A 288,358-nucleotide genomic window follows, 5' to 3' on the forward strand; every position below is an offset into this window, starting at 1 on the left:
GTCACTTTGCGAGAGAGAACCTTTTTTTTTGTGTGTGGTTTCTCTGGCTTTGATTTGAGAGGGGGGAGAAAAAAAAAAAAGTTTGTCGCTCTGCCCCACATAGCAAACTGCACCCATCTGTCACAGCAGCAAGATAAACTCAAAGCAAAAGGCAGCTTTCAATAGTTTCCTGGCAATGATATGTGCGCAAACAGACACTTCAAACACAAGACATCCCACTTGGAAGTTACTGTGTTGTCGTGGCGTTTTGGTCAGGAGCACACAGCCGTCTCTCAAAGCACACATCCTTCATGACTGCGGAAATGAGGGCGACATGTGTGGAGGAGGAAGATGTTTTTTTTGACAGATTGTATTTAGAAATGAAGATTTAAAAAGAGTTTGCTCATGTTGTTTGTTTGGATCTGGAGTGCATTCACTGATTGCAAAGTGTGGCGTAAGAGGCACGGTGCTTCAAATTTAAACCATGGTCACGAGCACTTAGAGATGTTAGTAGAGGATCCTTTGTGAAATCAATTGGTTTAATTCTACAATGAGTAAGAATTTCTGTGACATTGCCATTTAGTGAGGGATAGGGTTAAGGATAATTGATTTCTACTGTATGTTGCAGGTAGCTCGCCAACAACATTTCTACATACAGTGGCGAGAAAAAGTAAGTACACGTTTGGAATTTCTCACATTTCTGCCTAAATTGGTCACTAAATGTGGTCTGATCTTCATCAAAATCACAGGAATGATTAAACAGTGTCTGCTTAAACTAATACCACCTGAACATTTACATGTCATCATATTTTTAATGGCCATAACATGTAAACATTCACAGGAGAGCATGGAATAAGGAAGTACACCCCCTGAATCTCACTGAACTGGAATGGTCCAAGTTTCATCTTGATCGTTGTGAGCTTCTAATCTGCCACAACAGAAAGCAGTTATTGCTGCAAAAGAAGGATCAGCCAGCTATTTTATACAGGGGTTCACTTACTTATTCCATGCATGTTGTAAATGTCTCAGGTTTTTCTGCAAAATATTGTGATAAACCTGTGAATTTATTTTTCTATTGAAGACATCACGTTGTGCAGGCCCTGAGGCAACAAAACAGCCCAGTGCCATGATTCTCCTGCACCAGACTTCACAGTGAGGAGAGGGTTTTGATGTTGGTGTTCTGTTCCATTTGTCCTCCACACACAACGTTGTGTATTCCTCCCAAACTGTTCAACTTTGGGTCCAACAATCCACTGAATATTTTTTGGATGCTGTGGAGCATCCAAGAGCTCTTTCGCAAACCAACGTTGAATTTTGGGAGGAACAATGAACATTATGTGAGAAGGAAAAATGGAACAGCACAACCTACAGAAACCCTATCCCCACTGTGAAATACGGTGCAGAAGAATCGTGGTGTGGGGCCGTTTTGTTGCCTCAGGGCCGGGACAACGTGCAATCATCAATAGAAAAATTAATTCACAGGTTTATAAAAAGCAGAAAACCCTGAGACATTCACAACTTGCATGGAATAAGTAAGTGAACCCCTGTATCAAATGCTGTCAAAGCTGTCTGACTCCTCTTTGCTCCTCTTTGTATGATCAAATGTAAACGTTTTTGTGGTATTAGTTTCAGCAGACACTGTTCTAATTATTCCTGTGATTTTGATGAAGACCAGACCACATTTAGTGACCACTTTAGGCAGAAATGTGAGAAATTCCTAGCGGTGTGCTTAATTTTTCTCGCCACTATGCTTGAGGAGCTACATTTTCAACACTTTATTTTTGCTCTTGTTCAACTCTGCGAACATTCACGTAGACATAGTAAAGTACTGAAGAGGAGAGTGAAGTCATTTTCTTTCATCGTGTTGAAATACCATCTGGGTTACTGACTGTCCAGGGTGAATTCTATGTATCAGTCGCAAAGTTATTTCGAAGCATATAGTTGCTTTTCTTCTTCGTAAAAGTAGCTTAAGAGGTAAAAAAAAAAAAAGAAGTGCACATAGTCAGGATGTGCACTTCAGATTGACCTTGTACGTGGTGACGTAAAGCATCTTGAGGCTTTGTTTGAGGAAAAAGCAACCGATTAAATATCGATGCGCTGATGCGAACACACAAACGCACATCCAAACAAAAGAAACTTACAGGAATAAACTTCTGACGGGGGTTTCACGCAAAGATAATCCGTACACGGGGCCATGCATCTGTTTGTGAGACTTTATCTGCGCTCCAGCCGGGTAAGCCTCCTTCATCCCGCGAGCAGCTGGGAGGGGACCGGCCAGAGCCTGAACCCATTTAGCTTCCAACTGCTATTTGGCTAAAGCAGAAGCAGCAGTCGCGGCACACAAGCGGCAGGACAGTTCTGGTGCAGTTCCGCTGGCTGCGTTATCCACCAACAGAGGTGCTAATTAATGCTAATTGCAGGAGGGGGGTCAATTATACACTCCATGGTGCGTGATTAGGACCACGGTGTTAGCGACTAGCGAATCAAAACAACACCTACCCTCTTCTCCAATGAAACCGGAACACAAAACATCCCGTGTTTAACTAAAGCAGTAACAAGCCGTCCCATTTTCATGCACGGCAGCACAAAATGACCATAATAATTCTACGAGGGAACATCAGAGTTGGAGCTGCGGGCTCTTAATTTAGTAATTACGCCGGGCAAAGACGTTGGCCGAAAAGACTTCCCAGTGTAATGTGAAGAATTTTCACTTAGCCTTGGCTTTGATTTGAATGACCGCATTGGCACTGTTTGAATGTTAACAAGGCCCCTAATCGTATCTTGCCATTGCCATTTTCTGTGTTACGTTGTTGGCATAATGGCTGCAATGGTAGAAAAGCGGAGTAATAGACAATTGACCAGGATCAGAGAAACTGGTTTGGGACATTGGGGCTTTTGTATAGTAAAACGATATTGCAGAAGAGGCTAAACTGCAATCAAAAGTGGTCTGTAGAATTGTGCTAAAATGTGTACCCCTATTCCACTGTCACCACCATCACGGCACGGGTCAAAGTTAGCCTTGTTGCGACTGACATGGACAGATTGCTGGGCTCTGATTTGCCAGAGAAAAGACAAGACAGCACCCTGAATTGGTTGACTATGACACAGAGGGCCCAACCTTCCACCAGGTCCAAAGGCCAACGCTGCTCCCAAAGTGACGGTCATCTTGCATGGGGGCAGCTGTTGTGCTATCTGGTAAGAGGGGGTCACTTATTAAAAAAAAGACGCTGACTGAGGTGCGGTTTATTACAAGCATCATTGAGCGCTGCTTTTCTTTTGCAGCATCATATTCTTTTCCTCGTTTATATCACAATGACTCGTGTTCTTCATTAGCATTATAAGATTTTTTAAGCGCTATCGGGCTAAACTAGAAATTGTATTTATCCCACAGTGAGTTAAACACTGTCCGTGCCCGATGTCCTGAGAGACAGAAATATAAAACAGCCAGTTCCGCTGTGGTGCCAGTCTGCACTCAGTCATGACCAAAAAGAAAACCCCACTGCCCCAAAACCCCTCTCCCTCGCCAACCGTGGAGTCTGGCTGGAGGAAACAGGTTGTTCTACAAAACATCGCCATTGGCCATGGTTGTTTTCCAGCCCACGTACGTACAGCCAACTTAATGCGCCATGTCTGGAGCAGTGAGGTGTCACAGTGCGCTCCTCCGAAGCACAAAAGGCTACGGTGCTATAGTCTATAGCCCAGATAGATAAGATAAGATAATATAGTACTTTATTGATCTCACAGATGGAGAAATTGCATTTGATGAGAGAGCATCCGGCAGCAGCACCCATTCAGTGCGCACCACTCTTTTTTTTTCTTTGGTGAAAGATAGTTGGACACTTGAGCTCAAAAGTTAGTACAAAGGGTCAAATGTGAGGTAAACATTCAAAGCAACCTGTACAGTAAAAACATACATTTTAAAACAAAGACCCGGTATTCTGTCATATAGCTCAGTAATTCCCAACCTTTATTCCTTGAAGACCCATGTGCGTATGCTGTAGTCAGACCATGACACCCCTGTCCTGAACCTAAATCTGAACCCCTTTCATATTTGGTCAAAATAATATCACTTATGACCTGACCCGCTGAAAGTCTACAGTAACGTTTATGTAAATCATTATCTGCAGTAGTGCATGTCTTGAGTTTCCTTCGTAGGACTGCATGCCACTGATGTACTCTACAATGGAAACATAAGTACATCCATAAGTGTGTCCTGAACTGCAAAGGGTTGAAGTCAGTTTCCTGTTTGTGGTTCAGGGCTATCTTGGTTCCAATTTACATGCACATGGATAAGCTTGAACAAACAAGCAAAGGCGCTGTTTTGAAGTTTATTCAAAACATTGCCAATTTGAAACCAAAAGCCCTTTTCTTGGGTAGCTGCAATTGAACCAGTGAGTTCTTGTTGCCCATGGCCGTGGAATCCTGGTTTATATTCAGGTGGAAGGCCTAATTCCCTAGACTTTCCTAACCACAGAAACATGCACAAAACCTCCAGCGATAGGTTCTCCAGACCAAGATCCTGGCTCGAGTTCTGGAGTTGGGTCCTGGGGGCGCTGCGCTGCGACGGTTCAAATGCGGAGAAGAAATAAACGGTGAAGTCTACAAGATGCAAAAGAAAAAAGTAGTTCCAATATCCAAGTTTGCAAGTTGTGCCAGCCATCAACCAAAAAGTGCTGAGGAAATGGAGTGCACCAGCCGCTGCTTCCATATGGACTTTCTGTGGGTCTGTGGTTTGGTCACCGATAGTGACAACACAAGATTGGTAGCACCATTACAGTGATTCTTTTCCCTGGCATGACACGTAATGGCCCTGAAAGTCTGTGTCCACTCAGCAGCTCCTTTTAAACAGAGCTTCCTTTAATCTCGGCTGCTTTTGATTATCCTTTGTTCAGAGGAAAAATCTACCCTACATATATCTGCACCTGATCACACCTTGTACTTTGACTTCCTTTTGTAGTGGTTCTGTACGGAGTTTCCTCGCTGCGGCCTCACAACATCAAAGTGGACCCAAATTAGACACGTAAACAATGGGCTTGATAGAACATAATTAAGAAGTTACCGTTAAGGTTATGCTGCGTGAATAAGTTCAATCATAATGAGGGAATAATCATTTCACATAAGCATGAAAAAGTGTTTATTTGGAAAGTCTCTGGGGCCTTTGTTATCAAGGGAAATAGGTAAAGACAAAAACAAATTTGCAATGGGCTTTGACTCAAAAATAATTGTGCGAATGGAAGCTCCACGCAGGGCAGTGCATTTGCTTTGGTTTGAGTTATATTTAATCTTAAACGTTATACTTACTTATACTTGTTTCTCGTGTATGTTTTTCAACTCATGGTCGATTGAAGTCGTGCTCTATTCCTGCATTTTCCAATCAAGCATTCCATTATAACCACCCACATATCAATTCAAAGATATACAAGTGTCTTTTAAACATTTTTATTGGCCCATGGATGTGAACAAAGGTCTATCACTGCCACTGCAATTAATGGCTGCCTGGATGCACAGATAGTCTGGATGCACTTTAGATTAGATAGTTTTCGCTGACATCACTGGGAAGGTAACCATGGTGACACGCTGTGAAAACAGTATAGCCACATAACAGCTGCAGATACAATTTGATGCTTAACAACTCCCCAGGGTTTCTACAGGTCAAATGTAATTCTATTTAATGATAGAACGGTAAACTTTTCAAGGGGGGGTATTATGCAAAATCGACTTTTGCAAGCTTTACATCATGTTATTATGTCATTCCCTCATTAAAAACATGCCTGAAGTGTTGCCTTGGCACATTCACATATTTTTGAGTAATCTGTAAAAACTCTGATGGCAGCCATTTTAGGGATAGGTTTGCCTGAGTCCTCCTAGGAACGCCTCCACCTCCTGGAGACGCCTCCGACCTTTCGTCACCAGCCGAGTAACCAACCACTGCCCCTCAGCAGAACCCCCTCCCCACTGATGCCACAGACAGCGTGTGGAGGGGGCGTGTCGGAAAGGGTTAAAGAGACAGAGGCCTATTTCAAGACATTCGCTGCAGCCATTTTGAAAGAGCAATTTTATACAAGGCAGTTATTTTAATTTACTGCATTACAGACCAACAGATGGTTTCATCATCATTGTATTGTGTGCTATAGACTGATGCTATGGGATTGAAAAAAAGCATAATACCCCCTCTTTAAACAAAACTATCTTGTAAAATGTATGTAGGGTAGCACTTTATTATACACTACCCTTGATACATTGTACCTAACAAATTTAGTACAATGTAATGGGCTTTGTAACAATGTGTAATAAGTTGTACCCATGTGTTAGATACATTATGGAATAATATGTATTTGTACTTTGTAGGTGCACAATGCAGTAAGACATAACTCTAACCCGAACCTTAAACGCTAACCCTAAGGATCTCAATACAACTTATTCCATTGTGTACGTTCTACTTAGGTACAAGTTGTTACAGATTGTTACAGAGCACATTACATTGTACTAAATTTAGTTAAGTACAATGTATCAAGGTACTGTAAAATAAAGTGATACCAAAGTAGTTATTTGTATTTGACCTTGTAGACCCAGTGCCTGTATAAGTGGTCAGCATTGCACCTTTACTTTCCATCACAGTGGTCTCTACAACGCTCCAGGATCAATTGTTTTGTAGGTTTCTAGTGAGAGGGTCCATCAGCAGTGAAAACTTTCCAAACAATAGATCCTGGAGTGTCCTAGAGACCACTGTGATGGAAAGTAAAGGCGGCATGCTGCACCACTCATACTGGGTCACAACAAGGTCAAATACGCACAAATATCAACTTTTTTTTTCACATAAGAAGTGCATAATGCACCTTAAGCATAATTTCTAACACATAACTTTTAATGCTTTTAAATGTCAAATCAACACATCAGCTCCAACTGTGAACAGTCTGGGCATCGTTTTTATAAATTATGCAAAGATGACTTTTGTTTAACTTGACTAAACAGTTATACTCTAAATTAAACTATAGCTCTTGGCTCAAATTTAAACTTTTTTTTGGCTCTGGCCTGCATGAGACATCAAAAAGACAAATAGCATGTCACAAACGCCAATGAGTGGTGATAACTTTACATTATGACCAGGACTGATCATAAAAGAAAAGGGGGGTGACAAACTGCATTTTCTCCAACGCTGTCGTACTTATTAGGAATGAAGTACTCATATGTTGCAAAATTCATATCGGGCTAATGTTGATCTGTCATGGAAACATACTGGCACTATCAAATAATGAAATATACAATTCATAAGACTGATCAGCGCCAGCAAATATTATCCACATCCATAAATCCAACATGCCGTTGCCACCCTCATTTACATGCAGCCATGTCTGTTTGTAATAGAGGGCATTTTTGGCAGGCAACAGTAATTGCAATTTCACTAACGCAGCCACGGGCCGGCCTTATAAAATGTGGCGCATATCAGCGGGGCAAGGTGATCACCTGGGGGACGCTTTCATTACGTGACAAAAGTGAGGAGATAATTTGATTTGGTGTTTAGTTAGGCAACCTCTGTCAAACCTGCAGCCCAAACGCAGCAGTGGGGCACACGGAGATTGACTACAAATGAGAGCGCTGACCTGTCGGGGTTGCACTCTTCCGAAAAACAATTTGTGCCGTCATTTAGCTGTCGACGGGCCTGCAAATTGTGGTCCATGCCTGTGTTTTTGACAAAATATATTTATTTCGGTTGAGATTCCAAGCCCGAAAAGTCTGTAGTGATTATTTTTTACTGTCAATAAGATCTGGATAAATTTTAACAACCTAGTACAGATGACAGCTTGGAAAAAAGCGATGAAAACTTCTGTTCGACTTACTTACACAAAACAACGTAAAAAGTATTTATATATACGATGGGAGGAAAAAGTATGTGAACGCTTTGGAATTTCTCACATTTCTGCCGAAATTGGTCATAAAATGTGGTCTGATCTTTATTAAACTCATAAGAATGATTAAACAGTGTTTGCTTAACCTAATACCACCCAGGCATTTACATTTTATCATATTTGTAATGGGCATAACATGTAAACATTCACAGGACAGGGAGGAAGAAGATCTACAGAAACTACAAATCAGTTTTTGCTGCAAAAGAAGAATCAGCCAGCTATTTAATACAGGGGTTCACTTACTTATTCCATGCATGTTGTGAATGTCTCAGGTTTTTCTGCAAAGTATCTTGATTCACTTGTGAATTAATTTTTCTATTAATGATATCACGTTGTCCAGGCCTTGAGGCAACAAAACAGCCCCACACCATGATTCTCCTGCACCGTACTACACAGTGAGGATAGGGTTTTGATGTAGATGTGCTGTTCCATTTGTCCTCCACACCTGACGTTGTGTGTTCCTCCCAAACTATTCAACTTCAAGTCCAACAGTCCACTGAATAGTTTGCCAGTAGTGCTGTGGAGGGGTCTGGACACTTACTATCATCAATAGAAACAAACGGGTTATCATGATATTTTGCAGAAAACCTGAGACATTCACAACAGCATGGAATAAGTAAGTGAACCCTTGTATGAAATAGCTGACCATTCTTTTGCAGGAAGAACTGTTTTTCTGTAGTTGCAGATTAGACACTCACAACGATCAGGATGGATCTTGGACCATTCCTCTTTACAAAACTGCTGCAGTTCAGCAAGATTTCTGGTCATTCACGTACTTTTTCCAGGCTTTATTGTGAATGTTTGCATGTAATGGGCATTCAAAATATGATCGAATGTAAAGGTTTGAGTTGTATTAGTTTAAACAGACACTGCTGATTCATTCTTATGATTTTGATGAAGACCAGACCACATTTTATGACACATTTAGACTTTTTCCTCCACCTTTTCCTCCCACATGCTATTTCCATATGTTGTCCCACATCTCACACACAGACACTCCTGTTTATTCTGACTTAGACTATTGTACATGTTTTTAGCCATCAGGGAGGACTTTCAAACTTTTTTATTCGTTAAGTAAGTATAGGATCAGTTCCTGGACTGTGAGTGTTTGCATGTACCAAAAACATGTACAAGTAACCAATCCTTGGGAACCCCTGTCCAGAGGAGCGTCCTCCTTCAAAATTAACCATGCTAATTTTTAACCTGGTTTTGAGATTTCTTTTTTGACAAGACCAGAGCCACATAAGATTATTGTGAGCAAAAATAAATTGTGTCCGTATTGACCATTATTTAAATTCAGCCATTTCTTTAAAAGTAACATTACCCAGCTCTGGAGTGCCGTGTACGACGCGGAGCTCAGCGCAGAAATGATATCATCAAAAGTCTTTGTTATTTATGAGAACCCTCCGAATCAGATAAAGCGGAACAAAAGTCTAATCTTTCAACAAGATTAACAATAGGCAGACAATACTCCAGCACTATTGAATTTAGAACACTGAGGATTCCACCACGTCCCAAGAAAAGAAAAATAGACAATTTATAATTTTTTAAACGCCAACAATTATTATAAGAACACAAAACCGCAATTTAAACTGAAGAGCAATCATAGTAATGGAAGCCCTTCTCATTTTAACACTATTATCTTGATGAGTACCATCATTTTGAAGCCAATATGCAAGATTAACTTGTGATCTTATAGTTTTGTTTTTATTTCTTTCCAGATGAAAGATGCAGAGACAAAGGGTAAGAGTTATTTTATGAACAACCGTCGAACTGAATCTTTCCGATGCATTATGGGAATGATGCAACATATTATAGCGTAACTCTAGCATTGTGATTATAATAACATATAAAGCTAACTTTAAAATGCCAAATGGATAAAGTACATGGTGCTCCCCGAGACATAAAATTTAAACATGTGCTTTCATGGATGGAACAAAACACTGCTGTAGGGATGAAAGATAAGCACCTGTCCTGGTAGTTTCTCTTCTAGTGATTTATTCTCAGAAATATGGTTTGGCGGTCACGGCTTGGGCAAAAGAACTGAAAAATAGAATCTAGGCGATGCGGAAAGGAGGTACATTTATTGGCTCAGATGTTTTAGAGAGTTAAATCATTGTTTCTTTACCTGTCCGTCCCGGTTAGCAAAAAACATCAACATGAAAATAAATAAAAGCATGTGTGCCAACATGGTACAGTACATGCCTATGGCCGTTTCTGCCATGTTTAAAAAATAAAAGCCCAACAGGAAGATGAAATTACGAGATTTAAAGCTAGAATATTTCTCACACAAAATTACGCCTTTAATTTTTGAACATGGCAGAAAAGGGCTTCCATACATATCACTGAAGAGAGAGAGAAAAAGGTGATTTTGCATTCTTGTTTGATGTGATTCAGTGACATCTTTCAAGGGAAAAAAAGAAATAATGTGGCCACCAGATGCTTTGTTGTTTGGAAAAGCACTTTCATCTCGACCAAAGTGTTTGTTAGGCCTCTCAGAGGTCATGTAAGTTGTTTGTGGGTGAACAACACTGGCATAAACACCAGGAAAACTCTTTTGTTCTTTGTCAACACAGAAAGTGTACAAAATAAATCCACAACTGTTTTGGGGGTCTTTCCCGGTCATCTGAAACCTTTGGGCAATGGGGCTAATTAACTGTTGCAAAACACTATTAGTTTGGTGTGACTTTAAATAAGTTGTTGTAGGTTATACTCTTTTCTCTGAACTGAAGTTGTTTTTCACCATAATTCAATTAACCGTAAGTTTTCTTACGCTGCAAAGTGCAAAAGCAATGTCAATTCAATACTAAATGTGTCACGCATAATTATTCACATACACTACAGCAAAAAATAACTTAACCTTAAACCATTAGACAGTAGTCTTTTTCTTCATGTTTTCTCATCTTGTGTTTTTTGGCATCTGGCAACATTTTCAGGAATCTGTCAGCAATGTTACAGTTGTGATCTGCTTAAAGGGACTATACAGAGTTTAAAAATGTTACAATTATGTATTTTCCTCCCCCTACATGTTCCAGCAATGTCCTAATGTATAGAATGAGCCCGGACCTATTCACAACAACTTAATTCAGGTCCGAAGTGCCGTCATGCACGAGCTTAATATAGAACCTGCAGTTACGCGTAAGACCTGAGGTGGCAGTAGTGAGTATAGAAATGACCAACTTGCATCTAGTCCCTTTAAAGAAAATGCAACGAGTAACGAGTTGGACAACAACTGTCTTTGTCTTTTGGTAATGGGCTGGCAAATATTCCATATTTATTCAGTATTTCATATTAGATGCAATCATACAATGAATATGAATAGTTTGAGATTGAATGTTACTCAGGCCAAAATCCTGTATGTTTGATGTGACTCGCTAGCAATGTTCAGGGCTGTGCTGGGGTCCAGGGCCAGGCGGCTTCACATGGGACCCCTCACCTCCCATGTTCTATTATTTTTAATAGAAAATGAGCACATTCATGGCCCTCCTGGTCCTGGGGCCTGTCGAAGGCCCTGGCAATGTCTATAGATTTATAGTAGTCTAAAAAGCTGTAAAAGAAAAATCGTGTATGTTTTGAAAATCTTATTTTCCCCTTTTTGCTCTCTTCCCTTTCTTTTTGAAATTCATAAAATTAACAACACATGAAAACCTGTTATAAGCACTGGACCGGCTGCACTACTGTCAGTGCTGTCATTGTTCATCTAGTCTTTCTTACCTCACCAGTGCCTCATTAGAAAAATTACACACATCAAACATGTTAAGCCTGCTTCACCAAATAATCAACCTATTTGCATAAAAGAAGAAAACAACAACCGCTGTGCCATATTTATAAAAATATATTTCACAAAGTAGGAAACAATACAGGGTATCTTAGATTACAGTACAGGGAGTAAATAATTGAACATACACATTTATAAGCATTAAAGCACAGTAAAAAATATGATCTGCATGTAGGACTATCCCATATAGTATATTGTTTAGTCTACCGAGAACTGCCATAATACTGGTATCCATACAAACTGCACGCAGCTGGAGTGCCATTGGAATTCTCATTATGTGCAAGAGCTAACGTGCAGAGACAAAACCTACCACCTCATTGAAAGCTAATGACGTTAGCAGTAACGCTATGTACAGTAGTCTTTTTCACTGGTATCATACAGTAATGTAAGCACAATATGCAACATGGTCCGAGATTGACTGCGAATTTGACGGGGATCCCCTTAAATGTTCTCTCCGCTATTGCACTGTGCTTAGATGGTCTCTACGTCATAACAGTAAAGAATTCACATCCTGATTGGTCAGACCATCTAAATGATCGAGTTTACTAAGAGCTTTTGCTTGCTTACATATACAGTAGTCTATTGTCAACTGCGATGCATGACATGATATGGTGTTTGGAAGTTTTTAACAGTTTGCAAAAGGGTCGAGAGAAAACGGCAGCGCGTAAAAGCATCTAAAGCACACTCACTTCGAAATTGTCAGCACAGAAAGAAAGAAATGATTGAAGAACGGATATACAAAAACTCATTGTACAGTAATGAAGAGTCAACACTTGTTCAAAAAAACATTAGATTACAATTGTATTTAATGTTGCTTCTGTAAAAAGAAGGCCTCAAAGTTTCTACATTTCTCTTTTTGAAGTTGTCACACCAGTCTCTTATAGGCTAATAACATTGTACAGCCACACCTGGAGCATGTAGATACAAAGTGTAGTATAAAGCAAGCCTTTTGAGGGCTTTTGGACAGTTTATAAATGTGGCCACCAGAGAACATATCAAATAATAGGAAATTCACTTAAAGCCAATACTGCTTTGTCTCTTTTTGCGACTTTTTTCGAATCGTACATTCATCATGTAGACAGTATATTGCTTTTCATTGTCATTTTGCCTCCGCTTGAGCCGTCGGGTGCCCTGGCAAGCCATACCACAAGGTTCCCATTGCAGCAAGGTTCCCATTGCAGCGTCCGTTGTCCAGCTTGTAGTCATGTTTACATGTCCCAGAGAAGCTTGCAAAATCCACAGTTCCTTTCCGACTACCAGCGTGTACCAGGATGTCTCTCGCCACTGGCAGTCACCGCAAATGACTAACAACCCCAAAATACTGCTAGAACACTCCACAAAGGAATCTAAGTTCACAAGAATCATACTCCTACTAAAAGACATTGTTTGGTTCGACAATTACAATGCGCTTGACATAGTGGATGACGATTGCTAGACCTCACTCTAAAGAATACAAAAAGAAGGTGGCCTCCCAACTCGGTAACCTTTTTTTGTTCTTTTAGTTTATTTTTTTTATCCAGTCTCTAAAAGCCGGCGTCCCCCCCCACCCCCCCTTAGCGTTTCAATACACAAGTATGTGGACAAAAAAAGAAAACATCTGAAAAGTGTTTCTTTGCTCTGCTTTGCTCATGAAATCAGGCGTCAGGTCTCGCGATCGCTCTCCCCCACGGAATAAAGCTCCCCAAGTCTTCTGAACCTCGGACCCCACTCCCTCAGATAGTCATAGTTCTGATCCGAGTCCGACGACGCCGTTTCCAATGAACTTAGTGACCCGGCGATGGACCCCCTGCCCTCGTAGCCGTAGATCTGGATGGAGTCATACGGGGGCGCCGTCGGGTCGTTGTCAGCTTCGTGAAGTCGGACGTTGATGAACTCGTCGACGTCCACGCCGTTGGGGCCGGAGTGCTGCCCCGCCCTGGGCATGAACTGGAGGTCCGGTTTGATGTCCTTGCGCGGGAGATAGCCGTTGATGCCGTCCGGGTTCTGGAGCGTGGCGATGTCGAAGGCCTCGGTGTCCTCCTCGCCCCCGCCTTCGTCGTCGTAGCGGATGATGTTCTCCCTCACGTCCTCGTCATCCTTGATAATCAGCGGCTCGTTCTTGTGCCTCCTCAGGGTCACGAATAGCACCACTATTACTGTCAGAGAAGAGGGAGAGAGACAGAGAAAAGTCGAGCTCAAGCTTTTTACAGCGAACCACGTCAATAAAAGAACAACATTTGTGCAGGTCGAGAAAGTCAAGTGTTCGGTTAAACCGCTGGTATGCTTCAAAGAGATATTAACTCTTACTCCATAGCGGGAACCTTGAACATGAAGGTAAACTCGTCAGGCTATTTTATGGGATTTTTGTCTTCTTTTTCACATAAAAAGACATTAAAAGGTTCACCTATGGCTCCACGTAGGATAACCTGTGTTCCCTTCACAGTCTTCACATCACAGGCTTTTAAAAAGTTTAAACAAAAAATCTAATTTCACGATTATTCTTGCTACTTTAAGAGTTTGCCTCTTTGGAAAAAGGAATGTCAGCAGTTCTTGGGTATAGACTCAAGGTGTGGGTCTGGATGGCTAAAATAATGCTGTAATACGGTTTACGTTGATTCCAGTGTAATGTTTTCATGTAAGTAGATGTTTACTTTTCTCTTTATTTGCTCCCTTGCCGTTTACATTGAACATATTACTTTATATTAGATTATATTTACTATCTTAGAAGCACTGCAGCTTTATTACAGTTCATACACTTTTCCAAGTGTAATCTATATTGCCCCAAAGGGAAATTTGTTGGTGTAATTTAGATCTAAACAGGCCCTACCTAAAATGCCACTCACTTGTTTCATTCACTGTTGTTGGTCTGGGGAACGAAACAAAAACATCAATAAAACACACTTGAGAGTTCACTTAGACTCACCCAGCAGTAGTGTTATGCAGGCGAGGATGGCGATGAGAGCCCCCATGCTGAGGCCGATGGGCAGAACGTAGGCCTCCACGTTGCAGGACTGGACCTCCCCGTCTTTGCTGCAGCCACAGACCCGTATGGTGAGCGTATTGGTGCTGCTCATTGCCGGGTGCCCGTTGTCGGTGACGATGATTGGCAAGAAGTACATCTCCTGCTTTTGCCGTCGGAAGGTGTCATGCTTGGCTAGCACGCTGATTGAATTGTCTGTCAAAGAGAGAGAAAAAGTAAAAAGGATTTTTTAGCAAAGGGTGTTAGAAAGCGTGTTGTTATTCACAGTGGCTCTGACTGAGGTCCTATTATTAAATTTCATATCAATCGCCTCAGGTCCTTTTTAGCGCTCTTGGTTTTCCGGCTACAGCACAAGTCGGATGTCAACCCTTTTTTCTCAACAGTTCAATTTGGGAATTCTGACGGAAGGTGAGCCCAGAGTTTGCGGCCCCGTCTTTGAAAACGCAAGGGGACCGCGGCGGGCGACAGCGGCTCAGAGGATGGCGCGTGGTGAGGCAGAGAGGTGCCATATGCTCTTTGATGGCACGTCTGTGAGGCTGTCTGCTCATTAGCCAGCTTATACCATATTATCAAACAGTCGCATCCCCAGAAGAATCCACTCCTGCTGATCGTATGGAAAATGTACAACCCTTCTGAAAACACGACCTTAGCGTGCCGAACCGCGCTGGAGTGAGACAGAAGAGCTGCTCCGGCGGATGTGGCGGAAGTGTCGGTGTTGACAGAGCAAACTTAATCAAAGGATGGAATGCGTCGAGATAGAATTAATTCCTTTGCACCATCTGTAATTAATGTGAACATATGCTCGGAATGACTCCTGTATTAGTTCTGTCACAAAGTAGTGCACACTGCCACGGGAGTGCAGACTGGTCTTCTGCAGGTTACATTGTTCAGTGGACAAAACATTTACTTTGTAAACATTCAAATTTTACTGTTTGCTGGAAGTCTTTTGGATTGTTGACTCGTTTTGAATGTGAATGCACGGTCAGCAGTGGCTTCAAGTGTTTGACACCAATAATTAGATTACAATTTGATCCCAGCACCGTACAGTGCATATGGGAATGGCCTTGCCCCAGTGTATGTAGTGTATGAGCAACAGTGTTCGTAACCAGGACAAAGTGTGGAAAGTAGATGATGGTTATACACTGGTATAGTGTGCTTACATTGTAGTATTGATCGTTGGGTTATTCATAATAAATATAATGTTATGAGAGAAATCAGCCGTGGTTGACTCCGGTAAACCATTCAAAGCATTACATTTACCACTGACTTCTTTCACTACTGGTAAATTAATCACACCATTGTGTTAGAATGCCTTTGAGTGCACTCCAGTATCTTTCATCCTAAACCTTCTTCAGATTACTTTTCAAATTTGGAAATTTGTTTCTGGTGTTACACAATCCCACACAACTACTGATACAACACTGAGGAAATAAACCATCAACAAAGTTGCGCTTTGATCTTAGTTTTCATCCTGAAATATCACTGAAATAATATAAGACCATCTTTGATGTCCTAAGTTAAAAAAAAATATAACCTGAAATGCTACACATTATGCCTTCAGTTTTGTTTCCTCCTCTTGATTAGAACCAGGCTTTCCCTCAGCATGCGCAACCCCCTAACCTTTCCGCTGACTAATCCTTTCAATTAAAGTCATCAGCACAAACAAAAGCAGCATGCTCAAACTCACAGGAGCCTGCACTCTGCACTGTGTACTGAGGGGTGGAGAGGCTCCTGCAGCTGCCAGCTCTGTCTCACACACTCAAGTGTCCCACAAGAGGCTGCAATGGGCCTCACAACAAGCAATGTTCCCTTCAAGTGTCTGTGCTTTATGTAATGTATGCAACACTTATACATGCTCCATTCCCTGTGGACTTGAAATGTCTTGTTTACTCTTTGTTTTTATAGGCGATGTGACAATCGTGATTACGGAATGAAATTGTAGCAACTATAAAAATCCTCCATATAAGTCGTTTTCTTGCTTTTATGATTTACAATTGCAACAGTGTCACATTATTTTTGATCGGTATTAGATTGGCTAACCTAGCAAGAAACTCACTATTCACACTACTCTATTATGTTCTTTGTTTCAGTCATTTGTGTTTTCCAAGGCAAACCAAACTAGTATTTATGTTTAGATTTTAGTTTTGCTGTGGGAGATTAGGAGTAACATAGTTTCAATTGACTCCTGTAGCCTAGTAGCACTGTCTGTGTGTTTGTTATGAAGATGTAGATTGTGGATTTTCCACAAACTGTGTTGGTGAGACACACTGCAGAGTGCCGTGAAGAGGGGGGGGATATAAAAGGGGAAAAAGTAATATAAGCTACATGGGGGCTTTGCTCACACTGCTGAAACATATGTGAGATTTATCAGTTGCATCATCTTAAGGAACTAACAAATCTACTCTCTAAAGACTATGGTTCAGGAGCCAGCACGGAGCATACACTTGTGGCAGAAACTGTAAGCCATTTATTCACCAGCATGAAGTATATTCTGTATTTATGGGCAAGTACAAGCACAAGGCTGTTATTTATTTCACACAGTTGCACAGCTCCCCCCCAACCCCACCCCCTTTCTATTTAATATAACTTCCTGTCACAATCTTGGAACACCACTGCTCTTGAAAAAATAAAAAATAAATACATAAGGGTTTCCATTGCTGTAAATATGTTACTCTATAACAGCAGGCCTGCGTCTATTAAAGTCCTGGTTTATGAACTCGCTTGGGCAAAGAGAACATGCATTGATCCCCTGAGGTTTATACCAGTGTGACCGGGACAAAGGGTCCAAATTGGTCGATGGCGATAAATCGTAAAGTGTTGGGTGCGTCGGTGTCTCCTAACAGCCCTTTGCGATCGAATGTGAAACCAACATGACAGCTTGTAAATTAGCATCTTTGTAAATGCAGAGCATATTCTGTCAATGTTTCATGCGTGTCACCTCTTTGAAATTGAAATTGAAAGTGATGTTGTCTGCTCGAGTCTGAAACTAACTACCCAAAGCTACAGGTTAGATGATTAATGAATACTGCTTCAGATAGTCGTTACAGCGTAATTTCCTTTCAAAAACCTAAAACAATTGATCTTCTCTTTGAAATTCAGGAGACAAAAGGTAAAAGCAAGAGACACGCAAACAAAATGTCATCTATAAAAGTAAACAAAAAAGTGCACACACGGTTTTGCTCGGAGTCTGTCTTTTTCCCTGTACATTCACAGATTTTTGCAAACTTATGTTCCTGTCAAAGTAGTAGTTGCAGCAAGTTAGCCCGAAGCCAGTGCACCAAAACAGACGGCTTGAACCATATGAAGAGTTTCATTGCCGCGAGCCCAAAACATTATACAGCGTCATCACAGTCTGTTCCGAGCCTGTTACCGAGCCGAGACTAGAGACGTGCGGTGGAATTAAGTCTGAGGGGGGGAGAAAAAAACTGCAAATAAAACCAATCAGAGTATTTAGCAAATAAATTTAGTGCCATCTGCCATGCTCGGAACAGCTTCTAGGAACGTCACCCTACATTGAGCTGCAAGACTTGCACGGAAAGCCCATTTGGATCCCATTCATTTAGTTTCCCTCAAAATGCACTGGGGAGTAAAAAACAAAAAGGTGCCGACGTCCAAACCATTTCACATCTGCTAATTGCGAGCTACACTGATCCAACAGACGTCAAGTCAAAGACGGGTAGCACGCCGCAGGTTAGAAACTGGAGTGGAACGCCATTGGAGAAATTTAGAGGAACTTCAGTCATTCCAGCACGGGCTGCTTTTGTGTGTCAGTTGGATTCTCACTCCGGTTGGGTTTGGACGGTGGCGCTTCTTTCTCTGAGTGAATTTTAAATGGAAACGTGTTGTGTGTGGTGATTGGGTTATTTACTTCAGTCACGGCAGCCACATGTTGGCTTTAGAAATGAATCCAGTGCTGGGATGAGCGGACTGAAAATAAAATATTGATATTTTGATACTGGAACATGTATTGAAAGTATTTATCCTCATGTGAATACCATACATAAATGCATGTATGAATAATACTTTTTTAATCCAATTGATATTTGCATTTTTTTTTTGGCTATACTCTTTTTATTATGCTATGTTCAGTGATAGGAATTAGCTTTCTTTACACTTTTTTTCACTGAGTTTGAGCCTGAGAGATTATGGCTTAGAAAATGTCTGGAATTTCAATGCATTTTGTTGTAAAACACATTTGTATTGGTATCAGATAGACATCACGATACTAGACCTACTATTGGCTATGTTTTTGGATAACTTCCTGTTGGCCAGTGTAGGGTAAAGACTACTTCCTGTCAAGGCTTTAACATAAGAAAATAAAAGAATATTTGAAGAACAGAAACCTTAAATTAAAGTTAATATATATTTAACATTTGTTAGCGACAACTTAATGTTTGTCTTTAGCTTCAAGTCTCCTCCTACGAAGCATCCTTAAAAGGGCAAAAAGGCGGGAAGCCCTGCAACTGAGTGACAGGCTCTGGAGCCTGTCAATCAAGGCTTCCACTGTTTATCCGTTCTAGGGAGGTCTGAAGTCCCATTAGAATCCTTTTTCCAAAGTGTCTCTTGGAGTCACCCCAGCCACCAGGGGGTGGTACTACAGCAATGTCAGCGCCCCGCCATGAGGACCATAGAGAAGCACGTTCCTCACCCATTGGCCATAAGCCACGCCACACAAATTCTCATTGGACGACACTCCATATGGAGATTTTTCAGTTAGCTTTATTATTTAAGTTAATATTTTAGTTTTGTAAATGTTGAGGGTTAGGGATTAAGGTACAGGGTCATGTTTAAGGTTAGGGTTAGGAAAAGGGACTTGGTTAGAATAATCTATGGGGTAATGTAACTTGTAAATTTGCACCTTTTAAAAAATAACATTTTTAACATTAACATGGTATTAAAGAGAAGGACAAACCCCAAAGCGTTCATTTCGAGGACAGATTTCAGACTCCATGTTTGATATTTGAGCTGAAAGCTATTGGGTAAATTTGGAAAAACTTCAGTCATTCTTGCCGGTTTGCATCTCGGTGGGATTTCCTTACCTTGGTTATTTTTGATGGTGAAATTAGGATTGTTGAGCATTTCGGGAACAAGCCGGTAGTCAAAGTAGTGGCCTTGGATCGGATCGTCTTTGTCCACCGCACTGAGGGTCTGGATCACCTGTATTGAGAACAGACACACAAGTTTAAGTTGACGCCATTGGAAGAGGCAAGCATTGTTATGACTCGTTTTGCCGCTGTGGATTGCTTGGCTGCTTGCAACACTCCTGATGAAATACTGCATACGGCCCATCCGTTTCCCGAGCGTTGATTATTATCAATGGCGCTCCTGTCTAGCCTGGCACACTTTCGGCCTCCTCGCGCTATCTGTTTATCTGTCACCCAGGGCCTTATCACGCTGCATCTTTGTGATTGATTGGGAATTAGAATTCAGTTCCCTGCAGGACAGTTTTTTCCGGCATTTTCATTTCAATGAAGTTCCCCTTTGTACACACTTAGATTTGAATGAGGTCGATTGATGAGAAGAGAGAAAATGCTAAGTACTTGTCCAGGATTTTTGGCTTGGGGGAAAAGCGCCCTGCCATCTGGATGAACATGAAAAGACGGACTTGAATTATGAGCCACTCTGATCAATTCCGACTGCACTGCGTTCTCCCCGCGCAATGTGTGTCAAGGGAAGGCTGCGGCGAGGAAGAAAAGGGTACAGAGCACCACGGCTACCTATGTGGGTTTCCCGGTGAAATAAAGAGGCTATAAGTCACGGAAACCAATCATTAAAAGGGAGAAGGGGGGTAGAGGTAGGGGTAGAAAGTGATAGATGGTCACTTTGATGAATGAGGCAGTAAGAGGGGGGGTCCTTACCTGTCCGGGTTTGCCGTTCTCGCACAGGAAGGCTTCGTATTCGGTGGCGAATTCGGGCGCGTTGTCGTTAATGTCCATGACTCGGATTGCGACGATGGCTCTGGAGATCTGACTGTGGTTTTCTGATCGAAAGGTGAAAGAAGCAAGACATACAAATGGTTAAAACACGCACCATTTAAATGTTATTCATGGGACAGTAGCATCCGAGCAATTGAGGCTGCTCACTTCATTATTTCATCGCCTAAACAATGCATAACAGAACACTTTAGATTGAATAGAATAAAACTACGACTTCAGTTGCTTTATTCCCCTATTCATTCCCAGAGATAACGAGGAGGGGCACACAATAAGCCACATCAATCTAAATTTCAGCCTCTATCAGTGATGCAAAACAGGATTCCAGGCATCAGACAGGGGAGACAGGCCTATCCAAAGTGCTTTTGAAAAATCCCCTGTACACTGTCATCTTTTAAACATGAGTATTAAAGCATGCATATTAATGAAGCGTTGGTAACTCAAGTTTAAAAAGACAATAAAAGGCTATCCAATTAGAAGTGGGCTTTACGGGAATTATTCATCACTGGTAATTGACAGTCCCTTCCGAGAGTAAGCGCTTGTATTTGTGAATCAGTGGTTTTAAATGCCAACTTTTTAAAGCAATTAACCAGTAATATGTCCCTCTGAGGGTATGTCGCTCTGGTGTGATCTGCGTCTTTAGTTTTTAATTTCAAATGATCATCCTCTGTATTATTTGCTTAATACAGCAGACCATGAGTGAAACAGTCACCAGGGCGTCTGATGTCTGTTCGCGTTGGCTTTGGGACATCGCTGAACGGACTGGGTTGATCGAGTTGGTGATGTCCAGAAGTTTCTTTCTCACCCTCATCGTCAGAAGTACAACAGGTTAAAGAGAAGGTGGGAATGTTGCTTTTTGCAGGTATTAATGGTAATAATGTCAAACACATCTTTATCATTATCTTACATTTGTTGGATAAAAAATGCAAAGCGATCTTAAACAGCAGCAGTTTCACTTCCCCATGCGCGTCTGACCAACCAACTCTGAAGTTTCCTGGATACCCTGTTATGGACTCTTGGGAGAATACGACTCTAAGGAAAATAGATAATTTGCTGTTTTGATCATTTGTAGGGATATCGGAACCAATACTTGGAAAAATACGGTATCGGGTATTGGCTGCAAATATCCAATACTGAACCGATATCCGTTTTGGCTCTCAATGCCTCAAAAACACAAGTGAATATGCCGAATATGAACATGCTGTATTTCATTGTAAAGCGAAGAACCTGGAGAATTCAATCTCGGCGTTAGTTTTAACCTCTCCAAATGTATTTTTGATCCCTGCGCAAAATTGGTTAGCTGTTAGCAATAGCATGCTAAAGCTAGCGAGTGCATGCTAATGCGAACGAAAACTTATTAAGGCTGGGTCAGAAACTATGATAGAAATATCTAATAAAATAACCACTGCTGAAGCCAAGAGTTTGTATTTTAGTTTAAGAAATAACTGATCTAGCATATTTGCAATGACTCACTAAATGTGAGTTGTTTATATTAATGCAACCTAAAGCCTGTCATATACCCAAGGATGTTTAGTTTCGAACTGTCATCCTTGTTTAATGTTTATCCAAGAGTTTATCACTAGATATAATTGATAACTGACCTGGAACATGACAACAAAACAACTTTATTGATCTTACTATGGAGAAAAGTCCATTACATTTTTCACTCAGAGAAACCCACTTTTAACAAAGTCTCTTGGTATCGGTAAATATCGGATATCAGCAGATACTCAAACTCCAATATCGGAATCGGTAGCAAAAAGCTGGATCAGTCTAACAATTTGTGTTAATTATCATCTTGTACTGTAATGCCGTCACGCGGAGGTGGGTGAGCTGAGTTTCCGAACTCTCTCTTCATTTAAATAACAAGCATAAACAGGTCATTTCAAATTACTCACCCGTATAATTGAACCACAGAATCAATTGCTAATCACTGTAAAGAGTGGGATAATTTACAATTCTAAGTGTGCGTGCCACGCTCAGTGTCATTATTGTCCAATGTCAAGGACTCTGCATACTTTTTAACACTCCGATTGAACACCCAGGAACTTCTCCGACGCTTCTTAACCGTTTGACATTGCATTGAACTGACGCGAATTGCCTGCCACTGCGTATTTGTGCCAATACGTCTGCGATCCCTCCTCTTAAGCGCCAGTTTTTTTTTTTGAACACATGCGGCTGATAAGAACGTGCCCTGTAGGGACAAAGGGCCAGCAGCTGGTGCCGGAGACAGGTTGAAGAAGGGGGAAAGCAGAGAGGAGAGGAGAAATTGACAGAGTGAAAGACAGTGATGGATGGATTAGGACACGCGGGGAAAGGGTGAAAAAGAGAGTGACTGGGCCTTGTGTTCTGAGAGTGGCTTTCCCCCATGGCAGTAGACAGGGAACGGAATCTGATTAGTCAGATGTCAACCGGTGCGATGGGGGGAAAAAGAAAAAAAAAAGCAACACGCCTCCATTTTGGGTGGCAAATGGCACCAAAACTGTGAGCTACATCTTTTCCTTTTCACGCCGTTAAAAAAAAAAAAAGGATAAGAAAAAAAAAACGAATCCGTGAAGAAAACTGCCATATTTACTTTGGCAAATTCCTATTAGGTGTTGCCACTATCTCCAACCACAGTTACTTTGCCAGCAGGCATGAAAACACGCTTAAAATATACACGGCCTTAGACGCGCACATGGCTTATCAAATGAGACACATTCAATTCCACCCCTAACCAGTCTGCTATGACGGCGGCGGCGGCGGCTAGATATGTCTGGGGTAGTACGGGCAAAACATTCTGTCAATGTTTTCCCCGACAATTAATGTGTTTGCTTTGATTACGGACATAAAAGGACAGACAGAAAGATGAGGCGTGTAAGCGAGGAGAGAGGGAGGAAAGTTACAAGCTGCGTAAAATTTCTTTTTCAATAGCTTTAAGGGGTACATTAAGCTTTATCACGACATACAGCCCCCCTGAAACGATCTGTATGCAAATGGTGCCTTTTTACGTATGGGCTGGAGCTGTTTTTGTGTAGCTCTGCCGGCAAGAATTTTTCAACCTAGTCAGTGGGTTTTGCGCTTCGCAGATGTTCTTTAATCTGTAATGGATGCTGGCACAGGAGCAATCCACTCCGCCGATGTCTTTAAAACTGTTTATTTGATATGTCTTAATGTTCGTGCTCTTTCACAAATTGACTCGCGGGCTGTTTAATTCAATCAAAACTCAGGCAAATTAACGCGCTTAATGCCTCAGTGGATCCGAATGCTAATTGTTTGCGCCGTATAGTCTCCCAATTCAGAGAGTGCACAACGGCGGGCCAACACAAAGCAGCGCGTCGCAGGTCAGTGGCTCCGGTGACTTGGTTGTGGAGCGTGCCTTATTGCGGTGTTTAAAAATGATTTGCCGACAAAGGGATAGTAAAAGCTAAATCACAAAGTCACAGTGGAGTTTTTAATAGGTTTTATGGTATGCTTTTTTCCCACAAGGATTTTACAACTACTTTACACACCTTTGCAATGGTATTTTTTTTAATGGTGTGACTTATAATGTGTCAAGAAAATACCCCTAGTTATACAAGTGTAGTTTCCCTCAGTGATCATAAGAACTAGCCTGGGAATACCCGTGCTGCTGTGTGCGCCTGAATCATTTCGAACTTCACAGCAGCCTGGGGACCATGGGCCGTCACATGGATTTGGGGACCAATCACAGAACATGGAGGGACGGCAAGATGATGGCTATTCGACTATTCGTCAATAGATAAAAGTTGATTTATGGATGGACGTGATGCCATCTTTCGATCAAGCTTTAGACCGTGTTCTAGTAATAGTTTAGCTCATGGGCGTAAAATGTGGGGGTGGATGTTTTACGCCCATGAGGGGGATATTCAAACCTCAGTAATGTAACTACTTACTGTAGACCCCCTGAATGGGATTGCCTCTCGACCCCCCCAATATTTTATCAAACGTTATGCCCTTGGTTTAACTCTGGTACGTCATACGTCATCAGATACAATTGATACGATTGGCTATGGCTACGTGCAGACGCATGATAGATATTCGTAACGTAAACCACACCTCACCTACGAGAAAATGAATTGGTGGTCCCCAGACTAAATATAACTTGATATTTAGTCTACGTAAGAGCAGCTTTGGGAATAGGAATGCAAATCTGCGCAAGGGCGATCAAACAAACAAGTTTTTCATTGATTTCTCTCTGTGTGATGCATATTGGCGCATGGGCTGGTGTTTTGAGCGTTGGACGGATTGAAGATGCAGGACAACCGAAACACACGGATATGCTTTTGAGTTTGATGGGGATGTGACATGATTTTGCATAGATCCCATAGATCGAACTTCACAGCAGCCTGGGTGCCATGGCCGAAATCCTCGCTTGGATATGGGGACCAATCACAGAACAAGGAGGGACGGCAAGATGATGGCGCGCTATTCGACATACGGAAGCTTATAGTCTGTGGTGGGCACAGCAGGGGGCAGGAGTGGTTACTTACTGACTTCTGTGGCAGTTACTGTGATGTTGTGCCACATGTCGGTCTCACGGTCCAGGGGTTTGGCCAGAGTGATCTTGCCGTCGTCCACGTTGATGTTGAACTGCCGCTCCAGGTCTGTGTGCCGGTCAATGAAGTACCTGCAACAAAACAGAATGACTTTTTTCAACATTTGTTACATAGATTTATTAGTCTAACAGTAGTTACTTCCTGAAATCTGCAGTTTTCATTGGGTAAAGCTTTCAGTTATCCAGGAGTGTTCCATCAAATTAGAGATTTTTACAATTGGACTGGGTTGTTGAGAAGAGGCCATTTCCCCTCTCTTCTTAGGACTTCTTTATCTGATCAAACTTTTTAAACACCGGCCCCTCAGTCAGGCACTTGGACAAAATATCATCCCCTGCAGTCACAATATGGTTGGTTGTTTCTTGTACGCTCTCAGTCGCCAGTCAATTGTTCGTCGTTATAGAGATTTTCAAATATTGAGCTCACTGACTGCGCTCAATCCACCCAGTCCAGTCGAGGATGCAGTTTTTGCTCAGAACAACGGCAAACAAAACCAAGCGAGTGACTCTATTCGCGAAAAGCCGTTTTATCTTTCGCCGGAACTTCAACACACTCAAAGCATTGTTAATGATTCCGCGAAGGGACATTACACCTCCCCACTGTGCGTAAATGTCAACACCGCACACTTCTACTTGTCTACCCAACAAGCCGTTAGCTATTTTGTTTACCGGAGCGCTATTTATCAAGAGAGAGCTTTAGATTAATGCACATTTAAGACTGCCCGAGGAATAATTAGGAGCCTCACCTGAGCAGCAGGGGGCATTAAAGTGTAATAAGTTGTGGGGGGAAAAAAGGCTGTTCTGACCACAGTGACACTTCCCCCGTGCTAAAACAACATTAGTATGGGGATGTCAAGGTAAGGGATGGGCCGCTGTTAACCCCGTTTGGATCTGTCAACACTCAATGGCTCCCACTGGGTTTGCATTAATGAGTTAGGACAACAGGCTACAACAACAGAGGCGGAGGGGCTAATAGATGAGGCTAACATGAATGGCCGGCGTGTGTGTAACCTTGTGTTTTCTGCCGTGTTAACCTGAAGACTATGGTAATAGCGGGATTTAGCCATTCAGCAAAAGAATGGCGTTTGTGTAAAGTAAAGACGTAGAAGAGCGTGGTGGTGTGATTGAGGAAAAAAGGGCATTAGTCAATAACTGTCTTGAAGATTGGCGATATTTTTGATAGATAGAGGCGGCATCTTTGGAATGACCCACATATGGTCATGTTCAGAGTAGCCAGAGGGGGGAAACACAGAAGAGAGAAAAACAATCTCAAATTTCTGCACAATTGGTTTAAAGCAGTACTAAGTAACTCATGCCCCTAGAGGCTATAAGCGCCACTGCAGGTGTCGTAGATTGTTGCGTTTTTTTACTCATTAATTGTCTGTGAGAGTAAATACTACACTGATAGAAAAGACAATGGGAGACAGGGATATTGTACATCCAATTACACAATGTAAATATTTTTTTTCACTCAAATTTGACTGTAACTGTTTAAGTGGCGCTAGTCCACAGCTAGCTTTGCCCGTTAGCCTGTTAGCTTCTTCTTCGTGATTCCATTAGTGTGTATTGGGGCCTCGGACCCGTAGGCAGCGAAATTGCAATTGTGGTTTTCTGGCCAGAGACAGCAGGGGGAGATGCAATACCCCCCAAAAATCCCGCTAGCACTTGTATTACCCCCAGAGGGACGAAAAGGATTTATTAAGGTAAACAAGTTACTTAGTACTGCTTTAACAAATGCTGAATTATGAATATATGTTCTACTACATAAAGATAGAGACATGGAGAGGACCAAAGTGATTCAACAGCCCATAAATACTTAAAAAATTGACAATGCTAACTAGGAAGCTACGTTAGCTTCATGCTACACATGCTAACATTATCAACAAGTACAGGCATAGGGGAGATTCAACTTATCCATGGACATGAGGAGGGGAAATCTAACTTTTTTTTCTTTTTCTTTCATGCAGACCACAGTATGGTATTTCCAAGCCATTATTAGTTTAGTTTAGTTTAGTTTTGAGGAGTAATAAACATGTATAACCTGAACTGTGTAAAATTGTCTATGTGAATATAAATAACATACTTGGAATGATCAATCCGCCATGTTAGACAAGAATGAAACTTTCTTCATTCCGTCACCCTACTGCCTCTCATGGATTGTAAGATGACCTTGGTAAGAAAACAGCTTCCTTTAAACTCATTCAGTTGAATATCAAAAGAAGGCATTTGCTCAACTTTCTACCAAAAATCTTAAGGAAAAAAAAAATACAGTGGCAAAACTTGAAACCGCAGAAAGGACACCCGCAGATCCGAAATTGGAATAGACATAAAGGAGCGTTTTTTTTTTTTTCTCCGATGCCACTTGAAGCTGTGAAATCACTCTTTCATGTTGCAAGATGCTCCGTGCCAAGTCTCGGGACAAGCCCACACAAAACGGCCTCAAAAAGAGGCTGTCAGTGTGGGTCATCTTTGGTTTCACTTCAATTGCCATTAAATGTATCTGTCACCAGCATCCTACAACCCCCCAAAAAGTGGAACACAATTATTTTGACGCGTTGCTTCGTGGGATGTTTAGCTCAAGGAGAAAACTGCCCCTATTCCGGTCTTCGCTTCCTGCCTGACAACTATCTGCCTTTATGCTGCATTTTCTTCTTTCAATCCAGCTGGGTCTAAAGCTATTCCTAATCCAATCCCCCTATCCAATTTTTTCTTTTTTTGCAGACTCTCATCCAGACACATCCTTGTCCGCCAGACGCCGCACCGCTTGCTTCGTCTCCCCACCCTTTACTTTTTTCTCTTTTCTTTTCAATTCGAGGTCTCATAACGTCTCACTGGAAACGCTCTGTCCTATCAGCGCAGACCTGTTGGCAAGAGCCCACTGATATTTAAATGAGGCAAAGTAGCAAAGAAAGGCGGGATGCAGAGGAAGGGGGGAGAAATGGGGAAAGGGAACAGAATTGAATGAAGCTTTGGTGCAATGAATGTCGTATTTGGTCTCACAAGTAAATGTCTTTTGATCTTTTTGATGCATCTCAAACTTTCTGTGCTGTACACTACTGCTTTGGGGTCACTTAAAAGGCTCTTATTTTTGAAAGAATAACACTGATTTATTGTTGTTGTTGTGAATGCCTATTCTTCCTGGAAACGGGTGATTTTTAATGGAATACCTACATAGGTGTGCAGAGGCGCATTATTAGCAGTAGTGTATTTACACACCCAATATTAAAAACATACAGTATTCAAAGGCAAGCTTCGGGCATATATTGATGTACTTGCTATTAATATCGCAGGATATTGCATAGAGTCAGAAAAAAGGGTACATTTATTTTTATAATTACTATTATTTGTACTGCACTGCACTCACACTCTCAAAAACACAAATTCATTCTAACCTCATTATACTTGTGTTTAGTAAGGGACAATGGTTAGGGGCAGACAGTGGAACTGGGACCTCCCTGCTGTGGGATAAGAGTGCTGCCGCTGCACCACTGTGCTATAAAAAAGCAAACATAGTAATCATAGTAAACATAGTAATGTCCTGTTTATTCTTGATAATTTCATGAATCATAACACCATTATCAGGAAGCATAGTTAGTATTTTTCTTGACAACAGGGCTACAAATGCAGTGCTCTTTATTATCTCTGGTGACCATAGTATTTCCATCCTATAATCATGCTATTAGTGATTAACGTAATACAACAATATTGAATACAATGCTAATAAAACAATGCTATGTTTTATGAATTCATTAGGCAGTTTAGGCAATTCTGATGCATCTGTAGTTATACTGTACGTAAACTAACAAACAGTGACGCAAATGAACACAGTAAGAAAGATAGAAAAATCCAAAGGACAACAAACGTTCCGAACCTCAAACCCCAAGACAATGTCACGACAACATTTTCTCTAAAGAAGGGTGTTGCTCATGAGAACAGCACAGAATGAAATAAATAAACGTCTGGCCCAGATTCCAATTGTTGGGGAGACGTATCGAGCCGTGACATTTCCATTTTGGAGATGAAATGGTGGAAAATCCTCTAGGACTTCCCCCTCCCCGAGCTAACTCCACCCTCAAATGCACCCCTCCTTCTCCCCCCCATTCTCCCTGCTCTCGGTCTATGCAGACGTGGAGCACTTTCGAGACAGGCAGACAGCAGCAAACCACCTGGGAGCAGCCCCTCTCTGCTGCAGACGGAGGATCCCTGACAGCCTCACGTGGAAAAGAACAAGGGAGACTGAGCCTGAAAATGTTCTGCCACCTGTCACTCAAGTTGACAACCTGATGTGCCAAGAATTAAAAGCAAATAATAAAATAAAAAAAGGGAAAAGTTTAAAAAAATCTGGGGTGTGCGGATTGCTCAGTATGTGGTGCAAGTCTTCGTTGGTTTTTCTTTTATTTCAAGACTATTACCATTGCAGATTGTCACGGAAGACATATAGAATTACAGTATGTTTTACACAAAAATAAGTTGAAGTAAATTCTTTGCTTTGATACCCGCTGTCCACACTTTTGACATTGACATTTCTCAATGGGTTTCACAATGTAGTTCTCAGAAATGTTTTTCACTTCACAGGACTGTTGAAAACCGCTTCAGGTGACGACCTTATGAAGCTCATTGATAAAATGCCAGGAATCAAGAGATGGCAATGTTGAAGACTTTAAAATATAAAACATATTGAGTCATTTCAGTTTATTGCCTTCAATGAGTTGTACATTATAAATAGTGTTGAAAATGAAGAAAAGCTGATACGTAAAAAGTGTCTCCGAACTTTTGACCGGTACTGTACATCTATACAAAAGTTTATACATATAACCTGGATGGACTCAAACAGACAAAAGCAGCGATTAGGAAGATTTATTGACATGTATATTGGCGATCAGACCCCGACGGCAGACATCGATGTATGAAAGTCAGTATGGATGAACATCTTGGAGTTAGGGATGTCTTCCCCAGAGCCTGGACACTGGTTCGTGGTATGAAAGACCGGTGAAGATGCAGCAGGTAGAAGCCGTGGACGGAAGAGGTGGAGATGGGGTGGAGGTGGGTCGCAGCGCAGCTGGGAAGCGAACGAACCCTGACTGCTGGGGCTTAAAAGCGGGACCGAGGGCGATGATTGGCTGCTACGAAGGTGCGGCTCTTGCGTTGATGGGCTGAGTTGGAGGTGTGGCCATCTCAAAAGCGATACTTGGCTGGAGGTAGGTGATGCTGAAATTAGTCTACCAGGTTAACGCCTAGGCTTCATTAGGCCTTGGGAACTGCGGAAAACGTTTTTCCAATTGGAAAAATGCAGACGTGAACACTATCATGAGTTTACTATGAGATGTCTTTGAGTAATATAATTTTGTGACAGATATGCCCAACATTGACCCGAGATTTATTTATGTGATATTTTATGAACCCAATGGACCAACTGTACGTTTAGCTTCTGAGGTTAACACCAACTCTCAGTGTATTGCTTTATTTGGTGGGGACAGTGCATGTTAATGAACAAGCCACACCGGATTGTTGCCTTGGGCTAATTTCCGTCTGTCACCCCTCATGCACACTCTCAAACAATCTCTCATTCATCCTGGCTTATTGTAGATATTTTTAGTGGTACGGGAAACTGGAGTACCCGGAGGAAACCTACGCAGACACGGGGAGAACAGGCAAACTCCACACAGAAAGTCCCCGTCCAGGTGGGAATCAAACCTGAACCTTCTGGCTGTGAAGCACGAGCGCTAACCGCTGCGCTACCGTGCCGCCCAAACTCTTCATGGTTAACTCTGTCCACAGATGGTAATGTATAGACTGGTCTGTCCCCAGTTTGTCAGTAGAACGCATGACTTTAGTGCTGCCAAAAATGCTCACCGCAATCCACATAACGCAGACAGACATAATCAGGAGTAATCTTTGGCAATTAGCTAATCAAAATGCAGGAGTTTGACAGCGGCATCAGAACACGACTATATGGAAGCGCAATCAGCAGCATTGGCATTGTTTTCTGCTCACTTACTGCTCCACTGTGCATCTCGTCTCGGCTTCTCAACGCGTTTCTTAGATCAGCTGTCAATCACGCGCTGTGGCCCTGACATTCTGCGTTAGACAGTCTGTAGGTGGTAATCATCGTTCTACTTAGCACTTGAAGCTATTACTTCTGGCAGGAATTTTATTTTCTGTCTTCCGATATGCTCGAAAGCTAGTTCTCCGGGGCTAATGACAAAGAGACCGAGCCATGCAAGGTTAGATCCATTTAAAAAGCATAGCGAGGTCTGCATACTTGTGTTTTGCCATGAAAGCAAAGTGCTGTGTTTAGTGTACTGCCAGGACAAATCAAGGGTTCTAGATGTTATATACCCTCTTTCATAAAGAGTTTCCATTGTCTGGTGCTCACTGTACTCTTCTTTAGACAACTAAAGCAAGGCCGTGAACACATTCGAGACACTTGATGCACTTTTTATATGGCATAAGAGACATAAAAAAAACATTGTGCATTGAACAAGGGCGTGTCCGCTTCCGCACTTACATCCAAAATTGACATAATGCCTTCTTCTGGCTAGTGATGGTAGCGCGCCCTGTGAACGTCATACAGACTCATGAATAGAGCTGCCTTAACCAATGGGCTAGCAGGGGCTGGAGCCCTGGGGCCTAACGTATTCAAGGGCCTGTCACGGGGGTCGGCAACCCGCGGCTCAGGAGCGGCTCTTCGGCCTCCTTGTAGTGGCTCTTTTGTCCCACTGGAGCAGCACCGAGTAGGAGGAGAACTGGTTCTGATGAGCAATCCATCAGAACTGTGTGACTCCTTCATTAACGATGCCTTTTATTGATGCCGCTTTGCGCCGCAGCCTCTTTATGCGATAAACCTCGCACCATTCCAAACGTCTGCGCTGTTTTAGGATCCGCGCTACACGTAGTAATGAGCCCGTCTGAATGTGTCCTCTTTATATACGCTTATACGTGCAGCTGCTACGTTATTAAGAACCAAAACAAAGCGCACATGCTGAAACATGTGCTTTTGCGCTCGCTGGTATCATTTAGAAACTTCGACGCTGAAGGGCTGAGAATATCCTTCGACTCTCGTTCATATAAATAGAGTGTCTGCCCCTCTGAAATAGCTTTAAATCCCATTAATTTAATAACCATTCTACATTAGCTTTATGAAAATGCTTTGAAGTTTAAGTCAAAATAAGTAATTTCTTTCCATATTATAATTTATAGCCTATTTTTTAATGAATTGATAAGCGAAACGAGAAATATAAAGAACCGCGAAAATAAAGAACCGTATCAATAAGAGAAACTATCAATGGTATTAACATCGACTTTTTTTAAAAAACATCGGGGGGGTGGGGGGGGGGGGGGGGGGGGGCTACAATTCTGTTTAAGCCCCGGGGCCTATGGGTACATTAAGGTGGGCCTGCTCATGAATGATACGGATAAACCAAGTGGACTGAGTCTGGCCGACCAGCTAATGCAAACATGCCCTAAGAAATGCTGTTGATGAGTTTTCCTTACGACAATGCTTGGCGATTTATCTTTCCAGGTTTTTACATAAAGTAAAACAACGTTGCTACATCTGGAAATCTACTACACCTAAACAAACATGACAGTGACACCAAACATGGTTCCAATGATCAGCCATACATGGATGCTGATATGTGTTATAAAATATAAAGCAAAAGGAGGGAAAAAAAATACAGTGAACTAAGTAATACAGAGGTTGGGGGTGGATTTTGTGAGGAATGAGTCATGTTCAGCCCGTAACAGTACATAATACAAAATGGTAAAGGACATTTTGCACATTATGAACACAATACTATTACTAATATTATCCATGCTTTTTGAAAGGAATGCATGGGTCATTCAAGGACGACATGAATACCTGTGTGAGATTTTGCAAGTCTGGAGAACATCTAACCACTTCAGGCTGCATGTTTTTTTTGTTTTTTTCTGCCATAGAGCAATTTTAGAGCTTATTAATATCAGTGGTGCATGACGACCATTGGTTTATGCCTCGAGCCCTTTGGTCTTAAAGCTGGATAATACTAAGGCACAAAATATTTTCTTATTCATTTTAACATGTGTGTCTGGCAATAAAAAACGCCAACCATTGATATTAAAGGCAGGATACAGTTCCTTTTTAACCCTAACCCTAACACATTTTTAGCATCCTAATTCTTTACATGGAAAAGTTTATAAACATTCCTTACATGTTTCAGGGAGCAATGCTGTCTTGTTAATGTAGACTAGCTGCTATTATAAAAATCATTATTTTACCAGCACTTAACCACACAATATTGCAGGAATAAAATTTTAACTGCAAAATGATAACACTTACACGGAATGTTATGAAGTACAATTTAACTTTTTTTTTTTTTTAAAGCTTAATATAATATTCATGAATGACTTTTCTGTTGTGTGTCAAAGGCAGTGGGACTGAAAAGAAGCAGTTAAAAAGGATTTCTAAAAAAAAAAAAAAATACAGTAGCTGCTCGCTTTTGTCAAGGCTTGCTTTTAGGCAATTTGACCTGAAATTACAGCCATTACAAAATCACATGCAAGAAAGACACTCAGTCGGTGTACAGTCCCATTACGATTTTTAACATTCACACTTCGAACGCTTACAGTTTGCGGAGCTTACTTGCAAAAAGTGTTTCCCAGCATCCCCACATTCCCTCCCAATTGCACCACAGAATTGCTTATTGTTTACAAAGTGCTTAGTTTCGATTCGATGCATTTAGCACAGCACAGTGTTCTTGCAGTTGGAAGTTATTGGGCTAAACATTTTCTGTGCACCCAGGGGAGAACTGTGACTTTGCTGATTTGTCAGTGTGGCCTTAAGAGTAAGCAGCGCTGCCTATAGCATACCACTGTATGTGTTTGTGTTTTGTTTTTCCCCCTATTTTTTTTTTCTTCTTTTTTTGTATGCTGTATCTGCTGAGTGTTATCTATGTGTGAATGGGAGCATCTGGCTGAATGGAAATCGTGTGCACAGAAGTAGCAGAGGTGAAAAGTACGCCCGTATTTTTTCCGATGTTCTATTGTTTTCCAGGGAGAGAAAAGGGTGTGTGACATTACTGTTTGTTATTAGGTCACTTAGTCCACAGGGAGGATCACAGTATATGAGTAATATAGCTTTTTCTGCTGGCGAGTGTTTCAGAGGAACATAGAGTATGTGTGTGTGAGTAAGGTTCGCTGCTCCAAGAATGTTGTAGAGTGAATCTGCCATTCATCAGCAGTTTGTACTTTACTTGAGAAGTGTTCTTTTTTCTCTCTCTCTCTCAGGCCTTATGTCTTTTTCTCCAATAAATTTGAAATATACAAACTTCCATTCCACTCCAAAATATTTTATTTATTTTTTTATTATTGGCGGCATGTTTTGTTACATTTCAAAGCCTGATGACACACACTCCAGAAACGTAGGTGGAAGTGTGCACATGAATTACCAATGCCAATGACTCACAACAAGGAGGAGGGTTTGTCCCCACAGTGTTTCCATACAGGTGGGGAATTTGGGTGTGGCAAATAATGGGCCAGTCTGTTTTGGATCCAATTTGATGCATGTAAGTTATAAATGGATTGTTTTTCCAACAATAAAAAGGGCCTTGTTCCTGGCCACTGACTGGCCCAAATGAGACCACTATGTACAATCAGCAGCTCACATAACTTTGCTTTTTACAAACTAACAACAAAAAGTATATATCTATACATAATAACATTTTTGATTTATTCTACAAAGCTTACGTTCTCACCAAGGTTGTTTACATCAGCAGACGGTTGAAAAAATAATAATCAAGTTTCCCGGCGCTGACGCTGGAAACCGCAATTGCCGTAATCACCGCGCTGTATACAGTGTGCTCTCCCACTGCCATTTTCTATTATTAAACTAAAATGCACCTCGCCATTTCAGTTCATACCAGTGCACCTTATGGTGACTGCCAGATGTCACATTGCTTTTTATTTGTGGTCAGTCAGGTAGAAAACCACAGAGTACATGGCGCAGAGAGGGGGAGAGAGGAGAGTGGAGTGCGCGGGGGAGACATTTTCACGGAGTGCACCTGAAAATACTTGTTGGTTGGATGCATTAAGTACAGCTGAGGGCTTGTTTGTGTCCTCAGCGCTAAAAGGACATGGCAGCCAGGGCCGATTCTCGCTATTGGCAGAGTCTACGCAGACAGCCGAGGGGGCCCCAAGTTGAATGGCAGGAATCAGATAGAGATATGTCCAAATGCTTGCTTTGTAGTTCAAGGTTGTTTTTGCAGATTTCTACTTCTAAATATTAGATTGGCGATGTTATGATAGAAACTGTACTCTTTTTTGTTTCTAGCTTAGTATTATAAAGATCCTTTCTGGATTTGTCATTAATGTATGTTTTGCAAAGGGACCACAAGGATCTCAAAACAACTAAATTGTCCCAATCAATAACATGAAATATGTGTCATATTTGACAGAGATTCTAGACACATGTTAATTAAAGGCCTGTTTTGTTTGCTTTTTTTATTACAAAGAGATAGCTTTCCTAACATATTTGTAGCGGCCCGATTCCTCACAGGGAGGAGTTCAAAAGCCTGTTTATAAGCACAACTTGCAGGGTCATATTTCAGTTTTACACTAGCCTGCAAGTTCATGACATTTTTTGTTCCACTACAAAAAAAAAAAAAAAAACACAAAAAAAATCAGCATAGGAGCATCATCTACAAACTCCGCTAGCTAGGGCAGCTGGGTGGGGGTTTGTTGATGGGGAGCTACTGCCCTATTCATCTGGCCCGCTACACTCTGGCTTTTAACGCACTACACTATGTAGGGCCTCCATAATACATTGGATATATATAGGAAGGAGATATATATAGGAAGGAAAACTGTACACAAATTAATACTATAATGAGGATTGCAATGACAACTTGGAAGTAGCGAGATCACGGACAATATGTATATTAATGTGCCTTTTTAACATGAAACTAGTGACCAACTGTATTGTTAACAATGTTTGACATTGGTAACCATATGAAAAAAATATATTAGTGATTTCCTTTTGTTACTTGCTACATGAAACAAGACCGTTGTTGTAAGAACATTTCAAACTGTGGTTGTAAGGTTGGTCTGTGTTAATAAGCCGCTTTGAAGTGTAACAGGTTCTTTTTTGCCAATGAGGCAAATCAAAATATGATGCTGCAAATTGTATGATGGATAAAGTAATTACAATAGGATAAAGTTAAATCAAAAAACGTGTATGTAGTGTGTATATTTATTCATGTTAACACCCCCCATTGTGGTGGTGATATAGTGGAGCAGTGGCGTGGGGGTGGGGGTTAGTGTGAGCAAGAGGTGAGAGATGGTCGGTAAGATAGAGACAGAGCGCGATTGTAATCACGGCGGTCAACTCAAGAGCTCATCCACACTAACGCTGTGCCACTTTCACCACAAGACACCCAGTTTCCAATAACAGGCACTCTCAGTATTTATTTTGTCTTTTTTTTCTTGATTCTTTGTCTCTTGGCAGATTTGGACACAAAGGACAAAAGGGATTTCATGTAGAGAATTCTTGGATGGAGAACAAATAATATTACCTTGTCACCGAAATGAGATGCGGCGGCGCAAAAGTCTGTTCTCATTTCCATGGCAACATTTGATCAAAGGATAGGTGCGTTTACTTTCTTTGAAGCGTGTTTTTTTTTTTTTTTATCTTGGTAAATGACTTTGTTTGTGATCCAAGAACTACAAGAAGTAAATGTAGAGACAATGTACAACTGAAAATACCCTGCCTGAACCTCACGAATAACCAGGCTAGCTATTTCATCAAGGAACTTCTTCTCCAATGCTAGATTCCAAGACTTTTTACATACGGATTGGCTGCTACAGAGTCCAGATCTTAAAGGAATAGGCCACCGTTTTTAAAGAATGAGAAATATTCTTGCCTTAGCTTAGACGAGTTGATGTGTAACTGTCTGATCTTTACGCGTGCCCTCAGTCACATAAACAGAGCACAGACGCCGCTAGCATGCAGCCTCTTCTCATCTATGGATCCAAACGGAGAGTATACTTGGGTTGTGTACAGGCTCATGTAACCATATTTAAATAGGGAAAACGTGGAAGAGCTTCTTCTAACTTCACCTCTGTTTGGATCCATAGATGAGAAGAGGTGAGGCTATATGCTAACGCCGTCTGTGCTCTGTAAACGTGACTGAGGGCACGCGTAAAGACCAGACAACTACATATCAACTTGTCTAAGCTAAGGTAAGAGCATATCTCAGTACTTAAAAACGGTGGCCTATTCCTTTAACCCCATTAATAATCTTTGGGATGTGCTGGAGAAGGCTTTGCTCAGTGGTCTCATTCTCCCGTCATCAACTTAAGATCTAGGAGAATGATTAATGCCACACTGGATGTTTAGACATTAGAAGCTCATTGAAACAATGAAGCAAATGTGTTCGGTAATCAAAGCTAAAGGCTATGCAAAGACATATAAGACCGCGTGACTTTTTTTGTGGCAAACTTTTATCTCGTCAGGCACTATGTATGAGGTCATGACAAAAGTGATTTAGTGTCTATAAGCAGAAGGGCTAGGTTCAAAAGAAAAGGGTTAGGGTTAGATTTCACGTTCAACATTAGAGCACGGCCTTTTTTTGTGGTGACCTTTTTTGGGGGGGAGTGTATTTGCTTCATCTCTTCAAGAACTATTTCATTTCGTTTGTCTTTCAAGAAGAGTTAGAATGGAAGCCCGACATATTGTCTCTGATCTTCAGAAGCCCCAAAACGAACTCCCAAAATCACAGGAGCTGCACGGGATCGACGTTTCAAGACAACTGCTCTACCACTAAGCCACCGCTGCCGGTTACTTCATCTTACTTCACCAGTGTACTGTAGATCTAAAAGTGGTTGCCCATGAATTACATCATAGTTACACAGTCAAATCATGTTTTACAGCCTGTATCTTGCATGCGCATTGCTAAACCCATAAATTGTCTTTTGTCTATGGGGAGATTTATTATTAACACCAGCTGATCTTGAAAGAGGCCTTCTCCAGCTATGGCCCTCTGTCAGTCTTTTTATCTGTCGGGATTAAAATCTCACAAGCTGTAATCATTTTATCAGCCCGGAGCTCGCCGTGCTGCAGGGCTTGGGCTTGAAGTAAAATCAAATGCTCTTTCGGGTGTGGGTAATGCATCATATTAGGCCCACCACGACAATAGCTTCTCTCATCTTTCCTCCCACAAAAGAAAACACTTGGCATCTCTGATAGATCATGGTCATCTCCGGCACTACAGCGGAGAGAGGCCCGCCCGCTTAAAGTTCAAAGCAAATTGCGTGTTTGAGGTGAAGCAATTTGTCGTGACAATGTATGCGCTGGCAAAGACCGCGCGCAATCTGCGAAACAATATGTTGATCGTCGGAGTTGGCAGCGCAGCAATGCAACTTCTGCTATCAGTGGGATTGTTCAAAGGAATCAAAATTGAAAGTTGGAGAATTAGCTTTGTGAAATTGCTAACCGCTCCACAAAGCACAGTCATAAGCTCTAGCCAACAGAGGGGATTTTTTTTTTCTTTTTTTTTTTGACAGTTAGGGAAAACCCACGGGCAACAATCCATTTAGAGAATAACAACCTCTCCACAAAATTGGTTATTAAAAGTATAATGAAACCATGAGTAAAAAGTAGCCCAAAGCGGAGCTAAAAAACAGAGTCAAATGACCGGCTGCGGTCTGTGGTGTGGAGGGTTTGAAGGTTAATATGTTTATTATGTGCAGTTCAGGGCAGGTCAGCGAGAGCCTGTGATTTCACACGTTACATTAGACTCATTCATAATGTAGGGTTCTAATTGATGGCGCGTACAATATGGCACAGTCTGGATTCAGACTAAAAATGACGTGATAAAATTTTCATTATTGCCAATAATCCCAAATGGTTTATAATTAATCACACAGCGTAGTGCTCATCATCCATAAGATGTACATTTCTGCACTGTAATCTGTCACCAGTGTGTCTTCATAGTATTTCCCCTGAAACTATAAAAGCAATGCTTATAAAGTTGATTAAAAAAGTAATTCAGCACAATCAGCACAATAACATTATTTCAGTCACTTCAATCAGGACCGCATGAGGATGAAAGGTGATTTTATGAACGATATTGCCATTATCCATTAAACTTTCACTATTTTTCCTCCAATTGTGTCAAAACTAGACAAAGTCCAGACCAAAACAAGCCCTGGATGTTGCACATTTTTAAAGTTACCATGGCTTTGTTGGCAAAGATCAGTGACTTTGTGCTATAGCAGTTAAAGCCACACCGCGTAAGATTTCACCCAATAAACAAAATTGAAATACAAGCATTTATTTTATGATCCAGATCCATTATTTGATTATCCACTGCAAAAATAGCATTTTCTCCAAAATGTTACGCAGTGTGCCTTAAAGTAAACTAAGACATAATTGTCCATGTCAATGCCAGATTCACTACACTCAGCTTAGATTCAGCATTTGCTCATGGACAGCACTAAAAAAAGACCAAATGGTGGACCTCGCAACCTCCTCACAGAGATGCCATAACCCAAACCAGTTTTAACATACAACTAATTTGACATTCTATTCTTTATTTTTTTTTTCCAATAAATGCCCTTGCAATGTGACTTTTCTAACTTAAAAACATTGGTGCAAGAAACAAGGACAGTAAGGGACAGGCAAAACACGTCATTATACATAAAACAGACTTTCCTTTCACACAGGGGACGGACACCATGCAACCTCAGTGCTTCCTTCCTCCTGGCAGTCTCATCACTAAACATGAGGATGCACCCAAAAATAAAATAGAAAAAAAAAAAAATCAAAATGAACTGGCCGCGCCACTGCCTGAGCCAATCTAGCAAACCCACTGCTGCAATTACACAAAACCTGTTGAGTGTTGTCCCTGGAATGCGGTCACCAAGTCACTGGAGACTTAATGAAATGCCGAGATGGAGGTAGAGAAATTGCCTGTATAACCTATCCTCAAGGTGTCCTTCTGGTATTTTCCAGAATATAAGTCACACCGACGCTACGATACATCACTGGACAGTCACATGCAGGGAGTGGGATACATATACATATAGTCTCCCTTTTTCTTTACTAGCACTAAACTAAAGTAAAATGTTAATGTGCATCAATATGTTGGATAAATAAGATCGACAAACTTTTAACTATAACTATTTCATAAATCTATGTGAAAAGCCCAACTGCTTACCATTTGTAATTTGTAATGCAAGTGCTCTGTTTAAGGTAATGAGTGCTCAAGATAGCTATGATGTGGCTAATTTGCGCTTATTCCGTGATTATTCATGATCTTAGAACTAACGGCTGGAGCATTGTGAACACTGTACTGAGCAAATCTATAATACAGTATTAACGGAGAACAACATGCATTTGACTTCAACTTTAAGATTTGGGGATTGTGTTGTCACACAGCTCTGTACTTTCAATTGATATCCCATATTCAAGATTTTGCCCCTTAATGTTTGATTTATTGCACACTTTTGATTGCAGAAGTTGTCAATTGGACTTAAAATCTCCTGGATGACTGAGAGCTTGCCTAAACAGATCTGAGGACTGTGTGTTCAGGGACCAACAATACGAGTCATCCAAAGAACCAAACATTTCTTCTTGAAATAGAAGCAGATACCCTTTTAATTTGCAATGAAGGTTCTTGAGTCATCCTCTGTACTCTGTAGTTGAAGTGTGGAACGTTTCGCCTCTCATACAAAAGTCTTCGTCAGTCCCTCAGTCCCTACTCTTGGTAAACATCTTTGTAGTTGTGAGTCTTTGTAGTTCTAAGTCCTTGCGACCTACCTCACACCTGAGTTTCAGTCTGACCGGCCCTAATCTCAGCTGATCACTGTTAATAACCTTCTTATTAATCTGTCCCGGGCTGAGTTGCAGCATCATTAACATGACAGAGCTCTCCAGGCTCGGAGTGAAGGAGATTATTGTACACCTTACAAACTCGCTGACGAAGCCTTTTGGATGAGAGACGAAACGTTCGACACTTCAACTACAGGGTACGGAAGATGACTCAAGAACCTTCATTGAAGATGGACAACCCCTGTATGACTGAGAGACACCCTTTTAATTCGTTTTAAACCTTGTCTTGTCTTTATGCGCTGTCCTGTGGGTGCAGTGTTGTACCTGACAGAGCTGCTGGAAGAGTCGGGGTCCCTGGCTGTTACCGATCCGATCACGGTGTTGATGGGTGCGTCCTCGTTGACCTCCAGCCGGTACATGGGTTTGGAGAACACCGGCGGCTCGTCCGCGTCCACCACCACAATCTTCACCGTGGCTGTGTCTTTGTACGGCATGTCACCGCTCTGGGACGGGCGGACGTTAGTGGCCTCTACTTTCAGAGTGTATGCATGTTTGGTCTCGTAATCCAGCGGCTGTAAGGGGAAAGAAGAGGAAAGCTGTTCAGATAATGCAGCACTATGCTCTTAACAGCGGCAGGACGTTGGTTGCGATGGGGCCAAGGCAATCCCTGAACAAATTAAAAACATGACACAATTATTCTGCGCTTCAGAATGGACATAATGGATTCCGCAGTGCCGCTGATCAGTTTTTTGCGTTCCCGCATCCCTGGTTATATGCAACTATGACTTAAGAGCAACTAAACTGAGCTTGAATCTGGAACAGTCTGAGGAGCGGCGAGCCCACTCACAGCAACGGCAACATGGACAACCTTTAATGTTTCGTTGCCGAGTCGAGTCACGAAGACGTTGCACTAAAATAAGAACGTGACATTATCCATAGCAACGAACTCTCATCAGTGCATATTTAGAGAAACAGCAGCATCTTAAAACATTACAGCGAGTAACTTTGAGAAAGAGCGCTGCAAAGTCACATTTTATTTGATCAACAAATGCTGATAAATCTAATTTGTTGTTGAGCAGCGTGCCATTTTCCAATATCTTTCATCTGAAGAGTGCCCGGATCTGACTTTGAATGCTCTCTGTGACAGCTGATTATTAAAGCTTTCATCCTGGCATCACACGGAGATTACAACTCAAATTAGAGACCTTCTTTTTTTTTCTCCCAAGACTGTCAACAAAAGCTGCAACTTTCCAAAGAAAAATCACAACGTCTAATAGTACACGCTGTCATTCCGAAGCCGACGTGTCTGTGTAATCACTGTTTACAACTCTCGCGCCTCGTAATTCATTCACCCAAGGCTCCGAGTTAATATTTAAAGATAAAGACAAGTTACAATATTAGATGTGGGCCTCCCCAGACTGTCACAATTCCTCGTCGAATCACCTCTGCTCGTTTCATCCTGCCAGAATAATGGGATCAAGTCACTTTCACACTCCATAACCGGGATTTATAGGGAAATCAAAAGTAGGGCCTTGGTGCTCGGGGCGATCGGAGGTGGCTGGGGGAAGAGTGGAGAGCGCCAGAGCAGCGACAGATGAAGGGAAAGGTTAGTGAGGAGAACGAGGAGGTGAGTGGAGGGGTGGAGGGTCCCATTGTGGGGTGCATTAACTGCCAGAGGCCAGAGCAGCGGCTGGGGCCACGCGGCAGACCGTCTGAATCCCATGAAACGTCTTCAAAGCCCACTCTGAGAAATTAGAACACTTCCCTCTCCCCCGCCGTCTCCGCCACCTTCCCTTCGCACTGTCTCACTCTGGGCCGTCTGTGCTGAGAAAGCACACAGGCTGGCCGCGGATAGAGCGAGCGGATTCGACTTTCATGTGGTGGAAGGGAATTGACACTATGGCAAAGTTTAAGACGTATATTTGAAGGAAGAAAAGATGCGAAAGTTCAAATATAGTCATTGAAAAAAGTTATGTTCAAACCGCTATTTTTCAACCAGAGCTCACATGCCACATTCACACAGGCGAGGTGGGTGAATTGTCTCACCCACGGACACACCAACTATAGGCGCCGTTTGTGGGATCAAACCAGCTGAAAACGAATTTGAACCCACTGTACTTTCCAGTTACAAGACAACGCTCTCCTACCTGATCCACTCTGCCAGTTTAGGTGCAAGGCTAACACACGAATCAACAGAGGGTAGATTGGTGCGGAAGGTTAAGTGAGTGCCTTTATGGTTGGAGGGCTTTTAGATCATGTTTAACAAAACTGAGGAGTACTATCATTGTGTCCTCGGGCAAGACACTTAACCCAGATTGTCATCTCTTGTCAAATCATTTACAATTTTTTGTATGTTACAGACACTACTGTAAATGTCAGCCTACTCCTTCTCTGTATTGCTATTGGGCACTATTGGCTCAGTAGAGCTTTCACCCAAATAATCTGTGCATCAAGTCCCTCAGACTGCAGAGATTTTTTTTTTTTTTTTTTTTTTTTTAGGTAAGCGATCTACAACCCTCCCCCTCTCCTCCTGAATTGACCTGAAAGACCCTTCTCATCGCCTGCCCTGGGAAATTTGTCTCATTGGCCCACATGTAATCCTGAGATTATTGCTGAGATCAGCAAAGGGAGGGACTTTAGATAAAATATAATTATTTCATGTTACTTATTTTAAAATGTAGACCCACAAGGTCAATCAGACGGATTCTATTACATTTGTAATACATTTAGACTTACATATTGTCACTTTGATATTGCGTTTAAGCTAGTGTTTAGACGTGGTTTACCAAGTTTCTGAATTTGTCCAATTTACTTCTGCTTTGACCTTTTTTAGACTTGGTTTAGTCCTGATTTGATCTGCATCTTGGCTTGGTGGTACTTTGAAGGTCAAATATTTAATGAGATGGCAGTTGATGTGAAAGGTTTGAGAACTAGGACTGACCCAACCTAATAGGCCCAACCCTGCTTCTGAAATAGACCATAGATTGCAATTCTATGGTAAAGCATGAACTCTTTAAAACTGCATTATTGATATGTTCAAAAATACAATCTGTCAGTGCATCCTTTAGGGGATAATAAGTAACAAAAGTTTGCAAGAAATAACAATACACTAAACTGAATTGAGGCATCATAGAAGTAGTTGAAATGACTTAAAAACTTGTGTTGCAACATCCAGCAATCTAAAAATGTCAGTAATAATATTTGTTAAACCACCATTGGCACCTGATATTGACATGGATAAGCATAACAACATGGAGCATTCTGCCACTGATGCATTGACTAATTGCCGGTGTGTGTCTCATCATTATTGAAGCGGTAATTCCACTTGACAAGGTGTGCAGAGGACTCTTATTTGTTTGCAGCGTCCTAACATGGCGGAGGAAGGTGAGGGGAGGCCACTAACTGTTGATAGCAAATTTAATTACGCTACTTCCACTTGAGTGCTTTGGGGAAGAAAAAAAAAAATGCACTCCAAACATTCATCCCTTCTTGGGCTTTGATTACTTACAATGTCAATTAAATATACATACAATTGTAAATTAATATTACATCTTTTGCCGCGCTGCATCTCTTAAATAATGAATGTTTTTGTATAGAATTTCATGGTGAACCGTAGGAATGATTAATTCAACGAGGGCACACATGAGCTTTGAGTAATCTAGGGACAGCCACTTTGATATGTATTAGTATGCATGATGTAGCGGTGTGCATGCAGCGACTGTTGATTAATATAAGATTCATGAGGAAAAAGCGGAGCCATGCAGTAGCATCCCGGGCTGTTTTCCCTCTCATAGATCAACTGTGGGCTTGAACTGTTTTGTGCTATTAATATATTTAGCATGTGATATACAGTAAAGAGGATTATGGCATTAACCCCTATCATTCCACTTAAATTAAATATGTGCGGTTTTTTTTTTTTACCCCAGTATAATTATTTTGAAGGCATGCCAAATATCAGTAAACCAATCCTATGGCATAATAAGCTGTTTATTAAAGGGCCTGTACTCTTGAGCATTATACCCCCGATTGGTAACACTTTACATTACGGACCGGTAAGTCTGTGGTACTTATAGTGGTAATTACTAGTAATGACAGTGGTACTTACAGTGGTAATTACAGGATAATTACTAGGTTATTATTGTGATACTAAAAGTCATAATTACTAGTCATTAGGGTTAGGGGTTAGGGTGACACACTGTTACCACTGTATCTCTCATAACTAAGAGATACAGTGGTAACCCCTAGTAATGAAGGTCATACTTCTATGTACTTGGGTACTTTAAATGACAGTTTCTAGTAGTTTCAGTGATACATCTATGGTACTTATTGGTAATTCAAGAATACTACAGCAGCAATTCATACGTAGTAAATGTGGTACTTCTACATACAGATGTCATTTCTAGGATTGTGTATATACTATACTATAAAACAACATAAAACAGCATTAGGGAAAAACAAGAAGTACAACCTTCATTACTAAGAGTTACCACTGTATCTAGAAGTCCAACCAGAAGTACCTAGAATTACCACTGTAATTACCACCATAAGTACCATTGAAAGTACCACTGTAAGTACCACCGTAAGTACCACTGTAAGAACCACAATACGTACCTAGAATTAGCAGTGTACACTGCGTTCCAAATTATTATGCAAATGACATTTTTCTAAGATTTTCTAAATCGTCAACTCAAATGAGAGTCAGCATAATTTTTAGGTCTTTAACTGGTAGAGGATCATTTAAATGTGGTGGAAAAATTTCCTAGTGATAACAGTATTTTTTTCAAAAATAAATATAGTAAAAACCTCAAAATCTACTGTTCCAAATTATTATGCAACTCATCGTTTCAATACATTTTAAAGCTTGTAATTAACTGAAAATGGTCATTTGTTGTATTTGTAGCATTAGGAGGTCATATTTACTGAAATCAAAAGCTATTTCAATCAAAAAAATATTAACAGGTCAAGTTATATTTGACCATAGGAGCCCTTGTGTGATAGCAGCTTCAAAATTCTTAAATCCATTAAAATTGTAAGTTTTTGGAGAGTTTCTGCTTGGATTTCTTTGCAGGATGTTAGAATAACCTCCCAGAGCTGCTGTTTGGATGAAAACTGCCTCCCACCCACATAGAAGTTTTTTTTGTTGAGGCTCAGAAGGTTCTCAACAGGGTTGAGGTCAGGAAAGGAGGGGGTCCACATCATGAGTTTCTCTCCTTTTTTGCCCATAGCAGCCAGTGATGCAGAGGTATTCTTTACAGTGTGACATGGTGCGTTGTCATGCATGAAGAGGATCTTGTTCGGGAAAGCACGGCTCTTCTTTTAGTAGCATAGAAGACAGTGGTCAGTCAGAAACTCCACATATTTATCAAAGGTCATTTTCACACCTTCAGGGAGCCTAAAAGGGCCTGAAGGGGCCGACCAGCTCTCTCCTCATGATTCTGGCCCAAAACATGACTCTGCCACCTCTTTACTGACGTCACAGCCTTGTTGGGACATTGTGGTCATTCACCAACCATTCACTACTCCATTGAGTTGACCATCCAGGGCTACACAGCGCTCATCAGTGAACAAGACTGTTTGAAAATGAGTCCTCATGTATTTCTGAGCCACTGCAGCCGTTTCTGTTCATCAGCATTCAATTAACCGTTTAGGGGAGGCCCGGATAGAAGGTTTATGCAAAACTGCAGCCTCTGGAGGGTCCTACACCTTGATGTTTGGGGGACTCCAGAGGCACCAGCAGCTTCAAATACCTGTATGCTGCTTTGTGGCATCTGTTCTCTTAATCTGATGTGTTTGTCTGGCAGAAACCGTCCATATTGTGCCCTTATCGGCACAAAACGGAGTGTACTCTGAATCATCCACAAATCTCTTATCAGTTCGATGATTACACTTAATCTTTCATGAAATATCGAAGGTGTTCATACCTAGACCAAGGCATTCAACTATTTCACGCTTTTCATCAACAGAAAGTCCCTTTTTCTTTCCCATAATGCCTGAAAATGATGATCTGCATAATAAAGTGGAACACCCTTTTTCAGTAGTTTTTCCCTTAACTGGGCTTAACAAGACAACTAATCATCCCAGGTCTCTGAGATTAATGTCAGTGATTCATAGAGCCCCAAGACACGATACCATCCATGAGTTTCATTATTATTATTTTTTTTTTTACCTTTTTGACACAAAAATCCAATTTGCATAATAATTTGGAACGCAGTGTAAATGCCACTATAAGAACCACTGTAATTACCGCTGTACGTACCGTAATGTAAATTGTTACCAAACTATTCTATAAGTATCACTCAAAGGACAAAGGAAGATGTAAAACATGCTTATAAACTCATCTCTGTGAAGAATTGGAATGTCCATAACGTGTTGGGAACGTTTTGACCGCAAATAACTTCAGCTAGACTCCTTTTGTCATGATTTGAAAATCCAGGTTTAGCCTATCAAGGATCTTTCCTTATCTTATAAGTCTATTCTCTGTGGAAAACTTCAAATCAGTACCTGGGGACCTGGTATGGGCAAACTTTTTGATGCAAGGGCCACCTAGGGTTTTTGAACTTCCCTGAAGGGTCGGATCAGTTGTGGTTTGGGGCGCTTAAAGCACGTGCAACCTTCAAACAGGCTGTAATTCTTTATGTCAGTGAAAACAGAGGTGTTGTTCACCCTTTTTACCAAGACACATAGGGCTTGATCTTGTTTTGCTGGATTGATATGCAGGCCACATTTGGCCTTGGTTTTTACATAATTCAAAAAAGCTTCGAGCTAGTATTACTTGCTGTGTAGTGAAGGCATTTTGAACCTTGAAATAATCAGACAATACGCTCTACAGATGCAATTCCAATTCCAGCAGCAGGGTATGGATGTGTGATGTCATAGCACAGCAACAGCATGACAAGAGAGTCATAATGGGTGGCAAGTCTACAATCTTACCAGTACAGAATGCTAAGGGTTCTGTTTAGCATGTGAATATCCTCTATAGAACTTGATATCCTTAAATCTCAGGAGGTGAAGACTATTCTACTAACTTCTGATATGAGAGTGTATTTCGGATCAGCATGTCCACCACCTGCTCCCCGAGCGTCTTGTCTCTCCCATCGTGTCCGTCATGTCCAAGCCACAATCCCGCGGGGTCATTGTTCGACCCCTCTCCCGCTCTGCAGCACATCAGTATGTACACAGAGGCCATTTAGAGACTTCAAAGTTCAGCGCCGGCTTCGGGGGTGAAAAGCTCAGCACCGCGCTAACATCCCTCGACAGGGCTGGGGGCTGCCAGATAAAACGCTTAGAGCCCAAACACTACACAATCCCTGCCCCTCTCTGCGCTTCTCCAGCCACACTTAGATCAATACGTTCTAACCTTGCTGCGAAGGATCTTTAATAATTTGGATTCCATGTCAGGTGGTGGTTTATAGACGCAAACAACAACCCTAATTTAACCATATCTCTCTATCTAACCTTATTTGAACCTAACCATATTCATAACTAAAACGCTAACTAAACTGTGTACTAACATAATCATAATTTCAACTCTCGCACATCTTTGCCTGTTTAAAAGCTGCTGCTGTTTCATAGCTTGACTGACTTGACTTACTGCACTTTTCAGTAAAGGTCCTTGTGCCCTCTGGATACACATACTGTATTATGGCAACGAAAGCCTTCAGGTATTTGATGCAATTTAATGTTTTTCTTATGTTTTTATGTAAAGCTCTTTGGTCTGCCAAGTGTTGTTGTAAAGTGGTCTAGAAAAAAACTTTGATGATTCGATTGATTTTCCAGACACATACATTATTTATAAAAGATTCTATGTCATGCTTTCTTTAGACTTTGCAAACTAATTTATATTACCTTTTTGTACTAACCGTTGAGTGTGGAAGGGAGAATGTTCTGAATCTGAAAGTTGCACTATTGACTCTTCTACGCCTACTGATGGTTGATGCTCTCAGTACAGTAAACTACTGAATCTGTAAGACTCATACTATAATATCAATTGCATGTCAGGGGCTGGGGGCCCTTTACAGCCGTACTCAACTGTGGATGAGGACAGGGTGTGTCCGGGGACACGAGCTGAGCTGAAGAGTCCTTGCTTTATTCTGCGGTCGCTGTGTAAAACATTGGAAAGCAGCACTGACTTTGGTCTATTTGAGAAAGCGGCGTCTGGAGGGATGTAAAACACAAGGCTGGGAGCTTTACAGCAAATTGTTTTCTAGTCATAGCAGATTGAAAACATTCCCTTTCATCTCATAATACTGGGTTTGAGTCGATACCTCGCTTTACCCCTTCGCTGTTCTGTTAACATGCTCAATTTGCTATTAATCATTTTACAGGACTCGAGGCATTGGTTTATGCCTCCGCTGTAAAACTGATGTGCAAATATATCAGGGGATGAAGTACCAGGATGTAATAGATTGATTACAGATGCACTAATATGCTGCCTGTATTTTGATGGTAAGAGGAGAGTTTTGTTTAGTAATTCACAGATCTCATTGTGTTTTGTCATGAGAATTATCACAGTTTGGACTTTATTTGCTGTGACCATTCAGAATGTCCATCTGAAATCTAGCTTGATGCCCATTGAAGACAACACAGCTTTTAAAATAGAGTAAATTGGATACACAACATGAGGAAGGCTATACTCTGCACCAGACGGTCAGGCGATGGAGGGCGGCAAAAGCCAAGCAGCCTTTGGAAAAAATTATCCATTTGCAGAGGTCACCTGAAAGACTAACATTTTCTTTGTCAACACTCTGAGATCGTCTGCCTCTGTGTTTGGTTTGTTTTGGCATCTGGGCAAATTGCATGGCCTCAGATCGCCTTAGCGCTCGCGCACTCCACCTCCCGCGCACTTCATTGTTCACATTTTGACAAAGTCGCGCCGCGCGTCCTTGGGGTAATGTCATTTTACATCACAACACGACGCTGTTCGTGCCTTTGAGTGATGTATAGCTTTTCTGTCCTGACACTGAGCTGAACCATGACTCAAGAGTGGAGAACAGCCATCCATCAATCCACAGTGTGATTCAATATATGCAAACATCTATAGACTCATATGGAATACATGCATACATAAACACTTGCATGCTTGGGTGTGTTTGTTACAGTTTGTTCAAATATCACTCACGTCTCACAGGGCTGTCCTTGAGAATGAGAGGTATAGCCTGGGCCAGATTGGAGGGCACGCCGTTATAAAGCACTGTGATGTGCAAATGTGTATATTGAGCATCCTCTGATGTACAGAGGATAGAAAGGGTCAAGTGGAGCGACTAACTGTTTGCAAGCAAAGCACCAGACAAGATAAGTTGGATATTTGCATATTATGTAGTAGCAATTCTGGATGACTCAGTGTGCATTGGGGAAAGGAGAAGCGCTATGTCGAGCAAAACAAACAAAAACGCAAAACCAGCACAAAGGGCGTTTGATTTATCAAAAAGGTAAACTAGATAAACTAACTTCAGTCACTTTATTGTCTACCATGCACAATGATAGCCAAATCTGGCACATTCTATTATATGTATGCATCTTCTAATTTGGATTACAAAACAATTGAAACAAAAACAAAAAAACAAGTGGTGTAAGTTTGAGATGTAAACGTTCATCAGTGCCATGATTTTTTTTTTAAATTATAATTTATGTGGGTTGTATTGTTTGTTAAAGGCCTCCATGCCTCACATTCTTTTCTTTCTGTAGGGTAACATTATTTTTGCCCCATAAAGTATATCGCTAAAGTAGTAATTTGCGGAAAAAAAATCTGCTTGGTGCATAAAGTTTGCGTAATTTCGTCACATTCTGACAAAATGGGTAAACAATTATAGTGCCTTTAGTTTACTCTGAGAGTGTATATGAATGAACATGCAGTACACATGTATGTACAGTGGGGAAAAAAAGTATTTGGCCAAAATCCAATACAATGTCTATGTGAAACTGACCAAATACTTTTTTTCCCCACTGTAAACACACCAGGCTTATAGTTATATCACAGCGTCATTCATACACTAGTGTACATAGACACAGGAGACTAGACAGGTAAGGTCTCTTGCCCACAGACAGTGTCCACTAAGCCGGCTTATAGGGAGCTGACATGAAATCATATTTGGATTGCAGGGCAAACAAAAAATTGTTTGCTTTGTTTTTTGTATCCAACTGGAGAACAAAACTAAGCCAGTGAAAGAAGAAATAATCAAAATCAATGAATGAATATGAATGCTTCGCTAAACAGGAGGACCTTATTTGAACCCGAGTTTCCAAATAGTGTTTTCTACAGAAGAATCCTAATTTGTATCGTTCACGTTAAAGCATTGCGGTATGTAAGTTTAGTCGAATGAGCAATCACAATATCACACTCTACGAAAGAAGTTCAGTGATGAAATTGATCTTTTGAGCACTTTTCACATTACACTGCTCCATTATGCACTAATGTGTTTGGCTGTAGATGAGTTCCTATTCACTTTGTGACAGAAGTGTAGCTGGTGCGTTTCCTGAGGCCTGTGCACCTGGGGAATTATCTCCATGAACCCATTCAGAACGCTTTCTTCCTCTTTGCTTAAAAATTACTGCCAACGTACCCTTGAGCAAACCAATTAACCAACAACTGCTCCTGTGAAGTGGCTTTGGGGAAACTCGAACAAAGCAAGATGGAAATGCGAAAGAATGAGAGAGAACTAGAGGCGACTGGAGACCTGGTCCATCTGCTCAAACGGTGATGAAAATGTAGCTGTCTGTGGATCGGAGCATCGGCACTGAGAGATGAGACCATTTACAACCTGCTTTATGTCTTTCGCTGAGCGCACTACGCAAACTCAGAGAATCTATTAACTCGAATTATAGCTTATATTTACTGTTCGCAATCAGAAGTCGAAGCTTTAAAGCCAAGGCTGTACTATTTAAATAAGCATCCAGTGCATACTCGATGTATTTGGTTTATTCTTTCATATAGTGCTTCTATTTTATCCAGTATTATGAAGCCTGTCTCACCTAATAAATAGCGATCATGGCCAGTGAACTCCATGCCGTTAACTGTACTTTATCACTCCACTGGCATATAGTCAATGTTGTAGATCCCATTGCATTCCAGTAAAGTGTTCAATGTGGGTCTGTGAATCAATAGTTACATTAAATCATATTATAAACAATTGAATCTGCTTTAAAAAACCTAGGGTTAGCTCTTGCCAGTTTGGAGCCAAAGGCAAGATCGGGCTTTGGCGGCCCCCTAACCCATCTGCCCTCCAATTTCCCCCAACGCTATGTGGTGGTATAACTTTCAAGGTTCGTTTAGTCAGACACTAGGATTAGAGATGTTGAAATCTTTTACCTTCACATGTTTCAGCCGCCATCTGCAGGCCGTCCTCAGAAGTATGGGCCTGCAGATGGCGGCTTCAACGTCTCTAATCATAATGTGTCTGACGAAATTAACCTTGAAAGTTATACTACACAATGACACAATGAACGCTACTAAGACTATGTGGTGGTAACGGGGTGAGAGATGGGAGGAACAAGGTCATTTTGGGATCTTCAGTTCGAGCAGTAAAATCACTGTCCTGTACATTGAACTGTACTGCTCAAATAAATGAAGCAATGAATAACCCTCCCCCCAGTAAATGGCACCCTCAGCAATCATGTTCGTCGCCTACGCCCATTACCCTGAGTCAGTCTTCAAAAAATGTTTCAATCACTTGTTCCAGGAAGGAATGTGAAATTTGTCATTGAATAATCTTTTGAAAAACACGGTAGCAGAAACTGGCATAGTAGCTTGTTTTTTCTTTGTTTTTTCTTTCAAATCTTACCTTCCTGAGCCGTAAAATCCCCTCTTGCGTCTGAGCGTCCGTGACGATCTCAAACATGCCCAGTCCGTCCCCGTCGATGATGTTGTAGGTGGATTTGGCGTTCTCACCGATGTCTCTGTCGTTCGCCTTGACTTTGTCTCCAGTCTTCCCCAACGGGAGGTCCTCCGCAATCACAAACTCGTATAAGCCTGCGAGAGACACATCGTTCTTACTTTGTCTGCAGCCATCACGAGGCGAGAAATGCACTTCTAAATGGTGTGTTTGACGCGCTGTGAAATAATATTTACCTCTCTAAATGAGAACAAATCGAGTTTCATTCTTTGGGTAATTGGTTCTATTCTTCAATCAAAAGGTTGCGTTCATCTGAAATCATAACACTCCAAAGAGCCCCAGATGAATACTGAAATGGAGGGCTGCTTTAGAACTGTTATATTCCACGTGTTTTGACTTTATTTTAGCTTAATATTGCTGTAATTGCACGGCCTATCTACATGAAACACCCTAGTACCAACCAGTTTGGGCCAATTTGCTGTCTTACTATCACTTTTCAATTACTGCACTTACTCAATGTTTCTCCATTGATTTAAATTGGAAATTACTACCTCGAGGGTTATTTTCTCTAAATGAATATTTTTCAGAATGTGGCAACATTATAGACAATTAACCCCAGATTTTCCGGACTTGCTGCTCACTATAGTTTTTTTCAATCAACAGTATGAAACATTTACCCTTTATAGGGCACTTTACATGATGCTGCACATCAGTAAGGTAAAGAAGCATGTAGTTCTCACTCAGCCAATCAGAAGAGCTCACCCTACATCACAGATCCCACCTGTGTGGCCAATCAGCAGAGACCGATCGCGCTCTAAACTTCCTGTTTTCTCTGAAGTCTGAAAAAGACCCAAGTCTGGCTAAATTCATGATACATTTCTTCATATAACTTGTAAACTAATCATGGTAAGTTGATGAATCTCACACATTTTATGGGTGTATAATTGTGCTATGTGAGGATATATGTGTTGGTTTTGGAGGACGCAGTGAAATGAGTTAAATTACAGCATGAAAAAGGCAGGCACCATATTTGATCATACGCCCTGTTCACTTAAAGCAGTACTAAGTAACTCTTCCCCCTAGAGGCCATAAGCGCAACTGCAGGTGTAGTAGCAAGTTACGATTTTTTAACTTATTAATTGTCTTGGAGAGAGACCAGAGACACCAGGGGGAGATGAAAGACCCTCCAATCATCCCATAAACACTTGTATTACCCCCACAGGGACTACGAAAAGGATTTATTAAGGTAAACACGTTACTTAGTACTGCTTTAAACCTAAAGTTAATTAGTTTTGTCCATATTTGGACATGCCCATTGCTTCAATTATTCACACTTACAGTAGTTTCTTGACAAAAGAACCAATAAACCTTAGGACTATGTTGTTATGTAGGTGACTGACCCCGCCCACTGCACGCAAAGCACAATCACATTACAAAAGCTCTTGCCTATGACTGGTGTGATTATTCAAACATCAATATAACAAAACATAACACCTCCATACCAGCACCCACGAGACCTGAAGTACTTTTTGTATATACAGTAAAAATAAACATGTCCCTCAATAACACTCATAAGTTGAAAGTATTTCAATGAATGCCCTATAAAGGTTTAAGGATGACGACCGTGCATTTCTTTCAAATACCATTCTTCACCCATATTTGTCCCCTCTCCTCCATCGTGTTGTTGTCACGTCAACCAAACCTATGGGTTTCATACTCCAACTTACTTCTGGAGAACTTTGGCGGGTTGTCATTGATGTCGGTGAGGGTGACGGTGACGGTGGTGGTCCCGGACAGGCCGCCCATGTGTCCCCCCATGTCCTTGGCCTGGATCACCACGAGGTACTCCTCTCTCATCTCCCGGTCCATCTCGTGGAGGGCAATCTTTATGGTCGCTGGGGGGAGCAGGAAACAGTTCGTAACACATTAATGCAATTATAAACATGACTGATAGACTCTGCGTAGATGCTTAATGGTGCGCATGCAAATAAGAGGCACAGGCGAGCGCGCAGTACTCTGTAACCTTCATGGCCACCTTCCTCGCGCTGGTTTTATTTTCGATTGCAACAAGGATCCCATACAAAGCAGAGATGAAGTATGCTCTGCCGATTCCAAACCACAGCACCACAAGGTTTACTGTTTCTGACTTGACTTGTGGTAAAGACAAAGTGTGTGTATGCCTTTAGAAGTGATATAATTCATCCATTTGGTTCATCACAATTCAGCAATTTCTGATTATCTTCATTCAAAGTAGTTGAGCCCGGTGTATATGTTTTTTGTTTAGCTTTATAAGATAACGTCACGGCTTTATTATGAATTATTAGTTAGTTTTCTCTCCATAGATTGTTGTCTGGTTTGGTCTGACCTTGATAGATGTATTTCTCTAGTTTTGTTTTACTATTTGCTACACTCCATAGAAAGCAGAAGTAAAGAATCTCTCACTGTTTCCAATTCAGAAAACCCATATCCGTCCTGTACAGAGATTGTAGGTCTCCACAACTGAGACGTGGTAGAAATCAGCTGTGTTTGTTTCCCGACGCACTGTTCCGCCAGCCCCGAAAGTCATTTGTATTCTGATTGAGTGTGAATTATGCTGTCTGTCTTGTATAATCTTGAATATTGTATGCAGAACGGACCTTATTGACTCTGCCATGGCTCTGCATATCAAAAAGGCTCAGCGGCAGCATATAGGGATAATCCACTCAGGAAACAGAGGCCCGCAGGATCATCAAATGAATATAAAACCCCTCATAAAAGGCAGGCTTTGGCATGACACCCCGCCTTGGTCCTGAGCCGCCGCCGCAGACAATGGGAATACGCGGGGCTGTGATGAAAAGCATAGGAGGGGTTAGCATGCTGTCTCGCTGCGCTCTTGCTTATTCCTGAAGCGTTATTTTCCCTCAGAGATGTAGCACAATTTCAGGGTCACTGCAGTGTTTGAAGGTCATGTGCCGAGCCGACGAGGTGCACAAACAAAGAATGCAAAACACATGATCTCGTAACTTAACCTTATTACTGATACCAAGACTGGCAGGCGGGATGTAAACAGCACTGCCTTGACATGGAAAGATACATGTATAGATTCCAGCATGGGTCTGAATAGCTGTTTTTGCCCTCATTATTGTATAAGCCCTTGCACATTTCTACATATATGTAACACAGCGATCAACAGAATATGTATTGTACAGGCTTATTGGTAATAACATCCTCACAACAGATGATTGAGAAGCCTATGGGGAAATTTACACACTGTCAAAAGTTTGGAAACCCTTTTTTACGCGTTGTTTTTTCTTTTATTTCATAACTATTTACATTGTAGATTCTCACTGAAGACATTGAAATATGAATGAACACATGTAGAATTATGTTTTAAACAAAAAGTGCTGAAAAAGATTCTTCCTTTAGCTTTTATTTCTACTTTGCACATTTTTTTCCCCCCAATGGGCTTCATGATGTCGTCACCAGAAATAGTTTTGACTCCACAGGACTGGAGTGAAAACCGTTTCAGGTGATGACCTTAAAGGCACACTGCGCCACATTTTGGACTGTACTGTTGCCATCAACACAAAACAGGCTCTCAATGACCAGCTTGACACAGAAAATGCTATTTTTGCAGTGGATAATCAAAGAATGGATCTGGATGAGGGCCTAACCTGTTCAACTCTCAATTCTACTGACTTTAGTTGACATCTCCATGGAGACGAGCTGGAGACGTACCCACTCCTGGTTAAGTTATAGTCATCTTTTAGCAGAGGCGAGCCGCTCATCGCAAAAGCACATGTTTGTTTGAGGTATTTTTCAATGGTGAAAATATCTATCATAAAGTAAATGCTTGTATTTCAATTTTGTTTATTGGGTGAAATCTTACACGGTGTGGCTTTAAGGAGCTCATTGAGAAAATGCAAAGAATAAATGTAATTGGCAAGTTGCCTTGCCAAACTTTCTCCAGAAACACAAAAGTATTATAACAAGGGCTGAACAATTTTGGTATAAGAAAAGCTGCATAAAATACTGCATGTTCAAAGATGCAATCCTTCCCATGAATAAAACATGAAGGCTGAAATATATGACCTGCTAAACCAGGGGTTTCGAACTCATTTGGGTCGTGGGCCGAAATCCAGCTACCATGCCAGGTCGCGGGCCGCATATAAAAGCGATAAATATGAGCCAGCATGTTTATAATGTAAACAAGAAAACACTATTGAGAGAACAATTTTCCAATAAATGAATTATATTGAGCTGTGATTTTAAAATAGTGCTGATTTGGTCAAAAGCCCGGGACTGTAATAATATGGTTTACACTTATTGTGTATTGCGCTTTACAAGCCTATGTCACAAGTTTCTCAAAGTACACTGTTGTCATTGTTCATTGATTCCACACTCGTGGTGTTAAGCTACTACTGTTGCAGCCACAACCACCCTGGGGCAGACTGTCAATTTACCACTTGGCTATAATGTGTTGTTTATATCCTGATCTCTTATTATGCCAGTGCCCTCTGCTGGACACATGTGGAATTGTTACTTTTTCTTAAACTTAAGATGCCCCCTAGTGGCTGGAATGAGCATTCTGGTTATTTCCTTCAAAATTCATAACTCTGCACAGGAATGGGCAAGAGACTTTTTGACATACTCAGGAATTTATGCTCTACAAGTCGGGGGCCGGATTAAATCTTCAGCTTGACATGTCTGGGGTAAACCAATGTAAGAATCCGAGACATTTAAGAATATGTTGACATGGGTCTAAACTATAAGGTTAAAAGGTTATATACACTATTAATCTATTTTGGAGACAAACATATGTTTTCTTTCCACATTTTCTAATCAAAATAACTGCATGGTTTTCCATTTACAAATTGCAACTATGAGTGCAGCTTTGATTTGATTGTGACCAGCTAGCACACTCTTAAAGAATTAAATACTAAGATCATTTTCTGTCTAACTTTTATGAATTTAATAATGACTCTCGAGTGGTCCACATCTTAAGTGGTGCGCTATGATTGAAGAATAAACTCAACCCCTTTGACGTTTTTATTATCCATGCGCGTCGTTCTTTCGGCACCTTCCGCTCCCCAAACAAATGCATACAAATGAGCGGCGGAAAACAAACTCCAGTCGCCCTGCAACACGCTGATCCGCGCTGATCATCGTTAATTATTCAAATTAATTCCTAATCAGTGAAAAAGAGAGGATAGACAAACACTCATTTCCATAGATATTCTTCGCCTTTTTTTTTTTTTTTTTTTTTTTCCCACCGACCATTAACCGAGTGATGAGCCGGGGGCGTGATGTTTATTTATTTACTCATCCAGTCTTTCTCATTTGAGCCTTGTTGTAAGTGTCAACCGCGCTCTAATAGTTGTTTCCCCCCCTTACCTTTTATTTGTCATTAACATTCATTAACACACCTGGCTCACTTGAATGGGCCATCTGCAATGTTGACGTAGCCGCTATGCTAATCCGGAAATTGTTCGCTCCGCGCCTTTCTTCCATGGCCACGACGCTAACGCCCGCCCGAGTGCGGCACGTCGGCGCGAGCATTCCTGCCTAATTATGTACATAATTCTTTTTTTTTTTTTGCGACTGCTTTCTCTCGGCTGCCGCTTGTTTATTGTGTGCTGTTTTCCAAATTGCGCGCGGGTCGATTTCCATCTCATTTCTTATTAATGTCGTTTCACCATTATTTAATCATATTGCTTACAGACACATGTTAAAAAGGCGAGCCGCGAAAGCAATTAAAGATCCAATCTGGAGCGCGTTTGCAGATTAACTTTATGCATGGCGACACCGCGGTGGAGTTAGCCTCGCCAAAAAAGAGGAACTGGCTACTGACTTTTATTACTCCTTTAGATTTATAATTGCGTGATGGTACACACGCCGGCGAATGGCTAGTGGCCCATTTAGCGTTTACAGCGGCCAATCAGCTGGCAAAGACAAGAGGACGCGCTGATGCGAGGCACATGAATCATATCATTTCAGGGCTCTAATAATGAATTTCATGCTGCCTATTGTTGCGTTGTGTACCGTATCGCTGATCATCAGTTGACCTAGAGAAACCGGGACACAGAGAAAAGAGAGGCTTTGTTTGTCTCGATGCAACCTGGTGATAAAAACGCCTTGTTCTCTTTCATATAAGTTTGCTATAAATACCCAACGGAGCTGTACTTACAACAGAGGTCAGACAGATCAGAATCACATCTGTGCTTTGTTGTGTCTCCGTGCAAGACGAGAACTAAAGCCTGCTCAAGATATTCAATCTAATAATCAATAATAATAATAAACATTTATTAAACATGTATTTACAGCATGATCAAAATAACTAATCCGTTTTTTTATGGATCATTCAAAATCACCCCTAATGGCTGGTGTACACTGTGCAATGTTTTTTGTCTTATAAGATTTTTAGATGTCACACTGCACGACGTGGGGATGGTAAAATTGTGAGCAGCTCTCTTTTCCACTCTCCGATTGAAACAATCGTAGCTACGGTCAAAGTTTTGTCGTAGCAGTTTCAGGCTTCAGAGGGCGTGTGTTAAGCTCAGGCGAGTGCAGCATGCTAGCGGTGTTTATTTTCCATCTCTGTAGTGAGAGCATGGCCCACTTTACGACTAGTGTTCCAAAATATCAGAGACTGACTTATGTCAGTCGTAGCTCATCTTTGGTCGTACATCAGTTCTATTTGATAGGTTTGTTCCTGTCTCACTGTACGACCTAAGACCTACAATTTTCAGCTACGACCTAAGATTTTTCTCACGACTAGTGATCGTATGTCGCAGACGGCCAAAATCGCTCAGTGCACACCCCTAAGAGAGCATTCTTTTTTCGAGAAGGAGTTGTACTAGCAGTAAGGTGGTGAAAGGAAATGTCTGAGTAGACATTGTGGTATTGGCACCAAAGCAGGGGTAGTAGAAGCAGTGTAGTTGTATTAGTTCTTCTGATGGTTCAGAAGTCTCTTAATGGTCGACCTGCCAACCCAGAACGAAGGCCCTTGAGATCAGCAGCTACAGTAGCTACTAACTAAATGTGGCAAAGCTTTATTTTCTTTGTAATTGTTGAACTCACGTCCTGAAAACCTTACCTACCATTCCCCAAGTTAAAACCTATATATACCCTACACATGCTTTAGAGCTAGCAAACTAGCTGTCAGCAGCTGCCACTTTCACATTTTTAGGCCAAATGCTGCAATACCCAGATATGATGCCTCCGTCTGGGCTACCTGCCGAGAAACTCGTGCTTGTCTGTCCACCATCTAGCACAGATAGGGGCAAACTTTTTGATGTGGTGGGCCGCATTGGGTTTTTGAACTTGCCAAGAGGGCCAGACCGGGGCTAGAATTGAGTGGTTTCAAGCAAATACAATTCTCAAATAGACTGTAATTGCCTAAACACATTCTAAACAACAAAATAGCTGTAGTTACAGTATGTTAATGAAAACATAGGTTTTGCCCAGTTTTAGGCAATACATACTGGGCTTTATCATTTTTTGCCCACCCCTGATCTAGCAGGTTAGCACTGCCTGGCTAACAACACTCTGCAGGAATTGACACTGTAATAGTGGGCTAGGATTTAAAAAGCAGTCATTATAACAGCAGGGCGAGATCCAAAATAGTAGCAGATGTTAGCTCTTAAATTTACTGTCCGTAGCCAGTCACTGCATTTTTCCAAGCAATTGTATCGAACATCTAACAACAGTATTTGTACATATACTAGAGTACAGACTTAGTAAATGTGTGCTCATCTCACTCCTGTTCTCCTCTGCGCATCAGTTGTGTGGGTGCGCTGTTTTTTTTTTTACACATTCACACAATGCAGCCGTATCATTTTGCGCTTTAATTAAGGCTACACACTCATCACTGTACTCACATTCGCCTCAGTAATATACATTCTTGCCCCAGCGCACAGTTTACGTTTGTAAACAGCAGCGTGCATATGCAGTTGGGAGCAGGCCTGGGAGCCACAGTGATGAGGCGCATCATGCAGCGATAATCTCCATCCATTTCAGCAAACAGACGGCCTGAGCCTCCTGCAGTCCTGTTATGGCGTTATGAAACTATATTGTCAGCTCGGCTTTTAATGAGCGCTTTACTGATGCTTCTGCTCGACTTGTGTGGAAGGAAATAGTTATGGGCACATGCAAAAGCGAGTCGCTCAGTTAGAAGATGCGGCTTAAACATATTGCAGATTGTAAACTTTAAGTAACATTATTTTATCATCAAGAAATGACTAGTTATTACGTAGTTATTACATTTGCCGTAATAACTGCGTTTGAGGGGGAAATCATGGCAGATTTACAGGCTCCTCCTACTCTCAGCATGTTCCTAAAAAGGGCATAAGGGCGGGATCTTCACTGTAGACTCGGCCCTTGCGGCCCAAAAAATTGGAAAACAGGCTTTACAGTTGCTTTAAACGTGTGTAAAGTGCAGTGCTGTCTAATGGGAAACTAGCTTGTTTTGCCGCTATGGAGGTACTGCAGCAATGGCGGCCCCTAGCGTTGCGACTATGAAGCAGTGCAACCAGCGGCCATTGGTCTTCTAATGTCATTTATGTTAGCCAAAGTCTTAGCCAAAGAGTTTGAAAGTCTTAAAGAAACAGCTTTTCCATCCTGAGACATGTTCTTACCTGAGCTTAGACGAGTTGATACGTACCTGTCTGGTCTTTGTGCGTGCCCTCAGTCATGCAAAACAACGATGTTGTTAGCATTTGGCCTCTCCGAATGTATTCCTATAGGTTCAAACGGGGCCAGACAGGTACGTATCAACTCGTCTAAGCTCAGGTAAGAACATATCTCAGCATGGAAAAACTGTGGCCTGTTCCTGTAAACATTGGGGGCATTTTTTTCATTTTAATTATCGCCCCCTAACAATCATAAGGTTCAATCTGATGTTTTTGTTGAAATTGAGTTCATTACATTTGTGTTCCTGAGCCCAGCCAGTACAGTATGTCAAAGTTCCATAGATTTTGGTGCATTTTTGAGGATTCCATGAGCTAAAACATCTCCATGTCCATTCATTCTCTGTATTATATGTATATATCTATAAATTCAGCCATTGCCAATACCAGCAGTAATAATGTAGCACTACTGCACACCAACATTTGAAAGAAATCGTTTGCACTTTTTCCCCCCAGTCAAATAGAAAAACACCTCAATAATTTTACGATAAACCACAGCTTCTTCTAATATCGCCATTACAGTGAAATTGGTGCTATTTAGAACACTTTATTCCGCGCTGCTTGGCTATAGTTTGTGCAGCAAAGTTCCTCTGTGGCCCATTGTAATGTAAATGACCGTCGGCTGGGTCAAACGAGCGATCAGTGATAGGCCTGTACTTAACCTCTGATGACTTTGCGCTCATTTATCAGGTCTGAGCAGGTAATGAAGTCGGACAGCTTTTAAAACAGAGCGAGGTCCCAGGCTGGAGTGTCCTGCCCTGTCCGCGGGAAAGAAAAGGACCTATTTGAGTAATCCTTAGATACAATCGCGGCCGCGCTCTGAAAGTCATTACCGCGTCTACTGTTCTGGCGCTCATTTATTACATTTAGTCATACACTGTGTCCTCCATTGACGAGGAACAGACAAAGGCTTTGCACATTGTATTAATAGCTTTCATTAAATTTAATAGAGCACCACTTCGATCTCGGCTGGATCTTGGTCAGGCTTTGTGAGGTAAACAATGAGCAAGTGAGCAGATTAGCAATTGCGAGTGATTGTCTGAACGGCTTTCTTTTGCTGACTCTTTCCTTTCCTTTTTTTTCCTTTTTTTTTTTTTTAAATACAGTGGGAACACTAGACTTCTGCATACTGTATTTGAATGCTTTACGTGTCACAGTGTCAAGTGCACTCAACAAGTCTCTAAAGCAACATAATTCGAGCGGAGAAAAAGCACTTCTCACACAGTCGGTGCCCAGAGCGTGCATTTTGGGAGTGAAAATAGAATTAAAAGTGGTTAGGAGTAGTGTTTACCAGAGTTGGGGTCCACAGAGAAGTAAGGCTGGCCCTCCAGGATGCTGTAGACCAGTTTGGCGCTGTTGCCATAGCCTGAGTCGTCGGCGTCTGTGGCCGTCACCTGGGTTACTGGAGTTCCTGTAAGGGAGGGAGGAAAGTTGATCACTATTAGAAGCCATTGTACACCATCTATAGGCTTTTGGTTTGTTTGATTTTTTTTTTTTAAAGGATTTTGAAAGGCAAACTTCACCGGACAGGAAGTTTCAGGGCGAAAGGGGGTGAAGCGCAGGAAGGTTACACTGAACACTTGGTTGTTTTATGTTTCCGTGTTCAATGATAAGATGTGAAAACCTTTATTTGTCCCAAAATGGGGGGGGTGGTGTATTATTGCAACAACTATAATAGCAGCTGTAGATAGAATTGAATAGTAATTAAGTAAACATTAAATAGTATGAAACATTTACAGTCACAAACAAATGTATATCAAATAAAAAGACGTTGGAAAGTTAAACCAGCAACCGTATGATTCCCAGATTAATAATTAAGTCAGGGGTCTCCAAACTCTTTTCAGAGAGACCTTTTTGTAGCCAAGATGATGTTTTTACAGAAAATTACATGAGTTTTGTCTGTGTACTTGCAGATTATGTTCAGCATGTTCAGTGTAAAATGAAAATGTCTAATAATCTTACTGTTTGGAGATCCCTGGCAAACATTACATTCTGTATGGCAAGCTTCTGGCAAGTAATGCACTTAGAGCATTGAATGTCTTCTTTGTACGTATGTTTTAGTGTATTCATATCAGGAACATAGTTGATTCTTCAACCAACCACTACTGCTTTAGCAGGATATGACCTGAACAGTGTTTGGTAAAAATATTCCCTGCGGCTCATTTTGAGTAATCAACATTTAGCCATTTAGAGTAACTGATCAAAGTACAGGTGAAACTCGGAAAATTAGAATATCGTTCAAAAGTTCATTTATTTCTGTAATTCAACCTAAAATGTGAAACTAATTACATGCAAAGTGACATATGCCAAGCCTTTATTTGTTATCATTTTGATGATTATGTCTTCAAAATAATCTAATTTAATGAGATTATTTGTGTTTTTTACAAGCTGTGAGCCATATAAAATAATAATCACTTTATTTAATGAGGCTGTCATATGTTAGTTTCACAGTTTAAGTTGAATAGAAATTAACACACTTTTTAACTATGTTCTAATTTTCCGAGTTTCACCTGTAAAATTTGGACGCTGAACAACATCTTTACCCTTCAGTCAGGGAGAGCATTCATGTCGGCTCACTATCGGACTGAACCCACATCTTTATAATAATAATGCATTGGTTTTATATAGCGCATTTTTGGACACTCAAAGACGCTTTAGATTGCACTATTCATTCACTCCATACTCGGTGGTGGTAAGCTACTATTGTAGCCACAGCTGCACTGGGGTAGACTGACGGAAGCGAGGCAACCAGTCTGCGCCATCGGCCCCTCCGACCACCATCACACACGCATTACATTCGCTAGGCTTCCTGGTGTTCCCAAACGGTCTCCCATCCAAGTACCGACCAGGCCCTTCCCTGCTTAGCTTCCAAGGTCTGACGGGATTGGGCATAACATAGGCGGTATGACCAGAAAGGCAGAAAGACTTGCTCAAAGGCAGAAAGACAAAACTGTGTATCTCTTTGACAACATAAAGAAGGAAATTGTTCCCTTGCGGTTTTTCAGCAGGTGAACTAATGCTGACTCTGAGAGCGGTCTGTTTAATGTCCAGGAACCGTCCAAATGACTTGAAGGCTAAATGCTGCATAATAACAGCTTGGTTCATACCTATCCATATTCATTTTTCTATGTATATTGTATACACACAATTGGCAGTTGTTGTTATTTTCTTTACAATAAATAATCAGTGCAGTTCAAGGGCTGCAAACTTGTTAGTCTAGACTGTATACAGTATGACATGCCTCATTATCAGTGTATTGTTTACAGGAAGGTTACCATGGTAACAAATAGATGCTTTTAGTCCCTTGATGTCTCGCGATTCAAAGCCTCTCCTTAATGAAGTTATCTGAAAGCCTCGCTCTGGCTTTTAAAGACTTGAAATGAGTCTTATGACTTTAACTAAATACAAGCCAAGCACAAAAGAAACATTAACGCAAGCTCTCACCAATGTATTTTTAAAACGCAATATCTGTATTCATTTAGTATCCGTGCAATTAGCCATTAGCTTCCGTTCCAACAATACACAATGTAGCGCAAATTACTTTTATAATTAAACGACTTCTATGAGGCTTTTTTTCTTCTTTTTTTTTGCAGAAAATGCAGTCTTGGGCCCTCATCTATACAGCAACTCATGCCAAGTGCTTAAGGCGAATACATTAGCGACAATTCAATCCGCTGCTCCATTATGAGGTATCGGGAAAGAAGTGCAACAAAAAAGACTATTAACACAATTAAACTCATTCATTTTAATTCACAGTGACCTAACTTCCATCAGTCTGGAGGAAAAGAGGGAGGGGGAAAGGGGACATGCTGACGGGGAGTAACACGCTGGCACCGCGCTACAGATGGTATGGTAATTGTTTCCGTGAAAGATGTTTAGAGGTGTTCCGACAACAGAGGAAGATGTCCCTGGCCACGGACGCTACAGGTCCTGCCACAGGCCAAAAACAGTTTCACATCAAACGGCGTGTAAAAAAAAAAGAAAAAAAAAGGTTAAAAATAAAACATAACAGAGTGCCAAGTCACCGCTTTGGCTGGGGTGCGAGATGAGTCAAAACACAGCCATAAAAATGCTACGCCAGATGCGAGTTAGACAAAGTTTATAATGTGCATCTGTATTCGGAGAGTGGTGGACTAGCAAGTTCTGAAGTAAACCCCCAAAGGCCCGCTGACCAAACTGCTGATATATCTAACAAAAGATTTATAGTCGGAGAACGCTTTCGGAATACAGAGTGTGAGGTTTCCGCTGGAGGTGTGGGAGAAAATATTGATGCGTTAATACACTCCTCCTCGACAGTTTATTAAAATATGTACCTACTGTAAATATGTTTATCAGGGCTTCGTGACTCTGCGTGCTGGAGAATATTGAATACATGGCTGTAAAGTGGAATCATCTGCAACAAAATGAGGCCCCGGGGGGAATTGTTCTTTTAGGCTGTTTCTTTTACCAAGTGCCTCATCAAATCAACCTGCATTTAAGCGTTTCTTTACTATATGAGTTCATAATCAGCTTGTGCCAATCTATACGGAAAAATCAGAACAATTTTTGAACCTATGACTTTTAAATTACTTTAGAGAAGTGTAAAGTTGTGGAAGACTGGTCAGTGAAATACTGGGCTTGAAGGCTCATCAGAGTAACTAATCACCCATTATTTTAGGCATAACACTGTCTATTATACTGTTGGTCTGGGTGAATACTCGATTCTGATTGGCTGAAGGGTTAAAAAGTGATAATATACACCTAGTCCAGCAACAGTTAAAGGGACTATACAGAGTTTAAAAATGTTAAAGTAATGTATTTTCCTCCCCCTACATATTCCAGCCATCTCCTAATGTGCACAATGAGCCCAAACCTGTTCACCACAACTGCCTCTAAAATCATGAACTGTCACTCAAAAACGTGTTAATTCGGGTCCGAATTGCCGTCATGCATGAGCGTAATATAGAAGGCGCAGTATGACCTGAGATGGCAGTAGTGAGAATAAAATGTCAAACTTGCATCTAGCCCCTTTAAATAAAAGTTAAATCACTCAACTGCAACTGTTTCTTTAGTAACGATAAACAACTGAGCTGGAACGAGCTTCAGGTAAAACTGATTAAAAAGTGAAATAACAGTGAAATAACTCGTGCCCAAGACTTAAAAATATAAGTAAACAGGCCCCAATGAACAGTTTCAGTTTTCATTCAATGAACAGAACGCTTCACGCCTCCGCGTCGTACAGTTATTTCTGATAATGGACACTTTGTCATGCATTATCCCTTACATATTGCAGTCTTTGGCATACGATGTCATATTGTGCATTGTTTCCTTGTGTTGTAGTCTTTTTGATTACATTTGATTACATTAGCCACAAGGTTAATAGGTGTTTCTCACTTGACAAATACAAGTGATTGATTTCTCCACTATTGTCACGAAGGACAACTCCAACAAATGAGTGAGTTGTCTTTCTTAGTATAGGCCACTCACCGCCATCAGTCACACAGTTGACGTGTGTTGCTCAAAATAACATCATCAATGATAAGCGACCAGCCTCTTGCCTCGTGCTTACTGTAAGAGTAACACATGCTGCAGGGAGGCTGTAACATGTCTCCAGGGCTTTTATACCTCCTTCATCCACAAAAGTGGACTCTTTCTCCCATTTGAACCATCAACCTCTTCAGCCTCCATCTCAAACCAACTGTGAGCAGGCCTTCAAAACCACACTTGTAGATGATGCAACATCCACATCACACAAAAATACTGCAAAATCTCTGAGGTCTGACTTAGATTTACACATTATTCATACACAACCAAAAGTGCAAAAGTTGTCATGATTTCCTTATTTAAGTATGCCTCCCTGTTTTTAAGTCCTGTTTTGTATTTGTGAGAAAAACATTGCATTATCACAATATTCCAGGCAAATATCTGTATTTCCTCATTTCGCATGTCGTAGGCCTGATCATAACTCATTATTACAACAGTATTTCAGACATGGATCCCTTTGTGACTGTATTTCGTAGCATACTGTGACACCCGCCCGCCTTGGCTGCGGCAGCATGTGGTTCGTGGCCATGTTTGTAACAATTTGTTTCAGTAATCTAACCCTCTTGTTACGCTGTCATCTGCACACACAACATGTCGATGCGTGATTAATAGTCATGGCTACATCCGCGCCCGGCCACAGCAAAACACAGCGAAAGGCCACGATGTAAGTTCCAAAGTGGAGTAGCACTTTCGCAGTTTGCAACCCAATTATTTCGCAGCGAGAGACTTTCAAGCGGTCCTGGGGGAGGCAGAGGTGTTCCAGTAATTCATAGTCTTACGATGACCTGCGCCGGGATGTTACCTTGTAAATTTCACACCGCCTTCTGCTCTATTTGAGTGCTATTTGCGCTTCCTACTGTAGATCACGGAAGATCAATACGCTCTCTTCACTTCTGTATTTCTACGCGCTGAGGAGGCATAATAAAAGCAACAAAAGGGAAGCCGTAATGTTAACAGGATGACAGCAGCTGAATGCGTCCGATAACTGCTTCTCATGTTACCCACTACTGTTAAACATTAAATTAACCAAACCACTATGTTTCGATGGCCATTAGCTGGAAGTGCAGGGCTGGAGAATATCATGTGTTGTGAAATCAACACATGATGTAAAGTAGTTATTAGGTATCTGCTTTAAATCATAGAAATCGAATCACGAATTATAGACCTGGCTACAGCTGGGTACCGTTAAACAATGTACCGCAATGGTATCGGAAAAAAACTGTTTAGATACTACTAGGTATCGGGGGGGAATGGTATCAAAAGCAGGTACTGCAAAAAAATAAGAATGAAAACATTTGATGCCTGTTGGGTCCATGGACAGCACCAAAAAAAGATATCTGGTTGTTTCAGCTCAAAAAATGATACAACTTAAAAATAAATAGTATTTCATGGAATAAATTGACATTATTGTTCTGTTTTATGGTTCTAGATGACATATATCTTAGCATAGGTATCCAAAAGGTATTGTTGAAATATTGGTATTGTAAACCAAGTTTCCTTAAAGGAACAGGCCACAGTTTTCCATACTGAGAAGGTATGTTCTTACCTGAGCTTAGACGAGTTGATGCGTACCTGTCTAGTCTGTACGCGTGCGCTCAGTCACGCAAAAACACCGAACATGTTGTTAGCATTTAGCCTCTCCTCATGGACCCAAACGGAGGTGAAGTTCTTCCACGTTTCCCCTATTTAAATACATTTACGTGAGTAGTTGCACGATCCTAGTACAGTCACACAAAATTAAACATGTTGATTTTCTAAGTGGATAAAAGGGGTACTATATTGTAAGGTGTAATAATATGTTAGGAGCACTTTGACATGCGCGTTTGGATCCACGAGGAGAGGAGGAGAGGCCAAATGCTAGCAACATGTTTGGTGTTTTAGCGTGACTGAGTGCATGCGTAAAGACCCGAAAGGTATGCATCAACTCAGGTAAGAACATATCTCAGTATGGAAAAATTGTGGCCTATTCCTTTAAAGTACTGGTTGAGAGGGAAAAAAAAAGAAAAGGTACCCATAACCCAGCCTTAGTCCTGGCTCCTGAGTGGATCCTATTGTAGATGCTTTTGATGTAAAGCCTATGCAGAAACAGGGGGAACATGCAAACATCCCCCGGGCCACGGTTTAATCCGAGATGATCTTCCTGTGCCCAACAATGCCAAGACTCAAAGGGTTTTCAACTTGTTTTAAGATAATGTTTAACGTGGGACAAAAATAACATGGAATAACACCCTTGAAGATTTTAATTTTTGGTAGCCTCTACACATAAATTAATCAAATAAATTGGGAAAACGACAATGCACTTTGAACATTTCTCTCTGTGTTATCTGTGTATATTTGTAATTCAATAGAGCGATCGTCCCAATGGGCAGTATCTCTGTTGGTAGCGTGCCCATGGGCAGAACACCTCATCCACCTCGCCTCCAGTGTCTGCATACACCGTATAAATGTGTGAGTGGGTTTATGATTCCTTCATGTAAAGTGCTTTGAATTCCCTGCAGAGGAAGAGTAGCGCTGCATCATTTCATGATTTTTTCTTTCACTGAATAAAAGCTTTTGTTTATTTGTGTAGTAGTCCCTGTGTAAACACTGTATATGAAGATATATATATATATATATATATTTATATAAAATAAACACATACACAAACAGGTTTATGAAGAATATAGAAATGACATTACTAATTTCCTGTCATATCCCTGTGCAGTAAAACAAATCAGCACTCATGCAGCGTAGCAAATTATACCCCGTGTGCCACCGAGGTGTTTGCCAATTGTCAAATGAATGAAATGAAAGACAGCTAAGGAAATTGCACCTCCCTTTCCCCCAGATACAGCACTCCGTATCTTCTTTAAAGTTAAATTACTCACACAGAGAAGAGGGCTGGTATCTACAAACTCATATAATTATGATAAAGTACCGTTTGAGCTCTAAAAGGTATTCACAAACATATTTGTTCAAAAAATCAGGTAGTGATTACGGGGAGGGGAAGCTTTGGAGCATGAAATAGCTGACTTTGTCTTAACCTGCCACAGGGGTAGCAGTGTCCGCAATGCCCCACAATAATAATAATAATAATAATAATAATAATAATAATAATAATAATAATAATAATAATAATAATAATAATAATAATAATAATAATAATAATAATAATAATAACTAGATCAATGGCTGCGCCATTGCGATTGACTGCGGAAATGCGGGAAGCGAATGCAGAAATTGCATAAACTCTTCAAATTGCATAATCAAATTTGCATAAACTGGTAAAATGCATAAAATGTCATGTTGCATAAACTGTATAAACTGCATAAAGTGGTAAAATGCATGAATGGGTTAATTTGCATAAATTGTGTAAATTGCATAAACTCTTTAAAATTCATAAATCCTAAATGGCATAAACTCTTAAGTTGCATAAACGGTTTAAAATGCATAAACTGGTTAAATCCCATAAAGTGGTTACTTTGCATAAATTATTAATATTGCATAAACTTTTTATATTCCATAAACTGGTCAAACTGTTGAAATGGCCTCAGTGCTTGATTGGCAGAAGCTGCACAAATGGCTGAAAGGCGGAGTCTCCCGATTGGCTGGATTCCCCCATACACACCAATGCAAAAATGTCAAACTCTTGTATAAAAAAACTGGAAAACTGCAGAAGGCCAATTTTTTCTCAAAACCCACAAGTTGCAGAAGCTGAACATGCACAAACTGCAGAAATTGCAGAAAATGCAGAAAAAAGTGCAGAAAAGCATGGATTTGCGGCAGCCCCATTATTAGTCAATGGGAAAAATCTCCGACATTTTGGCCGATTGCGGAAAAACCATAAGTTGCAGAAGTCCCAAAAGTAATAGCACCCTTCTCCTCAACATGCGGAACGTTTTGATGCATAACTTGCATAAATTGCACAAAGCATGAAGGTGCTGAAAGCTCTAGAAAATCGGGAAAAAGATGGAAGAGGAATAATAATAAAGAACATGAAAACCAATAATTGACTGCGGAAGAATTCCGCAGTCAATCAATAATAATAATGATAAAGGATTGATTAAGAAAAACACTTCTTGGTTGTGTTTCGAGTCAATGCAGATTAGCTCATCCTCTGCTTCAGTGATGCACCAGAGTTTCCAAGAAAGTGGGGGAATAGCAGCAGCTCTGGGCAAAAGAATAGATACACATGCGCCTTTGTGAAAGGGATATTGTACTTGGCTTTTATTTGAAGCCGGTAGCATTGGCAATTACAATAATAGCAACACCTATAAACATCCAGCATATGGGAAGGACTGAAAACAAAGGACGTGTTAGGAGGAAATCACAATGGTCTGCTGAGAAGGATGACAATATAGAATGGAGCTGGAGGTGATTTCCGCTTGTATGAGCTATGCATTATATTGATGACAGAAAGCTGTTTGACGGGAAATGATGCTGCCCCATTTTCATTTCTCATGAAGTGTTTTTTGGTAACACAATATGAGGCAAGTTATATGGAACAACTAGTGTTTTTCTGCATTTATTTTATTGACTATCCACATATGCTTATTTTGCTTCTGTTAAGTAGTGTAAATAATGTTTTTCCTTATGTAATTGTATACCGCTGCTTCAACGTTTGGAAATCAAATACATATTAAATACAGATGTGTGCTTTACGTACTGTATGTCACAGATTTTTAGGCCCAGCTTTTGACTGCCAAAGAAGATATCATTGTGTGAGATCCACATGCCACTAGAATATGCAGATTAATTTACTGAATATCCTCCTTTGCTCCCTGCAGTGGTCCACCAGCGACATGCTTGAGTATGTGCAAAAATACAGCATTCATTTAATAGCTGTTTTCCCACACAGCAAGCATTAATCACTTCCCCACGTCTGCACAATTTAATACCGCGCCAATCATTTCAACACAAATCATATCCAGAGACATCCATTAGTGCATAATGTTTATGACGTTTAGATCAGACTTTATGGCTGATCCTTCGAAGGGCATTTACAGGCCCACGTCATGCTAAACTGACCTTTTTGACCATGTAACGTGTCCCTGTAATAGCCTGTCTACACATTTGTTGTAGCATTCCTAATTTTATTGCAACAAATAAAGTGCTCCTTTGTGTTAATAAATTATATACACCATCTCTTGCTCTTTATAGTGCTAAAATTGCCTTCACTACAAAGCATGCCTTGCAAAGAGCTAACGGCTATTGTTTTTAGATTTATGGAACTGCTTCACTCCTGTCTTTATGTTCTTCACTGGTGTTTTATATGCACTGAAAATCAGGCTGGATTATGTTAATATTATATTCGATAGATATAATATTATTTTGTTTAAAGATTGATTTACATTTTAAAGTTGCCATAATTCCAGTTTATGAATCTGCCTTTGGGCAACTCAGCATTGTTATTAAAGCAGAACTAAGTAACTAATGCCCCTAGAGGCCATTAGCGCCACTGCAGGTATCATAGCATGTTGCATTTTTTACTCATTAATTGTCCATGAGAGTAAATACTACGTTGACGAAAAAGACAAAAGGGAGAGAGGGATGTTGTACATCCAATTGCACAATGGAGATATTTTTTTTCACCCAAACTTGGCTGTAAATAATGTTTAAGTGGTGCTAGCCCACAGTTAGCCCGCTAGCCTGTTAGCTTCTTCTTCGTGATTCTATTATTGTACTATTGCGCCTCCGACCAAGTGCAGGCAAAGTTATAATTGTGGTTTTCTGGCCAGAGATACCAGGAGAGAGGAATGATTCCCCCAATCATCCCATCAACACTTGTATTACCTCCACAGGGACTACGAAAAGGATTTATTACGGTAAACAAGTTACTGCTTTAACTTGCTTTAAACTCATTTTGTGTTTTTTTTTTGACGAGGGGATGTTATAACATAGTTAAAATAATTGTATACGCAACCTTAAAAACATGACAATTAAAAGCTAAAAGTTCCACATTTAGTGTAAAATCCAAAAAGGGTTAAAGTGAGAATGAATACATGCAGCTCTAGCTTTTCTTTCTATCAACAGACACAAATAATAGGCCTCACACTTCCTATTTGCTCTGTACACTGGCTCGCTGATAGGAAATCAATGGGGATCTTTGTTGAGGCGGAGAGGGGGATGAATTGGGGGACGCGGCCCAATGCGAAGCACAATGGCTCTGGAAGGACACTGCGGCTTAAATCCGCACTACATTATCCAGTTTCATATGCATGGCCTGCTTATTTCCCTTAAAAGTATTGTGCACGTAATCAAATAGCGGAAGGTCGGGAAGGCACACACTTATCCAGCGCGGCAGGGACGGAAATGAAGTTGCAAATTAAACGCATTGCGAGTCAGTGGCTGTGTATGCAAACTCACTGTCTTCTTCGCAGTCGGATGGGTTCGAAGCGGTCCATGGCGGGAACGGCCAAATCATACACGGCAAATGAAAAATATTATTGAGCAAACAGTGGACAAAATGGAATATTTGATCTAGTCTGATGAAGGGATCAAAGGAAGACAAATTCAATATAGCTGCATTGTTTTTTTTGGGAGAGACAAAGTACTTTTTTTGAGGACTGTGCAGAATAGTTAAGGACTCAGAGGACAGACTAAACTTGAAGGGGGAGGATGAGAGGGAAGAGTGCAAATGTGCTGTACCAACCCAAGCAAAATAAGTCAGTTCTGAGTGATCAAAAAGCTATTATAGTAGTAATATATTGGGATAACAGAAATTTCTAAAAAGAGATTGCAGAGTGACGTGTGCAGCATATCATGAAGTAGTCTCAATGCTAAAAACAGTTATTGGTGGTTGCTAATACTGGAAACTTTACTGGGTCCAAAGTCTATCAAGCAATTGAGCAGGCAAAATATTGGCCCGTTAAAAAAATAATATGTTGCAGATAATAATCAATGAGACAACAGGTAAAAAAAATCTAATGAAACTATGGACAAAAAGGAAAGTCTTCAACCTCATCGTCGTCTTAATTGTGTTGCTTAATGGTGGACGGCACTTCACACTAGGATGTATTATCGCCACCTACTATGCTGGAATGTGGGCCAGAGTATCTATCTATCCAACTGATAGTAGTATATTAATGATCAAATATTGAAATCCAGTCATTTAAATGAATGACCAGTGAGACCACCCTTGTATATGGGAAATTTGTTTTCATTTGAAACAAAGTTTGTGTAATGCCTGTGGATGAACTAACCAATATCACTTTCAACAATTTGCTTTTGTCGACTTTTTTAATACAATTGTGGGGCCACAAGAGATGAGTAATTAGATCATTTTCACTGAATAAGCAAGACTGATACTCTCCCAACCACCCACTGTCTATTACAGGGCACAAAACACATTAGTACACTAACTCTTACTATTTCTGGCAATAATTGGAGTAGTTCCACAATACAGCTGTTTTCACCTTTTTTTTTTCTTTCCCAGAATGTTGACTAAAGCTTTTACACAAGCAACCTAGTTCCTTCAGGGGACTGTTTTCTTCTCCCCGTCCAACATGGCCACAATGCATCCCTGCAGACAGCATCAAAAGAAAGTAGATTCTTCAAACTTGTAATCGCTCTAAGAACATCTCACAGAGTTTAAACTTTTGGAAGGACTTTTCTATATCCTTCAGTACACCAGGCACGGCACTGAGTGAGCATCTCAGCTCTGTTTAGCTAGGGTCGGCACACTAGCGCGAAGGCTAGAAGACTGGCAGCATTCATATGTATGTAGGCACTGGGCCATGGAGACGGGATATCAGGGAGTCGTGGTGAGAGCTGTGTGCTGAGCTGAGGTGTACGGGGCCAACAGTGCCCTGCTGTGTGTCCTACCCAGCTAAAACAATAGACTTTATGTCTGACTGGCTTTACACTGCAGGAGGCCAAAGGCAGGGAACGAGGACAAGCGGAGAGCCCGGTATCCACGCAAAATGAGGGAGTGCGAATGGGGCGCTGAAACAGTGGTTGTATTACTGCTGCATTATGGTTTCGCCAAAGAGCTATTGGAAATGACTGAGCTCCTGAATACAAATGGAAATGAATAAAAAACATAGGATTGGATTCTAACAAAGCTCTGGGATTCACATTGAAAGCATGCACATAATAATGTGAGGCTAGAAAGAAAGCGACTGAGCATGAGGGGTCTATAATTTTATGGTGAACATGATGTTTTGAGAAATGTTAAGGAAATATTGTGGAACAGTGGGTAGAATCCAAAGCATACTGTATGCAAATTATATCGTGCAGGGATCTCCAACCTATTATACCCAGTGAGCTATTTTTACACATCAAAAACGTCGGAGAGCTACTTAGCTTCGAAGACGTTCGACTTAGGTGGAGTTCATCCCGGAGAATTAGTAGCTAGGGTGATGTTTTATAGAAAGTTGCTTGAGTTTTGTGTGTACTTTACTTTAGTGATCCAAATGTTTACAGACTGTGTTCAGCATGCTAAAAGCAACAAAAAAAATGCCTCTGAATGTGAGTCATCAAGCGCAAGAAGAACTGTAAAGAGTGTTTATTGGTCTACCTCGAGAGGGCTGGAGATCCATGGTAAAGTGTGGGAATTCAATGCAAAATACATTATGTATCAATAATCCATTTTAAAGCCAGAGGGTGTAGCATTGTTCACAACAGATAGAGTGTTTATTTCATAAGGTGTTTTCTCTCCACACAAAAGCACTTCAAAACCATGCTTTCACTGGAAGTGGCCTCGTCACGCCGTAAACCCGACGCAAAGCTTTGTCGGGAGCGGAATATCACCAGCTCGTTTCCACGGAGATATTGCCGCTTTGCGTTGACTAGTCCTCGCAAAAAACATCATGAGGTCCTCTTCCAAATGGTTTATTTTGACAACCCTTTGCGAAAATAGCTTCGCCGGTGTCCAGCTACACCTGTCCAGCCACATTTGTTTCTGTTTTGAGCTTCACGGCAGTTTATTTGCCCCAGTGACGCAGAAACATATAGTAGAACCTGGGATTTTTCGTGTAGGACTTATTAGTGTATACATCATAGTCTCCCTCTAAGATTGAGCTTGCGTTTTAGTCCTGATTGCAGTCTCAGGCCAGGCTTAATCGACTGTGCAACATTAGTAAGTAGGTGACTATTAACCGGAAGCCACTTACACGAATCCAATAAACTGCAAATGAAAAGGTAATGAATGCATGCCATACCCGCGCGACGCGTGGTCGAGACTCCTAGCCCCACCCAGGCTTCTTTTCTAGGTCAGAAAGATGTTGTGCCAAAGGGTTTCTCTCGAAAAATGGCTGGTCTGCAGGGCTGAACTGTCCCCTGATAGTGCCTCTGCGGTGACAGCAAAGTGATTATGTATTGATCTCCATCGCGTAGACACCGGTGTAGCCCTGTGCCGTCTGTGGGCTGAGAGGATAATAGCTCATGATCAGACCAGCAGACTGACTGACAGCCCATCTCTCCAGGCCGGCGCCGCCAGCTTTATTTTTGGACAGTAACACCTATTTTGATTGAAATGCATGCGGGGAGTATACGGGGGAATAATACAGGAATTAAGAGGCGATTACAGTGAACACGAGGAAAATACAAGAAAGCCTCTGGTAACATGGGAACTGTTGTGCCGAGGTTGGGGAACAAGCGTGTCACGGTGGCCTTTCATGTGCCCGTTCTCTCAGAGGAGTAGATGACACACTTGGAGCACAGCCAGTTGGTTGCACTACAGTAGCGATACTTCGTTTTCTATAGCAGCAGATGGATGTAGGGTTTTCGGGAAAGCGCCATTGCTATATCAGGGCATACTTTCATGCCAGTTCACCACAAGCCTTCCAAGATAACCCACAAGTTAGGTCATTTCCTATTTTGGTCCGACTAAGTGAACAACATATAGAACAAAAAGGCATCGGGTGTTTGTCCGCGAAACCGCAAAGCTATATGCTATGTGTTTATGGCATAACATCAAGAGGAATCCATTTTCTAGTTGAGAAGAAGACACAACGCTGGTCTCATCTCACACTGGTTCATAAGCAATGGGCAAGCCAAAAAGTACAAAAAACATCTTTTTACTTATACATAATGGTTGACCTTAATTTGGAAACATTTGCAATACACGGAATCCATGCTCAAAGTAGACCCAGATCTAATTAACTAACTAATAACACTAACTAGATCTTCAAAACAAACACTGATAACACTAACTAGGACTGTCAAATACACATATGTCTATAGGGATTCCAGTAATGACAAGCTGTGTTCACTTGTTTCGAGCATGTGTTATTGTTGACATTTGATTAAGAACCTCATCAAAATGCATCAACTAAGACCAGTCAAATCCATGGAAGATAGTTGTAACAAATCAGCACACCAACTATATCATGGCATTCTTCCCGTCCCTTCTCTCCAAGGAGAGGATGACACACTTGGAGTCGGGCCCAGTCCATATAGATATAATAGAAGTTGCCCGTTCCCAATTCTTTACCCACAGATGGATTTTTATAGCAACTCAACAGATGGGCATTAGACAAACCCTAAAACAAATAAGCAAGCACATGATCAAGCCGTATATGCAAACTCTGCCTTTGCCAGCTCTGCCTATACACCAACCACCCACCTCTTCATTCGTCTCTACTTCCTCGCATTTGATATATAGCTAGTACTAAAAATGTGCGTCCTCTTTACTACCACTATAAGGTTGCCTATAAGCATCTCAGATTACAGGGGAGCGCTATGAATAATTGCAAGGTAGGGTAAAAAAAAAAAAAAAGCGTGGTCGCGTTTAGGCTATCAGTCTTCATGCACACAACTAATGTACACCCGTGCAAAAGTGTGCGTTTCAGCAGCAGCAGGAAGCGGCACAGGAAAGGGCTAAATGAATGAGGAATACCCAGCGGAGAGTGTGAAGATCAGGATGTATGTGTTTATTCTATGCTTAGTGTTTTAGACCCTGCCCAAAGCCTAATGTACTGATGTTTGGATTCTACTCATCCATTAGTGATGCAGTGTCCTGCCGCTAGAATGCTGATGATGGTTTAGTGTGCATTGAATGAACAGGACATTATGCATGCATCGAAGTTTCATAATGTGCCGTGCCCACTTTCTTCTTTTGATTTGAAGCATAGGTTTTCAGAGCTGTGTTGTGGTTAGGGCTGCACAGAAGGAGAAAAAAAAAATGCAATTTTCAAAACTGTTATGCTGGGTGCCCAAATCTTTGGGCACCCAGGTGAATTTGCCCTGATTACAAAATGATTCAATAAATATAACAAGTAAATCACATGTGTGTGCGAGTGTACATTAAAACAGGCTGAGAGCGCCTTACTCCTTAGCACGGATTTGTGAAAGCAGTTCTGACCCCATCTTTTTTGTTCAGTTTGTTCTGACTGGGCACCGACTGGGAAAAACAAAAGCCGGTGGTGATTAATAATATGGTAGTTAAAGGGACTATACAGAGTTTAAAAATGTTAAAATTAAGTATTTTCCTCCCCCTACATGTTCCAACAATGCCCTAAGACCAGACCTATTCACCACAACTGCCTCTAAAATCCTGCACTGTCACTCAAAAAGTTGTTAATTCGGGTCCGAAGTGCCATCATGCACGAGCTTAATATAGAAGCTGCAGTTACACATATGACCTGAGGTGGCAGTAGTGAGTATAACATGGCTAACTTGCATCTAGCCCCTTTAAGATATCAATACTATTATCAACTACCATGGCAAAAGGCCCTAAATGATAATCCTAACCTTAACCCTAATGCTTGCTAAAATCTTATCAATACTTAATGAGCATCCCTCAATAAAAAAATCAAAAAAATCTATATAGTAAAATCTCAGTGTGATGGAAGAATTCAATGATTTTGCGATTTACTATTGCGGCACCTCGGATAAGAATATTGCCTTACACATCGTGATTACAATAAGTTGCCATACTGCCATTATAGTACATGGAGTGACTTACAAAGAAATTACTTCTTCTGGTAAAACCAAAAAAAGTGGCTGCCAATCTGCGCCAACCACCCACTTACACAACACATTCTCACAGGCGAGGTGGCTCGCCTAATGACAGTACTTCCAGGCCCACTGCATAATTCCGTCACCAAGACTAGGAAATAAGCTGTGCCGAGCCTTTGTTTATTAAACCTTGGGAATGACAACTATTTGTTTACCGCTGTTGTAAATGAAGGTTGGGAAAAAAAACACTACCAAGTACTGGATGAGCCTGTACAAGGACAGGAGGAAACTTAAGATAGGATATGGTTGTCAGCATCCAAGAAATTGTTCCCCAGAGTCGGTGATGGATAGGGGACGCTGCACTTTTGAGGGACCGTCACAGTAACATTGTCTCCACCGTAGCACCATTAAGAGAGCGTTTTAGGCTAGGCACGCTATTTGTACCCGCGCAAATGTGTGTCAACCTTATATAAAGGCGCCCTCTTTGACAACGACAGCGGCAACAAAATAATTAAGAAGGTCTTTTGTACGGCGCTAGATGTATGCTGCCATTTCAGAGGCTTGTGTCATTGATTTACTTTAATTAGTTCATGGGTATACAGCGGCTAACATGCAGATGGAGCGCGGGACATTGCGAGTTGGAGGACGGCGGGAAATTGGGCACTTCACATGTGTAATTGCTCCCAAGGCGTTTGGTGGTAGCTGGGTATAAGGGAAAGTGTATTGTCTAATGAACAACTTTATCACGGCTAAATGAACAAAACGTTGGCTAATTTGTGAACTCTGCCACAGGGGCGAGAGCGTTTAATGTGAATCATGCTTGCGTGAGGAAAATGGAAAACAAAAAGATAAAACTAATGCAACGCCCGTATAGGTGTGCCGTAATGGTGGAAGCTAGACTCTCAGTGACTTCGGGCTCTCTTGCCAGTCTCTTATCTTCTAGATTTCTTCTTTCTCTTTTATGGAGTAAATGAAAGTCCGTAGAACTTTATCCATTCCATTTTTCTTTATAAGACAAAAATGAATAAAAAATAAATTAAGAAATAAATCAGGTTATTTTCATCAGGCTTGTGAAGGCAAATTACTTTCAAGTAGCGCGGGCTGAAGTTTGACTGAAGCTTGACTAAACCAGGTCAAGACTAGAACCCGGTGGAGCCTTGTGAAACAGGTTGAGACATTTTTGGCCCAAATTGTGTACAAGGCCAATGAAATTCAATGCGAGACGGTTTCTTAAAATATCAATACTGAAAACAGACCATCCTCAGCCCATTGCAAGCTCATAGAAGCTCTAAGATAAGCTTTTGGTCAACAATATACTGACATGATAGGGTTATATTTGAATAGTATCATTGGGCCTTGGGGGTTTTACATTTTCAAAAATTAAACTGGAGTCATTTACTAGCGTTTGCCCTTGTCCAAAGTGAGTAGCACGTGCAAAAAAGCGGATCAGCAGCAGAGTCGTTTTGCATCACTGTCTTTTTTAACATCACACGGTAAATGAACATGCCAACAAAATACTATATTTAATTTTTCAGCTTGCACCCGCTATTTAGCACCTGTGTTGATAATGGCCTCGATAATCACCATAAAAAATACATATACAGAGGCATTCATATAAATTCCAGTGCTTGTAACACAAAGTGAATGGTTTCTGACCTAGCATGCCTTTTTACCCTGGATAAATCACATAAAAAGTCAATTATTAAATACGTACCAAGCCGAGACAAAAAAGTGGTTTTAAATTGAAAGAGTTTATAAGCAGTCACTCAAGGTTTTGGAATCGAAAGCGCAACTCCTATCTCCACTGTTACATTCTCTCAAGATATATTGTTTTCCGACGGGAGAATATGATTACATTTCATTACATACTTGTTTATAGAACACGGCATGGTCTGGCTCCGCCCCTCTACAGCAGTTTATCCACTGTGCTGTTCCTTTCAGAAAAAACACCTTTTGGTCAGTTGAGCTTTTTAGTGAGGGCAGCTCACACCGGGAATACTGTTCCAACTAACATCAGGAACATTACAACACTGAGAACCTTGACTAGATCAGTCACAAGAGTGTTTGCCGTTTTGTACTGCCTTATTTGTCTGTGTCGCTTTGTTTCTGATAATGCTTACTGCATACTGTTATTTTTGTGTTAATGTTCTGTTTGTTTCTACCGACCATTTCATTTCAATGATTGTGCTTGTTTGTGCTTTCCAATCTCTAAACATCAACCTGCACTACAGATGAATATTAGCCATATGTTGTGGCTAATTCTGGCATATTTACATGTGGACTTTAAGGACTCATGTTAATTAATATGCACTGTCCCACCTTAAATAAATAAATGTTGCCTTTCCCACTGAAGACGCTTGTGTACCACCAGTAAGATATAGTTTTACCTTTAATCCCTAACTATGTAGTATGTCAGGAGACTTTCCTGTATATTTTTTCTCCATGAGTATCCTTTATTTTGCAAAGCCCTTTGAGCCAACTGCTGATACAGGTTTACAGCTGACTTGAGATCAAATTATGGGCTAATACATAATTAGCAATCCATCCTGGATCAGTCAGCAATGTCTGAAACTCAACCAGCCTTTGGGAAGTGTAGAGTAAATAATCGTCAAGAGAACAATATCCATGTTCCTTTTGCATAATGCACACAAGCATGCGGGTATTCCGTGAATAAATAATGGAAACAAAAAGTGCCCAGGGTTCTGTCAGCCAACTCACACCAAGTTGACAAAGTTCATCGATACTCAAAGGTAAAATATGGATGAGTTTCGCTCTTATTGTTGCAAACTGCTGCTGTCTGCCAACTTCAAAATGATTGCGGGTTTTTTTTTGTGTGTGAGTTGAGACTGCATTATTGATTAACAACACTTAGCAGCTTTTGCATGTGTCGGGCTTTAAATAGAAATCGTTTCACTTTGTCTAGAGGCAGAAGGCATTTCTAGACTTTGGACATGCACGGTGCCACGCAAACCTCTGGGGGCCCTAAAAAGATTGCTGTTGTGCAACGATTTGATAAGGCAGAGTTTGATTGTATAGTATGGGGTAAGTGTGACGTTTTTTGGATCGCATTGGCCACACTTTATCGACCAGTAAGAGCATGGGAATGTTTGGTAATGGAAGGGAATTTGTGTGGTAACTGTTTTTGCTGCCCTGTTTCCATCGCATTCCCATAAAATAGTCCTGTTCAAATTTATTGGAACTTCACTCAAATCCTGTCATTCAGAACTATCTCGATAACTTCTCTCAATTGTAATTATCAGCGATAACCAAGATGAGTGCATCGCCGGCAAATTTGGCGTGTGCTGTTTCTCAATCCTCTGTGTGATTTTCATTCGTTATTTTTTATGTCTTCCATCACCACTATGTTGTTTTGGTTACGGGCGGACCGCGCGTTTCTCTGATTGGTTAATCTGGCTCTTAGTTATGCCCGAAACAGAACAAACAAAAACAAAACGGGATAAGGTCAGGTCCCAGAAATCAGGAAGGTACAGTAAGTCCCCAAACATCTTGCACAGAGCCCTGACAGAATCAGAAACAGCTCTTTTGTAGGCTAGTATATTCCCCCACTCAAAAGCTCTTTCTCTGGGTTTTTTGTGCACCACAAGTGTCCTCACAAATCAGGTAAGTGGCACTGTTGTCAAGAGCAGAAAAAAGATAACAGCATAAAAACCACAAAAATAGCCAAAGCAAGCAGAATGGAAATAGCGCTTTGGAGCAAGAATGATGGAAGTCATTTGCTGTGTGGGAGAATGCAGATAGGAGGACTAAATTTGAGACTCGAGACAAAAGACAAGACTATAGCCACGGTAAAGTGCATATATATATCCGGCTTATAACCACACAAATCACACCGAATGGACCAGTGCGTATACCGGAATGTACTCAAGCAACTACAAGTAACTTTTCATGACTTGCACTTTCTCAAGGTCTTCGCAACTCCACTGCAGCAAACAGAACTTTTGTCAAAGTCTGCGGTGTGTTGTTTTTGTTGCCGTAGGTTTGACATTTAGCAAATCTCATAACTCACAAGTCACAAACAGTTTGCGAGTCTCGGTGGCCGAACTTGGAAGAAATTCTAATAAGACATGAACATATTAAAAAAAACAAAGAAGTTCAGAAGTTGGATGGCATTTAGTGATAAACTTTATTTGATGTTAGTGACAGAATGCAGCTATATGTGTATATTCTGTAACAATAAATAACCACCGTTATAGACCGTTAAAAAGAATAGACAACCTCCACGTTGACTATGACTACGTTCGAGGGTGAAATCATGGCAGATTTACAGATTCCTTCCCCCTTCACTGTAGACACTGTAGAAAGTCCGGCCCTCATTAGTATACGAGATTCCTAAAAAAAAATCTTACGAAAACCAGCCTGGTTTCTTTAATTGGACGTAACCCAGTGTTATCTCAGTAGGAAAATCTAGCTGTAGAAAGTTTAGGAATATTAGAAACCAGGCTTTAAAGTTGTTTGCAACGGGTCTAAAGTGCAATGCTTTCTAATGGCCGACTAGCGGCTATATGGAGGTACTACAGCAATGGTGGACCAATGGCGGCCCCTAGAGTCACAAAGCAGAGCAGCCAGTGGCCATTGGACAGGGGTAGGCAATGCTAGGCTTGGGGACAGAATCCAACCCCTGTCACCACTCCCAATTTTAGCTTTGTGGACTTTTGATAGAACAAGGAAAGGCACTAGTCTAGCAATAAGTGAATGATTTAGAGCCATTGCCATGAAGTAGAGCCATTCAGTGAACCCTAATATTATTTAGTCAATAAACAATAAAAGGTAAATGCACCCACCTTAGTATTTCTTAGTGTTTCTCAATCTACCGTATTTTCCGGACTATATGTTGCTCCGGAGTATAAGTCGCACCAGCCTTGGCAACTACCTGGACAAGCCTCTCCCGGCAGCACGTTGTTCAAGCTCTCATTTGCAAATTCGTTCCTCTAGCTGTGGCCATCTAGCTTTGAGCCCGCCATTCGCTTTTTTTGTTTTCTTCATTGCAGTAAGAGTAACCTCTTGCCAGTCCCTCAGACGTTTCTCGCTCAATCTGAACTTTTTTCTGCTGCTCGACTACCATTTTCTTTTTTTTCTCTCTTCAGTGTTACAGGAGTAGCAGACACTGGTAAACAAGCCTAGAGCGCCCCCTATAGCGGCTGTCAGTGTAAAAATAACAAACATGAGAAATTATATATTTTGATTCACACCGGCGTATAAGTCGCACCCCCAGCCAAACTAGGAAAAAAAGTGCGGAAAATACGGTATTCCTTACATTGTATCACTTCCACAGAGCACCTGGTCACAGAGACCCTCTCCCTCTGACATTAAGTTCATCCGAATCCACCAGTACTGGCACTTTTAGCAGCAAACACCTTGTAAAGTAATGCAGTCTGTCATTTCCCAGCCTACCTCTGATCCACAAGGGTTAAATCTCCATTCCGTCTCCCCTTCCCTCGCGGAATGTGGAAACCTACCCTGTCTACGTGACTGGTGACTTAATGTGTCCGTCAGCGGCTGAGATGGCTGCTATGCTCCTGCCTGACAAGCAATCCATCACATGAGAACACACAGACCGAAAGCTGTGCTGCCACATAAAACGTCCGGCTCCACAGGCCTACACAGTGACACGGCTCCTGTTGGTATCCGGGACCTTTACTCACTAGTTGTTATAAAGAACAGAGCTGACAAGGAGCACTGCCTAAGATTGGGTGGCTGAAAGCGGGAGAGGAGGGGCATTGTTGGTGCCACCCCAGTAAGAAAAGATAAAGGGAGAAGCATTAAGTCTTCTCAAGTTAAATGGCCCAAGTCCAAGTCGAGTTACAAGTCTCAGTCCATTTTTGTCAAGTCAAGTACAGTGTCTAATTAGAGACTGAAGTATAACTCAAAGCACCGCCACAGGGATCATGGATACGTAACGGTTTATTCTGCCTAATTACGACGACCTACGACATTCGTATCCGACTGCGTTCAATTTGTACAATCTGCTCCATCCACGAGAAATCAAACTTGTATTGACCGGACTGATCGTTCAAAAACTGAAAAGCAAAACCCATGCAGACTCCCCCCCCCCCCCCTCCCCCCCCCAAAAAAAAAAAAAACTTCCACAGCCAAGCAAAATGTTCCAAAAGTGGGTGGCCTGCGGAAAGAATGGAAAAAAGCCGCCACGTAGGGGAGGGAGGCGAGCGGCTAAAAAGCGGAGCGCCAGAAAATGTGAAATGTGGATTTACACCTCTGGTAATCCCTTGGTTTGTTTACACTCCCACAAGTGAAGAAGTGAAATTTGAAAGGGCTATCTCGGCTGCGTGCAGGGGAGCAGATTCACCCAATTACACAGCAGCCTCTGGTGTGACTTGGTAAACCCACCGCAGTGCTGAGAGTGTTTGTGCGCGGACACCGGGCTGTGACTTCGCGAGCTAAAAACCACAGACTGGCCTAATCCATACTGCACTGTGCAGAACAATACTCTGCCTTGCCCCCCAGTGAACCGATGCACAGCAGAGAGGGACGGGGGTAGGTTAGTCGGCAGGCAGATACAGAGATAGAGGCGAAGTTTGAGAGGGAAATAATGATTTGTTGTTTTTGAAGCGTAGTGACTAGAAAAAGAAGGTGATGATGATTGAATTTCCTGGTTTCACACCTCACTCTTATTCTACACTGGCAGGTGTGGGAACAAATCAAGGGGTGTCTATTTAATTATGAGAGAAAAACAACGTGAGGAAAAAAGTTATGAAATGTCTGTAACTCGGAACAACACAAAAGACAGGATTGATTTATTTCTATTATTAAACGCCACATTGTACACAATTAGCGAGACGGTGCATCACTCAAAAATGTATCTCTGCTTTTGATCAGTAGAGGGGTTTAAGACAGCTTTTCAGCTTTTCTCCAGTGAAGGCAGATGAATTCATATTTACTGTACCTTACATTACCTTTGACCTCTAACTCCCCCGCCATAACAGAGCGCATTTTCTCCAGTTCAGCTTTACCCAAATCTAAAAGCTTCTTGACTGGGGTTTACAGCTTATAAGCCAGAGTAACGCCTCATTTGAAAGCTAAGACCTTTTGTAACTGTAACTTTTGTCACTTTTTTGCGCTTTTGCCACTTTTTTGTTCATTTTTGTCGCTTTTATTCAAGAAGCTTTTAGATTTGGGTAAAGCCAAACTGGAGAAAATGTGTTTGGTTCAGGTGGGTTAAGACATCAACCTGTCCAGGGACTGCGGGTGGAAATGAGCATTTTTTGCTATAACCTGGCACGTGACATATCTTCTCTCTTAGACTAATGTTGTTTGTGCATTGTCCCTGATCAAATAAAGAAAGTAAATGTCAAAAGTAAATAAAAAGAGGTTAAAAAAATTAAATTGTGACAGAAGCTGTAGTCAGTTCATGGAATCGACCCAAAAACCTACTTTTTGGTAATAAAAATAGTATTTATTTAGTAATAATCTCAAACTCATCTTCATCACTATTGCTGCCTATAGCAATTGATTGTATTTTAACAAATCTTAATATAAACATATTTTGAATGTGTTTTTATGTCATTTTATTGTGTTTTAATGCTTTTAGTTAATTGCTTTAAAATTTCAAATTTATTTAAGTTTATTGATTTATTTTTATTGTCTTTGGGTGTCTGGTGTTGCTGTGAGGCACACTGAGTTGTTGTACATGAAATGTGCCATACAAATAACCTCTCCTTGCCTTGCCTATTTTTAAAAACTTTTAATTATAAACTGCAACATTGATCTAAAACAGCTGAAGCAAAACATCAAGTAGTTCCACAGCTGCATAAAAATGCTAAAAGACCAACTGGTGAAGATCCAAAGATCAGTCAAACATGCGACAGTGGCCCGGATTACAACTCAGGTATGTTTTTTATGCATCAAGATTGATTGTAATGTGATAAAAGCTCTAAAAAGTTGATTTTGTATAAGAGCACATCTGTTTGTTTCCACTGTTTCCAATTTAAGAAAGGGAGCAAGTCCGGTTTAAATGGGTAGTTGTGGTCTCAACTTGACGCACTCCCAACATCCTGAGACTGAACTTTTGTAGAAAATCTCGCAGTCGTGTATTGTCCCCCGTGTGGTCCGTGACCTTGGTGTATCGCTATTGTAAACCACAATAACATAAAACCAGACTGCCTCGAATCAAATGAGATGGATGGCAGCGACCGCAAAAAATAAAAAAAAGAGAAAGATCAAAACTGAATTACAAGTGCGGGGCCATAAATTCTGAAGGCAAAATAAAAGGCGTGTTAGCGTAGCAGCCGACTCTCTCCGTTTGAACTCTCATAGCATCAGACAGCTGAGGCGTGGCGGGCGGCGTACCAGCCCGACGCGCGCTGCACTTAATAGGGACAGACATCAAGAGGAGGGCCCCTGCTCGGCGGTACAGCGGTATGACCGAAGATGTGATCCTTTCGTCTTATCCGTTTCTTTTTCTTTTCTTTTTTTTCCTGTGACCTTGCAGCTATTACAGACTTTTATGCCTCTCCCCCCTTTTATTCTCCCGCCGTGATTGGATGGGCCTCTCCAGACTCAAACCCTGCCACCTTGATGAATGTCTTCCCCTCCCATCCGCGTTACACTGACCAATCCCGGCTCCCCCGCGCCGCACTCTACACCGCATGAATCTTCAATGCGCTCACTTGCAGCGATGATCTCACCCACACGCACCGAAAAGAAAAAAAAAAAAAAAAAGGGGAAAAAGATGCAATGTATCTTCCACACAACAAAAAAAGAACAATGTCAAGATCTCAGCTTGACCGGGAAAGGCGTCAGCTCCCTCTTCTCCTCGCAGAGGCAACACGTCCTCATTTTCAAAAAACAAAAAAAACAAAACACAATCCGTTTCTCAACTTTAAAAACGTCTACTGAAATGTCAAGACTATAGCTGAAAGTAAAGTGTGTGTTATTATCACTATATAAGTTCTACACAACACTTTGGATTGAGGGTCAGTGCTGCATCTGTGCATGTTGTCACTGCCTGACCAAAATAAAAAAGGTCGCCACAATAACAAGTTGTTGGACCGCCCTTAGCTTTCTCTGTGGCATTGTTTCAGCTTCTGCGATGGCATTAAAGGAACAGGCCACCGTTTTTCCATATTGAGATATGTTGTTATCTGAGCTGAGACGAGTTGATACGTACCTGTCTGGTCTTTGTGTGTGCCCTCAGTCACGCAAAATCAAAATAAAGATGTTGCTAGCCTTTGACCTCTCCCATTATATTCCTATAGCTCCAAACGGGGTGAAATTAGAAGCAACCAAGCTCTTCCACGGGCACGCACAAAGACCAGACAGGTACAGACATCAACTTATCTCAAAACATGTACAATAGGCCAGGATGAATGCGAGTGTGTTTGAGAGTGCGCTTGGGGGACGACGGATGGAAATTAGCCTAAGGCTACAATCCAGTGTGGCTTGTTTGCATGCATGACACCCATGTATGTTTATTAACATGCACTGTCCCGACCAAATAAACCAATAAATAAGTATGGGAAAACGGTGGCCTGTTCTTTTAAAGTGATAGTCTGTAGGTTTCAATGTTTTACTAATTTAATAGATTGTGTATAACTCTAAAGTCTCTCCCTTTGCTGATTTCAGCAACTAATCAGAATCCGCGGGATACCACTTTGACCAATGAGACGAACCGGCCTGTCAGGTCCAATCAGGAGAGAAGCGGGAGGGAGCTTTATTCTTTACTTTTGGAAAATTTTGTTCTGATTTTGCAAACTAGGAGTGACTTTCTGTATAAAAAGAGGGGAGGAATTTGATTGTTTATTTCTTATTACTTTGCAAACTTACAGACTATCACTTTAAGGCGAGACACTGCAGGTGAATAGGGAAAATAAATAAATGTAGAGATATCAATTTGAAACAATTGCTGAACATTACTGATATAAATATGAGAAAAAAATATATTGCAATTTTTCTGTTTGATGTTTGCACATAAAAATAAGGCATTTTGTGCATGAAAATGGCCAAAATTGCCAATATTTTCAGCAACAAAATCTAAATAGTGGATAGACCCAGATTAAAATGTATGGTTGGCTGATAAAGGTAGAAAAGCCCTATATAAGTCCATTTATCATTTAGTTTTAAACCAATCATAAGTTAAAAATTCTGTAAAAACTGAAATTCCGCCTTGTTTTATTGGGTCCCAAGCTGAATAAATCAAGCTTGGAATTAGATATTAAAAAATCCCTCTGAAAAATTAAAAATGTGGTTACGCTCGAGGCTGGAAAGTTTGGAGTCCGTAGGAGCGACTATAAGGGCTCACCCGTTGCATGAGTGGAGGAAAAACCTCATTTAGAGAAAACCGGCGTGATATTTTATATATATATGTGGGTGATGGCGTCATCGTGGGCACCCTGTCCACGGAGGACACGTGGATGTAAAATCTGTCAATATTTGTGAATGAATACCTGTGGGAAAGACGGCTTTGCAGAGCGGTGGAGCTGCTACTTCTGGGACAAAATATCTTTAAATAAGCACCTGCCGTGTCTCGCCTTAATGTTGAATTCATTTTTCACCAAGATCTTGAATTGATGATGGGAGAGTGCGACCACTGTGCAAAGCCTTCTCCAGCACATCCCAAAGATTGTCAATGGGGTTTAGATCTGGACTGTGTGTATGTGTTACATTGATGTCTCGTGCTCCCTGAACCGGTCTTTCACAATGTGAGCCTGATGAATCCTGGCATTTTCATCTTGTAATATTCCCTTGGCATCAGGGAGGAAGAAATCCGATGATGGAATAACCTGGTCATTCAGGGTGTTTAGGGAGTCAGCTGATCTTATTTTTTATTGTTAGTGTTGCTGAAAATAGCATCATCCGATCAGGATGGTTAGTTAAATCTAAGCAAGTTATAAACCAGAGGACTGGAGAATGCGCAAATGCCACAAAGAGGAATCGTACTGGAAAACGTCTTGCTTTGAAAGTAGACATAACCAAATTGCCACACAGCGTTTTGAATTTAGAATATTAATCCGGTATTTATTTCTTCAATAATCTTAGTAGACTTAATGGGATATATTATACTTGAAAAAAAGAATGGAAAAAAGGTCCTTCTGTGCACATCTTTTTTTAATGCACTGAGAGACTACACATGCTCTGCTGGCCAAACATCAACACAAAAGATGAGAAACTCTCACACTGTGGAACTTACAATAAAAAAAATCAAACCCTAAAGTGGACAGCAACACATGTCAAAAAATAAACTGCAACTTGCAAGTTTAATATCATTAATCTGTCCTGATCAAAACACTTATGTCAGTTCAGGTTAGTTTGCATAACACCTTTTTTTCTTTTTTGTTGCATACTAAACTCCACTTTAAACGTGATCATTACATCTTGCAACGGGAGGCAATTGCCGCTTTTAATTTTGGGGAGTGCAAGCTGGGCGCCTGCAGGGGCCAAACAGCATAGGCTTGCTACCTCAGACAATTAATAATGCAGGCATAGAGGCTTGAGAGTACACAGGATCCTGCTCCTGCTGCTGCTCAGCCCTTTGCAAAATCACCTGAAGCGCTGCAAGAGTCCTAAGTCTCGGGCCGTGAGCGCGAACAAATTCACAAACACATGCAGAAAAAAAAGAAAAAAGGAAAAAAAAGGAGCTCCAGAAGTTATTGCTTTTGGAAGATGTGGAAATGAGAAACCACACGACAAAGAGAAGAGAGCCTGGTAAGATGCAAAGGACACAGTGGGATGAATATCGAGCTAAAGTGCTGGAGAAAAGACCAACACAACAATAAATATCCACACGCCTGCTTTAATAATTTATACTGGTGTGGATACAAACAAACAAAAAATGCATATGAAATTATTTTAAAAAAAGTCAATTTTAGTCCACAGGCTCACAGTGAAGTGCAATGACTTATTCATTAGTATAAAATGAATCAAGTTAAGAGTTACAGTGTTTCAATACAAATATACTGTTGATTGAAGCATTGATCTCAAGGCTGACTATCAAATATATTAACTTTATTCCATTGTGTCTATTTGTGTGTGTTGGATGCCCTTCTTGTTGCTCGAAGCCAAAAGCTAAAACTCAGGGGTAATTTGAACCTTATCTCATTTGTCTATACCACCTAAAGCGCAAAGAAATGGCACTTGTGCTCCGTAACTGTAGCTAACTTAATGTATGACGATCAAACTATAGACGTGTATTCCAACACTGTATAACAATGGGGAAGCAATTACATGGACAAATGAACATTTCCGTCATTAGGAAATCCTTTTGGCAATGGCGTTTTGATATACTGCAGTTTCAGTGATGATTAAGGAAAGCATAATTGCCAGTATGCCCGAAATGTGTTGATGTACAGACACATTAAAACAAAGTTTCGCTGCCATTACAACAGCTTATGTCGCAACAATCATTTGTGAGTTTACGCTGTACTAATCAGGTCTCATTTTCGCATGCACCATTGCGTCTGTATATTTATGTAAGACATTTTTCTGGAAATGTCAGCTGTACATAATGTCATTTACATATACGATGAGTCTTCCAAGATTCAGCCTCTGGGGAAGTAGCTCCCTATAGCTTTCATGGCACTGTATAATAGTTTGCAATACTTTTGTGAAATGTATTCATTTAGGAAGCATTGGAATTGTTTATGGACAGGGGAGTCCCATATTACAAAACTTTTTCTTATATGAATAATATTAACTATACACATAATGTTTTGCAAATTAATAAATGCCATTATAAATTCGTAAAACTGCATTATTAATAAATCTATTCAGGGAAACCATGGCCCGTACCAAACCTGGCCCTGGAACCTGATCTTGGACACGTCTCGTTTATGCACAAAAGCAATTGAACCTCATTGGATTAGGTTAATGGCGTGAGCCTTGTTATCAAATAAACCAGATTAAAATGGGTGACAAACAGCAGACTCGGATCGCCGTGCTTTGTCATTTAAATGTCACAATATGGCAGCCGGAGCCGGACTGCTAAATGTCGCTACACGGCAGGACGCAGCTCCGGGTTGTATAAGCAGGTCGTGCAAATTGCCAGTGTTGTTTCCCTCAGAAAGACTATGTCCTTTTAGCAGATATGAGTAAGCACTTTCGATATGGGAGGTGAGAACTGCGGCCTTTCTCCTATGTGATGTTATTGCTCTGGTGTTAAGAGGACCTCCCACTCATCAAGCACCACATCGGGCACATTCACAGCAGAGAGGGACATCACACTGACAATGGCACATACACGAGGATCTGGGATGGCATTTTCGATGCGCGTCAAGATGTGAACATTGGGAACTGTAGTGTAATTTTGAAGACTTGGCACTCACGGAGATGGGTGTAAGATCATGCAGTGACTCCAGAGTGAGGGTGAATAATGAAATAAAGTTATTAGAAAATATACTGTATTTAAAAACATTTGTGTGATAGCATAATGATTTATATGGGTTACTTTGTGTGAAGTGAGCCAAAAGGCAATACCCAGTCTCCGTTCCTACTCTCATGGTCCAGTACATTTCCTCCACACGGTGGCTTGACCGTCTCATAAAGACGAGTCAGTCAAGGTGGCTCAAACGTCTGTTTTGGATGCCTCTATTATGTGGAGGTGTTGTGGATATGTCCCACAGGGAGGAGGCCCCTATGAACTACTAGGACATGCTGCAGTGATTATCTCTCCCAAATGGCTGGGGAAGGCCGTGGAATCCCCTGAAAGAGCTGGAGGAAGTGTCCGTGGACAGCAAAGTCTGGGCTGAGTCTGCTGCCTCAGTGACTTGGATCTGGATAAGCGATAAAAAATGGTGTACCAGCTGAGCTCTACAAATAAATGTTCCTTGCCTAAGATCAGTGTTTCTCTACAAGAGAGAGAGAGAGAGAGAGAGAGAGAGACAGACAGACAGACAGACAGACAGACAGACAGACAGACAGACAGACAGACAGACAGACAGACAGACAGACAGACAGACAGAGACAGAGAGAGAAGAGAGAAACAGAGAGAGAAAGAAAGAGACAGAGAGACAGACAGAGAGAGAAGAGAGAGACTGAGAGAGAAAGAAAGAGACAGAGAGAAGAGTGTCCAAGAGAGAGAGAAGAGAGAGAGAAGGGAGACAGAGAGAGAGAGAGCGACAGAGAGAGAGAGAGAGAGAGAGAGAGAGAGAGAGAAGAGAGACAGAGAGAAGAGTGTCCAAGAGAGAGAGAAGAGAGAGAGAAGGGAGACAGAGAGAGAGAGCGACAGAGAGAGAGAGAGAGAGAGAAGAGAGACAGAGAGAAGAGTGTTCAAGAGAGAGAGAGAGAAACAGAGAAGACAGAGAGAGAGAGAAGAGAGACAGAGAGAGTGACAGAGAGAGAAGAGAGAGAGAGAGAGAGAGACTACTGTATATTACAATGTTAACATGGATAATACTGCATGGAATGTACTGAATGATATCAGCCCTGTATGCCATCTGCTGAAAAGTAATGAGCGTGTACATGAATGTGTAGAAGAGGCAGTAAATGACTACTCCAAGCCTACATACCTTCAGTACAACGAAGCCGACAGTAAAGTTTACTCATCTCCCATGCAAAGGACGTGTCACTGCAGAGCCACACACATGACTAATGTTGTCAAGCACACACCTGTTGCACAGACACATGTCATGCTCCTTGCCACACAGTAATTACACTTGAAAGCACCCATTTCAATCCACGTCACGCAGCCAACACACCACCATCATCATCATCATCATCATCATCATCATCACCATTATCACCTGAGAGCATCGAAATGGTTTGTGTACAAAAACAATTCTAATTCTTCGCCTTTGGCTGCGTGTGCCCTTACTGACATTTACAAACAACAAAAGAGGTAGTGAGTCGTTGAGGACCAAACTCTTACGTTTCAAACACCCCAAATCTCACCAAGGTGAATTTTACTACTTTCAGGGAGCAAAACAAAACTTTACCGTCATGGTAATGCTAAACAAATGTCATTTGATTATGGGTTTTAATGAAACATGAATTAGTCCTTGTAAAACTGTGGAAGAACCATTGTGAATAATTTTACACTCTGTTGCCCTTCCTCGCACACCATCGTATTTGATTCATGGCAGTCAGAACCTCCCCATACATAGTGAGCTCCCCTGGCATCAGTAGTGCATGTTGCAGGGCCTATCCACAGGGACAATGGAGTGCTTTCTGAGGTCCAGTGCCTCAGGCAGATATACAGTGCAGCATGGAAGCACCGGAAAGCACTTGTGTGGAATTACTGTACACTCAGTGAAACAATAACCCACTCAGGGTCAGGGAGGGCGCAGTGTCTTGTACCAGCACACCCGGGTCAGGAGTCCACAAGAGAGGACCAGCCGCGGTAAATCACTGCCATTATTGCCTTGCTACTGACTTCAGCCTGTGAGCAACAAGCTACTTCTAGTTATTTATAGTTGCAGCATGCGTAAAGTTTTCAACTGGACAAAGATGCTGATGGGGCAGATTGGCAGCCTTGCTTAAGTCAGTCTACCCCAGGGCAACGATGACTCCTGGCATAGATTACTAACAGTTTAGAATGAAGGTGTAAAGCATGAAAATTAGGGCTTGTCTATAACCATTTCTGACAAATGAACAACCCCTGGAGTTCAATGGATGATTTTTGTGTTCTAAATGGCTCCAGAGTGGAGAGATAGTTACTCCTATCTTGTGTACGTTCATTTAAAATCCGAAATGAAAATTAAGATGAATAGATGTGGGAGGGGAAAAGACGTCTGTCAGATCACCTCGCCTTACACGAAATTGTCCTATTTTTTTGTTTCTATTTCTTGCCGTTTTCCTCATTTTAAAACTCTCCCAGCGTTGACCCTGTCGCGTGAAATCCATTTAATAACATCCACTTAGCGATGTCGCACATGGGGTGGCATTTGTGTGACAGGCTGTGCCATTACTGTGCCTCCCTTCATCACACAACACAACTACCCACACAACACGCCGTTTTACCCACACACACACACATTTCCTCTCATTTACTTTCCCTTTCATGAGTCCTGTTTGTTATTTACCGCATGAATTTTGGCCTCCTCTTTTTAGGCATTGACTTTGTTTGAGGAAACGACGGCGTGGCGGAGAAAGAGAAGGTTGCTTTTTGTCCGCTTTCAATGAGGCTCTTTTGCAATTCAGCGGGGCGAGGCGGCAGCCAGGGCCGAGCCTCATGCACGGCCAATCTTATGCAGATCACATTGAAGGGCTTCATTACCTAGAAGCCAGTCACCTTCTTTTTTTTTTTTGTTCTCCCTCAAGGAAAGGGTGAGAGAGGAAATGAGCGCGTAGAGAGAGGAAGGATGAAGTATAGAGAGGTTGTGAGATAAAGGCCAATATAAAACACTGATATTAGTTACGTTGTATGGCAAGTGAAGTATTCAAACTCAAGCAAGAGCATTGTTAGTTCCTTATTTCAAATGACTCAAGCTGTGGGAGAAAATGATTAACATTATTGGCATGAGGATAAGCACCCAGGCTACTGACTTTTCCATACGACGAGGTGAAATGTCTTACTACATGGATTGTTAGTAGGGATCTAACCATCAAACTTCAAGACACTGTGTGCCTAAAGCCTATCAATCTGTGTGTGCTTTTAATTCCAGATATACCACTGTGAGCTACCAAGCGTGCATAAAGAGCATATGACAGGTTTTAATCCTTTCGTGATTATGACTTAGTTAGATGGATAACATCTGTTGTTAGTAATAATCATAGTTTTATTTCAGTGAAGTAGCAACTTAATGAAGAAACGTCATTTTTTTAAATTACATTTTAATTTAATGACATAGATAGGACAAGATCGCGAATACAAGTGGCCGAAATGAGTTTCCTTCGCAGGGTGGCTGGGCGCACCCTCCGAGATCGGGTGAGGAGCTCAGTTACCCGGGAGGAGCTCAGAGTAGAGTCGCTGCTCCTTCACGTCGAAAGGAGCCAGCTGAGGTGGCTCGGGCATCTGTTCCGGATGCCTCCTGGTCGCCTCCCGCGGGAGGTGTTTCAGGCATGTCCTAGTGGGACAAGGCCTCGTGGAAGGCCCAGGACACGCTGGTGGGACTATGTCTCCGAGCTGGCCTGGTGTCGCCTCGGGGTCCCGCAAGAACAGCTGGAGGAGGTGTGTGTGGAGCGGGAAGTCTGGGCATCTCTGCTGAGACTGCTGCCCCCGCGACCCGGCCCCGGATAAAGCGGAAGAAAATGGATGGATGGATGGATGGAGATAGATAGAGGGAAAGTTCCACTCACTTGTTGGCACGGCAACAGATTAAAAATGTGAACCGCTACGTACGTCACTCCCTGTCTGTCTTTTTTTTTTTTTTCTTTTAGCAAAATCTTAAGGATAATTGTGTTAACTATATTTTAGCAAGAGTCGTGTCTTGTGTGTTATACGCCAAATAAATACAACATATAGTACTGCTGTTTTTGTTTGTATTTTTTTTTTTAATCTATAATTTACTTTTATTTGACCAGGATAACCCGGCTAATATTAGTGCATCTCTTTTCCACTTTCCCCTATTGTACATGTTTGATTATGTAATAGGAGAAATTAAAGCATCTGGAAGGCAGCTACAGACGCCGGGGGTCAGCCTGGTCGGGCACTTGAATGTGAATCAGAATAGGTTTGATTGCCATTGTCAGTGAACAGGCCCACAAAAGAGGAATTTTCTTTGGTGCAACTGTGCAACATGAAACATAACACTTGAACATATCCCGGCTAAATTATTTTGTACAATGACTTTTACACATTATTCGGAATTAGGACCCAAAATATAGAAAGGCAAAGGCATATCATCTTACATTATTTCTTTCTTTAGGGTGATTACATCAAAACTGTTGGCCGAATGGCAGCCCCATTTAGCTCCAACGTGTATTACTTCCATTGTTTGAGTCCCCACTGAGATAACAAGGTAATCTCAATGGGGGTATACGATAAGCAAAGGGTGGTGGTCATGTGATGCAGTTTCCTCTACAAAAAGACTGCCCCTAGAGGCTGGCCAGTGCTTGAATTACAGTAGCCCGCGCAGTGACTGATGATATTACATTCACAATTCAACGGCCTATCGGATAAAAAAATAAAACATTTGATGTATTTGCTATTTTTTTGTGTGTGGGATGGTTACCAGATATGAGTGCTAGCCCTATGTGTATTCAGCATTATGTTTATTTCTGAAACTGCACAGCATATGCTCCACTATGGGAATTGGTGACTTGTCCTCTTTCTCATATAGATGCTGTGTAATGGCTAACACAGAAACAAAGAGATGCTGAATTAGCAATGGGCCTCACTCTTCCAAACTGGGAGTATAGCTGCGGGCCATTGTTAGGAAAAGTGGGCCGGCAGAAACCGAGCGAATTCCCTCGGTTACAGTATGGACAGGTGACGAGTGTGGCCGATGCCAAAACAGAGGTGAGTAACAACAACCAGGCCATTACACAAACGCGAACTTGGAGAGGCTGTTGCTAAATGAGGTGAGATGGATCTCGGTAGTTTGTTATTTACAGAGAAACCTTGGCGTGTCAGCCGAATCCTGCCGTATCCCTCTTTAGCATGACCACGGGAAAGGGCATGCTGGCATCGCCGGAACTGGCGGCTGGGCAGACCTTAGAGAGCGAAGGGCCTGGCTAGGCTGAGTGCCCTAACCCCTTTATCCATCCATCCATCCATCCACCCTCCCTTCCCTGCTCCATCTACTGGTCCATCTCCGCCTTCCAGCCCAAGAGCCCACTCGTCAGATGTGCCCCCGGACCAAGCACTGGCCCCGCTCAAGCCCAGCTGCCCACCATGTTAAAGGGCCAGGAGCCCCCTGCCACTCAGCCCATCTGCCAGGCTGCCGACCGGAGTCTAGGATCAGAGAAGCTAGAGCACACAAACACCAGACTGCTGCCTCTTCCCTCTCTCTCGGCCCGCGCTCAAAGCTCAGCAGAGGAATAAAGGATGCGCTAAAAATGTGCTTCTTTCAGCTATGTGGGCTACTGTGACCCTGACGCATTGCCTCGGTTTTCTCAAGTTAAACTGCACTTAATACAGACAGACAGACAGAGACTTTCCGACGTCAAAGACACTCAAGCCTTTCCTGCAAGATCATCAACGCAGCGCAATCATATTTTTAGGTGCATCAAGTAAGGGGATTTTTTATAGAACAGCTGGCCCCAGTCAAGCATGAAATGGTCTCAAAATAGTTCTGCATTCCCTGTATTGATCAGAAAGATGGCTGCGTGTTGTGAAGCATGCGAAGAGGCGTGCAAAGAGATATCCACACCAAGCTAGAAATAGTCTTTAACGAAGGGGGCTTGTTAAACATTATCAGATGCATCGCCTCATACCTGGACACACTTTGATAGGCCTTTACGGCTAATGTAACAGCACTATCCGTCAAGTGCCATATTATGTTACAATTCCACTATGTAAGTGTCAGATTTTCTACATGTTACCATCCTACCGCCTGGCTCATTTCCATACGTCGGCCCTTGATCAAGTCCTACTCATTGATCGTCCAAATATGAGATGACAAGCCTTTTACTTACTTTTCCTAGCTCGCCCGTTAGTGATGGGAGCATAATCAGAAGAATCATTAAGGGCCCTCGCATGGACGCCTTCGCCCCTCAGTCCGGCGACCACCCCGCGCCCATAACAAGTCTCGAAAATGCAAATCAAGTCCAGGTAATCTATTCACGTCACTTCTGCTTCATGTCTCCGCGCCAATTTGGCCGGTCTTGACACATTTGGCGAAGATACAGGCTTCCAAACAGGTATTCACTTTGCAGCGTGCGGGGGAGGTGGTGGGATGCTGAAGCCCTTGATAGTGGTGGTCAATCTGTCTACGAGTGGGCTTATTAATCGGTTTGATGAAGAAGCGCTCACACAGAAGAACACACCCGAAGCACCTCTACTATGAGATCATTTATACAACGTGTTATACAAGAGCAGCAGTGGAAAAATTATGCTTTAGAAAGATTTTATGGACAGCTTACCATGCTGATCTGTGCGGTAAAAAAATATTTTTTTACCACGAATGGGATGAGAATAAGTTTGGTGATGGTGTCTAGACTGGAAAATTCAGAAAGATTTTTACAGAGGTTTCCCCTACCACTAAAAACATGTGCAGCACTGCCACTGCCCAACAAAGAAAAAAACAAAATACCCTTATGACGTCTACCAGACTGTGGGCTGGCTTTTTGAGTGTGGAAGAAGTGAGTTTTTGATAAGGATATAGGTTAAAGGAACAGGCCACCGTTTTTCCATATTTGAGATATGTTCTTACCTGAGCTTAGACGAGTTGATACGTACCTGTCTGCTTGGTCACTTCGAACTTCACCCCGTTGGGAGCTATAGGAATATACTGGGAGAGGCCAAATGCTAACAACATCTTTAGTCTTTTTTGCGTGGCTGAGGGCACACAGTTTTTCCATGCTGAGATATGTTCTTACCTGAGCTTAGACGAGTTGATACGTACCTGTCTGGTCTTAGTGCGTGCCCGTGGAAGAGCGTGGTAGCTTCCAACTTCACCCCCGTTCGGAGCTATAGGAATACATTGGGAGAGGCCAAATGCGAACACATCTTTGGCCGTTTTGCGTGACTGAGGGAACACCCAAAGACCAGACAGGTACGTATCAACTCATCTAAGCTTTGGTAAGAACATATCTCAGTATGTAAAAACGGTGGCCTGTTCCTTTAAAAGCTCAAAAGAGTTGATTTTGCTTGATATGGACCCTTCCAATTTACATTCGGAAGCCAGACTTGTAACGCACAATGCCCCACAATAAAATAACACAGGCTGCTGTCATTCCGAACAGTTTTCATGCACTTTCACTTGTGTCTGCTGCTGTGCTGTGTGGTAATTGTACATCTATGAAAAACTGCACTCAAACTAGAGGAGAAAAAAATGCATACGGACTTGGGAAAAAAAAAGTTCTTTCACAAATTAATGACAGTCATGAACGCCCAACCTCTAATTGTCACCTGCAGTCCCTGAAAGTGAAGGGAGGATCGAGAAGTGACAGCGACCTCCTGTTAATTACCTGAAGCTAAGCAGGGTTTTGAGACATCCAAGTACATCACAGCCCCCTTGTTAGCGGCAGAAAGTGTGGCACAGGCTCATAATTCTAACATATGGTGGGAATCTGTACAGGGGGGAATTTGTCAGCTCATTCTGGCCTTAAAGCTGGCGACCCTATTAACAAGGAAAGGCATCGACTAATCCAGGGAGATGTGTGCAAAGGTGCAAATGAACCGCTGTGGCATGAGGAGCCAGTTGTTAGAGCCTTTACAATGGTACATTACTTGATTTTACAAACCCGGATCTTATTAAAAGCATTGTTGAGTGCTTCATCTATTGTGTGTTGTTGGATGCTTGTGTAAGAGCAAAGATAATGTGTGTAAATATGATGATGTAAAAGACTTGATGGCACTATGCAGCAATGTTATCATTCTGTTAACTGTTTTGTAAAACCTTGCTCTCTCACACATGGTTTGCCCTTGGACCTACACTCTGCTCAGATATTCCAGATTTCTCTCATGGCCTTTTGAAAGATGGCTTGGTGAATTGGACTAGACACTTGGGAACAGGCTGACCTTAACCCACGACCACTCAAATTTAATCTGTTCAGTTTCTCTGGTTGGGATAATAAATTGTTTCTGGCCACAGCTGGCACCAGGCCATTAAAATGATCATCCTTTAATTGTGGAAGAGGCCACAGGGGGGAAATAGGATTTCTTCACTTGCCTTTTAAAGTGGACACAGTATGCAAAAATGTACTTTTTGGAGGTTTAAACCATGTTATATTTCTTGCTTTATCAAAAAAAAAATTAAAAAACAACACATTGTTTATTTCTTCTGCTACTGCTGAAGCACTTCAATCAGAATGGTCTCGGTTATATTACGTCATAGAACACACACACAACTGTCGTCTACATTTTTAAAGCTCACAATCCAACATTGTATTTGTCCTGAGCAGCTAAAAGTGTATTCATCACCGCCCCTTATATGCTGTTTGCTGAAACTGAAAGTACGCAATTAACTACGTAAGAAATCAATCTTCTATTAACAGAATGCTATATATATATAATAATAATTTACAGTTAAAAGGCCTTAAACCCACAATCCTCTTCCACAGTCTATGTCTTTGATCCAGCATACACTTCCCGCACAGACTCTCCATTCCCATTCGCACTCACCCCACCATCCACTGCCCTCTCTCCTCTCCCTCCTCTTTGTCGCCGTAATTTGACAGACTATCTGGCGAACAATTAAGACGGCGGACACCTCCATTCTCATCCATTCAGTGAAATGAAAGTCACAGAAAAGTCACGGGGAGCCACACGTCTTATCCGACTGGGTCCTTTTAAAGCCAGAACAAAAGGTCTTTCTCCTTCATATCCCATTAACCTCGCTGCTCCTCGCGCACAGGAAACATGGCGACCCCCGCGGCCCATGTCACATATCTCATCCGGCTCTGGCAATATGCACTTCCTACGGTGGGGGCGGAGGGGTGGCTTTGTCTGCTGTAGATAAAAGGTGTTTGTTGGTATTTGTTGTCGTCAGATTTGGTCATGGGGGGGGGAGAGTGCTGTGAGTAGGGTTTGCAGTGAGCAGTTGCCTTGGGTAAACAGTGGAGCAGCAGGTCTTTGTAAAGGCAAATTGAACCAGGTGAGTTTCAACCAAGCCCAGAACAAAGGCTACTTTAGGGAGACTGTTTTAGTGTAAAGAAGAAATGGGTGGCGGGTTATTCCAGTCCCGAGTCTTCAATCTTGTGTGTCACCAAGCTTGCATTTGACTAAAAACTGTCCCTGTTTAGACCCCAAAAGTAAGTAAAAGAAAGTCACTCTATAATCTGGATTCAATGATGCTCACCGCCGAGAAAAAAAAAAAAACTAATTGCGAAAAAAGACGGAAAAAGCTCTTTCAAACAAACAACTGTGGCTCCGTGAATGTTTAATTAATCAGTGGTGACAAAAGGGAACAACAATCAACAAAGAGACGCCGATTTTCATATCTTATGCATTATTCCCACCAGCGAGCGGCGGAGTGTTGTCAACTGCCGCTTTGCACGTCTCGCCTCGCGCTATGGCTGTCCCCGCGTTGCACCGAGAAAAACCCTTTGAGAGCCACTGTACATTTCACGCGAGAACCAAAACAACGTGGCACAGGGGGTAGAAGAGCAGGGTTCAGACAAAAGAGCTCACAGTAGTGTCATGTTTACATGGGTATTTTTTGCATCCTGTTTTGTTCTCGTTTGCTCTCAACACTGCGACACATTAATAATCAGCACTATAGTGATAATGAGAAAGAGGAAAGGGAGACGAACAGCAAGCGAGTGTTCTCAAAGGGGTCGGCAAAGCAAGGTAAAATGCATGTAGTATCTGGAATGAGAGATGAATGTTTAACCTCACGGTCTTTTGTTACATAGTGGCGATGGAGCACAGCGGTCAGGCCCACTTTAAGACTTTTCAAAGCTCCGTTAGTAAAGTGTTCTTCTTCTTTTGTGTGGGGCAAAAGAAGGATGAAAGGTAAATATTTCTTTCATTTCACATTTTTGTGCCATGGTCAGCATAGCTAGCCTTCATCGTGAATTTAAACACTTAAATGCACCAGTGGTGGAACAAAATATTTTTGTCCTCCTTCAAATGAAGGACTTCTGTGGGAAGAACACTGCGCCGCAACTATAAAGCATTTGTGTCAATGTTACAAAGTTGCAGGCGAGTTTTCCAACATATTTGTGAAAATGACCCTGAAAAGTGAGAGTTGTGAAATAAACTATGCCTTTAAAATAGTTCCCGTGAAGAATAGGAATGGCACAAATATGTTAGGAAAGTTAGGAATGTGTTTGGACCACAACTAACAATTAAACGGAGTGGCTTCCTCTTTCATTGGTTTTAAGCCCCAAAAATCAGCTATAGGGCCTTTAAGTTAGGTTGATCCTCCAGCCAGGTGTTTCTGACCACCAGCCTGGCTCCACATCATGGAGACGGGTCCCCGAGCGCCAGCCCGTGCTGGCAGCTCACTGCTCCTACAGTTTGCCCAGCGAAATTGAGGATGGGTCAAATGCAGAGAACACATTTCTCTACAGAGATGAATAAAGCATAACTTAACTTATAACTTAACTTATTGTGCTTTAGTAACCTGAGTTGGCAGGCATCTCAAACTAAACCACTAGTGTTATGATTTATTCATTCAACACTTGGTGGTGGTAAGACACTGGGGCAGACTGACAGAAGGCAGGCAGTCAGAGCCTTGAGCTGAACCTCCAACCATTGCATCTGTGGACCTGCTGAGCCACTGTCGTCCCCCGATACACCATCGTGCTACTGGTTGAATGTGACACAGATCATTGGGCAAAACTGATTTTTTTTAACATAATGTTAACCACAATGATTTAAAAAAAAAAAAAATTAGCTAAAAGATCAGTGACCGTCCTGCAATGTTACATCGTGTATTTAAATAGAATGACAAACAATTTGCCACTTCTGTAAATTGAAAGGGTAATGCAATTGTGTAATGTTTAATCATTACAACATTTAATACATCTGGATTTGGGACCTGCACAATGACTGGAGTTTCGACTACCAGACCACCTCACTACCAAAGGCCCATACATATTTTGCATACAATGAATATTGTTTCGATTTCATTACAGTATCCCATTTGCTTTGACCTTGCGTTGCCTGATCTGTATTTGCTACTGCTTGAGCGGGCTATGAATTAGGTTCTCCAAATGTGTTTGTCCAATTAAATGAACTTTGTGTTACAGCTCCTTCATTAAAACTGAATGTCCATATGCATTTAAAGAACACAATTATACAGGGGCAGAGGCAATTATAAGAATTCCCCCACTTCACTTGCATATATCTACACATAATGAAAACCATATTACAACTTAAACACTCGTACATAGTCTCCAGCAGTTCCTTCCACAATCTATTGTTTATATAGTGAAAATCACCCATACTTCACTTTTCTGATGTAGAGGCTGCACCCCACAGATGGGATTTTCTGAACAGATTCCGATACATACCTAGCACCATCTGCCCTTGCTTGTTATGTCAACTTTATGACAGGAAACAAGAGGAATCTCGATGAGAAAACACAATAACAAGTGCGTACCGCCCAGTAACAGACCTCGGCGCACTCGTTCAACCGCTCGGGTGTCAAAAAGCCTTAAAGACGGCCTGTGATCTCCCTTCTACAGCTGATGGAAACGTTTTCCGCCCTGACTCGGCACTCTGGGGGTCAGCGCGGAGGATTTACTGGAACTATCTGACGGCCGCCGCTGCCAATCCGACGCGGGCGATGCATTTGATTCCTCTAATCATCGCGCGGCGCCCATTGAAATGCATAGACAGATCAAGAATGCGAATATATGAATACATTTACATAAAGGGAGCATGGAAATTGTTTGCAGAGGCGCATCGCTTTTGTGGGGAACTGCATAGCTGCCGGCAATTAGAATCAGTCAGCGTTGTCACATATTGTAACCGTGTATTGATAACAGTCACCCTTATGCGCTTTTACTTAGCACTGCCTATTCCCTGCTATGATTGCATGAAGACATCTAAATCCACAAATCATAACTATTCATGTCCAGGCTTTGCATTGCGGGAAAAAGCTTTTGTCTCAGTACAGCGGATGGAAATTCTACCTCTGTTCGATTTCTTTTATCAACCTTTTTATTCCGAGCCTTTTCATACATTTTGCACCGTAGTGACCACCGCTCAGATTATAAAACCGACCATGCGCATAGAAAATGTTAAAGAATACCTTAAAATGTTCACATAGAACCAAATGGACCGCGCTGTACGATGTAGTAGCTCTTGACCTACCCGGAGCTCAGCTATTCTTTTTCCACCCGTGCCACAAAAGTGAGAAGCGCAGCAGCACATATGCTAATGCGGATGTAGCTTTTGCCGGATATGTAAAACGGCACTTTTAATGCGCTAAGGAAGGGGTTTTAAATCGTCCCGGGCTGCGGAGAATTCAATTTGCCCATTTCCTGATGAGGGGGAACTATTTTGCTCACTCAATATGTTGTTTTGAGCCAGGTTGCGCATGTTGTTAGTACTTCTCCTTTGTGTGGGCTGATTTGGCGGATGGGAATGCAAATCAGGCTTTCGGCGGAGTGTGTATTGACACCGGGAGCCGGGGTTGTGCAGTTGGGTGAAGTTCTCGCAATTTTTATTTGATTTATCATCCTTGTGTTTCCCGAGCATGTAAATAGGCGCCCTCATTTCCGCTCCGTTCCTATTCGCTCATTATTTTTGATAATAGCCCATTAGAGATCTTCTGAAATCCCGCGCTCTGATTAGACTGCGCAGAGTGGCGGGGGTAGGAGTACGGAGTAGTGATGGACGATACCACACTTTTAGGATTCAATACAGGACTGATTGGGGGATTTTTTTTTTTTTCAATTTTTTAGGAAGGAAATTTAATAGGCTGCTTTTGTATTGACAAATGTAATTATGTAAACGATCACAGATGGTGGATGGAGTTAGTCACTGTCCTTACGAAGAAACAAATCCCAAACAAACCCCACAAACGCTGAATCATTTCTGTTGGTGGTTTACAAAATTACTATAACGTGGCTCAGTTCTCTGGTTGATATGGTAAGAAATGCTCACTGCAATACGCGTGGATGTAAAAGCGAGTTGGATAAACTTGGCCGCATGCAAGACGCTGAAAATTGAGACGGCCTTGTAAACTGAACTCTGTGAAGAACTGGCATGTAAGAAATGTGTTCGGGAAGAGAACTTACAACATGAAATATACTCGCTACTTTCATTGTTTGTAAGAAAAAAACATCAGGGATTTTCATTGTTGGGAATCTTTCTTTTTCTTTGCTGGTTAAAGCTTTGGTAATCAAGTTATTTAGCTCATTTTCCTTCTGCGCGAACCAGGAAGTCAGAGGCTAAATTAGTGCAGTGTTAGCATTGGCGGTCCGACCCTGGTCATGTCTCAACACCGGCTGAGGCGAGGTTCTAATTAGCTCAAGTGAACATTTGGGATAGAAACAGGTAGTACAGCTTTAATTCAATTTAATATCTATCATAAAACACTCATGAGCATCGTGCAGTTATAGTAAGCTTCATTTATGCTTCAATTTCGTACATAAATAGATCCGTGTGTTCCAAGCTTAGTTACTGTACTGCGTTAATGCTTCCTTGTGTTTATAATGGCCAGCGTTCGTTATCGAAAGTTACCACCAGAGGGCGTTGAAAAAGTTTATCCAAACAGGAGATGAAGAGCTGGGACCAAAACAATATGGCGCCACCCGCGATGTTTTTTACACCACACTTTCGAAAGTATATTCAAGAAATAAGGAACTATAGAGGTGGTTTTGGTTTGTAAATTGTTCAAATCACGTTTTAGAAGTTTAGCCATTCGTTGTCTTGAGCTGTGTACAGTATAGTGTCCCCAGCGGTTGGCTCATGTACTGTTATGATGCAATGAATCTGGATAAACAAAGCTACTAACGGAGCCGATGGACAGAATCACGCAGGAGACGGACAGAAAGCTATGCGCATCCATATCCTTAAAGCAGTACTAAGTAACTTATTTACCTTAATAAATCCTTTCCGTAGTCCCTGTGGGGGTAATACAAGTGTTTATGGGATGATTGGAGGGTCTTTCATCTCCCCCTGGTGTCTCTGGCCAGAAAACCATGTTTGCAACTTGACTGCCCCCGGTGCGGAGAAAGCAATACACACTAATGTAATCACGAAGAAGAAGCTAACATGCTAACGGGCAAAGCTAACTGCGAACTAACGTCACTTTAAACAGTATTTACAGCCAAGTTTGAGTGAAAAAAAATATTTCCGTTGTATAATTGGATGCACAGTAACCCTCTCTCCCTTCGCCTTTCTTGTCAGCGTAGTATTTACTCTCCAAGACAATAAATAAATTAAAAAATCGTAACTTGCTACTACACCTGCAGTTGCGCTTATGGCCTCTAGGGGGAAGAGTTACTTAGTACTGCTTTAAAGCAGTACAGAGTAACTCATGCCCCTAGAGGCCATAAGCGCCACTGCAGGTATTGTAGTATGTTGCATTTTTTAACGTATTAATTGTCCATGAGAGTAAACGCTACGCTGATAGAAAAGACAAAAAGAGAGAGGGATATTGTCCATCCAATTACACAATGGAGATCATTTTTGTCACTCAACTTGGCTGTAAATACTGTTGAAGTGGTGCTAGCCCACAGTAAGCTTTGCCCGTTAGCCTGTTAGCTTCTTCTTCGTGATTCTATTAGTGTGTATTGGGGACTCCTTCCTGGTGGCAGCGATGTTGCAATTGCGGTTTTGTGGCCAGAGACACCAGGGGGAGATGAAAGAGGAGATGACCCCCCCAATCATCCCATTAAGACTTAAGTGTTACTCCCAGAGGGACTACGAAAAGGACTTATTAAGGTAAAGAAGTTGCTTAGTTCTGCTTTAAATGTATCCATGAACCATGATAACTTTGAAACTGCAATCTCGGCTTTAAAGAAATGATTTTACACCTTGTGGATTTGGATCTATAAGTGGGTGGCGGCACCATTTTTAGAGGGTTGCAACGACTTTTCATAAAATCAATATTGAGAAATTGTTTTCATAGCTTTTCATAGTCCGCCTTATGATTAATGCTTGACGCAACCAATCCCTGTGATGAAATGTTGTTTTTGGCGGCTGCATATCCTACTAAAACAGGGACAATGTGCAAATTATTCTGTACGTTGAAATTAATATGTGCATTCGGGTCGCGTCCTGATATATTAAAAGTGGTTCACGCTGGTTTAGAGTTTTCGTGCCATCAAGTGTATGCGTGTTTCTATAACAACACAGGCAACGGAGCGACTTACCCACTGCCGACATCTCAGGCACAGAGGCGCGATAAGGGCCCTCGATGAACTGCGGGGGATTGTCGTTTATGTCCTGCACTTTGATGATGAAGCCCGACGGCGGTTCCAGCGGCTCGTCCGTGTCCGCGTTGACCACCTGCGCCGTGAGCGTGTACTCCGCCTTCTCCTCGCGGTCCAGCCTCTTCATGGCGTGGATGTCGCCCGTGTGCTCGTTGATGGCGAAGATGGTGCCCGCTCCCTCTCCCGCCAGGACGTACTTGATGTTCTTGCTGCCGACGTCCAAGTCTGTGTGTAGCTGCGTTGGGGAAAAAGAAAAGTTGTAAGGAGATGCACCTTTTTTTTATTTTTTTTTGGGGGTATACTCATCGAAGAGTGAGTACATCCCACTATGAGGTGATCAGCAGGAGAGGGAGATTGGCACCTGCTGTGGATTTCACTCATAAATGCTTTACAGAACAGGCTGTTCCGTACGATTTGGATTTTAAATAATCTTGCTTAAGGCTGCATTTTTTTTAATTTTTTTTTTACTGCATATGTGCCCACTGCTCTTGAACAGATGCCATAGTTGGTAACACTTTTTTTTTTTTCTTTTCAAAAAGTGGTTGGAGAATCTGATTGAAGACCCATGTCCCAAAACTGAAAGTCTATGCATCAACGTCAAGTTTAAAAGCTGCCCCTATGTATCATCAGATTACACTCGGATGCAAATACACAGTTTTAAATTGTGTATTGTGGTAAAAAATAAAAAGTTACAAGTGATTTATCTGTTTCAAACAAGTATGTATATGTATGGAGACTAGAGTCCTCATTTGCCACTGTGGCTTTTTATAACTTTAACTTTGTTCCACACTTTGGGGTCTTCCTACGTACATCAAGGCACATAAGTGTACACTATATCTGTAATGTGTCTGAAACAGGATCCTAAATGCATCTCAGCGTAGCCCATCCTTTGCTAAATGAGGCCCATTGGGGACAATATCTTCATAAGTAGCACAGGAAATGGACCTTAGCCTACATTGTTTCTTGTTATACATCACGAGTGCTCCGTACAGATGCACTTTGTGGTTGGATATTGCTCCCCGTAGTATGAAATTTACCAAGCCAAGTGGAGCAGAAATGCAACAATGTGCTTTTGGAAACATGAGAAAAACAGAAAAGCATCAGTATTTATTAAAAATTCAAGGGCAACTCGGCACTTCATGATTCATGCTCACAAATAACTAGGCCCAAAGTTACTGGACGATGCAGCGCATTTCTCATTATTTTGTGCAATTATACTTTCATTATTCCACTAAAGCTGCATGACATGCAACACCGAGTGATTAGCTGCAGCGGAGCAACATTGTGCTGCATAGTTGAAGCCGTGAATGGGACAACTGCAAACGTGGAGATCCATTCAAAGATAAACCTCCACTGTGGCACTGCTTCTTAGTTTACAATGACAGCGCTTATGAGTCTTGTCACCGGTCATATAGGAGTCACCAATATGTTTTCTTTAAAGGGGCTAGATACAAGTTAGCCATTATATACTCACTACTTCCACCTCAGGTCATACGTGTAACTGCAGCTTCTGTGCATGACAGCAATTCAGACCCGAAGTAACACCTTTTTGAGTGACAGTGCAGGATTTTAGAGGCAGTTGTGGTGAACAGGTCTGGGCTCATTCTACACATTAAAGGACATTGTTGGAACGTGTTTGGGGAGGAAAATACTTAGATTTAACATGTTTAAACTCTGTATAGTCTCTTTAAATAAGAATGGTAAAGGCGAGCTTTGTACACAGGGGTTTGATTGCAGGACAGCCTCAGCATGAGTTTTATTTTATTTTATTTTTTATTGATTTTGGGTTCAGTTTCATGTATATCACATAACACACATCTTTTTTTGTCATTATCATGTGCAGCCTTTACAACATAGTTACATACATTCAAATGGTATATATGTGCTTCTATGTATTAGGGGTGGGCCATATCGTATCGCGTGTTGTTATCGCGATATATATATATTTTTGTTATCGTTGTGGACACGATATAATTTATGTTACACTCAGTTTCATCAGAGCAGCAGAAACACTAACTCTAGAACAGAAATGAAGGATGTAAACTGCTTGAGCAGATCATATTTGCGAGGAAATAAGTAAGGTGTAAAAAAAAATATATATATATATATCACTGAATTAATCTTCCCAAGAGGCGTAAGCAAGGTTGCCAGGTCCGCGGTTTTCCCGTGGAATTGGGCTTTTTTTTTAAGTCTTTCCGCGGGTGAAAAAAAGTGTGTGTGGTTTTCCTCGAGAGGTTTATTTATAGTTCAAGCAAGATTTACCTCAAATTGCATGAATACAAAATGAAAATGAAAAAAAAAAAAAAAAAAAAAAAAAAAACAGTGGCTAAGAAGCGTATGTGTATGTATATATATATATGTATATATATATATGTATATATGGTTGTATGTATGTAGGTACGTATATGTGTGTCTGCTTGTCTATTCTGTGTTTCCCTCATCCTCCTTCTCTGCTCTCCAAATCATATAACTATTATCCCCCCTTTCTCCTTTTAATTTATCTATCAAAAAATATTATTATTAATACTTATTTTCAATTAATTTAGTTTTATTATTATTATCTTATTATTTTCTAATTATTTATTATTATTATTTTTTGTTACTTTTACTCTTTATTTTTTATTTTTATTTTTTATTTTTGTCCTTTCTTGCTCAAGCGCCAGCCTCTGACACCCACCATGACAATTCCCATAATTATTATTACTAAAACTCACGCGCACGCACACACGCACACACACACATGCACACACACACTCACCACACTCTCTGTCCAAGGGGAAAACAAAGAAAAATATCTATACAATGAAAGCAAACACGTGTCCACTCTTGTTGTCTTTGTCTCCCCACCCATCAATGTATGCACACCCCCCTCCCTCAACTGCCGTCTCGTTTTACCCTGTTTGACAGAGCCGTTTAGCTCTGCTGTCTTTCTTTGTACTTGTGCAAAAACTCAATAAAAAAAGAGAAAAAAAAAAAAAAAAAAAAAAAAAAAAAAATTGCATGAATACAAGGTGATTATTATTGACTTCAGGCGTGATATCAGGGCAAATACAGGCATACAGGACAACCTATTAGGCTTATGTTCTGGGGCTAAGAGGGAAAAAACAGGGGTTCAGTGCACCACCATCATTCATTTCATGGGCGTTTTTTGAGATGCTCTTTGGCGGGTTTGGCTGCTGAGACCTGGCAACCCTATCGTCAAATATATCGTTTGTTTTTTGCAATCATTTTTTTTTGTAATTTTACAAACTATACAGTCACATTTATGTATTCGTCAATGGGTATGGTGACCTCCAGAGTTTGTCATTTTTCGGCTAAGCTGTTTGCAGCATGAACCATAATATATTCAGCCAAGGTCCCCCCGCAAAAAGGTGGTTTAGGGATGAGGAACAATAGACCGGAGAGTTAAAAATGTCTCGAACTTATTGTCATTCCGAGATGTACACTCTATCCTCCATTACATGTTGCACACTTTGTTTTCTCCTTGTTATACAGTATGTCACTGTCTCATCATAGCGCGTGGTCAGGCCGCAGCATAAACGCTAATATTTTTGGGGCGGTTGGATGCCCGACCTCTAAGCCCCCCCCGCAATGTTACATTATAATCCAGCCTTTCCGCGCATGCTGTCTCTGAGGTGTAGTTTGCAGACACTGACAAAGCACATTCACTTAAATTGTCACACCTTGCACTTTTGTTTTCCTAATTGTGCTATCATTTCACATGAATGATGTAGCTCATTAACACAAATGCCTGGCAACATCCCGCATGCTGAGAGACCCCTTAAATGAGCGCAAATTAATGATCTTCTGTCATTGTTTTTTTTTTGTCCTATGCATGTGACTTTCCGTGTATGACTGTATGCCCGCGGCTAGACCAGACACGACGCAGTATACATCTCAATGTGTTTCGTACACAGGGGGCAAATTGACTAGGGTGTTTGCCGCGGATTTGATTTGGGTAAAGCCATTAATCACCCATATGTTAAGCGGCGTATTAACAATTCCGACTCGCAGCAGCTTGAAAACAGCGTTGTTTTCTTTTTCCAAGGCCGGTGTCAGGTGAGGTCGCACAAGCCCACCCCGCTCGTGTCAAAAAAAAGTAGTGTTTGTTTTAAGACTCGCCAAGGTCACGAACGCAAACAGTCGGGCAGAAAACTTTAGGAAAGGACTAAACGGAAAGAAAGGGAGAAAACTGAAGGTGAAACGCCACAAATGGGCAGTGCTGCAAACTTGGATCTTTTTATTATTATTTTTCCTTACTTTATTGTACCATGGAGTTCTTCTGCTTGTGCAAAAAAAAAGTTTGTTTTATGGCAATACAAAACAAGAACGGCCTTCTTTTTCCCGATTCTTTTTTTTTTCTTTTTTTTTTTTTAATCTTGCCGCTTTGTTCAGCCAAGACAGAAATTTTAATTGTACCTGGAACATTTTGTAAGAGCGTGTAGTATAAAAAGCTTTTTTTATTTTATTTTTTATAACTGAACTCAATAAAAAGCAACGCCAGTGCCATTACGGCTTATTAGGTGAATGATTTTAAAGGGTAAAACGTGTCCTTGCCGTCAGTCAGACATGTTCTGTAGTAAAATATTATTAACTTCCAGTTCAGTCGATGAGCGATACACAATGAGGCGGCAAATAGAGCTCGTTCCCATTCATCTGAGAAAAAAAACCACACACACACAAAAAAACACTTTCTCTGTGAGCCTTGGGTGTTTGTCATGAGAATGTATCGACTTGGCTGGGTCTCGCATCTCATCTTTGACCATTTCTATTCAAATTGTCTGAGTGAGGAAAGAAGGAATCAGATATCTCGCTCCTAAAACTAAAGTCAGTAACCATTTCCGATTCCAATCCACAGCTAAGTAAAGAGCGTTTCAACAATTGAATAACAGAGCTGAGGCCGGAAGTTTATGCTTTTACATAGGGTTGTAACAATTATTGTGGTATCGAAATTTGAAAATACAATCTATACAAAATACAAATCGTAAAGTGGGCTGTCACAATACATTGAATCATGAAGCCAGATAAATCAAGAGAGATGTATCTTCAAGCCAACGTGTCATGACTAAACAAGTCACTCACTCTGGGATGATTCCAACTGAAGCGGTTAAATCAAAGCAGGAAAAATTAATCCATAATTTATTAATGTTGAATTTGAAGTGACATCAATCTTTGTTGATGTTTTCTAGGTCATATATATTCTTTTTGATTTTGACATATTGAATTGAACATATTGAATTGAAACCAAAATGGGGTTGCAGCAGCAGACTAAAAATGCATAGGGAACTCCAAGAGCCGTGGTCGATTGCTCTGATTAAAAGCATTCAGCTTGAAGGAACCACCATTTAAACTCTTTAATAAAAAAAAAAATCCTACTCTTAAAGGGACTAGATGCAAATTGGTCATTTTGTACTCGTTGCTGCCACCTCAGGTCTTACGCGTAACTGCAGGTTCTGTATTAAGCTCGTGCATGACGGCACTTTGGACCTGAATTACCAACGTTTTGAGTGACAGTGCAGGATTTTAGAGGCCATTGTTGTGAATAAGTCTGGACTCTTTCTAAACTTCAGGACAATGCTGGAACATTAAATATGATTACACTGATATCATTAAATACACTGTATTTTCCGAGAAAAAAGGTAGTCTATTTTATAATGTAGTAATAAAAACTGTACCGTGATATATGGATTTTGTTGCGTTACTTTTTAATACCGAAGGCGTGCTGGGTTATCGGCAGAGTTGGGATGTTTCTCGGTGGGCTGCGGTGCTTTTGGGCTGTCAGAACAAAATTATGAGTTAACAACGGACTCACGATTGCGCTATTCCAGGCCTTAACTGGGCTACAGCAGGAGCCAGATAGAAAATAAGTAGCACAAGCAAAATTGTCTTGTAAATCTGTCAAATACTGACTCAGAACTTTGCATTGAACTTTTCATTCATTGGAGATGCCATTTGAATTAACTCAGAGGGGTGTTTAAGTGGAACACCACTCTGCTTAAGTTCAAGTCGGTGCAGAAGGAAAAGGAAAACGGCATGTGAAAGGCATTAGCGCTCAATGTAGAAAAAGTGGACAAGTACTATATATGCTGTGTTTTTTTTACCTACATAACTTGGTGCTGACTGAGGAGTTGCATCAGGCTCAGACTGTGTGTGCAGCGGCCCATGTGAAAAGAGAAATTGTTCGAGTGGTATTTGAACATGCAATCTTCAGTTCATGAGGCCGACAGACTAGAGTTGAGCTACAACTCTGTACTCCGCTCATAAGCTTTTTGAGCAGAATGTATATGGCTCAAATAAACAATAAACTGAAGCCTTATGGATCGGTCTAAATCATAACATTCCCCCCTGTTTAATACTACAACAGCTTTTAATGTTATGATGTCTAGTGGGTACAGTCAATTTAGTTGCAATTCAAAGTGGCACCCGTGCGAACCTCCGACATCAGGTGAATAGAGAGAGAAAAAAAAGAAAGCAAAAAAAAAGTTAATTTAAAATCACACGCCTGAACTTTAACCATCTGCTCCTCTTAACCGCCGCCTCTAAATGCCCGCATCGCCCACTTTGCCGACAGCCTTCGTGCACGAGCGTCCATCGCAGACTACAATTACCACCGGGGCGAGCGAGGAAAGTCTGTCACAGGTCCCTGTCATTAAAGTCAGTTGCCCGGGCAACTAAAACAACCACCAACAATCAGTGACATTGACTGTGGCATTGAGGAAACAAGTCAATAAAGGATAACTATACGGTGCAGGCTCCATCACTTTGCGCGACGGCCGCACGCTAAACAACAATAGTTAATCGGGAGCGTAGGCTGAAGGCTGTTTGAAGCACACTTGTACTTCTTTATGTTGCACTAATGTCTGGTTTTGTATAAAAGTAGTGAAGTATATTGATTTTAGTGATGACGGTACAGTACGAGAAAGTGGTAACAATGGTGCGTCAAGTGCTACTTCAAGGTAATACAGGTGAGGAATAATAAAAAACATTGTAAGGATTTGACTCTTGCTTTCATTTTCATATGAAAATGACAAAATTCCCTATGTTTTCAGCTCCGAAATCTAAATAATGGATAGAGCCAGGTTTAATGTTTTTATTTTGTTTATATGTAGTTACAAAGATCCTTTTTTTCCAGAGAGGACTTGGATATCTTGTTAATTTTTGAATAAGTTATTTATAAGTAAAAAATAAAAATCAGCAAAACAAAAATCCAATTTCACCTTGTTTTGTGGTTCAAAACTCAATAAATCAGGCTACAAATTAGATATTAAAAATCCCTCTGAAAAAACCTTTGAAATATTATGAAGGCCTGGAGGTTTGGGGGCTCTAGGCGCTATTAAAGTGGAGATATTGTCAAAAGAGTGTTTAGAAAACCTGATTTTGAGAAACAGGTTTTGTATGGCATGCGCCTGTATATTTGCATCTGCACACTGTCTTGCAGAAAAGAAACAGCGTTATCTCGTTCTTATTTTGTGCTGCATGTGGATACCAAAGAGGCTAATATTTGTAAATGAGTACATGTGAAAGACGAGAGATCGCCACACAGTTATTTTCTAAATCTGCAGCTTGCTAGTGAACAAAATGTCATAAAATAAGCATCATAAAGGATGACTTTGATGGATTTTTTCCCCTCATATCAAAACTAAGATGTTAATGGAGAACTTAGCAACCCTAAGCATCACATGGTGTCTGCACATAGAAAAATCAACATTCTAGTGCAACCACCTGGTTGCACTAGAATGGAATGATGGTGATCGACTTCAAGAGGAAGACACTACTACACACATCACTGGACATTGAGGAGGTGGACAGTTTCAAGTATCTGGGTGTTCACCTCAACAATAAACTGGACTGGTCCCACAACACCTACAAGTAGGGCCAAAGTTGCCTCCACCTTTTGGGGAGACTGAGGCCCTTTGGAGTGAGCAGGCCTCTGCTCAGGTCTTTTTATGACTCTGTGGTAGCCTCTGCTCTCCACTACGCTGCCGTGTCCTGGGCCCAGGGCAGCACAGAGCAGGACACGAACAGACTGAACAAGCTGGTCAGGAGGGCCAGCTCCGTCCGGGCTGCCCCCTGGACTCTGTGGAGGAGGTGAGAGACAAGAGGGTATTAGCCAAGCTCACCTCCATCATGGACAACACCTTCCACCCACTGCACGAGACTGTAGAGGAGCTGAGCAGCTCTTTCAGTGGAAGACTGAGACACCCCCAGTGCAAGAAGGAGCAGGTCCTTCATCCCCACTGCTGTCAGACTGTACAACACGACTGTAAAGTAACATGTCCAATAACCCCCTTGCAGAATAGATGCAATAATCCCTGTATTTAACTGAATACAAGAAATCACTATTTTACTATTTGATTGTGTGTTTTTTTCTCTCTCACATTTTCTGCCTATTTTTTACACTCTGAGTGTAGAGCTGTATGTAACACGTAAATTTCTCCATTGTGAGATCAATAAAGGCTTATCTTATCTTATCTTCTAGAAAAGATTAAATATACAAAACATGGTGTAGTTTAGTTGCCCTAACCCTAACCCACCTCTCATCCAATCAGCTTCCTCCGTGCTGCTGCTTTTGTTGTGGCAAACTTGGCCTTTATGTTGCACCATTAGGGAGGAGTTGAGCCGTTGCCTCAAAAAAAAATGGACTCTGAAATCTACTCTAATCGAGTTAAATGGTCTAATTGTTCTGCCTGTTCGGCTACGATCTTGTTTACCATGAATTAGCATCAGCTTGTTGAGTAGCAATGGAGTTCAGGAAGGAATGTTGTAAATAGAATTACTGTACATGAGGTACTAGCAAACACTTTCCATAGAGTTACACGGCAAAAAATGATCAAAAATGTTGAAACAAGAGACGTGGAACCACTCTGCATTTGTGCTTGGTGATGGCTCGGTCATACATATATATGTATATATACAATATTTGTCTGGTAAAGTTTTTTTTCCCAGAGCTCAAGAGTTTGAGAACAGCAGATCGAGTAGTCAAGACTTTTGCTGCTGTTTAGAAGGCAGTAAAGACTAAACCGCTGCACTTTAAAGCTTTTTTTGTTTTGTGCTTCTCATTTGCAACTACCCGACGCTGTCTTCAAGACAACCCAGAGGAATACACTATAGAATCACAAACTCTCAATAAGCCAAGAAATGCTTGCTGCAATTTCTCCTATCAATAATTAATTATCACTTGGAAGATCTCGTAGCCACTCATAAATTATACAAAAATATACAGTGCAGCCTTTGTTTTATCCCCCAACATTGCAATAGCTACTTCTAAGTCCAGGAATCCAACGCTATGGGCATACTTTCTTAGCCTGAGTGCCCCCAAAAAGTTCTAAAGTTGAACTTGCCTTCTTTGAAAACACTGCGCCCATATCCAACGTTTTCATCGCCTCTTAACCCCACCTGAACCGAGCATAAAGCTTCTTGAAAAAAGCGTCAGAAATAAAGACGAAAAACAGAAAACACAACAAAAAGGCTATTAAAGAAAGAGACAAAATCACTTGCAAAATGCGCTAGAAACGCGGCGAGTTAGGATCAGTTATGCAGGTCTTTGCTTTCAAATGAGGCGTTACACTGGCCTATAGGGATTAGATTTGGGTAAAGCCAAACTGGACTGGACAACTAACAAAGAAAAACTCGATGTCTATATCAGAAAATGAGAATCCATTAAAAAAAGGTCCTTGCATCATCACATGTTGCATTATTGCGCAGTTGCCACATGCTTTACAACGGCCCCGGTTTGTCCTTGAAAGGGGACCTGCGTTCTACAGAGCATTCGCTGCCATTCGGAATACGATGTGTCTGTCGCTGAATGCAGTCTCGCACTTCCTTATTTATATATTTTTGGTCCCGCTGCAGTGATGAAGAAATCCACGGCTGCCTGACGGAATATATTTGGAGATTCTTTACAGCTCTCTCTCTCTCTAGCCATGCACTCGCGCACACTGCCATTTGCCAACCACATCTCCCAATCAGGCCTGCGCAGGACTGCTTACCCTGTCAGGAAATGTGCCAACCGGAGCAGAAGAGTTCTCCTTTTCTTATTCTTTTCCCCCCCTTTTTTTCTCCCCCCCCCCTGCAATCACTTGAACAATCACCGCGTGGTAATGAGGAAGGAATCTACAACTCCCACCTCTCCCCAATTTTTACTGTAGGCCTCTCTATCGCTCAGTCTACGTAAGTGAGGAGAGGAACTGCATCAGAATTTGATACTTTTGCTGTAATTTATAGGCATTAATATAAGGGGGAATAAGTTAATAACAGAAAATGTGAATTTTGAGTGTCAATATTGGATTTATCGATAGAAGCAGTTTTAAAGCCGTACTAAGTAACTCGTGCCCCTACAGGCCATAAGCGCCACTGCAGGTGTCATAGCATGCTGTGTTTTTTTTTACTCATTAATTGTCCGTGAGAATATATACGCTGACAGAAAAGACAAAGGGAGAGAGGGATATTGTACATCCAATTACACAATGAAGATAACTTTTTTCACTCAAACTTGGCTGTAAATACTGTTTAAATAGCGCTAGCCCACAGTTAGCATTGCCCGTTAGCCTGTTAGCTTATTCTTCGGGATTCTATTAGTGTGAATTGGGGCCCCCGACCCAGTGCAGGCAAAGTTGCAAGTATGGTTTTCTGGCCAGAGACACCAGAGGGAGATGAAACCCCCCCAATAATCCCATTAATATTTGTATTACCCCCAGAGGGACTACTAAAAGGATGTATTAATGTAAACAAGTTACTTAGTATTGTTTTAAATTTAGTTTATAATGCTTTTATTTTTCCAGAGAGAGGATTTTAGCTATCCTTTTTTAGAGATCGACCGATATGGGTTTTTCTAAGGCAGAAAAAGACAGAAAGACAGAAAAAAAACAGGAACTCTATCTTGTATCAATCCAAAATTATAAGCAAGTCTACAACATAATATATAATACAGTATACAATCCAAGGTGTATGAACTTGAGACCGATTCTCATCACAATGTTTCTCAGCTCCCCGAGGCCCAGGAGATTATGAGAAACGGGAAGTCTCTATCATTTTTGGTTCCAGAGATATTGGCCTTTTAGCGGCGTAAGATTGATAGCTGAAATTGTAAAATACCCAAATATCGGCTCGATCTTTCATCTGGCCGATATATGTCAGTCGATCTCTACTTTTTAGTATTTGAGTAAACTGGTAATTCTGGAAATAATCTGTAAAATCTGCTTTGCTTTGTCTTTTTGTAACGGCTCAATAAATCAAACAAGGGACTGGATATCAACAAATCATTCAGTAAAAAGTAAAGAAAAAAAACTTTGTACAAGAAAAAAATGTCTGTGCTTATTTAAAGAAGAATAAGTAACTTGTTTACCATAATAAATCCCTTTCGTAGTACCTTCGAGAGTAATAGGTGGAGTAGTAGGTGTTAATGGGATGATTGGGGGGTCTTTCATCACGAAGAAGAAGCTAACAGGCTAACGGGCAAAGCTAACTGCGGGCTAGCGCCACTCAAACAGTATTTACAGCCAAGTTTGAGTGAAAAAAAAAGATCTCCATTGTGTAATTGGATGTACAATATCCCTCTCTCCCTTTGTCTTTTCTGTCAGCGTAGTATTTAATCTCACGGACAATTAATGAGTAAAAAAAAACGTAAAATGCTGCAGTAACGCTTATGGCCTCTAGGGGCATGTGTTGCTTAGTACTGCTTTAAGCCAGAGTGACTCCCCTAAGACTGTTAAAAAATATTAATAATATCATTGAGTACCGTTTATTCAGTGAAACATTATTGCATTGTGTTGTTTGCAGGTGAACGCTCATGTGTTGACTGGCCAGTGTAATAATCGGGGGTGAAATGTCTCCCATTAAGTGCAGGTCTACAGAGGGAGCTGATGATTTCACTGCTCATCAGACCAAGCGCTACAGCCGCGACGTGCGCTCCGCCTCTGCATGTTCCGGCGGAGCGAGGAGAGGAGAGGAGAGGAGGGAGGAGAAGAGAGGCTGTCACTGTGATGTCGGCTGTCGGGAGATGTCTGAGGGAACACACCGGCTCGCTGTACGTCAAACTGCTCAACCAAATTCTACCTCAGCTACTTCTGTGAGAGGGTCGGGGGTTATTTATGGAATTTTTTGTATCAGCAGAGCAGTCCTTCACGCATCACTTTAAAACTACTACAGTATAGGGTTAGGTTTTTTTCTTTTTTTCCCCTACTTTTGAGATATGTCAAACGGCTTCATCAAGAAGTAACTCGAGGTACAGCATTTCAACTTGCCAACTCAACACGGGACACTGAACCGATGGCACTTCAATCCTCAAGTTTAAGGCCGTACCTCCCCCAAAAATGGTCCCTGTTAATTCCAAGGGACCCATTCATGTTTTTAGCATCTGTGTTACTTCCCGGTTCATACTACATACTACATACTACACTGCAGATGAAAACACATGGTCCCTTTTGCCACAAATGCCTTACAACTTGGTATACTGTAAATGGGCAAAATGATTTATACTCTAAGACCTTTAAGAGTGCTAAGTTCTTACCCACAGTGCTGCTGCATAATAATGATGAAATGATAGGGCTTCATCTTACTCCGACGTGCGGAATAAAAATCTTTAGCCTCACAAAGTTACGATATTCAAATTAAGTACATGGGAAAACACGGCAAGTTTTTAATTAGCTTACGAGTTGTTACGACTTAAACTTTTTCACCTAAACAGCTGTTGCAATTAGTCCAGAACTTTGCGGTTACACAAAAATTGTTATTCTCGTTTTGCATTAATATGAAAATGCACGTCTTTGGTTTCACTCCGCTAAACGCTTTCAAATGTAACCTTTTTGGCATCACTTTGAAAGCAAAAACTAGGTAAGTAGATAATAATAGGTAAGTAATGTCTTTTTGAGAATAACACATATATAAATAGAAAGCCTGATTCATTTGTACACCAATGAAATGTCGTATTCCTGGCAACATACTGTACCATAGGCAGATGTTACTGTAGTTATTTATAGTATATGCAGTAGATGGTCATGATGTAAAGTGGCTGAAACAAGGCGTAGCGTAACTGAGTGCCATATAACACATTGGGATGTTGACTCTAAATGTCATGTCGTATGCGCTGCTGATGCGCTGAAGCTAATGCGCCTGCTTAGCTGCGTCTGCTCCACCGGACCGACTTCCAGACTGTGGGAAATGTCATGTTCCCCATTAAATATGCAGCAGATGCATGTTGTTATGCAAAATGTATGGGGACCCAAGGCCACGCTCAACACACGGGTTTACATGGCACCTTTGGTAACGGCCAGCTGACTTTGTTTTTTTCTAGTTCAGATTCTTCTAATGTCCCACTTCTTTTCCCAGGCCCAGTGACCTACTCTGAAATCTAAAGAATTAATCCACAGTGCTGTGCGCCGTACAGCGACGAGGGATCAAGAGGCAGTAAATGATTGCCAAAACTGGTAAAATTAGAGCTACACTTTTCTTTCCCATCTGTATCGCCTCAGGCGCCACAGCCTAAATGGTTACTGGAGATAGATTCTGCTCAAACATGTCTGGAAACTAATTGTAGCTTTGTCCCATTTGTTTGATTTTGGCACTGTTAATTACACGTACATGAATAATCTGTAATTCTAAATATTGCAATAACATTTTGAATGTAAGGAACAGATGGCGCCATGCATGATATATGATACACTTAGCTATTCTTGGGAACATTTCCCCCCAGTCTGTCGCATTGCACGTAGTGTTTTATCAAATCGGACAGAAAGTTTCCCTTCTGCTGTGAGCCACAACAGGCTTTATTAGGCACAGCCATATATGTAACATTAGTGATGTTGGGAGACAAAAAAAAAAAAAAAAAACGGAAATGAAGACATTTATTCTGCGGCACAGTGCAGCCAGAATATTTCACATCCTTCCATTTTTCACAACACAAATGAGGTTAAATTTAGTTATGTCTTTGTATTATTTCTGCTGGCTGCAAAACTCATTCCAGTTCTTTTACATTTATTTCGTCTTGGTAATTTATCACGATCTTCTGGCGTACAGGGGGCAAAGATTTTCATATTTTAAATTATATTTTAGAAGTTTGGTTGGTAAAACTGGCACGACCATACGTCTTGATTTTCTCACATTTTCAGCCAATTTACCATTTCAATCTTTTTTGCGTTATCAGAACCAAAAAGCAATATCAGTATCCTTTTTGACAATGATATACTGTTGGGATAAAACTGCTATGTGAAAATGCAGGCACGTGACTGGTGTGGGTGAGCACAATTTGACAGTTGAAGTGGTGCACTCAGTATCATTAGCCATTTTAGACTTCATTTTAATCATTTTAGTGATGCATTTAAGTCAAGTGGTTTTCTGGTTCCGACATGATTTACACACAATTCAGTCCACTTAAGGTCTATTTCCTTTTTTTTTTTTTTTTTGGTTTTATCAAGGCAAGGTCAAAAATGTCAATTATTTATGAGGTAGAACCACTGCTCTAAAATCCTTTTCTGTGTTGCTCCCAGCCTATAGGCCGGCTCTTATAACTCTGTGGGATGCGCTCTCAATAAGTGGAGTGTCATGTATTTTTTATGCCGCAAGCTTTATGAACGCAGGCTGTTTTTTTTTCTTTTTTTAAATGTCGTAATAATCAATAGCGCTCTTGGCCGGGGTCAAACCTGTGCTGACGGAGGTCACTGAGTGCCGAGAGTGGCCAGAGATGTTTCCTGTTCACTTAGCTCCATACGTGCGCACTCTTTCTCTATCTACTGTGACAATGGGAATGAGATGCAATCATGACCTGGAAGGCGCTGAGGTTGTAATGGAATACAGGCCTGCACAAAAGCTGCAGTAATTGCAATCAACCGGCTGTTCACGTGTGTTTACCACTTGTGCAAAGTAATACTTGTTTTCGTTATAGAGATATAGAAACTTTCACCTGATACACAATAAGCCGTTTTACTTCCATACTGAGTAGAAGTTTCTTTATAGATTTATTTGGAAAATGGTATTTTCCTCAAAATGAAAATGTTCTCTTGGGGTGACAACCCACACCTCTTCTAAATGACCTGTTCTTTCTCATGCTCAAGACCATTGCTCCACTCTATAATGGTCTGGGGAGATAACTCAGAGAACCAGGGTTAATCCAAAAACAAAAGAACTGGACAGCATTTTAATTATATAGTTCACCCAAACACAAATAATTCCAAAATCCGTTCTGAAAAAAACACCTTTTACCTAGCACATATATACAACACAATATAAAGTCATAATTTTAAACCCGGCTCAGTACTATATATACGATGGAAAAAGTATGTGAACCCTTTGGAATTTATTAAAGTACATTTCTGCCTCCATTGGTCATAAAATGTGGTCTGATCTGTATTAAAATCACAAGAATGAGTAAACAGTGTCCGTTTAAATACAACTCAAACAATTTCATGTTGATATATATTTGTATTGGCCATAACTAGTGCTGTCCAAAATATTGCATTATTAACGTGTTGATACAAATCAATTTTAACGGTAATCTTTTTTTTTTATCGCATAATTAATTAGTCTCAATTTGCCGACAGACATTAAAAAGACGCTGTTGCTGTCACTCAAACAGGAGTGCATCACACGAGGAATAGCACTTGTTGGTTTGTTTTGCTACGACACCTCTGATGACGGCTTTGAAATCGCTTATTAACCTTTCTGGAAATGAGGAGCAGAAACTTCCCCGAGGCTTTACTTTTACCACATCATGGACAACTCTTTTGTGTCAAACAAAGCGAAGTTTGGAACAAAAGCGGAGCAGCCGTTACCTGACACTACGAAGCTGCTCTTCTCAGGTTAATAAGAAGCTGTCTCCTGATTATTGTAGCCGGGCCTGGCTTCTTGCTGCTGCATTATTTTCATCATGCTTGAGCACTGCTGTTGTTTAGCACGCAGAAGAGCTATCTATAGGCTACATTGAAACTCGTGAAAACAAAACATGCTAATGATGCGTCTACCCCTTAAAACTGGACATTCAACCAAACAACACCTATTTTGAGAGGCATGAGAATATACTTTATGTTGCTATCATACAATGTAAGTAAGTAAAAAAGTGCGCTTTCTAACCCGGCCCGCCCATCACCCGGAGTTGGAGCACGAGCCGTAACATGTAAACATTCACAGGAGACATTCCAAAAGGGTTCACACACTTTTCCCGCCTACTGTATATACACAACATGTTTTTACTATTTACCTGTTGAATCTCATCTTAATCATCTAATCGTCAAGAAAGTACAAATCCCGTTTCTTCCCGTTCCTGGGAAGGCTGCACGTGCTTGCCTTTCAGTCCTGGCAGCAGCACATTACACCACATGGAGAATAACTCACCGCAGATACCTTTACAACGAGGGGCTCACCCAATTTGGTTAAGCCAGCCATGAAAAGCCTTTTTTGTTTTGTTTTCCGTGTGAGCTGCACGGGAGAATGGATTTTAGGTTAATCATAGCAAGGTGCAATGTCAGTGGGAGAGAATTGGTAAATGTAGGAATAAAAACTCTTGTGCATATATAACGCTCGCAGGCAAAACGATCTTTCAATATGGATTTTTTTCCCAGCGGTTTCCCATTACAGTCAGTTGTTAGAACACGAAAACATTAGACAGTGCGCTTATTGGTTTCTGGGGCAATGCGAGAAAGCAGAATAAGTAGTTGGTGGTAAGTTGAAGGCGTTTGTCGGAGTCAAAAGCAGTTCTGCATGCATTCGGTGAAATATGGGGGGGATTTTAGTGCATCCAGTTTACTGTACGGCGCTGGCGGATGTAAATGTGAATATAAAGCGGTGACTTGGTGTGTGGGCTATTTTTCACACATCGGATACATAGATTTGCAGCTCCAAAACGCACCTCATGTCAATCACCGGAGTCTGCAATGTATTAATGCGTTTCTTTTAAGTGGTAGAGAATGCGTTGCCTGTTGGTGTCAAGGCCTGTGCTTTTTTACAAGGATCGACGCAGCACATGAAATAGCTGAGAGATCTTTATATACGCTTTTTCAGTGGATTTGTCTAAGCTTAGGCATTTTGTACTTGCACTGCCGACAGGTTGGTGTTTTTTTTTTTTTCTTTCCTTAGGTCGAAGGAATGAAAATGAGCAAGTGTAGCTCATTGAAGTTCTTTTTCACTAAGTAAATGTATAGCAGCAAATCCAGGCACCTTAAACAAATATGCACAGCACAAGGAAGTAATTAAAAGGCCTTTATTTAGATGGCCAGCCAACATGTCTTCATCCAGGCTTAAGATAAAATGAACAGGTTTTGGGTGTGGCCCATAAAAGCAGCCACGCCTCCAATACAGGTGTGTGAGGAGCAACACAGCAAAAAGCTACGGAAACACAAGAGCTACAACAACCAGCACCACCATGAAAAAGAAATACAAATGTAAAACGTAATACAAGAAGTCCTCATTCAGACCTGGATGTTTGCATGCTTTCGATTTATGAATCCAGAAAGCCTCTCTTTGTTTGGGTTTGATTTACCTGTCACCACCTCTTGCCAGTTTAACATGTTGAATACCTTCAATACACAGCAGTCATTGGCAATATGTTGGTGATTGAAATGCCTCACCATTGAGTAGTCCGGATTGTTAAAGGAATAGGCCACCATTTTTGCATACTGAGATATGTTCTTACCAGAGTTTAGACGAGTTGATGCGTAACTGTCTGGTCTTTACGCGTGCACTCAGTCACGCATAAACACCGAACATGTTGTTAGCATTGAGCCTCCCATCCTCTCCTCATGGACCCAAAATTAAGTTAGAAGCGACCAAGTTCTTCCACGTTTTCCCTATTTAAATATGGCTACGTGAGCAGTTACATGATCCAAGTCTAGTCACACTAAATTAAACATGTCCCTTTTCGGTAACACTTTACATTACGGGCCGGGCTTATTGTGGTACTTAAAGGATACTATAGTGAGAATTACCCGGTATGTACTTCTAGATACAGTGGTAACTCTTAGTAATGAAGGTTGTACTTCTTGTTTTCTCTATTGCTGATTTATGTTGTTTTATAGTCACAAAATCCTAGAAATGACTTCTGTATGTAGAAGTACCACATTTACTACCTATGAATTGCTGCTGTAGTATCCTTGAATTACCAATAAGTACCATAGAAGCATCACTGTAACTACTAGAAACTATCACTTAAAGTACCAAAGTAAATAGTACAACCTTCATTACTAAGAGTATTACCACTGTATCTCTTAGTAATGAGAGATACAGTGGCAACTCTGTGTCTCCCTAACCCTAACCCCTAACCCTAGTTACTAGTAATTACCACTTTTAGTACCACAATAAGAACCTAGAATTACCACTGTAAATGCTTGTACTTACCACTGTAAGTACCACTTTAAGTACCACAATAAGTACCAAGAAGTACCACTGTAATTACCACTGTAAGTATCACAATAATTACCACTGTCATTACTAGTAATTACCACTGTAAGTACCACGGACTTACCGGCCCGTAATGTAAAGTGTTACCCGATTTTCTAAGCGGATAAAAAGAGGTACTATATTGTAAGGTGTAATAACACCTTAGGAGCACTTCGACTTTATTGCGCGGACGTCTAACTTCACCCCCGTTTGGGTCCATGAGGAGAGGAGGAGAGGCTAAATGCTAACAACATGCTAGGTGTTCTTGGGTGACTGAGTACACAGGTAAAGACCAGACAGGTACGCATCAACTCGTCTAAGCTCAAGTAAGAACATATCTCAGTATGGAAAAACAACTTATTCCTTTAAATCTAATCGCATGTTTGTGTTCAGCCAGGCGATCCCGCAGACATAGAAAACAACATAGAAAAAAAAACATCTGGGCAAGAGAGGCGATAAATGTGTAGAAAAACTCAGATAGTTGTATGCATTTGGTTTTGTTTGATTGTTCAGTAACTTGAACGGGTGTTGTTCAAAAATAATTTGTTCCTTTCTCTTTTTTTTGAGGAACATTGCATGGTCACCACCTAGATCTACTTACTGATCTATATTAATAAACAATAACTGAATATTATTCCATTTTGCATGTCCATGTTGCCGTGGCTACTGCCTTTTGGCAGAAAGTTTGTTTTTAATCACCATAACTTGCTAGTATTAGAGCAAACCTAAAAACGCCCTGGCTATTACACCAATAATTACCAAACGTCTTCATAACAGCTTTTTTCTTGTGCCAAGCAGTGAGAGTAACCAGAAAACAGAAGACGCTTTCAACAATAGAGACTCAAATCCAAGCGTAAAATGGTGTAGCTGGGCTGATCTCTGCGGATCTCCCCCGAAAAGAACCACATTGGGCCACGCTGTAAGTGGGGTGGGTGCACGGAGGAGGGGGTGGGCAAAACAAGCCTAATCAAGGATCACAACAGTTTTCTCTTTCGCGTTCGTCGCCGGCGCGGCTGACCTAATCAAATCAAGGAATGAGATTGATTTCACGAGGTGCCCGTGGATGCTGTGGCAAGTCTAATTCGATGCCGCGGCTCTCCCCTCCGCCGCGACGCGCGTTCTCTCAGCCCAGATGGTGCCGCTCGCCTTTGTAATTCATATTTCAACATTTTTACACAGCCCTCCCCCTCCCTCCCTGCATCGCGCCACTCACTTCCTCCTCTGAGTTAAACCACTAACTAAATGAATGCTGGTGTGTGGATAAGTATCACAAACTCATCTGTCAAGCAGGCGACGCTGTGATCTTGTTAAATGTCACAAACAACACTTTTGTTTTTGCGAAGTTGCTTGAAGAAAGTGCGGCTGGAGCAGAGAGGAGAGGGAAAAAGTCTTGTCTCAGCGAAACTGAAATGACAATTCAAATGGGTAGGCAGGCAGCATGTCGCGAGCGGAATTAAATGTATTTTGTGCCATATGGGAGACCGGCCGACTGAGTCTATTTGTAATGTTTAAGAATAATCTATATTGGAAACTCCGCAGGGAACATGAGACGCGTTTCATTTTGAATTCAATTGCAATATGCATCATGCAGCAGTATTGAAGAGAGGAAGTGAGATAATATAGTACGAGGGAGTTGCATTATGCTATACTTTTGTAGTTGTAATCATGCGCTGAGTAAACCTCATCCCCCAGAATATTCTGTCGTCACAAGGTAAAAATAATTTTAAAAATCTCAAAAAACACTGACTCAACCAACTATATACAAAACTGTCTCCTTACACACTAATTAACTGTGTGTACCAGTCTATGTTCATGTTTTTCTAATAACCCAATATTGTGTACCTTTGATGGGAAAAACCTGTGGTGAGTGTTACATCAATGAAGTGGGAATTTTATGAAAACAAAAAGTTCAAAAAGCGGCAATTTCTTTGTACTACGGCTATAATTAGAGGGAGAGTTCCGTGTGACAAGGACAGATCTGAGACTTGATATTGGCCCCGTAGTACAGTATGGTTTCATGGCAAAAGATAGAGAAGCAGCAGCAGCAGCAGTGTTGGGCAAGTTACTTTAAAATTGTAACACATTGTTTATACATGTTTATATTCCATATTACTGTTTAAAACTACACTATTTTGAGTCACTTCTGAGTTACTTTTGGAAAAATACAAACTGATCACAATAATGCCACCGAGCAAAAGTGCAGTCAATGATTTCTTTTTCCTTCGCTATTCCCATTCCCTTTGTGTTCTGTTTTGACGACATTAGCTACTCATCTGCAGATCTTATACACCTATAACATGATTTGGTGCTGCATTTTATTTGCCATTTTTTCGTTCATACATTGAAATGCACTTGTAACTTGAGCTACTTGGATGTTTATGACTAATATATTCCCGTATTTTGTTTCAGTAATATGTTATATTCCTTAGCTACTAAAAAATGATGGTAGAGCGGGTCGTCTCATGATCGGAAGGTCGGGGGTTTCGAATCCCGCCTCCTGAAGGGATCAAACTTTATTTATAAAGCGCTTTTCATACTGAAAGGTATCACAAAGTACTTTACAGATTACAACATTTAAAACAATACACCTGGCACAACCTCCCATATATATATTTTATATATTAGGATTAAATAAATAGATTAGTCAGTTAAAAGCTAAGCTAAAAAGGTGGATCTTGAGCCTGTTCTTGAAAACATGAACGTTCTCTGCAGCCCTGAGCTCCTCCAGTGTCTGCGTACATTGGTGTATGAATGAGAGAGTGAATGGGTGAGTGGATCCTTGCTGTAAAGTGCTTTGAGTGCCTAATATGTGGCTATATAATTTGAGACCATTCTACCATATGTAACTCGTTACTTATCATATAATGTATAAGATCTTTTGAAAACATGTGACCTAAGATCTAAATGTTCATAATGACCGAAGAAAATAAACTACTACTAAACTACTGCAATGCGTTACCCCTAACACTGAGTAGCATTAGTAGTAGTATTTTGCATTTGACCCACCAGGAAGCTCCTTACATCCTCGCAACCCATGGACTTAGGACTAATTATTTCTGATTACTCTAACAGTTTCGTAGTTGCAGGAGGAAACCAAGAGTGCCCTAAAAAACCCCAGTCTCATCATGTCTTGATGAAAATGAGAAGATAATTCAAAACTGTAAGCAGGCATCATGTTGTGAGCCAAATTAAATCCATTCTGTGCAATATGGGCGAACAATCTCCAAAATCAATTACAGCGAGATTACATTTTTTTTTTTTAACAATAATCAATATTATAAACTCCCTGGGGAACATCAGTGGTATCTCTCTTAGATTCAAATTACAATCAGCGTGTTTTCAAGAGGCGTCCCATGTTCAATATATACTGTACATACACACACACACGTGCGCACATTTCCATAATTGGAAGACATGCCGCGCCACTGCCATTCTTTTGGGTTTGCGGCTGTGGAAAATGCAGATGTGCTCGGCAGTGCCTGTACCAACTGTCAGAGTCATTGTTCTCATTGTGAGGAGCCTTGCAAATTAGTCGGTCTCAATGCCAACTGCCACCGCCAAGGAACAACCATGCATTGCTGCTATTGGGATTCCTGCAGGTATACTCCGCTTTCTTCTACATGCCCTGACAGCTTTGGATTTTTCTTCTTTTTTTTTTTCTTCTTTCTTTCTTTTGGCTAGGGCCTCTGCTGGAGTAGCTTCTGGAGTACAGCGTCATCTTAATGGGCCTATATCATGTTGAATCAACTTTTTTGGAGATTATAGCGTTCGAAAGATTCCCCCCCTGAGTCTACATACTCAAACTTGCTCGGATCCATTGGAGAAAGAAGTGTGCCCCCTGCTGGCGTTTGGTATACCTACACATTACTACAATTGTAAAAGTAGGCGTAATTACCAAACACATTCATTATTTTCATTTCGAGTTGTACGACAAGATGTGGCAACGCAAGGGATCTCAAACAGGTCTTTTCAAGGGCGATTCAGTCACACAGTACATTCCGTTTGTGTTTTAATTCAATGAAAGTAAGCAATGGCTGGGTATACATTCACGACATAAAGAGAGGTTACGAGCGATGAGCAAACCTTTGAGAATGAGTGACAAAGATTTCATTTTGAAGAGCAATCAATATGTTCTGTATAAAGTAATTGTGACGGTGCTGTCCTTCTGTGCATCTCCATTCAAAGATGTTCTGTACTTTTTTTTCCACCCGCACCGAGCGAATCTCAGTGGGCGAGGGCTTACTACCGGAGAAACCGCATCTGCACAGACGCAAGAACAAAAGGCTCTTTAAATGACTGTTTCATGGGCTATATTAATAATCATCTGTGCCTTCTCCTTTGAGAGGGACCGTGATATCGAGTATCATTAGACATGCAAATAACAGCTCAATTTTTTTTTTTTTTTTTGTGCCATCCCTGGGATTAGAAGGGGAGAAGATGGAAAAAAGAGGAGAAAAAAAAGCGGCCTGACTGTGGCTGGAACAATTAAGCCTTGGTGTTGGAGGAAGGGGTTTGGAAATGTTTTGAGGGTGGGCAACGGGAGAATGGTTAAGGCTGACTTCAGGCTCATGTCATGTCAGGCTTGTCTACATCAAGGTGTGAGTGCAATAGCATATTCCTCAAAGGCACACTGCGTGACATATTGCATTCTACTGTTGCCAATAGAAAACATGCTCCTAATGACCAGCAACGACATAGAAAATGCTATAATTGCACCGTGTACGCAAAAATGGATGAACACCTAATGGATGGCTGCCTTTAGTCATCATCTCCATCACTCCCAATATGCAATGCTGCGTTCCAGTTAGGTCAGAAAATTCAATCAGCGTTTTCTCCAACAGTGGAGATAGAAACTTTCCTCAAAAGGTTCAACTTTTGCTCATGTCAGAACACAAAAAAGCAAAAGCAGTTTGCACTAATTAGACTTCATTGTAATACCATATTTTCTGGATTATAAGTCGCACATTTTTTCATAGTTTGGCTGGGGGTGCGACTTATACTTAGGTGCGATTTATATATAAGTTCACTTGTTTGTTCATACTGACAGCCGCTAGAGGGCGCTCTAGACTTGTGTACCAATATCTGCTACTCCTGTACCACTGAAAAAATTAAATAAAACGGTAATGAAGCGGCAGAAAAGAAGAGCGGAATGAGCGAGAAACTTGTGAGGGATTGGCCAAAAGCGGAGGTTACTCAATGAAGACAACTAAAAAAAAGCTAATCGCGGGCTAAAAGCTCGATGGCCACGGCAAGAGGAACGAGTTCGCAAATGGGTGCTTGAACAACGTGCTGCCGGGAGAGGCTTGTCAAAGGTGCAGTTACGCCTCCAGTCCAAGGTAGTTGCCAAGGCTGGTGCGACTTATACTCTGGAGCGACTTACAGTCCGGTAAATACGGTAGCTAGAAATACAGTTTGTCTTTTAAGTCAAACAAGAACGGTTATTCTTGTAAATACAGTGATATTTCAGCAGTTGTTTTGGATTTTCCTTTTTCAACCGTTAAGTGTGACGCAACAGAGCAGTGTAACTTATTTGTTTCGCATTATAAGTTTGCCAAATAATGCTGTTTGTTGAGACATAACATTTGTTACATGTCACGTAGGGGCGCAGCCATCATGTTACGCAGTGTGGCTAAAAGGAAAAGGAAAGTAAAAGATGACTTTCTACCTTTTTTTTTGCCATTCAAAGAAATGCCCCCATCTGTACATGTTGCTCCTTCGAAAAGAGGTCACACATATGGTAGCTTAACACATCTCTGTGAGGCTGTAAAGCATATCGGGCCAGATCTCGGAAAGGAAGGCAGTTATTCATGCCGCCTTGTGTAAACTTTATCTCAGGATCCACTGACGGTGCTGACTGTTCAAAGCAAAAAAATAAATAATAAATACATCCCCTGCACTGCTTGTTGAAAACATTTTTTTAAACATCAGATCACCTTGAAGTGGACGGGAGTTACAAAAGTACAAGCGCTCCATGTTTGTGTCATGATGCCTGTGTGCCACCGCATCGCACTGTCTTGTCTGCCAGAGTGTGAGAACAAAGGGACAAGGAGCTGGGAACAGGAACTAACCACTAAAAAGGCACAATCCTCCGCGCCGCCTCGTACTGTAGACAGAGCTGACATGTTCTTTTTATCAGCCACTTCAACCACAACCGGCTGACCAGAAACTACAACGCCACACACCGAGAGAGGGGGAGGCAGAGAATCCTCCACTATTAGAGAACTATCCAAGACTGTTTCTTTCCCTTACATAACCGACTCCTCTGGCTGAAACCGGACCACTTCTACGTCCCTTCGCACCGGTATGAACATGCTAATACAAGCGTGAGCAACAGCGAAGAGAGATGATACCGGTGTCCTTATGGAATACAGCGCTGCAGATGAAATACAGCTAAATATTATCATAGTCCAAAGTAAAAGTCACTTAGTCTTCCCTCCGGAGCCGGGGGAGAAAGGAGTGGGCACAGAAATTGCTTCTTATAACCCATTTCCCTAATTCCCTTGTTACCTACACTTCATTTGGTGAGATATCTTCATCTTTTGCACGGCCTGCTGTGTTGTCCCAAAACAAAGACACCACAGCTGTAAAAATCCATCTCTGTCGGTAAAAGGTTAGAGCGGAAAGAGGAGTGAGGAAAACAGGTTAGGCCCAAAGGGGCGAGAGAGATCCTGCAGCTGGATGGGAGCAGGAAACAAAATGGATGTGGATATTCAAATTAATGCACATGAGGATACAATAATGAAACATATGTGTGACACAACAAGTGTTGTTGACTCATATTAAAACACTGCATCATGATATACCGCAAGATCTATATTATACTATTATATTTGATACTTTATGTAACTGTTTCAGAAAGCCCTGTAAGGCAACTCCTGTTCTGATATTGGGCTATACAAAACTAACCTGGCATCCAAAATTAAACCCCTCTGTATATTTTATACCTGGAGGTTATCAGTCTGGAACTACCGTCCTTGTTGGCTGTTCAGCCAGGCTCAAACAGAACCGTGCAATCGGATTTGTATATTTACGGTCATGTGTTGTTCGCGAGCTGCGTCAGACATGGGACGCGGAAGTCCTTTCAATAACGATTTACAGGCGGCGCACGGGAGTGTGTTTGTAAATGACCAAAAACAAATCAGCAGTAGGTGAGTTTTGTGATTCATAATCCTGTTTGAATATTAATGTAAAACCGCTAATAACGCCACTTATTACTCCGCTTCCTGTTTGCTTGCGTATGTTCCACTGTAGAAATGTAGTTGATGCTGATTCTAACCAGACTCACACACTGGTACAGCGGTGAGTCTTTTTCTAAGCAATTACAAAACAACTTGATTGACTGATTGAAAAACTATTACGTGCTTATTAAGTTTTTTTGTTTGGTTGTCTATAACACAGCAACAGGAGGAAATCTATACAGACACAGAGAGAACATGAAAACATCAAAGGCTGCGTCCTGTCTGGAAATCAAACTGAGAACCTTATTGCTGTGAGGAGAGGGATTTATGCACTGGATAATCATGCAGCCAAGGGAGCACACTCAACTATTTGAATATGTTTTCCAGTATTAGAGCCTTCCGGATCGTGGCTGACCCAATGCACCCATCACACAGGATGTGCTGCCTTCACGGAGGACACTGCGGAGTCTAGGGGCCAGGCCAATTCAAGAACTGCTTCAACCAGCAGGCTAGAAAGCTGAACTCTCTCCCCTCCCTGCCATCCCTCCCTCTGCTTCCAAGTCCTGCTATGAGAAGCTGTGGTATTTTTTTTTTTTACAAAGGCAACTAATAAGGCAATTTAAGAAAAGTCTGCATCTCCAGTAGACCGCTTTGCTTTCTTTTTTTGTCTTGGCCAATATTGAAACAGATTTAATGCAGAACAGCTGCTGTTTGGGGCCGATACATTCAGCAGGGTCTTTTTTTTAATATCATATATATTTATTTTTGCCAAGTTATGCAATCAATACGCCGCACTGTTCTGCATCATAAAAGTGTAATGAAACAAATAATTTCATGTTGGCGCCACTGAAAAGAAGAAGGTCTCTGTACCATTGCAATACAAGACTTACCATTACCCAAACAATATTGTGAGACTTTTTCTAACTTTGTCAGTTCCCGTTTGTTATTAGCATCACAGGAAACATAGTACGAATCATGACAAAACTGTACGTCTCCACTATCACAGGAACTGGACAAAGTTCAAATTGCCAATGGCACAAATCTTCGTCCCACCCCTCATTCTCCCATCCCTCGCCTGCTCACTGTGTCTTTTTTTTTTTTTTTTTTGCTGGAATGGCCCGTTGGTAATGTCAACAGAGATTTCACGCCACAGTGCCGGTGCATCAGCCTGGCTCGCTTTCTCCCTACCTGTGATTTACATCAGAGGCAAGAGGGCTCATGGGGGATTTTCTGTGCCAAAGCCAGCCCGAGAAAGAGGGGGGGGGATAGATAGCGGAGTGAGAGAAAGAGAGCAAGGCTGATGATGGTGGTGGGAGGGAAAAGAGGAGCGTAGATTTGAAGTCACAACCCCGGGGCGTGACTGACTGAGCCCGTTTAACAATGGCAGACCGAGGGATGTTTTTACAAGACGAGCCGCATGACTCTGTTCACGCTCCGCTCCTAAATGTCACCATAAACCCGGGCAGCAGACGGCTTTGATTTAAGAGGACCACACGGCACATTGTAGACTTGTGTACCGTAGGTATTATTAGCTCACAGTGAATAAAACAGAGGTAGTGTTACATAGGAGAGGCGACTTGGATTTAGGTCATTCCAACGGTTTGTGTTCATGTGTTTTTATCTCGGAAAGTCCTGAGTTTGATACGACTGAATACAATAATAGGTCTTTTTTGTTTCAGTTTGTCTCTTTTTTTTTCAGGTTAATGAATCACTGACGATATCAGGCATTTCTCTCAATTACATTACTCCATGGGTGACGGCAGAGTGTAAACTCATGAGCGTAGCAATGTTTATCCTAAAAGACTCACATTTGAAGGATAAATAATCATATCAGCTGATGTCCATAGTTTATGTAGGGAGGTTAGATAGCATGTGTTCTTTTTTCTGAGCATTATTGAACATGGAAAAACATGTTTACCTCTGAAAAAAGTTCCCCCGAGTTTTCAAGGACCACATGATCATCACAATAGTACAGCAGCAGTCATAGCAACAGCCACACTACACGCTTACACATGTATAGTGTGGAACCAGGTGTGATTTCTTCGAGTCCCCGATAGGCGTGATTGACAAGCGTATTAACCAGTCGGAGGAAAGCAAGCAGCATGCTTTGTGTTTTGTAAATAAGGAAGTGACTGTTTTATAATGGCATCGGCCTGAAGGATGGAGACAAATAGCTCAGTTTATGCCACAAAAACGTAAGGACGCAAGGAGTCAATCGCTTCTTTGTTCAGATGTTTAATCTTAGGAGAATTCCAACAGGGCAACACAAATGTGCAACGGCTGTTTCAATGTCCTTGCTCGTTTGGAACGGGACAAATTAAAAATACTCGTAGAGAAGATGAAGCATCAACATCTACTTCTTCTGAGAGCAACAAAATAGACCTTTCAACGACACCATCAAAAAACACGAGGACAGTGAAGCATTTTGTAGGTGCATTCTGGTTAAAGGGACTATATGGAGTTTAAAAGTGTTAAAACAAAGTATTTTCATCCCCTTACATGTTCCAGACATGTCCTAATGTGTAGAATGAGCCCAGACCTATTCACAACTGCCTCTAAAATCTTGCACTGTCACTCAAAAAGTTGTTACTTCGGGTCCGAAGTGCCGTCATGCACGAGTTTAATATAGAGATTGTAGTTACGCGTTTGACCTGAGGTGGCAGTGGTGAGCATACAACGACTAATTTGCATCTAGTCACTTTAAGTAACATTATGATTTTATTTTTTTATTCTATATTTATGACAGCGTGGTCTGTGATTGGATCAATACACAAACTTTTAGAGATATGATCGGCTGTTTGCAGAGTGGCTGGCCTGTCATAGCAACAGCAGTCATACTAGTACAAGAACACAAGCAGTTGTAGTAGCATATTGCACCAAGGAATACAAATACTGCCAGTAGTGCTAAAACCTTACAGTGATTGTGGAGTGAGTGCAGTGGTTTAGTTGCAAGATTCTCTGTTTTGTTACAACTCATTCCAAGTGACTTGCCTGGTGATTCATCCACTTTCATAAATGACTTACACTTTCTACAATCAACCACACAACACATTCTGCATCCCCATCAGGGAATACAATAATGTGCGTTGTTATTTTTGGCCCAGAGAACCTGCATCCTTGCCTGGGTCCTGTAACTGTCACTGCAAAAGTCATTTGAATCCCCCGAATGCTTACATCTGTTCGTCCACTGACAATCCGCAGTCTGTAATCCATTTATTAGCCCTCGTCCTAACAGCGTGTTTGGCCTCAGAGCAGCAGACGCGCGCTCGGGTCCTTGTCATGTCCAGGGCTAACGAGTTGGGACGTCACCGAGCTACAACATGCCATTTGTCTCCCATAATAAGACGTGAGATCTAGCAGTCGTTTGAGGGAAGTCAGCGTCTCCACACGGCCCCTATTCCTGGAAACATGGACACGGAGACACTTGCCAGGCAGCCCTTATGCCCAAATGTGAGTGGCCAAATGTCTTTATTCGTGACCGGGCTGTCTGGGGAGGGGCGGTGATGGATACGGGCATCTTCCTAGTGTGAAATTCAGCTTTGGTACCATTTGATGACGCCATGTCTGTGTTATTTTTGGTATCAAACATCTAAAAAGCCTTTGTGAGTACGACAAATCACTTTAAGCAGTTTTTTTTTCCCCCACCCGTTTTTGTCAAGATTTGCGTCACGCCGACAGAGTCATGTGATTGAATGTAAAGTCAGGACACAGCTAAACATGTAATATAGACTACATCAGTGGCCTGACCTTGAGGCACGAATAAACTCGATGACCGCGGTAACACCACACACCTGAGAAATGCCACGAGAACTTATCGCTTGTGAGAAGAGATTATCGAGCCAGGTCTCCAAACTCAGAAAGATGAAAATCAGACTCAAAACCAGGCTTAAAGTCTTGTGTGTTTGTCTGGCTTTCATGGCGACGATTAAACAAGCAGCAACTTCCCTCTCTCTTGGTACAGCTGGGGTTTTTTGCCCTTGTCTGCGAACTGCATTTGTGGTTTCTCTGTTCCACATTGTTTTGCTGGATGTTTTTGTGCTTCTTTGCCGTCTTTTTGTTCAGTGGATTTTTTTCTGCAGAGAGTCCATAGTGGTCCTGAAGAAAGCAGCTTTTCGAAGAAAGCAGCTTTTTAAAAGTAAAAAAAAAAAGCTTAAGACATTTGAGACCTACACATTTCTTCTTCTGAGACACAGAGGAGGCACCAAGAGCCACAAAGGAGAACATGGTAAAAGGAGGTGGAGGTAAACGGAGGTGGACGAGCTGACCACGGTGGACGAGCTGACGACGGTGGCACAGCTTCGATTCCCACCTGGATGGGGCCTCTCTGTGTGGAGTTTGCATGTTCTCCCCTGTGTATGCATAGGTTAGTGGTAAAAACATGTGCAATAGGTTAATCCTCCAGCCGGGTGTTTCTGACCACCAGCCTGTCCACATCATGGAGATGGGTTCCTTAGCACTAGCGCATACTGGCAGCTCACTGCTCCTATAGGTCGCCCAGTGACTTTGAGGATGGCTCAAATGCAGATAACAAATTTCTCTTCAGAGATTAATAAAGTATAGCTTAGCTTAATTTAACTGACCAGTGTGGGACACCATGCTCTGAAGCAGGGAAAAACCCAGGAGGCACTGCACAGTTTCAGAGAATCAGGGGAGCGCTGAAGGCAGCCAGCCAGGTTTCCTCCAGGTGCTACGGTTTCCCGGACCTCCAAAAACATGCTGGTCTGGTTGGCCCACAATGGTTGTGCCGCTCAGTCGCAGCGGCTCAAGGTTAACACCTAAACACAATCCTGTTACGGTTGTATAATGACAAATAAAACACTTACTTAATTGACTTAGCAATGCTCAGTAAGTAACCTTAATCATTACGTTAACTGGTTGACTTCATACCCAACTGATACATTTTAACGATATAGTCTCAAATTTGACTCAGTTTGCCGCATAACCAGCATCTTATTATATAAGATAGGAATCACCACACGTTATTGTGAAATATTGCCCAAAAAAAGCATAATATGCCCTCTTCAAGTTCTTGCCAAAATCAGTTGAGAAAAATGACTTGTTGTTGATGGTTAAGAGCATCCATAACAGTTCCACGCGGCGCGCAGGCCTTTTGAGGAAGCGTTGCTTTGTGTGCACCAGCGGCCTATTACAACTGACTCGGAGATGGATGCCGCCTGTCACACCTGTCTGCCTCTGCTCCTGCCTGATGCCACGGGGTCACGGGGAGAGCGCCCAAACACTCATCAATCTCCACCATTGTCCGGCGCTCTTTCAGCTCCGGCAAATCTTCTTCCAATACCCATTTAGCGTCTGAGGATCCACACAAAAAAATGCTTACAAGCACACAAACACCACGACTCAACCTATTGACCCGCTCCGGCAGCGCAGGCACAGACGGGGAAAGAATGAGCGTAATAGGATCATGAGCGATCGCCAAGAAATGCTTCTCCGTGTCCGAATAGGCAAACGTGACTCATCTTCACAAAGCTAACCTCTGTGTTGCTGGAAATGTGGCTTATGGGATTTAGCTGTGGGGAAAAAAGACACAAAATAAAGCAAAAGCAAACTTTGGATTTCAAACTTTTAGATGACCTTACACAACTCTTGGCTCCAGAGGTAAATTGCGAAATGTGTTCTAGGCTCATGCAAAAACATACAAAAAAAAGAAAAAAAAAAGCTCCATGATATTCAATTATAATTTGTTCATATGTTCACATTCTTTTGGGTAAAAATAGAAAAAAGTATTTTGACAATATTGTTGGCACGGCGGCATGGTGGATAGCACTTTTGCAACATTCAGGAAGTTTGATTGTAGGGTTTGCATGTTCTCCCGTCTCTTTCAACGTGGGGAAAGAATCTGGAGATGGGTCCAATAGGAAGAAATGCAGGGGACAAAAGTTGGTTCAGTAGTTTAAAGATATACATAATGCAGTAATTGACCTTTAGCAAGAGCCCCGCCCACTTAGTTACTGTTGCTAGGGCCGTCAAACTTTGTGAAGCCGATGCTGGAGTGACTCGTGTTAGTGACTCTTACTGGAGCAATACCTTAGAACCGTGACAAAATGCAGTGTTTTTATTGTAAAAAGAAACAGCTAAACGTTTGTGCATCTTCGGACGGTTACGCAACACCATTGTGAGACTGTTGACTGAGGCTTGTAAAACATGTCCAGTTTGTGCAACGTTATGTGACTGTCAGTAGCTAGACGTTAGCATGCTAAGGTGCTAGCCAAACCTTACCTTAGAGCAGATGTATGCTTGTTTATTTTCGAGACATTTAGCTGGGAGTAGGGCCGTCCACATTGTTGTTAGGAAGGGAAAGAACTAGACTCCTCCAGACACACACTCGTGGTACCTAGTGTCCAATTTACATAGTCCATGGGCAGATCGCTTCACCATTTTGTTTCTTCTTCTTCGTCTGGTAGGGTTTTTGGAGTGCATCTGCTCAGTTCTCAGTGGTATGTATACCATTGTTTTGCAGTCTGTGGCTTGATGGACCTAGCTTCATTGTAGGGCTGAAAGATATATCGTTATCGTATTGATATCGAGATATGAATATTTAAGTTATTAATATCGAACAAGCAACGATATATCGTTATCTCGAAATCATATTGATTTCGAGATATGAACATTAAAAACATTAAAATTGAAAAAAAAAACAAGATATAAACAATATAGATTTTCATCAATAAAGCTGCTCTCTTTATTATTATGTTTTTATTTTTCAGGAAAATGCTTGGATTTTAACCTAACCCATAGTTATATTGTAACAATATTGAGATATCTGGCATGAATATCGAGATATGAAATTTTGTTATAATAGTAACAGTTGCTAGTAACAGTTGCTAGGATGTATCATTTGACAATTACCATTTTGGCGCGGGGTTTTGCGAAAGGTCAGTTGCTGGCTTTTAAGCTACTTTTGGACACCTGAATACTCACAGGACTTCTGATAAAGACTCCTATGCTATAGTGATTAAAATAGAAATGTTACCAATTATGGAGCATTGACAATGAGACAGGATTAGCACAACTTTAGCGAAAGTGTATTTATTCGTATGAGTTTTACCAGACTGTGGGCTGGCGTTTTGTGCCGGTGAGATTTGTTTCACCCCCAACAGCCAAGCGTAGAATTTAGATGCACAGACAAAATGTGCTTCTTCAGTCACCGGTCTGACGTTCTTTCGACTAAGACATGCAGGCATTATGAGCAATCCCTTAAGAGATATCCAGCGTGAGGATGACATTGTTATTAGGCCTGCTGTAAAAGAAATTCAATTTGATGCATTCCCATAGGCTTCCATCAAGTGTGAGGGGATGAGCTAAAGCCATTTTATTCCCTACACCCTCGCTATTTCACATACTTCTGAACAGCACGGCCAAATGGAAGGAAGAGCCACTGAAACACACGGCCAGATCTACCAAACAAGACCAGGAGAATGACACGGGTGAACACTTCCAGGTGAAATTTGGAGCACCGTGAATGAGAGTGGCCTGGCTCAGAAAAAACCGCCATTGTTATGTTCTCAAACACATATTTTCCTTTATGTGTATGCACCAAATCCCATAAAAAACAAAAAAAGTGCTGGCTCCAAACCACACTGTGAAGCCAGAAAAGTAATTTTCATCATTTTGGCTGGTGCCGTTCCCCTGACAGTTAAGCAGCGTTTGACTATCCAATCCGCTAATAGGAGGAAGGGGAATGGAGATGAAAATTGACGTATAAAATTCATTCAAGTTGGCATTATTTTCTTTCTTTTCGCCACAAAATCCTTCTCGAGACTGCAATGGGTATAAAATATTAATATGGCGAAATAGCAAAATATGCGATAATGTATTTTTTATGCAAGAGCTCTTCCAAAGCCCCAAAAGCTCATTCATGTGTTGTTTACGCTGGTCAACCCACATTGCACTTGGTCACGCTGTCATGTGCAGAAAAGGGATGTTTGTTTTGACTCGGGACGCGTCTCGTATTTTTTTTAAAAAGTTATTTATCTGAGCGTAGTTACTGGCGGTGCTAAAAGGCTCGGCAAAATAATGTGTGAAAATTCGACTTTGCTGTTTTTTTTTGTCCCCGAGCTGTGTAGTTTTGCTCCTGCTCCTTCGCACCCTTCAGCTCTGCCTTCACTCATCCGACACCCACCTCCCCTCACCCCCAATCTCTTTCCGTCTCGCTCTCTTTTTCTCGAGGCCCCCCAGAGGGTTTGTGCAATAATGTACACAAACATAACAGGGCCGCGTTGTTTACATGGGAAGAAGAAGAAGAAGAAGAAGAAGTTCAGTGGGAGAAGGAAGAGAGGGAAAGAAAAAAGAGAGAGAAAGAAAGAGGAAATCTGGGGTGAGAAATTATCTCAGTGTGAGGTTCCATTTATGCATGCTAGTTAATTGTGGAAGTTTGGAGAACTTCTGGGATGTTATGCTGTCAGTCAAACAGCGTGGGACTTGAGATTTTAGCCCAGCGATCCTGAATCAAGACTGTATTCACACGAGCAATGAAAATTAGTTTTTAAGTGGACATGTCATGGACAATCCTTAAACCATGTTTTATTAAGTATTAGAATGAGAGGTATTTCACTATATTCATGCAGTCTTGAGTAGTCTTTGGGCAAAGCTGTTAAATGGAGTTGTTTCTTCATCTCCTTCAATGTCAGTGTTCTGTTCAGTACTTCCTCTACACAAGTGCGTCACTGTTAAAAGCCAAATCTGTACCTCACATTTTTTAAGCCCTTAATTCATCATTATATCAGTTCTGTAAAGGGTGTCTATCAGGTTTTGCTGAAGCTGCTAACCAAAAAACCAAAATCTGAAGTTTGTTTTCTTATAAATGATTCCCTCAAGCGGCTTGCAGGAGGAGCCCTGGTCACAGTCTTCCCCAGCTCTAGCGCCTGCACTTCATTGTTACGGTTTAAATTCTTTCAGAAACATAACTTAAAAAGATGAAATGTAAAATATCAGTGTTGAGGCACCCAAAATGATGTTTCAAAGTCTATTTTTAAGACCCTAATGCTCCTAGTGGTTTGGGTTCGATTCCCACCTGTGCGGGGCCTTTATGTGCGTCTTTGCATGTTCTCCCTTTGCATGTTCTGTCAGCCTAGGTCTGTGTATTCTTGTTTCCCATACCACTAAAAACATGTACAATAGGCCAGAATGAATGTGTGGGGTGAATGTACAATTGTCTCATGTAAAGCGCTTTGTGTCTATGTCTGTGAAAGGCGCTATATAAAGGCGCTATATAAATAAAGTTCTTCTTCTTCTTCTTCTTCTTCTTCTTCTTCTTCTTCTTCTTCTTCTTCTTCTTGAAGTGAGAGTGTCAACATGCTTCCCATATTACAATACACTGGGCTGTTCTTAGATTGAGGAAACGTCCTCAATTTGAATGTAATTCAGGTCAGACGATGAATTGAGGAGCTTTTCTCATCTGTCAGAGTAATCGGTCAAAATCTGTCCTCCAGAATTGGAACATTTCCCTAATATGTACGTTTTATGTTATGTATGTTCTCATAAGTAACATGAGGCAACCTGTTCAATTCAAACCGATAGGCCATTTCAAAATACATGTAAAACATGAGTCACAGCATATTATGGGCTGTAGTTCCCTGTGACTCATGGTTTTCATTTCAGAGATCTGAAGGCAACAATTGTCCGCTGTCCATGCATTCAGACCTGTTCCTATTCATGCAGTCTCTACTTATTTTGTTTTTTTGTGTGTGTGTTCCTTTCTCCCTTGCACATTTGACGTCATCACTTCCCTCTATAACACTTCAATAACACACAGTGTGGTCCCAGGTGCACTGCCTCCATGCCACTGCACATCTTCTATCACTCGGCAGCAAAAATACCCAAACAGGGGTGGGGGGGGGAGAGAGAAATATATAAAGTTCAAGGCGCAACATGTTCTTTGGCCTTCATCCTTGAAAAATGCCCCCTCTTCAAACTCCCGTATTGTGTCACTTTCCACAAAGCTTAACGGTCTCTTTCTCCGGCTATAAAAATATCTTTCCAAGGTCCCAAAAAAAAAAAAAAGAAGAAGAAAATAAAGCGCGCATCACAGCACAAGTTGCTTTTTTTTGTGACTTTGGGGACGTTTTGTACATGGATGCATCAGCTCAGTGGATTCCCTGGACTCGTATCATAGAGAGAGCTGAGATTCATTACCAACCCGGGCCTTCACTCATGGTTGCACACTGTATGCTCGGCTTGGCTGGCCCCCCCCTCGGACCCCCACGCTCCTCCGTAGACGCGCCTTTATTTATTTATCCAGCCTCGGAATGGAACTTTAAAGGCGCCTCGGTTAAACGCGCTCAAGGTCGGATTTAAATGTATTTTGGACTGTTCTTGAGATATCCTTCAACAGAATACAGTTAGCGACGGTTCATTGCTGAATCTATTTACCAGGGCCGCCTCGTGAAGCCCTTATCACATTTTCGATTTTCTTGTGACAAAGAGTTAGAAGGCAGTGTGGCCTATTTGAGCCAATCCCAAGGATGGCTGAAATAAACCTATATGGACGGGTTTCAGTCACAGGACCTTTTCTTTGTACTTTGGGCCGTCCTCAAACGATAGAAGATGAATGTAATTGTTTATTGCTATAGCTAGTGTCCTTTAGGTCTTCATCGTTTGAAACCCGTGGATAATGCTGCTGTACTTGCTGTCCTGAGGCTCCAGCAAGGACTGGACGATAGCTCCATAGCCATATCTACAGAATCTATGTAGATAAGGGTTGCCTTATCTACATAGCCTGTCCGTCAACAGATTGGATTTTGTGGCCATAAATAAAAGGCAATTTTGGTAATTTGTACACAAAGTAAAGCCTTAATTCAACATTAAATATTAATTGCAATACATTTTTATATTATACGTATGTGAGTAAAAAGTTAAACAAGCAGCAAAAGTTTCAAATTAGTATTACATATTGATGTTTACTTGCCTATTCATTTGCGGTGTCTCATTGAGATTTTTTGTTTGTTTTTTGTTTTGTTTTTGACTTTTACAAATAATGAATCAAATTATTGACTTTAATTAAATCCCAAAGCTAGTTAAGAAAATGTTTTTCTTCCAAACACAAATTGCCAGTGCTTTCTGTCTCATTTGACATTGTGACCCAGACGACTGTGTGTACTTGCTGGCAGCTTTCACTTTCACTGAAACATATTTCAAGATTATGTTCTGGCTGCTCTCATGAATACACGCAGCAAATATTTTGTCAGCCTGACAGTTTGTCATATAAATGCATGAGCAGACTCTGCCCCACTCAAAGTAGAAGGTTGACATTTGTGGCAATTACATACATTTGCTTTGATGGTCCATGAAGGAGGTGGTTAAATTATTTCAGTCAACTAATTGGCTGGTTAGCTTTGAGTAAAGTGCAGACAGCAAATTTATACTGTGTAAAACTCTTGACTCTTTTTGAATATGTTCTATTATGATCCATTAAACTGGGTTATGAAACACCTTAGCTTGCTTTGTTGTTTTTTAAAGCAGTACTAAGTAACTCATGCCCCTAGAGGCCATAAGCGCCACTGCAGGTGTGATAGCATGTTGCGTTTTTTACTCATTAATTATCCGTGAGAGTAAATGGTACGCTGACAGAGGGGGGGGGGGGGGGGGGGGGGGGGGGGGGGGGGGAGATTGTACATCCAATTACACAATGGAGATCATTTTTTTCACTCAAACTTGGCTGTAAATACTGTTTAAGGGCGCTAGGCCACAGCTAGCTTTGCCCGTTAGCTTCTTCTTCGTGATTCCATTAGTGTGTATTGGTGGCTCCAACCCGGAGGCAGGGTGATTGTAATTTTGGTTTTCTGGCCAGAGACAACCCCCAATCATCCCATTAACACTTGTAATACCCCCAGAGGGACTACGAAAAGAATTGATTAAGGTAAACAAGTTACTTAGTACTGCTTTAAGCAATGTTGCGCCTCTGTATTAATCATACTTTGTAGTTCATTTGAGCAGATGAGTGCGCCTGGACATTACAAAATGAGGAGCACCTCTTGACATCAGATGATGAAACAAAGGGTGTGAAGAATTTGATACGAAGTGGAAAAAGGGGGGTTACTCAAACATGCTTGAATTAGACAAAATACAACTCCAGGTTTGTTTTCTTGAGGGAACAACATTGTAATGTGGATTTAAAGCAAAAGAAACAAGTAACCTGCAGTCAATTCATTATTTATTATTTTTCACTCCATCTATTGTGTATTTTTCACATTGCTTTATGTCCATAATAACCTCAATGCAAATGTCCACACATGGTTTAATCACCAGCACTTGCTTCATAACTTAAAACTTTTCAAATATGACTATTAATTAAGATGTCAAACCAATAAACCACAATTAGGAGCAGATGTACCAGACTTGTATTTCTCAGGTGAAGGGTTAAAACCATGCATAACATTTTGCATAAAGCCGCCCATTTGTCCAGGAACAGCAGGTCTAAGGCTACAGCGTGGCGTCTCTTCACAGTTACACAGAAGAGAGAAAACATTAGAAGACACTTGTGCAGCCCGTGACACTATTCCACCCACTCCCACGTACGTAAGAGGGCTAGTTTTACCCTCTGTCCCTCTCACCCAGACGCTGAACTCTCACACCCCGTGCCCACCTCGCACTCGATGGCCCGGGCCTGAATGGCACTGACTACGTCTCGTGTCCGTGCAGCAACACCTCACACTGATGACTCACACTCGCAAACAGCCGTGACGTTAGAAGTGCTATCATTACGTGGCCACTCACAACCAAGTCTCCAGAACAATCTCCTGCCTGGAAATGATGATGATGATGATCATTATTATAGCTGCTTTGCATTAAAACGAAAAAAGAAAAAAAAGAATCACAATACAATGTAATAAAGGAATAAGGAAACTAATCAGTGATAAAGAGAGAAGGAATTTCATTACAATTACAGCGGAAGAATAGAATCAAAACAGAGCAAGACATTTCAATATTTTATGAAAAACCCTTGTCGTCTGTAAATATGCTTCATCACAAGGTTCTCAGATAGCTTTCACTTTACACGGTTCCCGTACACAACCCTCATCATATTTATCTACTTAGTTATAAGCTTGTTAACAGTTGTTGTTTGTTTGGTATAGAGATGTATTTACTTTACAATCAAGCTCAATTGAAAAAGCAATTAGAAAACTATAGGGTTATCATGTGTGTTAATAATATGTAGAATTTAGGGCCAGGACTTAATCGATTAATTACAATTAATCAATTACAATTACAGGCAAAGGGACGAACGCCATAAAGCCAAAAACAATTTGACCTTAAAACAGTCAAGCCTAACTTTTTTTAAAAGATCATTCTCCAAAATAAGTGTTGCAATGATCAGGCCTCATATCTCCTATTAAAATAAGTTCAAATGTAGGAAAATACAAAGAAGCATCCAAAATATACCTCTAAAAATAAATAAGATCCCTTAATTAATCACAAAGGCCATAATTAACTCGATTAAAAAATTGTGATCAAGTCCCACCACTACATGTTTAAAGTTCACCCCACAAACCGAATCGAATAAAGCGTCAACAAAGACAAAGACATACATCGTAAACAACAAAAGGGTCGGTGCGCCGCGGTCGCACAGTATCAATCCCAAATCCTAAAAACCACATTTTTATTTAGGACTATTTTCGATTTCCTCCTCTCCGTGTGGCCGCTCTTCACCATCCCACAATGTCTTCGCCTGCTCTCCGGGTCACATCACTGGAGCTTTTGACTCTCCAAACTGCAGTTTATTCTATCTGTAAAAACTTCTGTCAAATGATTATTTTATAAAGTCCTACGAAGCTGTCGAGAAAACTTTCTGCCAAACGGCACGCTTTTGACCTTGTGTGGCTATAGCAGAGGTTTTTCTGAAGTATAAATAAACTAGCAATGACTGGGGAACGCTGTGAAGTGAGTGAGACAAAAGGGGCTTAGGATGCACGAGTAGCTCCCTCTACCAGTAAGTCGTATTAGGGCACCGCTGCACTGCACATAAGCAGTCCATTTGCCCGTCTTCTTTCTCTGCCCCTGGTGGTATGGCAAAAAAATATATATATACCCCAAAAAATAAAAAAATCCTCCCTCAAGCTAGCACCGAGAACAGAAGGGAATTGGAATATGTCACACAGAGAATACAAGCTTTAGCCGGGCCAAAGCAGGAAATCAGAATTTGCCACCACATTTATTTGCTCACATTTCTGGAGGCGCACTGGCTTGTTTGTTTGTCGGAATTCCAGAGGCTAAAGTGTGCTGAAATGAAGCCCATAAGAAATATCTCTCCACAGGCAGAGGACGGTAGCATTGTGCGGGCATAATGCGACGCAATAGGTGTACAGATTAACAACAAAACTAAACGGGGTGGAAAGATTGTTAAGACCACGATGTATTATTTACTCACTCGTTGTTTTTTTATGAAGTTCGGGACAGAATGTTGAAAAATGAATGTCACCTTAAAAAAAAAATAAAAAAATCTGGAACTGGGAACTGGCAAACATGGTCCATTGACTAAGACGTGGAGCTGCCGCTTTTCTGTGAACAATAACTCCAGTTCCAGTATTTTACATTGTTAAAGGGACACTGCGTAGCATTTTGGCTCATTCTGTTGCTATACAAAACATGCTCCTAATGACCAGCTCGACACAGACAATGACATTTTTTGCTGTGGGTATAATCAAAGAATGGATGTGGACCTCACCTATGTAAATCTCATGTTTGGCTGCCTTTAGTCGACATCTCCATGGCAACGAGCTGGAGACACACCCGCTCCCGGTAAAGTTACAGTCGCTAACAGCTAATACATGATTATATGTTCATATTTTATATTTCAACAATAGAAATGTGTGTAAAAAAAAAAGATAAATGCTTGTATTTTATTATTTTATTTATTGGGTAAAATGTTACGCAGTGTTCCTTTAAATCTCAAGAAGCTTATTCTTGTGAAACTCTCCAGGAATCTTACTGTCGGACGCATTCTTCATTGGAATACGTTTGTTAAGTGTGACGTCACGACTTCCGCATCCGGGTCCTAGCAGAACGGCAAATATGCGCGAAAAAAACATAAAAACCTCTTAAAAACAACCATTAATATTTCTGAAACTCAATGGAGAGTTATTGAACCTACTTATTTCTCAGACTCATTAGCCAAAAATGCCGCACCTACTGCTAAAACTGTAATATTTACTGAAGTCGCTACTTCCGGGGTTAGCGTAGCTGCTGCGCTGTTAGCATTTATCTCCGCTAACCTGGATGTACCATTTTTGGTAAATATTACTTTTATAGCAGTAGCTACAGCATTTTTGGCTAATGGGCCTGATAAATAAGTATGTTCAGTAACTCTCAGTTGAGTTTCAGAAATATTGATTGTAGTGTTAAAGAGTTTTTTTTGTAGTTTCTCGCATATTTGCCGGTCTATGCGAACCCGGAAGTAGAGCTGTGACGTCACCACTTAACAATCATATTGGCTGTTTCCCAATTGCCAGGATCCTCGGCGTCTCGACCACTTCGGACGTCATTCGCGTCATCACAGCGCCGCCAAGTGGTGTTCCATTTCACCTGGACCACTCGCCCCCTCGCAGCTCGACTCCTCCGTTTGGCTCATTTACGAAGGATACAGCAGTGGATCCTCCGCTGCCTCGGAGAGCTGAAATTACCCATGATGCACTGCAACATAGTTTCTTTTTTCTTTTCTCGCAAAACTTTATTAGTTTGAACTCACTTTAAAAAAGTTTTGTTCCACATAAACAGTTTCCTGGCCTCTGTTATTTATAAAACAGTTGTTTTAATGAGCATAGACTGACACGTGACCTGACGCAGCCGCTCGCTCCGGAGGCCGTTCCATTTGAGCTCAGAGGCGGCGGGGAGAGGACACTCCGCTCCGTTTTGGAGGAGCCGCCACCGAGGACGTCAACGAAGTGGCCAAACGGAGGACGGATCCTCGCAATTGAGAAACAGCCATTGACTCTGTGCATAACTTCAAATCATAACAAGGCCACCCAAGAAGTGACTTCCTGTTTCGTTCCAGCACATCAAAATAAAAGCACCACCTTATTCATTAGTTCAACAGTTCATTAGCTCAGCTTTCTTTCTGACAAACAATTAACAGACAAAACACTTAAAATGTGTGTATTTTATTATCATCATGTAATGTTGCAAGTACCTGCTGAACTAATTAATGAGACGAGCTGTGTGCTTTTATTTTGGCGAGCTGGATCAAAACAGGAAGTCATTTCGTGGGCGGCATTTGATTTGAAGTTATGCACAGTCATGTCGTGTAAATAGAAATATGAATGAAAAGAAAAGAAAAGAAAAGAAAAGAAAAGAAAAGAAAAGAAAAAAAACAAACTGACTTGTATAATGATACACATAGAAAATAATATTAGTGCAGTGAACAAGGACAATCCTGTGTTTGCATCTGCAGTATATGGGCATTAAAACAAACATTCACTCATATCAATACTTCCAGATTAGAGTTCATTTGCAAAACCGCATTAATGCTACGGGTAAAACTTTATGCCCTTTTTAAAATCCGACATAAATCTCCCCTTCCCGAACCGCACTTTTCAATTTGCGGAGCGCGCGCAATAGGACGGGGGGGAGATGAGGGGGGGGGGGTTAAAAAGCCTCTTCCACTCTAACATCTTCTCTACTTTATTACCAGTCTTCAGGGAGAATGGCCGCAGCGTCGCAGCCCGGCTATCTGTTTACATTTTCTTTACAAGACTATATTGGAATTATAATTGTGTTGTATGGCACCTTCTTTTGGAGGCTTGCTCTGTTTAAAGGTCCTGTGGAGCCGCGGAGATGAAGAAAAATGGAGCCCTTTTGAGGGATTCGATTACCCGGGAAGAAAATGCAGCTGCACACACTGGCCTTGTTTTTTTTTCCTTTTTCCCTCTCTCTCCCTCTTTCTGCTACTACTCTATTCTCTGTTTTCCTCCAGGTGCCAATCTCCCGGGATGCTCAATATTAGAGCTAGAGGCGCACTGACGCAAACACAGTGCCATCCACGCCCCGGCGAATGATTTCTCTGTGCGATTACACACACTTTAATCTGGAGGAATTGGGATAATTAAAATAGATCGAGGTTTTTCTGGAGCTGACCGCAGTGATACCTTTTGCTTCACTGACTTTCGATTTGTTCCAAGGTTAACAGAGGTCAGACGAGACCGGGCGATGCATTTGGTGTTGTGTAGACCTGCAGCTGCCATAGAGCTTACAAATCTATGTTCAAAGTGAATTTCTTTCTTCCCCCCCCCCCCCCCCCCCCCTCACTTTAAAGGAATCCTTGGACACAGCTGAACAAAGCGTAAATGTAACTACGAGGGCTTTTTTTTTTTTTTTTTTCTCAGTGCAACGTGCTGTAGAAGGGGGAAAAACTCTGTCACACTGTAGTTATTCATGCAAACAGCATAAATATTCCATCACAATGTAGATGACGCTTGATTTCCACAGCTCCGCCGCATAGCGCAGTGGATTGAGACTGTATTTGTATTCTTAATGTTTGGAATTCGTTAAAATCCAGAGGCGGACACCGAGGGGAGCACCTCACTCATCGATATTTTTAATTTCATTATCCTTATTAGCGTCGGTTTACTGTTATTTTGCACCATCATTCTATGTTTCTTCCAATTTCATACAACAATTTCCTGTGTACATCACCCTGTCAATAAGTAATTACTTGCTTGGTGAATAGCTGTGCGTAATGTTCAACGGAGGGGAGAAGATCCATATCGGTTGTTCATTAGCATAATGCAAATGAATCCACAAAGGAGGGAGATAAAACATGTTTGCCGCCACAGTTGGATACCAGAGCCACTGCTGGAGAAACATAAGTGTCTGCGGCGCGCACAGGCTTAAAGGTCTCCATTTTGGAGTGGCGAGCAGAATACTAAATCCCATCCAAGCGCTGAAATGATGTCAATTTTTGGCTGGTATTTTCACTTTGTCAGACGCCATTTCCACTATGCCGCTGACAAAATGTTCCCGGTGTTTGTCAAGCACGGCGGACGTTGGGAGCAGTTGTCCATTTGTTGCAACTGAAACGCATTAGCAGAAGATGCGCTCCTCGCCACTCCATTAAGGCCTCCCCAGATAGAGGAACACTATTTTAGCCCCCTATTTACTTAATATGCAGGATCCGGCCCCGTCTATTTGCCTCTAATCAACTGATAAGACGAAAGGCCTTTTCTCCATCCCCCCGGAGGATGAAAACCAAACTCCTAATGGTCATTAGTAGCAATTATGTTCCGTAACTGGCACATCCTCTACGCTTTTGCTGCGCTGGCTGCCCGGGCGCGTGTGGGATCCGATGTGGATATGCGAGGGACTCCTTACAGCTCTCCAGAATGCACTTCCTTTCAGCTAACCGCGGCTCTCGCGCTGGTGATGGATATCTTCGGTTTCCTGTTTGTTGTGATTTCGATGAGCGATAAGTTGACATCTGAGCTCAACAGGCCCTCCGCTACGGCACGTGTTAATGCACCTCTGGTCCATTATCCCGAAAGATTCATTTACATGGAACTCTGACTCCGTAGTAATTGCGGCGTGGTCAAAGGCGTCTTAAGGACACTAGGAGGAGCCTGGGTCCGTCTCGGCATGCAGCACCAACTTCCAATTAGCCAACTCAGCTGCTTTGCTACAAGAACCAGGAGTCTTGTGTGATTTTATGCAAAAGATCAAACGGCCCCTGGCCTAATCCCCCGAGTTGAACCTCAAGAGTGTGATCCTTATCGACAAACGCTGGGTGCAGCGCATTACGCATGCATACAGACCTTTTTCCAGGCGCACTCCACCGATGCAACAAAGCCCGGGACCTTGCTGGGGGATTTGCATTGTAAATGTTAGCGCATGTATTGTGTGCTCGACATACGTGACGGTAATTCGGCGGCCAATCTGATCTGGTATTTGTGGAGGTAATACGCTGCACTCAGGTATTCGCCGATAAGTCCCTCCATCCGCCTCTCATCTGCGCACATGATCCTTTTAGGAATCCCCCGAGATGGCAGAAAAGAGCTTGTGTGGATGAAAAACTGGATAAGGTATAGGATATTATGACAATTGTCGGACTAAACAGACATATTATAGACGCGGGTGACATTACAGCCTCTATTTTCTGTCTCTATCAGATGGCGCAGCATGCATGTAGGGGAGGAGAAGTGTATTGAGGGGGGGAATCAGCTGTGTAAACAGGACACAAACAGCTCTGTCGGTGACAAGCCTGGGCTATTGTCAGAAAACTAATAAAGAGGCAGAGTGTTGGCGCAGTGCAGTAATTACACATCCCGGGATATCAGCAAGTGTTTAGAGAAACACTAGCCATCAACAGAGAAGAAAAGGTCATCAAGACAGATATGGCATTAGCATTTTGACGGCGCTGAAAGCCCGCATTGATTCGCGTTCGCCGAGCAAGACGGTGCGCGCAGGTAAACACAGACCAAAGGACCACAATATCATGTTTTTCCTTCATCCAGCCGCTGAGTGACAGCTAGTAAAGTGTTTGTGGTTTGCGTCGCGAACACTGTCAAATCATTACCAAGAACTTTTGCGGTGTTGGGTTTCCGCTGTTTCCCCCGTAGACGGCGGCGACGTGTGTCAAATTGGTGATTCATGAGGTATATTTAGCTATGACAACATGCTCTTACTCAAATTCTCCCCATTAAATCGTAATTGTTCAGTATTTATAGCAGCACTGTGGTTAGTGCGCTCTCCCTGAATGGTGGCGGATTAGCTTACAGGAGTGGGGTTTGCTCTGTGCGTTTCTCTGTGCGTCTGGATTGCCTTTTTTGCTAATTTGTTGGGGGGGAAAAAATGTAAATCAGGTAAACTGTCTGAACTGTTGAGTGTACAGTTGGTAAAACATCCTCAGAAAGACACAGATAAAAATGGATTTGGATTTTCGAAATTTGTAAGCATCTCATATCTGAATAGAATCGCGGTCTTCAGATATCGCCGACTCTACTGGGTTGAGGACAGTGCTTAATTTGATCCCCCGTTTGGGGGAACGCATTCCCCCAATTCAATTTTTTTCCGGGTAATGGATCCGGGAAACATTTTGGAGGATCCGGCAAAAAATGTATCTGATACAATGGTGTCTAATGAGAGTGTTCCGGCAAATGTTTTGGCCTGTTCCCCCAATCCATCACATCAGACCAAAAGTGTTCCTGAAAATACTAATTTACAAATTAAGCACTGGTTGAGGACGATTAGCATGTTTTCTCAGGGGCTTCTTCTCACGCAAAGGTCATTTGGTAAGACTCGAAAGCACACAGGCTGATGGTCTATTTTCATTGGACTGCCTTTGCCACACCAAATTATTCTTGACACTGCGCAAGTTTTAGTAAAGTAGCCATTGTTCTGAGCAAGGGGGCGATATTTGACGTTGGGTCACTTCAGTCTCCAACCAATGCATTCAAGGAAGGCCTTTGTCTTCTTTCTTGCTCTCCCAAACCATCACTTCTCTCTTGATAAAATGTGGACCTTACTGTCAACAAAGGTGTAGTTAGATGGACATGGATAGCTATGCCTGTGTACCAGTTTTTGCCCGTTTTCTTGCAGCACAATGTATCCTTACTCTACAGAACATTTGCTTGAATCTAATCAAATATTTGCCAGAACTACAAGTTATCAGCCCCTGTTTAAGAACCACAAATCCCTTCACCAGCGCTAACAATGGAGGCGCTGCTGTTGGAGTTAGGGCTAAATGAGGACCAGTGTTCAGTGTTCGACCGTCCAGATTGAGGCTACAGTGTATTTGGGTTGGCCTACAGCTCGTGTTCCCTCGATGACAAACAAACCGAGATCCGCGCGGCCATTAAAAAAGTGCTGCCTCACCACAGCTGCGCCGGGACTTCATCAGCTAACAGCTACACGCCGCTCCATGACGCAGATAAAGCATGCAAACGCACATAAAAGGGCGCCGTGCCATTTGGCAGAGTGCAGTACTGCAGGAGCTGAGGAGAGTCCTCTCAAGGGACTAACTGGGGTTTCCCTCCAAGACACATGAAACTTTAACGTCCTTTTGGTGTTGTGCAGTTGAACAGATTTGATGCTGAAAATGCTGGCACTGCCGCTGTTAAAGATTATCGCTATGCTGCTCGTTTACTTCAAATTATTTATTGTGTGTTTGCTGCAGTTGGCAGGGTTCCATGCCGGCAACTATCGGCCCTAGACATGCATTGGTTTTAGTTTGGTGGCTGATTCAAGGCAGGACAAGTTCATTTCGAGCGCATGATTCATACACAAATAATATACTTAGTGCTTTACAGAAGAAGAAGAAGAAGAAGAAGCAGCAAAGGGTGCAGATAAAATACTTCATCATCACATTATATGCACAGTTAAATGTAACTGTTGAGTAGACGCTTGTTACAGATCACTGAATCTCTTTATTGTCACACAACATAAAAAGCAGCTCCTGATCCCAGGTTAAAGCATACGCACATCAGAGGATAGAAGACATACAGTATAGAAGACATACAGTATAAGAATAGTAAATATTACACCTACTAAGCTGTTATTTAGTCGTGACTCTTTGCCCCACTGGGAGAACACTCTTTGAGGTTTAACAACATACAGGTGAAACTCAGACAATTTAAAATATTGTGTATTTATTTCTGTAATTCAACTTAAAGCTACACCGCGTAGAATTTCACCCAAAAACTAAAATTGAAATACAAGCTTTTATCTTATGACAGATATTTTCAGCATTGAAAAATACCTCAAACAAACATGTGATTTTGCTGTAAGCGGCTCAGCTCTCCTAAGATATGACATAACTTTACCGGGAGTGGGTACGTCTCCAGCTCATTTCCATGGAGATGTCCACTAAAGTCAGCAGAATTTGAGATTTAAACAGGTTAGGTTCCCATCCAAATCCATTCTTTGATTTCTCCCTGCAGTAATAGCATTTTCCGTCAAGCTGGCAAGTTTTGTACTGATGGCAATAGTATAGTCCAAAATGTTACGTAGTGTACCTTTAAAATATGTACCCAATTTGATATAGACTCGTTACATGCAAAGTCACATAATGTCAAGCGTTTATTTCTGAGATTTTTAATTTGGGGTTTTTACAAGTGAGCCATAATAATCAAACTTTAAAATGATAACAAATAAAGGCTATACATATCTCACTTTGCATGTAATGAGTCGATCGTATATTAGTTTCACAGTTTAAGTTGAATTACAGAAATGAATGCACTTTTTAATGATATTAAACTGGACTAATATTGTACAGCTTGTTTAGAGAGGCCAGTGAGCAGGCTGTTACAGTAGTTAGTCCGGTTTAGACACTGTACCAAGGTTTAGCTCACGAAGATCAAACCTGTTCAACATCTGAGGGAATTACCGCCACTAAACTAATTTTGATGCCTTGGGTGAAATTGATCCAACTGTCCTCATTGATATAGATAAAAAAAACACTGCTGCTTTTTGTTTTGTTTTTTTTGTTTTGTTATTGTGCATGTGTTCATTGCATTTGTTTAATAAAAGGCAAGCTGTGATTGGCCTAGCTTAGCCCCTCTGGACCACCTTACCTGTGAGTCTGGCGATGCAGTTTAAGATTATAAAAAAGCTGCAGATCTTATTGATATGATGCGGCTGTTTTAGTTCAGGTCTGAATCCATTATCACACCTGATTTCTAAGACCAATAAACAAAGAGGAAATGAAGAGTTTCCATTTCACATTACCGTATTCTTGTGTCACTGACATTGCTTTATCTACCAGCACTCAAAGGCAATCAGTTGTGATGTCTGGGGTTTGGGAACAGAAACACAACTGCAAATCCACGCTCATAGAGGAAGGTGAACTATACAAGTAACAACAAATGCTACACCCCGATCTCATTGCATCTCCACATTACAAAATAATAAACTATGTAACCTTCTTGGGTTCTCATTCACATAGCCAATTACAGATATTATAAATAAACCCTGTGTGAGCCAAAGGTGAGCGTGTTTATTCCTATTTTGCCACTGCAGCCGTGCAGGGTAAGTGAAGTGTAATGTCCAAATTAGCCTTGGGTGTGAAGCTTGGTGTGAATGTGCTCGCGTTATGCCTGTGATAGATTGGCAGGCTGAGAGACTCTAACCTTTCGAGTGCCAAGCACACGCTGCGATGGGCCCAGAGCGCAGGAAGTGGAGGGGCAGCAAAGGGCAGCGGGGATTCGTATATTAAAATAACAGTAATATATTAGTGTTCGCCAGGTTTATTTAGTGTTTAACAAAAGGAGGTGAGGAATTGTTCTATCTGATGAATTTAAATACAGCACTCAAGCGCCAAGGGAATGTGATTTGTTCTGCTTTTTGTGTCGGTCCCAAATCTAAAAGAAAGAAAGTGCTTGTATCACTATGACAGATTGTTTCCAATGGTGAGTTTGAAAAGAGGTCAAAATGACTTGCGCAATTTGGCAAATTTTGTTTTATTACAAAAAGGCAATGCATTATTTTAATGTTTTTTTTTTATTATCATTTTATGAAAACCCAAGAGTGACATTTTGACAACTTAAAGGAACAGGCCACCGTTTTTCCAAACTGAGATATGTTCTTACCTGAGCTTAGACGAGTTGATGCATACCTGTCTGGTCTTTGTGCCTGTGGAAGAGCTTGGTCGCTTCTAACGTCACTCCGTTTGGAGCCATAGGAATATACTGGGAGAGGCCAAATGCTAACAACATCTTTGGTCGTTGTGCATGACTGAGCGTATGCACAAAGACCAGACAGTTACGCATCAACATAAATCAGTATGTAAAAAAGGTGGCCTGTTCCTTTCAGTAGTTAAATAAATCTTTGTTTGTCTTTTGTCTTTTCGTTGACCATTTTGTTAGTTTGTGACAACGCATGTACATGATTCAATCCAACTAGTAACCCATTTAAACCACAAAGTCACTGTTTTCACTTTACATCAGGCAGAGCGAAAAACATGATTCAGTAGTGCCTCGTACAACAAAGCAGCGCGTCACTTTCCCTTGGTATATTAGTGATATAGGCTTAGAGTAGCTACAAATGCCATAAGCATGTCAGCTCCATCCATATTGTCTCATTTTAACATAGTCAGGAAGGTTGCGGTTCATGACATTATGACATTGACTCATCTGGTTTCTTGGCTTCAATGGCAATCTTCTTAAAAGTGGTGTTTCTATTCTCCATTTGCACTTTCAGCAACGACCATTCGCACGAGTTTTCTTTCTTTCTTTTCCCCCTGTTAAAATTTTGTTCATGTGACAGCCCAAGCCCACAATAGATTAATTTAATCTTAACCAAATGTTCACACCGTGGTAAAACAGCAATCTCTCTTTTATCAAACCCGTCGTCACCAATGTACTTCTAATTGGATGATCTATTATTCATGATATCAAGGCTTTTTTTTCTTCTCTTCATTTCCTTGGAATTCAGCTTTCATAAAATAGAAAATAGAAAAGCTTGCGTTGGCACAGATTTGTTAATATTTCATCAGATAGTCCATGGGAGCGTATCCAATCCACTGACAGAACAACAAGCAGGAGTGACGGGGATAAACGCAATTAGACAGGCCTCGATAACAGACGTGCCCAATCGCCTAAAAGCTTTTTTATTTTGCATGTTTCTGGCGTGCTGCATTCAGGGTCCCTCCGCACCCCATGGGCTTGCCTAGAAGAGAAGTGCGTAACCCACAGCTTCGCTCGACATGCAAACAATACGCCACAAGCACGAGAACTATTCCGACGTCCAACATCCCTGGATCCCATTAAGCATTCATGATTCATCTGGATTTTATAATATAATGTCTTTAATGTTTTATGAGCTCCCTCCGTCCCTTACACATCACACCCTCTGTTCTGATCCTGACAGTGTGGAGGAAAAAAAGGAAAAATTAATCAAACATTGGTATTGGAGGAGGAAAGTGTTGCCATAGCGCGAACAATAGAGCTCTTGTTTGTGCCACGCCACCTGCCTTAACTTTTTTTTTTTTTCGTCTATTTTGTTACTGAGGTGGCTTATTTTTTACAACTAAGATGACTTCCATGAAAGTAGAGTACAACAAATCGGTTTGCAGTTGGGAAGGGAAAAAAAGTACGTTTCTTTTCACTTCGCTCAAAGTTGCATCGGCGTCACACTTAGGCAGAACGAGGTTACCTAAAACCTCAAATCTTGTCTGCACCACAAATATGCACACACTACCGTAGCAACATGAAAAAGTGATATGAAGCAGCCATTTGCACTGATTCCCTTGAGTTGGATTAACTTCTTTATGCAGTGCAGGCCCATAAAAGCCTGTGATTAGTGGCCTATGTGCGGGGAGTTCGCAGGTAGAGTGCAGAGAGGTGCAGGAGTAAAACCTGCATGGATGCATGCCCTTTAACTCTCCTCCTTTCCCTCTCTTGGCTATTATTTCAGCTATCTATTTTTTTTTCTTTCTGCAGAAGGGATCATTAAACCCAAATAATTCATTTGTGAGAAAGGTCAGAACCACAGTCTGTTGGCACCCAGATACCGGAGCAAGGAGTGGCTGCGTTGAGAGGAAAGGGAGAAAATGCCGGCACATTGATTCCTCTGGCGTGTTCCTATGTGGAGGGGTTGTACACTGTGACTCACTGAGGAAACTTCTGCCTCGTGCCCTGCACACAATGATCATCGTCATCCTATAATACCTATTATCATTGGTAACAATAACCCTCGAAGAAATGCCATTGTTTACCCCTTGATTGTAATCATCAGAAAGGATTAAAGGAAGAGGGGCATAGGATGTGGTCCTAGAGCATGTGGTGCAGGAGAGGTTGACTTGGCTCCCCACGATCACTGTAATCAGACTGGTCACTTTTACCAAGCAGCAAATGAAAGACAAATATGTAAGAGTAACTAAGATTTGACATAGTCTCCCATACCAGTCTCCTTTTGATGGAGGGCAATGTTTCTTCTATTGTCTTCATGTATACCCCAAGGCCGTTTTATTTTCAGTCAAACATTGATGGATTTACAGTGTCAATCAATGTCCATCATAATCTTGACAGCTCCTACACTGCGAAAAATCCAGAGACTTAAGAATTACAAGACCCGTGAAGTCCACAAATGGAATAAAGATGTGGAGTTATATTTGTAATGAAAATCTTGCCTAGTGAAGTTCTTGCACAGTGAATCTCTAAAAATAGGAACTCTCCTGAGTCTAAACAGGGGCTCTATTCCCATTGTGTGCTATGCTCTGTGCAGTCCACGTGTTCTTCCAACAAACCGTGAAGCCAAATCGCACAATAACAACATCCATTCTTAACAAGATTACCCCGCGCCAGTCCCAGTTTGGCTTGATGGGACGTGTATGGAGCCTGGGCGCAGGGATAAGCCGCCTTGTGAAGCCCGCAGCGCTTTACATACGCAGGCCCATCCATAGGAGACGATCCGCCTGGAGAGTGGAGCCAGGCATGGAGCCCACAATAGCAGCACACTGGCACTGGGGCAGGGGATCCCCAGCTACTGCTTACGCCCCTATGACTGTATCAGATGCAAAGGCCTATTAGCAGGTTTCAGATAATCATAATCTTTTGATTTGAATAATCAGATTGGAATAATTGTAATAATTTACTGCCAGTGATGCTTGGCCAATGTTGTGGCTGAATTTCATAAGTACAAGCAGGATGTTCAACATCAGCTTTTTTAATGCCTTCCAAATGAGTCGTCTGTCTTTGGCTGTTTAAAATATGATTATGCACGGGTCGGTGTATTGTCTGGGAAAACAACATCATTTAAATGTCAGTGAAGACAAAGGCCAAGCAGCTGCTTAAGCCTGTGTAATTGTCTCTCTTGAAGCTGAAAAATATGGACTCAAAACTCCACCATTTTGAAAGAAACACGACTAATTTAGCCAAAGCAACTCATGAGCCGAGCATTTGAGGTGAACCACTTTAATTCCTATAAATTAGTTAGAGCAAAGTTCAAGGCAGAGCGCCAAATGATTTGGCCTGCTAAGCGCTCCACCTCCACACAGGCGGCCCGGGCCAAACCCAGCGCGCCAGCCATGAGAGGGAGCCATGAAGGGGGCCGCGTGGGGGCGGACTTAATGAGAGGAGAGGTTCAGCTCACACTTTTCACCGTGTGACTTTGACACAGTCTGCTGACAAACAGTGACAGGGGAGCCAGCTAATCACACTGCCTAAGTCCAAGGTGAAGCCATAAAGGGCCGTTTGGTTTGAATTAACACTGATGTAGCAGCTCAGGAACGTGGCCCCAGTGAGCGAGCGGCGCTCTGTACTACACGGATTTAATCACTCCGAGCCACAGATGTGAGTGATAGCAGCGAGCTTGTTTTTTTTTTTTTTTTTTTTTTTGCTTAGGGACCCAGGTATGGATATGCGTCCCTGTTAAATTATTATTGCAGCTGATGCGCGTACAGTGCACCAGAGAGCTCCCAGGGACCACGGACAAGGCGCGTCGTGTGACACCGTACGATACGCTGAGCCTCAACATGATTTCTGCTCCCTCGTGACAACATATAAAATCACGCTTGTAATATAATGCGGCACCCAGCAGTTTGAGGGGCGACGGGACACACTTACTCCGTGTATGCCCCATGTTTGCGCGCGTGGGTGTGATTAGGCAGACAAAAGGCAGAAGCGGGGAGAGGCAAATGACCGATATTTCAGCAGCGACGCATCAACCATAGCTAAAGATGTGAAACCGCACCAAACCATTGCAGACAGGCCGGTAAAAAAAGAACCAACTTGGCAATAACATTTATGCCATCAGGTGCGCTGTAAAAGCCATAACGCTGCACCAGTTCACCTGTAAATCTGAAATCCCAGCAAATCCGCTCCCACATTACTCCCCGCACAGACAGCGGCGCTCACACATAAATGCTTCATAAATATGGCCGCGCTGACGGGCCGCCAAATGTTTGCAAAAAATACTCCCGTCATAAAGCTTCATGGGCAGACTGTTTACTGTCGCCCCCATAACCCTCACGTACTCCGCACAAGCCGGCGCTTCCTTTCTTCTTTCTCCCCCCTTTTGGCCCATAGTCCACTCATTTCAAAATTCTTACTTCATTTTATAAAATTGGAAATCAAGATTTAACAAAGACAGAAAGGACTGAGGGACTGGGTTCACCAGGATTTCTAAATGGCCTGGAGCTCCCTTTGCAGGCGATAGTGGGAATGACATGTCATAAAATAGAGGGGAAAAAAGGCTTTCACTTGCAGCTAACGGCCTGCTGGCAAATCACACACTTTGGCGGCAGAACAGATCCGGTAATTGATCATGAGCTTTAAAAAAAAAATACAGAAAAGACAGATCCAAGTGCTTGAGCTGCAGAAGAAGAAATTACCAAAGTGACTCAGACAATGGGCAAGGAACGCTCTTCTCTATGGTCCTTATGGTGGGGAGCTGACACCCCCTTGTGGCCAGGGGCGACTCCAAGAGACACTTGGAGGCATTGATTCTAATGAGACTTCAAACGTCCCAAAAACGTCTTCAAAGCCTGGCTCCAAAGAGTTTTTCTTTTTCTAAAAATCGCTATGACCCATGTGACAACGCTGGGGTGGGTGAAGTATTTTTAACCACACTAGTTGTTGTTTATTAGCCTGAAATTTGGAAGCATTTTCAGTGCATTGACTGGCTCCAGAGCCTGTCAATCCAGCTCTGGATCTCTGTGGAGGCTCCGCCTGCTCCTTGAGTGCAGGGCTTCCCGCCTTTTTGCCCTTTTAAGGAACAGGCTGCGTAGGAGGAGATAGAGCTGCCATTGGGGTTCAAACACGACTTAGGACCCTTTACAATGAATGGGGCTCAATGAAACCCGCTCATCTTGTATCTATGGACTCAGATTACTAAAAGCAGACAGTATGATTTTGACAAGGGGAAACTGTAATGATAAAAACTCACTGATTTTAATTGACATGTAAATAAAGCATAATAGGTAAGTAAACGTTGAGCTAAACAGGCTACAACTGCCAATACTCTTATTGTGCACTGAGCTTTCACTCAAGTTTCCTGCGTTCATGTTGTTTTTGTGCGATTCTATGTGAAAATGACATGAAAATCAAATCAATCAATGCGGCTCTTTTCACAAAACGAGATCCATTCGAAGCATCCTCACAAAAAAGAGCCAGACAAAAGATTAGACTCGACTACGAGCGCCATGTCACCACTGTTTTCTTTAGCGCGCATAACCCTCATGTTCCCTTTTCAAGCTGGCATTCATTTTCTTCTCATTTTGGTCCATAGCACTCCCAAATGGACCCGCTCTCGCGCGCACAGGCACACACACATAGGCGGGGTGCTTGTTGATGGTGGGACGGCAACACAAAGCCATAGACAACCTGTCAAGCTCTCCGAGGGCAGCGCTAATGCGATCCCACAGCTCTATCAGAGGCACCGCGAGGCCGAGTGTTTTATTACAGCGCGCGAGGGAGGGGACGGACATAACACAGGCCGATTGGAGAAGAAGAGGGAGACCGCGAGCGAGCACTCATGGCCCATTGATATAATGGCCCCGGCAGCATTACAGATTTACAGGTGAGCCTATAAGAAGGAGGCAGTGGAGTAATGTTACCGTACACACTACATGGGAAGGAGGGGGGATGAAGTTGCTGACATGGAGAGCATGGAATTGAAGGCTTGGCTCCAAGAAGCCTGACACCTATTGACTGCCTGGGTGACGTTAAAGGCATCCTGGTTGCTACTCTTCAGATTCATGCGGCTTATCTGAACACTTTGACTATGCTTCAGGCGAGATTTTGTAAAGTGAATCAACAATAGCATGGAACTGTTAATTTATACAACAAAATAAGTAAAATTTGATGGAACCCTATCAGGCCAGTTAAAGGAACTACATATACCTCAATATGACAAATAGGTATTTTTACCGTTACAGTCAAAATGTCCCCCTTTCATCACATATTGACTGTTTGGGTTGGCCATGCACAACATCAACAAATCATAATACAAACTTCCATAATCAGGCTTAAGTTACTACTTTTACATATACTTTTAAGGGGCAAAGAAACATGGTACGCTAAGAATAATAAGAAAAAAAAGTCAGGTTAAAGGCCTTTGACCTAGGGCTGTCGCGATAAATGCTATATCGATTTATCGTTCAATAAAAAAAGTAGGTAAACGATACATTTTTGGGCTCGATATTTATCGTCTGTACTGTATTTAGTAGAATTTCCCCCCTATTCTTCCTTTGTAAAACTTGCAAATTGAGTTTCATAATATTCCATGTTTATTGCAGCTCGTGTGGTGTTTCAGAACAAAGGATTGCTGTCATTTTGATGCCTGAGAGTCGACAGTGTCTAGTATCGTCAGAGTCAATGAAATCGTTTATCGCGATACTTTCCTGCCTCGATATATCGAACTTCCAATTTGTTATCGTGACAGGCCTACGTTGACCTCTTAACCTCTACCTAAACCGAGGACATGTTCTAAGCTAAAAGCGTCTGGGGGAAAAAAAAGCGACAAAATAATGAAAGGATGAAAACGCGACAAAAACAAGACGAATCCATGACAAAAAAGCAAAGAAAACCCCAAAAAAACTATGAAGACTTGGCAACACACTTCAAACGTGTGACAAAAAAACCCGACAACAACGCAACAACAAAGCTACGATCAGTTTTGTAGGCCTGTGCTTTCAAAATGAGATAGTACACTGTTGCTCTCCGGTCAAGAAGCTTTTAGATTTGGGCCAAGCCGAACTGGAGACAATGTGCTTGGCTCAGGTGGGGGTTAAGAGACCACTCACGATACACATGCATTTAACTAGGTCACTCAAGATTGCAGCCATGGACTAATTTGCATTTGTTGTCCAGTGCGCACTTTGCCACTAAGCGACTGCCGCAAAAGGCTCATTTGTCATTTTAGATTCCGAGCATTTCACCACAGAGACATGCCATTCTAGTTAAACTAGCCGACCAACATTCCATCCAAACTGAGCAGTTAAGTGTCAGCCTTGGTGGAGCTGATGAAACTATTTTGTAGGTGAAAGAGTCCGACACGGTCAGGCATTTTTTTTTTCAGGCTTGTGTCTTTGTGAGAGATTCCTCAAATTGCTGATGGTTGCTCACTAAAAGGTCTCTTAAAACTATCAAGGCTGAAAATACAGTATGTGCGCAATTATACCACATATTACTAACCTCAATAGCTATCGCCCCGAAACCTAAAGCTTTACTCTCAGACTGCAGAATTCCCCAGCCCAGTCTCCGGGATTCACAATTCGAGGCTAGCGTGCAGATGCAGGCTTGTAAACATTTCGCGCTTTTTTTTTTTTTTTTCAACCGCACCAGAGGAAGCAATGGAGATCTAAGGGTTGAAAGACAGACTACTCAATACCCATCTCCGTGCCGCCGCTTGGAGAGAGATTACAGAGCCGCATTCCTGGCCCTGCTGTGGGTGTGAGAAACCAAACAGAATTAAACTCACTCCAACACACATCAATGCGCTCTCCCTCCATGGATGTAATCGTGAATGAAACCTGTGTCTAATTTGGGTTGCTCCATATCTTTCCAAGCCAGTGCCTTATAATTTATGGGGAGTAATGGCTATCAATCACCAGCAATAATCTGGCTAATATTCTCGTTGACTCCAGCTTTGGATTCATCAATCAAGGGCAGGTGAAAAATCTTTAACGGTTCGAGCGGTGCAAATGCAGATTAAGGTGTGTGGGGGGAAAGTGTGGCTAATTATGTTGGAGAAAAAGAAAATCGACCTTTGATGTGTTTTTGAAGAACCGAAAACGGTGTAAGGGCCGCAGGGAGGATGGGGGAGTGGAGTCGAGACGGAGATTCGCTAATGGGATTTATGGCTATTTAATGGGAGCCAAATCTTTGGGATCCAATTGTTTCAGAGAGATTTGGATATTTGGATTTTGATGTATTTGAAAGTAGACGTACATACGGTGGCCTACGAAGCTATTTAAGCTATGTTTTGACTTTCTGTGTATAGACAGTCTGGTTGTAGCACCCTCTGCTGGCAGCAGGGAGAACATACTGAAAACCACATGCGTGCCTCCATGTTTATCCGGTGGCATGCTTCATATGTCGCTGTGATGGACACAGTTTGAGTGCAAAACGTCTCCATGGGCTTTAAAGATAAGACACTTTGGGACTCTATCAGTGTCCAGGAAGTGCAGATCAGAGCGCTTCAGCGGGAGAAGAAGAGATGACCAAAGGTTAGAGCAGTGTTTCGCAACCACGGGTAGAGGGACCAAAGGGAGTATGTCCTTGGAATTTGGTATCGCTTCATTTTACACTACCTTAATACATTGTACCTAACTAAATTTAGTACAATGTAATGTGCTCTGTAACAATGTGTAATAACATGTACCTATGTAGTACGTACATAATGGAATAACTTGTATTAGAACTTTGTAAGTACATAATGTACTCGAGACACTTAAGGTTAAGGCTTAAGGTTATGGTTACAGTTAGAATGATGTCTTATTACATTGTGTCCCTACAAACTACAAATACATATTATTCCATTGTGTATCTAACCCATAGGTACAAGTTATTACACATTGTTGCAGAGCACATTACATTGTACTAAATTTAGTTAGGTACAATGTATCAAGGGTAGTGTGGAATAAAGTGTCAACTGGATCAAAAGGAAGATGCATTTCAATATGAAAAATTTAGGTGTGTTTCTGCCTTATTTTGATCCCAGCACACAACTATATACCAATAAATCTGAGTTTAGTTGATCATTTTCTGAATAATTTGCGGCAAGCTCAAGATGAGGGGTACTTTTGTAGAAATGAAAGATTCAAGGGGTACACAGGACAAAAAATGTTGGGAACCACTGATATAGAGGATGACTCAAAAGCATAATATTACGACAGGCATGTGGTCGATGTTATTACACTTTAAAACTGCTCTCCAAGATTTATTTGCTGAGAACATACTAGTTTTTCTTTTTTCTACCGTTTCACATTTTAGTTTGTCAAAACCTTTTTAGTACAAAAAGCGGTAACACTTTGGCTCAGCAGCGCAGTAATTGCACAGGATGGAAATAGCATTGTGTCATTGACAACATGGAATAATGGTTATTACATGGAAAAGGACACACAACACACACGCGTATATTTTATGGTAATGTGTGTATTCATATTTCTCATAAAAAAGAGTATCATACCAGTTTAAAAAAAAAAGCTATTTTCCTCGGCTGCAAAAAAGCATTACGCCTATTTTCCTCTTCTCAGTCTTGCTTGCTCTTTTGTAATTCTTAAATGTGCTCCGTCCGTTCGGTCACGATCGTCGCATCGCTGTTTAGAAATGGTGAGGCCGCGGGGCGCACGGGGAAATGCAGTCGAGACCAGTCAAGATCCAACCTCTACCTCGCCAAAAAGCCAAACAGTCAGAGAGAAGAAATGTGAACAATGTCATTTTAGCGCAGCCCATCAGCCCCGCAGGCAGACTTACTGGGGCTCAAGAGTCACTCGCGCCATAATCACCCCCGTCACGGTGAGGAAGAGACAGGCGAGAGGAGGGGGGATAGAGAGGGAGAGAGAGAAGAGGGGAGGGGGTAAGAGACAAGAGCAGAAAAGTAGTGCGTGTCAGTATTTATAGAGCCATGTTCCAAATCTGTAGTGGTGCTCCAAAGTGCAGAATGCTACAAAAAGCACAAAAAGAGGAGGGTTGTGGATGTCAAAAACTGCAGAGATATATATGGTTATGTCAAGGGGCAAAGGGTGGCTTTGGCAAACAGAGACACACACACACACTCGGCAGGCAGACATCGTGAGCATTGGCAACATTAGGTAGAATGGCTTGAGAACAGACAAGCTGATGGTTGGTCGTCCTCCATTTTATACTGTCATACCGAATGCAACTTTTTTTTTATTACTTCAGGTGTATATACATAAATACTTGGAACTGGAGAAAAAAAATATATAAGGGGCTAGATGCAAGTTAGTCATTTTATACTCACTACTGCCACCTCAGGTTTTATGCGTAACTGCAGCTTCTATATTAAGCCCTTGCATGACGGCACTTAACACATTTTTGAGTGACAGTGCAGGATTTTCGAGGCAGTTGTGGTGAACAGGTCTGAGCTCATTCTACATATTAGGACATGGCTGGAACATGTAGGGTAAAATGTAGGGTAAAATACTTAGTTTTAACATTTTTAAACTCTGTATAGTCCCTTTAATCATTGCACTGATTCAACGTTCCACAATAGGTTTATTTGTGAAATTGTAATTTCAAGGGCAATTTTCTCAAAAAAATATCTCCAAGTAAGACTTCAAAGGGATTTTTTAATATCTGATCCCAAACCTGATTTAGTTTTGAATAATAATAATAATTTAGAAAGAAATTTAGAAATTTGTACCGGTTTCCCCCATTTATAAACAACTTATTTTAAGACTAAACAAGATATTCAAAATCCCCTTTGAAATAGTCTTTGTAACTGATAAGTTCACAAAATAAAACCATGAATATAAACCGGATCCATTACTCAGACTTTGCGGCTGAAAATATGGGAACTATTGGGGATTTTTAGGCATAAAAGGCCTCATTTTTATATGAAAACATAACTGAACACTTGCAATACATTTTCACCTCATGTTAATGCCAGTAATCTACAGCAAAAACTTTCAAATTCATATCTTTAAATTTAAAAAGCTTTTATACTCACTACTGCCACCACAGGTCATACATGCAACTGCAGCTTCTATATTAAGCTCGTGCATGACGGCAATTTGGTCCCGAAGAAACACCTTTTTGAGTAACAGTGCAGGATTTTAGAGGCAGTTGTGGTGAACAGGTCTGGGCTCATTCTACACATTATTAATTTTAACATTTTTAAACTCCATATAGTCGCTTCAATGTGGTGTCAGCGTGCCGTGGAATCACATTGGGGCGCGTGTTTGTGGTAAATGCACCGACCTCTGGCCAAAGAAGCCGAACTGAGCTCTTTGTGGCTTCGGAAAACACAGAGAAAACAGCAGGGCAAATATTTCCGAGCGCTCTTCAATTTAAGGTGAACACAAGTCAAACACCGGTACTACAACAGAACAAGGAAAGCCAAACAGCACCGGGGCCGCTGTCTGCCTCTCGCACGGACTCTGCAGCAGCAATCTGAAGCGCTGCCGTCCGACTTGCAGGGAATTCTGTCAAACAGCTTGTGGGCGAAAATCAAGCCAGCGTTTCCATCAGCACCGGCAGAGAGCGTCTAATCTTTAAAAAAAAAGAAAAAAAAGAAAGAAGTTCCCCAGGCCCATAAGACAAACTGTGTTCACGATCATGTTGGATAGATCTTTTTCTTTATCGTCCTGCGCTTAACAGTGTGAACGCCACGCCTACAACAGCATCAAACGACCTGACACATGTTCCCTTTATGAATTTACTTTTAATCCTGCACTTTCCATGGAAGCCCGTTCACGTTGAAAGAGTTCTTGTGAGCGTGAACGCAACACAAGAGATGAAAATGAGCCCATGGCAACAGTTAGGCCTGTTGTCATTGATGTGTTCGGTATACTTTGTTCATTAAAGGCCTTTCATTGTGTTATTTGTGAGGGAGCTCCACTACGTTTGTTGTTGTGTGTGTGTGTGTGTGTGTGTGTGTGTGTGCATGTGCGTGTGCATGTTGTGTGCATGTGTGTGTGCATGTGTGTGTGCATTTGCCCCAAGTGGGATCTGGAAACTCATCCGAACTTTATGCAGAATCAACTTCAGACCATGTTTCAGGGCATTTCCGTTGTAAACATACCTGGAATGGTATATTGCATAATTTATGCAGGTTTGACTTGGTCGTTCCTTCCTCACTTGCTGAAGAAGCGCTCTGATCAGTATTTCCTGATTTTTTGTGTGTGCAAATTAAGTAGAACCTGTAAGTTTTCAAAGCCCATCAGACTTGTTCTGGGCTCAAACTGCGTCTATCACGGCACCAATGTATTTGCATGCCATATAACTTCCCAGAGGCGTAGCTGCTTGGAGCCCTCAAGCCAGGGTCCCCCAGAGGGCCAACAGATTTGACAGAAACAGTGTCAGAAGCAGTGAAAGGTGCAATGACAATTGGCCGTCGCTTTTTCCCTGAAAGGGCCCCATGACCAAACTCGCCCATCCCTCACTTGCTCCTCAGAGGAGAAGGAGAGAGAGACTGCGCAAACCAACGTGTTAGAAGTAAACACAGAGCTAGCATCTCCTCCAATAAAATTAAGAAAAGTTATGCCTCTGGCAGCAAAAACGAAAGAAAAGAAGGAGAAAGAAGAGGAAGGAGAGCAAGACAGCAGAGAGTTTAATAAGTCATTGTCTCTGAAGTGCCTCCTTTTAGCTGCCTTTGTTCTTTGCCACGCCAATATCAACAAACCACTGGAATATGGACAATAATTCGGATGGAGAAAATAAGTTTGCTGGAGTTAGGCATTACGGGGCATCTGCTGCCGAGAGTGACAGCATCAACATCTGTGCTATATAGTGCGGTGCTGTGTGCTGTAACACCAAACCAACTGCCCCCACCCTCCCCTTCGCAAATCACAAAACGGCCGACAAAGGCTCCCTTCCTTGCTCGGGGCCCCCTGGTACCCTTGCAACGCCGCTGCAACTTGTGTCTGCTGCGTTCAATCTCCCTTGCAGCCAGCAGACGGCGCTCCAAGCAACGTAAAACACATTAATTTAAATGATAAAAGCTGCACGATCCCCAAACAAATAAACATACGATGCTAATTGTCGCATATGTTTGGTAAAGCCATCATTTATCTTGTGGTAGGAACAGTACGAAGTCGGAACTTTCTGGGAATTCTGTCAAACAGCTTGTTGGCTACAGTTAAGCTCGTGTTTCCAGCACGCCATGCAGCGCACAATACTTCTTATGGAAATACGCTTTCTCTTTGCTGAATCAATAATCAAAAGCTCTTTTTTTTTTCCTTTTCTTGTACCCCGTCATTCTTCGCAATGTTCCGCTGCCGTTTGATGAATATTAATGCATGGATTATCAATTCTCTTTGTGCTGGGGAAAACATATACAATGCAGCGGTCGGATGAAAGACTATGGACAATAGGAGTTGGGAGAATAAGTCAATTTAGCATATCGGCACCAGCTAGGGAGCCGTCATTAACAATCCCCAGGCTGTGCGAGCTAAGTGATAGGCCCGCGAGGAGGAAGGGGAGTAGAAAAGTTACATGCGAGGCGAGTGAGATATTGTTTTGCCGCGCGGCCCATCAATCTGCGACGCAAACGGGCGGGTTCTCTTTCGGCGCCGGCGCTGCAATTTGTCCACCGTTTGTTCTTAGGCACTGTTTTGTCTATAATAGCCCAAAGCAAATGAGTTGTTTCTTTTGTGCGTTTGAATAATTGAAAGGGGTCTTGACACAGAAGAATGCGAAAGGAAAACGCGCCTGACAATGCGGGCAGAGATTTATGTGTCGGCGTTGACTTCAAGAGTGTGTTTTTACAGTAAAATTCAGCTGAACAGGAACATCACTTCTGTTTATGGATGGCCAGTGCTGAGTTCGAGAGCTTGCGTTCCGCCCTTGATGCCACTGTGGATGCAATGAGTCATGTGGGGCAGATGCAACAAAGTCTATAATGCAATCTTCTAAAATGACACAATTGTACATTTAATTTAATCAGTGGCTGTATTATATTATAATTATGCGATGGAATACTATGCAGTGCGGCTTCAGGCTACTTTTTCTTTCAGATTTCAGGATAAAACGAGCGGTTCTGAAAGTTTCCAGGGGGCCAAAGCATATTCCTCAACCCGACATGCGGCATTAAGCTCTGGCTCCTCAACATACAGTACTGCACATACGGGATGCAGATGATGTTTTCTCCTAATTTTCTTTCAAGGTATGACATCATTTGACATCAAAAAAGCAATACTTAAAGGCACACTTCGTAACATTTTGGACAATACTGTTGCCATCAACACAAAACATGCTCTAAATGACCAGCTCGACACAGAAAATGCTATTTTTGTAGTGGATGATCAAAGAATGGATCTGGATGAGAACATATCTTGTTTAACTCTCAATTCTACTGACTTTAGTTGACATCTCCATGGAAACGAGCTGGAGACGTACCCACTACCGGTAAAGTTATAGTCATGTTTTAGCAGAGGTGAGCCGCTCAGAGCAAAAGTACATGTTTGTTTGAGGTATTTTTCAATGGTGAAAATATCTATCGTAAAATAAATGCTTGTATTTAAATTGTGTTTATTGGGTGAAATCTTACACGGTGTAGCTTTAAGTAATCAAAAGAATATTTCAAACCTCAACTATGCATGATATGTTTGACTTCTCTTCAAATGCTGAAAAAGCAGTAGGAAAAGTGTTTGTATTTATCAAAGAGGGCTATCCTGACTCTAAAATACACAAAACTCAAACTCTGTATGTAGCTCGTGGGTTGCATCGTTTACAGTTTTCGGAGACTTATCACAGAGGCAGGCCAGCGCACAGACCTGGTTTCTCTGGTACTTTTATATACCACTATTCTCATGAATCACCGCAATAACGACCCAATCACCTTCATCCTCAGTCATGGTAAACTGGTACAATGCCAGCTACAACATTAGCGGTTTGTAACATCGAATCTCAGTAGAGCCATTTCCCGCCTGCTCCCAATCTGGCACAGGCCTAAATCAAGAGCCGCTTTTCCCAACATTACCCACCAGTCGCACATGACAGTCTTAACTCGCTCAAGTGCCTTCTCCCACTCATTGTCAACAACATACCAACCCGCATTCACGGGCCTATGAAGGGTACCCACTGTCGCTCTCAATTTGTGTATTTCCGGTGCTAATGACTGGTTGTTTCAGAAGGGTTCCTGGCTGATGATGAGTAATCCAAAAATCCCCTTTCAAAGTTGTGTTGCTTTGAAATTAGAGGCGAGCGATGAGCCTTCACAGCTGTCTTCCCTGCTTGGTTTTAACAGGTAGAGCATGTCTGCCTCTGACTGAGGAAAGCGCTGCTTGTTGACTCACAGTGTCAAAGAAAGAAAGAACGAAAAATAAGCTTGTCACCCTTCATGACCCTCGAATAGTTTGAAATCAGCTTGTTTGTGTTGCTCTATTCGTGTATTGTTTACGAGAAAGTAAGCTAGTACTCTTTAAGTGGACATTCCATGTATATTTGTGGCTTATAAAATAATATATGTCTTCAGAAGAGATACCCTTTCGCCAAGTGTTGGTCTTTAATGGCATACAGTAAAAACAAATTAAGATCTTGGCCAACTGGTGATGGTTTGTTGGCTTTCAATATGAAGAGGACACTTAGAGGTTATGTCTATCCAACCAAATCTTGGAAATACAGACCAGAACCCTTCAGCAGTAGAAGAACAACCAAAGTCACTTACTCTCTCTTCCCGTGCCTCTGTTGGCACATGAGGCAGAGAGCATTTGTCTTCAGTGGACTCGGTCCTTGGCTCTGGCCTCCAGCGATATGTGAGAACATTATAACATGGTTGAATTTTGCATGATGTAACTGTCCCTTACATTTTACCAAGATCACTGTGACTTTTATTGCAACTGCTGTGTCTGCTACCCACTACTATCACTTATTAACACGCACTTAGAAGTAAAAGGTTTCACCGGGTTCATTCTCTCACACTTGGTGGAGGAAATAATATGGTTCTGTAACCACGGCTTTCCTGGGTCAAATTTTGTCGTGAGGTTCTGAACCAATGGATTAGAGTTAGAGGTCGACTAATATGTTTTTTTTTTTACGGCCGATGCTGATTTTTGGGGATCTTTATTGGCCGATACCGATATGCTCGGCCGATATTTTTGGCCGAAATGTCTGGTCTATAATCCTGTAAAAACAAATCCTTGGCCACTCCAGCAGTGGACGATTTTATGTTATTACTTTACATGATCCAATCATAGTTTGTCCCAGCTTTTATTAGTTTCCATTAGCATTAACCTGTTGCCCTTAGCATTAGCATACTGTTGCTAGTCGTGGCATTTTGCACGGCAATCAAACTAACTCAGCGATTGAATTCTCCTGCTTACATTCTTCAAAATGAAGAATGAACAGCATGGCCATGTTCACTGAGGTTTATTGAAACTTGTAATTTAACAAACTTGCAGCCAACAGATTTTCTTCGCGAATTTTCTCAGTTCCCCTGAGGCCTAGGAAGTTGTCGCAGGACTAATTTTTAAAGCCCTGGCTTCATTCTTTTTATTGCAAAAACGTCCCGGAGATATTGGCTTTGATCGGCGCTAGATCAGCTGATAGTCGATATTGTAAAATCCCCACATATCGGCCCGATATATCGACCTCTAGTCAGAATCATGCCCTAAATGTTTTGCATTAATTGTATTGACGTTTTTTGCCGATTGCATTATCCTTTCTGATTAAAGTTCGTTACCCTTAAACCGAAGACAAATTACCCAACTGTCCCAGGCGGTTCTTTTTATTTTAGTCGTCCGCTTTACTAATGCCATAATGCAGTTTTCTCTGCACTGAACTAAAGGCAACTGTGGAAGTAAGCACTCAAGACCACTGCGTACGTGTTAGTCCTCGCCAATTTGACTCAGATTTCAAGTGCACTGAGTAAAAACGGCGAGATGAAAATGCAATTGACTTGACTCAAAAAACAAAACAAAACAACGTCAACCAACAGAAAGCAGCTCGTGCCAAACCAAAGTAACAGCTCGGAAAAATATAAGCATATAAGTCTACTTGTCATTGCTTGACGCTAACAGTTTGTGCGAGGTGACAGACCCACATCACTTTGCAATAGGAATGGCTCCATTTCAATTCACGTTTACAACATACAGAACTTCATCGAGCCAGTTGTATTGTTGATATTGCAGTTAAAACAAAAACAAAAATCGTAAATTGCCAGTACTGTAGTTTAATTGCATGATAAAAACCCATTATTTTTGTCAACACCGAATAGGCAAACACATTTTTTTTAGGAAATAGTGCTAATGATTTTTATTCCACTGCCAAGTGTGTGCGCCAACCCAGTTCTTAATCATACGATGGGGTGACGTCAGGTGATGGGGTTAGCACAATTTGGATAATCAGAGATTTGACGCATAATTAGACAAAAAATTAAATAAGTAACATTGAAAGAATCCAGTCTTGGCTTGACTGTCAGCCCATGCACAAAACCCAGACACCTAGGCGGTCGAAAATTGTGCAAAATACACAGTGATCTGTGATGACCTGCTTGAATCACACCTCCCACTCGCTTAGCTTCATTTTTTTAATTAGGCGTGAGAACTGCTGGGGAGATGAAAAAAAAGAAAAGGAAAAAAAAAAAAAGCAGGGGAGAATAGAGGAGATTTATCGTCTTAAAACTAACACAATAGCATCTCTGCCGGACTTATCTGAGCTCTGCCAGGCATACTCATGAGCACTTAACCTTGATGTGAACGCATACCCATCACCGTCGCTTAGCAAAAGGCAAGGCGTCCTCTCTTTCGGATATGAGCGAGTATACCCCCCGCTACATTCACCCCCCCCAACCCCGGCACAACGCTCTCACTCCCTCTCTCTGTCCTTCAGCTATAATGATGATGCTTTACACCTATGACTAACCTGCTACAGCGGCTAAGTTTGTTGCCAAGCGTTACATCGGGGAGCCTTGAGAGGGGGGAACGCATCCTTCAAGACCCGGAAACGCTGTCCACTGCTGACTAACCACCAGATCGTTCAAGCTTACAGCACGTAGAGGATAGAGTAGTCAGTGCCAACGCTTAGAAAAATGCTGCTCTCTCTCGGATTCTCGTTCCCGCACATTTAGTACAGGGTAAAATGGTAAAACGAGAATGACGATATACCAGAGGATAAACTTCAAACTGTTACAATAAAGAGACTAAAAATAACAATGGAGAGACCTCTGGCAAGGCACCGGTCCTTTCCCGTGATAGTAAAGTAGTGCCTGAATCTGTGGATGATGCATATTTTTGAGCTGGACATTCATATTTCATAATGGCACAACAATAACAACAGCTACAATTACTACTACTACTACTACTATCGAAAATGAATATCTAAATATATGAACTCATATTAACAAGAGTTATATTTCTCCCCTGTTTTACAGTGACAATATGCGCAACTATCTGTTAACCATTGCAAATGGTAAAAAACGAATATGATGTGAGTGTCGGGGACTCGGAGACCTTAAGAAACCATTCACCTATACACACTCATGCATACTTTAATGTCCGCAGACACGGGGGCCCGGTGGGTTAAGTGCCTTGTCACATGTCACACAGGCAGCATGCACTAGGAGCCTGGATTCAAACCGCTAACCTTTGAACCTTAGAACATGCAAGCATCCTCCACATCTTCAAAGACCCTAAAACCACTGAATCTCTTCTGAGTTCTGCACTCAAACTGGGTTTACTACGCCTTCATCGATGTGTTAGCACGCTGTAAGGTAAATGTGAAAGCTTTTATTTCCATTCAAGGCAGACAATCCCTACTGCCCCCCGCAGAGGGCGCCTTGACGGAACAACGTGATGAAATTCAGCTCAGTCCTTGGTTATGAAATGTGAAATATCAACACAGAGGAGTCCAAAAAGGCCACATTAATATATATGCCCTCTCTAACTTTACAGTATAGCTATAATAAAATTTAACACATCCTCTGCATCGTTGTGCATGTTTCCATAGAGCTTAAGCTTGGGCGATGAAAAGGCTCAGTCCTTTTGATGATGAGCCACTGTCAGATCTGGCAGAAGCAGACTAATTGACTCGCCTGAAAAATTAATGCATCACTTAACAGCATTTCTGTGTTGCGTCGCTATTTAGCAAACACAGGTGCAAATCCCGCACGGTGGTGAATGTTTAATGGAGGCCGCCATGTGACAAAGCTTGCCGTCAAAGAATAAACGACAGACTGTACATAAAGGTAAGACAGTCACTATTCAACTGAGGCAGCGCAATCTACAAATAAAACACAAAAGAATATTCGGGGTAAATATATTTAAATAACTTTCCATTGAAATGATTAGTAATACTTCTCACCTCTCCATTATTTATATGCTAGACAGTTAAGTTAACAGATTGGGAGCTTCACATATTATTGGCCCCATACCATGCAGTCAGGTATACATTAGGGGGAGGGAGGAGCCAGGTTGCCAGGTTGACTCTCCCCAGGTTAGCAGCAGCAGCAGCAGCTCGGAGCAGTAAACAGGCTGCATGTCGCACTGGCCACTAGGCTCTTCATCCACTGAAAAGTCCCTCTGACACGTGCACACGGAGCCAGGGAGCAGGTGGCCCTTAGCAGCGGGAGAAGCCTATAGTGCCGTTTGCTACACACACTAAAAAAAACAAGTGAAAAGAGTGGAAATGCTATTTCTTTGGTTTTCGAGAATAGGAGGAAAGAAAAATCTCAATTTGGCCGACAAAAAAGATAAATAATTAGAATTTAAAATATACTAACTTTATCAAAACATTATTTTTATTTACTTTTTGGTTAAGCTTAGCCAAGGTCAACTAAGATAAGCTTAACCAAAAACAAATATTCCTCCATAAAAGAGCCAGCAATAATTGTTAACACTATTTGACTGTCAAGCAAACAAAAAAATATAATATTCAACAATTCTACAATTTATTTTAAAAAAGCTTGCAGAATGTTTGGCTTGATTTAAGGTAGAAAACACTTATTTACTCTGACATTATTTGATGCAGTTTTGCCCACTTATTGCCCCCATGTCTTCCTCTTGTTTCCATCCCCAACTCTCCTTTGAACCAAGAAGCAAGCGAACAAAACAAAAAAGAATGAAAGAAAGGAAGGAAGTAAAACAAGAAGGGATCATTTAAATAGCATGAATTAATGTTTCCACACGATAAGCGAGCTTAATATAACGCTGACAATCACAGTGCACTCACCCTGCCAACCAGGATTGGATCTGGTCCAGAGAATTCCTCCAGCACAAACATTTGATTCCAAACCCATCCTCTCTTGGCACGGCTCAGTAATCTTTGTCCTTCGCTTCCAGGACCGCTCGCCGGCGCCACCACTGCCACCGCAGCTACTGCCGCCGACCCGCCACTCTGTGTACTTCTGGAGTGGCCCGCGATTGGACTGCTCGATGCGCAAGTAATCCAAAACAGCAGCAGAGGCATCCAAAGATCCATTTGCAGCTCCCCGGACCGCCTTGGCATCCTGGCGGCCATTTGTTTATTTGTTTATTTGTTTAACCAGACCGCTCTCTGTGCCTCTCGGTTTGCGACCCCACGTTCCCTCCTGCTGCTGTCACCACTTTCTCCCCCCTCTTTGCGTCTCTTCAGATCAACAGCCCCTTCTTAGATAACAAGAAAAGGTTACTTGTGTCCTCTTTGAACAGCGGCGCCGGCATTCATGGCGTGATAAAGGTCACTTGCATGGCTTGGCGTGTCTCCATTTAGTGAAGAGTGGATAAGGCGCACCAGCTCTGCAGCCACCATTTGGAAGTATTCCGAATCAGGGGACCTGAAAAAAGGAACAGGGAGAACTTGTGAGGAGTTCTTTTTTTTTTATCCATGGGAGAAAAGTGGAGAGGTAGGGGTATGGGAAGACTGGGGAAGCAGTGCCAAATGAACAGAACATAAAATCGGACTGGGCAGTCAAGAGTAAGGTAAGAATAATAGGGCAACAGACTGCACTGGTATTACTGCAATCACATAAAATGAATGAAGCACTTATACGGCACACGTTTTTTTTAAATATATTTTTTTACTACAACTAGCCAACTATTTCAATACAGCTTTCCTAATTTGACACACGAATTACTAGGTTTTTTTTTTTCTTTTTCATGAATTTCTGCTTTTACAACATATTAAACAAAATGAAGCCTAATGCATTCAAGGAAAATCACCTTTAAGTGTCGAGACTTTTACTTGTGATACCTCGGAACGCAATATTCCAGACATTACTTGCTATGTCGTCATGCCGAAAGATCTATTTATTTGAGTGCCTGTGCAATCTGCATAACGCGATCAATATTGACGACAATTGATATTTTGTCCAATCCTTGCGGCGACACAGCATCGAGCCATGTGATGAACGAGATTATAAACCAGCGACAAAACAAAACATTTCTCTCCTATTAGGGCGGGAATTCAATATGTCACTTGATTATTACAAACGACGTTCCCGTGACACCAGTGACCCCCCCCCCCCGCACATCCCCTATCTTGTTTTCATATTTCTGCAAACAAATAGCGCGCCCGGCTGTATCCAATTCTCCATCAGATTGCCCGGCTTTAATCTCTTGTTCAAAGGGATAATCCAGGGGACGATTTTTTTGTTGTGAAAAATTACACGTTTCTTATGATTAATGCTATGTCAATACGAGCCGGGGCTAAATTGTCCCCCGGGGGGGGGGGGGGGGGGGGCTGGTTGTTTTCCATTAAAAATCCTTAGACATGCAGAACAGTGGCAGCGTTACAGATAGAGAGAGAGAGAGCGAGGCTTGCTGCAGGTGAGCCCCAACAATGTCAACAGCGCTGGAGCCGGCTGATAGCACGGCAAATCCAAGCGGTGATGGAGGTGATTAGGACGGCTGATAAATCGCGCTGGCGTTTGGAGGCATGTTTTAATCGTCGTAACGCAATGTAATATCGGGGCGGAACTGCTGTTTTGTGATAAGGATGGACAGGAATATGTTTTGAGGAAAAGGGGAAAAAAAAGGGGGGTGAGATTGAAAGCAGCTTGGGGCTCAACTGTAAATATGAGATATACAGAGTAAAAAAGGCAGTTGAGATGTTTGGCTTCATCTTCTATTAGCATCCGGTGTTCAGTTGCTTCTATAAGAATTTTGAAGGTAATAGTGGCCAAGCAAAACAAAAACAGAACAAAAGAAAACATAGAAAGTTTCTTTTTTTCAGTTTGCCTAACTTTGAACACCCTCATGAGAATATAAATTTGCTCACATCTTCTCACTTTAGTATTAAGAATAGCCAACTTCAGTATCGGGAGTCGAAAGTTAAGAGGATTTCCTGAGACTTAGCAGCTGCCGAAACAGGCACTGATTTGGGAGGCAAAAAAAAATACGGACAAGACTGGGGCCCCCAAAATTTACCAAATCGCGCGCAAGCGTAGCTCTTTTTTCTTTCCTTTTTTTGCAAAGGAAATAACCTAAATCGGTTTAGTCTTTCATCTGCTGATGCAAAAAACCGAGCCAACTGTGACGCGTGACTGAGCTGACAATTTCAGCACCACGGGGTAAGGGGACAGCTCCAGACGCAGCCGGAACGTGAGGGAGAGACCGACGGGAAAGGCGAGCGCAGGAGCTGTCCGAGGTTAAAAAAAAGACGTGGTTAGCCCACAGAGGAGGAGAGCCCGGAGACCGCAGCCTCCCCCGTTGCCTGACAAAACGTCCAATAAATCAGTTTAACAGCCGTGCGCGAGCAATATATTGATATATTTTTGCCTTGGAAGCCTCTCTCGCGCCGTGAAGTTTTTCATCTCTGAGGACACAACGTCTCCATTCAACGAGACGAGTGCCACTTGTGATAGAAAAAGAAGGGGGGGTAAAAAAAAAAAAAAAACTAACATTATATGAGGGGTTTTCTAGAGGCATGGTCGTAAATGAGTCGTGGGTAAACGCGGCAGCCTAAGTTGTGCACACCTTGCAGTGCACTTGCCTTCCAAACGCGAATACGCGTTCTTAAAAACTCTGACACGAGACAGAAATAGTGTAACCTGTTAGAACATAATCTAATGAAGATTTACTTACTACGATGAGACCCGCATCCTTCCGCGCTGCAGCATAATTTCCCCTGTGCCGAACGCAAAGCCAAAAAAGAAAAAGAAAAAACTCCGGTGCGTAACCGCTCGAAGCGCTGGAAGGGAAATGTGGAGTGGAGACAGTAGAAATCCCGTCCAACGCGAAAGGATGCTTTGGCCGTGTGTTGTCGGCGTGTGCGTGTGGGTTAGGAGCTCCGACAGTCTCTCTCTCTCTCTCTCGTTGGCCGACTGGTATAAAGTGAGCAGGGGATGGAGGAGAGACGCGCGGCGGCGAACAAGAGAGCCTCCCCTCCGCTGCGCTCATTGGATTGATGAGGAGCCGGGTCAACAGGCGCGCAAATGAACGCGTGCCTGCCCGCCGTGGACGCGCAAAAGGTTGCACGTCTCGGATTGCAGACGGCAGTTTTTTTTTTTTCGTTTTTTTTTACAGACAGATAAGGATCGTGGCGGGTGGATGCATAGATGCGCGTGTAGGTGAGGGGTACGAGCGGTAATTAAACGGGTTCTTCTTCATTACGCGCGAGTTGGCCACGACTTCGGTTTGGCGCGGCGTTTTATTAATATGTAAGTGAAGTGAGCGAAACGAAAGCGACGCCGGCTCGTTTACACGCAGTCATTGGAGAAGGGCTAAGGGGGGGGGACAGATGGCCAATGCCGCAGAAGTCGAGAGTCTAAAGTAAGGCAGGAATAAATAGGGAGCAGGTAAAGATGCAAGGAACACGGAGACAACATGCCCCACTTTAAGTATTTCCTTACATTTTTTTTTTTTTTTTAGTAGTTGTAAGGCCGATGGTAAAATTATATGCCATCTTGTGTTACAGAGGAAGCAGGCATGCATAAGTAAGATCCTTAGACAAATGTAAGGCAAAAGTGGCTGTGGGTGAGCTATTTCGAACATAAGACCAAGGCTGAGGGCATTTAAAAATAGGCGGCGTGTTTACCTTACTATGAATTATTGAAATTTTAGATCAGCTTCCGTTATTATGAGAGGAGTCGTTCTTTATTATAGAAAAGAGGGAGAAGAAGAAGAAAAAAAGAGAGAGCATTAATGGATTATTCAACTTTGTGTTCGCTGCTTCTCCGTGTATGAATGTGTGGCATGAATGACAGCCACGTGTTGTCCAGAGAGGGAGCCCTCTAGTGTTGGTAGAGGCACTTGGCAGCAGCAGATCAGAGAGAATGAGGATATCGGGCCTATAGAGAGTCAGGAGAGGCCACTGTGTTTTAATGATGCAGTTCAAGTCAGGAAGATGCCGGTGGTTTTGGCGTCAGCGATATATGGGCTTTTGTGAAGTAGAGCAAAGGGACAGGGACATAGACTGATGGCATATAGTACACACATGTAAAATACTGAATGACAAGCTTTATTCAAACCTTTTGCGGACAGCAGTGTTAGCTATGACTGCAGTTTGTTTTTCCCCCCCCTCAGATTTAACATTTAACCTCTTCACTGTGTTAAAGTCATTCTTCAGAGCCAGATGTCCTTCAGAGAAGTAACACAAAGACCATAGTGGACCAAGAGTTTCTTCATAGCTACATTGTCCTCGGTGGCATCTAGAAATGAATGTCCCTGAACAAGTCTGCATATTAACTGCATAACAGTAACATCCCACACTTTGAAGTGCATACGACACATTAGACAAATGTGGCACTTTACTGGTGTAAATCGATAATTAATATAACATGCATGATCCCATCATATTAAGAAAAAGTTAGATTTACAGACAAATGTATCATATGTACTTCTCAAGTTCATAATGAGGGATAGAAAGATAGAAGCAGTATAGCTGTAAATGGTAACTAATAACCATTAATAATAATGATAACAATAATGAACACACTGCTTGTTATAATTTGATCTGTTAACATACTAATAGGCCATTAATAATACATTTATTCATAGCCAAACTTAAACCTAACCTTAACCCTAACCCTAAAATGATTACTAATGCTTATTAACACTTAATGAGCACACCTTAATCTACAGCGATACCATATTTAATTCCTCCCCATACATTTCTAGTCATGATGGTTTAAATAAAAAATGGGTAATTCTACCACATACATTACAAATAAAGAAGTAAAAATGTGTTGCTCTCAAACCAGGGCGCAAACAACGAAAAGGTAAGACTATAATATCCATATAAAGCCATACCGCCTTTGCTCTGCCTGATCCCGTCAGACCAGGGAAGCTAAGCAGGGAAGGGCCTGGTCGGTACTTGGATGGGAGACCGTTTGGTAACACCAGGAAGCCTGGCGAATGTAGTGAGTGAGTGAGTGGGTGGTGGTGGTCGGAGGGGCCAATGGCGCAGACTGGTTGCCTCGCTTCCATCAGTCTACCCCAGGGCAGCTGTGGCTACAATAGTAGCTTACCACCACCACCGAGTATGGTGTGAATGAATAATGCAATGTAAAGCGTCTTTGAGTGTCCAGAAAAGCGCTATATAAAACAAATGCGTTATTATTATTATTATTATAAAGCTCAACATCTAGAAATGATGTGATTTTACACTGGTTTGCCACATCTTACACCATAATATACAAATAATGAAACATAGCTGGTTATGATTTCAATCCTATGACAACTCTAAACTGAACCACCACTTTTTTTCCCCAGCCACTCGAATATTCTATGACCTTGTTGATTATCATTTTTGAGTTTTTCAACAGACACATAATTTACGCTGATGAGCGATTTCTAAGAATTTCAAATGTGTAAAACCAAAACATCCAAGAGGTTAAATCGCAGTTCCAAAAGCAGTCCCGGTTCACGGTGTTAATGAGAGAAATGAATATGCCGCGTATTAAACAGTAAACAATGTGGAGTCAGTGTTAAAGCCGGGACGCCGGGAGTGCTGACTTAACCTGACATGAGGGGCATCCGGAGCTGGTCATGTTCAAACAACATCGGCAAACCTCGTCACGGCGCTAAATACCCGGGACCCCTTTTGACTAATCATTGCCACGCTCGCTGGTCAAGCGCTGAGGCGATGCGCGGGGCCCCCGCAACGCGCACAAGAAAAACAAAACACAATTCGCTCTCTGAGGCTTTCCCGTCGGAGGCCTTTTGACCCCAGCGCCTGAGATCCCCAATTAGCAAAGACATCAAGACTACTATTATTTATTTCTGTACCATTTAATTTCCCTCCCACTCACAGCTTTGATGTTGCAGCTGCATTTCAGAAGGGAATTCTCCGATCATCTTTTGAAAAAGCCGCTTGCTGCATATTATATTAGGGAACTAAATGTTGAGCCATGTTTTTCCTTAGTTGGAATGAGGGTATGTTTGACACTTGCACTGAGTTGAGAGAGAGAGAGAGAGAGAGAGAGGGAGGGGGGCATTTGACTGAGATCACCCGGCTTATGTTGAAGTCAATAAGCAGTTATGAAGCTATGAAATGTGGCAGGAGCTATTGAAGAGTCTGAAGGCGATGTTGTCTTCCAGAGATGCATGCAGATGACCGAGGGACTTCAAAGATCTTAGTATAGTCCAATACTTGCAATCATCGAAAGGGCATTAAAGACAAAATTGAGTAATACTGTTTGGACAATTACTAATGAGAATTGTCACATTGTGTTGCCAATAACTTCAAGTAGCACATACGGACTCAACATAAAGTACTTACCGTGAAATGTTGAACCCAATGGGCGAGGAAACATGCTTCGTAGGAGGAGATTGGGCAGCCATGTTAATTCCACAGCCCACTCGGGATCATTGCTGTGAATGGAGCTGAATGGGACCCGCTGATCTGTATTATTTAGATCTATGAAGAAGAAAAATAAAGAAAATAAACTCAAACACAGAAATCTGTATCTACACATTATTCAGTGCCACCACCAATAAAGGATTTCTATTTTTTTAAACCATTTTTTTAATCTGTAAAATGCCTTAAAGGGGCTAGATGCAAGCTGTCCATTTTTATACTCAATACTGCCTCTTCAGGTCATGCGTGTAACTGCACTTTCTCTATTAAGCTCGTGCATGACGGCACTTCAAACCCGAAGTAACAACTTTCTGAGGGACAGTGCAGGATTTTAGAGGCAGTTGTGGTGAACGGGTCTGAGCTCACTCTACACCTTAGGACATGGCTGAAGCATGTAGGGGAGGAAAATACTTAGTTTTAACATTTTGAAACTCCGTATCGTCCCTTTAACATACTTGATTTATGTCAGTAATCGACAGCATTTTTTGTTTTCGTTTTTCCCTGCCGCAGTTTTGCCTTACCTCCGCTTGACTCGACTCATCATGATCATTTCAACGCACAAATTCCCCTCATTATACATGTTCTAGAATCCTGTATGTTTTTAGCCAGATTAAGCTCATATATGATTTCCTGCAGTTGGTGTTTGACACATTTTCAAGGGGTTTTGTGAACAGAAAGGTCAGTGAAAGCTTTGAACTTTTCAATGTAATGGACCTTTCCGTGTGGAGTTTGCATGTTTTTTTCTGCTCATGTGGGATTCCTTCAGGTAATCAGACTTACCTCATTTGCATAAAATGATGTAAAAATAGGCCACTCTTGACCATGAACCGAGCAAAGCAGATGGGTCCCTGGGTGCTGCTGACAGAACGCAGATGATGCTTTTCCCTACACGGACAATACAATGTGCATCTTATTGTTGATTCTAATATTTTCAAACTTTGAGTAAATAAGACAGCTTCTAATTTAAAACAAGGGTGATTAATCCTTCAGACGTGGCCCCAACACACTGCTGCTCCTGCCGCTGCTGGTGTGGCTGATCAAAATATCAAGATGGCTTTGAAAAAGGCGAAGTAAGTGAAGGGGAAATGGTCTTTAGAATCCAGGCATCCTCAATCGATCATTAGTTACTGCGTTGTCAGAGGTATTAATCACAGCGCCGGTGTGGTGAGTGTGTGTGGCGCTCGGGCCTCCACCGAGTCACCACCGCTGGGACTCTCTGGATACACTTTCCTATGCTCCATCTGCACCCACGGCCTGTTTTAAGGACAGATCAATGGTTACTCATTGTGCTATTTCAGGAGCACTTTGGCAGGACTGTTGTGAAAGCAGAAAAGTGAAGTTTTTGCCTGGATCTTTGGCTAACTTTTGAATGTTCTGCATGGGTTTATGCAGTGTGGTATACAGTATCTTTGCATTTTGTTTTGTTAGACAATGCCATATTGATCAGATACAGCTTATTCAAGTTTCCCTCTCTTGGCTGCAGATATGACACATGTTACAAATGGCCTCTCTCTCCTCCCCTCGTACCCCACCGAAATAAACCTCTGCTACATGGATGAAGCGTGCTTTCTGACATTGGCGCTCGAGTCAGAAGAGGCTGCAGTGTGCAAGTAAGCTAAGGTAAGCTAAGGTAAACTGTTATATGAATCGGGACCCCGGGTAAGGCGTAAGGGCCGTGGGAGGGGGTGGTTACTGTGAATATTTATCAGATCTCAGTTATATCACATATCGCTCCGTTAATGATAAGCTCCTTTTGATGTCCCTGTCGCCCCAGGGCTGTTTGTCATCAACATGTCGGCCAATCTCCTCCAGCTACCACCAATCAAACAATCATTCTTACGCACATATAGGCAAGATGGATGACATGTCTTGCCCAAGAACACAGTAACTGTATAAACTGGCCAGACCTGTAATTAAAAGGTAATGGCTGTACTTAACTTGGTTGGGGTAAACTGCAGATGAGGACACAAGTTTCATGATTTGTGGACATGTCATTTCTCATTCCTCAACTTTATTAGGTACATGTGCAAATGCATATCATTTAAACCGGCCCACGCATTTTCAGGGTCATAGCTCACCTCGTAGAACGTTACTTTGGAAACCTTAGGGTTGTAGGTTCGGCTCTTTCTCTTTTCACATCAGCTGCTGCACACATAACCTGGGCCTGACACATTTCCACTGTTGCACTTTTTATACTTTAGTCACGACTGCCTTTCATTCTTCCCTTTTTTCTGTCCACTTATTTACTCACGCAGACACTTCTGAGTTATCTCCGCCGGACTGCACCAACTTAAACAAACTCGCATGGGTGCTCTACTCTCTGATTGGATTACCCTCCTGAGAGCCAAAACAGAAGCTTCAACTATTTTTACATCATGTACAGTGTTTTTTTTTTTTTTTTGTAGTTCTGAATAAATAAACATTACCATTTTTATCAGTAGAACAAATGCTTGATTTGAACATGCATATGCTCATATAGTGGGGACCAGATGCTTCCATACACTTTATAAAAGTACACATTAGAATTTTTCAATGCTAATGTCATGCACATGCTTTCTCTGCCCATGCATTTTCAATTGGATTGAGATCAAGACTTTGTGATGACCACTTCAAAAGATTGACTTTGTTTTCTTTAAGTCACTTTGTAACCAGTATGCCTTGAGAATTCCTTCCTGGCTGATGTTTTGAGCTGTTGCTCCAATATTTCCACATATAATTCTTTCTTCATTATGTCATATATTTCATGAAGTGCACCAGTCCCTCCCACAGCAAAACAACCCCACAGCATGATGCTGCCACCCCCGTATTTCACAGTTTCCCCCTTTTTCCTCCAAACATGACAATGGTCAATATGGCCAATTTTTTATACTTTTTTTCATCAGACCACAGGATGTGTCTCCAAAAATTAAAGTATTTATCCTTGTGTGCATTTTGCAAACTCCAATCTGCCTTTTTGATGTTTCTTTTGGAGTAAAGGCTTCTTCCTGGCACTTTGGATAATGACAAACTCTTACCAGTTTCAGCATCTTCACCAGGTCTTTCGCATTTGTTCTTGGGTTGATATTTCAGACCACAGCATGTTCTTCTCTAACCCGCCTTCTTTCTGATCTGTATGATGACTGATCTGATCAGTCTTCTGGCATTTTCCAAATAAAAATCCTTTTTAAAATTCTAATTGATCTAAAAATGAAAGGTTAATTTTGACAGTGAGAAAAAAATGCAAAAGTGTCTTTTTATGAAGTGAATGTAAACATCTGGTGGAAACAGGTCAGTCCTTGATTTTTTCATTTTCTATTATTGGAATAACATTTGTTTTGTCCTTTAGTATATGGTAAAATCGGACATTTATCCAAAAAACACTGTTTTTTACACTGGCTAGTAGGCATATTTTACAGTGAAGTGACAGTTCTCCCTGAACGTTGTGAAACCTGGTTTAAACTCAGTCCCTGTGACACATTTTGATGTTGTAAATGCATTAGGAAAGTTTGAGATGAGTTTGGACCAGAAAATAGGAATTGGAAATTTGGGTGACCCTGTTTCTTTGTACAATCAGGTATAGCTCCTTTAATGGCTAATCTTCTAAAGGCGACTGAGTCCGCTAAGAAAATGTCAATGTACTGTTATATTTAAACTTTTTTTCTGAATTAGACTATAGCATTATGAAGCATATATTTCATCATGTAGGGAATTTAATCCCTCCAAAAAGTCTGCAGAAGTCCAGTGGAGGTAAACTTCTTGGGAATAAAAATGCTCCACAAATAACTTAGATGTAGATTTAAACTGTGACATTGCTGTTATTTGGTTTCTATCCCGTATCCCTCTAGTGCCTTTATCTGTCATTCATTTCTGTCACTCTCCTCCCTTTGACACTACACCCTCTCACATCACGTCGACAGCTTCCATTGCGTTCATCTTCGTTCTGTGACACATTATAATACACAAAGTACTGTAATTTTCTCCCCATACAACAGACTCCATTACTCCTGAATCCTTACTGCTCCTCCACACTCCAGTCACTGTTTAACTGTAAGCCTGGCAAAGCAACACTTCCACTTATGCGTGATTTTTTATTTTTTTGTACCAAAGCTTCACAAATTCCCTTTTCTACTGTCGTACACACACACAAAGCACGTCTGTACGGGACTACGGCTGACTCAGTGAAAGATCGTCTTGTATTTTGTTGCTCAGAGAATGCCACAGCGCAGCTTTAAAGCCGTTGGGATTTATGCCCATTCACGGCCCCCTCTCTCCCCAGGATTTCCCCAGAGATGAAGCGATGGAGAAGGCACAGGTTTGTTTTTTTTGTTTTTTTTCTACCAGTCTGAAGCGAGCCTAATGTCTTGGCTGCTGGCACGATCATTATAGGGCAAAAGAGAAGGTAGCCGGGACAATGCGAGTGAGTTACAATGCAGTTTTTGTTTTGGATTGAGTTTGAGGTAGGAGGAAGCTGGAAGAGTGGTGTTAAGTACTCCCCACAACTCTGATTTATCTGTGCGCAAAGATCCTACAATATAATAAGTAGGGATGCACCAATCCGATACTGAAATCGGACATCGGCTACAAATATCCGATACCCGACGCCTTAAAAACATAACTTTTACCACCTAAATCTAAGTGAAATATGGGCATGCTGCATATCATTGTAAAGCTAAGGACCAGGAGAATTCAATCGCTGAGTTTCAACCTCCACAAACGCATTTTTGATCGCCACGCAAAATTTTGCGATTAGCAGCAGTATGCTAAAGTTAGCATGCTAATGAAAACTAATCAAGGCTGGGATACAAACTATCATAGAAATATCTCAAGTAGCCTAATGAAATAGAATCGACCGTTGCTGAACTAGCCTGGCCTTAGCCATCCGTAAACTCCGGTCAATCATCATTTTCCTACATGTTACGTCTGGGTCTGATCTCAGTGGCCACATCGGTTGAATTTCAACCTACCATTCAGCGAGCGGGGGAGGCGGGTGTTTTAGGCATTTGCGCCGCATTTGCTGGTTGTAGTTTGGCAATGGCGGCGGTTATACGAAAGTAATGGAAGCTCCTCAATCCATTCTGGCTCGGCTCCCAAATATCCAGATATTCAAGTTGAAGTCCCCAAGAGTCTTGATAGCGGCTTCACTCACTCGGGCGCAGTACATACGTCACGACCAAACGCTAGTGAAAATCAGATCCAATCGTTTCAAAGGAGTTCACCCCTCCCACCTGATAACGGAGCTCAATTGAGAGTTCCAGACCCTTGTAGGAAACACAATGAGTGCGAGGGTATGGTAAAACCAGGCTACAGTATTGCTGAACCCATGTGTTTGTGTTTTAGTTTAACAAATAACTGATCTAACATATGTGTAATGATCAGATCACTTCATGTGATTATTGTAACATAAAGCTATAGGCCAGGGGTCACCAACCTTATTTCAGCTGAGGGCTACTTTAAGAGCATTAAGTTGTTCGAGGGCTACCAGTTAAAAACAAATCCTAAAGACTTAAACGTACACTGTTCACTTATAGGATATTGACCCCATATTATATTAAAATTACTTTATTTTAAACTCATACCGAGTCACAAGAACCGAAATAACTGTAATTTTAAGAATTCGATTCAAGAAAATGAAGTGTTTTACACTTTAGAAAAAGTCCCAAGGGCTACTGGACATGCCCCAAAGGGCCCCTGGGTGCCTGCGGGCACCACGTTGGTGACCCCTGCTATAGGCCAACCAAGGAAATTTAGTGTAGAAAAGTCAAGTGATCCATGTTAAATGTTTATCCAAGAGTTTATCAATAGATATGATTGATAATTCATAATATCATGACAACAAGATAAGACTTTATTCATCTTAAAATGGACAAAAGATTAAATTACATTTTTAACTCAAAGAAAGACATTTTTAAGAAAGTGGTATTGGTAAATATCGGGTATCGGCAGATACTCAAAACCCAGTATCAGGAGTATAAGTCAGGATTTCTAAAGCTACATTGGCAAAGGCATTGTACCTTTTTTTTAAATTTCTTCTGTAGTTTAAAGTATTTTGCTGCACCTGTCCAGCCCTTACCCACACCTTCACTTCACCCACTATAATGCTGTCAATAGTACAAAGTGGAATGGCATATCAGTTCGAGTACTTGACCCAATAAGCGCGCGGCTGGACATGAAAGGCTGGGAAAATGCTCATTGTTCTTCATTGTCAAGTGCTGCCCTCTTCATTGACAGTGTAATATGAGCAGTCTAATTGAGTAGCAAAGCCTGGCTCCTTTTTTTGTTTTTTTCCCATTCTGCCACTTCAGAAAGCGAACAGGGCTGATTTCATTTGAAGTTTTTCTACCGCTGACAATTGTTTAAATGTCAAAATATGCAAATCACTCCTGACCTAGTTTTTAAAAAGCACAAAAATCAAACTCGCAAAGATTGGATTTAATCAATTGCTGCTGCACGGTCGTTTGTGACTGACTAATCATTCAGGTCATTTACATTTCAGATATATTTTTTTTTATTGCGGTGTCTGTTCTGTTCCTTTTGTGCACTTTCATAACTGTCTCTAAATACTGAAGCGCCTATGTCCTCAGCGAATCAGAAGGCTTTAGATACAACCCATGCAACATCTTCTGAGCTATAACTGTACAGCTTTACTTAAACCGACTGTCTGTGGGTTTAAATGTTTTAAAAATGTCCTCATTTTGCAAACTAAAACCCGATTTGCACAGGATTTGAATTAGCTGGGAACGTAGGTAAGACTGAAATCACCCCAGGTCATCGGTAATTTGCACGGGATAAGTAATGTCAGAAATTCACACAAACACAGACTTTTTCCGAGAAATGGCGGATAGATGGTTAATTGAAAAAATAGAAGCAACCCACACCAGAAGTACTCTCAGAGGTGCAGATGTTGAGGAAAATCTTCATAAATCAAAAAAAGAGCATCGCACACTCAAGTAGCCGATGTCCAATTTTTAATCAGGATGATAACGTTTCGGCATAGCCTTCATCAGATCATTCTTCTTTTCTTTTTTTATCTTAGAACCACAGTGTGGGATAGATGGTTAATGACACCAAGGCCATGGGAACCCAGGGTGCTGAGGGTGTTGCAGCACTCCCTGGTGAATGGTTAGCGCATTGCAGGTCATAATAATAAATAGGAGTTAAGGTGAGAAAAGGCATTTTTAGGGTCAATCAGGACATTGCCTTTTTAAAACACTTCGCCTCAGGGTTCTCAGGGCCCAGAAGGAAAGACTGAGAAGGAGCTTCTTCCCGTGGGCGGTGAAGGCCCTATTGAAAGTTTAACTGGACATGTCATGAGGCCAGTGAAAAATCGCTTGTCAGCAGTTGAAATTACTTCTATCATATTTATACAGATTTTTTATTGATGACAATTTATTGACAATAGAGACCTATCCTAATCTTGTTCCTCAGCACCCCTTAACCAAAATATGTTACCACCGCTCTGAATGCCATTGATAATTAGCCAGAAATTGATCATGACAAGCCTTATATTAATGTGTTGTGCGAGTGCTAACTATCAGATTTGTTAATGAGCTCTGCTTTAGCCAGAAAAGCCAATTCTATCCTCACGCTACGACAAACGGCATCAGTGTCATGTGTCTGGGAATTTGGTCCATTCATAAAACAGTAGTTTCCTTTCTCTTTCAATCCATTCACTCTGATGCAGCCTCTTCCATCTAAACTTTGCACCAAACACATCCAAACTTTCCCTCAGACCCCGCTTGTTAATCTCTTTAACGTTGCCATAACAACGAGGGCAAGCTTCCGGTTCACGTCTGTCTAATGTCATAGTATTTTCTCTCCTTACGTTAAATGCATAAACAAACAGCATTTGGGTCAGTGTAATGTTTTGAGAGCATGACGTTATTACTATAGCTTAAACACAGACATAAATCGACTGTCGATCTATTATCTTCCATCTTAAGTTTAGGGTTAGCGTTAGGGTGAGCGATTATGCATGGCCAAATCTCAAAAGGTATTAACAGAAGTGCCTATATGTCAGTGTGATGCCTCATTTGAAAGCCAAGACCTTCTAGTTTCTAAAAATATGTGTGAGATCTGTATTAGTGAAACACAACTTACATCACATTTGCCGTTCCCAACCTTACCCCTAACGTTTACCTTCCAAATTGCCGGCATGGCAGATTCGTACGGAGACTCCGAGGACGTCAGTGATTTTTTTGCTTTTGACCTGAGTTGCTAATTCTAATTCTAAAGAGAGAACCACGAACAGGACAAACAGACTTCTCCACGAGGGTTAGAAAACTGGTTACCATGGAAATTGAACCGTCAATCTTCTTGCCACCCTGCCTCCATTTAGGCTCCTTTGTCACGCTCAGGTCACATTTCCCCGTCTGTTGACACCAGTAACCCACGTCTGTGTACAACTTGCCATGTGCCACTTATGTTAGCGCTACATATCATTTATCTCAGTGCGTGTGCCGCGGTGAGATATAAGCACAGCCCTGTGGCACATTAGCATTCCTAAAAGTCACACGTTAATTGCTGCCAGATTAAAGTTAATTGATTTCACTGATAATTTCTGAAGCTCCTAAGATAATGAAGTGCAGTGCTGAGAATTCCGATATGTTGACATTTTGAGAATGAACAACCTGTAACGCGTGGGTACAACATAGCGTTAACTAACATCTTAATCATGCAAATTGAAAAACACAGCAGATTTAATTATCGCCGGCCCAATCATTGGTCCTCATTAATTATGCTGGACTTATTTACTCACTTTCACATATCTATCCCACTTAAGTCCCAATTATAAAGGACAGTCCGCAGACCGGCGCCGATGTAACAACAGTAATTCTATCCCAGCCCCATTAGGACACGTGTAACAATACACGCAGAATATGAAGTATCCAACGCGTGGACATCATGAGCGATCATCTAGGCTCTTTAATTGCACTGTTGGAACACGGGAGGACTGGCTTTCATTTGAAGGAAAACAAATTAACCCTGTCGAAACTATGCACCGCACACAGAGACATACAAATAGCCTTCTACAGTACGACACGGGGCTAAAATAACTGATGAAATAATGAGGGTGAGCCTACTCAAGCAGCAGGCATGGGCGAACATTAGAGGCATTAATTAGCTGAACATTTTCTGTTTTGAGTAAAAGCAACGTTCAAAAAAAGGAAAACAGCAATGGTTCAAGCTTTAGTATACGCCCAAATCTAACAACCATTGCAAGAAAAATCTTCATTTTCTTTTCCCAATATATTTCTTACATCCCATTTCTTTCCATGGTTAATAAGTATGTTCCATAACTTCTAGGTAGTGTTACCAACTACCCGGTTAGTTCATGATCCAAAAGCTTTGTAATGAGATGCAGAGAGCACAAAGGTCTTTTCCCACAAATGTCTGCTTTAACAATGCACTAGTACTAGGAGAAAATCATGTGTAGGCCTTTGACTGGGGATGGGATTCAGCAATTTTTTTTTTTTTCATAAAACACTCATAATTTGGGTAATACCAAGGCCATTATTTCTCATGCTGCTCACTTTACCTGATATTTAAACATAATTATCAACACTTTGAATACTGCTTTAAGTCTTATTTGTTCCTATCCAAGAGCACAATGTGTGTGCAAACAAAAGATCTAACACTAAGTCTGTTAAACTACTGGAATCTAACAAATCTCATTGCCAACTTTACCTCCCCCTCTCGAAAGTTATGCTCATGCTTTGTATCCCCACAAGTATCATCAAAGTGCATAAACCTAAAGCTAGAATGGCAGCTCTCCAAAGGATTTAAATATAGACACTAGACTCTTTTGCTCAGAGTTACACCTTTACTTTGACAAGCTGTCATTGGAACATCAGCCGCCGGATTCCACAAAGCGCCCAGGTAAAGTCAAGCTATGTAAAAGTATATATGCTTCTGTCATTAAGAGTGATAATAGCACGAGGTTATTCAATGCAAAACAGATCATTAAGTTGACACAGCAACTTCAGAGGGCTGTGTCAACACACTGCAACTGACGAGAGGTATTTGTATGCCCTGAAAGCAAAATTCTTTGAAACTAATTTTCTCTCATTTAACAAAGGTAGAATGTTGTTCTATGAGATTCTACAGATGATGAGTTTTGTCTCATTGTAATTCTGTACGTTCAGTCGGTCGAATTCTCAAGATCGCAAAACGCTGACAGCCTGGAGTTTGCATGTTCTCCCTATAGGTTTCCACCCCGTGCTCTGATTTCTCCTACCACTCAAAACGCGCAAAATAGGTTAATCTTCCAGCCAGGTTATTGCAATCTTGCGGCTGCCCACTGCTTCTTACAGGTTGCCTTGGCAGCATTGTTATTTACAAAGCTTCCCCAGGGGGATCAGTAAAGTACACCTATACCTTTGTTTCTCTTTTTTCTACAGATTTCTATACATATATTTTAAAGCGGAACATTGCAGCACACTTCAGCTCACATATCACCTGGCAAATATTATTTTAAAAAATCTATATAGCAGGTGCTTCTATTGATTAAAACAAATCTCAAAAAACTCTTTACAGTGTGCAGCCTCAGCTCTCCTCAGATCTGATTCACAACTTTATGGGCTTCAAATGCTTTTTCAAGTAATGTTACATACAGGCACATTGAGTTGCCCTGTGTTTGAAACGCACGGTATTAATAAACATGCCTTGCTTTGCCTAGTGCTGTACATGGAACAATATGTATGACTGCATCTTGTAAGTATAAAGGTTTTATATTAATTATGACATTATGAGGACCAGTGTGAGTTTTCAATAGACAGAGTGAGGACATTTTTTGGAAAGTGAGGACATTTTGGGTGGTCCTCACTTATTTTGAAGGACTGTTTGAGGGTCAAGATGAGGTTTTAGGGTTAGGGTTAGAATTGGGCTTAGATTAGGGTTAGGATTAAGGTTAGGGGCTTCGGGTTCAGGGTTAGGGACTGGGTAATACATTATGTCTATAAGTGTCCTCACTAAGATAGAATTAAAAACATGTATGTGTGTTCTTGTAGTTACGACATTGTGAGGACCGCTGTGAGTTTTTAACCAACAGAGTGAGGACAGTGAGGTCCTCACTTATTTGAAGGACTGTTTGAGAGTCAAGATGTGGTTTTAGGGTTCGGGTTAGAATTGGGTTTAGATTAGGGTTAGAGGCTTAGGATTCAGGGTTAGGGTCTGGGTAATACATTATGTCTATGAGTGTCCTCACTAAGATAGCAGTACAAGATTGCGTGTGTGTGTTCATGTGTTTATTTATTGCATCTTGTTTACCAGTCTCTAATATTTGCTGCTTTTCTTCGCTTTGCCATCTACCCATTGTGGGACAAATAAAGCCTTTTTTGTATCTTATAAAGGATCTTTTAATGTGGGATTGTAGCAAGAGGCTATCCAGCGCAACACACTTCGTCAAGTCGACAATCCAGCTTCAAAAGGCTGTGTCTGCAGACTGCCATTGACAGGGCTATTTGTATGCATTGATGTGATTAAAGGCCACATTTTGTTCTCTCATCCAGATGACCTAAATGCTCGCTGCAAAACTTTGTTGGACATTTGAGCTATCGTTTCTAGTTTTTGCACATTTCAAACCGTTTCATGTCCGTCAGCCTTAATGACAGCTATGGTGCTTTGTTGAATTGCCGGATGAACATCACTAAAAAGAGGTAATTTGACATTAATCTAATATAATGTGAGAGGGGTGTTTCAGATGATAGCAGAAACTTCCGTGATTAGACGGAGGATGACATCAATAGACAGTGATGGTTGTAATGAAGAGATTGAATGTGCGGGTAATGGCACTTTACCTTTAATAGCGTTCTGTGAAGGAAGTGGCCTCATGCTTATCCATAGCCAAGAATCCTCTATTGGCCCCGTAAAGTTCCCATTCATAAAAATTTAGTACTTAAAAGCTAATTTTGAAAGTGGCATTTTTATAATTTTTCAGATGCAGTTCGTTAACCTTGAGCTGTAAACTTTTTTTTTTTAAATGTCTTGTTTTAAAAAAAAAATCATCTTGAAAGAGTTGGGCTCATATCTGCCGCTAGTTCTGAACAATCACGTGGAAATATTGACGTGAGTAATAAGGAAGTGAATCTGAGTAGAATTTCAATATTCAAAGGACATTTAGACCATGTCCACACGAAGTGTAGCTCAGGACTAAATGCAATATATTATCAATATGTTATATCATCCACATGTACCCAGTGATTGCAAACGATCGTGTCGTGTCTATCATCGATAATCTACTAACCTTATAATTCCCTTTACTGCACAATCGTCTGCTCCACCGGTGACACATTGAAAAAATACTGCAGAGTTAGCCTCGATCCAGTCTATGTTTTTGGACTGACACTAAAAGTCCACTCTCAGTAATTCTGATTTACACAGATGCGATATTTATAGTCTTGTTCTATTTCCTTGGCAGCGCCTCTCACAGGGCTGACAGATGTATTGCAGCATTTTCACAGATGTGAGTCAATCCATGTGGATGCACACATTTACTGAGCTGGCTCCGTATTTACAGAGGAAGTTTCTGAAATTATAAGCAGTTTGTTGTTGTGTGGATATAGCCTTAGGCCCTGTCCATACGAAGTCAAGCTGATGACCAAACGCAAAGATATTTAATCATCCAGTGTATCGTCCATACGAGCCCGGCGTTTTGGGGTTTCTGCAAACCAACATTTTCCAAACTAGCTCCCAGTGTGGAAAGATCTCAAAACACTGTTTACGTGGCGCCGTTGTTACGACGTCTCCGCAACTTTTACTAAAACGATGACGTCACAGCGCCAGAGTGGTGTCTGATATCCATAATCTACTGACCTTAGAATGAGTTTTACTCATGGATTTATGATGGTTTTACTCCGCTCCTCGCGAGCCACAGGTGACAAGTAGAAAAAGACGCTGTTTTTGGACAGTCCGGTCACTGACAGTTTTTCTGCTTTTCCTCGCCTCCTCATCTCTTCAGTAGATCGTAAAACCTTGAATCAGCTTTCACTGTTTACATTCCACAAAAGTTTGCTGCGCATGCACCCTCTACATCTTGTTCTGTTATCTGTGTTAGCGTCACAGCGCCTCACACAGGCCTGGAAGATGAATTGCGCCGTTTTCATAGACCTGAGTCGACCCATGTGGACGCACACATTTACTGAGCTGGCTTCGTGCTTACAAAGAAAGTTTCTGAAAACATAAGCGTTTTGTCTTCGTGTGGATATAGCCTTTGTTTAATAATGTGTTTAGTTGGCGTTGATAGTATTTTAGCTTCATTTGGAAGACAACACTAAAAACTGAATTTCATTTTCATTTAAAAATGTTTCCCTTGTGAGTGACAGCCCTTCCCATAAAATTGTATGGACAAATGAAAAGCATCAACACTTGGTATAACATTTAATTACACTGATTTATAACTACAGGTCTCCAAAAACATTTAAAAACACTGACAGCAGGTTGAACAGCAGGCGGACACGATACTAATCTTATCAAGGATATTGTGATTCATCAATCCTATATCCCGAACTCTCGGCTGTGTATGCCATATTTAAAAAAAAAAAAAAAATCTGGCCAAAAACAGGACGTAATTCTATTTTTGACACCACAAAGCCGTAATCTCAGTGGTATTCTGGTTTGTAATTAATAATTGGTATATGTGTCTGACACTCAGCGAGATTATTTGAAGTCATTAGAAAGCAGCCTTTCTACTAAATCTCAGAAGAAGGGAATGCGACCAGCAACTCTGCAGGGACCGCACAGCCGCGCCGAAACTGCTTTGTTCAGGAAATTTAATTGCAGCTTCTACTGTCTTGTTCCTGTGAGTATTACAAAATAATGACTCTGTTGTAACATGAAATTAAAAGCAAAAATGTGTCTTTTTTGTTGCTCTGGCGGAATAATCTAAATTGGAAATTGTAATGTTGCCTAAGTTCATTGTTGTTCCCAGCTTGGGTTGTTTGATGATGATGAATCTGCCACTTGTCCCAGCTCTCAATCAAATCCCCAAAGTGTTTCTGTATCGTGTAGTGTTCCACGGTCCTTAAAGGATTCTCCGTGTGCGGGAGATTCTTTTGTTCTGAAAACACATGAATACAGAACTTCAACACACATGGTATCAATGGACACAATGGTTATGTATGCGCATTTATAAATCATATTTCTAATGTTGCAATTGTAAAAAAACAACAACAACAAAAAAATTCACATTGATAATGGTGAATATTTTGTGAAAGGGAATCTTTTTCTTGAATTCATTATTTACTTGCGCTTTTAGTACTGCGTTACGGGGACACTTTTGCTGTTGTTGTTAATCTGTGTAATCTGCCCTGAAAGATGTATTATTACACCGAAGAAATATAATTTAATGTCAGTGGGTGCTATGTCAAAATAACCTTTTCTCACTTTTTGTTGTCACATTGTGCCATTTAAAATCATGTGACACAAAGTCATTTGTCATTACAGATTTAAAGAGGGGGTATTGTGCTTTTTGCATGTCTTGGTAAAAATGTCAAACACATCTTTATCATTATCTTACATTGTCTGACCATTTTAGGTTAGAAAACGCAATGTTGATCTAAAACAACTAAAAGTAAAAGTCAATATCCAGTCGTTTCATGTTTTTGATTTTAAAGCGATTCTCACTCGAAGCCCCTCCCACTTCTCCTCCTCTTGCTTCCCTTCACTGTGCAGCTGTTTCAATAAAGAGACAGGGGAGACACGTTGAGACCTCAGGAGGAGCTTTTTGGGAGCTTCTGCCGTGCTGCTTAGAACAGGCACCGGTGAAGATCCGAAGATCACTCAAAGATGCGACAGCGGTTTGAAACACAACTCCAGGCATGTTATGGATAAGAAAACATCACTGTAACATGGTCAAAAAAAATCTTTATTTATTCATTGTTAGTGCTACATTTGACGACATCTGTTATTTGATGGGAAAAAAAAAAAACGTAAAAAATGGAGGAACAAAGGCCTGTGGGTATCAAAGAAGACGGGATGAGAGGAGAGAGCGGTTTCTCAGCGCAGCATAAGGTATGGGGTGGAGGGGAATGGAGAGTAGCAGGGCAAACACGTCCAGGCTATTGATTTATTGGGGGGTATAGTCTTAGAGACGGGGGTAGAATTGATCAAATGGAAGGTTATCCTTACTCACAGAGGCAAGCTGTTTGCCAATATCCATCACTGGAAACTCAAAATGGCTCAAAGGATCCTGGTTATTTTACCCTCTGTGGATAGACTGGTGCACAGATGAGAGCAGTCTGTGAGCAGGGGATTGTCTTAGGCTTGACTTGGATGTGGCCTCAGGGCTGTATCGGAAAATTGTCAGTATAGGTATGATTAAATACGGTTAACTATGATCAGATGTTTTACAATAAAGCTTGACCTTACATATAGGCTATGTATATAATCAATGGTTAATTGGTTTTAGCTTAAAAAAGATCTGCTTACTGTCAACATTCATGAAGGAAATCCTATTTGTTTAGTGCTTTTCGCATGACACAAGTCACCTTAAAGGAATATATAGGCCACCGTTTTTTGTATACTGAGATATGTTCTTATCTTAGACGAGTTGATGCGTAACTGTCTGGTATTTACGTGTGCGCTCAGTCACTCAAAAACACCGAACATGTTGTTAGCATTTAGCCTCATATAGTACCTGTTTTTATCCGCTTAGAAAATAGACATGTTTAATTTTGTGAAACTATACTTGGATCATGTAACCGCTCAAGTAACCGTATTTCAATAGGGAAAACGTGGAACTTCATCCCCGTTTGGGTCCATGAGGAGAGGAGGAGAGGCTAAATGCTAACAACATCTTTGGTGTTTTTGCCTGACTGAGCGCACACGTATAGACTGAACAGGTACGCATCAACTCGTTTAAGCTAAGATAACATTATCTCAGTGTGGAAAAACGGTGGCCTGTTCCTTTAAAGCACCTCCACCGCCAATACAACATTGATAGAACTAGTTGCAAAATGTAATATTTTTTCTCTTTTTAAAATGCTGGCCTTCTCTGTCGGGCCATGCAAAAAAGCTGTTTTACCAAGTTGAACAGTGAGATAAGTAGTTAGAGAATGTAGATGGTTGTGCCTATTGTGCACTGGAAACACATGAATGGCAAATTATATAAAGATCCAAAAGATTACAAGATTGTACTGTTAATACATTGATATGAATCAAAATGAAAATTTCTCTGAAATTGGTGTGTGGTGGGGGGTATAAGCACATGGAGGGTAGAGAAGGGAGGGATCACCCTGAAGAGTGATGGGTGCGTACAGTCCCTGGTGATTCTGACAGGTGAGACGGGTGGAGTACATATGGTTAATGGAGGGGAGAGGGGCTCCGCTGATCATCTCCGAGGCTCTCACTTTGCACAGTGATGGAGCTGGTCAGGATGCTCTCTATAGTCCTTCTGTAGAAGTTGCACATAACAGACTCTGGCTCTTCTCAACTTTCTCTGGGCAAGTAATTCTGATTACTTTTCCTGACCAGTGATGTTGTGTTTGTGGTCCAGGGGAGGTTCTCTGAGACGTGCACACCCATGAACTTGGTGCCGGTCAACGTTTTCATCATGTTTGTTAAGGTTATGATATGCTTTATTGTCCCCAAAGTTGCATTTGTAGCTTTACTTGGCCACCTATGACAACATTTTTACCCATGCCTTTATACAGTGCCTCTCGAAAGTATTCATACACCTTGAACATTTGCACATTTTGTCATGTTTACAACACTAAACATAAAGATTTTATTTAGATTTTTTTTACTGAACGTTCACACACAAGATACATACAACTGTGAAGTGAAAGCAAAATGATACATGATTCTGTTATTTTTCAAAAAATAGAAAAGTGAAAAGTGGGGCCTGCATAAGTATTCATACAGCATACAGTGCATTCAATTGCCTTTATAACATTCCTAATGATGACAGAATGTCCACACCTTGGCCTAACGGTTAAATAGAGGCACCTGTGTGTAATCTACTCTCAGTATAATTTCAGCTGTTCTTTTAGGCCCTCAGAGCTATGGTCGGAGTGTATTGGTCACTAAACAACATCATGAAGGTCAAAGAGCACCAGAGAGGTCAGGGATAAAGCTGTGGAGAAGTTTAAAGCAGCATTAAGTTATACAAATATTTCCCAAGATTTAAACATCTCCCGGGGCACTGTTCAATCCATCATTCAGAAATGGAAAGAGTAAAGCACCACTGCCAACTTACCAAGACACGGTCGCCCATCTAAAATATTAGATCAAACAAGGAGGACACTGGTAAGAAATACAACCAAGTGCCCCAAGATAACTCTGGAGGAGCTGTGAAGTCCTGCCGCTGAGCTGGGGGAATCTGTACATGGGACAACTATAAGTCGTACTCTACACAAATCTGGCCTTCATGGACGAGTGGAAGAAGAATGACATTATTGAAAGAAGGCCACAAGAAATCCCGTTTGAAGTTTGCTGGAAGTCATATGGAGGACACCACTCCATGTGGAAGAAGGAGCTTTGGTCAGATGTGACAAAAATGTAACTTTTTGGCCCAGATGCAAAACGTTATGTATGGAGCAAACCTAACACTGCTCATCGTCCTGCGTGCACCATCCCCAGTGTCAAATATACGGTGGGGAGCATCATGCTGTGGGGCTGCTTTTCCTGAGCGGACACTGGGGAGATTGTAAGAATAGTTGTGAATCCATCTTCACAACTATTCTTACAATCTCCCCAGTGTCCGCCCCAGCCAAATACAGGGACATTTTGGAGGAAAACCTGCTGGAGTCAGAAAGAGAACTGAGGCTGGGGCGGAGATTCACCTCAGCAGGACAATGACCCTAAACACAAAGATAAATCTACAATGGATTGGTTCTATAAAAACATATTAATGTGTTAGAATGGCCCAGTCAAAGTCCTGACCTAAATCCTATTGAAAATCGGTGGAGTAATGTGAAAACTGCTGTTCACAAACGCTCTCCTTCTAATCTGACTGTTTTGTAAAGAGGAATGGGCTAAAATGTCAGTCTCTACATGTGCAAATCTTGTAGAGTCAAACCCAAAAGACTTGCTGCTGTTATTGCAGCAAAAGGGGGTCCCACAAAGTATTCATTTATGCTGTATGAATACTTATGCACGCCCCACTTTTCGGTTTTCTATTTTTTGAAAAATAACAGAGTCATGTATCATTTAGCTTTCACTTCACAGTTGTCTGTTACTTGTGTGTGAACGTTCAGTTAAAAAATCTAAATAAAATCTTTATGTTTAGGGTTGTAAACATGACAAAATGTGCAAAAGTTCAAGGTGTATGAATACTTTCGAGAGGCACTGTAGATACAGTATACAGATATTTAAATCTTTCCCTGATCACCAAAGGGCAAGACACTTGACCCTACTTGCCTCCAGTGTCAGCGTCTACATTTGTGCATGAACGAGAGAGTGAATGGGTGACTGGTTCCTTACTGTAAAGCGGTTTGGGCCTGATAAAGGTAGGAAAGTGCTATATAAGTTGAGTCCATTTACCATACCATATTAACAACGTGTGCCACAAAGCTTTAGTACTGGTACTCATACAAATGTTAGACTCAAAGTACACACAACACCCGTTTCATCTTAAGTCACCCACTGTAGTAGGACAACAGTGTTAGGGTACGGCCTGTTGCACTCTGATTAATTTCTCCTGTTGGCGAGAATCCCTGGTTTACTGGCCTGATTGTTTCATCTACTGCGCAAGAAAATGAGACACAATTAATTGCAGTGAACTCCAATGCACCCTGTCATTAATCTGATGATTCTGGCTCAACACAGTGGGGACACAAGTGTCAGATTGCAAAGTGGTGGAGAGATTAAATTGACACACACACTGATTGACTCAGAGGTATCTTACATATTCTGGATAATTTAAGCGTTGGGTCAGGATTCAAAAGTGGGTTTTGTAGAGAACAATCTATGTAGCGTCCAGCCTGTTGAAATGCTATTGTTTCAAATCACAGTTCAATATCACCACTGTTTTATGACGAGAGTGGGTCATTCATTATTTTCATATTCTTTGCATATTTTAGTTTTCTATTGTAGAGCACTTAGTGTAGAACTGCAGGAATCAAACTTAACCTAACCAGATTTAATTTGCAGATGCGTCTTCAAGCAGTACTAAGTAACTTGTTTAACTTAAATCCTTTTCGTAGTGCCTCTGGGAGCAATACAAGTGTTGATGGGATGACTGGGGATGATCTCCCTTTGTGTAGAGGGAGATGAAACGGTGGTTTTCTGTCTCTGGCCAGAAAACCACAATGGCATCGTTCCTGCCTCCGGGTCTGAGCCACCAATACGTGGAATCACGAAGAAGAAGCTTACAGGCTAGTGGCCAAAGCTAACTGCGGGCTAGCGCCACTTACAGTGTTTACAGCCAAGTTTGAGTTAAAGAAATTATCTCCATTGTGTAATTGAATGTACAATATCCCTCTCTCCCTTTGTCTTTTCTGTCAACGTAGTATTTACTCTCACGGACAATTAATGAGTAAAAAACCGCAACATGCTACGACACGTGCAGTTGCGTCTATGGCCTCTAGGGGCATGGGTTACTTAGTACTGCTTTAAAATGAAAAGCTGTTGAAGTTATTGATCACTGGCCGACTTGGCAGTACAACCCAGTAAGAAAGTTCAATCCGATATCAATTAACCAACCAACCAATCAAAGTGTATTTCTATTGCACTTTACAACAGCGCTTATGAGGCATGTCTTGGTATAAGTTTCCTCCATGTTCCATGTATCTCCATTAACCTAAAACATGTACAGTAGGCAAAATCCTCAATCAGCCCTTACCAAATATTACAGAAGATCGAGAGATTGGTCCCTGTACACTACTTTGAGGTAATTTACTGATCGTGAGAGATTGGCCCAGTCTGCCATGTTTTATTTTTACTTTTTTTTTTTTTTACTTTTTTTTACAAAAACATCAAGTCTATGGTTATTTTGTGCTGTACTTGCCTGAAAATATCTGGAAAAAATCAATAAGTGAAATGTTCAAACATGCTGAGAAAAGATTTGCTATGACGTCCAACAGAGGGGAGATCCAAATGAATAGATAACAGTGTCATAAAGATGAAAAATATGTATCACTTTTCATCTGATGAGAGGAACACTGTCAGCCACGGAGTAACCAATAGCTTCTCATTCAGGAAATATTAAATTACGCGATCACTTCTTAAATAAGAGATGAAAAGGGTGTGAGTCAGCAGCCAGCGCGGCTGCAAAATTAATTTCAGACCAAACATGCATATTGTTCGGATCACTCAAAAACTACCCGAGACATCACAGGGTGAGAACAAATTGGCGTGGAGTCTTTCAAAATGCAATTTCCCACAGCTTTGAGCACCACAAACAAAATTACCCTCACCTCTGTTGTATTGGATCACAGGCATAAATCTCAGAGACAAATGCGGAGCTGCGCCGTCCGCTCAGCTAGAGGTCAGCCATAAAAGATGTGTGTTGTTGTGCGACACCAAATGACCCTTGAAGAAGACCGTGACGTCATTGGGCAAACAGCGATGGTAAATTTAGACAACAGCAAGCCATAAACCTCCATGAAGATCGATTATAAAGTCAGCTGAGACAGTTGGAACTCATAAAAGCTGATATTTTACACATGTCTCTGCCCACTGAGACATGTGACTTGTGGAACTTCTGACATCAATGAAGCCCTGATAAAGACACAAAACAATGGCTTTTTATCTAGCCAGGAAATTGATGGAACTTTCCGATTCTAAAGTTGTAGCTAGAAATAGTGCAAAACAAATGGAAATACAAACGTCATATGTCAGAAAGACATATTAACGTGTGTTGCCTGTTCTGTTCCTACGCTGTTTCTTGTTGTTTCACAAGCTCATATTTAATGACCTTGGATGAACAATTATTAAAGGAATAGGCCACCGTTTTTACATACTAAGATATGTTCTTACCTCACTTTAGACGTGTTAATATATCCCCGTCTGGTCTTTGTCCGTGCGCTCTGTCACGCAAACGGAGCACATACGCAGCCTCTCCCACATGTTACATAGCTCCGAAAAAGCTCACGATAGAAGCTACCAAGCTCTTCCACGTGTTCCCTATTTAAATAAAGTTACGTGAAGTGTTTTCATGCGAAGTATATTTACACAGAAATGTAGCATGTCGATTTTATAAGCAAATAAAAAGGGGGACTATATTGTGAGGCGTAATGATACGAGCAGTAAAACGTCCGCGCAGTAACTCCTAAAGGTTATTGACGGAAGTGAGCGGGGGAAGTCTTTAGGAGTTACTACGCGGACGCTGTGCTCCTCGTATCATTACGCCTCACAATATAGTCCCCCTTTTTATTTGCTTATAAAATCGACATGTTACATTTCTGTGTAAATATACTTCGCATGAAAACACTTCACGTAACTTTATTTAAATAGGGAACACGTGGAAGAGCTTGGTAGCTTCTATCGTGAGCTTTTTCGGAGCTATGTGACATGTGGGAGGGGCTGCGTATGTGCTTCGTTTGCGTGGCAGAGTGCGCGGACAAAGACTAGACGGGGATATATTAACTCGACTAAAGTGAGCTAAGAACATATCTTAGTATGTAAAAACGGTGGCCTATTACTTTAAAAGTAACTCACTAAAACATATTACTGTACATCACAGCCAAGTCTAAAATGTTTTGACTTACGTGACCTATGTTTTCTTTACCAGAGGAGTTTTATGACAGCACCGAGAGTCCTCCCACACCCTGATTTGTCACTTCTTGCCTGCCGCTGCCAGTGTGTAGGCTGCTATATCATAAGCAGGGTCCCTCTGATGCCACTGCAGGCGCCTGTGTCACGCTCATCACGTTTGACAGCTGTTCGAACTTCACCACATCTGCCTGTTTGGAGGGAAAGTCTGTTTCTATCATTAGCACTTCCAGAACATTGCCATATTGCCCCCCCCCCCTCCCCCTCGCTTTTTTCCCTTTTGCATCTGTTCTCAGAAGTAAACTGTAACTGATGGTATTATCTAAAGCCATGATTCAATAATCTGGCTAATCCGTGGAGACTTCTTAGGCCTGGATGTTGTAGAACTTGAACACTTGCTGTGCACATGGAAAAAGTAAGAAGTCTTAAAGTCAAGAGTGGAAATTACGGAGAGCTGGATAAAAGTATTTTTGGGGATTAGGACAATTTCATTTGGGGAAAATTAATGAAGAGAAACAATCCAAAACCCATTGTGTTGCTTGTGAAGAATGTAGTATGGAAGGAAATAAATTGTTTTTGTTCAACAACGTCAGATGAGTCATGCAAGCGTGACAGCGATTAAAATGCTTGTTTAGAAAATCGGACTTCACGGAAAGGAAGGGGCCATTGTTGGAGTGGGGCTATGTTTAGACTGAAGCAACACTGAGGTCATAAGAAGCTTTAGGGGTGATAAAAAAAAACACATACACCCTCCTCCGAGCTTCCATCCCTTATTCCTTCACACTTTCCTGCAAACCCTGCCATTTCAGAGATTTATAAATAGTATTAAGCCTGTCCTTGGCTCTCTTGTCGTTGCGGGCCGCTCAGTTTGAGTGGCGGTTGTCACACACAATTTCAATCACATTTTTTGGTAGAAGAAGGCTGCGCACTGAGGATGAGAAAATTCCCTTTGAGGAGGCAAAGTCTTAGCCGGAGTGAAAATTGGCCACAACAAATGCTCATCTATTTTGGTAAGTGATTGTAAACTATTCCAGTAGTCTTCAAAAAGTTCAATTACTATCAGAAGTGTTGCCCGCTGCAATGATAACTGGGAGCTAAACAGGCCCTCTATTGTTTGTCAGGAATAGAAGAGTATCTTATGTGTATAGGTTCCATGAGTGATGACAAAAGGAAGAATAATTATGCTATAATCAAAGTCTTGCAACACCTTGGAGAATCACTGAATCCATACTCACGGGTTTCATAGTCTGATATTGGATAAAACAACTTGGCGATGGTCGGTGAATTCATATCATGTCGCGCACTGAGAGATCTTTAGCTAGAATCTCAGGAGTTCCAAAGAGTTCAGGAGTTCTCTGGAGTTCCAAAAGGAAGGCTGATGAACAAAACAGCAAAACCTTAAAGGAACAGGTCACCGTTTTTCCATACTGAGCTATGTTCTTACCTGAGCTTGGACGAGTTGACGCGTACCTGTCTGGTCTTTGTGCGTGCCCTCAGTCACGCAAAAAGACCAAAGATGTTGTTAGCATTTAGCCTCTCCTCCTCTCCTCTATGGAGCCAAACCGGGGTGACGTTAGAAGCGACCAAGCTCTTCCACGTTCCAACACCTTTGGTCTTTTTGCGTGACTCAGTGCACGCACAAAGATCAGACAGGTACACATCAACTCGTCTAAGCTCAGGTAAGAACATATCTCAGTATGGAAAAACGCTGGCCTGTTCCTTTAAGAAAACCACCCGGATGAGGGGCTAATCATGCTGTGTTCACACATGGGCCTCGAATGGTTTGAAAATCAAAGCCAGGATTGTCTGTTTTGCTCTTGATAGTTGTACTTATAGGTTTGCTTTTGTTTCTGTAAACGTTATTGTTGTCTTACAGCAATGTTGGCCTCTGTACTTAACTCATCCTTCAACCAGTGCCTCTGGGCAAATGTGTCAGGAGCAGTGGGCGACCACAGTGCAACGCCTGCAGGGGACTCAGCTTGGTCAGCGCTTTTTCCAATACTTTCCAATATATACGAATACGGTAATGCAAGTGGCTTCACAGCATGGCAACGGGAGAGTAACAGAAACCAAATAAGTGCCAACTATTTGGTTTCTATGTGGTTTCTCTGCTTACGACACATCTGAAATGGGACCAGTTATAAGTTTATAATTACTACAGACTTTGGGATCAGTCACATGCAACAAAGTACCTATTTCTGTCTTTTGTCGCCTGAGTAAACTGTCTCGGAGTCCGTGTGATCACAACCAGAGAAAAGAGAAGGAACTGACAAATTAACAGGTGAAATGCTTGAATCTTCTGTATTTGCATGATGTAATTGAAATACATGGCTGTGACTCCTCATTTGCTCCAGTGCAGGTCCCAGCTCCTCCAACTTTACCAGACAAGGTCTCAAGATCTTTAGCCAAGATCTTCATCCAGATCACCTAGTTTGAGGAGAAACCTACCTCGCATGCTTTGGGTTTGGTAGCTAAAAATATGAGCCATATCCATCCACCATACCGAGAACAGGATGTCGTTAAAGTTTGTGTATATAGAGCCAGACTTCGCAGTGTATTCTACTTATAGCACCCGCACACCATTAGCTGGAAGTCACTCTAAATCCTAGCTACATCAAATCCATCTCATTTGCTCCATATCCTCCAAGTGGGAATGCAATTTGGCCCGGCTCACATAACAATAAAGCACAGCCAGCAGACACATCTGAGACCTAATTGTAGTCAAGTTAAACAAATGCTAAACAAAGCTGTAATGTATATTTCAGGGGCTTTAGGCTGAGAGTCGGCGCCGGCTCTGACAGGCATCAGGGAACAAGCGCAGACAAAAAAGGCAAATCTCTGGTCGTTTAAACTGAGAGGAATAAATGATGTAATTGGCAGAAAATGTCTGGGGTTTGAGCGCGGGTGTTTCACAGTCGTCTCCATTGGTCCTGACAGAGCACTAAAATATACACACATTCTGCAACCGCCGAGAAACTGTGCCTGTATCCGGGAAGGCTTGATGCACTTTTGTTTTAACTTTGTAAGTGCCCAGTGCTGGTTGAAAATTGCTATCTGCAGTGGCGGCTGGCCCTTTATGGGCAGTGTCCGGTCAATTCATCAAATTCTAGTGTGAAATTGGATTCAAAATGATGAGATTATTCAGAAATAGTTCATCAATGGATTGGTTGCTGTGTAATCAAAAACAATCCAGATCTAGTACTAGTTCTTCTGATTTATCTATTGTAACTTAAAGGAACAGGCCACCGTTTTTCCATACTGAGATATGTTCTTACCTGACCTTAGACGAGTTGAAACGTACCTGTCTGGTCTTTGTGCATGCGCTCAGTCACGCAAAAAGACCAACGATGTTGTTAGCAATTAGCCTCTTGCGGCATATTCCTATGGCCCCATAGTCAAGTTAGAACTGACCAAACTCTTCCACATTTTCCCTATTTAAATATGTTGTAGAAAAGGTTAAATCATCTGGACTGGCTTTTGGTAAATTTTCCTAGCTCTTTTGGTCATAAAGGACACCTGGGTCTTTGTAGACCGTATTAGTGTCTTGATGATTTAACCTTTTCTACGATGGATACTCCCTGGATGAAGAGCCTTCAAAACCATCTATTATAGAAAACGCTATCTCAATGGCCGCCGCCTGGGCGCCGCCATGTTTATTTCCCATACCGACTTTGAAGCTAAGCAGGGAAGTGCCTGGTTAGAACTGGGATGGGAGACCGTTGCTCCGAAGCTAAGCAGGGAAGGGCCTGGTTAGGACTGGGATGGGAGACCGTTTGGGAACACCAGGAAGCCTGGCTACAGTACTGAGTGTGTGCGTGGACATCCGCGGCCGGCCCCCATGTGACGGTCCCACCGGCCGCGGCCATTGGCCACGGGTCCATATGGACCGCGGTGCTGCTGTCCGAGGACAACCCGCTGTCACACAAACGCGAGTGCACGCGATCTGACTGCCGTGCGTGTGCGCGCATCCAAACAGGGCGATGTGTGCGTGTGTGTATGTGTGTGCGTGTGCGTGCGTGCCCAAAACCTGCTCAAACACGAGCCTCTAATCAAACGCGCTGCTCCGACTGATTTCTCCTCCGTGTGAGTCAAAGCGAAAATGAAACCCCTTAACGAGCGCAATGCCTGCACTGCGTAGGTTTTTTCCCTTTTTTTTTTTACTTTGCTGCTGTACCTTTTGTTTTCTATTTTGCTTTCACGTATTGTGAGCCCAGAGGTACATTTTATTCTAAAGCAGCTTTCAACGCATTGCCAATTTCATTGTAAGGTTATAAATACTGTCTAATAACGATCATTAGGCTATTTCAGTTCAAAACCTACTCATTCTTTTTTTTTATTGTACACTACCGTGATGCACCAAACCACGGGTCCTGCACCGTCAACCAAACCGTTACAGCTGAACCCCTAATATTTATCCATAATTATTCCACTGTCTCTTGAATCCTGTTCCCCAAGTTTAGCCAAAATATTGTCGTACTTTATAAGAGAGGAGCACGGGTGCATCAAACACTCCGATTGCAGTTTGTTTGAAAATTTTTTGAGCCTTCATTCTTTTACTCATTTGTAGTGGCCATAGTTTTTGGAATGGGTTGGGAACCACTGGTCTACCGCTGAACTGTGTGACGGGTTGGACATTTCTTTGTAGTCACTCACAATCTCTGAATATCAAATGTGGAGACTAGCGAGGCCCGGCCAAAGGCCGGGTCTCAGCTAGTATTTAAATAAGTGGGTAGTTACACGAAATTAATGTCGATTTTCTAAGCGGATAAAAAGGGGTACTATATTGTAAGGTGTAACAATACCTAAGCAGCACTTGCACGTCTGTGCAGTAATATCTTGTGAAGATATTACTGGATGGACGTTGAAGTACTCCTAAGGTGTTATTACGCCTTACAATATAGTACCCCTTTTTATCCGCTTAGAAAATCGACATGTTTAATTTTACTTGGATTGTGTAACTCCTCACGTAAACATATTTAAATAGGGTAACCGTGGAAGAGCTTAGTAGCTTCTAACTTCACCCCCATTTGTGTCCATCGGAGTATGCTGGAAGAGGCTAAATGCTAACAACATCTTTGGTGCGTGACTGAGGGCACGCTCAAAGACCAGACAGGTACGCATCAACTCTAGGCTCAGGTACCAACATATCTCTGTATGGAAAAACGGTGGCCTGTTCCTTTAAAATAATGAATTTGTCTCCAACATACCCACAGTACTTAAAGTGAAATAAAATGTAGTCACACAAACACCGACAGAGAGTGCTCATCCCGGTGCGGTGAAACAGGAAGTGCTCTAATTGAAAGTATTTGCAATGATTGAAACAGTCTCTTCTCATAACGGAAGATAGTTCTGAGACAATTTCTACAACAGTACATGATGTGGGACCGCATGGTGGTTGAAGCTGACTCAGCCTTCTCCCGACAGTAGTCGTTGGACTGAAGAGGATGTGATCTTAGGGTGAGATAACCCTGTCTGCACTGCTGCAGAAAAGCCGGTCGAATGTGCCCTGACCAGATGATAGTTGTCGAGTCAAAACACAAACTCTAAGAAAAGAGTGCAGTCCTTCTTGATGTCCAAATAACATAGAATTTTCTCTACAAGTAGGGATAGACTTGTATGGATTAGCTGCTCGACTCTGTTCACTCTTCTCTGTGTTTTCTGTCACATTGCTTGAAGTTGTAACTTTTCATCAAGCGCTTTATCTTCGAAAAATGTAATTTGGCTACAGTATTTCACGTCAATAATTCACAATAGCGAAACAAAAAAAAGAACAAAATAAAACCTTCTTAGTTGTGGGAGAGAGAAGCCTTTGGTCGTCATATGGCAACACACTGTCAACTCCAATCACTTTGTAAACAGACCCCACATCTTTTAGCGAAACTAAAGCACAAAGTCTGGCAACAAAACAGCAACATTTTCGGAGAGCAGATAAGCCCAACTCAGGGTTAAGAAGTGGTTTGGCTCTGCACCCATTACACTGTCGAGGGAGCAAACCTGCCTTTTGTAAAACCAGCCGATTTCTTTGCGAGTTCATCTCAGGTCAATGCACTTTCAAACAACTGCACAGACCAAACAAAGAACACTTGGAGCCGTTTGCCGACTTGTGGCCTGTTCTGGCATGATAAATACTGCTTTGAATTATCCGATGAAATGACGAATGTCTCAACTTGATCACCAGTAGTTGAGAGTGGACAGTTCTGAGACAATTGTGAGCCATGTTTGCCCTGGTTGGCTTCACACCGTGTCAAAACAAACACAACAAGACAGAAAAAAGCTAAAAACACATTGACAAGGGCTACGGAAAAAGGAACAAAAAACAAAAAAAATCAGCTTTTCTTCACCTCCCACCTCCGAGTTTTTGATTGTGACCCCCCGTCCTTTCGGATCACTTGCTCCTTGTTAAGAGGAGAGTGGCCCGGGCAGCGCGGGGGTGGCGAGAGCCCTAATGAAGATGAATATTCAGCCGCATTACACAGGCTCCTGGAAGACTGCCCGGCTGCACTCTCGCCTCTTCCAGTCAGATTGGCGGCAGGGCAGGAGGAGGACGACGACCGGTGGGAGGGGTACGTGGGGGGTCCAGAGTTTTGGTCCCGAGGAGAGAGGAGGGCAGATTAGATGATTAGGATGGCAGAGACAGCCATGGAGGCCATAGATGCGGTGGGTACTTAGATGGAAATGGGTGTGTTTACTGTAACTGGTTGCATTTCTTTAAGGCGGGACCCAGCTGGTGAAAACACCGATTATTCATCAACATGGAAGCAACTTGGAAGTATTTCTGCAAAGTGGATTTATTAATCACAGATTATGTGGCGCCGCTTCCTCATGAAGAGCCTTGATAGCAAAGCAGCAACAGCGGGACAGAGACGCTGCTTTGTTCCCCAGACAGGACAACACCTCCACCACGGCAGCTTCAGCGTTAAAAAAAACTCACTGCAAAAGACAGTACAAAAACAGTAAGTTTTGTTACAGTGGATTTTGCGTTTGAGTTGATCTCTGATGTTCTTGCTGTGTGAACAAAACATCTACCTGTTTCCACATTAGAATACGCTCGTCTCCTGTTTCCTATTGGTGTTTGGGGAGGAGGCACCGCTGCTTTAGTTTGTGTTGTTGACACATCCTTTAGCGGACAAATGCCACGCAAAAAGGGTTTTATACATACGCCTATTGTCGACGTTTGAGTGAGTGAACTCAAGGCCTGAGGACTGAAACCCCACACACATGACATGGCAGGAGGAGCTTTACAGCAGTGTGGCTTTTCTAAATGAGATGTAAATGAGCCCTATTGTCACTCCGAGAGAGTTGAGAAGACAACACGTTCACAAGCTATGTCCCGCTCAAAATGCCCCAAAACCAAGTTGTGTCCCGTGTTCTCGTGATGGGTCACATTTGGTATCCACGTGTAGCTTGAAAGGAGACCGAGATGACACTTTCATCGAACTGTGGTAATTTTCTCTCTCGGTGACAGCCTCGGTCATACCTAAAGTTGGGAGAAATGTACAGACGTTACAAAACTTCAGTGCCTGTTTTCTCAAAATGAGGTTTTATTTGCACTCAAGCAACAGAATCTCCAATTTAGCTCCTATACTGACTCCAAACTTTCCAGTCTTGGACTTTTAACTGTATTATTTTGTTTTTCTTTCACAATTTTCAATATCTAAGTCCAAGCCTAATTTATTGAGCTTTAAACCGCAAATACAGGCAAACATTTATTTTATTTTTTAGCATTGAAAAACTAAACAAGATATTCAAAAGCCCCTATGAAAATCTTTGAAACAAATACATCAACAAAGCAAAACTATAAATGTAAGCCTTTTGGCCAATATTTATGCATAAATGCCTTATTTTTGGTCTCATATTTATGCCAGTAATCTACGCCTGCAGTGTCTCGCCTTAACTTGAACATCATTGTGGTAAATTGCTTCAGAGTTGTCAACTGGGCAAGTTTTTTAGCTTAAGCACTCTGGATGCTCCTGAAGGGAGGAGTCAAAACTGCCATAGCCACCATTTTTGTCTGCACTGAGTCATTCCACTAATTAAAATAAGCATCTTGTAAAGAGCATTGCGTCCAAATCAGATCAGAAGAGCGAGAAGAGGCTTTGGAGAAAAGAAGCCGGGAGCTAAACTTAAGTTGAAGGCATTTCACATTTGATCCAAGAGTCTTTAATATATTTGAAGGAAGTAGTGATACTATAAACGGCGCGTGTGTTGTGCATTCTGTGATTACATATGACTGGAGATGGCGGCACACTAAGGTCCAGTCACGGTTCTCTTTACCTTTGGCCAGGGTTCAGAGCATACTGCGATGCCAGGTGGAGAGGGGGGGGAAGGGGTGACGGTGGTGGGGCAGAGCCAGGGGCCATTAGCGGTGTTGGCTATTGGACGTGAAAGGAGACGAAATGGGGCAGCTTTGCCACCCGTTTGAAGTAGGGACAGCTTGTTTGTGAAGTGCAGGCCGAGTGCTTGGCTTTCATGTCCTGCTCTCGAGTGACCCGGTGAGACCTCGACTTCATAAACCATATTGACTCCAGCAGCAAGAAAAGGAACAAAAAAAAAAAAAAAAAAAACTCTGACACAGACTCTTTTAGTTCTTATGGGAATCAGAAACCTTTATGAAGAGGCATGGGTTGCAACGCCATGGGAGTTTGAAGGCCAGCCCGCAACATAGCACATAAACAGCACTGACTCATTGTGAAAGTATTGACTTGTTTTTTGTATGAGGAAGTTTAACTCAATGTCATGATGTTTAAGTGCAACGGAAATCAATCCGATGACATTTTTTCTCTCCCCAGGAAGCCCATTGTGTGATTAATCTAGTGTTAATAAAGAATTATCTTCAAATGACCATGAACGTTAGCAAAAGTAATTACAGTCTCATTATTGTTGCATTGTTAAATATTATTACTGATATTCTGACTCCTATTGCACTGTGCTATTGTCTTTTTAGTTTCTTAGTTGGACTTTTTTCTTACGGACAGAGCGACGTCAGCGTTTCCTCCTCAACCACGCAGATAGTAAAGCCTTTACTGAACAATGCGTCTGCATAATTGTAGTTATTTGCCATTTGCTAATTGCTGGCTCCATTCATTCGTGGTTCATTTTGCGATGCCACGTCTCACAATACGAGCCTGAACATGGTCGACCTAAAAAAAAAAACGCAGGACAGCGGGCTCGCTCTTTGAATCCACAACGCAAGAAAAAAAAAAACTGTCGATTTGGAAGAGGGAAGAAATCGCGTTTGTGAGGAAAACAAAGCCCTTCAGGTCAAACGTACGGAGCTCTGTGAGAAAATGGAGTGAGAGGAGTCTGTTGAGGATAGAAAGGGCTGAGAACACTGACTACGTTTACATGCAGCCAATGACCCTTTCATAACCGGAATATTAACAATATTGCGCACGGCCATGCAAACACAGGCAAAAACCCAGAATATGACCCCTGGGTTACTCTTCGTCTAACCTGAATATATGGTCAAACGCGTATCGAATATTATTTTGTGTTTTGCGCATGCTCTATCCGTCTTGTATGCACTGTCTATGTCTGGCGTGCAGCCTTTCGGAAATACACAAGAAGCAGAGCTAAACCTGGCGAAATCCAGACGCAGCTCAGCACCACTCTTTTGGAGCGAGGAGGAAACTGATTACTTCATTAGTGCGGTGAAAGACATGAATATGCTGTCTTCTGTTGACGGTAGAAAGCACAGAGAGAGCACATTTGCATCTTTTCCATGCATCGAGACGACCGTGCCTTGTAGTTTGGATCGGGATATCCCAATGACCATGTATTCAGGAGTAACTCACTCTCTCTTTGTCTGCTCAGGCATGTAAATGGCCTATTCCAAATGGTTCAGAAACCGGAATATCGATGGCATATAATCTAATGAGTTAGAGCACCCACACTCTTCTGGGGAGTGGCTTATGTTTGAGGTCCCCTGCCCTCTGAGCAGCCATTGAATCTCCTTCTTTCTAACTGGATGAGTTCCTCAGCACCCCTTCTACCCACCACCCCCTCTGAAGCACTAGCGAGGACTGAGCATTGGCTCCGCACAGCCTTAAACCCTACCTGCAGAGGAACTCCCATTAGCCTTGGGTCTATCTATAGCTGGTCCGTCCATGGGAGTGGATCTCTCCTCCAGGTTTCTCTTTTCTCCCCATTTGTTTTTTAGGTTTTCCTTGCCGTGAGGGGGGTTAAAGGGGACGACTATCCATCTGCTTCATCTGGACATTACATTTGTTTTGTCATACGTTTGTTTCACTGTTTAATTCTGTGTTGTTGCTGGTTTCCTGTTCCTGTACATCATTGACGAACGTAAATCACAACTGAAATGCAGCAAATTTATAAAGTCTCGAATTGCAGATGACCTTAGGCACCTCCTGAAAGAAGCCCGGGTACCAGTGGGACACACACAGTTTCAGAACCAGAAATATTGATTAGTCTTTATACATTTTTACACATAAATATTGTTACCCATGGGTCTCAGGAGGGTTAAAAGCGACTCTACACGAACCCTCTCCACCTTCTCAAAAGTCGAAACGCTGCGCACTTAACGGGAGTTGGTGACACGAGTGCTGATCCAGCTCGGAGGGATGAGGGCTTGAGAGGACTTAGGACAGTTTTTTGTTGCCTCTGCATTTCCAGGGGAGGGAATTGGCAGATTATTTGGTCAACCGCGATCAGTTCCACTCCGGCTTAAAGGGCCGAGGATACGTGACCGCTGACTAATATGGCACGGAAAATCCATCAAAGTCACAAGTCTTGTTGCCCTTGAAAAAAAAAAAGGAAAAAAGAGAAAAAGCATTTCAACCAAAGCGCTCGGCGAGTAGAAGCCATGACGAAACAGGTTGTATACTCATCCGGCAGATCCTAATGAAAATAAATTACAATGTCACCGAGCATGAAAGCGCGCGGAGTGATGTCAAATGAGACGACGGGTAACTTTCATCTTCAAGGCTCTCCTATGGCGTCACAGGCTTTTATTCGCCGCCTTATACTTATGCTCCCCTCGAAAAAATCAAAAGTTAAACAGATTTTCCCGTGATTGAGCGTTTGCGCACGCCAGACACAAAATTGACTTTTTCTGCCACCAGGCTTCATTGTTGAGAAAAGTCACGTTCCGGGCGCCGCAAGGTGAAATGTGATGTTTCGTTGCAACCTGAGTGGAGTGGCATTGTTGCTGTCGGAGTGTTGTGCCGTGCGACAGAATCACGGTTAGACACATGGGGGACGCAGCAGCTCTTGGCTTGATTCGGGATTGCACCAAGTGTTGGGGGGTAATACAGTTTCAAAAGTCTCTGTCAGTTGACGATACAATTATCTGTATCTCTGAGAAAGAACTATTTCCAATCCCGAACAGTGAAAGAACTGGAAGAGACATGGATGTATACTTGAGACATCTGGACAATCACTTCTCCACCGTGTGTCAAAACAGTGTTGAAATAACAAACAAATGAGCGCCTATTATTTCATCACTGTCCAGAGAAAACACTTTTTGTTTTATCTGTGAAAATCTTCTAGCACCCAAACTGATTTTTACACAGTTGTGCTCACAGCTGCCGCGTCTGTAAGCCCATTACTCAGGGGGGGGGACACACAGACAATACAACTCAATGCTTGTTTCTTTTTGTTTTTTAGTGCACAAATAATGTTGCTATTTCTCAGTAAATCTCCTCCACACTCCACATGAGGAAGGACGGGCTCCCCAGACGCCGCTCAATAGCTGGACACGTTCTTTAGTCCGGGCTGTTTATCTCAGCGCAGTCAATATTAAAGAGAGGAATCCTGCTTCGATTACCTGGTCAGCCCATTTGTTCCTTGCCATGCCCGTTCTCCTACATTGAGTCCGCATTTATAGGTGGTCCCGGAAACCCCATGAATCTCGGCTTTCGCTCTGGAGTCTGGAGCATTTGTAGAGGTCTATAAATGCCTACTCTCATGCAAATTTATGTTTCATGTAAAAGGCCAAAGGACGTCATAGCGAGTTCGTTTTGTTTCTACCTTGCTTGCGTTTGAAGCTCATTGATCGCTGCACATCTTTGCAATCGGTCTGGGGCTTGCTGCATACACGCTGCTGCTCCTCTGGCAGCTTGATGTGGAGAGGTGTTTGGAGGTCCACAATATATTATTCAAATGAGCAACGGGGGGGAAAAAGCAGGATTTGGATAAGACAAAAACCTACTATCATATTTGTAAAGTCAAGCTGTAATATCAAGGGCAGTCTACAAATAACCTTCAGACACACAAGAGCGTAAGCATAGCAAGACTCAAGATGTGTTGAATACTTTATTCAGTATGGATACATTGGTGCTAAGCTTTAAACATTGTTATTAGCACAATACTAAAGCGTAGTAAGAATTGTATTGCTTGTATAGGGAGTTTTTGAGAATATGGTTTATAGGGACAAACGAGGAGATGGTGGAAGACTGTTGTGGAGTGGAGGGAGCTGCGCAGGAGGAAGAGGAAGGAGGAGGTGGAGCTGACCAGTGCAGGACACCATGCTCTGAAACAGGGACAAACCCAGGAGACGGTGCATCGTTGCAGAGGATCAGAGGAGACTGAAGGCAGCCAGTCAGGTTTCCTCCAGGTGCTAGTTTCTTCTCATTCCAAAAATATGCGGGTTAGGGTAAATAAAGCACTTACACTTAAAGGCAAGGCTTGCTTGTTCAATGCAAAATCCAGAACCTTTAAATGGTAAATGGTGTCAACTTACATAGCTCAATCCACCAACATTAGTCACTCAAAGCGTTTTACAGCAAGGGACCACCCATTCACACCCTCATTTTTACACCAATGTATGCAGACACCCCTCCTGGAACCGGCACCTTAACGTGGTTGAGGGGTTTGAGCACCCAAATGATCCTGGGAGCTCTGTTGTTGGGGGCTTCGTGTCCCTGGTAGGGTCTCCCATGGCAAACAGGTCCTAGGTGACGGGTCAGACAAAGAGCGGTTCAGAAGCCCCTTATGAGAGACCAACAGGCCCGGTTTGAATCGTGAGGCCGTCCTTCTGTGGACCCATCACCTGCAGAAGGAGCCATAGGGGCTGCTATGTGATTTGGGCTACTCATGGGGGCAACAGTTGGACAAGTGGAAGAAGATGGATGGATGGATGTACGCACACACTGGAGGCAAGGTGGTTGAAGTGTCTTGCCCAAGGACACAATGACAGTGGGCACCTTCAGGAGGCGGGATTCAAACCCTCGACCTTCCGTTCATGAGACAACCCGCTTTACCAACTGCGCCACTGTCGCCCCAAAGTCACACTCTGCGGAGCATCCTGGATTATATGTTGCTGTGTCATAGAAGCAACAAACTACACGACTTAAAACATGACCAAACTCCCAATGCTCCTAATGATCAGCTAGACACAAATAGTGCCATCATTTCAGTGGGATATCAAATTAAAACATTTGGAAGAGGACCATTTATATAATAACATTTAAATCTTGTATTTGGCAACTTATGTTCAAAGCACAGCAGCAACATCTGGCGACGTCTCGCTTTGAGCAAAGTAAGGAGTCATGGTCAGGTCTGAGGCGAGCCCAGTCACTGTAAAGACAACAAAAACAGCCATAATGGAAGAAGGTAACTGTTATAATATGACTTTTCCAACACCATTTCATCTCTGTTTTACAAAAAAAAAATCATTCTGAATTAGCCTCATTCTTGGATCTCTTCAGATGATTTATAAATAATGTGCTAAAAACATACCAAATAGAAATTGCTGTTCTCATTAGCGTGTATCACAAAGTAGTGTGTGGTAATAGTTTCACCTTTTCAATCTGCTGTCACACTTCCACCCATCAGCTCTGACACTTCTGATTTTCCCGTGTTTGCAAAGTCATGACTGGCACACCTACAACGCCTTCTCCATTTATTCTTGTTTACTATTTCATTTTTTTATTTATTAGTATTATTTTTTTCCTCTTTTCCTTTTTGGCTCTACCTAACAAGCAACGCAGGTTCAGAGGACTTTGAGTTCTTTATTTGATGCGGTTATAAATAAAGAATCCATTGTTTCTTCATTTGGAAAGGAATTGTTTTAGACCGGAGTTAGACATTAATACAGCGTCATATAGATCCACTCTCTATCTCTGCGATATTAGCCATGCTCCTGCAACCCGCGGCTATTACAAATGTCAATGCTCGGCTTGGCTCAGCGGGCCTCCGAACGCACCGCCGCACATCCACTTTCGCTTTTTCACACTCCTCCCGCCCGTCGCTGTGACGATAAACTGCTATTCAGCGCAGGTCCCGTGGGTTGGCTGTCGGCTCGTTTGTTAATGACGAGCATTTGGACCAACCATCGATTTCCTGTGGCACTAATTAAGGGTAGACTCATTAAAAGGCTTGCAATACATCGTGGGTTAACTTTGCAGGGTTACTTTTTCTCTCGTTTATTTTTTTCTTTTTTTTTCTTCTTCTCTTTACCAGGCTTTGATCGTTGTTGTTTCGGTTGTCAGGACAAGACACAACACTGTGTCTGTGGAGAGATGTAGCGTGTTAAGATGGCGGGCATTGCTTATATGGATATCGTCTTGCCTCAATTAAAAGGTTTCGTTTTTTTATTAGGTTACTGGAATTTTGTTAATGAGTTGCCATGTGTATGAATCAGTCAGTCAGCTTCTGTCCACTTTCCCTATTAATCATATTGATTTGTAGTTGAGAGTCACTAGAGACATGAAGGTTGAATATGAACATGGTGGAGAAAAACATAGTCGCGCAGTGGCTCTTACCTCACAGCAAGAAAAAAAAGTCCTTGGTTTGAAGCAAGGTAGGGCCTTTCTGTCTCCCTTACTGTCTTCTAGGTTTTTGCCGGTTTCTCATATCTCTCCTCAAATCAAATCAAATCAAATTCACTTTATTTATCCGTTAGGAACTTCATTTGCAGGAGAAGTGCCAGTACGGGCCCGATAAAAACAATACATCCACAGACATTCAACAACATACAGCAATAATAAATAAATACATAAAAAAATTAATAAATAGTGGGCCTTTGATAGACCAAGGTCCACACAGTCATTTATTCAGCAGGCGGATGGAGGTCGGGAGGAAAGTGGAGGTCGCCCTCTTTGTCCCCAGAGGGAGGGACCTGAAGCTGCGCCCTGACAACAGGGCGTAGTGAGAGTGCAGAATATGTGAGGAGTCTGTGGAGATCTGGGTTCCTTTCCTCAGAACTCTCGAGTCCTAGATTCTGCTGACCGATGATTTTATTGCTGATTTTGATTATTTTATTGAGCATGTTGCGTTGGGTGAGAGTGAGTGAACCAAACCAGACAGTGATGTTGAATGTAAGGATGGATTAAATGAAACATTTATAGAAACAGGCGAGAATGGATGGGTGGACTTGGAGTTTGCAGAGTTTACGGAGAAAAAAGAGGTGTTGTTGACATTTTGAAAATATGTGTTCAGCATTGAGTTTGAATGTGAGTTTATGGTCGATTATGGAACCCAGGTATTTGTATGAATGAACCTTTTCTATTATTTCATTGTTGACACTGAGTGAGGGAGAGCTGGAGTGGCCATGTTGAGGGTCATCTCTTTGGTCTTGGATACATTTAAATCCAGACAGTTCTCCCTACACCACCGTGAGAATGAGTCCAGTTCAATTTGCAATAATCTGTGTGTGTTTGTAGTGTCCATGATAACTGTGTCATCTGAGTACTTGATGTAGGTTATACCTGCTTCTAAAAGTATGTGTAATAGAAATTCCCTGAGAGAGAGTCTGAATCTCAGTGTGTTCAATCAGGTTAAATGAAATCATTTTGGTGAATATAGTGATCCCATACTTTATTTGTTTGGACGTCATGTGTCAGTAATTGATGTCATCTATGGTGTTTCCAATTTCCGTATTTGTCTTCAAAGTTTAAAAACAATTGGACTTAATCCCCATCAGGAGAAATGCAATGCCATAGTAACTGTCAACAACATACAGCATTTATGCCAAATCAGGAAGAAACATTACAAGGGATCAACCTGGTGGTGCAGTGGTTAGCGCTCATGCTTCACAGCTAGAAGGTCCTAGAAGGTTCAATACCCGGCTGGAGGGGCATTTCCGTGTGGAGTTTGCATGTTCTCCCCGTGTCGGCGCGGGATTCCTCCGGGTACTCCGGTGTCCCCAACCACTAAAACATGTACAATAAGCCAGGATGAATGCAGTGTGTGAGTAGTTGGTGGTGGTCAGAGGGACCGATGGCACAGACTGGTAGCCTTGCTTCCGTCAGTCTACTCGAGGACAGCTGTATCTCACCATGGAGTGAATGAATAATGACTACAGGGAAGCGCTTTGAGAAACTTGGTAACACAGGCTATTAAAGTGCAATACAAGTGCAAGCCATTCATTATTACCAACACATACTGAAAGTGGGTGCTTGACTCTAGCTAACACAAAACCATACATTACAATAAATAATAATGACACAGTAGTCATACATAGGGCCCTTTCAACAGGATTAGAGTCACTATAAATTTGGTGCAAATTTAGTAGTCTATGAGTTCAAATATAAAAAAAAAATTATCCACCTGTCCAAAGGTTGGGCTTGTTTTAGTTTAAGTTTTTGTCTGTTTTAAAAATACTTCACAAGGTGTTACACAGGACGACCTTGTAAGCATTTTATACAGTGTATAAATCCGCTACACTCGGGGTAGGCAATGTCAGACCCGGGGGCCAAATCCGGCCCTCCAGCATAGAACCTCTGGCCCTCATTTTAATAATTTTGACTATTTTGAAGATGATATTACTACACAAATCAGAGATGCCTGCTAAAGTAGTCAGAGTAAAGTACAGAAGTGCTTTACTTTGGGCTAAAATTGGCTGTTGTGATGCTGTTACCTAGAGCCATTTTTTCCTATACGCAAACTACGCAAGGTGCATAGGGCCCCCGCAGCAGTAAGGCCCCGCATCTCTGTCAAACCACGGTGTTGTTTCACTGATTAATCAACGTGTTGTTTCGGGGACAGGCTCTCTGACAGCGCACACTCACTCTCCGCCTACTCTGCCACATATAACACCAAAACGGAGCAGTCTGCTGAAGTGGATGAGCAGGAGAGACCTACCGCCTTCCCCCTGTCACTCCCAAGGCGCAAGTGCTTCTCCGCTTGTGTCCCCGCTCGGCTGTCTGTCTCCCTGTGCTCGCTTCACCTCATGCGTGGCTGCATCATGTCACCCGTGTCCCAGGCTGTTCTCTCTGCGACGGACACACACTCATTCAAACTCTCTTCATATTGTCTCTAGCGGAGTATCAGGACAGTAGTTTGGCGAATGGACGACAGTAAACCTGTTGTCCGTGGCCTTTTTGTCTAAAAGAGGAGCTTAATCCACATGGTTCTCATGGGCACAGTTACGTACAGTAACTCTGGTTCTCTGAAAGGCAGAAGTAACCGTCAGGTGCAGGTTTCAGTTAGTTTTAAATCAGCGGTTCCCAAACTGTGGGTCAGGGACCAGAGGTGAGAGAACGGGACCATTTGCCATTTTAAAAAGTGGGGGAAATAGACTAGTAGCAGTCCTAAATCCCAGTCTCACAGTGGTCAAGCAGCTCAGGACCATCAAGTTCCCACAAACTCAACCTTCAGCTGCTGTCGGTATGCACGTGTATTTTATCTGCTGTCAGCCAAGGCCAAGCAAGGAAGTGCTAGAGAATGAGCTCTGAGAAACTTGTTTTTTTATTGTGAAATCTAGAGAAACAACTGCAAAAACACTCGCGCTGTTACACACTTGCACTTTGCAGCCATTTCTTACGATATATTTTTGAGTACTTTAACCATCAACTTATAGTGTGATAGTGACCTCTATGAATGTTTAAGTTTTCAACTATCCCCTCTGGAGCAATTAAAAAACAATGAGCAGCTAGATGAGAATAAAATAATACAGAACAGGAAAAGCAAGGGCCAATCATGAGTGTAATGTGTATGAGTGTTAAATGATTTATTATCAAAGTCAATGGAGTTGTTGCTGAGGTATATTGTGCTATAATCTGGCCTTGGAGCGTGCTCGCAGCACTATTAGCTGGACTGAATATGAATAAGTTGCGAAAGGCACCCACGGTGAAGCATTTCCTGCAGTATTCCCAATGAAATTAACATTACACTGCATTTTAAATTCCACTTTCCTTACTTTCATGCGCCTGATGAACAGCATTATGCAGCCTCATCCGTCTATCGGGGAAAATATCGGTTCGGCGAGTTTGAGCATCTTGTAAACAGTGACCAAGTGTTGCTTTGCCCCTGGGCCGTGTTTGTTCATTAAATCTGGCATATAGCGTAAGTAAACAGCGCTAATTTTGTCTGCTTTAGCCCAAATGCTAATCCACCTGAGGGGCACAGCACGAAGCTACGGTCTTAAAATGAGTAAAAGGATGGGGGGAAAATATATAAATATATGATTAAATGAAAACTCTTTGGCTTCACTTTCCAGAGCCAAAAACAAAGTGAGCGCATTCACATCCAGTTAGAAGAGCAATCTGTATTAAAAGCCCAGTGCTTCTTCTTATTTCGAGGAGCCGTATTGATCGGTCCAAGTGTCCTGCGCGCGTGTTTGTGTCTGCTGCCAGGGCGGATATCTCTTTCTGGTGCTGCCTGATGCCCATTTGCTTGCTGTGTGATCAGAGTTCACAAGGTGAGCTTCCTCATTCTGCGCTATTGCACTTCACGATGCAGCCCCAAGCACGGCAGACACTGCATTTCCGCCTGACTGAGAGGTTTTCATGTTGCAAGGGCGTGGACTCAGATTCAAGAAAGAGAAAAACGGTTGGTTTTGGTTACATTCGAAAAAAGTTGGCTGAAGAGAAATGTATTTGAGGACTTTCAATTCATGCTTCGCCTTGCAATTGTATATTCATTTAGTTATTCATATTTTCTTAGCTGAATGTTTTGTGTTATATTTTTGAAGCTACAAATGCAGACCAACATGCAGATGAAAAGTTAAAATGTGCACATAATTGTCTATATACAAATGCATAAAGTTCCCACCCAAACAAAAAGGACCCAAAATCCTTTATTTTTACTATTTTATTTGACCTTTATTTAACTAGGAAAGTCCCACTGATATTAAGAATCTCTTTTTCAGGGGAGTCCTACCTCAGAGGAGAACCTATTGTACATTTTTTAATGGTAGGGGAAACCGGAGTACCCCGAGGAAACCAACGCTGACACGGGCAAGACAAGGGTTGTTTTGAGGTTGTTTTAAATGACATTTACAAGTCTAAGTTGTTTGGGTCGCAGCTTGTCACGGGTGATTGTGGGTCCCGGCAACAAACCAGTTGAGAATCACTGCTCTTGTGAATTTCTCCATTGTGAGATCAATAAAGTCCTATCTAGTAATACGTACAGTACAGTATGTTATTGAACCGCTCTAAGCTTTGATTACAGCACACATTTCCTGTGACATTGTTTCACTAAGCTTCTGCAATGTTCAAGGATTTATTTCCACCCAGTGTTGCACTAATCTTTCTCCAAGAGCTGGTGTTGATGATGGGAGAGCCTGACCTCTGCTCAAAGCCTTCTCTAGCACATCCCAAACATTCAGAATAGGGTTAAGATCGACTCTGTGGGGAACAGTCCAAGTGTTAAAATGAAACACCCTTTCACAACGTGTGCCTGATGAATCCTGGCATTGTCATCTTGGAACACACTCATAATGTTGCTGAACATACCACACAGCTAAATACCATGACCAAGACGGCGGCAAATCCCTTGAATTCTAGAAATTGGTGGGTGGACCCCCCATGGATAACACGTCTCACTACTCCGCCAATGGCACTTTTGTTCTATCCCTGTGTGATGAGCAGGACTCGCACACCCCTTGGTGTATCATCTGCTGGTGTGAGGTTGCACGTGCAGTGTGTAACTTTGGTTTTCTTTGTAAATATTGTAAACCTTTAACATAAAGTCAAACTGAGTTACAATATGTTTACATTTTGTGATAATTTTGGTTTGGTTTGGTTTTTATCCAATCAGAAAGCATGATGAGTTGGAAGATACTATGGCCAGGGACTCTTTCCTTCTTCCACAATCCCAGCACCTGTCCCCAGCGCAGGCCTCTAAAGTTAAAGTTCTGTGCTTGAACTCTGGATGTTCTTAGCATTCAAATGAGGAATGGAATGTTAACATGCAGTAAAATTTGCGTCCTCCCGCAGCTTTAAGGCAAGCCCAGTTAGGTTTGTTGTTTTTTTGTTTTGGTGTTCAAGGCAAAACAACAGCCTGGTTTCTTTAATTGTAACTAACACAGCGTTATCATAGTAGGAATATCTAGCGGTAGAAAGTAAAAAAAAAAATTGAAACCAGGCTTTAAAGTTGTTTTTAAGTGCAATGCTTTATAATGGGAGATTAGCGGCTATATGCCCCTAGTGTCGTCACAAAGGAGAGCAGCCAGCGGGCATTGAGCACAATTCATACACAAGGCAAGTCAAAGTGCTTCAAAGTTGCATGAAATTACAAGAAAGCAGAGAAAATCAATCCAAAATCAACATAAAAATTAAGAGCGAGAGTGCAGATAAAATACTTTCAGTTGTCATATGCACGGGTAAAAAGAACTGGAAAACTGAAGTAGGCCTTTCTCTTGGAACCACCAGGAGAGCCCTCCTTGAAGTTCTCAAGGCCCGAAATGGTTCTTAAGGCTCTAACATGTCAGAGATGTACTTTGTTGCTAAACCATGAAAAGACTTGTACATAAGCAGAGCTGTTCAATTCTCTGAGCGACAGGAAGCCAGTGCAGAGACCAGCGCACTGGACTAATATGCTCGTATTTCCTGGTCAGGATTCGAGCGGCAGTGCACGATTCTGGCATCGATACAAAAATCCAATCTGTTTTTTGGGGAAATATTGCTCTCTTTGGTCCTGCACTTTTACCTCCGCCCGCTAGATGGCAGCACACCACGCAGCCCGCTTGAATAACAATAGAATCTCGTGAGAGGTATCTATGGGATGGGTTTTTACAGCGCAGTCTCGCAAAGCTTAGAGAAAAAAGTTTTACAGTGGAGGAGAAGGAGTTTGGAGATGCTTTGGGGCACTTTGAGAACTCGACATTTGACCTCACTTTGGGTTTTACAGCAAAGTCAGAGACCTGGATTATTATGAGAGTCACGCTTTTTTTAACCACACAGCACAGCCTAATGGATTGATCTTCGTAGCATTTTAGTAACGGGATAAAACGAAGCAGAGGGGAAACTAAATGCAGCAGGCTTATGTTTGTGTGCAACTATGAAAGATAAAGAACAGATAAGCTCTATATAGTGACGATGATGCCCAGATTGTCATTATGTCCCTGATTTAATGCATAGATGAGCCACACAGAGACGAGTGATGCTAGTTGTGGAGTAGACAAGGTTTTAAATGCCCCGTCTGAGCGATACGAGAAATACTAGCAAACATGCATCCCCAGTTTAGTTGGTTTCATTTACTGGCTTCAGACAAGGCAATACACACCCCTTCCGTATATTATGTACAGCACCTCCTGATCTGATGTATTGAGCACACTTTACGTCCTTGGATAAATGCCGAACAGTGGTTTTGTAATACACCTTGCATTTGTCCACGTTCAGACCACAACATTGTCGTTATTAGTATTGCTCACATGACCTCGACTTTAACCAGGTCAGCCCATGCTACAACTGACGCACACATCATAACCCCCATCAAATGATTATATTCTCATTGGTTAAACAGTTACTTTCTAATGGATTTTTCAAAGTTTGAGCAAGTCCATTTGCAAAGCGACAAAGACAAAAAAAGATTCATTAGTGTTGCTCTTTATAAATTTGTGCCATTTTTCTTTTTCAATTACCCAAACAAAAAACATTTTAATGACACACAACTTTCTCACAGTGATGAACAGGCTCCTTTGGCACTTTTGAGAACACATTTGTCTCATTACAGCGGCGAGAGCTCCCCTTCTCCAATCACACTCTGCTAGTGGGCAGCACTCGGAAATGTTTTGGAATTAACAGCCTGCAACAATATCAAGTGTTAGCAGTCAACTCAACAGAAAGCTAATGAAGCATGGCCAACAGCTTGCGGGGTGTTGCCTGGAAAGCCCTTCATCGGTGACTTGAGCATGCTTAAGTGAATAAACTGTGTCCTCGGGCTGCCGGAAAACACACATAATCCAATGACATGTGAGCAAGTGGGAAGAGAGGAGAGGCGACAGGCAGGAGCGGCCGGAACAAAGACTTCAGGAATGCGTAGGAGAAAGTAGTGATGGGATTTATGGCTATTTAATGCGAAGCCATTCTTCGGGATCTGTTTCAAAGAGCCGTTCATCAGAATGGCTTGATTTCTATTGTTTTATATTTTGGAGATCAGGGACCCTTACATCTAGGGTCACACGGGATTATCTTGGGACCACAGGTAAAAAGTGAATAGAGTTCAGGACTGTGATGTCATATTGCACATGTGTCAAGCCCGTGAGATAATTTAATGTGGCCCTTTGAGGAGCATGAATTCCCGAGCTCTAGCCCATTCCTGTGCAGAGTTATGGATTTTTAAAGAAATAACCAGCTTGCTCACTCCAGCCACTAGGGGGCAGATTCAATTTTAAAAAAAATGAAAGAATTCCACATGTGTCCAGCAGAGGGCACTGACATAATAAGAGATCATGATATAAACAGCATATTATAGCCATGTGGTAAATTGTCAGTTTGCCCCTGGGCGGCTGTGGCTGCAACAGTAACTTACTGCCATCGAATGTTGAGTGAATGAATAATGACTTCATGTAGCACTTTGAGAAACATGTGACACAGGCTGATAAAGCACTATAAGTGTAAGATGTTGTTATTTATGAGTCCTTTACAAAAAATGTGGCCCGCGACCTGCCGTGGGGGCTGAATTTCGGCCTTCGACCCAAACGACTTCGACACCCCTGTCATATTGCTAAGCATCATGGGATTTGTAGCAATATTCATTATTGCTATAAATGGAGACTTTTAAAGGTAAAATACTGAAGTTTACACTTGGACACAGTGTGTTAGATGTGTTCACCAGTTGTGACTCAACAGCTAATGGAGGTGTTCTACAGCTTTTTCCTCCTCTTTTTATAGAATATAATGCATTGTTATTATCTATGGCAGGGGCTCAGAAAATATACATGCCTAGCAGAAAAACACATAGGAAAAAATGTAGAAAAAAAAAACAATAGAAATATTACATAACAGTTCAGTTCATTACACCATTTTTAGCCAGTGTTATTCCAGGTAATGGTGTCTTTTCCACTTGCTTTGTCCTTGTATGTAAACAAAACTGTGAATGCTACAACAGTTAGCTCATACAATGCTAACGTTAGACCGTTTTTCCAAACCAGATGTAATTAAAAACATGTGACATAACGTTATGTTGAAAGCTGTGACCAAAAGTAACGTTCATGTCGCTGCTGCAGTGGTTTTGTTAATTTTATCACTAGCTGCGCTCCTCCACCAGGGGCCGCCATTACTGTCTTCATCTCATATCCGAATTCGCAGCAGTCTGGAGGTCTCAGATGACGCTGATGAGGTAAAGAATCCTTTTCAATTTTTATCTTGGATAATTCTGTAAACTCCGAGGTCCTCAGGTAAATCTAGTCCTGAGCAAGTGTAAATAAGGCCAACATCGATTGAACATGTATTTTTACCAGTATATTTATGTCCGCAAGTAGGCTATCGAAGCAGTACTCTGACCCAGATGCAGTTTTTTTATATCCATTTAAAAGTAAAAAGGAGAAAAACTATGACGTTACAAACAGACGTGAACCCGTTGTCATGGCAACATTAGACAGACCAACATGGAGGGTCTGAGGGAAAGTTTGGAAGCGTTTGGTGCAAAGTTCAGACGGAGGAGGAGGTTTCAGAGCGAATGGAATAAAGGAAAAAGGAAACTGCAGGTTTATGAGTGGAGCAGAATCCCACAGACTTGACGCTCATGCCGTAGCGTGCGGTAAGAAACGGCTGAAGCATAAAATACCTGATTGTTGGTGCTCGCAACACGAATGAATAGAAGGCTTGTTGTCATCATTCAGTGTGTCAATTGCTTATCCCCATATAAATTACAGACATCCTGGTGTAATTTCAGTTTGAACAATCCCCAGGTTATTCTAATCCCCTGCGAATAGGACTTTAGTCTAGTTCCAACATCTTGACAAAATACACAACATTTACAGTAAGCACTTGTACACAACTAAAAATCGGCTGCACATGATCCGTTTGCTCCTCAAGCAGAAGTTACACATTTCCCTAACTCCACTCTGCGCTCCTCCTCTCAGCGTGGTGATCCGAGGCGGCTTTTCTTTTTTTTTTTTTATTCCTTCGCAAATCCTGGCCCTGCTTTCTATGCAGGTGTCGGACTGGCCCACTGAATGGCAGCATGAATGCTAATAGGCCGTTGTAATAAGGTCTTTGAAGTATGCAATACACTGTTGGAGAATCATAATGTGAAAATCCCTCTTTGAATCGGGAGACGGGGCTGCTTGACACTGGCAGGCCCTTTTTTCTCTGTCTTCCTCCCCCTGACTGAGAATTCTCCACTCAGCGCCTGTCTGTCTTTTAGCACCGCTCCCCTATTCCTTTTCTAATACCCATCTATGGCTGGCACATGTGGGTAGTGTGGACCAACTTAAAATACTGCAAAACGAATCAAATTGAGATGAACAATATATCATTAAAATGTATTTATATCGGCCTACTTTTAACTTTTAAGAGCTGACAAGGTGCACATCCACACATTAATCTAATGGAACCTAAGAAAGCTATAATAGAACGGGCTCCTATGGAATCCGACCATAGAACGACAACATTGCTTTGTGGTTTGAATTCCTGAAAAATATCTGCTTTTCGCAGTTCTTCCACCACCTATTGTGCATTCACACAAAAGGAGAGTGGATGGCTCCGCAGGTGGAAGTGCATGTTACATAAGCTCGGGTTCACCTCTGACGTACACTGGCACTGTCCATTGAAGAGCGCAATTATCCCCAAAACGAACAATGGACACAGTCTTCAATGTGCTGCACAATAATAATGTGCTCAAGCAGACACTTTTGCTTGCGATATTAGTTTCATTCTATTTTGAAAGGCTTTTTTTGTGTGTCTATATTTGTGTATTGATAATTTGCAACATTTTAAGTGGCAGTCAGTTGTTGCTGATTAAAAGAACAAGACACTAGTGCGACCATGTCATTCTGGTAACTCATCCTTTTGAAAATCGAATTAATGATTATGAAATGGGTGGAATTAATTGCTACAAAGACTTCATCATTCATCATATCATTCGTGAAGCTCCCTGGATCAGAGGTGAAACGTACAACACTTTAGGGGCAAATGAGGAGGTATCCGGGCAAGACTCACAGCTCAGCCACACAAGCCTTCTATCCCTATTGTTCTGGCTAATGTACGCTCACTGGAGAATAGACTGGATTATATTTGTCTGCTATGTTGTGTTGTTAAATTTGAGTCCTGGCTCAACTGTAAGGCGGAGCTTCACAGGTGCAAAAAAAGTTGCAGCAATATTATGAACTGCAGTCAAAATATAGCTTGGGGTGCACAATGTCCAATTTAGTGGACACATGATTAATCACAATTTCCTCAAATCATCAAATCAATACTTGGGTATTTTAACAATTATTTTACTCCTTAGGTGTTGCTTGATGTCCCCATATTATTATTTTTTACCTGCAAGGGTTTCCTAGAAGAGACGGGCTGGACAGAAATTCCTCACACACCTGGTTTTCTGTCGGCCATCTTGTTTTTGAGGGGGAAGAAAATGCACTTGCAAAAGCTGACCAGTGGGTGTCAGTGTTTGGCACAACACACAAGAGTGCACTGTAGTGACTGATGCGCAACTGTGACATTAAGACTCATTCAAATCGGAGAAAACCATTGAATAGCTGTCCACTGTATTGACCACTGTCCCTGAAAGGGTAAATCTCAGTGGTACTTTCCTGGCTAAATAAAGGTCATATAACAAAAAATGTAAAAAAAGAGGACACCGAGGTCGGCAAATGACGTTTTTCATCTATTGCGGTGTACACACTTTGGAACAGTCTTCCCTCAAGCGTCAAAACAGCTTATAGTCTTTGAATATTTTTAAATCTCTTTTGAAGGTCCATTTGTTTGCACAAGCAGAGCAGGATTTTTTCCGGGGGTTCTTGTATAAATATATTTGACCTTGACCTTGATCTAAGCGATTTTGTTGTACAATTGTACAGTTATAAAAAGCAGATATCCTCTGTTTTGAATAATTTTCAAAAACTTCCTGGATATTTTTTACTGTACTCGACAGATGCCATTTATAAAGTTGAATTTTTGTGAATTTCATTAAGAACAAGCGACTTTGTATTTTTATGGCACTGAAATAAATCTGGTCGTAAAAAACTGCTATGTAAAGAGAAATGTTCAAGCATACCTTTTTTTTTCAATGGCACTTGCATTAACTCTTTAATTATGACAATTAAAGCACTTACTGACTTACTTTAAATACAGAGTGCAGATGGCAGTTTAAGAATCTTTGTCTACAAAGTCGAGCTAAATATATCATTGATAACACACTCTACTGAGAAACTTTCCAATCGGGCCGATGAAGCTGATAATGAAAACAAGAAGCTCGTCCCTGTGGAAGTGAAAAAAAAAAAGGTGTAGACTAGTGATAATGGCATCACAGTGGTTTAAAGCCTCGAGAACTCAGAAAAGATGTGTTCGGAGGAGGCAATGTTGTTGTGAGCGATAAACTCTGTCTCGTCGTTGGAGAACATTATAATAATTTCCATTCCCAGGACTAATGTATCACATGCCTATTTGCATTCCCACTGCTCCTCCCCGCATCCATCTCTGCCTTCTCCCCTTCACTTATGTTTGTGTCAATCAGCAGTCAGACTTATGAAGTGGCAGCAGTATGAAGAGCTGTATTTGCCCACAGCGCCATTGAACTTGACCCGTGATTGAGCCCTGACGGCCAGCGTGTTAATGATGAAGCCTCTGACTGATGTGCCGGCAGATACAGGCGGGAGGCAAGTTGTGAGAGGCTGACCTTTGTCATCGGAATGTGTCCAAGGCCGGCCCTACGACGCTCACTTGTTGCCAGTGAAATATGGACCTCATGCACGCCATGAATGGAATTATTGCAGTAATGATCATCTCAATCATACTGAATGTCTGCTTTTCTTTCTCCTGTTCATACGTGAGGTCTCTTTCACAGCCGGCTTCCTCTCCACTTCTCCACAAGCCTCTTTAGAGCTGTATTCATGCTTTTATCAGTGTGAATCTGTCTGTTAGAAAGGTGCTCACCCATGAGCTCATCAGGCTGCTCTGCTCTGCCTCTTACTGATGACACAGAGCAGGAGTTGTCACACTCAAGCCTTTTCTCGACAGAAACCTATTCACACTCAGATGCCGTGTACAGCCCAGCCTGCTCTCTAGCCGGGCACAAACTGCTGCGCTGTGTGCTGCTATTTCTTAAATGTCAACGTCAGTCATGAATAGGTCAGGACAACAAGCACTTAAATAAAGCTTTGTCACTGATTAATGAAAGTTGGTGGGGAATGAGAGGCCTCTGCCTGCCTGCTGCACATAAAACAATGACTGTTGTGTAAAGAGCCATGGGTGCTCCTCTTCTGTCTGATCCAGACTCCCCTGGTGTCGGCCACATCGCCGTCAGAAAACTGACAAGTGCTCTGGGGATAAAGGAAACACATGTTCCCAGCCACAGGACTGGGGCAAATCTCAGCCCAGCGAGCCCACAGTGGCCCAATTTGCAAAGCCAACAGGCTTTGTACCAGTATTGTTGTAATAGCATTAACAGGTTGGCTCTCTGCCATGGAGCACCACGGTAGTAACAAGCTGATGTTATTGACTACTTGTCCATAAAAATACATCCCTCCAAACATTAACCACATACACCGCACAAATCTCAAATCTGAGCAGGTTAGATTCACTTAAAGGTTTTATTAAAATGTGCAAATCCAATAAGTGACATTGTGTTTATTAGATTAAATAAGAGACATTAAGTTAAGTTTGTCATAATATGACATTTAACAACAGAACAGCCAAGCTTTGTTTTCAAGAGACAATAAAATAATGTTTTCTACATATGTGTGAACATTTGAGGAAAACATTCTCAGCTCATGTTTTCTTTATGAGTGACACTTGAGTGTTGTGAGCAGTAACAATTCTTGCCCCTGATTTGATGCAGCTGTCAGTAAGTGGTGTTGATCCGTGTGTACAGACCTGCCTCGCACCCCCGACGCCCCTGACTTTCAATCATGTTCATTTTTTTCCCTCTCCCAAAGTAATTAACTTGTGGAAATGATTTACCCTTGAATGCTTGTCAGATCAATTTCTCATTGGAGGTCTGTGTAAACCTGCCGTGGCACCGGGAGCTTGTCGGATCTCCATCAGTGAGCACATCAGCTCCACAACTGACTGGAGGAAGTTACAGCACAGTGAGTTTGAAACAAAGAGCCAATGCATGCCAACACGAGGTGACAGTTTACAAGTGACATGAAACAGCGTCGAGGAAACTGCCATCCGCTTTATTTTTAACTCAACTCACAGGGTTCACTTAACTTATGGAGATAGTATTATAAGCCACTGCAGTATCGGAGGTGATAATTAACTTCACCTCAAGGTTGGAACCATAGGAATTGACATTCTAATGTTGCTGTCTATCAAAAGAACACAATTAAATGTGTTAGAGGAGAAAAAATCACCAGCCGCACGCACTATCTTTCTGTCTTTGACGACTGATTAAACCATGTCTTTTAATTGGCTGAGGCTATAGAAATATGCAGCAATGTTTGGAGAATCAGTTTAGCTTGAAAAAAATTAATGACTTTTGTTTACCTAACCTGAGGAAATGTGGAATCTTTACACAGAGTAGACAAGAGTAGACAAACTAATCACAAATTCCTTTTTGACGCACATTGAAGATTTGCAAATTTGTAGATGAAAGATGCATGTCTTTATGTAACTCCAAACATGTCAATCCATGTTCACTACAATATTTGATAATGTTTTTTTCTCATTGCAAAAGATTTTTGGAAATCACACAGCACAGTTTCCATTGCAAGGGTTCAAAGATGGAATCGTGGCTTCCACCTTAAGTCTTTCTGAGTGAGTTTCAGGCTCAGACAATGCACTTGATGAACTCGCTTGCTAGTAGTGTTTTACACAGAAAAGTTGATGATAAAGTCAAATGTGGTTCGATCACGGCTGGGCACTTTGCTCTTCAACTCGACTTGCTCTGGAGTTTTCTTGTTTACCACACGCCTGACAAAGTAATTCAAAAGTGCTTTACAGAACAACAAGAGTTACACTGTTCAAGGCAACTCATCTATTTTGTTGGTCTTAATTTATTAGTTACAAAGCAAACAAACTTTCATAAATATAATTTGTGGCCATAAACTTCAGCATGGCAAGGAAGCACGCTGGAGGGCCTGTTTTGCTCAACTGGTGACTAAAAAAAAAAGAGTTCTTACATGTATTTCATTTACATTATGTCAGAGACCATGTGCCTTCATCGCCATTTGAAAAATGTCAGTGTGCCATACAGCGTGGAGACGTTTTGATGCTACCTCTTTCCCTCTTCATTCTTCCTGGCAGCTCACCAAGGACAGGCGGCAGAAAGCAATTGCTATTAGTGTGCATATATATAGTCCTTGCAGAGAAATATAGGCAGCTTTTAGCAGATGAGCAACAGCGCCATCAATTAAGATTAGGGCGCGCGCTATCACTGTGTCATAAGAACAACAAGATGGCGCTCGCTCAATGTCAAAGGTAAGATGAACATGAACACGCCGTGGGGAAAATCAAAGGCGGCCCAATGGCTCATATACATAATGCCTTGCACTGACAAATAGCTATTGATGTTTCTTCATCAGCCGGAGTGACACAGCTCAAACGGCTTGGAGAGGATCCCAGTTCGAGCAATGAGATGAAATTACGCTGAAATTTGGACAGGATGGATCAAATTAAAGGACTGCACGATATCAATGTTGTTTTGGCTTGGAACAAAGGTGGGAGATGAAGCCACTTCTCCATACATACGGGGATGTTAAAAGGCGGTTTGCCTTCTCTGGAATCAAAGACTTGCAAAACCAGGATAAGACGTAAACACATCTATAACAAAAGATCCAAGCTCAAGATCTGGGGAAGGTGCCTGACAAAATTTGGTAGCCTTTATTGAAATAAGTCTTATAACTTATATGAATAACATACAGTGCCTCTTGAAAGTACTAATACACCTTGAACTTTTGCACATTTTGTCATGTTTACAACCATAAACATAAAGATTTTATTTGTATTTTTTTACTGAACGTTCACACACAAGTAACAGACAACTGTGAAGTGAAAGCATAGAATAGAATAGTTGGGAAATACAGGGACATTTTGGAGGAAAACCTGCTGGAGTCAGCAAGAGAATTGAGGCTGGGGCGGAGATTCACCTTCAGCAGGACAATGACCCTTAACACAAAGATAAATCTACAATGGAATGGTTTAAAAAATAAAACATATTAATGTGTTAGAATGGCCCAGTTAAAGTCCTGACCCAAATCCTATTGAATATCTGTGGAAAGATGTGAAAACTGCTGTTCACAAACACTCTCCTTCTAATTTGACAGAGCTTGACTTGTTTTGTAAAGAGGAGTGGGATAAAATGTCAGTCTCTAGATGTGCAAATCTTTTAGAGTCAAACCCCAAAAGACTTGCTGCTGTTATTGCAGTAAAAGGGGGTTCCACCAAGCATTCATTCATGCTGTATGAATACTTGTGCACGGCTGACTTTTCGGTTTTCTATTGTTTGAAAAATAACAGAATCATGTATCATTTTGCTTTCACTTTGCCTGTGAACTTTCAGTATAAAATTCTAAATAAAATCTTTATGTTTATGGTTGTAAACGTGATAAAATGTGCAAAGGTTCAAGGTGTAGTAGTACTTTCGAGAGGCACTGTAAAACGAAGGTTCTGAATACAAGAAGAGGTTTTTCCAAAGGCGTCCAGACTGTTTGTCGAGGCGAGTGTGAACGTATAGGGTTTATATTATATTTAGGATGGAAAGAGTTGATTTGATAACATTACAGAAAAAAAGAAAACGATTAGAATTAATTCCAGACACCGGCGCTGTCTTCTCCACAACAGGTGGGCGGGAGGCAACTTCTCTTTCTATTTCCTAGCTTGGGCTGACGTCTCGCTACCTCCTACTGCGACATCAAAATAAGACTTGGAAAACACAGACTACATGCACCAAAATAGAGTGCCTGAGAATAAGAAAAGCCGTCTATCCAATCGCAAAACCCATACAGATGTTGTCCAAATACTCTTGCCTGCCCAAATTGTAACAGACAGACGTTGGAAGAGTGCGATTTTTTTCCTACTTTTTTTTTTTACTAAAAAGAATTACCTCAAAACAAAACCATGTTCAAGCTTTTGTCAATTATGGGCTTACTCAGGGGGAAGTAGTCGTCAAAATGTACTCAAGTGAGAGCAGTAGTTCCACAGTACGTACTGTGTGATGAAACTACTCCTCTTTCTTCCGAGCGATAAACATACACGTTCTGGATAAACTGATTATTACCGACCTCTGGTGAGGGAACAGCATGGCAGCGATCTTAGCGCCAGGCCAGTGGGGACGTGGACATTGTGTGCGCCCCTTGTCTCTCCGGTGGATTCCAAGCAAAAGGCCATCAGTCTCCCTAATTAGCTGGTCTCTTCTGGGCTGTGACTAAAATCACCTCTGCGCCTTCGTCCTCCATTGGATCCCACCTAATTTTAATTAGGCCCCTCGGAATATTAGCCGGGGTCTTTGTTCCGCTTCCTCTCATTAAGGAGTCAGACAAATGGGTCTTTAAAATCCTTTATACATTTACTCTGCGTTTCTCCCGCTCTCTGTCTTACCCCCCCCCCCCCCCCCCCCCCCATGTTATTTTTTTGTGCATGCTCTTTAAGCGTGACATACTATAATCAGCCGCCGTCCTAGTTTTACCATGTGAGTGATTAGACACTTAAGAGGGGGGCTTATCCAAATTGACATCAGCCATTAGGAAAATGTCAGTCAAGCAAATAGGTGGCACTCACGGTCATCTTTTAGATCTTTTCATGTACGCTTTTGTCATGCGTTACATACATGGTTTACATTCAGATTTTAATCATCTAAGTTCTGTTAGAACACTTTTTAGATCCATTTAAGCCCCGATTGGATGTAGATCTAGGCCTGGTGGTACTCGGATGTGGTACAGGGTGAGAAGGTTTGAGAACCACTGGAGAATGTAAGATAGTGGGATCTGCATAGAAATGGTCTTTATCCCACAATGGCCTTGGCCATTGTGGGATAAAGACCATTTCTATGGCGACAGTGGAAATGGTCTTTCTATAAAGACCATTTCTATGGCGACAGTGGCACAGAGAGTAGAGCGGGGTCGTCTTGGACCAGAGGGTCGGCAGTTCGAATCCCGCAGGTGCACATTGCCATTGTGTCCTCGGGCAAGACACTTCAACAACCTTGCCTCCACGTACACTGGTGTAGAGTGTGAATGGGTGACAGGTTCCTTGATGTAAATCGCTTTGAGTGCCTGAAGCCTAAAGCAGTTAGAAAGTTAGAGAATACAAATGTGACCATTCCAAGAACGATTCATTTCTGTCAATATAATTTTTAAAGGAATAGGCCACCATTTTAACATACTGAGATGTGTTCTTACCTGAGCTTAGACGAGTTGATCAGTAACTGTCTGGTCTTGCGCTCAGTCATGCAAAAAGACCAAAGATGTTGTTAGCGTTTGGCCTCTCCCTGTATATTCCTATAGCTCCAAACAGGGTGAAGTTAGAAGCGACCAAGCTCTTCCACGGGCACGCACACAGACCAGACAGGTACGCATCAACTCATCGAAGCTCAGGCTAGAGCATATAAAAGTTTGGGAAAACTGTGGCCTGTTCCTTTAAATGCTGTCGATAATTGTTGTCAAATGTAAAACTCACCCACTCTTGAGATTGGTCTGATCACTAGTGGATTTGTGGTGGAATGTATCAGAGTCTTTCAAGATCTTGTGACAATCCAGCTTGTAGTTGAATTTATATATATATATATATATATATATTTTGGCTCATAGTAGGCTTTATGCAAGGCAGTACAGGGTGAGAGGGGGCAAAGAGCGGGGAGAGACAGGCATCCAATTGTCCGATATTTTTATTCAAACTCATGACACTGGGGATGGAGCAGTGTTCTTATGTGTTGTAGTCTTTTTCATTAACGACTGCACGAGAGATACAAGATATTTACAAAATGTGAAACCTCATTTTTTTTCTTAGGGACCATGTTTCCAAATTTATATCAATCTTGTGTCAGTTTCTTTCTTTTCTTTTTTGCGTCATGTAGTAAATGCTCAGCAATTGCAGATAAATAATAAAATAAAGCGTCATCGTTTTGACAGTGAAAACACCAAGTTCCACTAGTCATGAATCATTTATAAACGCAAACATTTTGTTTTCTTTATTTACTCCAACTGTACACTAAGTTAGCTGGCAGCCGTCAAAATGAACTTACAAGTCTGTTTGCAGGCTGCCTTCCCCTGTCCCCTTGGGGAAAAGTCATTTCTTTGCGTTTAACCTGTCCTAATATTGGGAGCAGTGGGCAGTAGGCAGGCAGCCCCAGGGGACAGGCCCAGATCAAAGCCTCTGCCCTGGTCATACTGAGTTGGGTTTGATGTTGAGTTCCCATCCCTGGAGCTTTAACACGCTGCATGCCAAACTCCCAAATGTTAGCACAATCTAATTAGAAGTGAAGGGGAGATGGCCTTATGGCTGACAGTACACCGGTGGCCGTGTGCCAACAACATTATGGAGAAGGTCTGCAGGCGAGAATCAAATACAAGACTTATTGTTATTGTTTGAAGAAGTTATTTTCATCTTGTTTTCTGTCAATGGCTAAAAAAAAACACTGAGGGGGTGATAGTTTCGCTCAACACAACAGGAAAGAGTGGATAATGTTTGAGGTCGATTGGTTGAGGGGCAGAGGTAACAGTGTGCGCTGACAGCACAGTAATTGACAGGTGACAGTGTACAACATTGTTTCCTAACCTTTCCTGCCAGGCCCTCCAGTCATTCAGTGTTGGCAATTATTGAGAATGTGGTAAACTAAAACTGCCAATTATTACTTAAAACAGACCTAAAATACTCTTACAGTCGCGCCTTTTCCCAGCAGAGTGTCATTTAAATGGCATTCTTTTTAAAATAATATTGAAATGCATCTTTTTTAGGCTGAAATAACTTCATCCCAAATGCCTCTTTACCGTCACATACAGTCCTTATCAAAACCTTTCTCAGATTGCCTGTTTTACCTTCTTAACCCCCCACCCAGCTTCTTGAAAAAAGTGTCCAAACGGCGACAAAAAGGCGACAAAAATGAGGATGAAAATGCAACAAAAGTGTAACAAAAAAGTGAAAACAAAGCGATGAAAAAGTGACAAAAACGCAAAACTGAAAACTCTAACTGAAAAGTGATGAAAAAGTGATGCCAAAATGACAAAAAAGTGAAAATTTGATGAAAAGTGACAATAAAGTGTGACGAAATGTGACGAGAGTGGCAGAAAAAGTGAGGAAAAATGATGAAAAAGTGACAAAAATGATGAAAAAATGAGGGGAAAAAAGCGAGAAAAAAGTTACAAAAAGGTGACAAAAAATGACAAAAAAGTGATGAAAAAGTGGCAAAAAAGTGAAAAAAATGTGACCAAAAAGTGACCAAAAAAGCCCAAAACAGCAAAGCGATGAAAATGTAGGAGAAAAATGTCAAAACAGTGACAACTACGCAAGGAAAAGGATCCATTTAGATGAGTTTTATAGGTCTTAGCTTTCGAATGAGGCGTTACACTGGCTGGCCTATCATAGGCTATGATCTCATGGACTTGGGTAAAGCTAAGCTAAACTGGAGGAAAAGCGCACTTGGTGAAGGCGGGGGTTAAGAGGTTAACCGATACCCAAAACAGTTCCACAAAGATTAGACGAAGCAATACATTTTATTCTGCATGCAGAGCGCAACCAGGTATATTACATGTTAAGAAAAGTCCTAACATTCAAAACACATCGCCGCTGAACAAAAGTAGCCATATGGATGAAGAAAGGCAATGATAACATAAAAAGAGTTGGGATTTCACCTGGAGACTTTTGAAGCGCCTGTCCTGAAGGCAGATTGAAGCCCATTTCTTTCGGTTGGGTGTGTCAAGTTGGATTTTCATTGTGTCGATTTGCGGCAGGTCAGGAGAAAGCCGGGAAGGCGCGTCGTCGCTATGTTTTCTTGTTGGATTTAAATACAAACTGCTTCATCAAAAGCAAGTGAGCAGTGTGTTAGCGTCTTGTTTTGCATGCTTAAAAACTCAAAGGGGAAGATGAAGTGGGAAAGATATTTCAAGCTTATTATAAAATCCCGACCATGCTGCGAACACCGGGTCATTGCTTGTGCCAACTCACAATTTCACAATGTCTCTGTTTCTCTCAGAACACAATACCGCCTATTGTGTCTCCCATTTAAAACTGTCAGAAAAGAACCGTTTTTGAGATCAACCCGTTTGACTTGTGACCCTCTAAATGAAGCACTTTGTTCTTGTTTTTCTTTGTCTGACGCTGATGCTCTCTGTGTGGAAATGTGGTCAAAGTGTTTGATCAGCGTCCTTGGAGTTATTCATCATTATATCAGTTAATTCTGGTGTAAGTCAAGCACAGTCTCCCATCATAATGAGCAATGTTATTATTTGCTTTGAGCCTCTGCGTCTTAACATGAATTTGACGAGATTCATGTTTTCGTTCGCTGAAAAAGTAGTAAGTGTCTGGTGGGACTGGTGAAGATTGTAGGAGGAAAGATGATGCTTCCACCTTCACTAACCGGTGAAGGTTAGAAGGTTGGTCCAGTTCATCCCGTTAAAGAAGTTGTGGCCGCATGACTATCTGCTGCGTCATGTCTGAAATGCAAATGAGTCCAGGCTGAACTGTGGTCCTTGTTCACGGTCACATCAGGTACACACCAGCTGTGACTCTTTTCAGACGGGACATCACCGGTGGGTCAGACGCACCCAGTCAAAACACATTAATATCTCCCCGTGGCAAATCGTTGCGGGTCAAATTTCCAATCTTTCACACTTGTGATGTATTTTGCAGCCATTAAGCTCAAGTAGCTTTACAGCATTAAACTATTGCTTATTCCATGTATTACCCAACGATACAGAAAGGTGCAGCACATGTGAGCCTGCAATACATTTGTTGTAAATTCTCTATGATAGTTGACCAGGTGGGCGGAGTTTATGGTTGCTAAGTAACGGAGCAGCATATACAATTGTTGAACAGTCAGTTAACAGTCAGTTGCAAATGTCAGCGTCTGTGATAGAGGATGGTTAAAATTATATATTTACTGTCAATTCATATTCTTAGTATAGTTTCAGATAATATTTAGTTAATTATTAATTTCTGGCTTCTGTAATCTTTACTAAGCTAAAGTATTAAGTGTTGTGACCGACGAGGTGTCATAACCCAGTTATGTGTATAACTTTCAGAAAACCAGATATTTGTACTAGATTTTGTAAACAGATCAAAATATCATTCAATTCCTAAACTGTCCTTTGTGTCTGAAATCGATGAAGAATTCCTGAATCATCATACAGTCCTACAATCGCTAATATTGGTCCTTCGAGCCGGATACAATCCCGAATATTTTGATATCAACATGGTAAAAAGAGCATTTTCAGTGCTGGAGACGTCAACTTAACAGCATAGGAATTAATGCACACTCTCTGAACCCGCTATAAAATGCTCTGTGGGTGTGTATTGATGCTAGCGCACATATGGTTGTTGCTGAGAGCAGAATTTGTACTCATGGATGGTGGGTTGAGAGATAGATGCAGGTACTTTGCCAGCGCAGCACGCCCATTGTTCATAAATTATAAAAAACAAAGAGCAATTATGGCTTTTACATAAATTAACCAAAGCATGCTGGATCCTAACTGTAATTGGGTCAGTGGATATTTCCTACACACACCTGGGCTTGCGTTAAACGCAGAGTATCAATTATAAATGGCTGCTGTCCTACGCAAGGCTGTGTAGCAGACCGTGCCCTGACTCCGCAGACGCTAGTATTAGCATATACATGATGACTGTAATAATGTGCATGATGAGGCCTATAGTGTCTTTGACTCGCGTGGCTTTGTACACACACATGGAGCATAAAAGCACACGGCTGCACAGGTATTATTTCATATGGAGAACATGCACTAACATTTGCACAATGCAGACATTAAAACAAATGGAGAGTTCATTTGCAAAAGCAGACATCTCAGCTTTATTTATTTATTTATTTCAAAATTGTTTTGGATATGTGCTACTGTAATCTGCAGATTACACTTGTGAAGCTAATGCTGTGTAAATTTGACTAAGTGACTTTATTTTCATGGCGCTGAAACAGATGTAAAGAGAAATTTCCATATGTTGAGTTTATTCAACGGCACTGTTTTTGCAAACAAACTCTTCAAATATTGCAGGATGCAGCAATACTAATGTTCAAATAACAATGTCGAGCACTTCGAGTTACGCTATACAAACATAACTGGATAATACGGTGGTTGAAAATGCAAAGAGTATAACATTTTTACACATTTTAAACCCCCTTATACAGTTTAGAGCAAGGTAAACTGCATGTTACGTTACTTTTTTAGGCACTTTTTTTCTTCACAGCCGGTTTGTATAAACAGAATTTTAAACTGCAATGTGCTCTATGTCAGAAAGACTAAATAATGCACATTTATAAATGAATAGCTACTTATCTCTTCTTAGTTTGGCTAAATCTAAAAACACCCTTCAACATCCCCATACTGTATATGTTCTCAGTAAACACACATGTTCTGCAGCTGGTGCATATTATCTGGGTCACGTTCGACGGCAACAGTGAAGTCACATACAAGTCGCTTGGAGTTTTTATAATGTGGAAAATACACAGGGTTGCATCATGCTTTGAGTTAGAATCCCTAATGCTAAATAAAATAAAAGACACTCAGATTGGATTGTCCTAGATGTGGATTTGTCTCTGCCAGAGTGATTTGAGATGCAGGGAGGTTTTAATGTTTTAAATCCCACTATAAAAATAAAATCATTTGACCTCGGGCGCTGACACAAAGCTGCAAGTGCAATAATGAACTTGCTCACCTACCCACCTACAGGTATAAGTTCTGAGAGAAGGCATAATTTATTCTGTTTGAGAAAAAGCTATTACATAGTGAAAGTGTTACCGGCACTCACCTCAGCATTCACTGGGAAGCTAAAAACTGCAAGTGTCAAAAATGGAGCAAGTTGCTTAAAAACTGTGAAAATGAGCGCTACAGAGCCCAGCGCCAGCTTCTAATTGTGTACAGTGTAATTAATGTTGTTACTTATTCATTTTTGCACAATGTTTAATCCATTTTACTGGTGAACTGAAAAGTTAAGGTTTAAGGTCAGGGTTACGTTTTGGATCAAAAGTTTGTTGTCGAGGCAGAATACATACTAATACTTTTTCTCTTGGACTACAGGCACCGGAGAACTTAAGTATGCAGAGCCTGTGCACAACATCAACAAGGGCTTCAGGCTGGAACTGACAACACTCCACTGGGAGGGCACCAACACACCAGCAGTGCCACGTATCAATTAAATGTTTTCAGAATGTTTAAGATCATTAAATTGATGTAAGGCTGCACAGTCTTATATTATTCAATTGATGGAACGTGTGATCTTGCCTCACACCAAGTTTCTTACAAAAATGTAAAAAGAAAGCAGGTCCAACTTTTTCACCTCTGTTGGAATGTTGGGTATGCATTGAGAGAAGTATACTGTGAGCTGCAAAACCTCTCAATATTACAGGAACCTCATGGGTTCAATGAACGCCGGGACATACGGCCCACACGTGACCAGAGACAAAGGTTGCGTCCGAAACCATCAAATAACACTAGCAACTAATTCTTAACCTTTCATGGGGTCAACTGTTAGATCTCTATGCAGTTAGTAAACTAGAGCTTCTGCAACATTTGCAAAATTCGACTGTCCTTACCCAGGGGAAGGGGAAGTGACATCACCAACAGTTCTTCTTTAAAGTTATTGGTGGAGTGCAGGCCAAACAAAAGTGCATGTCACTCCCTACTGTATAGTGTCCAACAACAACAACAACAACAACAACATAGAGTCCAAACAAAGACATTTAAGGAGAAAAAAATCCAGATGAGCCATACATTTCCCTTTAGCATTATTTAAATCTCAACAGCTGTTTCATAAAGCTACATTATGCAAATTAGCCATGTGGCTTAAGTTTCTACTAAATGAAAGCAAAAGCACAAACTGCCTTCATTTAAACCATTTACTGAGGCGGTTCTTTAAAACAGTGTTTTTGAACCACTGTGCTGTGGCACACTAGTGTGCCGTGAGATATTGTCTGGTATGCCTTGGGAAATTATCCAATTTCACCTAGTTGGTTTTTTGAAAACAAATTATTATCCACAAATAGTGTACCGTTTTCGAGTGTCTGTGCTGTCTAGTGATCAGCAGAGTAACCGTATAATACTCTTCCATATCAGGTAGTTAATTTCTTTGAGACAAGACAATTAGTGATGCATTGAGGCATTGTTACTAGCGAGACTATACGGTGTTCCTATTCAAGACACTTTGATGACTATAGGCTACAGAGTTACATGTTTTAACATTTTCTGCTGGTGGTGTGCTGGTGGTGTGTATTTTCAATGAAAAAAATGTGCCTTGGCTCAAAAAAGGTTGAAAAACACTGCTTTAAAACACTGACATGTGACTGTGATGTGGTGACAACAACATGTATTTTGTCACTTTTATAAAGTTTGGCTTGTGCAGAATCTTATTTGTTTATTATTATTATTATTATTATTTTTTATTGTGCACCTGTCAATCAACAGTGGTTGCGCATGAATCACTCGAGGGTGGGGGCTGAGGGGGGGTGTGAGGATTGGTGCAGTGGCTGCACATAGCTCCTAATCGCCGGTAAGGGACCACCAGAGGTCCCTATGCTAAAGTGGCTATGATAGTTAGCATTGAGGCTTCTTTCCCTAACTACTTCCTTACTGACAGACCAATTCGGACGCTTCTTGTCATGGCAGACGCTGACGCACATCCGGTTTGGCGTAAGACCTCTTTAAGACCAAGTTACTGATTTCGGACGGGGGGCCAATGTGACTCATTCAGGGTCAGCTGAAAGTGAAGAAAGAAAAAGAAATATAACAACAACAACAAAGAGAGAGATTTTAACTAGATTTGCTATTCCAAGATTCACTTCTCTGTGCACATTTTAAATATTTCATAGAGAGTGTCACAGGAGTCATAAAACCTGTGGTGGAAAAAGTACTCAATATTCTTACTTAAAGGGACTATAAAGAGTTTAAAAATGTTAAAATTAAGTATTTTCCTCCCCCTACATGTTCCAGCCATGTCCTAATGTGTAGAATGAGCTCAGACCTGTTCACCACAACTGCCTCTAAAATCCTGTACGGTCACTCAAAAATGTGTCACTTCGGCCCGAATTGCCGTCATGCACGAGCTTAATATAGAAGGTGCAGTTACACATATGGCCTGAGGTGGCAGTAGTGAGTATAAAATGGCGAACTTGCTTCCAGCCCCTTTAAGTAAAAATGCAGATACAGGACCAAAAAATGTACTTATAAGAGTAGACCACTGTTTTTACATACTGAGATATGTTCTTACCTTAGCTTATGTAACGTGGATGACTCTGCGTTGTGTTATTTAGTAACGGCCAGGAGACGGGGTTGTTTTACAAGGGTTCTTTATCTGTGCAACAGACAAAAACGGCTGGTCAGCCTTGAACCTGGAACACCAACACTCATAGCAGCTCGGCTGCGCATTGACAGAATGGTAAAATAAATACAATAAATGTAAAAATAAATAAATGTACCTGTGCAACAGACAAAAACGGCTGGTCAGCCTTGAACCTGGAACACCAACACTCATAGCGAGACTGTCCTCCAACAGAAAACGACACAAGTGGTCGTTTGTCTTATCCCTTAATTACGACCATATAAGACGTTTACTAAAACAGCGCCCCCAAGCTCCCATTGAGGGTATGTACATTTACATTACATTCAACCCGATTCAGAAACGACTTTATTTTACGTAGTGTTTTGCGATGACGATTCCAAAACACAAACGCAAAGAAATAAATCACAAACTGGCAAAATGAGACCCACATGCGATAAGTAAAGCCGTCCCAGGTCTTCAGCCCCGCCACACCTGTGGAGGAACTGAACGTCCAGCGGTGCCAAAGGCTCTCCAAGCGCGCTCTGCGCTATTACGCATCATACCTCCCCAACCGCAGCAGCGGCTACAGGCTGTCACCCCGACAAAGTCGGGCCTCGGCTCCGCTGCTGTTCTCCACAAAGTCCCGCATCTCTGTCAGAGTTCCTCTTGAAAACGTGCTGCCAAATGTCCTGATCAAACTGATGTCGTTCATTTCTCCGCAGTTTCGTCATTTAAGGATAAAAATATAAAACATCACAGCTGTGTTTAGCTCGCGGGTTTTTCCAACTAGATTTGACGGACACTCGCTCTGTCCAATGAAAACACGTGAATCAGCTCGAGGGCGTTTGGGCAGGTGAGCCTGCGCTCTGATTGGCTGAAGGGTCAGCTACGTCATATCCAGTAATATTTGTTAATAATTATCATCATTATATTATAAACAATCTGAAATAAACTGTTGTAAAGCATTTCCTCTGATGCCTGTGATTTATATGGACTAAAGCAGGATTTAACCCTATAGCAAAAGGTGCACAGGAGGGAAGAAAAAAGAAAGGGGTTTATGTATTTGATTTGATTTATTTATTTGTACATTTCTTATTATCTACTACTTATGCATTTATATATTTACCGCAGCAATAAAAAATCTTTCTGGGATCCATTTATTTATATTTTTAATTGTTATTTGAGTTTTTTACTTTTACTCAAGTAATATTATTTTGAAGTAGTATCTGTACTCCAGTGTAGTTCTCTTTTTACTGAGTAAATCTACAAGCGGCAAACTGAAGAAAAAAATGAAAATGAATCAAAGCACAATGAATCTAAACCTGTATTAATTTTCTTGTGTCTTATCAAAATAATTGTGATTTCTTTTTTTCTGGGGTATTTTTTACACATATCAGTTTTATGTTTTTTCTCTGCTTTATCAACACTAAACCTTAATTAGACAAACATTTACTCAGGGGTTATGATAAAATTAAGAAACAAAAACATAATTCTTATAGTTTTCATCATGTCACGTTTCATCTGGACCGTGAGGGTTCGCACATACATGTGGGGCATGTGTGTGCTGGTTGATCATATGTGATGTCAGTGGAGCCACAGGAGGAGCCACAGCCACATGTGGATCACCAGTGTTAAGTCATGTAACATAAAAGTGAGTGTGGACATTTGACCATCTCAGTGTCGTACACCGGCTCATAAAGGAACCTAAAGAACTGGACACAATTGGACTGTCCAGAACTCCATGAAGCACATCTGTCCCTGCAGCTGTTCATTTGAGTTTACATCATAGGGAATGATGATGATGTTCCTCTGCACAAAACAGATCAGAAATAATGCAACCTCCTCATTACTATTTGATAAAGTCATGTTTACATTTCTATATTTTATTAAAACACACGTGACAGTCGTCTGTATGATTTACATGATGGCGGCACATGTGGCTGAGTGGTTTGTGCTCTGGCCTCACAGCAAGAGGGTCCTGGGTTAAATTCCCTTTCAGTGTGGAGTTCATCTGCACCCCAACTAAAGATAAGATATAATAAGATAAGATAAACGTCTTTAGCCCCAGAGGGGGATTTGTCTTTTTTCTTGGCGACAGAGCCGCTCATCTGCGCACACACAATCAGACATGACAAAACATTCACACTGAACAAAGTGCCACATCTGCAGTGTCTCTATTACATTTGCTTTAAACATAAAACATGTGCATTAGGTGAATCCTCCTGCAGGTGATTCTGACCATCAGCCTGGCTCCACATCTGGAGATGGTCCCCAGATGTTACACGCTCCTGCCCACTGCTCCTGACGGCTCGCCTCAGTCGAAGGAGGGGCCAAATGCAGAGACACATTTTGTAATGTCACATACATGATCTTAACCTTTATCTGCACTCATGTGTTTAGCTCATTATGTCATAGAAACACATATGGGTAGAATGATTATTATGACCAAGACATTTATTTTGAATAGAAAAATAATAAAATGTGTAACATTGTCCATATAAATCACAGGCATCAGAGGAAATGCTTTACAGCAGTTTATTTCAGATTGTTTATAATATAATGATGATAATTATTAACAAATATTACTGGATATGACGTAGCTGACCCTTCAGCCAATCAGAGCGCAGGCTCACCTGCCCAAACGCCCTCGAGCTGATTCACGTGTTTTCATTGGACAGAGCGAGTGTCCGTCAAATCTAGTTGGTAAAACCCGCGAGCTAAACACAGCTGTGATGTTTTATATTTTTATCCTTAAATGACGAAACTGCGGAGAAATGAACCACATCAGTTTGATCAGGACATTTGGCAGCACGTTCTCCAGAGGAACTCTGACAGAGATGCGGGACTTTGTGGAGAACATCAGCGGAGCCGAGGCCCAACTTTGTCGGGGTGACAGCGGTGTTTCCCCCCATCATGCGCACTGGAACCCGGGGCGGATCCGAGGCTCGCCGCGGTCACCGGACAACCGGACGTACGGGTGACACGGAGTCTGAGACACGAGGACGTTTGAGGACAGAGATAGAAGTGACAGGAGAGTTTATGGAGTTGGCAGTGACGCATATGGAGGAGAAGAAACGAAGGCGTCAATGGTGAGTTGTGCTTTGGTGTCGCTGTTGTTGTGAGTAAAATGGCGATAACCTATAGCTCACACATATAATGTAATAAATGATGAGGATGGTGACCTGTAGCCGCTGCTGCGGTTGGGGAGGTGTGATGCGTAATAGCGCAGAGCGCGCTTGGAGAGCCTTTGGCACCGCTGGACGTTCAGTTCCTCCACAGGTGTGGCGGGGCTGAAGACCTGGGACGGCTTTACTTATCGCATGTGGGTCTCATTTTGCCAGTTTGTGATTTATTTCTTTGCGTTTGTGTTTTGGAATCGTCATCGCAAAACACTACGTAAAATAAAGTCGTTTCTGAATCGGGTTGAATGTAATGTAAATGTACATACCCTCAATGGGAGCTTGGGGGCGCTGTTTTAGTAAACGTCTTATATGGTCGTAATTAAGGGATAAGACAAACGACCACTTGTGTCGTATGGATTTGGAGGACTTGTTGCTCATAGCAGCTAGTGGGGGGGGGTACACGTTATAAACCGTTAGTGGTAACAAATAATCAAATAAAAATGTAGAAATTATATAACTAAAACATGTCCTTAATAATTCTACTATCATACGACATTCATACAAATGATAATTAAATGTAAAAAAATAAAACTTAAACAGACACCCCAACAACCGTGACCTTATCTCGGCTGCGCATTGACAGAATGGTGCCGAGCTCACGTCGCCCCCACTATTTATAGAGTTTGCCGCCACTAGAGGGCGCTGCCCCACGATTAACACCAGTATCAAGTGGAATACAATAATTTTACTGTTACACTTAGATGAGTTCAGTTGTACCTGTCAGGTCTTCATGCGAGCCTTCTATCACAAAAAAACAGCACAGATGGCGATGGCATTTAGCCTCTCCTTCTCTCCACTATAGCTCCAAATGAGGTGAAGATAGAAGCTACCAAGCTCTTCCACATTTTCTACAAAAGTATAATTACACAAAAGTATAGTTACACAAAATTACACAAAATAAAACAATGTGGATTTTCTAAGCGGATAAAAAGGGGAACTATATCGTAAGGCGTTGTAATACCAGGAGTAGTTCGGCGTCCACACAGTAAAGTGAAGATATTACTGCATGGATTTCGAAGTGGAGAGGCGTGAAGACCAGACAGGTACAAAAGAACTCATCTAAGCTAAGGTAAGAACATAGTATGTAAAAACTGTGACCTATTCCTTTAAGTAAAAGTAAAAGTATCTGATAAAATGTTTACTTAAGTAAACGTGCAGGAATGTTTTGAATCATTTGAATCAAACCAGGGCTAAACGAGTAAACCACTAACTAAACAAAAACAGGAAGTTAACCAGGTCTAAACCAGATCTAAACCAGATCTAAACTAGGTCTAAAGGGGTAAACCACTAAACCAAGTCTAAACTGAGACTAAACCAGCTCACCGTAAGGAGGTCACTTTGAAAATAAAATACTTTTACCCCAATTTAAAAATGTAGTGGAATAGAAAGTACAGATACAGGCTCTAAAATGAAGCGAAGTAAAAATAAAACGTTTTCATGATAAAATGTACTTAAGTAAAGTAAAAGTACCTATAATTTGTACTTTTTACTTTGTTACTTTCCACCACTGCACATAAGATGTTTCTTTAGGTTTAAAGCAGTACTAAGTAACTCATGCCCCTAGAGGCCATAAACGTCGTAGCATGTTGCGGTTTTCTTTACTCATTAATTGTCCGTGAGAGTAAACACTTCACTGACAGAAAAGACAAAGGGAGAGAGGGATACTGTACATTGTGCCACAACCCAATTACACAATGGAGATACTTTTTTTTCACTCAAACTTGGCTGTAAATACTGTTAAGGTGGCGCTATCCCGCAGTTAGCTTTAACCGCGAGCCTGTCAGCTTCTTCGTCGTGATTCCATTAGTGTGTATTGGGCCTCCGACCCGGAGCAGGAGTGGTTTTCTGGCCAGAGACACAAGGGGGAGAAGAAAGACCCCAGAGTGACTACAAAAAGGACTTTAATAAGGTAAACAAGTTCTTCTTTAAACGATGTTAGCATATTCTATTCATAATAAGGTGTGGATATTTTGTTGACTGCAAAGGATTGTTTCTGATTCAATGATTAGTTGAAGTACCAGTACTAATCTTTCGTTTTCTGCCTAAACTGCCAAAAGACATAAAACATCTGCATTTCGCTCCTGACATTCTGTTCCAGTATAGTGTGTAACATAGTGTATGGTGAAATAATATGAAAATGAATCAATACTTAATTGCTTCTAGAAATGAGCTCTACTCAGATAAATGAGATTGTTCCATATAATACAGCACAGGCCGTGAGGGAGCCAAGTCCTTGATTGATTAAAAATTGTCAAAGCGCTGAGCCTCTTTCAAATGGACAAACTAAACAAAGTAATGCAAGAGTCATTAATTAAATTACTGTAAAATTAACTGTAATTACAGAGTGTGCTTCACAATGAGATTCTCAACTTTGTCCTGGCGACTTTGGCTTTCGAAATGTGACGTAAACAGACAGTTGGACGCTGATTTGTGAGATTTTGGTGTTGTCATGGTTCTAACTGTGCTCATATGCTCGAGGGAAGATCCTTTACTGTTGTGAAGTGGAAAGTATGAAGTGCAATGTGTTTAAAGGGGACACGTTACGCATTTTGCTAACTTTTTCCGCTGCAGTTGTGCAAATGTTTACCAGCTAATTTTAATTTCTAGATAAAATGCCTCCATGAGAACAATGTTTCTTTGTATGTCAAGGACAAGCCCCATTTTCAAGTTTTTAAGCGATGGCACAAGGCGAGATAAGAGTTTCTCTGTGGGGACCATCCTTTGTCAGTCCCACCAGGATTTTGTGCCAATTCTTTGTGATTGTTGCGGGGTAAAATGCCTGATTTCGCGGGCCATTTTGAAAAGTTGAAATTTGTTTCTGCTCAAAACAATATATTTTTACATAAAATGTAACTTTTCTTTGTTTTTTACATCTGGTTTAACCAAAGAGACTCTGGGGAATAATAAAAGACTTACAATTATCTAAAATAACAAACATCATTTATAAAAAACAGAACCATGTGCGCCCCTCCCTTCTCGTCTCCTCCGATCAGCTACAGAAAGTGGGTGGGGCTAACAGGCACTTGCCTGTTTCTGGGAGCGCAGGGTCTGACTCCACACAAATCTGATTAGATGGAGCCATGAATGAGAATCCGAGGAGAACAGACCAAATGTCGACCTTGAGTCTCAGCTCCGGCTCAACAGAACTGTGACTCCTAAAGTTTGCGCAGTAAAAGCAGCAGCTCCTCAAACGGCACTGACACACTGACAACAAATGCTTTGTAAACGAGGAAACATTGAAAGAAAAATATGCAGTTTGAGTCAAACCTGAGGTAGTCCCAAGATATAAGATGCTGCTGCCCCAGAGCCCGACCATGGTGAGTAAAAAAGCCAACAATCAAAATTATTTTACAAGATGCTCAGTGGAATTAGATGTTCAGTTATGACTTCACTAAATTGGTCAAAATGATTTCCCAGCTCTCCCCTCATGTTGAAATTTTAATATTGAAATTACAAGGTCGGTGTTCATGTGCCGTCTTCCACTTGACAGGCTGTATTTACCATAATTACACTACATGAAGGCAACATTACTGCTTGTTCTTCTTGGAGTGAGTCAGTCACTGCAGACCTGGTTTTGTCAATCACAAGAATCGCTCTCCTTTAAATGCACGCATTTCTTGGTGAGATTTGGGTATTTTCTAGCGACTGTTTGATTCCTTTCCCCCATGAAGTCACTTTACATCTGCGGACAAATGCTTTCTCAGGTAAAAATGATAATGGAGTATTTCGAGTCAGCGTGAGGGAGAGGCAGTTGCATATAGTCACTACGGGATTCGGTCCGTAATGATTTTGCAGCCGCCGATCCCTGTAGAGCTGTAGTGTATTCAGGTCTCCAGGAGGTCCCATATGAAGCCCGTGGCGGTGCAGAAACTATCGCTGCTCCTCCACAAAAGCCCATCTCAGACTCTGCAGGTGCGTGGCCCTTTCCAGGTCAAAATGAACCAAATGTCTTTTTTTTTCTCTCCAGCTGCCTGCTTCCCGACTTCTCCCTCTATTTCTATGAGGCTGATTTTAAAAATGCACAATCTATTTTATCACCGATTTTAAAAGTATTAAAAGGAAGTCATGAATAAAAGTCATCAAGTCAAAGGTTTTTGCCAAATGGGGAGCAGTTTTTTTTTGTTTTTTGTTTGTTTACACAAGCAAAGAGGGGAGGTCTAAATAATGATTCCTATTCCTATTGCTATTTTGTAGAAAGGTGGAATATTTGGGCAGAGTCACAAAAATGTAATCATTTAAGTGTAGAATTTAGTTATAAAGTTAAAGGTATGAATGGAATCATTAATCACATAAAAAAGGAGTCATGTTTGCTGACTGAGCTGGCCTCATCTTGACAGTCTATTATACAGTTTTTGTAACACTGAAATGCCACCTCGTTGGAAATAGTGTGCTTTGGATCTCACAGGCGTTTTTTTTGATGTGCTGATAGAACATTTTTACAAATACAACTGTCAGAACTGACTTATATAAAGAAAGGCATAAACCGACTGCTTCTGTTGCCACTTATATGCTGTATACGCTGAGTGGATATCAAACATGACATAGAAGATTAATCATATCTGAGACAAGCTGTCCAGGTGAGGAAAAATGACCTGTACTGTCCTGTATGTAAAAACAGGTGTGATGCAAACAGTAGGTAATGAAACACACTTAGACAGCTGCAGTATACCCAGTATATATTTTTATGAATTATGTATTGATTGAATCGTTTTATTGCGTTTTTATTGTGTTTTTGGTGTTGCTGGGAGGCTCATTGAGTTGCCTTGTGCATGAAATGTGCTGATAAATAAATTTGCCGTGGCTTGATCAGGGCAACGGTGGCGCAGTTGGTAGAGAGGGTCGTCTCATGATCGGAAGGTACGAGTATTCAAATCCCAGCTCCTGTAGGTGTCCACTGTCATTGTGTCCTTGGGCAAGACACTTCACCCAACCTGCCTCCAGTGTCTGTGTACATTGGTGTGCGAATGGGTGACTGGTAGAAAAGCGCTATATAAGTTGAGACCATTTTACCGTTTATTCAGTGCATTTAGTTATTGTAATTGGAAGGTTCCCAAAGCTGAGCATCAGTTATTCATTTATTTTATTCCTGAAGTGTAAAGGTTTGAGCATGGATCATTTGGCAGTAGTTCTCAACTGGTGGGTGGGGACCCAAAAGTGGGTTGCAAGACATCTCCCAGGGACGATTATCAAATGAAAAAGTAGGAAAACACCACCTGAGTTACATCATTTCAGCTTCATAGGCTCATTTAATATTTATATCAGCATCAATCTCTGGCAAAAACAGCATTTTGCATTACATAAGACAGATCTAAGACCCATTTTCTGTCTACGTATTAAGACATATAAACATATACATTTCCACTTTTAATGCAGCAATTTTGCAGTGTGACCCTGCCATGGCAAATCAATACAAATTACACAGTAAATCATGGAAACTTTCAAAGCAATTCATCATCATTTCGGCAGAGACCCCAAACCCACTGAAAATGGTCCTTTGACCCGCTTTTGGGCCCTGACCCACCAGTTATTTTAACCTCTTAACCCCCCCGCCTTAACCGAGCACATTTTCTCCAGCTCGGCTTTACCCAAATCTAAAAGCTTCTTGGCTGGAGCTTACAGCCTTGAGGCCAGTGTAACGCCTCCCTTGAAAGCTAAGATCTACATAACTGATTGCAATAGATCTTTTTTCCTTGGGTTGTTGCCGTCACTTTTTTCACATTCTTTTTTATCTAATTTTTGCCCCTTTTTTTGGCACATTTTTTTTTGCTTTTTCGTCACATTTTTGTAGTTTTTTGTTACATTTTTCTTGCGCTATTGGCACATTTTGAAGAGGCACCTGCCTAATGGCCTCCACTGTGAGGTCGCTTCCAGTGCAGGCTCCACTGTCAGAACGACTCCACTGTCAGGACGGGAAGTGCGGACTTTCTTTGGATGGGGGTAGGGGGCAATTTTTTTTTTCGTAGGATGGGAAAGGCCAGCCGCTCCCTGATTGGCCAGTTGTCGACATTGGCAGCCAATGCTAAGTGGAGCTCCAACCATCACGTCACCACAACAAAACAACGCTTGTTTAAACTAATCAGGTGGGGGCTAAGAGGTTAATAGAGGTGTATTTTTAATTTTATTTCTAGTACAAGTATTTAATAGGAACCAGACATTGGACGCATGCCTTCATAAGCTTGTATTAGAAAAACCTTTTTTTTTTTTTACAAATTCCGAATAAAACAATAAAAAATATGATGTTAAAAAAAAAAAAAAAAAAAACTAATCCAAACTAACCGTTTACCTGACCCAAATCCAAACCTTAAAGCAGTACTAAGTAACTCTTCCCCCTAAAGGCCATAAGCGCAACTGCAGGTGTAGTAGCAAGTTACGATTTTTTAATGTATTAATTGTCTTGGAGAGTAGACAGGAAAGGCGAAGGGAGAGAGGGTTACTGTGCATCCAATTATACAATAGAAATATTTTTTTTCACTCAAACTTGGCTGTAAATACTGTTTAAAGTGACGTTAGCCCGCAGTTAGCTTTGCCCGTTAGCATGTTACTGTAAATGTATTTTTTGTACTTTCTGTGTGAATTTGAAAAGCCCTTCTAGGGACGGACATTGCAAATTAGCCTTGGCTATAAATGTTGTAGTGTGGTACATGTTTATTGTTCACACATGTCCCTATCAAATCTATAATAGAAAACGCTATCTCAATGGCCGCCGCCTGGGCGCCGCCATGTTTATTTCCCATACCAACTTTGAAGCTAAGCAGGGACGGGCCTGGTTAGGATTGGGATGGGAGACCGTTTGGGAACACCAGGAAGCCTGGCGACAGTACTGAGTTTGTGCGTGGTTGGTGCTGGGGGCTGATCCGCCGTAACAACGCGAGTGCACGAGATCTGACTGCCGTGCGTGTGCGCGCATCCAAACAGGGCGATGTGTGTGTGTGTGTGTGTGCGCGCGCGTGCGCGCGCGTTTGGGTGTGCGTGTGTGCGTCCGTGCGTGCATGTGTGCGCGCGTGCATCCAAACAGGGCGGTGTGTGCGCGTGCGTGCGCGTGCGTGTGAATGTGTGCGCGCGCGCATCCAAACAGGCCGATGTGTGCCATCGTCACTCACCCTAACGCTCCGCACAGGTACAGTTACCTCCTCCAAAACACATCTGCGTGTCTTTGTTTATGTCTCTCCTGCAGTGACCGAGGCTGTGGTTCATTATTGATCCAGTGCTGCGTAAAGTCAGAGACGCAGACAAATGCGCAAGATCCAATCCTGGCCGTATTCCGTCTCCAAAGCTGTGTCTCCGAAAAAAAGTACACGCAAAACATTGCCCAAAACACGAGCCTCTAATCAAACGCGCTGCTCCGACTGATTTATCCTCCGCGTGAGTAAAAGCGAAAATGACACTACCACTTAACGAGCGCATGGCCTGCACTGCGTAGCTTTTTTCTTTTTTTTGACTTTGCTGCTGGACCATTTGTTTTCTATTTTGCTTTCACGTATTGTGAGCCCAGAGGTACATTTTATTCTAAAGCAGCTTTGAAAGCATTGCCAATTTTATTGTAAGGTTATAAATACTGTCAAACAACGATCATTAGGCTATTTCATTTCAAAACCTACTTATTATTTTTTTGATTGTACACTACCGGGATGCACCAAACCACGGGTCCTGCACCGTGAACTAAACCGTTACAGCTGAACCCCTAATATTTATCCATAATTATTCCACTGTCTCTTGAATTCTATTCCCTGAGTTTAGCGAACATATTGTCGTTGTAGTTTATAAGAAAGGAGTACGGGTGCATCAAACACTCCAACTGCAGTTTGTTTGAAATTACTTTTAGCATTCATTATTTTACACATTTAGTGGCCATAGTTTTTGGAATGGGTTGGGAACCACTGGTCTACAGCTGAACTGTGTGACGGGTTGGACATTTCTTTGTAATCACTCATAATCTCAGAATATCAAATGTGGAGACTAGCGAGGCCCGGCCGAAGGCCAAGTCTCAGCTAGTAAATAAATAAATAAATAAATGTTAGCTTCTTCTTCGTGATTCCATTAGTGTGTATTGCTTTCTCCGCACCGGGGGCAGTCAAGTTGCAAACATGGTTTTCTGGCCAGAGACACCAGGGGGAGATGAAAGACCCTCCAATCATCCGATAAACACTTGTATTACCCCCACAGGGACTACGGAAAAGATTTATTAAGGTAAATAAGTTACTTAGTACTGCTTTAAAGATAGTGGAGTTTGACAAACTTACCCTAATAATATAGCTCTAACCTTAAGGATAGTGGAGTTTACAAAAGGTGTCTTTTAGGCGTTAGTATGAATCTGACCAATCAGGGAGTCGATTGTCCCGTGCATTTCCAGTCCTGACAGTGGAGGGTTTCTTGTCACATTTTTCCTGCTCTTTTGTTACATTTACCTGTAAAAATAGATTTAGCCAAATGCAGCTAAAACTGCTTTGCATATTGGACTGTAGGTCATAACATTTTGATTGTTATGCATTGATCAATGTAACTTGGATGACCATAACTTGCCTACTTCTTGCCAATGTCAAAAATGAAAAAATTACTATGTTCATAAATATTTCTTGATAGTGATGGATGAAGTAGTTCTGAGGAAGCAAGAACACGTTTAACACACATTTTGTATTGCGTGCATACTGTAAACACCAAAACTGAATCAGATTGTGGCATTGCGGCACACTCAGAGAATCGGCGGCAGCGTGTACGATGAGAACACATCGTCTTTCCACTGCATTCCCCTTTTCCTCCTCCACAAACACGGTGCCGTTTAGAGAATGCTTACCTTGAGCTGTTTATCTGTTTCTATGGTGATGCAGCCTTTGTGCCTCACTCTTATGACCATGAGCGCTTTAAAACTTTGGGTAGTTTTCAGGTTGTGAATAATATTAAATGGACACTGCTATAAATAACACACAGTTGTGAATGAGTAATGTCATGTGGGAATATTAATAGTAAGTTACTCTCACATCATAAACTTTAAACAAATGTATGTGTTTTTTTAATGCACCGCACACAATCTAAAAACACGTAAAAACTGAAATTGAGTAATTGAAAGCAATAAAACTGAATTTCGACAGAAACTGACCAAGAGGAATCATGTACAATGAAAATAAAAAGGGCCCTAGAACAGAACCTTGGGGAACTCCACCAGACAGGTTGGACATATTGGATATGATTTTGTATTATGTGTTTATTTATGTTTAATAAAAACAACTGGAGGAAAAAAAAAGGTCTGATTCAAATCAGTCAATCAATATAATGCGATCTGCGTATTGTGCTGTATCTAAAGCAGACCAAAACTGTGGTGGGACCATAGTCTGCGGCCATTATTATGTCACGGGAAATTACAGCAGATTCAGTGGAGTGAACGATATGGACAACATTTCATATCTCGATATTCATGCCAGATATCTTGATATCGATACAACTATGGGTTAGGTGAAAACCAAGCATTTTTCAGAAAAATAAAAACATAATACAAAAGAGTGCAATTTCTTTTAATGAAAATCTATATCGTTTATATCTTGCTTTTTAGATGAATGTTCATATCTCAATGTCAATATGATAACGATATATCGTTGCTTCTTCGATATTAATAGATACGATAACGATATATCTTTCAGCCCTACTTTTAACCTGAATGAAATGTATAATAAATAATGCTTGTCTAAAAGTTAAGTAGCCTGTTTAGTTACAAATTTTCCCAAAATTATTTGAGACAAAGGAAAGTTTAGTAAGGTAATGTTTTGGCTCCATAGAATGAAGATTTGGCCTTTAAAGAATGTGATTCGCCTCAGCATGTTCGAAGTAGCTGGGAACCATGCCAGATTCAAGTGAAAGATTAAACAATTTCACATCCCAATGAGCAACAACATCAAAAACAGTAAAGAACAGAGAGGTTGGTGGATGAGAGTTTCATCATGCCCACTAAAACCTTCACCTCCTGTAGGCTGATGGGAGTAAAGAAGGAAGGATCACAAGCACAGTATATCAGCTGTTCAGGGGAGGACAGATACTCGTCCTGATGTGTGAGCACACAGGCACATGAGGAGCTGAAGGAAATACAAGATTTTTTGATAGTATCAAACAATACCTTATTGCCAACCATCTGGTTAGAATAGTGAAAAGCTCGATGCACAGCTGCTGCCAACCCCAACACTGCATTGCATATATACAGGCCTACACAAACCACTAAAAAACAACCTCCTTACTTACAAATGCCAACCACAACTTTGCTCGAAAACAAACTAGAATGTGGTCGGAATTTATTCAGACTTTTCTGCCCTGGGCGTCCTAGCAGCGATGTTCCAGAGATGAAGACATGTTAATAAGATGGAAATCATTGGTATATCCTCAATCCTCTGTGCCATCATCATTCTCCTGATGCCTGGTTGGGCTCGCCAGGAGGTCACTTTGGGTTACGGCGGAGGAATAAAACCAAAATTAATCTGATACAATGACGCATATAATGAAAGTTGAAGATTTATGACAACCAAGTAATTGAACAATCCTTTTCAAACTTTGATCATCAAAGTTATTTATTGGGTAAAACACAAGATATATTTTGGTGAAATATTACAATGTGATATTTCCAAACTCGTTTAGAGCATAATAATGATGTTGTTATTAAAAAAAAAAAGCACTGGTCTTAAGCACCAAACTTCAGTGTTGCCTTGAGCGATTTAGCTACATGATATTAGTATGTGCTTAAAACACGCTTTTCAAAGTGAGTGTTTTCAAGTGTGATAGAAATGATAAACAGGTCCAGTAAACACTCCGAGCACATATGCACAGCAATTCTTGCATCACTTTTTGAAACAGATTTATTTCTCATGTACAAGTGAAATATTGATCCAGAGACATGCGATAGAATATTTAAACAGCTTCTGACTGAATGCAAGATTATTGTTCAGTAGTCTGCCATTCTTTTAGAGCCATTGGCCAATGTACTTTGGAAACATGGCAAAAACAGCATTAATAAACTGCTCAGCCAGCAAAGCTATTGTGGACCCCACATGGGCTGCGTGTGGGCAACATTGACTGGACATATATGCTTTACATGGGAAATTTAAAGGGGCCCAGAAAGGTTTCCTAGTGTGGGCCCCACTTGTGATGCCAATGGGCTGTGAGCTGGGCACCAAATGGGTCTATGGGTTTAGTGGGAGGTAAATGTTTTAAGATACATGGGACCTAAGTGTGAAGCCCACGTGAATGGACCAAATGGGACCTAAGCGGGTTACAAGTGGCATGGACAAGACCTGGCATGCATATATTATTTGACTTGACTTGAAAATGATAAGGAAAATAATATGTATTTTTTTCTTTCATTACATTGTACATATTTCAACTTTTCACATTCAGTGATAAAGGGCATTCCAAATGCGCGACAACGGCAAGCCTCCAATAATGTTCTTCACTAGATTTTCTTCTAGTGATTTTCACTAACTTTACACAACTACACGGGACGGCATGTGTAGCTGTATTAAAGTTCAGCTCGGAGGAAGAGCTGGCTTTGAGAGGTCCCTTGTCCCCTTTACCCTCCAAAGTTTATTACCTGCTTTTCTTCTCCGAGGCCCGGTCCCCTGCTGCTTATGAAAGTCATTCAGAACAATTTAGCCGCATCGTCCCTCAGCCCTATTGTTCCGTCTTCTACAGTATGAATACACTGCCACCCAAGATAATGCTAGCGCAGCAAGCCAATCTCCACAGAGAGACACCTCAAGCGTGAATCAATACTCCTGACTTCTATGAGACAAAAGCTAAGACCTTGCCAAGCCCCGAGCTACTCCGCCAGCAGCACACTCTCGCAGCTCCAGCGTTTAAGACAAATTCCAATACTGACAGGTGCTTACTTCCTGTATGTCCTGTAGCACTCACATCGAGAGAAAGTGTAACATCATAACAATAACTTCAGCAAAAGTAGAAATGCAGTTGTGGTGGTGTAATAGTAGTAGTATCCATAGCAACGGTTTGGCTCAAGCATGCAACAGGGTCTGAACCTGGTCCCCACCTGCCCTTCAGTATGCGTATGGCATGAGATGGTGACTATGGGTTCAACCCCATTTTTTGTCTCATCCAATCAGAGCAACATCCAATCAGAGCAACCACTGACAACTTCAAAAATTCAGATTTTAACCTGTGTAGTGTAAAAAAAAGTCAGAACAAGCCTAAAATCCACTGCATGTAGGCAATGATCGGTTGAAAACATTAAAACAATGAACCTACTTGGATAATATTTTACTTAAAACAGGTATTGTGCTTTTTAGTGTTTATTTCATAATCCCAAATGTTGTTGGTTAGGAAGTGCTATAGTGAAGTAAAATGGCTTTTTTCAAAGTTTCTCTTGGCTTGGTTTTAACATGCACTGCAAATGACCTCTGTCCCTTTAAGACCATAACATCCAGATTGCACATTCTCCATGTTCACCCCGTTCCACTCCGCCTCAACCTCCGCAGCAAATGCGTTGCTTTTTTAACCGTTCAGAAACATTCCACATCGTCCTCTCCACTCCGAGAGGCCCACCTCTCTCCAATGAAAATACAGATCAACTCTATTTTCAGCCCCGTCAGCCGGATCAAGCTCCACAGTCCAGACTGCACCAGACAGGAAAGAGAACGGCAACATCCAGATTTTCAAAATACCCTCCGAACTGACTGTATTTGAATGAAAATGTCACTATTTCACACAATATAAAATCGATATTTCCCTCCCTGTGGTGTTTGTTATCACAAAAAACAATCACACGACCCGACTAAGCTTCTGTTTTTTTCGCGCAGGAGGGTGAAACAAACTCCTAATCGTGAAAGAGAAGTGTCTAGCTTCAACGCGATCTCCTCTGTAACCGGAGTCTATAGCTCGCCTGCCCGTAAATAATTGCTTATTATTTTATGGTAAAAAACTTACAAAAAAAGTTACTTCATGGGCAACCAGATATACTAGTGTTGTTGTGTCACAAAACATGCAACCTGCAAATGAAATTAAGGATAGAGGATGTATACTTTGGTCTAGCAGAGCAGGGTTTAAAGGAATAGTTCACTGTTTTTCCACACTGAGATATGTTCTTACATGAGCTTAGGCGAGTTGTCTGGTCTGTGTGTGTGTGCCTGTGGAAGAGCCTGCTCGCTTCTAACTTCATCCCGTTTGGAGCTATAGGAATGCATTGGGAGAGGCCAAATGCTAACAACCTCTTTGGTCTTATTGCGTGACTGAGGGCACGCACAAAGACCAAACAGGTACACATCAACTCCTCCAAGCTCAGGTAAGAACATATCTCAGTATGGAAAAACGGTGAACTATTCCTTTAATAAAGACTGTGAATTTGTTATAGGCCTCCATGGTGAAACCAGTAGATTTAAATAGTAACTGGCAAAAACATATTCACAATAGGAACTGAAGACAGACAGTTTAATGGGGTTCTGCAAAATTGGGATATATTTTTACACAAATTACCATTGTTTTTGGTGAAAAAACAAAGTTAGTTCTAGTGGTGCTTTGATTATCCACATTGCTCCCTCTTGTCACCCCGCTATTTCTGACTTCCTCTTTTGGAAAGTGCATTGAACTAGTGCTGCTGCGGTTCACTCGAACAACCACCCACACCACTACAGAAGAGGAGCCACCGTGGTGAAGTTAAAAAGCCCCTTCTGGGAAACAAAACACATAATCGCATGTTAACAGGAATAGCGTGTTGATTGTTTTGAGAAAAAGGAACAATATGTTGCATTATTTCCTAAAGATGTGAAGTGCACAAACAGTTGCAATGGATTCTCTCTGTACTGTGACAAAAGGAGAAAGAGCAGGAGGCAGGATTGTGTGGGTGGTGCGTGGGGTTGCTTTTGGGGAGAAGGGGAGGGGTATGAATCTGGAATTCTGGGAGTGCTCTGATGAGGACAAAAAAAGGATGAGATGTGTTATGTGTCTTCTTTCTACTGCATTTTATATTTCAGCTTTGGCCAAGTGGGTAAGGCGTATGGCTGACCACTGTTCTGTTCTCAGCATCTGGAGTTCAACTGACAATTTGCTAACTGTTTCAAGGCTGCCCCTAAAAAAGTATACATTTTGCATGCTATTTAAGTTGTCTTTGGCCGTTAAAGTCTATGAAGGCTTTCAGTCGTCTGGGAGTTGTCCATCGTAGCAGATGTCTCTAAAACCAGCTTGCAAGCAAAAAAAAGTCTTGTAAAGTGGTGAAACGCCTTTGCTATGCCTGATCCCGTCAGATCTCAGAAGCTAAGCAGGGAAGGGCCTGGTCGGTACTTGGATGAGAGACCGTTTGGGAACACCAGGAAGCCTAGCGAAGTGAGTGAGTGAGTGAGTGAGTGAGTGAGTGAGTGAGTGAGTGAGTGAGTGAGTGAGTGAGTGAGTGAGTGAGTGAGTGAGTGAGTGAGTGAGTGAGTGAGTGAGTGGTTGGTGGTAGTCGGAGGGACTGATGGTGCAGACTGGTTGCCTCGCTTCCGTCAGTCTACCCCAGGGCAGCTGTGGCTACAATAGCAGCTTACCACCAGTATGGTGTGAATGAATAATACAATGTAAAGCATCTTTCAGTGTCCAGAAAAGCACTATATATAACTGTTGCATTATTATTAGGCCCGAGCGGCCTGGCAGGGCTCGGGCCTATTGTAATTGTACGGCAGTGCGCGGAGCGCACTGAAGAAAGACGTGCGCGTAGCGCACGTCCCGAAAAGAGCGCGCAGCGCTCAAGAAACAGAGCGCGGAGCGCTCCCCATGCATTAGACAGTAATAGGGGGGACTCCCGGCACCACGCCCTGTCCGGTGAAATAGGCGTGTGCCGCGAAAGCGGCACATTTGTAACTGCTCGTGTGAAAAAAGGTGAAAAATCCAGTGAAGGCGCAACATTGACAAGAAAGTAGTCGATGACGAGCGCGTTGCGCTCGTCATCGACCATGGCCACTCCCCAGTGCCCAAAACACTACTAGAGTGACTCAGGGCATCGAGGCCTATCCAATGATATAGGTGTTTGCCGCGAAAGCGGCATATTTGTTGTTGCTCACAAAAAAATCTGAAAAAAAAAGCATTAAGAAATATTGACAAAGAAGTGGTAAAATACGAGCGCAACGCGCTCGTATTTGACAATGAACCTCACGGGTGGGTTACTGGACGTGAGACCTTTCCGACGATATAAATATGGGCCGCCGGAGGCGGCGCTATATTGTTATTGTAAGGGTTTTTCTTATTATTAGGCCCGAGCGGCCTGGCAGGGCTCGGGCCTATTGTAATTGTACGGCAGTGCGCGGAGCGCACTGAAGAAAGACGTGCGCGTAGCGCACGTCCCGAAAAGAGCGCGCAGCGCTCAAGAAACAGAGCGCGGAGCGCTCCCCATGCATTAGACAGTAATAGGGGGGACCCCGGCACCACGCCCTGTCTGGTGAAATAGGCGTGTGCCGCGAAAGCGGCACATTTGTAACTGCTCGTGTGAAAAAAGGTGAAAAATCCAGTGAAGGCGCAACATTGACAAGAAAGTAGTCGATGACGAGCGCAACGCGCTCGTCATCGACCATGGCCACTCCCCAATGCCCAAAACACTACTAGAGTGACTCAGGGCATTGAGGCCTATCCAATGATATAGGTGTTTGCCGCGAAAGCGGCATATTTGTAGTTGCTCGCACAAAAATCTGAAAAAAAAACGCATTAAGAAATATTGACAAAGAAGTAGTAAAATACGAGCGCAACGCGCTCGTAATTGACAATGAACCCCACGGGTGGGTTACTGGACGTGAGACCTTTCCGACGATGCGCATATGTGCCGCCGCAGGCGGCGCTATATTGTTATTGTAAGGGTTTTTCTTCTTCTTATTCTTATTCTTATTATTTTTCCTCTCCCCCCCCGGTGGCCGTTTCGGCCACTTCCCACCGACGAAAAGTCCTGAATTTTTGCCCAAAATTCAATTAGGTGAAAAAAAAAACTTTCACATCTCCGAATTTAAAAAATTCAAAAAAATGGCGCGTCAGCGCCCCCTGGAAAAAACACGTTAACATTGCGGCCTATGGCCAGACCGCCCAAAATCCCGAAAAACTCGAAAATTTTAGTTCGTCGCAGACGAAAAAAATTCGGCACAGTGATTGGTCACATGGAACCAAAAAAAAAAACATATTACGCGGTTGCTAGGCAACCATCTGTATGGCGGCCATATTGGCCAGAAGAGCGACCTGGCGCCGAAGGCGCCTTTTCGTGCCCTCGCATTTGAACGAACTCGTCCTAGGGCGTTGAACGCAGCGACTCCCCGGTCGCTCCAGATCATCTACACATGTGGGGCATTAAAAGTTATTAAAAACTTTCTAATAGGATTTCCGGTTTTGTCATGGCAACGCTATGAATTTGGCGTTTGTTTTCAGCGCTCGCCGTCACCTTCGAAGAGTCATAACTCACACATACTTTGGCCGATTTTACTGTAACTTGAATCGTTGGTCGAGTCGTCGGCCCCGGATGTTTTGATATAGGAATTTTGAAAATGGGCGCGATAGCGCCCCCTGCAGAGCACCGAATGAAAATGAATGGAGAAAAAAAGTAAACTTTGTCGTAGACAAATAAAATTTGGCACAGACATCCGTCACGTGACCTCGATCAAAAAGTAAATTATGGCCACGCCCATTTTCCCACCGTGTTGCCATGGCAACGACCCGATGTCAAGTTTGGCGTAGCCAAACCAAAATTGGTACACACGTGCGTCGTGACTGTCCGAACAAAAAAGTACATTACATGGTTGCTAGGCAACCAACAGGAGGTCGGCCATTTTAGGAAACATCGAGTGATCTGGCGCCAAAGGCGCCATTCCGTGCCCTCGCATTTGAACGAACTCGTCCTAGGGCGTTTAACTCAGTGACTCCCCGGTCGCTCCAGATCATCTACACATGTGGGGCATTAAAAGTTATTAAAAACTTTCTAATAGGATTTCCGGTTTTGTCATGGCAACGCTATGAATTTGGCGTACGTTTTCAGCGCTCGCCGTCACCTTCGAAGAGTCATAACTCGCACATACTGTGACCGATTTCTGCATAATTTCAACCATTGGTCGAGTCGTCGACCCTGGATGTTGTAATATAGGAAATTTTAAAATGGGCGCGATAGCGCCCCCTACAGAGAACCAAATAAAAATGAATGAAGAATAAAAGTGAACTTTGTCGTAGACAAATAAAATTTGGCACAGACATCCGTCACGTGACCCCTATCAAAAAAGTCAATGATGGCCACGCCCCTTTTCCCAACGCGTTGCCATGGCAACAACCCAAAGTCAACTTAGGTGCAGCCAAACCAAAATTGGTACACATGTGCGTCATGACTGTCCAAACAAAAAAGTATATTACATGGTTGCTAGGCAACCAACAGGAAGTCGGCCATTTTCGGTAAATTGAGTGATCTCAATTTAATGCCCTCAAATTTGAACTAACTTGTCCTAGGGCGTTGAACGCAGCGACACCCCGGTCACTCCAGAATCTGGAGTGACACTCCAGATCATCTACACAAGTGGGACATTGAAAGTTGTTGCAGCACCCCCTGCAGAGCACCAAATAAAAATGAATGAAGAAAAAAACTTAACTTTGTCGTAGATTTTAAAAAAATTGGCACAGACATCCGTCACATGACCCCGTTCAAAAAATTCAAAGATGGCCACATATCCCACTGTGTTGCCATGGCAACGACCCTGTGTAAACTTTGGTGTGTCAAACCACAATTGGTCCACACATGTGTCATGACCTTCCGGACAAAAAAGTACATTACAGGGTTGCTAGGCAACCAACAGAAAGTTGGCCATTTTGGATAAATCGAGTGACCTGGTGCCGAAGGCGCCATTTCTTTGCTCTTTTATAAACTCAACCGAGAGTGGCAGCGCCATTATAACCACTCCACATCATCTATGCAAAGTATAATTGGAAAATGGGCGGGTAGGGTGTGGCAACGCCCTCGGTTATTGTAGTGGCAACTGGCCATTCAAGAGCCATTCAATGCCATTTTGTGCAGATGCAAAAAGTTGTCAGTATGTTTTCCTGAACATAACTTTGTTGCACCCAAACCAAATTATGTGCATACGAGCATCACAAAAAACTCAACCTAAAGTACATGCGCACAAATTATTTCAGAATTATCCTGTCATTTGATTTACCCTGATTTCTGCTGTCCTGTAGTGCTTCGGGAACTGTCCATGGTGCTGAATGCTCAGCCATTTATTCGGCAACAAAAGTTAGAGCTGTCCAGTTCAGCACCACAAGGAAATGTGTTGTATCGTTTACCAGATTGTTCAAATTATTACTTATGTGTTATATGTAATCTGAAATCTTTACATTATAGTAATAAAAACACATTACATGAAAATGTGATGATATAAATTGATTCAAATAATTGAAGATGTTGGATTTTAATAGTGTTGCACTGTAAATCTAATCAAACTCCAACCATATGGATGCAATAACGATCATCAAAGAGTAAACCGTGTCATTATGATTATGTCCTCACCTTAGGTTCCATCGTCTTTCTTTTTTTATGCACTCTGTACCTGTACAGCACTTTGGGGCAGTGATCACTGTTTTGTAAATGTGCTTCAAAAATAAATTTGACCTTCACCTTGACCCTTGAAAATTCACAAAACCAGTGAACTATTTGTTGTTGTATGAGGACCAGTATGTTAAAGCAGATCAGATTGTTGCATCACGTGGGTTGATGTCCATCAGTACTTGTGTTCATGTTTTTCCCGTCTAGCTCTCAGTAATGCAATGGATTCCATAAAAATATTTGTGTGTACACAATATAATTCCTAGACTTGTCCTGTATAGTACAGTATAAATGTTCTTTAAAAAATACATTGAAAGACATTGACTTATCATAAATGCTCATTAAACACACGCCAAGACCCGAAATGATTGAAATATGGCTCAAACCAACCTAATCATGTAATTAAATATGCACGTGTTATCGTGTAACGTGTAACAAGAGCAGGATGCTGGTCTGAACCTGGACAAAACAAGTACTACACAAAGATTAAACATGGACTAAACTTGAACTAAATCTGGTCCAAACCAAGATTAAAACTGGACTAAACCAGGAGTGGATTAAACCTGGACTAAACAGGGCTCATGTTGAGGAGAAATGTGCATTGGCACATTGTGTACATAGACTATATACTTCTGATATAGGAGCCAAAATATATATTTCGAACAAAAAACAAATCAAGATTCAATGAATAAACCTTTGCCTGACTTTTTTTTTTTTTTTTGACCTCAGTCAAATTTAATTCAGGACCACTGGCTTAATGTATACATCAATTAATGTTTATTTAGCTTCACACATTCAACAAAACAATAAAAAAGAGGGACAAATACACACACGTCTTTTAGCAGGTTTGTTTGCTTTTAATTCAGGTAATGAATTTAAATGCAGCACATGAAACAAGGAACACACATTTATATAGTTTTCACAGCAAAATTTTATTCAATAAAAAGGTAATAAGAAAATGGGGAAACTGAAGGATACATTATTTGAAAATTACTTTTAATTTTGTTTTTTACAAAATCCAAACATTATGAACTATATACATCTCAATTGTAAATCCATGTTAAGTTGGGAAAATAAAACAAGATAAAATACTAAAGAGAACTACACATTAATAGTAATCAATTAAATAATTTTACAAAACCATATTTAAAGTGTTTTTGAACAGTAGATAACAATTTGATAAATAAGAATTATTACAATAGGAATTATTATTATTATAAAAACTATTTACAACTATTACTTATAACTATATTTAATTAAATGTAACAACTATTATTTATAATATTCATTAATAAAATACTATTATTACAATTATTACTATTACTACTATTATTATTATTGTTATCATTGTTATTATTATCATCATTATCATTATTATTATTATTATGTTAATATTTAAAATTATGGCTTAACCTAAATGTTTTATTGAACTAATTTATCCCTCTCTAAGCTAACCTTGAGCAACAGTGGCGAGGAAAAACTCCCTTTAACGGCCAGAAACCTCGGACAGACCCCGGCTCAAGGTGGGTCGTCTGTCTCGACCAAGGAAAGACCAAAGGGTCTAAAGCCGGACCAAAGGAGGACCACATAAAAGAAAGGAAACAGAGAAAGGACTGAAGAAGACTAAAGAGTCTAAATAGGACCACAGACATAGAAAAAAGGAAAAAATGGCTAAGGAAGACCACACAATCACTAAAGACCAAAAGGTCAAAGCCAAACCGATCCAGACCAAAGACTCTAAATAGGATCTCCATAAAAACAAACAGGTTCAAAGCAAGTCCAGATTTAAGAAATCAATATAAGCTAAACTAAAACAGACTAAAGGGTCACTGCAGACCAAAACAAGCACCACGGCAGACCAAAACAACCACCAGTGCAAATCAAAACAACCACCAGTGCAGACCAAAACAACCACCAGTGCAAACCAAAACAAGCACCAGTGCAGACCAAAACAAGCCAGACCAAAACAAGCACCAGTGCAGACCAAAACAAGCACCAGTGCAGACCAAAACAAGCACCACTGCAGACCAAAACAAGCACCACTGCAGACCAAAACAAGCACCACTGCAGACCAAAACAAGCCAGACCAAAACAAGCACCACTGCAGACCAAAACAAGCACCACTGCAGACCAAAACAAGCACCACTGCAGACCAAAACAAGCCAGACCAAAACAAGCACCACTGCAGACCAAAACAAGCCAGACCAAAACAAGCACCAGTGCAGACCAAAACAAGCCAGACCAAAACAAGCACCACTGCAGACCAAAACAAGCACCACTGCAGACCAAAACAAGCACCACTGCAGACCAAAACAAGCACCACTGCAGACCAAAACAAGCACCACTGCAGACCAAAACAAGCACCAGTGCAGACCAAAACAAGCACCACTGCAGACCAAAACAAGCACCACTGCAGACCAAAACAAGCCAGACCAAAACAAGCACCACTGCAGACCAAAACAAGCACCACTGCAGACCAAAACAAGCACCACTGCAGACCAAAACAAGCCAGACCAAAACAAGCACCAGTGCAGACCAAAACAAGCACCACTGCAGACCAAAACAAGCACCACTGCAGACCAAAACAAGCCAGACCAAAACAAGCACCAGTGCAGACCAAAACAAGCACCACTGCAGACCAAAACAAGCACCACTGCAGACCAAAACAAGCCAGACCAAAACAAGCACCAGTGCAGACCAAAACAAGCACCACTGCAGACCAAAACAAGCACCACTGCAGACCAAAACAAGCACCACTGCAGACCAAAACAAGCCAGACCAAAACAAGCACCAGTGCAGACCAAAACAAGCACCACTGCAGACCAAAACAAGCACCACTGCAGACCAAAACAAGCACCACTGCAGACCAAAACAAGCACCGCAGAAGACCAAAAGACGCACTACACCAGGAAAAAAGAAACTACACCAGACCAAAGCAAAGACCAGACCAGAGCAAGGACCACACCAGACCAAAGCAAGGACCACATCCGACCAAATCAAGGACCACATCCGACCAAATCAAGGACCACACCAAAGCAAGGATCACACCAGACCACAACAAGGACAACACCGGACCAAAACAAGTACCACAGCAGACCAAAGGGTCGAGGCAGACCAAAACAAGCATTACACCAAAACAAGTCTAACCCTGATCAAATCAAACCAACCATAATCATTGTCCATAATTGACTAAATCAAGATAACTTCACCTTCAAAGCACCAAACTCCAAACGCATTCACATGATTAGATGTAAAGGTGATTATGTATAAACATGATAATGCACAAACTTGATAATTTAATCAGCATCTACTACTCAAACATGATCATACCATGATAATGTATAAACATAATAATATATAATGGCTCATTCATGCTTCACAAGACGCAAGAACAAGAAGTTCTTGCATCTTGTGAAGCATGAATGAGCCTTAGACATGATAATGTAATCAATATCTGCTACTCGAACATGATCATGCATGATAATGTATAAACATGATAATGAATAAACATGATAATGTAATCAGTAACTAATACTCAAACATGATCATACCTTGATTATGTATAAACATAATAATATATAAAGGCTCATTCATACTTGACAAGACGCAAGAACTTCTTGTTCTTGCATCCTGAGCTGCAGAACAAAATGAAGTCATTTTTGCCTTGTTGCCCTGGAACTGTCCTCAGTTAGAAAACATTTCCATGGTTGCAAGGCAAAAGTGACTTCATTTTGTTCTGCAGCTCAGGGTGCAAGAACAAGAAGTTCATGTGTCTTGTGAAGTATGAATGAGCCCTTAGACATGATAATGTATCAGTATCTACTACTCAAACATGATCATGCATGACAATGTATAACCCCTTAACGCCTATTGGCGTAAATCGGCAACATACCTCTTCTTGCCAGACTGTGGCTAAAATAACGCACGTTTTCCCTTGATACCTGTTTGCGCACATCCATGCCGTACCTAGGAACGTTTTGCAAGCACTAGTTTCTCGTAGGACCGGTCAGAGAAGGAACCACAAGCGGGTCATGGTAGCTATTTAGCGGAAATAGCATTTCTGCAAATCGAGGCAGCAACTTTGATGAAATCTTCAAATGTAAATTGAGTTGTGCTAAAATAAAATTATGCAGCAGCTCCTTGTTTCCATCTTTAGATTATTGATTGGAATGAACTTCGTGTGATGGATTTTTTTTTTGTTATTTGAAGATTTAGGTACGTTGCCAATCGGCAACATCAGGCCATAAAGGAAAACTGCAGTAGCTCCATCTGGTGGCCACAGTGACCGCATTTTAGTAGTATTTAGATGTATTACAGTGCTAAAACGTTTTTTAGAACATGCCATTTTAGTGAAATTCTATAATCATTGTAACAATAACATACAAAGATATAAAAAAAAAAGTTAGCCCTTTTTTTACACAGAACAAAATGAAACCGTTGGTGTTGTTTGCAAAGCGACCACAAGGTGGACCTACTGGACCACAAACAAGAGTTCCACGTCCGAAAATAATGTGCAATTATAATATAATTTGCAAATAAGTAATGGTACATAGAGGTATCTGATGTACAATGTATTATAAAACCTCAGGAAAGGGAGCAAAATCTGATAATTAGTCATAAAAATTGTAGATATTTTGTAGATAAATTGTCTGCACCTTTATAAAGTGCTTTTTTTTCACCTCCCTACATCAGGTGATGAAAGCAGCAGCAGCAGGGAAGGCACTGATGACAGGAACAGCAGTAATGAAGATGTTACTGAACATCCTGATGCCCTTCCTGTTACCAGTGCTGCTGCTGCAGGACGGCATCAGCTGCTCAAAATCAACACTTTGCAAGAATTTAGTGAAAAGCGTTAGCTCTGTTTACTGTTCTAATATCCTAACCTGAATACACAAGTGTTCAGTGTATCTTACAGTGCATTTACATTTGTAATAATTGTGAATAAATACATTTTGTCATTTTCATACATTTACAACTTTTGCCTGTTGTTGCCGAATTACAACATACCCAAAATTGCACTTATGCCTGTTGTTGCCGATTGGCAACATACCTAAAACTATATCTATACTATGTGCGACATAAAAATTTACAATCTCCACTTAATTTAGCATCAGCTTGAAAGCAAAAACACTGATAATAAATTTTTTTATATAATGGGAAATTAGTTCAGGCGTTAAGGGGTTAAACATGATTATGAATAAACATAATAATGTAGTCAGTATCTACTAATCAAACATGATCATGCATGACAATGTATAAACATGATTATGAATAAACATGATAATGTAGTCAGTATCTACTAATCAAACATGATCATGCAAGACAATGTATAAACATGATTATGAATAAACATGATAATGTAATCAGTATCTACTAATCAAACATGATCATGCATGACAATGTATAAACATGATTATGTACTAAGGCTCATTCATACTTCACAAGATGCAAGAACTTCTTGTTCTTGCACCCTGAGCTGCAGAACAAAATGGAGTCATTATTGCCTTGTTGCCCTGGAACTGTCCTCAGTTAGAAAACATTTCCATGGTTGCAAGGCAAAAGTGACTTCATTTTGTTCTGCAGCTCAGAGTGCAAGAACAAGAAGTTCTTGTGTCTTGTGAAGTATGAATGAGCCCTTAGACATAATCAGTATCTACTACTCAAACATGATAATGTATAAACATGATTATGAAAAAACATGATAATGCAATCAGTACACACTACTCAAACATGATCATGCATGATAATATATAAACATGATAATAAATAAACATGATTATGTAATCAATATCTACAACTTAAACATGATCTTGCATGACCAACAGCAACACATAATCTAGTCGGTCAAATACTTAAAAGAACATGCAATCCCTTCGTGATCAGAGAAATATGTTGGCACCACCACAGAGTGAACTTCAAACTGTGTTGTTTTGACATATATATGGTCAATTAGGGTCCCTCTCTCGGTTGTAGGAGAGTCAACATACTGAATATAGCCTCTATCAAGCATCAATTTGGACAATTTGGAAGATTTCAGTATGTCCTCATTAAAGTCTCCTACAATAACAATGGTTCCGCCCTTAGACTGCAGCCAATTAAATAGCCTCTTCAGGTTTTTGATGAACAAAGACATGGCATAAGATGGGGGACGATAAATCACAACAACTAAAATATTGAAAGCCTGATTATTATATGCTATACATTCCAAATCAAAATGAGGTACTGTGACATCATAAGCCCCATTTACATCACAGTACACGCCAACTCCCCCATGTTGTTGGCCACATAACTCTACAAGTGCTGGATTGGTGCTACTATTGTAACTATCACTACGGGACCGACTATGAAAAAGGAAATTATCAATTTGCACCGTGTCTAAACACGAGTCAGCACTTAGCCATGTCTCTGTCACAGCAATGCAGTTAGGCCGCCAAAGCTGTGTGCACCGTGTCAAATCAGACACATGCCTACTTAAACCTTGAACATTCATCAAAAACAACACAAAAAAGGGTTCATTGTAGATGGGCCGAGACACACTTTCTGTCAAGAAGGGAGGCATAAAATGTAGAGCAAATTTAACTTGATCATTGCAATAAATGGCCTTTTCTTTGAAGTCCTGGATGGTGAGACCAGACAGGGTTCTTACTCTACTTAATGCAACGTATGCTTGACCAGCAGAATCTATTTGATCAAGGGACACAACTGCGTTATCAACAGAAATGCCTTGGACCTTATGAACAGTACAGGCCCACGCAAGTCTAAGAGGAAACTGACGCCGAATGCCACCTTGATTGTTTGCACGTTCCTCCTCCGGTTCAATACGTGTACATCCAGCTAGATCAGGGGACGGGTGTCGATAACGTTGCCTTTTTTGAGAACCAGCAACGCTATCATCAAATAAAATGTAAACTGCTACTGGGAATGTTCTACCTGACCAAATAATATCTGTAATTGTGCCGCATATGCCATTAACAAGGCCATCATTAACGTCTATATTTTTACATAGCATAATGCGTGCTCCGTTACCCAAAAATACCTCCTCTGGCAAGCATGTATGCTCGGTATTTAACAGAGGGGTCATTCTTTCTTCCAATTTCCCTGTTTTCTTATTGCGACTATAATCCTTTGCAACTATCTTTACAAAATCCGGGCAGGTTTCACAAAGTTTATGGTGATTAAAGTCGTCAACTTGCCTATTTCTGGAATAAATATGCAAAGCATCAGACTCTTCCCCGGTTTCACAATGTCTTAATAAGTCAATATCTGAGTTTAGCAGGGATGTAGTCCTGGATCGTGTTCTCAAACGGTTCAGCAATTGGGCAAAATCCTCATCTTTCTGACGCATGATCGTCGTCAATTCCACAAATGAGAATTTTGCCCACAAGTCTGAACTGTCTCCATCTCTATACAGGGCTGTATCTTTAATCGGCCTTAACTGATAAAAATCCCCTACAGCTATTACACAAATATTACCAAACCGGGAAGAGTCACCTGATTGTTTGATTTGTGTCAGTCTACTGTCAATGTATAGCAATAAATTATGGCCGACCATGGAAATCTCATCAATAATCAAAATCTGTAAATCCCTAAATCTGACACGGACAGTATTTGCCTTGTCTTCTAATAAAGTTTTGACTGGCTTTGTTGGGGGGACTGGTATGTGAAAAGTATTATGGATAGTAGCTGCTCTTAAATTGTATGCTGCTACCCCTGTTGGTGCAGTAAGGAGGACGCTGATGCCATCAGGATCCCGGCACAAAGGTGTCAGCAACCTGGTAGCTTCATACTGTATTGCTCTAATCAGGTGACTCTTCCCGGTTCCCGCCCCACCCGTAATAAATACATGAAATGGCTCTGGTTTGGTACCCGCTACTTTGTTCAAACACCATGCCCGGATTTTGTAAAAAATGGCCAATTGCTGTTCATTTAATGAACGGACTAAAGCTAAACCCTCCTGCCTACTAAGGATATTATTTTGCCTTTCTATATGGGCTATTTCCTCGTGGCGTACGGCCAACTCAGGAATGGGAAGAGGCTCCTCTTCTTCAGGGTATTGGGCTCGTTGCTGTTCTATTTCCTCGATGCAGTCTAAACGTTCAGATTCCTGCTCGGGACACAACGAAGCCCATCCGCTCTCCAGGACTTCGTCACAGACGATTTCCTCCTGGAGCTTTTCGATGTCTTCTTTTATGACATCAAATTTGCTTCTATTCAATTTAACTATTGAACGTACACTATGTATTGAACCGTCGGAGAACTCAATCCTGCCATTTTTATAAAACAGCAAAAACGTCTCGCAAGTATCCGGTTTCAATTCTGTACGATAGGGCACAAACAGTTCAATCAGGACCCTATAGTACAGTTCGGGATTTTTGGTTTTTGAAGGACGCATATGATCGATTACGGCAGCTTCAGATCTCGTTCGTTTTACAATATATCCACAATCATTTTGAAGTTGAATGGACTTCTTTGATCTTTGGCTGTTTGAAAGGACGCGATACTCTGACGCAAACGTCGCAATACACATATCATTAAACACGCCATCGTTGGGACGGTTCTTATACCGGTCCACAATGTTTAGCATCCATATGTCCTCCTCTCGATCTGTTTCCTCAATGGTGCTTAACGGTTTGCTCATTCTAACTATGTTTTCTCCCGTTGGAATAAAAACTAGCTTCCTGGAAGACTCCATCAAATGCATCCCCGTTAATAAATAAATGGCCTCCTGAGCAGATACTTCTCTATTATGGAGGAAAACTGTACCCACTTTTTTCAATGCCTCCTTGGCGTCTAGATTCCCTTTCTGTGCTTCCTTTTGAGAGTTAGCCAATAATAATCCTATCTCCCGTTCCGATTTGCCCATATATGATATTACATACACAATGCAAGCATAGGGATTGCATACATATTGAATATCAAAATTTGCATTCCACAATTTGGCGATCCCCCTACTAAAATTATTAATCCAAATCGCGTTGACTTTCCTCATCAAAACAATATGCGTACGACCACCCAAAGAACAATAAGCTATTTCAAAAACTTCCTGATTAAACCCCAGAGAATCAAACAGATCTTCGGGGAGGACATATGCGCAATCTTTGGCAGAACTAGCTTTTTTGACGGCAGCCACAAGCGCTGCAGCTCGTTCAGCATTTATGGTCCTATGGCATATGCATGGCACTTCTCGGGCTTCATCCTGGGGGTTATCTTTATTGTCTTTGTGACACTTGGGGCATTTGGGTTTGCTAGATCGTTTTATAAAAGTGCGCGCAGACGGGGGGCGGGGGAAATTAAAACGACAAACAGTTTTGTTTTTCCTACATGATTTGGAGTGGTTCTCTGAATGTTTCTGCACAGAGGTGACGATTTCGTGTAACGCATCGTCCTCTGGTGGCAGCTCACAGGTGACGTATTTATCTATAAATGCGATCACCTCTTCATCTGTGTTAACATCTAATTTAGGTGCTCCTCGAACCCACAGAAGTATATGGACGTGTGGGGAGCCTCGCTGTTGGAACTCAACGCGGTAAAAATAGTCATCTATTTCACCTATAGGATGTGCTGGGGACATTAAAACGTCCTTGAGAAATATACGCCAGCGATAATCAAACATCCTTGCCGCGGTAGCCGGATTACGCTGCAAGAGTTCACAACGCTCTGCCCACTCTAAGTCCTCTACAGTTTGATCACGGCCATCCTGTCTAAGAACGGTGTTAATTAAGTTTTTCCAGCGCATATCGGCGCTGGAAAAAGAACAGAACCAGGTCGGGTTTTCGCGCTTGTGCAGCAATGCCATCATGTGTCTCTTGCCACCGCCCCAATATGGTGGAGAGCCTCTAATCGGCCTAAGAAAACGATAGCCGCAATCACGCTCTACCATCTTCTTAAGTGATTCTTTTAGATCCGAATCATTGCTGCCGCGATCGTGAGGTCGGTTAGGATTAGTATCACCCTTCCGAAGTGCGATGGATACACTAGAGACCACTTGCTGAAGAACCGATAAATAATATGCATAAAAAATGAACGATAAACACCGCGCAAATCGGCCATCGGCATGCATTATACGATTGTTTAAATAGCGATATAAAGTTATACGAATTAGTCTTTTGTCAAGAAATGTACCGCGGCCTTGTGGAAACAAACAAGGAAAGCATTTGGCTTCATTTCCCTTATCTGAAAGTAATTTGATAGGGTTGTTACCTTCAGTAGGAGCTAAATTTAAAACACCATCCAAGTACTGATCTAATATGTGTTGGCCTAAATTCACAGGCAAAGAACAAGTATCCTGAAAGATGCAGTATCGCTGTTGGTCATGCAGGACTTCGTCATCAAGGTTCACATCAGGAGGTTTTCCATCCTCTTGGTGTGAATTTGATGACTTGTCCTTACCTTCATCTAAAGAAACATCCATTTCTTCAATGTCTGGATCCTGATCATCCTGATCATCTCTAGAAAATTCATTAATCCACGCTTCATCAAAATTAATTTCAGAAAAATACTTATTAATGCTTTTTAAACGCTGAATTGCTAACTTAATACGCATTGTGTTGACAAACCTATATTTATAATGGCCTTTATATGTGAGTTTACGCTTAAGTTTAATTGGCAACACAACACCACCCAAATCTGAACGGGGCAATAACTTGGCTGTTTCTGCTATATTTGAAGGGACACAGGTGACTGGCCCGTGAATTCCCTTTTGGCCTCCCTTAGGTAACGCTACCATCTTCATCAAAGCTACATTGGGCGAGACCAAAAGTTCCTCCACATCGTTTAAAAATGCCAATTCTTCTGGGATGGGATCAAGTTCCAGGTTGTTAAAAGAACTTTCCGGTGGAATGCAACCCCTAAGTATCTTACGGTGACAGGTGAAACAAATCCACAACTTACCTCTGGCTGTTTTCTTAACTGAACATGGGCGGGCACAGGCTTTGCTACATTTATGTAAATAAGTGTCTTTAATGCACTTATTAGCTACATCTAAAACTCTGTCATTCTTTCTATAGTTCTTTAAGCTACAAGGTCTTACAGATTTTTCAAAGAATAACCTATGGCAAACAGAACAGATGAATTCTGGCCCCTTTTCAACTTTCGCCAAGAAACACTGTGCTACATAATCAAGGTCTTTTAATTTGAGTTTATGTAGTTTTTTGGAAGTCATTTGAATATGCTTTTTATTTTCACTAGAATGGTATCTGGTTTTACTGCCTATTATTTTTTCCTCCCTATGAATGGGATCTTCATACTTACGTTTACTTGCTGCTTTTGATTTCTCCCGATGTGATAAACTTCCCCTGTACTTTTCTTTACTAAGTGATTTCTTTTTATCTCTATGTAACTCATCTGTACTATATTTTATTTTGCTGTAAGCTTTAACGCTTTCTTGGTGCAGCATATCCCTACTATATTTTACTTTGCTTAGGGATTTCTTTTTATCTCTATGTAACTCATCTGTACTATATTTTTCTTTGCTGTAAGCTTTAACGCTTTCTTGGTGCAGCATATCCCTACTATATTTTACTTTGCTTAGGGATTTCTTTTTATCTCTATGTAACTCATCTGTACTATATTTTTCTTTGCTGGAAGCTTTAAGGCTTTCTTGGTGCAGCAAATTTGTTCTATATTTTTGAATGCTCAATGCCTTAAGTTTTTCTCTGTGTAATATATTTTGTCTATACAACTCTATACTTCTTTGCTTTAACCTGTTTCTTGACGAAAGTTGTAGTTGGTACCTATTCCTGTTAATTTCCTTTTTATACTGTTTATACACAGATTGCTGTGTATATTTTATCCTACGCAGTTCATTAAATTTCTCTTTGAACACTCCCTGTGCATACCGTTTTCTGAATTTCTCTCTTTCCTTAGAGTTTTGCACATATTTATTGGTACTACTTACCTCACCTACCTGTGCAGCTTTTGATGGAGAGTCCTTACGAAATCGGAGTCTGTACCCTGTTTTATTACCATTAATCTGACAAACTCCAGAACAACCCTCCCCCATAGATTCTTTAACACATTTAACTACCTCGTAATGATTTCGATTGCAGTTTTCTAAGTATATAGATTGGCTTGACTGTGCTTTACCCTTACATGTGTATTCAAGCCAATTCCCATCAAAGAATGTAAATATACCTACCCCTAAAATGTCAGCCGTTACCTGTATCTCTACCTCTGTGGCCCAACTACCTACATATTTCATTCTTTTCGTTTGGATATACTCAAATACAGAGGGGGAATAGGGACACCATAAACTTTTATATTTTAAAGGACTCTTTTCTAGTTCTTTTACAACCAAAATCCTAATTCGTCTATGATTCTTTTGAGTTCCACTTACCGCAAGGGAGATTGCACGGAAAAAACAATTCCCATCAGCAACAATGGACTCATTTTTACATGGGGCGCCTAATGACCTACTGGTGGTAATTTGGGGCATAGTAATATGTTCAAACTGTAGTTCTAACTTCCTACACAAAGACTGGCAAACATCCTTATCTATGGGGGTGAAATATCTAGTTTTGTGAGTGTGGCTAATGAACTCTAAACCTGCATCAACCTTTTTAGAGAGGATAGTTTTATTCTTTGATCTGTGAATGCCTTTGGTGTTTGGAGGCTTTGCTTCAACCTTAGGCACACTATTACCAACTGACTGCATCTGCTCGCTAATGTTAACATCCTCGCTGATGCCAACATCCTCGACGATGCCAACATCCTCGACGATGGCAACATCCTCGACGATGGCAACATCCTCGACGATGGCAACATCCTCGACGATGGCAACATCCTCGACGATGGCAACATCCTCGACGATGGCAACATCCTCGACGATGGCAACATCCTCGCTGATGGCAACATCCTCGCTGATGGCAACATCCTCAGATGCAACAGTTACAACAACACCAGTCAGCTCAAACTGTTTCTCTGCACGCTTATAACAACGTGCTAAACGACAAAAGTGCCCATACAGATCTTCAATAGACCTAAAGAACACCACAACACTTTTGCCATAAGCATCGACCATCCCACCCACACTCCGAGAGTGAGAGTCGACCACAGCGTACACACCGTTATCATGAATGATGGCACAAGTGCTGCCACACATGGTGAACAGGCAGGTGTCATACAGTGCCAACATTCTTTCTAAACCACTGCGCAGGCTCACAATGATCATGTTATCAATAAACTCCCCACTGTCAACACCAACTACACCGGGAAGACCTTCAGTAAACTCAAAACAAACCTTTTGTCCCTCAATGTCCCATTCATGTGGGAGCTCTGGGACCAACAACATACTTGACCCGGGAGCAATCCTGCCACTAACTTTACAGTATCTATACAACTCATCACCCAAAACAAGAGTCCGGTCTAAGTCCTGCTTCTGCCACAACGACACACGACCCACAGTGTGCTTAGCAAGACTCATCAGTGCAATCCCCATACACTGAGAGCCAGCAAACACGAAACGATTACTCCCCTGGTGAAAGGAGCCACGGATGTTCCGTGGAAGAGTGACCGGCACCGACTCACCTTGACTTACCTCAGCAACACCGGGGCCGTCTTCTTCTCTTCTACAACCTGCTTTAACCGGTGCATCAAGACCAAAACCAACAATCTCAACATCACCATCATCTACATCAACAACATCACTCCGGGTCTTCTTGGTCCTTCCATCGGCTTTCCTTGGACTGCGGATGTGACGCTTCCTGTTCTTCTTCCTCTTCTGTAAAAAGAAAAATAAATATGCTTGAGCAATGTATAATACAAAGAAAAAATCAATACTTGATTTATATTGATAAAGCTATGAGAAAATAGCGTGGGGGAACCAGGTTTCCTTCATCGCAAAGGCCTGAAAGTTTGTTGGGCTGAGAATATAGTAAAAATAACAAATTCTGTTTTAACAGGGAATTACCTCCAAATAAGGTGGTAAAGCACTACTTCAAACTAAATCTAGAACATGTCATTTTATAGTAAGTTTGAAGTGATTTCTCACTACAAACTGTTTTATATTATTAATTGCACAAATCTGATAAACGAGTGTGACAGACAACGGCACCTGAACTTTAGATTTCAGTTTAGTACATCAGGCTTTAACCTCTTAACCCCCACCTGAACTGAGCACATTTCTCCAGTTTGACTTTACCCAAATCTAAAAGCTTTTTGGAAAAGGTGTCAAAATAGAACAAAAAAGTGGATGAAAATGGAACAAAAATGTTACAGAAGAGCGACAATAATATGACAAAAAAGTGACAGAAATACAACGAAAAAATGATAAAACGTTCACAAAAATATAACAAATGCGACAGCAAAAGCAGAAACTAAAAAGCTACAAATAAAAGGCCACACAAAGACAAAAATGAAGCAAATATGTGCCAAAAAAGAGACAAAGAAGCAATAAAAGAGCAACAAAAACATGCCAGAAAAGCAACAATAACACAAAAAGTGAAAAGAGTGTAAAAAAATGCAGCTATACGACAAAGCAGTTGGGATCAGTTTTGTAGGTCTTAGCTTTCAAATGAAGTGTAACACTGTTGCTCTCCAGTACAGATGCTTTTATAATTGGGTAAAGTCAAACTGTAGAAAATGCACTTGGCTATCAGGTAAAGTCACAGAACATTCACACTATACAGCCTCTTTTTACGTTCATCAAGAATAACAGTTTTTGACTTATAATACCTATAATGATAATACTCAAATGAACACTCCAATACCAACCTGGCCTTTCACCAGAACATCAGCGTCGTTGGCAGGCGGTGTTCCAAGTGGCCCAGCTCCGGGCTCCGTCTGTGTGGTAAATAAAGTAATATAATTAACCAAAACAATAACCTCCAGAATTCACTCACTGAGCTTCAACTCTCAGCTGCACTAGCACTAATAAGGGCTTGATTGGGCTTATTGTGAACTACAATTGAACAAGTGTCTTTAAGGGCTTAAAAAAAAAGTATATGTAAAAACATTAGCGTGTAGAGTGTTTTTGTAATTGTAAATAATATCACAATAGTCATCAGTAAAGCCTATATTTGCTTTGAACAGACTTGGGAACACAGGCAGGTTATGCATATAAAGTATGCTTTTAAAGTTAGAGACACCAACCTGGTCCTTCATCACAGCAGGAGAAACACCGCCCACATCAGCACTGGATGCTCCAGGGGTCACCTTCACAGCTGGCACCGCCTGGACAGTAAATGAATAAAACACAATGAGTTAAGTATTACTATACAGTGATAAAATACATTCACGCCAAAGACACCGACCAGGTCCTCCAGCAACGAGTCCAGGATCTTCAGGTCATCAGTGGGTGACTGGTCACTCTTGGTCCTAACAAGGAGTTTCCTTGGAGCGCGGTTGTGACCCTTCCTCCTCTTCTTCCTGCCCTATAAAAGAGACAAAGCATATGATACAGCAATGTGTAATAGGGAAAAAACAATACTTGGTTTATTCATAATGCTGTGGGAAAAACTTGAGAGGGGAACCAGGCTTCCTTCATGGCAAAGGCCTGAAAGTTTATGTTTGGTTGAGAATATACTACAAAATAACTAATTCTGTATTAACAGTGAATTAACCTCTACCAATACAAAAGATGATTTACTAATGCAGGAGGTTAATAGCAAGCACTACTTCAAACTGAAACAGGGACATTTCACAGAATGGTACAAGCTATTCATCAGTAGAAACCTTTTTATATAACTTGTGCAAATCTGATAAACGAATGTGACAAACAACGGCACCTGCACTTTAAATTTCAGTTTAGTACATCAGGCTTTACCCTCTTAACCCCCACCTGAACTGAGCACATTTTCTCCAGCTTTACCCAAATCTAAAAGCTTTTGGGAAAAGTTATAGCAACAAAAACGAGGATGAAAATGTGACAAAAGAGCGATGAAAACATAAGAAAAAGGACCAACAAAAAAGAAAGACCATGAAAAAGTGACAAAAGCCGAGCAAATAAGTGAGAAAAAGAGCGACGAAAAAGTGCCAGAAAAGAAACAATAATGCAACAAAAACATGACAAAAGAGAGTAACAAAAATGCAACGATAACACGACAAAAACAGGATCAGTTTTGTAGGCCTTGGCTTTCAAATGAGGCGTAACACTGTTGCTCTACAGTACAGAAGCTTAGATTTAGGTAAAGCCGAACTGGAGAAAATGTGCTCAGTTATGGTGGGGGTTAAGAGGTTAAATCACATTGCATGTACAGATGCTGGAAGTTTTGTTAATGAAAACAGATTTTTACCATAATATAGGCAAGCATAAGCTTAAAGGAATAGGCCACCGTTTTTCCACACAGAGATATCTTCATACCTGAGCTTAGGAGTTCTTTTGTAGCTGTCTGGTCTTCACAGGTGCAGGTGCTTCACAGAGCACGGACGGAGTTAGCATTTAGTCTCTCCCCCTCTCCTCTATAGCTCCAAAAAAGGTCAAGTTAGAAGCGACCAAAATCTTCCACGTTTCCCCTATTTACATACGGTTACATGAGCCTTTACACAATCCAAGTATAGTTACACAAAATTAAACATGTGCATATTCTAAGCGGATAAAAAGATATAAAAACTATATTGCAAGGCGTAGTAATATCACCACGCCTTGCAATATAGTTCCCTTTTTATTTGCTTACAAAATCGTCATGTTTAATTTTGTGTAACTATACTTGGATTGCGTAAAGGCTCATGTAACCGTATGTAAATAGGGGAAACATGGAGGAGCTTGGTTGCTTCTAACTTCACTCCTGTTTGGTCCCATAGAAGAGGCTAAATGCTAATGCCATCTGTGCTCTGTTTACGTGACTGAGCGCACATAAAGACCAGACAGCTACAAAAGAACTCCTAAGCTCAGGTATGAAGATATCTCAGTGTGGAAAAACGGTGACCTATTCCTTTAACCAAGCACATTTTTTCCAGTTCAGCTTTACCCAAATCTAAAAGCTTCTTGATTGGAGCGTTCACAGCCTGTAGGCCAGTGTAATGCCTCATTTGAAAGCAAAGACCTACAAAACTGCTCTAAAATGTTCCCAATGTGGACACAACCGCCGCTGTGTTGTGGACATAACCCGTGACTTTTTTGTCACCTGTTATGCTGTGTTTTTGTCGCTATTAAGATATGTTTTTTTTCCAAGAAGCTTTTACATTTGGGTAAAGTTGAACTGGAGAAAATGGGCCCGGTTAATGCAGGGGTTAAGAGGATAAAGGTCATGCTGGAGACACCAACCTGGTCCTTCATCGCGTCAGGAGAAACGGCACCCACATCAGCACTGGTAGATGACGCTCCGGGTGTCACCTCCACAGCTGGCACCGCCTGGACAGTAAATGAATAAAACACAATGAGGCAAATATTTAGATAGTACGGGTCGTTTTCTTTCCTGACCCACTGTAAATCAAACCTGACCCACCCAACCCGAAAAAAAAAGTTTGCCAACCCAACCCGAACCCGCACACATTGAAAAACTGCAACATGAGTCACGTTGCAGCTGCTATGACTTAAAGCAGGGGTGCCCAAACTTTTTGTCTCCGAGGGCCAAAATTAAAAAGTGCCTGTGAGTCGCGGGCCAAACACAGCGATGTCAAGCACGAAAAACACATATAACTGCAAATAACATGCTATATTAAAACAAATGGTATACTATGCCAATTGTAGCATTTAGTGCCAAAAAAAAAACACCTGTATCTGCAGCACCTACAGTAACTTTACCTCATTCTGAGACGAAAACAATGATGGAAATGTGAGAAAAAAGTGAGAAAACATTGACAAAAAGTGACGAAAAAAATGACAAAAATGTGACAAAAATGTGATAAAAAATTGACAAAAAAATGACATTTTTTTTTTACAAAAATGTGACAAAAAAATGACAAAAAATGACCAAAAAAAATGACAAAAAATGACCAAAAAAATGACAAAACATGACAAAAAATTGACTAAAAAAGGACAAAAATGTGACCAAAAAGTTACAAAAATGAGTTGAATACCCAACAAAAAAATTATGGAAAAAAAATCTGATGACATGAGGAAAAAGATCCCCTCGGTTAAGAGGTTCACTCAAAGAAAATGCCACATTAGATTATTTTGAAAGTGTCAGTTCAGCATCAATTCTTTTATAAGTCAATTTTTAACATATACTGTTGTCGATGTCAACAACTCTTGCAATAAAAGTTGGAAAACTGTGAAAGTTGATGCTACAAAGCCCTGTAATTGATAAATAGACACCACAAAAGTGTTTCCTTAGCTTTGTGAAAGGAGTGAAACAGCGCCCCCAATTTGACGGTGGTGGTCAAAAAGTGTACTGCATCCATATTTACCATTGAGAATGAGTTAGTTTTAACCACACGCAGCGCAAAAGTAGGTCACTCTTTGGCGGGCCAACAGAACTGTTTCGGCGGGCCAAATTTGGCCCGCGGGCCCCACTTTGGGCACCCCTGACTTAAAGGAATAGGCCACCGTTTTTACATACTGAGATATGTTCTTACTTGAGCTTTGACGAGTTCTTTAGGACCTGTCTGATCTTCTTCACCCGTGCCTTTAGTCACGTAAACACAGCGCAGACGGCGTTAGCATTTAGCCCCTCCCTCTCTCCTCTATAGCTCCAAAACAGGTCAAGATAGAAGCTACCAAGCTCTTCCACATTTTCCCTATTTAAATATGGTTACGTGAAGTGTAACACTACAAAGTATAATTACACACAATTAAACAATGTGGATTTTCTAAGCGGATAAAAGGGGGAACTATATTGTAAGGCGTAATAATACCAGGAGTAGTTCGAAATCCGCCCAGTAATCTTCACTTTACTGTGCGGATACCAAATTACTCCTGGTTAATTCTGTGTAATTATACTTTGTAGTGGAACACTTCACGTAACCATATTTAAATAGGGAAAACGTGGAAGAGCTTGGCAGCTTCTATCTTGACCTGTTTTGGAGCTATAGAGGAGAGAGAGAGAGGCTAAATGCTAACGCCGTCTGTGCTGTGTTTACGTGACTGAAGATCAGACAGGTCCTAAAGAACTCGTCAAAGCTAAGGTAAGAACATATCTCAGTATGTAAAAACGGTGGCCTATTCCTTTAAAACAGGAGCGCGTCAGTGGAGAATTAACACTTGATGTTTTGTTTTGCTACTGCACCGCTGAGGAACCTTTGAAATCGCTTATCATGAAACAAGGAGCAGAAACTATCATGAGGCTTTACCTCTATCACGTTATGAAAATATCTTTCCGTCAAACTAAACAGAGTTTGGACTAAAGTGGAGCAGCCTTTACCTGACGCTACAAGGTGTTGCTCTCCTCAGGTTAACAAGATGCTGTGTCTTTTTTATTTTAGTTTTACCTTGTGTCTTGTTGATGCATTATTTTAATCACATGTATGTTTCCCATATGTGCTTGGGCACTGCTAATGTGCCGCATTTGTAGTGGTGATCAAAATTATACAGAAGTGATAGGCCAGGTGACATCTAAACAAAAACGCTAATGATACGTTTACCCCATAAAACTAAACGTTCAACAAAACACTGCGGGTGTCGGGTCGACCTGCGCATCAGTATTAGGTAGTAATAAAATAAGTTCACACTAAAGACACCAACCTGGTCCTTCTCCATCACAGCAGGGGAAACGGCGGTCACATCAGCACTGGTAGATGACCTTCCAGGCGTCACCTCCACAGCTGGCACCGCCTGGACAGTAAATAAACAAAATACGATGAGACAAATACTTATGTACTAATAATCTAAGTCCACACTAAAGACACCTACCCGGTCCTTCAGCTTCAAGTCCAGGATCTTCACGGCACCGGTGGGTGACGGAGCAGGTGTCACCACCACGACCTCGGCGGGGGGCCGCTTAAGAAATGACAAAATGAAAAGAATGTTGTGGTTCACGTCTGAAAGGCTTCATAATAATAACATGCACATTGTTTACATTCTAAAACACTTACCAGGTCTGGCACCGCAGGTGCTGTAGGAGTGGGAGGTGAACTGGCTTTCACCTTCACTGCCTTTGCTGCCTTCACCTGAAATGTATGTAAATATTCAGTCTTTAATCTCTTTACCTCCACCTGAACTGAGCACATTTACCCAAATCTAAAAGCTTCTTGACCAAAGTGTCAAAATGGAGATAAAAATGAGAATGAAAACGCAACCAAAGTGTTCAAAAAAAACGGAAAAGCAACAATGACACAATAAAAAAGGCCTGAAAAGGCGACTAAAGAGTCATGACAATGAAACAAAGAAGCCACAAAAATAAAACGAAAATGACAAAAAGCTGTGAAAAATCATAAAAACACAATGAAAACACAGCAAAAGCGCTTAAAAAAAACGGGGTAAAAATGTGACAAAAAAGCTATGATCACTTTTGCAGATCTTAGCTTTTAAAGGAGCTGTTACACTGGCCAAGAAGCTTTTAGATTTGGGTAAAGATGCACTGGAATAAATTTGCTCAGTCAAGGTGGGGGTTAAGAGGTTAAATATACAATATATCAAGCAGAAAAAGGTACAAACCTTCCGCTGGGGTTGGCTTGGCTTTGAGGCAGCAGCTTTCTGACGTCTCGCACGTGACGCCTAATAATTAAAGAACAAAAAAAAAACACCATAAATACTTCATATTTGTAAACAAGGCAAATCATCCACTTTTACTTTTACTAACTATTTCAACATTGTGTTGCAAAGCACAAGAGCTCACCTTGCACTCCACAGAGCCAGAAGGGACAAGCTTGTCCATCTTCTTAAGCATGGCTCTGCTGAAGAGAACGGGGGAAAGCGGGATGGAGAAGACAGACTCCACCTTAAAAGAATAAAAATAAACACAATCATTAATATATAACAATTCAATAATACAAAGATGTCAAATGGTTTAGAAATATTACAAACCTCCTGCTGAACCAGCCGCCT

General features: G+C 41.5%; 1 protein-coding gene across 2 annotated transcripts; it reads right to left on the bottom strand.

Annotated features, from left to right (window-relative positions):
• Positions 1 to 13,199: 13,199 nt before the first annotated feature.
• On the bottom strand, positions 13,200 to 180,130 carry cdh8 (cadherin 8). Of its 2 annotated transcripts, none has more exons than XM_079554696.1 (12): positions 179,758 to 180,130; positions 176,927 to 177,509; positions 107,599 to 107,893; positions 62,699 to 62,818; positions 54,469 to 54,636; positions 52,691 to 52,878; positions 41,238 to 41,485; positions 25,047 to 25,183; positions 20,482 to 20,603; positions 19,663 to 19,780; positions 14,567 to 14,818; positions 13,200 to 13,793 (listed from the first exon to the last, which is right to left on the bottom strand). In XM_079554696.1, exons 2-12 carry the CDS (start codon positions 177,212 to 177,214, stop codon positions 13,306 to 13,308), a joined length of 2,424 nt encoding a protein of 807 aa, XP_079410822.1. In that variant the 5' UTR covers positions 177,215 to 177,509; positions 179,758 to 180,130; the 3' UTR covers positions 13,200 to 13,305. The 2 variants fall into 2 exon arrangements, with proteins under 2 accessions (XP_079410822.1, XP_079410821.1); XM_079554695.1 differs by having other exon boundaries at positions 13,200 to 13,799; positions 179,758 to 180,128.
• Positions 180,131 to 288,358: the final 108,228 nt, after the last annotated feature.

This window comes from Gobius niger, assembly GCF_951799975.1.
Source record: "Gobius niger genome assembly, chromosome: 4".
Taxonomy (NCBI): Eukaryota; Metazoa; Chordata; class Actinopteri; order Gobiiformes; family Gobiidae; genus Gobius; species Gobius niger.

Coding starts and splice junctions, on each gene's coding strand:
- cdh8 (XM_079554695.1), bottom strand. CDS start 177,214: ATGGCCGCCAGGATGCCAAGGCGGTCCGGGGAGCTGCAAATGGATCTT. Junction 62,819..107,598: donor GCCTGAGATGTCGGCAGTGG/GTAAGTCGCTCC, acceptor CCTCCCTTACAG/GAACTCCAGTAACCCAGGTG. Junction 20,604..25,046: donor AGTAACTGCCACAGAAGTCA/GTAAGTAACCAC, acceptor CCTTTCGATCAG/AAAACCACAGTCAGATCTCC.